This window comes from Lutra lutra, chromosome 10, assembly GCF_902655055.1.
Source record: "Lutra lutra chromosome 10, mLutLut1.2, whole genome shotgun sequence".
In the NCBI taxonomy this organism is placed as follows: Eukaryota; Metazoa; Chordata; class Mammalia; order Carnivora; family Mustelidae; genus Lutra; species Lutra lutra.
In genome coordinates, this window is record NC_062287.1 from 57,562,681 (window position 1) to 57,844,523 (window position 281,843).

At 46.6% G+C, this 281,843-nt stretch overlaps 11 protein-coding genes, 1 long non-coding RNA gene, 1 other non-coding gene and 1 pseudogene across 45 annotated transcripts in view; 6 read left to right on the plus strand and 8 right to left on the minus strand.

The window, feature by feature from the left end:
• The first annotated feature begins 5,557 nt into the window (after positions 1–5,557).
• CLPB (caseinolytic mitochondrial matrix peptidase chaperone subunit B) lies at positions 5,558–146,093 on the plus strand. 2 transcript variants are annotated; one of them, XM_047691442.1, is made up of 17 exons: positions 5,558–6,051; positions 9,769–9,820; positions 34,903–34,989; positions 56,681–56,784; positions 62,974–63,063; positions 77,647–77,775; positions 107,648–107,745; positions 119,709–119,823; positions 130,283–130,360; positions 131,586–131,641; positions 135,945–135,989; positions 136,365–136,526; positions 141,525–141,681; positions 142,106–142,179; positions 142,321–142,440; positions 142,663–142,767; positions 143,127–146,093. In XM_047691442.1, exons 1-17 carry the CDS (start codon positions 5,649–5,651, stop codon positions 143,373–143,375), a joined length of 2,124 nt encoding a protein of 707 aa, XP_047547398.1. In that variant the 5' UTR covers positions 5,558–5,648; the 3' UTR covers positions 143,376–146,093. The 2 variants fall into 2 exon arrangements, with proteins under 2 accessions (XP_047547398.1, XP_047547399.1); XM_047691443.1 differs by lacking the exon at positions 62,974–63,063 and having other exon boundaries at positions 5,560–6,051.
• Positions 87,884–88,028, minus strand: LOC125080194 (U4 spliceosomal RNA). Its single transcript, XR_007121233.1, has one exon. It is a non-coding gene; the product is annotated as a U4 spliceosomal RNA (small nuclear RNA).
• Positions 108,764–109,245, minus strand: LOC125078555 (60S ribosomal protein L23a-like; annotated as a pseudogene).
• A 25,857-nt stretch (positions 146,094–171,950) lies between the features above and the next one.
• Positions 171,951–178,198, plus strand: PHOX2A (paired like homeobox 2A). Its single transcript, XM_047692214.1, has 3 exons — positions 171,951–173,743; positions 175,924–176,111; positions 177,070–178,198. The coding sequence occupies exons 1-3, from the start codon at positions 173,527–173,529 to the stop codon at positions 177,517–177,519; spliced, it is 855 nt and encodes a 284-aa protein (XP_047548170.1). The 5' UTR covers positions 171,951–173,526; the 3' UTR covers positions 177,520–178,198.
• INPPL1 (inositol polyphosphate phosphatase like 1) lies at positions 178,163–192,763 on the minus strand. Of its 3 annotated transcripts, XM_047692211.1 has the most exons (29): positions 192,648–192,763; positions 191,370–191,778; positions 188,582–188,645; positions 188,340–188,490; positions 187,999–188,119; positions 187,610–187,750; positions 187,279–187,372; positions 187,083–187,172; positions 186,814–186,912; positions 186,554–186,704; positions 186,360–186,466; positions 185,953–186,055; positions 185,666–185,862; positions 185,239–185,356; positions 184,859–184,955; positions 184,459–184,597; positions 184,240–184,339; positions 184,055–184,143; positions 183,682–183,763; positions 183,468–183,557; positions 182,803–182,916; positions 182,578–182,666; positions 182,042–182,129; positions 181,791–181,946; positions 181,495–181,573; positions 181,261–181,401; positions 179,477–180,149; positions 179,092–179,225; positions 178,163–178,988 (listed from the first exon to the last, which is right to left on the minus strand). In XM_047692211.1, the coding sequence occupies exons 2-29, from the start codon at positions 191,564–191,566 to the stop codon at positions 178,898–178,900; spliced, it is 3,795 nt and encodes a 1,264-aa protein (XP_047548167.1). In that variant the 5' UTR covers positions 191,567–191,778; positions 192,648–192,763; the 3' UTR covers positions 178,163–178,897. The 3 variants fall into 3 exon arrangements, with proteins under 3 accessions (XP_047548167.1, XP_047548168.1, XP_047548169.1); XM_047692213.1 differs by lacking the exons at positions 178,163–178,988; positions 179,092–179,225 and having other exon boundaries at positions 180,014–180,149; positions 181,837–181,946; XM_047692212.1 differs by lacking the exons at positions 188,582–188,645; positions 191,370–191,778; positions 192,648–192,763 and having other exon boundaries at positions 187,999–188,192; positions 188,340–188,481.
• Positions 192,764–193,372: 609 nt separating this feature from the next.
• On the plus strand, positions 193,373–233,708 carry LOC125079359 (uncharacterized). Its single transcript, XR_007121099.1, has 3 exons — positions 193,373–193,701; positions 197,389–197,482; positions 233,515–233,708. It is a non-coding gene; the product is annotated as an uncharacterized LOC125079359 (long non-coding RNA).
• On the minus strand, positions 194,592–199,806 carry FOLR2 (folate receptor beta). 4 transcript variants are annotated; one of them, XM_047692908.1, is made up of 5 exons: positions 199,690–199,806; positions 197,911–198,072; positions 195,454–195,642; positions 195,192–195,327; positions 194,592–195,080 (listed from the first exon to the last, which is right to left on the minus strand). In XM_047692908.1, the coding sequence occupies exons 2-5, from the start codon at positions 198,058–198,060 to the stop codon at positions 194,794–194,796; spliced, it is 762 nt and encodes a 253-aa protein (XP_047548864.1). In that variant the 5' UTR covers positions 198,061–198,072; positions 199,690–199,806; the 3' UTR covers positions 194,592–194,793. The 4 variants fall into 4 exon arrangements, with proteins under 4 accessions (XP_047548864.1, XP_047548865.1, XP_047548863.1 ...); XM_047692909.1 differs by having other exon boundaries at positions 199,614–199,781; XM_047692907.1 differs by having other exon boundaries at positions 199,641–199,768.
• Positions 219,795–227,024, minus strand: LOC125079356 (folate receptor alpha-like). Of its 6 annotated transcripts, none has more exons than XM_047692901.1 (6): positions 226,817–227,024; positions 224,888–224,955; positions 222,476–222,636; positions 220,600–220,788; positions 220,369–220,504; positions 219,795–220,213 (listed from the first exon to the last, which is right to left on the minus strand). In XM_047692901.1, exons 3-6 carry the CDS (start codon positions 222,626–222,628, stop codon positions 219,909–219,911), a joined length of 783 nt encoding a protein of 260 aa, XP_047548857.1. In that variant the 5' UTR covers positions 222,629–222,636; positions 224,888–224,955; positions 226,817–227,024; the 3' UTR covers positions 219,795–219,908. The 6 variants fall into 6 exon arrangements, with proteins under 6 accessions (XP_047548857.1, XP_047548854.1, XP_047548858.1 ...); XM_047692898.1 differs by having other exon boundaries at positions 224,888–224,981; XM_047692902.1 differs by having other exon boundaries at positions 222,476–222,688; positions 224,888–224,981.
• LOC125079357 (folate receptor gamma-like) lies at positions 230,155–233,803 on the minus strand. Its single transcript, XM_047692904.1, has 4 exons — positions 233,557–233,803; positions 230,834–231,022; positions 230,557–230,692; positions 230,155–230,445 (listed from the first exon to the last, which is right to left on the minus strand). The coding sequence occupies exons 1-4, from the start codon at positions 233,722–233,724 to the stop codon at positions 230,159–230,161; spliced, it is 780 nt and encodes a 259-aa protein (XP_047548860.1). The 5' UTR covers positions 233,725–233,803; the 3' UTR covers positions 230,155–230,158.
• Positions 233,804–252,041: 18,238 nt separating this feature from the next.
• On the plus strand, positions 252,042–258,413 carry ANAPC15 (anaphase promoting complex subunit 15). Of its 8 annotated transcripts, XR_007120853.1 has the most exons (6): positions 252,527–252,711; positions 253,816–253,945; positions 254,429–254,488; positions 254,815–254,952; positions 257,731–257,836; positions 258,300–258,413. XR_007120853.1 is itself a non-coding variant. In XM_047690719.1 (5 exons), the coding sequence occupies exons 2-5, from the start codon at positions 253,826–253,828 to the stop codon at positions 255,147–255,149; spliced, it is 378 nt and encodes a 125-aa protein (XP_047546675.1). In that variant the 5' UTR covers positions 252,042–252,184; positions 253,816–253,825; the 3' UTR covers positions 255,150–255,436. The 8 variants fall into 8 exon arrangements, 7 of the variants coding, with proteins under 7 accessions (XP_047546675.1, XP_047546679.1, XP_047546678.1 ...); XM_047690719.1 differs by lacking the exons at positions 252,527–252,711; positions 257,731–257,836; positions 258,300–258,413 and adding exons at positions 252,042–252,184; positions 255,090–255,436; XM_047690723.1 differs by lacking the exons at positions 252,527–252,711; positions 257,731–257,836; positions 258,300–258,413 and adding exons at positions 252,054–252,184; positions 255,090–255,436 and having other exon boundaries at positions 253,821–253,945.
• TOMT (transmembrane O-methyltransferase) lies at positions 255,575–260,880 on the minus strand. 2 transcript variants are annotated; one of them, XM_047690701.1, is made up of 4 exons: positions 260,182–260,880; positions 258,167–258,439; positions 256,906–257,102; positions 255,575–256,406 (listed from the first exon to the last, which is right to left on the minus strand). In XM_047690701.1, the coding sequence occupies exons 1-4, from the start codon at positions 260,210–260,212 to the stop codon at positions 256,086–256,088; spliced, it is 822 nt and encodes a 273-aa protein (XP_047546657.1). In that variant the 5' UTR covers positions 260,213–260,880; the 3' UTR covers positions 255,575–256,085. The 2 variants fall into 2 exon arrangements, with proteins under 2 accessions (XP_047546657.1, XP_047546656.1); XM_047690700.1 differs by lacking the exon at positions 260,182–260,880 and having other exon boundaries at positions 258,167–258,482.
• A 167-nt stretch (positions 260,881–261,047) lies between these two features.
• LAMTOR1 (late endosomal/lysosomal adaptor, MAPK and MTOR activator 1) lies at positions 261,048–267,290 on the plus strand. Its single transcript, XM_047690716.1, has 5 exons — positions 261,048–261,189; positions 265,362–265,507; positions 265,760–265,837; positions 266,204–266,330; positions 266,660–267,290. Exons 1-5 carry the CDS (start codon positions 261,148–261,150, stop codon positions 266,750–266,752), a joined length of 486 nt encoding a protein of 161 aa, XP_047546672.1. The 5' UTR covers positions 261,048–261,147; the 3' UTR covers positions 266,753–267,290.
• LRRC51 (leucine rich repeat containing 51) lies at positions 263,276–280,763 on the minus strand. 12 transcript variants are annotated; one of them, XM_047690710.1, is made up of 7 exons: positions 280,490–280,594; positions 274,625–274,707; positions 273,858–273,995; positions 269,596–269,801; positions 268,498–268,646; positions 264,021–264,130; positions 263,276–263,802 (listed from the first exon to the last, which is right to left on the minus strand). In XM_047690710.1, the coding sequence occupies exons 3-6, from the start codon at positions 273,937–273,939 to the stop codon at positions 264,028–264,030; spliced, it is 540 nt and encodes a 179-aa protein (XP_047546666.1). In that variant the 5' UTR covers positions 273,940–273,995; positions 274,625–274,707; positions 280,490–280,594; the 3' UTR covers positions 263,276–263,802; positions 264,021–264,027. The 12 variants fall into 12 exon arrangements, with proteins under 12 accessions (XP_047546666.1, XP_047546659.1, XP_047546665.1 ...); XM_047690703.1 differs by lacking the exons at positions 263,276–263,802; positions 264,021–264,130 and adding an exon at positions 268,007–268,246 and having other exon boundaries at positions 274,625–274,687; positions 280,490–280,605; XM_047690709.1 differs by lacking the exons at positions 263,276–263,802; positions 264,021–264,130 and adding an exon at positions 268,007–268,180.
• A 57-nt stretch (positions 280,764–280,820) lies between these two features.
• The window catches only part of NUMA1 (nuclear mitotic apparatus protein 1), a 76,794-nt gene continuing 75,771 nt past the window's right edge, over positions 280,821–281,843 (plus strand). The window contains exon 1 of one of the 3 annotated variants that reach the window (XM_047690686.1): positions 280,821–280,922. The gene's annotated coding sequence lies outside the window, so the exon portion shown is untranslated. The other 2 variants (XM_047690685.1, XM_047690689.1) reach the window with 2 other exon arrangements.

Below are 281,843 nucleotides of genomic sequence, written 5' to 3' on the forward strand. Positions count from 1 at the left end.
TCATTTAGTTCTGGGTGTAAATTCTTGGTGTAGCACATACTTGCTGAGAGAGAACCTAGTGAGTTGCTTTAACCTCTCTGGTTATTAAATGAAGCCTCATTTGTCCACCTCTTAGACTCTCCTAGTCTGTGCTTCAGCCTCTGTGAATTTCCAGAGTGTTCCCTTTGCAGTTACCCCTTCTCCGAGTGCCCCGCCAGCCAGCTACTATATTCCCTTTTATCTTGTCAACTGTGGCTTTTCCTGCAGAACTCAGCTCAGATGTCTCTGCCTTTAGGAAGCCTTCCCTGGCCTCTCAGCCTGCTGTGGGCTCCCAGGGAAACCTGAATTGTCTCAGCTGCAGCACTTACCCCTCTGCTGTGATGTCAGTGGACTGCCTGCCGTTCGAGGCTCCGAGCCTTGGACTGGGACTATGGTTTCAGGATCTGGCACTTCACAGATGTACTATAAATGAGGTTCGATATTACTGAAACTATGTCTGCTTTAACGGCTTGGACAAATGCACAGGGTAGGCATCAACAAATACGTGTTGGGAGGAAGGTACAGGAGGGGAGCGGAATGGTAAAAATTCTTCCTGATTTTCATGATATTTCATGCACTGTCTTAAAAGTCCACAAGATGTCAGTGTTTCCACATGAGAAATAATGCAGCAGTCTGAAACTAAACGTACTCCCACTGCTGATGCTGGAAGTTAATTTAAAGTGAATATTGATATAGAAATAAGAGCAATTAGTTGATTGGTTGATTTAATTGACTAGGCAGTATACGCACATGGTACAAAATTCAAAAGCGTGTACAATGGAAAGTAAGCCCTCCTTCCGCTCTATTTCTCTCCCTTATCCCCCAGCTCCATTTCGCCCACCCTAAGGGCAACTGTTTTTATTACCCTTCCATAGATATCCTAAGTATTTAAGCACATAAATGTATATATCAAGTTTTTAAATAACACTAATGGCTGTATATAACTGTTCAGTGCCTTGATTTTTTTTCTACTTAAAACACCTCAGAGTGTTCCATATTAAAAGCGACAGGCTTTACTCCATTAAAAAAATAATATTCCATAGTTTAGATTTAACTTAATGCATTTAATCCAGTTCCTATTGAAGGATATTCAGCCTGTTTCCAATGAGAAATGTTTGGGGGTATTTCTCCTGCTTCTTGCTATTACAAATAGCCCAAAACTTTCCTCATTTTACCTATGACAAGTCTATCTATATTTTAAAATTCCGATGTTTGGGGGCGCCTGGGTGGCTCAGTGGGTTAAAGCCTCTGCCTTCGGCTCAGGTCATGATCTCAGGGTCCTGGGATCGAGCCCCACATCGGGCTCTCTGCTCAGCAGGGAGCCTGCTTCCCTCTCTCTCTGCCTGCCCCTCTGCCTACTTGTGATCTCTCTCTCTCTCTGTCAAATAAATAAAATCTTAAAAAAATAAATAAATAAAATTCCAATGTTTGATATTGTCAGGCAGCTAGCCCTTTGTTGAGGTTGTACCCATTTACATTCCTACCAAAAATGTGTCTTTTTCTTTATAAACTTGCCACAGATGTTATATATTTAATATAATTAAGTATAGAGGTATACTTAATATATATGCTTAAAATATATTTAAAAATGTATGTTTGCCAATCTGATAGGTAAACCGTATTTTATAGTTTTTTTTTTTTTTTTAATTTTAAGTAATCTCTATACCCAACATGGGGCTCGAACTCATAACCCTGAGATCAAGAGTTGCACACTCCACTCACTGAACCAGTCAGGCACCCCTTATGTTATAGTTTTTACTTTATTTTGTAATTTTTGCTTTATTTATTTACTTATTAGAGAGGGTATGAGTGAGAGCGCTGGGGGTGGGGGCGATGTAGAGAGAGAGTCCTTAGGCAGTCTCAGTGCTCTGAGTGTGGAGCTCGATCCCACCACCTGGAGATCACGACCTAAGCCAAAATCAAGAGTCAGACACTTAACCGACTGAACCACGCAGTTATCTTACTGTTTTTGAAAATACTTTGTTGAAGTGAAATTGACATGCAATAAACTGTACAGGTTTAAAGTATAAATTTGATCAATTTTGACATTTGTGTCCTTGTGAACCATCACCACAATCAATATAATGAACATAACCATCATTCCCAAAGGTTTCTTTGTATCCTTTTGTAATTGCCTCCCCCCCCACCCCGTACCTCCCTTCCCACCCATCCCCACACAACCACTGGTTTACTTTGTGTTACTATAAATTAGATTTTATTTTCTGGAATCTTATATAAATGGGATAATACAGCATGCAGTCTTTTTTCTTTCTTTCTTTCTAAGATTTTATTTATTTATTTGACAGAGCAAGTGCACAAGCAGGGGGAGCTGCAAAGGAAGAGGGAGAAGCTGACTCCCCATTAAGCAGGGAGCCTGACTCAGGACTGATCCCAAGACCCTGGGATCATGACCTGAGCCAAAGGGAGACGCTTAATGACTGAGCTACCCAGGTGGACCCTCATTTAAAAAATCAAATCATGTTCTTATTACTGTATTGAGTTTTGTGAATCCTTTTTATATTCTGATACAAGTCTTTTATTAAATATATAATTTGCAAATATTTTCCCCCCTTTGTGGTTTCTCTGTTCATTCTTTATCTCTTTTTAAGATTTGCTTATTTTAGAGAAAGAGAGTACAAGCAAAGGGAGGGGCAGAGGGATAGAGAATCCTAAAGCAGACCCCTACTGAACATGGAAACTGATGACACTAGATCCTGGACCCCTCAGACCATGACCTGAGCTGAAATCCAGAGTCAGCCACTTAACCGACTGAGCCACCCAGACACCCTTCTATTCATTTTCTTAACAAAGTGGCTTTTGAGGAGCCAAAGTTCTTAATTTTGACAAAGTCAGATTTTATCTTTTTTTTTTTTTTTTTAATGGCTCATGGTTCTGGTATTGTATCTAAGAAATCTTTGCCTCGCTGAATTTCAGAAAGATATTCTTCATGTTTTCTTCTAGAAGTTTTAGAGTTTAGGATTTACATTTAGATCTATAATCCATTTTGAGATTGTTTTTGTTTATGGTGTAAGATATGGATCAATAAAGCTTTCATTTGTACATTTTTAAAAAAGATTTTATTTATTTTTTTGACAGACAGAGATCACAAGTAAGCAGAGAGGCGGGCAGAGAGAGAGAAGGGGAAGCAGGCTCCCTGCTGAGCAGAGAGCCTGATAGAGGAAGGCAGAGGCTTAACCCACTGAGCCACCCAGGCACCCCATTGTACATTTATCATGGGCGTAGTTGAGCATATTTTCATATGTTTAAATACAACTTGTATTTTTTTTCTCATGAGCTCTTTGGTCAAGTCCTTTGTTTGAGGCTAAGTTTGGATACGTATTTCATGGAAGCAGAATGTGGAATCTGGCAGCGCCCTGCACACCTAATCACTCGCACTGTGCAGGCCTCTTTTTCTAATTCATCCTCAGGGACACCCGTTCTTTACTTTGCACAAAGGCTCAGTATAAGCTAGCAAAGGCCTTGCCCTTGTCCATTTGTCTCTTGTGTGGTAGGCCTTTTGCTTATTATTATTATTATTAGGAGTTTTCTATATTACTTAGCCCTTTCATCACTGTGGTGCAAATATCTTTTTTCCCATATTGTCATTTTCTCACTGTGTATATTTTTCACTGTATATATTTCAGTATCAGAATTATTTTTTTGTAGAGTCAAAAATATCTATCTTTTCTATATGATTTCCATCTGATTTCACTAGTATGTGGAATTTAAGAAAACAAAGGAACAAAGGGCAAAAAAAAGAGAGAGGGAAGCAAACCAAGAACAGACTCTTAACTGTAGAGAACAAATGATGGTTCCCAGAGGGGAGATAGGTGGGTGGCGGATGGGTGAGACAGGTGATGTGGATTAAGAAGGGCACTTGCTGAGATGAGTGCTGGTGTTGCGTGAAGTGCTAAATCACTGTATTGTACATCTGAAACTAATATTATACTGTATGTTAACTAACTGGAATTTAAATAAAAACTTAATAAGAAGTTTAGAGTAGGGAATCCAATACACCCCTAGAGCAGGGAAAACACTGCTGGCTGCCATTTCTGGAAGACCTAATGTGAGCCAGGGACGGTGGTGGTCTCCATATTACCTCATTCAATACAAGCAATCCTCTTGAAGGTATGTAGTATTATTTTTGATAATAATGAGGAAATTAACAATGAGAAAGGGTAAGGATAAGGAAGTTTGTCCAAGGTCATACATCTAGTAAATTCAAGAGTCAAAATTGAAATCAAGGTCTGCCTGCACTCCAAAGTTTATATTCATTTCCCCACGATAATAAAGCAGGAGTAATCCTTTTACCAAAGAAATATTTATTTAGCAGCTCTTTTTGTTCTAGACATTGTTCTGAGTGCTAGTAATGTAAGAGAGAAAAAACAAAGTCCCTATTTTGTGGGGCTCATGTTCTATTGGAGCAAGAAAATAAACAATTAATTTTCAGTATATCGCCTGGTAAGAACTGTGAAGAAAAACTAGGCAGGATAGGAAGCATGTGGGAAAGAGAATTGCTATTTTAAATAAAATCGTCAGAGAAGGCTCTGATGACATGAAGTTTGAGGAGAGAAGGAAGGGCAGAAGTAAGAGATGGGACTGGCATAAAATAGCTTCTTCCTTTGCTTGTGGACTGTCTGGGAAAGAAAGGAAGAAATGGGGGTGCCGGTACTGAGCTCCGAGTTAGAAGACCTGAGCTTTTTTTATTGATTGATTAGCAATTTTTTCCACCTCTGAGCTGAAATTCCCTTTCCTGTAGACAGGAATAACATTTCTTGCCCAGCTTCCCCATGCAGCTGTCATGAGATACGATGCGACAACCCACGTGAAAACCCTTCGAAAATAACACAAGTGAGAAAACAAGACTGGGAGTTAGCTCTTCAACCGAAAGGAAGTCTATGTAAGAATATAAAGAGAATTGTTATTACAGGTGTACTGGTTCCCCTAGACTTCTTTTTTGAAAAGCTGTCGCAGGCTAAAAAGAGACACAGGCTAAAAGAAATAAGCATACATTTCATAAAAGTTTTCTACTGCAGATCTCTGTTTAACTTGCAGTAGTCAGAACCTGTGTCGCATTTTTAAAAAAATTTTTAATGATTTTTATTTATTTGAGAGAGAGAGAGAGCCCGAGAGAGGGGTGGGTCAAAGGGAGAGGCAGACTCCCCGCTGAGCAGGGAGCCCAATTCCAGACTGGATTCTGGGACTCCAGGATCACGACCCCAGCTGAAAGGAGTGGCGTAACCAAACTGAGCCACCCAGGCGTCCGCCTGCATCGTGTATTTTGACTAAATTTGGCAGGAGGCTCTGGGAATCGAACCTTAATTCTAATCTCCACGTTCTACCCAGGCATTTCCCCTCTTACCACGCCCCCTCAGTCAAACTCCACTTCCCAACACGCACTAGGCTCCTCTGAGTCGGCAGTCATTGTGACGCAAGTTCCACAGCTTTCTGGGAAATGTAGTTTATTTGTTCTCCAGCTACGGAAAAGTCTAAGGCTATGGACTACCACTCCCGTGAAGTAGTGCGGTATTCCACCGCGTTCGCGGCGTCTTCGAACGCGCCGCGGCAGCCATGTTGGACGCGGCCAGCACGGGGGCCGGCACCAGGGGGTATTCGAAGCAGCTGTCACGATGCTGGGGTCCCTGGTGTTGAGGAGAACAGCGCCGGCGCCGCGGCTCCTCTTCCAGCTGCTTAGGTCCTCATCGCTCCGGAGTCATGGAAGTGCCTCCAGCCCGAGTGTGACCACCGCGGGCCGCGGGGAGCCGCAATGGTTGAGGGCGGCCGTCGGGGGGCGCCCTGGAACATCGGCAGTCTTCCTCCCCCATGAAGGGGCAGCCACCTGGGGGCGCCAGGGAGGACTCACCGAGACCTCGTGCCTCGTAGCCGCAACATCGGGACGCCTTCCTAGCCCAGAAGAAACACTCCCGGGACAGGACAGCTGGAACGGGGTCCCCAGCAGGACCGGACTGAGCATGTGGGCCCTGGCCACGGCGTTCGTGGTTCACTGTTACAGCAAGAACCCGTCTAACAAGGGTGATTATCGGGGCAGTCTGGGTTCGAGGAAGATAGAGGTGGGAGGAGTGACCCGACTCCGTTTCTCTGGAGGGCGGGAGTTGCTTATAGATTTAGGTCAGCAGAGCTTCAGGCCTGTAGGGACTCAGACATCGTCTGGTTATTGGGGCAGGCTGGTGAACTGGAGGGCTCAGTGCCTCTGAGTTGGATAACTTCCTATCATAGGTCAGCTCCCTCGTTTGGGCATTACTTTGTCCATCTGTACAATGGAAACATTGAGACATTCTAAAATTGGAGTGTGGGCCTTTTATGCACTAATATTCTGCCTGGTCGAATTCCTCTCTTAAGTGGTCTCCCAAGAAACTGCTGTGTGTTCTAACGGCAACTATTAGATAGCTTAGGAAAAGTTTTCCAGAGAAAGGTGGCCCAAGAAAGGAGTACAGACTTGGTTTCAGTGCCACCTTTGCCACTGCTCACCCCTTGCTCCTCTCTGGTTTCAGGTTCCCCCCTTATACAGGAAAGAATGATTTCTCAGTACTCTTACAGTGCTGTTATTTTGAGTCTTGAATTCAGCAGATCCTCCTAGGGATTTTGTTGTCCCTGGTCTCAGGTGTGAGGTGATCTTGCCCAGCCATGCAGTTGGCAGGAGAAGAAAAACAAAGAAGTTGGATCCTTAGAGACCCAAAGCAACCATGGAGGCTGGCTGACCCAGGTTGGCATCTCACCTGGGTGCAAGGAGTTGAGCAGGAACTGGGAGAGCAGGCAGCCAGACTTCTGGCTTACATGAGTCCAACCACGCAGGCTCTCAGTAGTTCCTCAGGGGGGAGGCAGGAAGCATGGTGTTCATAGGTTTCATGCATCCCAAGCTCTGAGACTTGGGAGCAAGAGTGGGGACTATCTTGAACTAAGGTTATCGAGCAGGATGTGGCCAGCTGTAAAGGAAGGGTCCTGAACTGGGAGTAAGCACCTTTGGGATCTTGCTCTGGTTCTACCTCTAAGTCCCATTGTGACTTTGGATTCTTGCTTCTCATCCTCACTGGCCCTGTTTCGTCATCTACAAAATGAGGATGTTGAAATAGAGACTCTAAGGGCTCTTCTGACTTAGACATACGGTAATTCTATAACTTTGGACATTTTTTGAAAACCTTCTGTGAGCCCAATTTTGGGAGGTGTGGAACTCCCAACAGCACAGAGTCATTTAAGGAGACAGTGCAGGCAGTTGGGCCTATGGGTCTGGTGAGTGGTCTGACAATGTTTTGTTGGGTGATTGGAGGGCCAGCAGGGTCAGGAAAGCATTCCTGGAAGATAGGAGACCTCTGGAGGGTGGGAATTTGAACTTGAGTTCTGTAGGATGAGGCAAGAGATGAAAGGGAGAGTGACATTGTGAGCTCCATGAGAGCAAGGAATGTAGCTTATCTTTTTTTTTCAGGTTGATACAAGTTCCTTTCCCTAATACTTTCACATTGTTTGCCCACCATAGCATCTGGAACTTAGTAGGTACTCCATAAATGTGTCTTGAGTTGGATTGTATTGCATGCAAAGGCTTCATGGATATGGGAGTCATAGGTCAGCATGGTGTTTGCAGGGGCTCGAAGGGTAGCCGGCCTTGTTGGAGGACAGGGGATCTTTGGAATGAGGTGAGAGCAGATGGAGTGGGGCCTGGATGTCAGGAGGGGTTTTGGAGGGTTTGGAATTTGTCCTGTAGGTAGCGGAGAGCCATGCCATGGCAAGTTCATGAGCGGGAATGTCCGATGCTAGTATGCTTAGATGTATTGGGGGAGGTGTACAGGGTCTTGCCTTAGAGGTTCCTGGGGGCTCCAGTCTGGACTTTGTCTACTTTCTAAAGTAATGACGAAAAGCCATGTTCACTTCCAACCCTTCAGACTTCGCTAGCTATGCTGTACCCTGATTTCGAGTTTTAAGCTCAGGCCCTCCATACAGTGAGGTAGAAACTGTACCCTGTAGGAGCCAGGAGGCCCTGATTCTCAAGCTCCTTTTCATTCCCCCTGTGACTTTGCAGAAGCCACTTCTTTCTTCAGAGTGAGGGAGGAGTGGATACAGTGATCTGTGAGGAAGCTTTGTTCCCCTTCCAACTGAGGGCTGCCTGAGTATCCCTGGATGTGTGCTTAGAGAGCCATGGGGGAAGATAACCAGGAAAGACCTCTGACTCTGGAGTCTAGGCTGGCACGTGAGGTGGAGATACTAATGTTTGAACCACAGATCTGCTTTGCATATGCATGACAAGATGGCTCTCTTATCCTTGCTCTGCAGATAAGGAAAGTGAGGCTTAGGAGGTTAGTTGAGTTGGCCAGGGCATACAGCAAGTCAGTGGCAGAATTGGGGTGGGAGCCCGGGTCTGTCTCCATATTCTGCTCTTTCTACCTTACTGCAATGCCTCCTCTCATGTTTTGCTGGGTGAGTCTCTGGCTGGACTGAGAAATCCCTGAGGCGGGGCTCGGTATGAGTCTCTCCAGTGTTCAGAACCCTGCTAGGCACACAGGGCTCCCATGACTGAAAAAATCTTCCCTCTGCTAGTTTTCGAGTCATGCAGTTTTTCCTTATGGCCACAAGGTGGTGCCAACAGCCTGCAGGCTGCTCAGGGGAGGCCAGGCTTAGCATTGCTTTTCTGATCTAAGGAATTGCAACCCTCTCTTTTGGGTCTCCCTTTGCTGAGCTTGGCACCGAGGAGTTGGGAAACTTTGCAACCATCATTTCACCTCCTTGGCATCCTTGTTAGTTTTGCCAGGACAAGGATTATTGCATCTACTTTATAGTCATGGAAGCTGGAGTTGAGAGGAAAGGGGCTGCCACAGTCCCGGGAGCCAGGGTCAGACAGTTGGGCCTCTTGGCTCCTGGTCAGGGCTCTTAACTGAGAGGCTCACACCCTTGCCTGTTCCTCTGTGCTGGGTTGGTGACTTGTGACATGAGATTCAAAACTAGCCTGAGAAATCAGAGTTGGGGGAGACAGTGGGACAAGGTAGGGGGATGATTAATAACAATGACAGCCACATGAAACATACTAGTCCGAGCTTTCTAGCTAATGAAGAGTGAAGGGGTTCACGTATCAGGTTGCATAGGCCATGCATAGCTGCTAGCACTTTACCTGGATCACCTGTACTATAAGAGTTATGGTTTGAGGGCACCAGGGTGGCTCAGTGGGTTGAGGCCTCTGCCTTGGGCTCAGGTCATGATCTGAGGGTCCTGGGATTGAGGCCCCCATCAGGCTCTGCCCAGTAGGGAGCCTGCTTCCCCCTCCCCCTCTACCTGCCTCTCTGCCTACTTGTGATCTCTCCGTCAAATGGATAAATAAAATCTTTAAAAAAAAAAAAGTTACGGGTTTGGGCTCTAATGGATGTGGAAGACGGGTTTACAGTGGCTACCACGTAGGTAGGGGATGATTGGCTTTCTCTTTATATATCTTGGCATCATTTCCCTTGTTAAAGCCATTTTTTTCCCTTTTTTTCTTTCTTTCTTTATTTTAGGGAGGGAAAGGGAGAGGGAGAGAAAAACCCAAGCAGACTCTGTGCTCAGCCTGGAGTCTAATGTGGGGCTTGATCTCAGGACCCTGAAATCATGACTCTAGCCGAAACCAAGAGTCTATTAACTGCACCACCCAGGCACCCCAAAGCTCTTGTTTCCAAAGTGCTTCCATTTCATTGTTTTAATGGGGCCTCCATGCAGCTAGCTCTGAGGGTAGGTCCTGGCCAGGGGTCTGACCAGTGTCCCCTTTCTTTTCAGATGCAGCCCTGATGGAAGCTGCTCGTGCCAACAATGTCCAAGAAGTCAGCAGGTGAGTGTTGATCCCCAGGACTTGCTGTCCCCCACAAGAGGGCCTGAGCTGGGCAAACGCCTTCCTCAGTCCTTAGTACTGCCTTGGAGAATATCCTCACACTCATCTGGGAAGGGATCCCTGTAACTTCCCTATAGTCACAATCACCTGGACTCTCTTGGCTTAGGTCAACCCTTAGATTTTTTAAAGTAGGGAGTCAGCCCTGTATCTCCTTTGTTCTTGGCCCCAAACATCGCTGGATCCTCCCCCTGTCTTATTTTTAGCAGGGCATGATTTAGAATCCCTTCCACATCCTGTGGGTTCTTTTTTTTTTTTTTTTTTTTTAAAGATTTTATTTATTTATTTGACAGACAGATCACAAGTAGGCAGAAAGGCAGGCAGAGAGAGAGGGGGAAGCAGGCTCCCTGCTGAGCAGAGAGCCTGATGCGGGGGTCGATCCCAGGACACTGGGATCATGACCTGAGCCAAAGGGAGAGGCTTTAACCCACTGAGCTACCCAGGCACCCCATCATCCTGTGGGTTCTTTACTGAATCTTCCAATTTGTTCTTATATGTTTGTGGAACTGGCCCCATGTGTTATTGTTTGTTGCTGGATGGGGTACAGGTGGGCACCCGTGGAAAGGTTTGGGGATTTGTCAGGGAGCTGGAAGAAGCCTTTCTGCCAGGTCTTCTGGGGTTAGAAAGGTCTTTCTGAAGGGCTGGGGTGCACATGCTGGGCTCCTGCTTGGGGGCTGACTGCGTTCTTCCAGCCTGCCTGGCTCAGCTGGACCCCTTAGGACCACTGGCAGATTAGATCTGAAGTTTGTTCTTGGGCAGGGGACAGGACTCAGGATGGGGCTCAGCCTGGTGCCGGGGCTGGGCAGTCTGTGTCCAGGATAGATGCTCAGACCAGAACCAGCGCAGAGCATCAGTGTGGGGCTGTTGGTTAGGGGCAGAGGTTTTATTCTTGGTGAAACTAGTGGCCTGCACTGGGCCTCATCTTGGCCTTTCTTAGCCCTTTGTATAAAGCGAGGTGGTCACAGGATGCCCCCTTTCTCTGCTACCATGTCCACATTTTAGACAGGAAGTCCTGTGTTTGGGGTGGCTACCCCTGCATCCAGTGCCACACTCTTGGTGCTCCTCCTGGCTCCAGCTGCCTGAACATACAAGAAAGTGTTGAAAGTCATCTGCAACCCCCACTAAGACTTACTGCTTTGATTCCCTTTCATTTTATCTGCAGCATTATTATTGATTCTCAAGGGTGCTTTTGAGTATTAATGTTCAAGGCTTAGTTTTTAATAAACTACTTTTGGAAGTATGGGCTGGGAGTTGTTTCGTAGCCAAATAAATATGATGGAGCAATAGTTTAATAAACATGCAATGATGCATCTTAAAAACCAAGCACAGATGTCAGCTTGTTGTTATAAGAGCCATTCATAACTGCCAGCTGTGCGTGGCGTCTTCATTTCCCCAGAAACAGCTGAGCCGCGCTTCCTTCTGCTGCAGTACAAGGGCGTGAGGGGGCAAAACTGGCTCTGCCCCCTCCTCTCAGGCCTTTGCTGACCCTCAAATCACCTGTCAGTGATTGGTCAGCCCTCCTGCAGAGGACTGCCAGGCTGCTGCTTTCCTCTGGCAAAGTTTAGACGGTGTATTGGTAAAGCAACAATGCCTCGAATCACTTTGCTGTCACCCAGGGGAGGCTGAGTTTACCCTAGTCCATTAAGCCCTTGAGTGTTGATTATTTTAGCTCTTTGAAATACACGTTTTTCTGATAGCAATTAAACACTTGTCAAAAGAATGCAGAAAGTGATTGAATATCTGATCCGTGTGATGCAGAACATTCCTTCTTGCTGTGTGGATAGCATTTGTAAGAGCCTTTCATGCATATCTTCAGTCTCTAGCTGCTTTTCTCCTGCCTCCAGTCGTGTCATCTCTTTTGGTCATGATGACTCAGTCTCCCTTCACCCCTTGTAAGGGAGTCAGAAATGAGCAAGGCACACAGCCTGAATTTTAGCACACCAGTCTTACCCCTACTCTTCTTACCTCCTGTGCCCCCCCCCAAACCCCCCTACTCCGAAGCAAAAAGTTGGAACAAACTGAGCAAAGGCAGGGAATGGGAGATGCTGGCTGGCTGCTGGGCACAGGGTCATGTTGGTGCTGCTGAGGTGGTACTTGTGCAGTGTTGCAGGGTGTGGGGCAAGAGGGCAGGTGGTCTGAGAGAAGCCAATGTGCAAGGCTTGGAATGTCCCTGGTAAGGAGTCTTGTATTCTTATCCTGTAAGCAGTGGGGAGACATGGAAGGTCTTTGAGCAGGTGAATGACCTAATTAGGATCATTCACAAGGGTAAAGGATAAACAAGTGGGGAGAGGCTGTTTCAATAAGACAAATTCTAGAAGATAAAGGCCTGAATTAGGACATTCCTCCCTCTTCCTCACCCAAAACAGTTCCTGCTTATGAATGAATGCATAGTCCTCTGCTGGAGGGCACTGGAGATGGGGGTGACCCAGGCTCTGGTCTCAAGGAAGCAGACCTGTAACCTATCAATTACAGTTTTTCCTGCTACCAGAGATAGGTCTAGAGGTGGAGGTGGGGAGAGCCTGACCACCCTTGCTAGAAGAAAGTTCTGTTGAATTCCTACAGCCGGTCTTTGTTCAGCTTTTCTATGCCCTAGACTCTGCATGGGCGCTTCATGCTGCTCTTAGCTTCTTCTTGTGTATCCTGCCTTTAGTTCCTCCCCAGAGACCTTCCTATATAGCAGGATAGAGTCCCATTCTCAATTTTTAAAAACTACTTAAACATAGTTTATACATGGTTAGGTCATCAAGTGTATAATCAGTATTGTTTATGACATCAGTTTTTGGAATAAAACTTAGATCTGGTGAATAATACTGTCCTTTACCGTTCTTTTCCTATTGCCCTCTCTGAGGCTTTGAGCTCTGTGTGTCTGCCTTGGTGTCCCCCAATCTTCCTTAGCCCTAGAGCCTTAGGAAGGCTCTGGATAGTGAAGGGCAGCAGCCGCCTGAGGTTCTTCTGATTAAAGGGGAAGGGCTTCATCCTCCTTTTTAAGGACACTCTGGAATCTGAAGTTCCTAGGTCTTGGATATGATCCCTCTACACAAACCACCTTTCTGTACTCTGCACTCATTACCCTCTGGTTAAATCCTTCCAGACTGAGCTCAAGTGCTACAGCCCTTATGAAGCCTTCTTGGACTTCTCCCATGGTGATCTCCCCTTCCTTTGCCTCATCTCCCTTCTGGTCTGGGAGGGTATGAAAGTCATCTGAAAAGGGCCAGGCCAGTCTGCGACAGTAGAATGATCCTTGTCTAGGAGAGAAGCTGGAGGTTGGGTGAGAGAACTAGGGCTCACTGTCAGGACTGAGGAGGCACTTAGTCCATGAACAGGAAAAGTAGCAAGGTTCACTGCTCCCCAAATCAGCAATCCTTACAGACAACCTTATGAGATGATTAAGCCAGCAGCTCTGGACAGTCACCCTGATGTGGGGGCACTGTTGACCTGCTTTATGTGGTGCTTGCTGACTGTGTGTGGTGTGAGCCTTCCTAGCTAGAGGGGCAGGGAAGGATCTGCCACTGGTCACATTCTGTTTTTGATATTAAGAAGGTTGTGAGCTAGACTTCACCTTAAACCACTGGATTGTATGCCTCCTCAGGGCAGGGACAGGTATGTTTCCCCACATTTCATACTCTGTCCCCCAGCACGACAGAACTTGGGGAAAGTTGCTTTTTTACTAATTTTTCAGTAAACTTGAAGCAGGCAGTCCAGAGTCTTATTTCCATACTTCCATTGGCTATATTAGAAGAAAGCTGGGTGCCTTCCTCTTCCCTTCTTTTCTTCTCCTTTCTCCCTGTGTGGCAACCATTTCCCTCCTCCTCCAAGGCACTTAAACCTTGTTAGTGTGTTTAGCTCTGACTCCTCAGGAGTGGAAGCCCTGTCCTGGGCCCCTGTCCCACCTGTCAGCATCATGAGCAGGTGGCCTGACTCCTGGGCTCAGCCCGTACCCAGGCCTGGCTTCTGGATGCAGGAACCACTCACCCGAAACCTAGGGCATAGGGCAGACTGAAGACACATCTGTCCAGGCTTGGGCTGAGCCATGTGAGGAGCTCTCAGGGCTGGGAAAAGTGAGGCCTCCTATTCTCCCAATGGATATCACATTTCCTTCAGAACAAACTTGAGTGAAAGATAACACCCCTACCCATTTTCCTTCTCCCAGCAGGGAGTTGGACCTCTCTGCTGAGTGCATAACTCTGTTGTTCATCAGCCTGAACATTGTCTAATGAAGGAGGCCTGTGATATCAGTCTTGAACCTCAGACTGCCTGCCCTTTCCAGAATTATTTGATCATTTGACAGAATGTACTGAGCATATGCCAGGTCCTATGCTTGGCACAGGGGATACCTGACCAGGCATGATTCTTGCCCTTAATGCAGGAGACTGGGGGAGACTGTGGCAACATAGTATGATCAGTGCTGTGAGACAGGAGCCCAGAAGATGCCCCTAACCAACCTGTGAGACCAGAGAAAGCATCCTAGAGGAAATGGCTTTAAATATCTCTAGGGCTTAGGATATAGAAGGGCCAGGTATTCCAGGCAAATGGGGCCACCTGAGTGGTAGCATGGAGGCAAGAGACAGCCTAGGGTGTATGGTGGGAAGGGGGAATTATATATTGTTTGGTGTTGCTTGATCACAGTTTGAGGTCAGGAGGAACCGGAGAGAGGGAGGGACCTGGCCATGGAGGGCATTGTCCATTTGTCTCTCAGTCATCATCTGTCCAGCCTGTCTTCTGTGCCTAACCCTGAGCTAAATTTGTGTTGGTGGCAACAGCATGAGGAAGGAGAAGCTCCTGGAGGAGCTCACTAACTCCCTTCCTAGGGGAGGATGGGGCACATGAGTCAAAATTGAGACCCAACAAAACAAGACACATGTTGCCTAACTTCTATGAGCTTAGGTAACATGGAGATAATACCTATAACCCATAGATTTGTAGAGTATTTCTTAATAACAGACATAATACATCACTTGACCAAGGTTTGTGAGTGCTTATTAGGAGCTAGGCATTGGGCTGAATGCTGGAAATGCAGTGGTGAACAGGATTAACACAGACCCTGCCCTCTTGGTATTTAACGGTCTAACTGGGAGCCAGTGACTAATTATACAGACAAAATTTTGTACTTAAAAATGAAGTGCAGTTTGTCTTTTCAACAAATGGTGCTGGGACAACTGGATATCCGCATACAAAAAAATGCAGTTAGAGCCCTACCTCACCCATACACCAAAATTATCTCAAAATGGATCATAGGCCTAAAGGTAAGAGCTAAAACTATAAAACTCTTAAAACACGTAAATCTTTGTGACCTTGGGTTAGGGCAAAGCCATCTTAGATATAGCATAAAAGCACAAGAAGACAGAAAAAGATAAATTGGACTTCATCAAAATTGAAAACTGTGTTCAAAGGACACCTTCAGGAAAGTGAAGAAGACTCCCACGGAATAGGAGAACATATTTGCAAATCATATCTCTGATAAGAGATTTGTACCCAGAATATATGAAGAACTCTTTGACTCATCAATAAAAAGATAACTGAATTTAAAAATGGACAAAGAAAGAATGCCTGGGTTGCTCAGTCAGTTAAGTGGCTACCTTCAGCTCAGGTCATGATCCTGGGGTCCTGGGATCGAGTCCCGTATCGGGCTTCTCGCTCTGCCGGGAGCCTGCTTCTCCCTCTGCCTGCTCTGCCTGCTCTTCCCCCTGCTTGTGTGCTATCTCTCTCTCTCTCTCTCTGTTAATAAGTAAAATCTTTTAAAAAAGAACAAAGAATCTGAATAGATATTTCTCTAAAAAAGATACTCAAATGAGCACACATGGTTCTCAATACCCACACATAAAGATGCTTAACGTCATTAGTCATTAGGGAAATGCTAATCAAAACCACAATGAGATACCACTTCACACTTATTAGGATAGTTGTAAGCAGAAAGACAATAGCAACTGTTTGTCGGATGTGGAGAAATTGGAACCCTCCCGTATTGCCGCTGGGTATGTGAAATGGTAGAACTACTTTGGAAAAGGGTTGGCATTTCCTCAGTATGTTAAACATAGAGGTACTTTATGACCCAGCAAGTCTTCTCCTAGGTACATAACCCAGAGAAATGAAGACATGAACATGAATGTTCATAGCATTTTTATGCCTAATACCCCAAAGAGGAAAACAACCCCAAAGTCCATAAGTGGTTGAATGGATAAACAAAAATACGACAGAGCTACAGAGTAGAATATTATGCATCAGTGCAAAACAATGAAGTACTGCTGTGTCCTACAACGTCAGTGAACCTTGAAAGCATTACGCTAACTGGAAGTCAGACAAAAGATTGTCACATACTGTATGATTCAATTCATATAGTGTCCAGAATGGACAAATCCATAGGGACAGAAAATAAATTAGTTAGTTATTGCCAAGGACTGGAGAGGTTGGTGTTGGGAGGAAATAGGGATTGGCTGCTAATGGGTCCGGAATTTCTTTTGGGGATGATGAAACTGCTCTGGAGTTAGTAGTGAGATTGTACAGCTCTGAATATACTAAAAATGATAGAGTTGTACACTTTTAATGGGTGGATTACATGGTATGTTAATTATATCTTCAAACTTGTTTAAAAAGGGAAGGACAAGGCACTTGGGAATCTGACCTTGGATCTAGGAGGAGTGGAGGAGAGGGTATATATCAGTAAGGGAAAGCATTGGAGTACATGAGATTGAAGTGAGCTCTGAAGGATGAAGACAAAGGCGGAATTACATTTGGTTGGAGGGGGCAGTAGGGTGGAAGGCCCTAAGTCAAGAACAGATGTGAAGACATCAAGAATTGAGAAAAGGCCAATCTGACTGGACTCTAGAGCGCAAGGGCACAGTGACATAAACTGAAGCTGGAGAGTTAAGCAAGGACCATACCACACTGGGTTGTAGGCCATGGTGATGATTTTTATTTTTACTAAGATCACTGGGCAACCACTAAAGAATTTTAACCCTGTACACTTGTGTGTGTGAGAGAGAAAGAGAGAGCGCGCACGCACAAACGAGAGAAAGACCTGGTGACATGATCTAGATCTGTAATTGTAAAAGATCTCCCTAGTTGCTCCATGGAGAATAGATTGGATAGAGAGCCATGGTGGATGCAGGAAGACTGGTTGAAAGCGACTGGAATAGTCTAGAAGAGATTGATGGCAGATGATGACTTGGACTAAGATGTCAGCAGAGATGGAGGAAGTAAGCTAGACAGGACTGGGTGGTGGTTAGAGCACTAACAGTGCCTGATATGTCATATGTACTAATAAATGAATGTTGAATGAATGAATAGAATTGGATATCACTGATTAGGGAGAAGAAGGTATTAAGAATGAATTTCAGCTGTGTAGATGCTGTTTGCTCAGATGAAAGTGCTACTGGGTTGGTAGGAAAAGATTATGAACTCAGTTTTAAACATGCTAAAGTTGACATGCTAGTGAGATACTCAGGTGAAGATTTCAACTAGGCAGTTGAATGTGTGCGTCATTCTGACTCTTCCCGCATATACATATACCATGTTGCCTCTCCAAAAAAAAAAAAAAATCTCAATGATCACTTTAGAGATTTTTAAAAAAGATTTATTTATGTATTTATTAGAGAGAGAGAGCACGCCTGCGCGCTAGCACAGAAGCAGGGGGAATGGCAGGCAGAGGGAGAGGAAGGAATAGGCTCCCTGCGGAGGGGCTCCATCCCAAGACCCTGGGATCATGACCTGAGCCGAAGGCAGATGCTTAACTGACTAAGCCATCCAGGCGCCCCTAGAGATTTTGTTATCTCATTTTGATTTCTGGTTTCATGGTTTTAGAAAATCAAGGAATTAATACCAGCTCAGACTTGTTTATTAGATGCCTTTGGAAAAAAGTCTGATTTGGTTTACAGTTCAGGAAAGAAGAAAGAGTTAGATTTTGTTGAAAGTTAAACACATTTGTTCTAGCTTTACATCGATTGCTTGGTTTGGTTCTTGTCCCTGGATGCCCCAGCTTGGGGCTTGAGGCACTTGCTGTCCCTATGCCAGGACTAAGGTGTCCAGAATGTGCTCAGCTACAGCATAGGTAAATGTTCTGCACATTGATCCAGGGATTTTATCTAATTAACAAAAACCCTGGCTGGTAAATACATTTGGCTGTCTCAGGTCCTCAGAGAGGCTGTCTGTTTATTGATTGTTGTATCATTTGGGCTGGATGGGAAGATATTAATGATGGCATCAGAGCAACCAAACATCCAGCTCTCTGAACCAGTAAATATTTAAGTGTCCTTGTGGTTTACAGTTGATTGAAACAAGTTTTATTCTAGACCAAAGGTCAAGGCCTAACTGGCATCACACTTCTAATTTGATGCTTATGAGAGTTCCTTAAGATCATCACACTGGTTTTTGAGTGCTGGGGTGTAACACCCATGGACTTTTTGAATACTGGGATGTCAGAGGGCAGTGGAATATTACAGAAAGAATACAAGATTTTTAGAATGAGCAGATCTGGGTTCCACTTCAGACTGGCTCTGGGACCCGTAATAAGTCACAGAACTTCCCTCTTTGAGTCTTAGTTTCCAAATCATATTAATGTTAGTCTCCAAATCATGTTAATGGGGGCCCCACAAGAACTTTGAAATACAGTTCCCAGTGTTGAGCTCTGCAGAGAAAACCAAGTCCCTTTGGAAAGGCCCAGATCACATGCTGAAGCACCAGGTGAGCAGTTCTGCAGAGGTGTGTGACTGGGTCTCTGCTTACTTGCTCCCTGGTGATAGAAGGTAGTTGGGGAAGACTAGATTGGCAGCTTTTTCTGAACTTCATAGTTAGGTGATTTGTGGAAGCAGACAGTCAGCTGCACAGAAGCCCAGCAGAGTCAGGTGGTTGGCCAGGCGCAGAAGCAGAGAAAAGCTAAGGCCTCTGGGGGTGGCATGTGGGGAGGAGAGATGTCCCTGAAAGGGAGCCCAACCCTGGGGTGGAGCCTTTAGTGTTTCCCTACTGCTTCTTGTCTGTGTGGCCTTGGTCCCTTAACTGTGAGTTATATAGATGGCAGAGCATTGCAATTGTTCATCACCATTCATGTGCTGGTTAACAAGTGCTTAATGAAAAATAAAAGCACTTATTGAATATCGCATAGGTGTTTTGTAAATGGTAAAGAGTTAGGCAAATGTTAATAATTAATTGCAGTTATAATAAACCTATAAGCAGAGAACTGACCTCCTTTTGAAAAAAATAATATAAAAATGGGGAATTACCTCCTTTATTCATTCAACAAATAGTGTCTGCTATGTGCTAACACTTGGCTAGGCCCTGATGGATTGGTGGTAAGCCAAAAATACTTAACACAGAGCTTAAAGCCTGCTCAGATGTTGATTGTGCAAATATAAAATTACAGAAAGAGAGAGAGAGAGAAAGAAAAATTACAGCTGTGACAGGTGCTGCAAGGGAGGGTAAAGAGAATCCTAGAGCCCCTAGTGAATTTCTTCTAGTGAAGGAAAGCTTCCCAGAGGAAGCTTGAACTCTAGTGAGGAGTTAACCTAGGTGAAGAAGGGCAGAAGAGCTTTCCTGGCAGAAGGAACTTTCATTTGCAAAGACCCAGTGGAAGGAGGAGTGATGACAAGTGTGATGGACTAAAAAGGGCAGGGACCTGCAGCCGGGGGAGTGGGTGGGGGCTGCTAGAGTAAGTGTTAGAGGACAAAGTGAGGAGCTTTGTCTTTATTCTAACAGCAATGGTAACCGATTGGTGGTGCCAGTGGGGTAGTTGGGTTGACGTGATCGACAACCTTTCTGATGGCTGAGAAACATAAGGAGCCAGTCTGTTACCAGCCTGTGTGTGCCAGGATCTTCTTTGGCACTGATCCAGCCACTGAGGCAGGATAGGTCCCAAAACTGCAGTGCCCCAGGGTCCCACAGCAGGGGCTGTCAGCCTCTGTCTCCCCAGCATTATTGCTGTGGCCTGAGTGCTGCTTCTTGAAAATCCCAGCTCATTCATGACCATAACACAAATCCTATCAGCATGGCTAGAACCAGTTGGCTTTTTCCCAAGGGATTTTCCTGGAAACTGAGGGAGAGAAATCTAAGAACACTGAAAGTAGTCAAGCTAAATATGTCGCTGGGCTTACGATATTCACTTTTGCCTCTTGCCTCACAGTTCCTGCTATGTCCCTGCCCTGTTTGAAAGCTTTCTCAGAAAAACTCACTTTTTTTTTTTTTTTTTTTAATATCACTTGACTTTTGAGGCTCTTTTACTCTTAGTTCCTTCCCTTTCCTCCTTTTGATCAGAAGTCCCAGGTCCAGACTCCTAAGGCAATAAGTGGTTCTCCCCTCTGACTCAGTCAGTGGGTCTGTCAGAGGCTCTCATATCACTGGCAGGAATCCCAGTGGTAAGGACTTTGGAGTCTGAGAAAGCAAGATATGATTCCCAGCTGTGAGTCTGAGAAAAGGGTTGAATTCCAACTGTGTCATTTGTCAGCTCTGTGGCCTTGGGAAAGGTGCCTAACCTCTTCTGGCCTTAGAGTCTTCCTCTGCAAAGTGAGATAATGATTGACCTACCTCACACCTTTGCTGTAAGTAGTAAATGAGAAAATTAAATGAGAGAAGCTGCTTAGTGCTATGCCTAGCACATACTGAATGCTCTGTATATAGTAAGTTTTGTTACTAAGTATTGTTAATTACACTGCCCGGTAAGTAAGGTAATGGATAGAATTTTCTGAATATTCAGTTGTTGCCCTGTACATGTTTCTTAAGCTTTTAGTGTGAGCATTCAGAAACCTTTCAGACTAACAAAGCCAAGGTAAATAAATAGTAAGTGGGGCAAAAAACTACACAGGCTATCATGCTTAGTTTTACTCCTTTTTTTTTTTTTTAAGAACTTAACATATATTGAGAATTTTATTTACTTTTTATGGGATATTACTTTTTAATAGCATAATTTTTTGTGCATATAATTTTTATATATATTGGTTTGTACTATAAAATATTACAAAATAATACTTTAATAATACTGTTAAATATTACTGATAGTAGCTGATGTTTATTGAATACCTTTTTTGAGGCAGGTATTATATGAGTCTCTAATCACTAAATCCTCACAACTGTGCAACTAATAATAGCCCCATTTCACAGATGATGAAACAGGAATGAGGATTACTTGAGTAATTTCCAAAGTCGTCCACTTGGAAGTGGCATACCGCTTCATTGTACAGATGAGGAGCCTGAGGCAGAGAGAGGCTTGCTGTGGTCACAGTTTCCTCAGCACTCTTCCAGGGTCCCTTTTTCTGTTCAGGAAGTGCTTTTTAGCTAGAGGGAGAACCACTTGTGTCTGCCTTTTTGGGAATCTACAAGGTTCCCGAAGAATTTTCTGTCCTTCCCTCTGCTCTTTACCGACACCCTTCCCCCTACCCCTCACTGCCCTGCACTCCCACCAGGCAAGTCTGGCCTTGCCCTCCATCCCGAGAACCCCATTCCAGTCAGACATGGCTTCTCACTGTCCCAAACATGCAGCTTACTCCTCCTACCTGGAAGCCTTTGTGGTGCTTTCAGCTCCACCAGTCCTTCTCTCTAGGATCTCTAATTCGTGCTTCATCGCCCACCTCAACCCCTTCCTCTTCTAGAAAGCTCTCCCTCACTGGTAATAATAGCTGTCGTTTATTAAATATCCACTCTGTCTGAGGCAGAGTACTAGATACTGTATATGTATTGTTTTTCTTTCTTGCTACAGTATTGCAGAACAGATGGTGTTATATCCATTTTCCAGATGAGAAAACTTGAGGCTTAAATTTCGCACTACCTCACAGCTAATAAATAGTGGAGCTGAGATTTAAGCTGAGACCCAAAGCGTGTGCTTTTCTCAGTGCAGTTCACTACTTGTTCTAGCCCGCGGTGAGCTTTCATATCACATTCCCATGGCCTTAAAGTCTGTACCATACAGTATCACGTAGGGTTTTAGCCTCCTTGCCTCTCATGCCCATGTCTCCTCACCTAGGCTGTGCTCTCACAGCAAGGTGGATGGCACCTTCTCCTGGCTCCACACAAGGCTGGCTGGGCACTCCAAGGCACATAGTACAGATAGAGTCCGACTGGCTGATTGATGGGTCGAATGAAACCCTGTTCATTCTCCAGAGGCTGCCCAGCAGGAGGGTACAGCAGCTGGGCAGGCTGGCTGGGCTCCGGGCCCTCCATTCATGTGGATGGGAGGCCCAGGAAGGCTGCCTAAGAATCCTCTCTGAGGTTGAGCCGAGGCTTCCATCTCAATGCCCTTTTGTTTGGGGGGATAGCATCAAGGCCTCCCATGAAGTCTGTGTGTTTGACCAGCTTTTACAGTTGGATAGTGAGCAGGGACAGGGTGTAAAGCACAAACAATTGGGGGAGGCCTCTGAATTCCCAGGGGTTCATAGTCCAGCAGGCAGGCCAGGATCCTTTCCAGGGCAGGTGACACTTAGTTAGAGCCCCTGCATGGGTAGACAGGATCCAAGGCACTTTGGTCTCTGGCCTCACTTACTCTTCAGTATTCAGGTCCCTGTTTAGCTTTTCTTACCAACCCCCCACCCCACCACCACCAAAAAAGGTTTTTGCTGGGAAACATCCAGCCCTCAGTTGAACTTCTCTAAGTATGAAGCCCTCTCTGCCTCCTGAAGAATAAGCAGACTCTGATTGAATAACCATTCATTCATTCATTCTTTTCTTTTTCTTATTTTTTTTTGAGATATAATTCATATACCATAAAATTCACCCCTTTAAAGAGTAGTGGTTTTTTTTTGTTTTTTGTTTTTTTTAAGATTTTATTTATTTATTTGACAGAGAGAGATCACAAGTAGACAGAGAGGCAGGCAGAGAGAGAGAGAGAGAGGGAAGCAGGCTCCCTGCTGAGCAGAGAGCCCGATGCAGGACTCGATCCCAGGACCCTGAGATCATGACCTGAGCCGAAGGCAGCGGCTTAACCCACTGAGCCACCCAGGCGCCCCTAAAGAGTAGTGTTTTTTGGTACATTTACAAAATTATGTAACAATCACCACTTTCTCATTCTAGAACATTTTCATCAATCCCTCATCCCAAAAAAGACCCTAGTCTCATTAGCAGTCAATCCCTGTTCTACCTTCCCACCAGACCTTGGAAACTACTAATCTACATTCTGTCTCCATGGATTTGCCTATCTGGACATTTCATATAAATGAAATCAGACCGTGTGGTCTTTTGTGGCTGGCCTCTTTCACTTAGCCTTATGTTTTCTTGATTCATCCATGTTGTAGCACATATCAGTACTTCGTTCCTTTTTATGGCTGAATAATATTCCATGTATAGATATATCACATTTTATTTATCCTTTCATCAGTTGATGGACATTTATGTTTTTTTTTTTTTATGGACGTTTATGTTTTTACTTTTTGACTAATGTGAGTAGTTTTGCTCTGAACATTCATGTATAAATTTTTATGTGAATGTTTGTTTTCATATCTATTGGGAAGATTTCTAGGAATGGAACTGCTGGGTCATATGGTAACTCTATGTTTAACATTTTAAGGAGCTACCAGACTGTTTTCCGAAGTGGCTGTACCATTTTACATTCTTACCAGCAATAAATGAGCATTCTGATTTCTCCAGTCTTTTTTTTTTTTTTTAAAGATTTTATTTATTTATTTGAGAGAGAGACAGTGAGAGAGAGCGTGAGCAAGGAGAAGGTCAGAGAGAGAAGCAGACTCCCCGTGGAGCTGGGAGCCCGATGTGGGACTCGATCCTGGGACTCCGGGATCATGACCTGAGCCGAAGGCAGTCGTCCAACCAATTGAGCCACCTAGGCGTCCCATGATTTCTCCAGTCTTTGTCAATACTTGTTATTATCTGTCTTTTTTATTATCACTATCCTAGTATGTGTGAAGTGATATCCCACTGTAGTTTTGATTTGCATTTCCCTGATGGCTAATGATCCATCCACCGGGCATCTTTTCATGTACTTACTGGCCATTTGTATATATTCTTTGGCATTTATTTATTCTTTTTTTTCTTGGCATTTATTCTTAACGTCCATTATAAGCCTTATGCCCTATTTGGCATTGAGGAGGAGCATAAACATGTATCATGATGACCTTTGCCTTTCAAGAACTTGCAGTCTGGTAAGAGAATTATAATTAGTACGTAAGACAAGTTAAGGCTTCATAGACAAGGTGGTGTTTATTCTGGGCCTAGAGATAGGTCGTATTTGGATACAAGACTTTCTGGACATTTGGAGTAATGTAAGCAATGGCACTTTGTAATTAGAAAAACATTTTATCTTATAGTGCTTTCTGAAGTGGTATGTGTAAAAGTGCTGGCCTTGCACTTGACATGTAGTGGGCTGTCATTATGCATTAGCTTCCTCTGCAGCTGCCCCTGTTAGCCCCTGCTCTGTCCTCTACGACTACACAGCTTCCTTTTCCTGTTTCAGACATTTAAATATTAGGAGACAGAACCCCAAGCTAAATAAGCCTTGGTTCCCTAAACTGTGCTTTCAAGTCTTCTCCCCATCCTATCATTTCCTAATGAAATGGCCCCCAGATTTTGGTGCCATTTCTGAATTGTGGCATGACCACAGTTGTGAGGAGCAGGGCAGTCATCCCCTTTGTTACATATTTTACGCTTCTATTAATATGGCCTGAATTTGCACTAGGTTTTTTGGCAGCTGCATGGCACTCCTAGATTCTGTTAAGCTTGCAGTCAGCCCAGTCTGCTGAGAACCAGGCCTTCCTGTGCTTCTACAACCTTTTGATTGGTTTTGTTTGCCAAGTTTGTTTTAACCTAAAGGCAAGAGCACTTTAATGCATCGTATTGGTGTTTGAGTATAAAAGTTGTGGAGCTAGTGCAGAGACTACCATGAGGAAGAAGAGGGATGGATTGGCCTGTCTCATCTTGAGTCTAGGAGAAGAGGATTTCTTCTAGGAGAGAAGGGTCTAGAAAGCAGAACTAATCAGAGTATCTTCATCCCTCAGATCCTTCCTTTCTACTTAAGTCTCTTCCTTTTTTATCATTTTTTGTTATTGATTAGTCCCATCAGATTCCTGTGGTGTGCTGGCCCCAGCTTAAATGTGGGAAAGAAAGATGAAAAAATGGGATATGTGCCCTGAAGACAGTGTGGTTCAGCAGAGAGAGCATGGGTCCCAGTCCCAAGCTGCCACTTACTGGCCAGTCACCTTTTTTTTTTTTTTAAAGATTTTTTATTTTATTTATTTGACAGAGATCACAAGTAGGCAGAGAGGCAGGCAGAGAGAGAGAGGGAAGCAGGCTCCCTGCTGAGCAGAGAGCCCGATGCGGGGCTCGATCCCAGGACTCTGGGATCATGACCTGAGCCGAAGGCAGAGGCTTTTAACCCACTGAGCCACCCAGGCGCCCCTAGGAGGCCAGGTATTTTGCATAGTTGTCTTTAACTGAAAAGCTAATGTGGTTCTGGACCTTGGCAATGGTGGTTCAAGTGCCAACCCTGTTTGGGAAGTCTGAGCCACTTCTGTGTCTCACTGCCATAGCACACATGAGAAGCTTTCTGGAAACCCAGCCAGATGCCCAGCTGCCCTCCGTAGCAGCCTAGAGTCCTGCTGTGGTGCCAGTAGGTGGCGCCCATGGCCCTTCCCCACACTTCAGCTGCCTAGACAGGGCTTTCCTTCTTGTCACCAAGTTGCCAGGGCAGCTGGGGACAGAGCATATAGCCCTGGGCAGTGGTACCCAGACAAGGGTGCCCTGGGCCTCTCCCTCCCCTTTATAGCCTTGTATTTTTGCTTTTCATGTTTTATTGCATTCCAGCCCTGGGATACACTGCTTGGGGAAACAGAGATTTCCTCAGGAGGACTGTAGGAGGTCATTAAGGGAATTGGGTTTCTGCCTGTGCTTTCTGGCACAACTCATGCCTCTGCCTCCAGAAAGTTGTCCCTGTGGTTCTGTTGCTCTGACCTACACTTGCATGGTACCTTCTCCAGGGTCCTCCCTTATATTTTAGCTGTTTGTCAGGTGTGGAGCTGAACAGTGAGTGCCTTGAAGGCAAAGACACTGGAACTTATCCTGCTCAGAATCCTATAATAACTACAGTCTCATGAAAAGTTTGTGGAATGAGTGGGTGAATAATAGAAGATAGGTTCCTCAAAAAATCGTTATCCAAACTGAAGGACATTCTACAAACAAACTAGCCTTACTCTACAGCAGTGTTAGAATTATGGAAATCAAAGAAAGCCTGAGCAACTATTCTAGGTGAAAGGAAACTGAAGACACATGCAATGTCTGATTATAACATTGATCCTGGCTTATATCTGTTTTACAGGGAAAATTGCTATAAAGGATATTATTGGGATAGTTGGCGAAATTTGAATATTAGATAAAAATATTTTATCAATGTTAAGTGTCCCAAATTTGATCATTGTTGGTTAGTGGTTATGTAAGAGATTAGCCTCATCCTAGGAAATATGTGCTGAAGTATTTAGGAGTAAAGGGTCATAATGTTTGAAACTAACTCTCACATGGTCCAGGAAAAAATAGAGAAAAGGAGTGGTTAAGCACAAGAGGCAAATGTAACAAGAATCTGAATGAAGGACAGAGGCTGAGGTTTTTTGTGCTATTTTTATAACTGCACTGTACGCTTGACATCATTTTAAAATAAAGTTTAAAAAAATAATCTCTGCACTTTTATGTGTGTCAAGTTCCTGCTAGAAACTATGAGAGATGGGACGAAGAATGGTCACCCAGCATTGGACTTCATTCTGTTCAATCCAGCAATATTCAGTGAGGGTCTGATACAGCTCCTCTGCTGTATACTTATGAACAAGTTGAACACTTGTGGTAATGACAGTTAACTTTTGGAAAATATAAGTGCTTGACATATGCTATCTCTTTTGGTCAAGCTCAGCACCCTTGTTAGGTAGGTCTGATAGGCTGATAAGGTTAGGTGACTGAGGTTCAGAGAGGTCAACATAACCTGCCACAGTCACACAGCCTGGAAGAGAAAGATACAGGCTCATATCCAAATTAGTGTAGTTGAAGGCTGATGCTTTGTGAACCTCCATGTTTGTATGTATATAGAATAAAGAACTGGACTGATTGATCTTTTCAGATCATTCTTTACATCTAGGAATTAAAATATGATAGGAAATAACTAGTTATGAAGCTTGCAGGCTGCATAAATGCCTTTCTCCTCCCTCACTGCTCATCAGCTTCCCTTTGGAGCAGTTCTGGTATGGCATTGCTGGAGTGGGCCATCTCCCTAGTAAGAGCAGCACCTCTGGAGCTTCCTAGAGGATGGGTCCCAAGAGGGGCCTTGAAGGAGAATGCTTAGTTCAAGTAGCAAATGCAGAAGATGCCAGAGAGGCCTTGTGTTTGTGGGGTTAGAGCACTAGGAGCCTGCCTGAAGTCCGCTGGCCCGAGCTGGGCTCTGAGAGCAGCCTCCTTCCTCCCTTGCCCTGCCCCTCTCAGCCCTGGTTGACTGGGTAGATAAGGCGCAGATGGAGGCTGCGCGTGTGGATTCTAGCCCCAGGCGCCTTGCTTCTGCTCAGACAGCCTGGCCTGGTGCTGTTATTACTGTAAACAGGACCTTCTGCGAGGCTCCAGCCAGAGCCCTGTTGCCCAGATAGTGATCATGATTGAGTCTGCATGGCTCACTGCTTCCAGGCCTCTGATGCAGGTGGGCCAGGGCTCCCTACCCTGCAGCCCCCTCCCCAGCTGCAGCTGAGAGCCAGTTAATGCAAAGGATCCGGAAATCAGTTGGAACAATGCACGATTGAAGTTCAGTGGCCGCTTTGTATTGATTGGTCATAAAGAAAGAGGAAGAAAAATCAAGTGGTACCTCCCTCCCCTGAGTGGAAGAGCTGGTTAGCCAGAATAACTCAAAACTGCCCATATCCCTTTCTGGGACTCTCCCTCCTACAGACAGCAGCTGGGGGACTTGTCTTTTCTTTGGAAGTCTTGCTAATGCCTGTATCTGTTAGGAATCCACTTCTCAAATTTTGATGTTATATGTATTTAGAATTCCGAGATTTCAGGACTGGGAGGGACTTAAGAAATCATTTGTTCTGTTATTTTACCATAGAGAAAGGGGAGGCGCAGAGAGACAGATCTGGATCACACAGCTAGTTACCGAGAGATCTGTGACTAGAATCCATGGCCTCCAGCTCCAGGCCTGCATCTTAAGTGTTCCCAGCCCCAAGCCTGAGAAGCTACACCCACACTTTCCCACATATACACAGGAGCCCAAGTTCTTTGAAAAAGACAGGCCCACCAGTACAGAACAGGTAACTTCCAACATAAGACTGAGGTATTGGTGAGTGTGTAGGGATGTGCTGTAGACATGTACTCATTCAGCCCACGTGTGGCGGTGGTGCCAGGGCAGGGAGTGAGGAGTCTGGAGGGCCACACTCACTGGGTGGGTGGGGGACACAAGGAAACTGCTAAGTGTTGATACAGGTTAGCACAGGCTTCTTGCAGAAAGAAAGGGGAAGGTTTTTTCCCCCTAAGAAAGTTTTGCTTAAAAAAGCAATAGTATATTCACTGCTACAAATAAATAAATAAATAAAATTTAAAAGAATGCAGAAGCACTCACAGCAGGAAGGGAAAGTTTGACACTCTCATGCTCTTTTCCATTAATTGTTTTGTGTTTGGTCCCCAGCCTTCTGAACCCTCCTGGATCCCTGATCACAGCAGCTTTGTCCGTCCCGTCCCCCGTCCCCCGTCCCCCCCCCCCCCCCCCCCCCCCCCCCCGGCGTGATGTGTTAGTCTCCTATGGAAATCTCAGGTCTTGGGCTAGGGTACCCTTATTCTACCACTGCCCTTGCCTGGGGATTTGAGACTGTTTATTTATCAATCCACAGCAAATTTTGAGCACATATGGTCCAAGTTCTGTGTACACCTTTCACATATATCCTCCTTTACTATTCCTTCCTTAAAATGGGGTAGGTACTAACTGGAAATAATAATAGCACAGGCTCTTCTGTTTGTCCAGTCCTTTATTGCATGGGTAGCATTTTTCTATATTTTGTCTCATTGTTTCTTCATGGTACTCCCATGTGACCTATAGGGTAGGGCTGCTGGGGTCCTCTCCCTTTTTAACAGATGTGGAAACAGGCTCAGAGAGCATGAGCTGTCACTCAGATGAAGGGACCAAGTGAAGTTCAGAGAGGCTAGGTCATTCATTCATCCATTCGTGCCCACCCAGTAAGTGCCGGAGCCTGCATGTGGACCAAATCCATCCTGCTTCTTCCCCTGGCCCCCACTACTGCCTGAGATCTGTGCAAGAGCTGGGCTTCTACTCCTGATTGCTAGTGTGACTTTCTCCTTGTCCACTGCCCTGGACCACCCCCAGTGAGTGTCACCCACTACTGCCCTGCCAGGCAGAAGACCTAGTTCATTAGGGAAGGGTCTTCCACAAGTCTGCAGGGAGCCCAGAAAGGCCTGCAGTGCCCAGCCCCCGGACACAGGCTGCTCTGCCCTGAGTGGCAACCCGCATTAAGCATTCCACTCATCATCTCAGAGATGATGGAATCCTAACCTTTTTGGAGACACCATGCTCTGTCACAAGCATTGCTCTTTTTAAAAGAGATTAATTCACTTGCCGCATTTTGTCTGTTGGTGAAAATCACAGGGGAGAGCAGGGGTGGCTTTCTCAGGCCTCAGAGGCCCTTTCAGCCACTCTCAGCAGGCAGCCACCCGCAAGCCCAGCTGGCCACTACTTTGAAATGACTGCCCACTGGGCATTCACTTGCAAAACAACAAAATGAAATGGAGGAGACCTGTGTGTGTGAAATGCTGACTTTGAGGGCTGCTCTGTACGGAAGGGAGGTGGGGGAGGGGCCCCACCCAGCTCTGAAGGAGGCAAAGTTGTAGTTGGCTTTGCTTGTGGTGCTTTGTCGTGTTGGTTCTGGTCCTCCCTCCTCCCTTGATTTGACAAGTGCCGCCACTCTATGGAGTGCTACTGTGTGGTGTCACTTTTAATCCTTACAACACCTTGCACAGTAGAGATTAATATCCCCCACGTCCCAGCTAGTAAGCGACAGAGCCATAATCTGAACCCCAGCCCTTGGACTCCAGGGTCATTGCTTTTTCCATTACACCGGAGGCCCAGGAGGCTGCAAAGAAGGACGCTCAGTCAGGATGCTGGGCAGGGCTCAACCCTGCAGTGTCGCCGAAGAGCACTGAGATTTGCCTCCTAGAAGTGATGCTTCAGGTTGGTGGTACCCTTTCCCTCAGGTTTCTGTGCCCCCTCTTGAAGCCTGTGTGGACCCATGGGGAGGCTGAAGCTCAGGATGAGATACCTTTCCCAGTGTGTTAGAGGAGGCGGCGGCAGCCCTGACTAGAGCCCCGGGTGCCTGCCTGTTCTGTGCTCCTTCAGCTCTGGTCATTGGCAGGATCGCAAGTTTGGAGAAGCCCTTTTCCCCAGCAGTCCTCCTGTTAAAAGAATATCCTGCATTGTATGGAAAAGGAAAATCCCAAAGTGCTAATCGGCGTGTAACAAGTAGCTCAAAATTGTTGCTAATCAGAGCCACAAGTTAAGACAATAACGTGAGATTCCTTTAGACCTATGGGGCTTGCAGTCAGTAGGAAGCTGGCAACTGCCCAGTGTTGGTAGGAAGAGCAGTACACAGGAACATCCCTGTCCTGCTGGCGGGAAGGTAGATGGAGCAGCTGTCCCGGAGAGGACCCTGGCACAGTGGCATCAAACCAAGTAACTGAAACCCAGGGATCCCACTGCAAATGCACGCCCCAGAGAAACCCGTCCAAGAGGGCACATGTAAGACATTCTTTGAGCTCACTTTTGGTGGCTGGGACATGGAGGCTTGCTGAGTGGGTATCAGCAGAGAGGGAAAAATCTGGTGGATGTGCCATGGAGAACTATATAGCAATTCCTAAAAATTGAATTATTGTATACCTAGCAGTATGAGTTTATCTTAAAATGCAATTTCTTGTGAAAAGAGGTAATAAACAGAAATGCATATGTGTATATGTGTATAAAAAGAAAAAACCCTGCTTGGTTCAGGTTCTGGAAAGCAAGAACCTCTGTCTTGTGTCCTCCTCAGGAGCTAGCATGCAGCTGGGCACAAAGTAGGTGTGTACACACGTTTGTTGAATAGATGAATAGAGGAGTGCCTGGAGCCAGGCTGGCTGAATTATCCAGGTCATCCTGTGTGACCCTGTCTCAGAATCCCTGGGTATTGGCCAACCTGCTGCTGCCAGCTTCAGACTAGAACATGTTGGTCCATCGAGGCAGGGGGGAAGTAGGGTAAGCTGTCAGGCAGAAGTCACCCTGTACTGAACTTCGTCTATACTCCAGGTACTGGGCTGGGATCCCAGCAAAGTAGAGATTAGTGTCCCTATTTGATAGGTAAGAAAACTGAGACTCAGAGAATTGATTTTCCCAGGATTATCTAGCTGGACGAGAATTTAAATCCAGGTCTAGTTTATTCCAAAATCCTTTATTCATCCTTTTCATTACACTATACTTGGCCCTCAAGGGACATCTCCACCCCTTCTTCCGTCCTGCTTCCAGAGCAGAGCTGCTTCCAGAACTCTCAGGATCCAGGCAGGGGAACATGGGTCCCTGACCCACTGGAGACAGGAGGGATTCTTACTGCACTGAGTTTCTCCTGGCTGTGTCCTGCTTTCTCATTTCCCTTCTCTGGCTCATCTCCTTTGGTCTCCTATTACAGCAGCCCCCAAACTGTCTTCTTGTCCCCGCTTTCTACTTTCTTCCCTTTCAGACTCAGCTTGCTTAAGCTATCAGGTTAATTTTATAATTTCTTTTGCCCAAAACCTTCGGTGACAACCCCTCTGCCTGTGGTGAGAGTCTAAGGAACGCTGAAGAGGTTTCTTCTCTGTTGCCAGCTTTAGTTGATTAATGATGGCTGATTCAAACGAGTGTTGAGGAGAATTCTGAGGCTTTTTCAAAGGCTCCACAGGACAGAGCTGCCAGGAGGGAGTCATGATTCTGACTTCAGTGCAGGAGTGCAGGAGAGTAGCATGTGTGCCAGGCATTTGTCAACCCTTTAGACTGGGTTTTTAACCTAAGATCTGTTACTGATTTCTTTTTTTTTTTTTTTAAGATTTTATTTATTATTTATTTGACAGAGAGAAATCACAAGTAGACAGAGAGGCAGGCAGGCAGAGAGAGAGAGAGAGAGAGAAGCAGGCTCCCTGTCGAGCAGAGAGCCCGATGCGGGACTCGATCCCAGGACCCTGAGATCATGACCTGAGCCGAAGGCAGCGGCTTAACCCACTGAGCCACCCAGGCGCCCCTGTTACTGATTTCTTAAAGAGCTGTGAACTTGTGGACATTGTAAAAAGAAAGGAGGAAGGAAGGAAGGAAAATAAAAAAGGAAAAATTCTTTTATGGGTATGTGTGTTCCTATGAACTTTTCTGGAGAGAGTCATCAGTTTAAAGCCTGTGGCTCAAAAAGATTTATGCCCACCACCTTGGTAGCTTGGCTTTAGAGGTCCTGTTGTAGGCCCTGCATACCTTGGCAGCTGCCTGTTTCTCTGCTGTGAGCTGTCACCTGGATGGATCTGCCTGAATCCATCTATATCTCTGAATCTGCCTTCCCGTTGCTTCCCTGCTTCTGTCTTGTTACTTTCGTCTGGACCGGCATGCACTTCCTCCCTTGCCTCTAAATTGTTCTTGCTTGTTCTTCAAGGCACACTTCGTGTCTTTTCCTTCAGAAACCTCTTTGTTTTGCCTTAGCTGGTCCTCATTTTCTAGCCTCCTGGACTGAGGACCAGAGAAATGAGGCCATCTGATCCGAATCACAGGATCAGAACTCCAGGCTCTAAGCTTTCCGACCCATGCGCTTTGCACAGCCCCTGCTAAACCAGGGAAGGTTTTGTAAATTAAGGAGGTTTTGTACAAAAAGAGGGTTTTTGTGGGTTTTTTTTTTTGTTTTTTGTTTTTTGTTTTTTTTTTTGGTCTCATAGGGCTCTTAGTCACTTTAATATTCTTGTGCATAGAAAATTGTTTCTGGGGGCGTCTGGGTGGCTCAGTCATTTAGCGTCTGCCTTTGGCTTGGGTCATGATCCCAGGGTCCTGGGATCGAGCCCTGCATCAGGCTCCCTGCTTGGCAGGAAGCCTGCTTCTCCCTCTCCCACTTCCCCTACACATGTTCCCTCTCTCATTGTGTCTCTGTCAAATAAATAAATAAAATCTTAAAAAAAGAAAAAAAGTTGTTTCTGCAAAAAGAAGCATAACTGCGTGTGGCAAAGGAGCCTAGGAGTTTCACTAGAAGAAATCCTCCAAATTAGAGGGGAGAGATGAGGGTGTCCTGACGACCTCTCTTGACAACCCTCCCTCACATTTTGGGCCCAGTCATGCTGCCTTCTTCTCTGGGCGAGAGGCTTTACTTCTGCCTGATATACTCCTTCCCCTCCCTCGACCCCATTTGACTGGCTAGCTCTCTGGCATGACCTCCTCAGGGAGGACTTCTGGCTCACTGAGCCTGGGTTAGGTTCCCTGGGTGTGCGCCTGGACCCTGCGCTCCCCCATTCACAGAGCTCCTCCCATGCATGCTTATGGCTTGCTGGCCAGTCTCTCCCTGCACTCTGACAGTGCCTGTTCCCTCCCTGCGTCAGCACAGGCCAGGTGAATCCTACATGCTCTGGCTCTTCCTCCCAGGCCTTCATCACCTGCTTGCTTCATCCCACACCGAGCTTTTATTTGGCTTGGTCCAGATGAGCAGTTACTGCACATTGTGACACAAGAATGGAGCTAGGACTCAACCCCGCCTCCAGACTTTCTGCTGGTGCCTTTCATTTGGAACCCACTGAAGAGTCAGTGGCCTCCCAGTTCCCCAAACACCCTCCACTATTCCTCATAAGCAGATCCTGCATTGTTGGTGAATCGCTCTTGGCTTTTGGTCTTGCACTCTCCTGGCCTCCTGTGGCACTTCTGGTGGGAAACTACACCCTCAGGCTTTGATTTCCTACTATTCTTAGTCTCCCCCCATTCACCCTTCCCGACTCCAGCTAAATCATTTGCTCCTTAGGGCAGACCCCCTGTCTTCTCATCTCCACCCAGAATCTAGCACAGGACCAAGCACATACCATGACTGGCTAAAGTCAGTTGAGTCTCTTGTCTTCCACGATCCATGGAGCGAAGCTGAGTCTGGGGGAAGGGCGGTGAGATAACAGGGATTCTGGCTATAGAGGCATTATCTACCCGAACTTCAATCACTGATTGCCCCTTAGCTGGCTTTGTGACCTTCAGCGAGACATTTCACCTCACTGAGCCTGTCACCTCATCCATGAAAAGAGGTTAACATCAATTCCTTAAGCTTGTGTGAAGACTGAGAGCATGTGTGTCAAGTTCTGAAGGCACTTCCTGCTTACAGTAGATGTTCAGTAAGAGTTGGTTCTGTTTATTCCCCTTCTCTATGTTCACCCCCACATTGTAGGGCCCTCTGTTCCCAGAACCCAGAATTTAGGATTTTAGTGATATATTTAAAGCCTTGTTTTTGTTAGTTTATCGAGCAATGCTTGAATTCCTACCATGTGCTAGGCACTGACCTAGAGAATCAAATAGGCTCATGTGGACTTTCCTAGAAACCTAATCCAGCATTTCTAATACTCTTCCTATCTGTCCTTGGGTTCAAGATTTTCAGTTTCCAAACAGCCACCATATAGAGAAACCTGAGGATGTGATCCTTTTGTAAACTGGGAACTACCTAGATAACCAGTGTCATTGGGCATTCAGTGCTGAACATAGGGAAATTCTAAGGATGGAAAAGAGATCTGTGGACTGGATGAGCCAAGGAAGCCTTCACAGGAGGGAGTTCTCAAGCAGGATTGAACCCCATAGCGTGCTAGTAGGATTTGAACGGGCGAAGAATCAGGGAAAGAGCATTCTGGACCAAGGGAGTGGGAGTGTCAGGTTGTTAAAGAAGGGAAGGCACATTATTTCCTCAGAAGGCTGAGAAGATAACAGCAGGGGGTCAGACTCATTCAAGCCATAGGAACTGGGGTGGGTACTTAGTACTGTGACTATTTCCAGATTCACCCAGCCTCCCTGTTTTTTGACGATTTCACTTCTTTCACTCCTACTTCCACGATAAGCCATTTACTAAAAATATTCCTCTGTCTCTTTCTAGGCTCTTGTCGGAAGGTGCAGATGTTAATGCAAGGCACAGACTCGGCTGGACGGCACTCATGGTGGCAGCCATCAGCCGAAACGACAGGTGAGAAATCTTCTTCCACACAGGGCTCCCTTAGCCTGATCCTTGCAGACCACATTCCAAAACCCTTACCCACCCTTGCTTGTCTCCTTGCTGTCTTCCCCAGAGTCAGGGTGATGGACTGAGCTGAAGGTCAGGTCTACACCTGGTGTAATGAAAGTATAGGAGATGGGGAAAAGGCAGAGATAGCCTTGGATCCTGGCTTCATCTTTCATTTGCTTTGTGACCTTAGGTGAGTTGTTTGCATTATTGAAGCCATGAAATGTTTGCAAGCCTGTGTTAAGTGGTAGAAGGTACACATGTGAGTTCTGTTCATGTTTTCATTATCTACCATCTGTCCATGTGGAGGAATCTAGTCACTGTCCCCAGTGAGGGCTCCACTGGGCTATTTCTTTGGAGATTCTGATAGGGAAGGGGGTACCCCCTCCCTCCCATTAGAAGCCCTGCTCTTTTCCTGCGCACTTCCCCATTCCCTCTGAGAAGCTATTTTGTAAAGGTTGAAATAGTCCCCTATGTATAGAGTGTTATATCCAGTTCTCACAACTGCCACAATTTGCCAGAATTCTCATTTTGCTGCTGAGAGAATTGAACCCCAGTAAGGTAAGATGATTTGTCTGAGGTCACACAGACAAGAATTAGAATTTGGTCTGGCTGCCTGCAAAATTTGTGTTTTACTTTACCTCACTGCTGCCTCCCACTGCCAGATCCAGGATCCTACTTCTCCTTCCCAGTTTTTAGCAGTAGTTATGCAAAAGAGTTGATTAAATAAGAGCAAAAAGAAATGCTTTCAAAGAAAGCAGACTGGGCAGTTTAGTAGCAGTCATGGAAATTGATAGTTTGAAGTGCCCAGTTTTAATTTTTCCTTTAAGCTGATCATTAAGGCTTTTGTCTGCCACTACTGGCCTCCTTTGGAAGGATCATAAATGTCGAAACCGATGAAACAGGGACTTTTTAATATAGAGGTGGCACTGCCTTAGACAGGCTGAGAGACTTAGCTGTATTGGAGATAGGACTTTCTTCTCTGTTCCTCTGTCCTGAACCTGTTCTCAGCATTCCATTTCCTTATTTGCCTCATAAGCTCCAAGCACTTGAAAGGAAACTTGGTGTAAATAGGCTTTGCAGTTGAGAGGCTTGGAATCCCGTCCTGGTTCTGACCCTTAGTTGAATTTCAGAATTCTGTGGGCCCCCTCTTTCTCCACCTGAAATCAGTTATTTTCACAAGCATTTGGTAAATATCTACTCTGAGCCAGACTCTGTGCTAATCACTGGAGAATCAGAGACCTTGGGAACTCAGGGTCCAATATGGAAAGGAAAGGCAGGTAGAGACACAGAGTCTAGCATGACCCATGATGTCAGAGCCATGTGGACAGGATATTATCAGAGCAGAAGGTGTGAGGGGACTCACTCTGGCAGCAGGGTGGATTCCCGCTCTATTTTTGTGAGAGCCCAGTGAGGTAGTGTATGTGTCACCTGTTACAATGTCGAGTTGTTATTCTCTTCTGTCCACATTAGTCCTGTCTACACACAAGCGTGCTTTTATTCTGCCACTGATACTCACTCCACCTACCACCACCTCCACCCCACCCACCAGTTTTCTTTTCCAGCTTTGGGGGGGGGGGGTCTCCATCCACAAGAGATAGCAAGCAGGTGGCAGAGGAAAGGGAAGGGAGTGTGTGGCCCTTCTAGGTGTAGTATTTCCACCACTGAGACAGATGAGGAAATAACACTATACTTAAAGAGTATTGTCAGTCAGTGTGCAGATAGCTGGTAGATGTGCTCTGGGGACACTTTTCTCTAATTCTAATGACTTGTTACCTTAACTGATTGCCCTGTCTTTATCCAGTGCCATTAGCAATTCAGTGATGCTTGTTGAGCAAAGTGAGAGTGTTGGCTGGTATTTACTTGTTTGGGTTCTTAGGACTAATTATTGGTGGTTTTTGTTTTTTTTTTTAAAGATTTTATTTTTTGGTTGAGAGAGAGCACAAACAGGGGGAGCAGCAGAGGGAGAGAGAGAAGCAGGCTTCCCACCAGACAGGGAGCCTGATGCCGGGCTCGATCCCAGGACCCCAGGATCATGACCCGAGCTGAAGGCAGTTGCTCAGCTGACTGAGCCACCCAGGCGCCCCAATTATTGGTGTTTTAAACATGCATTTTGTGTCCTCCTCTTCCTTCCAGTGGTTTTTATTAAAAGTGGCATACCTTTTAGTTTATTTTATTCATATCACAATATTTTGGGGGGACCTACTGTTTTCCAGGCACTATTCTTGACAGACAAAGATGCCTACCCTCATAGACCTTATGTCTATACTGGTGGTGGTCCCTAGATAGGAACAGATAGTAAATGATAGCAGAATACATAAATAAAATATATACCGTATTGGAAGGTAAGAAATGCTATAGAAAGAGGAAAAATAGAACCTGATAAAAAGGAATGCCAGGAGTACCTTGGTCAGGGTAAGTAGGCCTCATTGTAAAGGTGCCACGGGAATGGTCTTAAAAAATGATCATGTCCATACCGGTACAGTCTGCCAATAAGTTTCTCCTTATTAGAAGTGTACTGATCCTCATTTCATCAGTTACCAAGACCTTCTGGAATCATATCGGCCAGGCCCGAAATGCCACCATTTCAGTTGGACTTGGATGAAGGGGGGATAGAGGGGTATAGCACCCCTTACTTCAAGGCTGAAAGCAGAGAACCTTCACCTCTGTTAGATGTCAGCCTACAGCCTCAAGGAAGAGGTCTTAAGAGGATCCAGTCATTTCACCCTCAACTGCCTTTAGTGAGTGCCTGCTTCATGCCTATGTCCTGAGGGATATAGCACAATAATCTCTATCCTTAAGGAGACAGACATCTTGTGAACTGTTATTTATATATGTATTTTTTAACTTAATTTTGAATAGTAAAGACAGTACTATTTTATTTAATTTTTTAAAAAATACAGTACTGTAGAACAAAATTTTAAAAGTGTGTATGGGAACTTAATTTATAATTTATTCTCTCCTTTTATTTCCAAAAAGGGCTTGCAGTGACTCAAATTAAAATACAAATATAAATGTACACAGGAGAGTTAAAACTGGATCAGGATCAGAAATCATATTGGTAAAAGGAAAGATAATTGTATCAGGATTGAACCAGAGATTTTCTTTTCTGAAAATAGCTTTATTGTTTTTGTAAAAATAATATAGAGAAGAAAGTAACAGTCAACTGAATTCCCTCTATCTAGAAATTAAGCAGTGTGTGTGTGTGTGTGTGTGATTTCACATAAATGGGACCATGCTATACTCACTGTAAGTCAGGTAATTAGTGGAATTTTCACTTTAGATTGAAGCTTCCTAATGAGTAGGACAAAAATAGGGATACAGAGGATCTGGTTCTTCAGGGAAAAAAAACTCTGTTCTCACACCCCTATGTATTATCATTTTATGTATCCAGCAGACATTTTTTAAAACTATACTGTGTCTGGTGCTGATGTGCTAGGCTCTGAGGGGATTCAGATAATAAGCAGCACAACCTTTGCCTTAAGAAGCTTCCTTGGGAGGCGCCTGGGTGGCTCAGTGGGTTAAAGCCTCTGCCTTCAGCTCAGGTCATGATCCCCGGGTCCTGGGATCGAGCCCCACATCGGGCTCTCTGCTCCGGGGGAAGCCTGCTTTCTCCTCGCTCTGCCTGCTTGTGATCTCTGTCTGTCAAATAAATAAATAAAATCTTTAAAAAAAAAAAAAAAAGAAGCTTCCTTGGACTGCCAACATCAAGGACTTGAGTAATGTGATGACCATTATCTTCAGTAGCCATTCTGCCAAAGATTTACCAACATTCTACTAGGATGATCCTTTTGCCAGCCCTAGTAACAGCTTGGGTGTAGTAGTGACTTCAGGGGCAGTTGCTGGGGGCTGACCCCTTTCCATAGTGAGGCCTCCATAAGCCTCATGCCACAGGCACTTGTTTTGCTGGAGTCTGGAGGCCTCATTCTGTGTTGTACTTTAACCCCACCCAGCTAAAGGCTGAGCCACAGGGTCCCAGGATGATCACTGTGACTTAGCATAGCCTTCACCAGCTCGTGCAAATATACCCAGCCTGCAGCTAAATTCAATTAGTTTTCTTAAAGAAGGGAAAGAAATCCAATTTTACCAAACACGGACAGACGGTGGAAGGCACTTTGATGTTACAACCTCTCAGTGATGCTTTGCTTAGTCACAAGTTCATAAGCAAGAAGGCTTAATTACTTGGGAAAACACAGGATTAAAACTGGACACAATGGCTGAGTATCCGCTCTTAGGCGACTTGATTCGAACCCATGTACCCAGTTCGTGTGTGGTGCAAACTTTGATGTGTGCTATGACAAGCTGAAAGTCATGACCCCCTCAGGGAGGCTCCTTCACATGGCATTTGCAGGATGTGTAGGCGGAGAGGCAGGGCCTGCCAGGCCTGTTTGCTCAACTTTGATGTCCAAGCAGCCACAGGCCCCTCTGTTTGCTCTTTTACTGAAGGATGGATTGGGAGCCTCCTACCTTTCCCAGTGGACAATGGCCAGCAATGGAGTGTGACGACTGTTGACCATTCCAGGAGCCTGGTGGACCAGAACAGGGCTTTTGGGAGCCCAGAGCCTGGGGGGCCAAAAGCTGTTTATAAGACAGCCATTTCTCCAGATGTAGCTTTCCTTAAAGTCTAATGCTGGTTGGGTGCTTATAGCGGAGGTAAAAATAGCCTCGTGAGTTTTAACAGGTATCAGCTATTGCTTGACTGTCCATCCAGTGGCACTAAGGTATTTGTAAACTGAAGGTTGAAGTCTGTCCTGTTCCCTTCATCAGTGTGTATATGCAGGGGATAGCGGTTTGGCAGAAAAATTGTATGATTTAGATCCTTATAATTTTTAATTCAAAAAAGAAACTCAAAACAGACATCTGATAAAGGAATGTTATCTGGAAGATATAAAGAACTCTTATAAATCAACAGTAAAAAGACAACCCAGTTCTTAAAAAATGGGCAAAAATTTGAGCAGACATTAACCAGAGAAGAGATGGATGGCAGATAAGCATGTGAAAAGATAACTCAGCATTAGTTATTTAGAATGGCTAAAATTTAGAAAATCTGACAATACCAAGTGCTGACAGGGTTGCAGAACAATTGCCATCGTTGCTAATTAGGAATGCATTATGCTGTGGCCACTTTGGAAAACATTTTGGCAGTTTCTCATGAAGGTAAAACATATATTTACCATGCAACCCAGCAATACTAGCTCCTGTATTAACTTTGTCCATGAGACATAACAACATACATCTTCAAAAAGACCTGTATGCAGACATTTATAGTAGCTTTGTTCATAATCACCAAAAACTGGAAATCACCCAAATATGCCTCAGCTGGTAAATAGTCAAATTGTGGTACATCCATACAGTGGACCACTACCCAGCAATTAAAAAAAAAACTATTCAGAGGCGTCTGGGTGGCTCACTTGGTTAAGCGACTGCCTTCACTCAGGTCATGATCTCAGGGTCCTGGGATCAAGCTCCACATCAGGCTCCCTGCTCCAGGGAAGCTTGCTTCTCCCTCTCCCTCTGCCTGCTGTTCCCCCTGCTTGTGCTCTCTCTTTCTGTTACATAAATATAAAATCTTTAAAAACAAACCAAACCATTCACACATGCGGCAAAAGGGATGAAAATTTTTTTTTTTTTTTTTAAAGAGAGAGTGCATGCACGTGACTGGGGGAGAGGGGGAGAGAGAGAATCATAAGCAGGCTCCACGCTCAGTGCAAAGCCCAACACAGGGCTCAATCTCACAACCTTGAGATCATGACCTAAGCTGAAAGCAAGAGTTGTACACTTAACTTACTGAGCTACCTAGCTTAAAAGCCTTATGCTAAGCTAAAGCCAGTCACAAAAAACTACCTATGGTATAACTCCATTTATATGACAGTCTGGAAAAGGCAGTACTGTAGGGACAGAAATCAGCTTAGTTTAGTGGCTGCTAGGATTTAGGAGTAGGAGGAAGGGCCCAGAGGAACTTTCAGAGGGATGAAAATATTCAAAGTCTTGACTGTGGTGGTGATATACAATGAAAACTCATCAAATTGTACGTCTTAAAAGGATGAATTTTACTATGAGTAAATGATACCTCAGTAAATTTACTTAAAAAAAAAAAAACTTTTTAAAAAGCTATCATCCGTGTCTCATTTTCATTATTAATTGTCACCTATGGCATACTAAAAATTCACATTTGTAGTGTCAAAATGAATTTGTATGGTTCATCGTCAGCTGGAATGTTTAGACTTCCTCTGGTTGATGGTATTTCATATTAGAGTACTGTATACTCGGTTGGTAGAGAATAAAGATTTGTGATATCTCATGATATGTGATGTCATGAAACATAATTACTGACGAATAATGATAAATTCACTTACAAGTGATACACAGTGAGCTTTTATAAATTCGCAGCATATTGTACGATCCTTAATATTAAGGAAAAAGGGTACAGGACTGAGAGGTTGCCTCCCATCCCACATCATCCTCCGACTCCTTGTCCCTGCATTGCCATGCAGGGAGACCACCTAAACAGTGTGGCTGTTGTGGTGCTTCAGGAGCTACAGATCCTGAAAGAGTGGAGTGGTGGGGGGAGATTTGGATTTGAGTCCACTTGGGTTTGCTGGTTGCTTTGGAAGCCCCTGCCTCAGAGAAGGTGAGGCCATGAGGCAGAGCTTCAACAAAACTGTTTGAAATTCCCCACAAGAGCCTCCCTCCCTCCTCTGCCTTTTCTCCTGGAGTGCATTTCATCAGCATCGGAAGGACTGCTTCCCGGCACTGCCTTCCCTGCTTGGCTGGGGTCCCTGAAGAGCTGATCTAATGAGCGGCTAACACGCATTTGCCAAGGCCTTCCTGGATGTGGTACCTGGGCTTTGTTAATTTTAAAATGCCGCCATCCTTGGCTGAAGACCATTTAATTTCCTCTCGTAGCACTCATTTATTTTTAGCATTTGCTTATTTTCCCTCCACCTTACTACGGGGATGGGTGGGTGGGCATTAAACCCTGTGTTTGATAAACCAGCAGCCTCAACCAGACTTCTGTCCTGCAGAAGAGGCTGTGCAGGCCTTTCTTTGTGGGCCAGCAGCTGCATAGGTGTTCTTACAGTGATACTGCTCTTGCAGCTGGGCCTGGGGCAGCTTCCCTGCAAGGCTCTCCTTCCTTGCTGGCTGGCTGGAGGCAGAGCAAGTACAGCACCCCTGCACCCGTGCTTCAGTGCAGGTCCTTAAGGGACCTAACCACATAGAACTCTACCCTGACTTAAAGGCCTACAGCCTCTTCCTAGGGTCCCCAGCTTGTTCTTGGCCTGGCTGCTTGTTGCAGAGGGGTGCTTCCTTTGGCCCAAAGAGGCTGGGCTTTGCACTGGCCCATCCTCTGTCTATATTGGTATCATGGCTATGGTTGTGACTGGGGGCTTCTGTGTGCCAGGCCCATGTCAATCACTTCCAGTGTTGGCTCTGATCCTCCCTGCAATCCTAATAGGGAAGGATCATTATCCCTGTTTGTTTTTTTAAGATTTTATTTATTTATTTGACAGACAGAGATCACAAGTAGGCAGAGAGGCAGGCAGAGAGAGAGAGAGAGGGAAGCAGGGTCCCTGCTGAGCAGAGAGCCCGATGTGGGGCTTGATCCCAGGACCCTGGGATCATGACCTGAGTTGAAGGCAGAGGCTTTAACCCACTGAGCCACCCAGGCGCCCCTCATTATCCCTGTTTTACAGCTAGGAAAAATGAAGTTCAGATATGCCCATGGTTGTCTAATAAGTGAAAGAGGGAGATAGGATTTGAAGCCAGATCTCTTTGAACCACAAATTCTCATTCTTTCCACTGGATATACTGCCTGTAGAGGGAAGGGGTGGGGAGCAAGGCCATGGGATGGACTTAGAGGTACCAGGACGAGAGTCAAATCAGCTCAGTCAAGGTTTCTTGATGACCCACTGGTGTCAAGATATGCTGGATTTTTGAGAAGTCTAAAAACAGAGCACTCTTTGTCTCAAAAAGCTGATAGTCAGGGAGTACTTGGCTGGCTCAGTTGGTAGGGCATATAACTCTTGACTTTGGGATTGCAACTTTGAGCCCCACGTTGGGTGTAGAGATTACTTAAACTAAAAAAAAAAAAAAAGAAAAGAAAAGAAAATCTTAAAAAAAAAAAAAAGCTGACAGCAGTAAAGGGATAAACAAGTCCCCCCCCCCCTTTTTTTTAACCTGTAGAATGAGACAGAATGTGGTCAGTGTCCTAGAGAAGATCACCTCGAGTGACAGGCAGAGATCATGCCGTGTAGAGATGAAATAATGAAAGGAGGCCTTTCACACGAGGTGGACGTTGAAAGATGGGACAGGATTTTGATTGGTAGAGGTAGAGAATAGAGGGACAGCATTTCTGGAATATCATCAGTACCAAAGGAGTGGTGTGAACATCAGTTCACAAAGGTGAGAAAGCAAGAATGTGCCAGATCCAGTTGGAGGAGCTGGCAGTCTAGAGATGAGAGAGTGTGACGGAAAGGCCTTATCCAACATTGGTCACAATCCTCTCAGTCTGTGGTAGTCTAGCATCGATACATCTGTAGGTTCTAGAGCAGATTACATGGGTTCAACTCCTCTTCTTCCTCTTACTAGTTATGTACCTTGGCAGGTTCTTTCACTTATCTGTGATTGTTTCTTCAACCATAAAATGGGGCTAATGAGCAAATCTACCCTAAAAGGCTATTTTGAGGCTTAAATATGTAAATATTGTATTGTTTAGATTAATGGCCTGCTGTACAGTAAGCACTTGATAAGGTTTGGGTACTTTAGTTAATAGAATAGTAGTAGTGGTGGTGATGCTTAATTATTATTACCACTATGGGTCACTCCAAGAGGAAATTAGTTAACAGTCTGCAGGTAAACCTGTCTTCGAATGTGGGGTATTATTTGTCTCTCACCAACACCTTTAGGTGGCTCAGAAGCAGAAGGGATTTGGAGACTTTTTTTACACCCCTTTTCATCTAAGAAGCTGGGCCTAGAACATGAGACCCCAGAGCAGGGCACTTTGATGTGGGACTGGCTCTTGTCCCAGGTGGCCACATGCCCAGTGCTGGACAGTGCCCAGTATTTCCCAGCAAGGAAGGGTGGGTGAGGGTGCTGGCAAGGTGCCCGGAATGCCAGCATCATGCCCCCAGAAAAGTGTGCCAGGCTTGATGTTTCTCCCACTGCTGCTGTGGCCGATTATGTCTGAGTAACAGTCATTTCTAATCCCATTTGGAATCGTTGCTCAAGATAATCCTGTTTCGTAGTAATGATATTCCAATTCCAGCATGCACCGATTCTAGTTTGGCAGATGCATGCCTTGACCTCAGGCAACCCAAGACAGTGCTCCCTGGAAAGCAGTGCCAGCTCATTTGACTAACATAACAATCTCAGGGTAACCCCCCTTCTCCCAACACTGTATCTCGTCCTGGGGTTCTGTGTTTGGTGCTTTCACAGAGAGTATCATTTGGGATCAGGGGAGCATCCACTGCTCATCCAAGTCAGCTACTTGGGGAAGGATGTTCCTCTTCTAGGGACTGCGATTTGGTTCACTCCCATACCTCTTTTTAAAGACATCAGACCCATGTTGTGCCATGAGCTGCTTGCTTGCTTGCTTATTTATTATGTATTTATTTTTATAAGAGAACAAGTCTACACCTTTATAAATACTTGAGAGGTACAGCATCACATGGATTCTGTGGCCAGTGGCTTTAGCAGGTTCCTTCAGAATCTGGCATGAACACTAGTTACTTTTCCCTAGATTACTGTGGTTTTGTTCAGTTTGCCACCAGGAGTCACTGTGTTGTTCTTTACTTTGTACACCTAAGCACATCCCTTACCTAAATAGAATTCAGTTTCATCTCGGGCATAAACAGCTTCAATTTTAAGAAGAGCTTTGTGCTCCCTCTGGTTCCAGAGACCTCACTTACAGCCAGCAAAACTGGCCTTGGACCACAGCCTTCCAGACGTATTTGTCGTTTTAGAAGTCCTATTCCTAGCAGGCCTCCATAGACCCAAGATGATGGAAAGAGGTGAACTGTTTATTTAATAGGGCTGCAGGCTAGTGGATCAGGAGTATATGGTAATATAGTAGGTGTGTCTGGGTTTCAGCAGGGTATTTGTTTCTCATGATACCCATATGAATAAAGTATGATGTGGAGAATAGTTCAGTCAGATGGTGAACGGCCTGTTTCATATGTTGTGTATATATGACTGGAGACCAGAGAGCAAACTCAGTGGTGAGCCACGGGGCCCTGTCCTATTCAGTCATTACGTCACTGATTCCATTGAGACCATGGATAAATGCCAACCCAACTGCAGATTAAATGAAGCTTAAAGAGGGACACCTGGGTGCCTCAGTGGGTTAAGCCTCTGCCTTTGGCTCAGGTCATGGTCTCAGGGTCCTGGGATTGAGCCCCACATTGGGCTGTCTGCTCTGCAGGGAGCTTGCTTCCCCTTCTCTCTCTGCCTGCCTCTCTGCCTACTTGTGATCTCTCTCTCTGTCAAATAAATAAATAAATTTTTTTTAAAAATGAGGCTTAAAGACAGAGATAATATGTTGGGTGAAAGAATTGGAGATACTGAGAAAAGAACTCAGTGGGCTCGAACAATGGGTTAAATCTGTGGTGAAAAAATTAATAGGGATGAGTTTTTAAGTCTACAACTAAAACCAAAAGCCAACTATAAAATCCAGGGTGAGGAAGACCCAACTTAGCAGTAGTAGTGAATAAAGCCCAGAAGCTGACCAAAACTCAGTGTGTGCATCAGCAAGTGCAGTGTTAAGGCCCCAGAAGTGAATTGATTCAACAAATATTTACTGGCCTATAGTGGGCCTTATGTGTGAGGAACAGATGGTCAGGGCACAGTCCCTCTTTGGGGGAGCATGTAGTCTAGTTGTGTGTGACATAGTGGTAAGGAACAAGGGCTCTGGAAGGAGATTGCCTAACTTTAAAACCTTCCTATACCTCTTACTAGCTCTGGTTCCTTACCTGCAGAATGCAAATAATAATAGCCCCTACCTCAGCATAGGGAGATTGCAAAGATTAAAATGCACATAAAACCGTTCAGTGGGATGCCTAGTGTGTAGTTAGGTACTTAATAGGTATCTGCTGGTGTTACTAATATTTTTTGTTTTCTTGTTATTTTCATCCAGAGTCTAAGGAATATACCAGCCCCAGCATGCTCTTATAGAGCATTTGCCTAGAGAGAACCTAGTCCAGGCCCATGTTGTAATGAAATCCCTAACAACCAGGGCTTGACCACTTTGGCCTATAGGTTCAGCAACCATGTATTCTAGAGCACAGATTGAAAGACATGGAAGATAGGGAATTATATTGAGAACTAAGCTGAGAATGTGAGATCCAGGTTGTCTGGGAAACCCTGTGATGGGTGATCTTGGTTCCATGGCCCTCTCCTTAATGTGCCATGTCTTCTTTGGGCCTTGACCCAAATGATCTCTCGTTGTCTGGGCCCACCATTGATTTTGACCCTTGTCCATCTGAAGGAGACTCCCTATTTATTTATTTACTTACTTGACAGAGAGAGAGAGCGAGAGCGAGTACATGTGATCTCATGTTGTCTGGGCCCACCGTTGATTTTGACCCTTGTCCATCTGAAGGAGACTCCCTATTTATTTATTTATTTATTTATTTATTTATTTATTTATTTGACAGAAAGGGAGAGCGCATGTGCACAAGCAGGCAGAGCAGCAGGGAAGGGGAGAAGCAGGCTCTCTACCAAACAGGGAACCCAATGCTTGGCTTGATCCCAGGACCCTGGGATCATGACCCAAGCCGAAAGCAGCCGCCCAACCAACTGAGCCACCCAGGCGCCCCAGAAGACTCCCTCTTAACCCAGCTAGCTGCTATGACCTGCTTTACCTTACCATCTGAAAATGTCACTATCCCTGGTACATAATAGAGGCTCAGTAATTATGGGATAGTAAGACAGACTAACGGATGGATGGTTGGATGAGTGAGAACCAGTGTGGTTTAGGGAAATGTGTACCAGGTTTGGCCCCACACAGACCTGGATTTTAATCTTGGTTCCTATTCTTAATTTAATTCATGTGTATACTTGGGCAGCTCATGTTACCTTGCTGGGCCTCAGTTTATTCATTTATAAAATGGGACTAGTACCTCATTGTAAGTGGTTATATGGACCTGGAACAGTGAATGTGAAGTATGGCTGTAATGTTATGATTACTGATCTGTACCTTTTGAGGGAAGAAAACAAAAGATTATTATCCTCTTTTGAGAAAATTGTGGCACATTTTCTACACAGATTCTTTGCCTCCTACCAAATCTTAGTTTTTTTCCTAAGGAAGCTGGCTTTAAAAAGAAAACTGTTCTCCCCACCCTCTCCACTCAGGGTTCATGCCCCCATGCCACAGGACCTTTAGATTTAACACATGCCGCTGCCTTTGGTCAGGCCACCCTGCTTTCCTGACCAGCGCATAGACCAGCCAGTGGACTGAATGAGCCACAGCTCATTTGACTTTCCAGCAGACCTCCTGAACTGTGACCTCTTTGCTTCTTCCCTTCATCGAGGTGTGCACTGGATTGAGAATAGGTCAACTCTTTGTCTTCTCCTTGGGACCCTTGACACTCATCACAGTGACCCTGTGCTTTGGATGTGGGGGGTAAAGGGGAGGAGGAGTTGGAGGAGCTTCTCCTGAAGCTCAACATTGTGTGGGGACGACCTGGAGCTGGGATCACTGCCCTTCTTGCTTCATCAGCTCCAGCTGCTCGCCAGCCGTCTTTGACACGCGCCTGGCCCAGCATAGGCCTCGGCCCACACCACAGATTTCCTCGCTTTTTCTTAAACAATGTGGCAACCCCAAGCCCCTCCGGCCACTGAGAGCAGAAAGCCTTAGCATCGATCGATGTAACTGTCCTCCCATGCATTGTGACACCCCACTGTCCTGAAAGCAGGAGCTCATCAAGGTCAGTGTGAGCCAACCTTCCTACATATGCTCCCACCTCTAATCTAATTACAACCTGATCAGCAAATTAAAATGCGCCTCATGGGGGCTGTGGCTCCAAAGGGAGTTCCATGAGTCTCAGGAGCTGCCACTTTGGGACCACCCTCCTATTTATTTCCTCAGCTTTGTCTAGAAACAGCCTGCTGGAAGGCAGGAAAGGCCTGGTACTCAGGAGAGGAAGGTGAAGGTTTTCCACTGCTAAACTGCCCGTGACCTAGTTTGCATCCTCAGGTGGGAGATGTTTGGGCAGGGCTGATAGAGTCGCAACTACCATTCTTCTCCATTTCCCACCAAATAAAATAATGATTTTATTTATTCTTCCTTCATTTATTCATGCACTCATTCAGAAAGCATCTACTGACTACTTTGGCTTAGGCACTGGGCAAGGAGCTGGGAATGAAGGTCAAGATATGGCCCTTCCCTCATAGTCTAGCAGAGAAGGCAAATAAAAGTAAAAAGGCAATCATGGTACAACATGATGAGGGTCACTTACCCATGGGGGTAAGTACTGCATTGTGGGTAGACAAATAGGAAAGACATGGACCCAGGCTGGGGGTCAGAGAAGACTCAGTCAAGTTGGTGACCTAGTTCCTGAAGAGCCCTGAAAGTGATGGGCACTAACCAGTTGAAGCAGCAGGAAACATTCCCAGCAGAAGGAGTGGCACGTTTGATGGCCTTTGGTGTACTTCAGAGAATTCATTGTTTTTGCTGGGTCCATAATCCTTCAGTCCCCAAGATCCACTAGAGATAATCCCCAAGATCATCATAGGAATTAGAAGTTCTGCAGTTGAAAGACGTCCTGAAGGAATAAACTTTTGGAACAAATGGTCAGGTTCAGCTATGATTAATAGAAGGGGGTAGGGAATCAGCCCTTTTTGAAAAATCATGTCAGTGTTGTTGCATGTATATCCAGTCTGTTGATTCTAACTGCTGTATCATATTTCATAGTGTGTCTCTACCACGTTTAACTTACTCGTTCCCAGTGGGGGACACTTGATTGTCTGCAACTCCCCACTGTCACAGAATGCTGGGATGAACGTCTCTCATGTTGCCCTCTATGGATCTGAGAAAGAATTGCTGTGGGAGGTATATATTCAGAAGTGCCGGGTCATAGGGTAAGGTACTTTAATTTGATAAAGTATTACAAGATCGCCTTCTCGAGTGGCCGCACCAGTCTGTCAGATGGTCCCAGAATCCCGTGTCCTCTCCCAACATGTGGCATTTTTCAGCTTTCTAACTTTTGCCAATTTGTGGAATTTAAAGTGATATCTCATTGTTTTAATTGGCTTTTTTCTAATAACAGATGAGCTTGAAGATCTCTTCATATACTTAATAGTAATCTTTTTTGTTAGTTTCTTCCTCTGTTGGGCTTTCTTATCCTAGCCTTGCTGCTAAAACCTGACTTGAGGCATGGCTCCCATGGTTTGTTAGCTGCCTCAGAGTCAGTATAGGGAAAGGAGGGGCAGTATAGCAGAGGGATGAGGACATAGACTTTGTAGCCACACTGCCCTGGTTTGAATCCCACCTCAGTACTTTACAGCTGAATAATACCTTAGGCAAGTTACTTAACTCCTCAGGGCCTCAGTTTTCTTTTTTTTTTTTTTTTTTTTTTCTTTTTTTTTTTTTAAAGATTTTATTTATTTATTTGACAGAGAGAGATCACAAGCAGGCAGAGAGGCAGGCAGAGAGACAGGAGGAAGCAGGCTCCCTGCTGAGCAGAGAGCCCGATGCGGGACTCGATCCCAGGACTCTGAGATCATGACCTGAGCCGAAGGCAGCGGCCCAACCCACTGAGCCACCCAGGCGCCCCAGGGCCTCAGTTTTCTTAATGCTTAAGCTGCTTCATTGGGTTGTTGCAAAGATTAAATGTGTTAGTATATATGAAATGTTTAAAACAGCATGTGGCATGGGGGAAGTATACACAAATGTTAGCTCTTATTAGACTACTGTCTTCCTTGTACTTAGCCACACTCTGTACCCTTAAGAAAATAGATACTTGTACTAACAGGTAGTAGAAACAAGACAGAGAATAAAACAGTTCTCAGCCTAGGATCAGAGGTCACTCTCACATCCTTCACCTTCAGTGTTCACAAGGCCCAGTCTCTTCAGTGAGTCAGCTCACTTGGGCAGAGATAGAAACAGAACAGATTCTGACTGGCATCCGGGAAGGCAAGTAGTGCTGCTAGAGACAAGTCATTAAAAGACAAACCCCCATCCTCTTGGGCTGTACATAGCCTCTGAATCTCCAAATTAGGGCAGTAGAGTCTGGAGATTATCTCTAGTCTTTGAGGCTAATAATGGCATTGGTTTTCTTTCCACAGACCATCAGAGATCAAATCCTGAGGTAGCTCAGAGAATTGCTGGTATTCTTAAGTCTTTGCCCAGAGGGAACCTGTTGAGTAGTCAGCATAGATCCTTTGAGTAGAAATGTTTCCTGTTGTAGAAAAACAAAAGTTCATGGAGTGATATACTCTGTCCCCTTTAATCCAGCTATTAAAACCATAAAGGCCTAGCCCATACACCACAGCCTGTATGGTACCAGCTACCCAAGTTTAAGGCAGTAATACCTAAACCCAGACCTACTCAAGATCAACAGCCAGTATGCCAGCATCAGAACAGAGGGGAGGTTGCAGTTGTCCTTTGATAGATTACCTCGAATAGCGACATCTGCTTCCATTTGTGCCGTCAGATTCTCTTTTTACTTCTGACCTTGTACTCCCTGTGTTAGCCAGACGGCAGGCCTACTTACCATCTCCCCATGTAAGTCACCTTCTCCCAAATACATTTCTGAACCTGGGAATTTGTTTCTGCTTCAGTAAAAGGCATCAAAGAGAAAGAAATCACTTCATTCCGAAGTCTCAGTGCTGCTCCCGGTTTCTGCTTTTGCCTTTCCTTGACTTCTGATACCTGTATATTCCTTGGTTTCTGGCTACCTACTTGGTTTGTTAACCTACTGTTCTTCTTTAGCTTCTAGTCCTTAACATCTGACCTGGCTTTTGACTCTGCCTCATATCTATGCTGCCCGGTCTCTGGCCGTTGGTTCTGTTTTACTCTGAACTTCTTGACACTTGCTGGGCATGGCCGACTGCTAAGCCCGTTCTTACCAGCTTTGCCTTAGCTTTCTCTAACCTGGCTAGCCGCCTACCCTGTTTTTGCCCCGCTGTATTTCTGTTGGTCATCAAAGCTAGCTAACCAGAGTCATGTAGCCCTCTAGCCTGATCTGGTCTGGCTTCCCCAAGAAGGGCCTTATCCCCCTGGAGGTCTGGATTAGATGCATTGTAAGTAAGTAAAGGCTGTTGGACAGAAAGCCTCCTAGCCATTTGGCAAGGTGTTTGGTGCTACTCTTGGCCACTAAGCAGCCACAGTTCCTTTAGTCCTAGCTATACCCCCGCATTGGGGCTCCTGCCTTTGAGTTTTATTAAAAATGAAGGGAATCTTCTCTGAGGTTACAGAATGAGTCACTAGCTTGGTTGCTTACCCTCTTTGGCCTCCAAGTTTGTGAAGTGAATTGCCCATTCCCTTTGATTGGGTTAGCAGTCTGAGGGCTGAGCCTAGTCACTGTCTTCTCTCCATCCTGTCAGACCACCATCTGCCCTCCAGGGCCAAGGGTAGCATACTTGGTTGCTTGGACACGTCTTGCAGCCTGCAAATTGGACAGATGGAATCAATATTCACGAACCTGAAGAGGCCCAGGTAGCACAGTTAGTGACACTAGCTGCCTGGAGGGACAGCCTGCCATGGGAGGGGTTGTGATTGAATGGTGATTGGACACAGCAGCTGAGGATTAACCAAATTATGTCCCTTTGAGTTTAGGTCGACAAACCTTTCTCACTTGGATTTTAAAACAAGCCACCTTATGCAGAATATAGAAAGAAGTGCTGCCTTCTTAACACAGGGCTGTGCCACCATGAGTCCTGGGGTGGAGGTGGGGGCATGATCAGGTATACATCTGGTGCCTGCTTCAACCCAGAATCATGTTATTATCATTAAGACTATATGGACAAAGGGGGGCGCCTGGGTGGCTCAGTGGGTTAAAGCCTCTGCCTTCGGCTCAGGTCATGATCCCAGGGTCCTGGGATCGAGCCCCGCATCGGGCTCTCTGCTCGGCAGGGAACCTGTTTCCTCCTCTCTCTCTGCCTGCTTCTCTGCCTACTTGTGATCTCTGTCTGTCAAATAAATAAATAAAATCTTTAAAAAAAATTATATGGACAAAGGGAAGAGAACTCATATTTGTGGACTCCTTCTATGTGTCATGTACTACTGAGTTTTACATACTTATAACCTGTGGTGGGGGGCGTTATTATCTCCATTTTCCTGGTAAGGGAATGGGCGTCCGAGGTATGGTAACTTGTCCTGGATCACAGACAGTGAATGATAGAGCTTTGATATGAATCCAGATCTCTCCGTTTAGTTATAAAATATGCTGTCTTTCCAATTTAAATGTCTCAGTTCACATTTCTCTGACTTCCCCACAGCCCAACCACAGGTCAAGGACTTAGTAAAAATAATAACCAGCGTTTGTTGAGCACTTACTATATGTCAGGTGTGTTTTAAGCACTTTATGTGTATTCACACAGCCATGTGAGCCAGATGCTCTTATCATCCGTTATAATTATGAGATTGCAAATGATGTTCTAGTTTCATTATACCTTCTACATTTATTAGTTGTCATTCTTTAATAAGAAAGAACTTTCTTTTCATCCCATTAACATACTTATTTTCAGTATGGAATTACAAAATCTTTTTTTACTCAATGGATTATAATCCATTATTGTCATTCATGTTGATGCTCAGATTGTCCCAGATTTTAAAGCCAATGTTCTTAACCTCTATACCGTACTATCTCTCTAGCAGATATTCTTTTCTCACTGCCTTCTGTGTTGGTTTGCATGTCTATAAGTCTTTTTGTACCCTCTTGGCTTTTCATCTTCTGGGGAAACAAGGAAGACCAATGCCAGTTTTATCCCAATTATGTGTAAACGAAGAGCAAATACACCTCCAAGTGAGAACCTGACAGACTCTGCTGCGAATTCAATATCTGAGTTTTAGACATGGATTTTAACTGCTTAGAGAGCCTTCTCATTTCTTCTTAGGATTGTAATCGATATACTGGATAGATTACCTATGAAAGGTAATTCTTTTTTTTTTTTTTTCAACATATAATGTATTATTTGCCCCAGGATTGCAGGTCTGTGAATCATCAGGCTTACACATTTCACAGCACTCACTATATAGCACATACCCTCCCCAATGTCCATCACCCAGCCACCCTATCCCTCCCCCTCACCCCACAGCAACCCTCAGTTTGTTTCATGAAATTAAGAGTCTCTTATGGTTTGTCTTCCTCCCTATTAAAGGTAATTCTTAAGATCCTTTTAGGTAAGGTGATAGACACCTGAGACTCAGCCTGACCATGTTAGATCAGTTGTAGGAGAACCTCAGCTACTTGGGAGGTGGATTTTGGTTTTCTGACTTACCTGTGAGGACTGTGTGTCTGTGTACATGGGAGTTATTAAAATTCATCCATCCAGGACACCTGGCTGGCTCGGATGGTTGAGCATCTGCTTTCAGCTCCGGTCATGGTCCCAGGGTCCTGGGATCAAGTCCCACATTGGGCTCCCTGCTCACCGGGAGCCTGCTTTTCCCTCTTCCTCTCTCTCTCTGTGTCTCTCATTAATAAATTTAAGAAATCATTTTAAAAATTCATCCATCCATGCGGCAAATAATTGAACCAGGTTCTATGCCTATTTGAATGAAATTCAAGCCAGTTGGCACAGGGAAAACTATCAACACTGCTGCTTACAGATATTGAAAAACTAACAAAGAGATAAGCTAAAACTATAATTTGACTTATTTAAAGATTTTATCTATTTATTTGTCAGAGAGAGACAGAGAATACAAGCACAGGGAAAGGCAAGAAGAGAGGGAAGCAGGCGCCCTGCTGAGCAAGGAGCCTAATGTGGGACTCGATCCCAGGAACCTGGGATCATGACCTGAGCTGAAGGCAGATGCTTAACCGATTGAGCCACCCAGGCATCCCTACAATTTGACTTTTTAATAGTTATGATAGAGTAATTTTTAGAAATGCTCACCATTACACCCTCAAAAGCATTAACAGTTTTGAAGGCCAGTAAGCAAAAGATTAACATGCTAAGAGAAAAATGGTCAAAGGACATTATGAAAATAGTCAACCATCGTGATTCATGAAAAAAGAAACACAACTGACTACTAAATATATATATTTTTAAGTCCAATCTCATTAGTAATCCAAGAAGTGCAAGTGGAGATGGCAGTGTGATTCCATTTCTGCTTACCAGATTGATACGTGATAAAGAAAAATAAATACCCTATTTTGGTGAAAGGAAAGCACGAGTTACTCTCATCCTTCTTCCTTTGCTAGTAAAAAAAAAAAAAAAATGGTACACTCTTTATGAAATTCAGTTCAATATTTATCAAAACACTTAAAAAGGCTTATGCTTTTAGGGTGCCTGGGTGGCTCAGTTGGTTAAGTATCTGCCTTTGGCTCAGATCATGATCTCATCTAACTTTCTGTTTAGCAAGGAGTCTGCTTCTCCCTCTCCCCCTGCTCCTCCCCTTAGCTCATTCTCTTTCTTTCAAATAAATTTAAAAAGCTTAAAAACAAAACACAAAAACCTTACACTTTTTATCTAGAACTTCATCTCCTAGGAATTTAGCCAAAGGAAATAATCAGACTGTGTTATTGAAATATTTAAAATAATCTAATGTTTTAGAATAGGAGATTGGTTAAATGAAGTATATTATAGTAGAGCACTGTGCAGCTATTGAAAACAGCGTGGTAGACAAATACTTAAAACATTGAAATGTTGGGGCTCCTGGGTGGTTCATTCAGTTAAGCATCTGACTCTTGGTTTTGGCTCAGGTCTTGATCTCAGGGTTGTGAGATCCAGCCCTGCATTGTGCTCAGTGTGGAGTCTGCTTAAGATTCTCTCACTTTCCCTCTTCCTCACCCTTTGCCCCTTTCCCCATTCACATGTTTGCATTCAAGTGCTCTTTCTCATAAATAAAATCTTTATTAAAAAGTGGAAATGTGGGGTGCCTGGGTGGCTCAGTTGGTTAAGCGGCTGCCTTTGGCTCAGGTTATCATTGCAAGGCCCTGGGATCGAGCCCCACATCGGGCTCCCTGTTCAGCAGAGAGCCTGCTTCTCTCTCTCCCACAGCCTGCCACTCTGCTTACTTGTGCTATCTCTCTATCTCTCTGTCAAATAAAAAAAAAAAAGTGGAGGTGTGTATGTTTGTGTGTGTTTTGAGAGAATTTATGTATGGTCTTATTTTTGTAAATAAAAATATACATACATACATTGAAAAAACTGGAAGGTTGTTTATATATTCTAAAAACATTTTCTTTTTAATTACTTATAGTTTCTGAATTTTTTATGGTGAATAGAGCTTTTTTTTTTTTCTTTTTTTTCTACTTAAGGAGAAAAAGCATTAGCAGAAACATGCCACAATAGAAGGGAAGTGAACATATATATGTAGCCCTTCCTGGGTCAAGCACACTAGGCTTAGTGCTCTGTAAATTTACCTAATTTAACCTTATAACAAGTCTGTAGAGGCTTCTACCTCTGGTCCCACTCCCTTTGATCCATTCTCACAGCCACTGGAGTGATTGTTCGAATGGCAAAGCTTTGGCAGGAAATACACCAAACTATAAATAGTGGTTACTCTTGGAATTTAGATTGAGGAGATGGATATAAGGGAAGACTTTCATTCTTTAATTTAATATTGCAATGTAGTATGCATTTTTCTAAGTCTGTATATTTTGAAGTGGGGAGGAAAAGCATATGTTGTCAAGTCACTTCCCCTTTAAGCCCTTCAGTGGCCTACCTTCTCTCCCACAGTTCTTACCCTTACACTCTCAGCTCCAATGCTACTTTCTTCAGGTGAAGCTCTGTGCCCTTTTGCCTCCAGGATTTGTGAATGCATTGAGTCCTCCCACTTCACCACCCAGATCTGGCTATGCATCCTTTCAAGTCTTAGGGTCCTTAAATACCACATCCTCTGGGAGGCCTTTCCTGATCTCCTCCCTTGGTTTCCAACTGTACATGGTTGTTGTTCTTCTTCTTCTCTTTAAGGATTGATTTATTTATTTGACAGAGCATGTGTGTACAAGCAGGGGGAGTGGCAGGGAGAGGGAGAAGGAGGCTCCCCACTGAGCAGGGAGCCTGATGCGGGGCTCCATCCCAGGACCCTGGGATCATGACCTGAGCTGAAGGCAGATGCTTAACCGACCGAGCCACCCAGCCGCCCCAGTACTTCCTCCATCATAGCTTTTACCACACATTGCTATAATTTCTTGCTTATTCTTGATATTCCCAGACCATAAGTTCCATGAGGATGCAGACCCTTGCACTAGAACAGTGACTACAACACTGTTGTAAGCATTTAATAAGTAATTGTTGAATGAGTACTTTGTATTTTGTGGTTGTGGAAACCTAGCCTTAAAGAGGTGTTAAATAACTTGACCAGAGTCACTCGGCTAGTCAGTTTCAGAGCTTTCCCTGTCTTTTACACTGGCAGAGTTTACTTTCTTTCCCCTGTACCACTCACATGAGCAGAAGCAGCTCCAATCCCCAAACGTGCTTCAGAATCTGAGTCTCTACTTCCTTTGCCTTTCCAGCGTTTGACACTTTCTGTCTTTCTGATTTCTTCCAGTGTGGTGCAGATCCTGCTTGCTGCTGGTGCTGACCCAAACCTTGGGGATGATTTTAGCAGTGTTTATAAGACTGCCAAGGAGCAGGGAATCCATTCTTTGGAAGGTAAGCACAGAATCCCCTGCTGTTCTGAGCCCTCTCCTCCCTTTGGCTTCTAGGCAGCCTTGCTCTGTGCCCGCTCTCCCAGCAGTCCCTCATCCTCTGGGAACTCATGGATAAAGCAGAAAGCTTAGAACACATGCCCTTCACAGTCCTTTCTGGCTCTATCATTTATGTCCCTTCTGGAGTCTTGGGGAATAAGATAGAGGCCTGACTTCATGACCAGAGCAGGGAGTGGGGGATACCTTTCACTTGGTGTTCTCCTGATAGCACTTCACCCCACAGTTTCAGGTGAGTGGATATTGGAGCAGGTTTCCATAAAATAATTAAGGCAACTGCATGGAATGTGGCTTTGTTCCTCTTCGACTTCCTGCAGACTTAACCTATCCCATCCCTGTCCCAGAACTAGAAATCAGCCTCACTGGTTTCCTCTGCCTCAGAGGTCCCTCAATACCACTCTAAATACTGCTTTTTCCCCCTTCTATATGCAGAATGCAATCCTATCTCTGGGACCGGCCCCTCGATTTACCATTATGATCCAGGACAAAAAGTGGACCTTCTCTGTGCCTTGATGTTTATGCTTATAAAATGGGGTGGCATCTGTGCCTCTTGAGTGTGTTAATGTGGGTTGTTTGGACTTCAGAAGAAAGAGGCAGTGGGCACCTGTATCAGGATTCAGTCACGTGTCTGTCAGAGCATACTCAGGCAATCAGTCTTTGTTACTTCTTCTGGTGAGTAGTTCTTCAGAAGTGAGGTGTAGAAGAGGATAGGTTGCTTTGGCTATAAACAGCAATGAATATTTATTTTACTTTTGAGCTTTTGCTGATTCATACTGACCCCTCCTGCCTGTCCATTATCCTGTGTCACTCACAGATGCTGAGATATCCCTGTTTCCATCAATAGGGTAGCTGAGAAGTACTGCTCTAGGGTTGGCAGTGATGCCCAGAGGACAGACAGTCATGCCAACTGCCTAAGGGTCAGAACACTGACTTAAGGGAAGTTCGGTGAGGCGAGCAGTGCGCTTGGTCTTCAGAGCGGTCAGTGAGGCTGCCAGACTGACTTAGCTGTGGTAGCCCAGGGCAAAGCTGTCATTGCTGCCCCAGTGAGGTTTCTCAGATCAGCAGCACGAAGGCGGTGTCAAGAGTGTCAGAGCGTTGCTGCCCCGGGGAAGTGTGGAGTTGCCCTCTCCCTACCTCTCTACTTCTCTAAACCTGCTCCTTCTGTCAAGCTCCACTTCTATGGCTGGATCCTCCACGAAGCCTTTCCTGTCCTTGGCAATAATTGCAACCTGCCCTCAGCTGCTCTTTTGAATGTTCTCTAAATCTTGGCCTTTTATATGGTTATTTGAACTTTCATCTGCCCTATGTCTTTCCTTTCCTCCTCAGCTGACAGCTCCACGTGCAGCCATGACCTATGCTTCCTTGGATTCCCCACTGAGCTGGAGGAATTATGTTCACTTTATGTTTCAGAGGAGAATTTCATGAGTGAAACTTGCCCTGTGTGGATACTCCTCTTGGCTGTTCTCTCCTCACTCGAACACAGCATTACTGTCCTCCGCTTGGTCTTGTGTCCAGGTGCTCTCACCAAAAAGCAAAGAGGAGTGTTTTCTGAGGGGGCAGAGCCAGGTGGAAGGGAAGGGATTATTTGAGTGCCTTATCCTCTGCTCTCAGGATCCCAGCAGGGCTCAGACACTATTTTTTATTTCATAGAATCCCAGAGCTGTGAAGCCATGGACGCCAACCTTTGCTGTCACACCAGTTCCTACCCCCTGCACCTAAGTTTTATATCTTTGTTCTCTCCAGATTGATGCTCATATTCAACATTCTAGATCAGTAGTCAGCAAATTTTTTCTGGAAAAAGCTGCTTAGTGGCTTTTAAGCTTGGTGGGCCACCTGGTCTGAATTGTGAGTGCTCAGCTTGGCCGCTGTAGAGCCGATGCAGCTATAGACACACAACACATGTACGTGGGTATGAACCAGTAAAACTTTAATTTGCAAAAACAGGCAGCAGGCTAGATTTGGCCCATAGGCTATATTTGCTGACCCTGTTGTAGGTATTTTCTTTTTTCTTTCTTCCTTCTTTCCTTCCTTTTTGTTTCCTTCTTTTCTGTCAGCCTCCTCTTAACTTTATTTTAACTCTTACACTAGCTAGCCTATATTCTAGATAGGTGGGTAGATAGACAACAAAAATATTGGAAAAGGCTATTATATTCCTTATGAAATAAGATGAAAATATTAAGTATCTCTTCTTATTTTGTATGATCTACGAATTTAGTGAGTAAGCTTTCTGTGGATTCGTATATTTACTGATGACATTCCTACCTAGCAGACACTGTTCTAGGCATTGGTGAGTTAGACAGGCAAGATCCCTGCCATCATGTGCTTTATGTGTTAATCTTTGGTTTATGAGACTGAGGACCTTCAGATGTAGTCTTTGGTTTAAATGTTTATAAGGACTCAATTCAATACGGAGCCTTGGAGCATGTAATCATGACAATTTTGAAGCATTACTCAACATTCACAACTGTGTCCACCAAACTTCATTTTTTTCTATCCTTCATTTCTCATGTTGTCCACAGAATTTTAAGAGATTTTCTTAGATTTCTTGCTAAAATAAAAATGTGTTTAGCATTTGTTGTAATTTTTTTTGCCCAATAACCCTTTCACCAAAAGACACTAAGTTATTCTGACATGGTCTTGTCTTGTCCTTAGCAAGCCCATACTGATACCCAGTAATTACCTAAGGATTTAAGAACCATTAAAAAAAAAAAACACATTCTAGAATTTTATCAGAATCATTGATGAACTCACTCTTCTTTGGCTTGCAGGATATGCCTGTCTCTGCATCTTTTTGTTGTTGTTGTTGTTCTAAGGGTTTTTTGTTTTTGTTTTGTTAAATTCCAGACTGCACTGCCTGCCACAGTTTCCGGCAGCTTATCTAATTTTCCCTGGCATTATCAGTTTGGATTTTCTCTGCCCTCCCAACTTCATATGCTCTAGGCCCTGAAAAGTAACAATTCTTTAGAATCATCCCAGGGCTCTCTTCTCTCCTTACTAAGCCTTTAGCTCCTTCTTAACCAGATCGATCGATTGATCAATCTTTCTTTCTTCCTTTTTTCCTTCCTTTCTTTTCTTTAAAGATACCTCGTTCTTTTATCCATTCAACCTGTATCTGTTACCTACTGTATCTATTTCTGGGTCATTCTCATTGGTGAGGTAGACTGGAACAAAAGAACCTTGTGATTCTGTTTCCTTTGGATGGGACAGACTTTCTCACAGGAGGTTACCTGACTTACAGGATGTGCGAGGAGAGTAGAAAAGAGCAAGAGTGCTAGCCTTTTGCCCAGAGTGTGTCTAGGCAAATTCAAAGGAAAGTCACAGGCTTAGTTGGACAGTCCTTCACTATTGCAGCAGAGTCCGTGCCAGGTCCATCAAATTTACTAAATTTCTAGTAGATATTTCTGTGGCCCTTTGTACTGTGCTAAGTACTGAAAGGAAGTGGTAAGTTGTCGTTCGTGACCTTGGCAGGACCTCTAAACCCTAGTAATACATCCCTTTTCTACCTTATCAGTATTGTGAAATCAAGAGATAAAGCATATGATGTGTGAGTTGTAAAGTGCTCTACAGTTGTAATTGCTTATTAGTTTTATTTCTTTATAATTCAGCATGCATTTACTGAGTGTCAGGCACACTGCCAGATGCTGGGAATGTAGAAATGAATATACATGGTCTAGGCCCTCAACAGTGTTCCCAGTCAAGTGAAAAGACAGACCTATGAACAAGGCATCACAGTACAGAGTGATAATGCAAAGGTAGATGTACAAAGAATGGAGATAGCACTGGCATAGGCAATGATAAGCTCTACCTGAGGGCAGACTGCTGTCTGGGAAGGGGCATAGTGTGAATGACTTTGAATAGGGTCTTAAGGAAGAGTGGGAGATTGCCGGGCAGACTAAGAGGTATGGATCTTCCGGGTAGAAGGGACAACACATTTAGAGACATGGGATGGGTGGGTGACAGCAAGTGGACTCATCTGCCTCAGTATTGAGAATAGCAAGAAGCGAGACTAGAGAGGGAAGCAGGGTTCTGCATGAGAAGGACATTGTAGGACAGTTCTAGGGTGCTCACACTGTTTTCCAAAGGTCCTTGAAGGATTTTAAGCAAGGAGATGCTTGGTTTACATTTGCATTTTAGATGAATCATTTGCATGGGGTGAGGGATGAAATTGGAGGAGAGAGATTAGCAGTGGCTCTTGACCTTTAGGGGATGATGGCCTCCTTTGAGAATTGGATGAGAAGCTATGCTCCTCTCCCCCAAAATGCACTTAAAATTTCTGGGGATTCCTAAAAGTGATCTTTGGAAATGGAGAAAGTAGATGTTAAAAAAAAATATTAAGAGGTTGAATTCTTAGCTGAATGTGGGAATTGATGGAAAAGGAGGCATCTGTGGTGACATCGCGATTTCTGATTTGGGTGAACGGTTGGATGTGTGGGTCTGGAGTTCAAAGGAGAAGTCTGGCAGGAGATAGGGATCTAGGAGTCACCAGCGTTTGCTTGGTAGTGACTACAGTGGATGTGACTAAAATTGTCCAAGGAAAAGAGTGAAGGTAAGAGGTGAGGGGACAATCTCCTCACTCAGGGTACAGCATCTAAGGTGTGAAGAAGAAAGAGGATCCAAACAGGGGTGCCAAAAGCATTGGAGAAGTTGCCTTGTTTTCTTTCAGAGAGGTTCTCTCTGTTTTACCTGCTTAGAACAGGCACAGTCTAGAAAGGAAAGAAACTTCTGCAACCTCCTTTTTGAGACTTTGTCATCGGTTGCCCCATTCCTAGCAAAACTCTTCTGTTTTATATATGGCCATTGCTCCTTAGCAAGAAGACTGCTCTTTGTCGTTCTGGCAATATGAGCTGGGCATATTACAATATTCCCCACCCTTGTCAAGGTGGGTGTTTCTGGGCAGAGGGCAGGTCTGCTAGTGCAAATGATGCGGGAGTGCCCAGCATAGAAACCGGGTTGGCCTGACTTGTTCCGTCCATTCTCTTCATCATTAAGAGTGGCATCTTCAGAGGTAAATGGTGTCCTGGAGAGAGGTCAGGCTTTAGTGCTAGGCAGTTATCTAAGCTCTATTTGTCTAAGTTCTGTAACTTACTAGCTATGTGTTTTTGAGCCAGTAGTTAAGGTTCTAGAATTTCCGTTTTCTCCTCTGTAACATAGGGATAACAATACCCATCTTTCATGGTTGTTAGGATGACTAGAGATAAGTAAAGCATCATGTGAAGGATGATATTTGATGAAGAACTTTTCTACTGAGGTGGGTTTGACTCCGTGTAAAGCTGCCTTGGAGGTACTGAGCAACTCATTACTCCAGGGGCATTGACAGAGACTGGCTGTCTGCCCATCAGGGATTCTGTACAGGGGATTCTTGCCCTGGGTCTTTGGGTAATATGGCTTCTAAGGTCCCTATCAGCCATGTGATTTCTAAGGTCCAGAAGCTCTAGGCTCACCATCAGAGCAAGTGATGTACTTATAAGTGGGATTTGAGCTGAGCTTTGGAGGGCAGAAAGAAAGTGAGAAAAGAAAAGCTGTTCTAAGCAGGGAATACAGCTTGAGCAAAGGCACATAGAGGGGACATATGTGGAGAGGGGAGCATGGAGATCACTGCTGCTTCTCTACCAACTCACTCCCTGATATTGACCACATTCCATTCAGTGCCTTGATCCCCATCCATGCCCATTACAGGAGAGTTCCACTTGTGGCTGGCAGATGGGCGGTGGGTCCCAGTCCTCAGGTGGAGGAGACAGTAAATTAATGGTAACAGTAAACAAGTCATCCAGACAGAGATGCCGCAGGGTGCTTGTAAGTAACTGTTATAAACATTGGGTGTCTCAGGCTGTCAGAAATGCAAGCGAGCACTCTGAGCGCCTCTTATATATACAATTAAAACAATAAAACACGGCAGAAACATGGTCAGAACAGGATATAAATCAGCTTCTCTTCTCAGCTCCAAATGGTGGCTGAATAAAGATGAGTCGTGTAGAAGCTGGGTTGGCGTAGGACCCTTTTGGGGCTAGAGGGTCTGACTTGCCAGGCTCTACCTCCCAAGGCCAACCCCAACAGTCTGGGTGGTCCCCTGCCCACAGCTCCATGGGCTGCAGGTTCTGGCCTGCTGTAGCTGACCTCCCCATCTCTGTGTCTTCAGATGGGGGACAGGACGGTGCAAGCTGGCGCATCACAAACCAGTGGACAAGTGCCCTGGAGTTCAGGAGATGGCTAGGAGTCCCCACTGGCGGTAATGCAACAGCTCTCTAATATTTCTCCCCTTCCCCAGGACATGCCAGGGAGTGGTCTCATCCTGGTTCATCTCTTCAGTAGAAGTTAACCACCCAGCACCCACCGTGTGCCCAGCCCTACCTAGGGACAGCAGAGAAAATGTATGCCCTCAGAGAGCATAAATTTAAGTGGAAGTAATTATGCACCCAATGACATAAGAATCACCTAGAGAGCTTGTTAAAACACGGAGTCCTGGGCCCTCCCCCCAGAGATTCTGATTCAGTGACTCTGGGGTGGGAACTGAGATTTTGCATTTCTCACAGCTCTGCATTCTTTGAGTAGCATGATCTAGACCACAGATGTTAGTTCTGGCTTTGGGCTTGAACTGCTTTTTAAAAACTCATCTGGGCCTTCTCCGTGGAAGAGACCTTATTTTGCCACTTTAAACTTCACTCCTAGCGAGGCTGAGTGCTTATGCCACTGTATTATGGGTATTACAGGACACATAATAGCTATAACACCTTCAGCAATTTTCTGCACCTTTCAGGGGTCCTGTCTCCTTATTTATAAAATAAAGGTTACCAGTTTGTTTCCTGGAACTAACTGAACATAATAATAAAAATAAATAAATAAATAAAGGTTATCAGAAGAGTTAGAGATAGCATATTTGTCCCTAACCTAAAACCTAGAACATAGAAGGAATCCCACTAATGTAAATTTCTGGTTTTCTGTACTCTCATGGAATTTTACCCAGACTCTTCAACATAGCCTTCCAAATGCTTTTCAGGGGTAGCAAACTGTTGTCTGTAGAGAGCCAAACATTATTAAGAGTCTAAGGAGTGGCTTAGCCATTACTGAACAGTGTGACTTTGGGCATTTCTCTTTATTTCTCTGAGACTTGATTTTCTCATCTGTAGGGAAGAATATTTCCTACACCATTGGCTTATTACAAAGATCAGATTGAAGTATTTATGAAAACACTTGAGAAAATATAAGGCATCATGCAAATGTGTAAGGTACTAGCAAGAAAAGTCATTAGTAGTAATAACAAAGATTGAAGACTTGACCAAGACAGTAAAATTGACAAGTGTTCAGTCAGAGGTACAGATAACAGAGGACTATCAAGAGCTCAGAGAAGAGAATCTCTGGTTGAAGCAGTCAAGGAAATAAAATGGTATCTGAGCCCCAGAGTAAAAAGTTTTATGGAAGGCCTGAAAGTGGGTACAGTTGGGCATAAAGGGGTGTGTTATATCCTAAACACTGGGAAACAGAGAAATGTGTGTCAGGCTGCAAAGTGAACTTGTTCAGATGAAGCTTCTACAGAGCAGATTTATTTTGAGAAGTAGTGAACAGTAAAGATGCTGAGTTCGTGCACTGGGGCCAGATCAAGATGCTGGGACTTTGTCCTTTAGACAGAGAGGGGCTCTGAAGGTTCTAGAGGAGAGGGCATCGCAGGAACAGATCCTTTCCAGGGTGGAGAAGCAGGGAAGGTGGTACAGAAAGGCGATGATAAGACCACTGCAGCAGCGGGTAACATGGACTGATAACGGTGTGCCACAGCACCCTGTGATGCAGGCACTCAAGGAAACTGAGGCAGGGAGATGCAGCCAAATGCCAGCAGAGCTATCCTCTGCTCGTATGCAGAACCCAGCAACCGTGGCACCCTGTATGTACCAGAACCTCTGCTTGCCCAGAGTCTTAGAAGCCTTGGGAATCTGCCAGGCCAAAAGTTGTTGGGGCAAGTTATTACTCTTAATGTCCCTGCGTCTTCCTCATCATTGTCACAGCCTTGTTGCACCTCCAGGGCCAGTGGTTCTATGTCTCATTTCTCAGCAGTGCCAGCTGCTGTAGTCACCAAGATGGACAGTGCACTGTCAATCCATCATGCCTGTTAACCAACTTCAAGGTGAAGTGTATCAGCCAGTTAGGTTAATTGTTTCTCTCCTTTTAGCCTTCTATGCCTATACATATATTTATATATGTTTGACTAGGAGAAGAAGATAGACTAGTTGACATGTTTTATTAAAAAGAATAAATTTGATACATTTATAAAAATAAAGAAAAGTAGGATGAGGTGGCGAAGAATTAGTCCTGTGATTTTTAACTGATTTACATATTTTGTGTATAAATATTTTTTCATCAAAAGTTCCAAATCAGGGATGGGTCCCACACACCACACAAAATATATTAGAGACATTTATATGGATAGCAGGAAGGGAGACAGAGGGCTGAAATTTTCCAGGCACCCAGTGATTGATGGGGGCTGAGGCTCCCCCTGACGCTTTATTGAGTTTCCGATGATTATCTCTCGCTGAGACATTTTTTACAGATGACGGTCGAGCTGTCACAATGGACCATGGGGGAAAAAAAAAAACAACAATAATAACACTTTAATCTTTTTACTGCACTGCTCCCTAGTATCTCAGATTCATCTTCCCTGACGCACGCAGTTCATTATTCTGCCCCTCCCTGGATGGGAAATAAAGGAAAATAAATATATATGTAGACACACTTACCCACATACATACACACACACGGGCTGGATATAAAAGAGACCACCTCAGAACAGAGAGAGGCAGAATTTATTGTTCTTTTTGCAAGTGTTGAGGTTTATTAGTAGAGATGCTGGGTTGGCTTGGAATTGGCTATTAATTACAGCATTTTGTATTTGTTTTTTATTGCAAGTTTTTAACATTTTGAAGAAAAGGCAGAGGAGAGGCAAGCAGGTGTAGAGATGGGGAGTACAGAGGGACTGAGTTTGGCTAACCAGGAAGCATAACTGGCTGAAAGGCAGAGAGGGCAGGCTCCTCTTGTCGCCAGCCCTACCTGAGGACCCCTGGCGCTGAAAGATGGGGTGTTTTGGTTGGGACAGGGGCACAGCAGGGGCAGTGGGGAGAAGTTAAGCTCAGAGTAACAATAGGTCACCTCAGAGGAACTCTAAATAGCTATGACATGTTAACTGCTGTGAGAGTTAGAAGAGATGGGAAGAAGGGGAGAATCAAACAGTGTTGCTGGGTCTACAGACAGCAGAGTAACACATTCTTAAGAGGTTGTCCCACACTTTGAATTTGATGATGTGAAGGTGACACGTGGGCTGTGGAAACCTCCACCTGAGTCTATGGTCCATGAAGGGGCACCTGCCTGGCTCAGTTGGTAGAGCATGCAACTCTTGATCTCAGGGTTGTAGTTTGAGCCCCACTTTAGGTGTAGAGATTACCTAAAATAAAATATTTTCTAAAAAGGGGTTGGGGGAGGGTCCTGGGCCAGAAAGGATGCCACACTGTCTAGCATCACAGGCAGGGTCAACAATGTGTCTTCTTAAAGCTCCAACGTTCCCACTCTCCCCCTCCCTTTCATGGGGATGAGAGAAGATGAGTTTGGGGTCCTTAGGGGAAGCCTGCCCTTTATGTGACTTCATTAGAGTAAGTGCTGACCCAGTCTTCCCTTTAATTCTTCAAACCTTTTCTGAGCTCCTACTAGAAGGTAATAAAGAGATAAACAGAGTTCTGTTCTTAAGGAGAAATTTTCCAGTCCGTGGGCAAAGAACGTGGTGTCTGTGAGAACCATCTGCAAGTGGGGTCTTGTCTTCGCTCCATAGGCCAGCCTAGATGGCCATGAGTGCCTTCCCTGTAGGAAGGATAAAAGATATCTAAGACACAGGATCTATCCTTCAGGAACCCATCTTCTTCTTGGGGAGACAAGCTTACCATCTACTCACTAAGAAGTATTTATTGAGCACCTGCCATGTTCAGGAACATACACATGAGGCAATCTGCAAACCCATAAGACTTAAGAGAATGTTAACTAATTTGATGTTAACTAGATATTACTTGAATGCATAGAGGAAAGGGAGATCAGTGGAAATCAAACTGCTCGAGTTATAAAGAATGGGTAACTTGTAGATAAAGAAAAGGAATAATGAAGTCATGTAATCACATAGAGAAATGAGTACAGTCCTTGGAGTTAAATCGAGCAGCTCGGTCATTGAGTATCAGTGACCTGAAACAAGCTACATACTTCTGTAGGTCATGGTTTCTTCATTAATTAAGTAGGAATAATAATAACAATAAAAATAATAACCTAGTATGATTCTTGGGAGGAAAACAGTTGTAAAGCTCCTAGCACAGAACCTGGCATGTAGTAAGTGCTCAATAAATGGAGGCTGTTATTTTCTTACTTCTTCAAGAGTTATATACTTATTAATCTGAGTATTGGAGAAAGACTCTTAGCCCTAGGATATTAGGCATCAAGACTCCCCTGTTACCTTCTACTGAGGATGAAATGGGCTCCCTGCAATGAGCCTGACATAGTCTCTAGGCTAGTGTGAGCAGATCCTGGCCAGAGTGCGAGTGTCGCCTCGGGAAGAGGAAAGGGCACAATAATAAATGTTTTACCATTATTGAGTACCTACTGCATGCCAGGTAGTGTGCTCACCTCATGTACATTTTTTTAGTATAATAGCTTTGTTGAGATTTAATTCACATACTGTATAGTTCAGTCATTTAAAGTGTTGGGCCTGGGTGGCTCAGTTACTTGAGTGTCTGACTCTTGATTTTGGCTCAGGTCGTGATCTCAGGATCCTGAGGTCGAGCCCTGTGTCTGGCTCCATGCTCAGCTGGGAGTTTGCTTGATTCTCTCTGTCTGCCCCTCCCTCCACTCATACTCATGTGTGCATGCACACGTGTGCTCTCTTTCTCAAATAAATAAATCTGTTTTTTAAAAAGTGTATGTCACTGGTTTATAGTGTATTCACAAGGGTTGTGCATCCATCACCACAGTCAATTTTAGAACATTTTTATCACTCCGTAAAGAAACCCCATTCCCCATTTCCTCTCAACTCCCCCTAACTTTAGACAGCCACTGATCTTTGTTTCTTTAAATTTGCATATTCTGGGCATTTCATATAAATGGAGTCATACAATAGATGATCTTTTGGACTGACTGCTTTCACTTAGCATGTTTTCAAGGTTCATTCATGTTGTAACACATACTAGTACTTCATTCCTTTTTCATAGCTGAATAATAGTTCATTAATGGATCTACCAAATTTCACGTCTCCATCAGTTGAGGGATATTTGAGTTGTTTCTACATTTGGCTATTATGAATAATACTGCTGTGAATGTTTGTGTACAAGTTTTTGTGTGAATATAATGATTTCAGTTTTCTTGACTTTATACCTAGCAGTGGAATTGTTTGGCCATAGGATAACTCTCTGTTAACCTTTTGAGGAACTGCTAGACTGTTTTCCAAAGAAAACATTATTTCTGCACCATTATTTTACATTCCCACTAGCCATGTATAAGGGGTCCAGTTTTTCTGCATCCTTAACCAGCTCTTTCTATTGCCTGTCTTTTTTACTTTGGCCATCGTGGTGGTTATGAAGTCGTTTCTTGCTCTGGTTTAAATTTGTGTTTCCCTGATGGCTAATGATGTTGACCATCTTTTCATGTGCCTTTTGGCCATTTGTACATCTATCTACTCAGATCCCTGGTCTATATTTTTTTAAAGATGTTATTTATTTATTTGACAGACAGAGATCAGAAGTAGGTAGAGAGAGAGAGGAGGAAGCAGGCTCCCTGCCAAGCAGAGAGCCTGATGCGGAGCTCGATCCCAGGACCCTGGGATCATGACCTGAGCCAAAGGCAGAGGCTTTAACCCACTGAGCCACCCAGGTGCCCCAGCCTGGTCTGTTTTTTAATTGGGTTTGCCATTGAGTCTTGCAAGATAGGTGATATCTGTTTTGCAGATGAGGAAACAGATTCTCGGAGATGTTAAGTGTTTTGATCAGTGTTGCACAGTGACTTTTGCTCCCCAGTCTGATTGACTCCGACCTCTTTTCTTTCTAAATCACAGTGCTGCCCCCTGAGGACTCATGGTAGGATCACCAGGGTCCTCTTATGGGGGTTTGACAGCAGGAAGAGAGGAGTTGAAAGTCTATTTGGAGACATTAACTAGGATTAGGTAGGAAAAGCCTCTGAAACTCAAACAGAGGGATATGGATGTATTACAGCTCCAGGACTGGAAAAATGGCCATTTCCTAGGGGGCTGGCCATTTCCTGTGCCCCTGACTATACCACATCATCTTTGATTTTCACAGCAAATCAGTTCATAGATATTAATGTTTCCATTTTACCAATGATGAATTTGAGGCCTGAAGTAATTTTCCAGAGTCATCAGGATTAGAATTTGGTTCTCTCCAACTCAAAATTCTGAACTCTTTCCTGCCAGAGATATTTTATGAAAGATAGATTTTTTTCAGCATTATTTGCAGCATTTACAAGCTCTTGAGGCCATGGCCCAGCCCATGGAAAGTACTTAATTAATGGTTGGTGGATGAATGAGGAGATAGACCTTGAGTATATGGTGAAAAAGGACCGAATTCTAACTGGGATTCTGTGGGGCAGAAGGATGTTTAAGTGAGATATTGGAGGTCTCATCCCAAGGCTTAGTGTCTTAGGGGCTTTGCTCTAAGCCTCTAAACATGAGGCTTGGGAAGAGTGTTCTGATGCCCAGACATCCTTGGCTTCCTGGGAGCAAGACAAGGCAGGTGGAGGTGGGATGGTTTAATTAGCCTTGCATCTTTCTTGTTTTCAGCACAAGAACATTAGAGGAAGGACACTCAGAGACCATCTAGTTTGGTGCATTCTGGTACATTCCCAGGCACTGCCTACTGAACATTGCTGAGATGGGGGCCCAGGAATCAACAGTTTTTACAAGTTACCCAGGTGATTTTGTTCCCACTAAAGTCTGAGAACCATTGGTGTAGAAAAACTCTTCAACTTGAAAAATAGGGAGTCTGGGGCACAGAGGGCTTGAAATGCATTCCAAGGTAGTTGAATGAGTTATTTTTTAGTCCAGGTCTCTCATCTCCTGATCTGTTGTTTTTGCTGTTCACCATGTTGCTTAATTCCTTAACAAAAAACTATTGTGTGCCCATAGCTTTCAGAATAGAATCCAGACCCCTCTGAGAGTCGGCCCTCTGCCTCCATGGGCAACCTCCTCTCTGATCACAGCATCCTACGCTCACTGAGAGACTCAGTTTCTTGAATGGACAGGTGGTGCAGTCTTTACCCCTGGCCTTTGCAAACACCACTTTCTTTCCTAGAATGTCCTTCTTCCCCTCTCGACCCAGCAAGATCCCCCTCATCCTCAAGACAGTTTATGTCTTGAGGTAATGTGTGTGCCCCGTCTCTGCTGCCATCAGACTGTGTGAATGTGTGACTCTCATAGCACCTGCTGTTCTGAGCTGCTCAGTGGTGGTATGTTCATAAGCAGGCGGGTGGATAAAGGTTCTTGTATGTTCATCGCTGAAGCTGTGTAAAATACGTGATACTGTATGAAATACATACAGAAAATGTTATGAACTAGTTACTGTCATCCACGAAGAGCCTAGGATCTAATTGGGGAGTCAGAGGGAAATTTTAATGCAAGAAACTATTATAAGAGATGTTGTTAGTAGAGAATTAACTGGTAAATGGGTACACATAATCAACACAGCAGGCATCCAGGGCAGAGCTGGGAGGAAAGGACTTCCTGGAAGAGGAGCCTTGGACAGGGCTTTAAAGAACAGGTAGGATTTGAAAAGGAAAGAGGGGTTTCCAGGCTGTGGAAGGAAATGAAGGGCCTTGTCTTCCCTGGGATTGGTCTCATGTGACTCCTCACAGGGAGTCTCCCTCTCGCTCCATCCTCTGCCCAAAGACAAACACAAGAGGCAGAGCTGACAGCGCTCATAGAGGCTGAGGTGGCGGTGGTCCCATCCGTGCTGGCAGGAGGAGGCTGTCTCAGGTAGTGAGGATTTAAAGAGGTAGTAGATACAGAATAGCCTGGAGGAAGCAAAGAGCCCAGAGGCTTCTTCCCTAAGACTCTTGATAAAAATTTAACCCAGATCCTGAGCTTCAAGCAAGGTCAGCCAACCCTGGTTTATGTGAGGCTTGAGCCTACAGGCACTGACAGAAGCTGGGCATGGAGAAGCATAGAAGCATGAGCCAGGCAGGCTCTGGATCTGGTTCTCTCCACTACCAATTAGCAGTGCAGGTTGGGCAGGCCATCCAGCCTTTTTACCTCTGTCTTCTAATCTGTTGAACAGAGAGAATGGTATCTGTCCTAAGTTGTCACAGGGTGAGGAAACAATCGCACTGATGCTGCACAGATGGAAGGGGCTGTTCTCGCCCTTGTCAGAGTAGTTGTAGAGGTTCTCTCTCATGGGGACATGCTCACATCTTTAAAGGCAAAGGCGCTGCTGGACCCTCCGTGACATTAGATGGCACAAGTTCCTGGGAGTGGCACTCGTAATTAGGGTTGTCTTTCTTCTGCATAAGGCAGCAGTAATAAAGCTTTTGTTACCCAGAGACCACCCATCTTGCCTCCTATACCTTTTTTCAAAGTCTCCCCCAATAGACTTTGCATATGTGGAAAGTGCCATGTCTGACTCATGTCCGTGCCTCCAGTGCTTAACCCAAGAGAGAGAGCAGCATTAGTAAATGTGGTGATGTTTAAAAAATACCTCTTATCAAAAAAAAAAACCCTATTATCAGATTTGATTCTCATAATATTTAAATATTTAGTATTGCTCAAATTATTTCTTATCATACCCATTTTACAGATAGAAGAACTTAGTAAGTGGCAGAGCTTAGATTCAGGACTGTAAGACCCCTTTACCTTAAATCAGTCTTTCTCACTGGGGAAGACAGTCACTTTTTTTTTTGCAGTTTCACCAGTGCTGGCAAGTGGCCAGGGCTGTGTGACAGGCTTCAGGGACTACTTTCACCTCTGCTGACTCCTTGGCCCTGCTGAGTCCAAGGGAATCCTGCAGAGAGCACATGGGGCACATGTGTTTGCGACAGCACCCAAGGCATAGACTTTGCAACGTCGAAAGGCAGAGGTGGGAGCAGGAGGATGACAGTGCAATGTGTTGGCCTTCTCCCTGTGGTCAGAGGGGCAGAGAGACGTGAATGGCTGGCTTAGAGGAGAAACAGGAACCTGAGCTCATCTTACCCTGTGCTGGAGACAGGCTGGTAAATGGTTTAGTTGGGAAGGGGTCAGTTCACTGGCTGAGGATCAGCCGTAAACACAGGGCCTCAAAAGACCACCTTGGTAGACAGCTGGTGAACCAGTCTTGGGTGAGTCATTTTAGCTTCCATGGATTTATTTCCTTTTCCTCAGTGAGAGTGGGTGATGGTGCATGCTACACCTCTCCCCACACCTCCTTTCCTCCTTTAGCTACTTTTTTTGGATAAAGAATAGGATGATCTCGAATGATCTGGGGGCTTCAGCAAGATCTTATGGGACAGGCTTCTCAAACTGGGTGATGTGAGGAAAAGAGCTTATTGCTAAGAGCACCGAATGGGCCTAGCTGACCTTGACTAGGTCGTAGCTCCCATGCTAACTGATTACAGTACCTTTCTCAACTTCAGTTCTCTCATCTGTAACATGACAATAACTTCTACATCACAGGGTTAATCTAAAATAAATAAGGAAAGCAAAATGCTCTTTTACAGGTGATTGTAATGCACCACTTAGTCCCAAAGAATGTTCTGGGGAACACTAATACTGCAGGATTTTAACAAGGATAAGGTAGAAAGAGGCTGCCAAACAGGAAACTGCTGACTAACACCAAATTAAACAGCTGGTTCTTACTCAGCACTGTGCCTTTCAGAAAGAAAAGTATATGCAGGATTCCCCAAATGCAGCCACTTTTCACAGAGAGAATGTACTTTTGGAAGCACAAGACCAGACAGGAAGGGTAATAGCTGACGTTTACTGAGAGGTATTGTATGCCAGGCACTGTTCCAAGCCCCTTTACTCACAGTGTCTTGTCTAATCCTTACAACATCCCATGAGAGGCTACTGTTATCTCCATTTACCGATAAAGAAACTTGGCATAGAGAGGTTAGGTGATTTACCCAAGATTACACAGTGAGTAAATTCAGAACTGGGATCCAAACACCAGGGTCTGGCTCCTGAGGTCACTTACATAACAGCCACACTCTAAAACAGGTAATCCTAGGAACTTATTTATGTATTATGTATCTATTAGCTAATTCAACAAGTATTTATGAAGCTCATATTTATGTCTAGACACCTACTGGACACTGGGGATACAACTCTAAAGACAGTCACACTTTCCGCCCTCAGTTGGTCTGGTAGGGAACATAGTCAAGTAAACAGATGATTGCAGCAGAATAGAGTCAATACAGTAATTGGGAGATGTCTAAGGTGCTAGGGGAGCTCTTGGGAGGAACAGCTGCCTCAGACTGAGGGAGAATCACTGCAGGAAGGGACTTCTAACCAGAGGGCCTAAAGTGAATTAGAGTTAGTCAACCAAAGGCATGGGAGAGGGGAAAATGTTCCAGGCAGTGGAATAGTATTTGCAAAACCTCAGAGGCTAGAAAGCACATGAGGAAGGGAATAGTGAGAGATGAGACCTAGAGGTGAGCAGGAATCCTCTTCAGATACATTCCTTATTAGCTGGGCTATGACGCTGGCACTCTGCTGACATTTGTCCCTGAACCGAGTAAATCCAGCCGTATTCCTTAAGTTCATGTGCTTTTTATGGGAAGCACCCAGTGTACAGCTCTGTCATTATGTTTACGAAACAGTCTTATAATTTGTTCCTGATTGTTGCATTAGACTGTTAACTTCTTAAAGTCAAGAACCCTGTCTTCTTCATTAGTATGTCTCCAGAAGCTATCACTATGCAGTGATGCTCAGTAAATGTTGTTTGTTGAATGAATGATGTGTTTTCTTTGTAAAATGGATTATATCCTTCCTGCTTTCGTGAGCCAACTATCACTTTTCCTCAGGTGCATCATTATATCCAGCAGTTAATGTCCTATGTGGAGTTCAGTGGTGCCCTTAGGGGCTTTTGGGGTGCTGTATTCTTGACTTCCTCTTTCAGCTTTTTGTGGTGCTGTTCTTTTCCCTTCCTGCCTAGCCAGGACTTGATTATAATCAATTTGCTGGATTCTGAAGCCTCCTCGCCAGCCTTGTTTGTTTCTCCTAATCTGCAGTGGGCTGGAAATAAGATCACTTACCATGATTTGATAAGACTGTTTGTGACTAAGAGTTAGTAATCTCTGAGTTAGGTCCTGAAGAGCCCTTGTACTGCAGAAATGCAGATGTACATGGGGCTTATATATTTGCTACTCAGAGCTTCTTCCTGTTTTTCCTGCTTGGGAGAGGTCAGATAACACTCAGGGTTTGGAGGAGGTACTCAGTCTGGAGAGCCTCTGTGTGGTAGAGAAGAGCTGATCTACGTTTGTGTGGCTAAACTACAGCAGTGTCTGTTCTGCAGGTACACATTCCACCAACTTCATTTTGGCTAAACACTTGAAATGCTTCCACCTAAGCTAGCTTATCCAGAGGCTAGCTACAAAGTTCAGGCCAATCTCTATAAAGGCAAGTTCCACCAAGACTGTGTTGTACCTTCATTTGAGCAGAGAAAGAAGAGGGAGTAGGAACCAAGACTGAGACCAGAATATCTGGGCTCTGGGCTCTGATTCCCTCATTTGCAAAATTAGAGTGACAACATGATATGATGTAAACAAAAAGCATTCGGATTAGATCTGGGTTCTAATCCTCACTCAACCACTCACTCACTAGGTGACCTCTGTACCTCAATTTCCTCATCTGTACAATGGGAATTATAATAGCTACTATATCAGGTGGTTAGAAGAATTAAATAGATTGTGTGGAGTGACCATGCCAGGCATAGAGTAGAAATAGGTCATTAGGTGACATCTGTTAGTATTAGGAAGAGATGTTACAGTCTTCTTGTTTGGGGAACTTTTAAATAGGAAGTCCAGTTTCTCAGGAGGGGAAATGCATAGACTTCATTCCATTGTCACTTAGAAAAGAGTGATTTAGAACTGGTATGGTGTGGGGGCGCCTGGGTGCCTCAGTCAGTTAAGTGTCTGCTTTAGGCTCAGGTCATAATCCCAGGGTCCTGAGATCGAGCCCCGCATCAGGCTGCCTGAGCCTGCTTCTCCCTCTCCCTCTCCCTGTTGCTCCCCCTGCTTGTGCTCTTTCTCTATAAAATGAATAAATAAAATCTTAAAAAAAAAAAAGAAAGAAATAGTATGGAACTTTTAACTACCTAGGCAAGGTTACCTCTTGACTAAATTATACCCTTTATCCAGTGGGAGGTAAGAGAAATCTTTTGCCTTTTCAAACTCTGTGCCATGGGCTAGGGGGAGGGGAGTACAGGTACATAGGACCCAAATTTTGCCCTCAACAAACTCAGCTCAGGAGGGAAGACAATAATTTCAATAATTTCTACATGAGGCAGAAAGAGACCCTATCTATGCAGGATAAATATTGTTCTATGGGTTCTCATCTCCAAGGCAGGGCCCCAGAGGTAGGGTAACCATCCAATTTATTGTCCAAACTGGGACTGTCCAGGGTAGTAGGCATAAACCAGACCCATCCAGGGTGAACTGGAACATATGTGGTCACCCAGCCCAGCGGTCCTATAAAATTGATGGAACTAGTTTTAGGTTCTTCTGTATTAAATTGGAGAGTCATGAATATTAGCACTAGAGTGAACTGGGAGGTTTTGGTCCTTTGACCACATGAAATGCTTATTCTCTTTTTTTCCCCCATTTAATCTATATAACTCTATTTTTTTTTAAGATTTTATTTATTTATTTGTCAGAGAGAGAGAGAGAGCACAGGCAGACAGAGTGGCAGGCAGAGGCAGAGGGAGAAGCAAGCTCCCCACAGAACAAGGAGCCCGATGTGGGACTCGATCCCAGGACGCTGGGATCAGGACCTGAGCCGAAGGCAGCAGCTTAACCAACTGAGCCACCCAGGCGTCCCCTATATAACTCTATTTTTTTACTTAAATTCAATTAGCCAACATATAGAGTACATCATTAGCTTCAGCTGTAGCATTCAATAATTTGTTAGTTGCATATAACAATACCCAGTGCTCATCAGATCACATGCCTTCCTTAATACAACTCTTTTTAAGTGGTGGGCTTATTGTCCATATTTTTTCAGTTGAGAAAACTGAGATTCAAGAGCAAGTACAACCACCTGTGCATTTGAACCCCTCTTTTCTTCCATAGCCTTGAGGTCATCAATCAATGAAAGTCTTTCTCTTTGTACTTATCCCCTTCCTTTTAGAATCTTTCCCTAATACTATAAACATGCTCAGGTCTCACATAGCCTTTAGAAAATCATCTCACCTACAGTTACTCTCTACTAACCATTTGGTGTCTGTCTTTCCTTTATCAACCAGTCTCTGGGAGGACCAGCAGACGCTTGCTACATTCATGGCCTCCTCCTTACATCTTGAACTCACTCTCCAATGGCTCTGCAAAAGGGAGACAGTATAGAGATTGCCTAAAGTCATATATTCTTGAGTCAGACAAACCTGCATTTCTGCCACTGACTAGCTTTGCACCCTTGAATCAAAAACTCTTCTATAACCCTTAGTTCCTGTCTGTAAGTAGAATTATAGCACCACTGTCTGAGGACAGTTGCAAGGATTCTGGATGAAATGCTTGTTCTTCTTACCTTCAAAAAAAAAAAAAATGTCCACAGCAGATTATTAAAGGTTAAAAAAATACAAAATTGGGGCACCTGGGTGGCTCAGTGGGTTAAGCCTCTGCCTTTGGCTCAGGTCATGATCCCACGGTCCTGGTATGGAGCCCTGCATCAGGCTCTCTGCTCAGCAGGGAGCCTGCTTCCCCGCCCCCGGCCCCCCACCCGCCTGCCTCTCTGCCTACTTGTGATCTCTCTCTCTCTGTGTCAAATAAATAAATAAAATCTTTTAAAAAAAAATACAAAATTGCAATATAGTAAGCTCTAATTTTAAAGAACAGGTATGCATAAGAGATATATATGTGCTTTGTAGGATTGTGTGTAGGATATACATACATGCTAGTATGTATATATATTTAAGGAGAGAGAGAGACATATAACAATATTAAATGTAGTTTCCTGAGTTGCTGAGCTGTTGATACCTTTTCTACTTTGTACTATTTTGTGATTTCAAATGTGTAATAACTTTTAAAAATTAAAAAAGTTCTTTACAAAATAGTACTAAATACTCACTAGTTTATAAACATCCTCAAAATAGAGAGGTATGTTATTGTTCGGCTAGGAACGCCTTTTTCTCTCGCCTGCTTACCATCCCCTAGCGAACCCCCAGCCTCCTTTCTTCACCTGGATAACTTCTCTTCCCCCTTCAAGACTCTCATCTTTTGGGATGCTCTCTTCATGCCCAAACTGAACTAAGCTCCCCTCTGCCTTCTGTATCACCCTGTTATAACTCTAACATAGCATTTATCTCAGATAGCACTTTACATATCTCTTTTTGTCGCTTTCTTCATCAGATTGAGTCAGGGACCATATCTGATTCATTTCTGTGTCTCCAAATGAATCCTAACACATAACAGATGTCAGTAAACATTTGTGAACTAACTGGCCTTGTTGTACCTCCTCTCACCCCTCACCGATGGCCCAGCACATAGTAGGTGCATTATATGTTTAGTAAGCCGTGTAGATGATTGAGGGAGGGAAAGAAAACACCAAGGTGATATTGGTGACTCCTGGCATTTGTTGCTAATGGGAGGGTTTGTGTTGCTGTCCCCCCAGTCCTGGTAACCCGAGAGGATGACTTCAACAACCGACTGAACAACCGTGCCAGCTTCAAGGGCTGCACAGCCCTGCACTACGCTGTCCTTGCTGATGACTACCGCACTGTCAAGGAGCTGCTTGATGGAGGTGAGCGCATGGGGGAATGCAGTTGGGGGTTGTCAGAGAAAGAGTATTTGGCAACCTCTCCACTCTGGAAAATCCATGCTTCTGCAGAGCTCTGTTCCCCTCGCAAAGCGGGAAATGCCCAGAGGGTGGCTCCACCTCATGAGAGTGGCTCTGAGATGTGTGATTTGCCTTCGTGTGGCTGGAATGTGTTCTTTGGCTGTGTGTGTGTCACACACCACACCATGCTGCCTGTCTGCATATGCTCTGAGTTGCTCTGAGTTTTTTTGATTGTGCTTCTCTCCAGAAGTGTCCTCTTTTCTCCCCTGTGACCTCCAGAGCAGGGCTAGTGGAACAAGGAGGGAAGCCCTTCAATGCTCTACCAGTGCAGGTCTCAAAGACATTCTCCTTGATCCCATGCCCCAACCACAGTCTAAATTAGGCCCCTTTCATTACTCTGGATCATGGCACGCTATTCTTTCCCATCATCACTCTTGTCACAATCTGGAATTATTTTCATGTGTTCAGTAGCCTTCTCCTTAACTTGACCCACTCCCTAAAGGCCACTGATTTGTCCCCAGCACCTAGTATAGTACTTGGCATAAAGTAAGCAGTCAATAAATCTTTCACTGATTGAATACCCTCCCTTTGGAGAGTGTTGGTTTAATTGGAGGGACAGTATGTGCCATCCCCCAGTTTGGGCTGGGCTCATCCTATGTTGGTCTGGTACAGAGTTATCTGCCACCCTGTCAGATACTTCTCAAGCTCTCACCTTCCCTCCCACTTCCCCTTATCCCTTTCTGGCCTCTCCTTGGGGTAGGGAGAGAAGCATCTTACCTAGGTGTGTCATGCCCAGGCCTCTGAGTGAGTATGGCACATGACTATCTCTTTATGCCCTTGCTGCCACTTCTTGAGGGCCTAGGGACCTTCTCTTGGGCCTGGATACTGAGGGCCTCCTTGTTGGTGGTCATTCTTCATAGAGCCTGGGAGCCGGAAGCCGCCTCAGAAGTCCTCTGAGTAACCCTGACAGGAACCTTCAACAGCTGGCAGGCCGGCATTTCCTTGGACCCTAGCAATGACTGAAGGAACCGTGTTTCTTCCCCAGGAGTCCATTCCATTTTAATTCTTCTCTAACTGGTTAAAACATCTTTTTTAAATACACTGTGATTTTCTTCTCTGTAATTTCTGCCAACTGTCCTCTGCAGCCTAATCACTTTTTCAAAATCCAATATTCAAAGAAGTTCTTTCAGTCCCAGAGCCTTTCCTTCACAGCCTAACATTCCCAGATAATGTTCTAGTCCTTGTCATGTGATTGGGCTGGAGGGGTTTCTCAGTAATCCCCAAGTCCTGCCACTTTTTGTCAGCCACAGCCACACTGGCTTAGAACTTAGGCCTGACCCATACCCCCAGCCTAGGCGATCTGCCCCAGAGCAGCAGAGTGTGGCTGGCTCTGGGGCATGAACACTATGAGGTGTAGGACTTCTCATGGATGTGGTGACAGTGCCTGGGGTGACTGATGCTTTCAGAGCAAGAGCTCACTGCTTTCAGAAACAGAGACTTAGAAAACTTGTCTCCAAGCAAGGTGCTGCTGACTTTATCCTTTGGAAAGACTTCAGGCAAGACATTTGCAGCTAAGAATTGGAGCATTCGCCATAGGGCTTGTTTCTGCTGAGCCTTAAAATCAGTCAGTACTCCCAGCCATTGTCCAGTGGTTTACATTCCCTGCTTCTCGTCAGCCTCCAAACAGGGAATTCACTCTAAAGAGAGACCCTCACCCAGCCTTCCAGATCGAACACCTTTGAAATGAAGATGCACAGGCCTTTTATGAACCATCCCCCACCCTCACCCCCCCAGGCCAAGGCTGGTCCTTTGAGCCATTCCAGGGGCATGGTTCCTGCCTGTTGGCTTGGAACAGATGCCCTTAGCCCCCAACTTTACAGTTCGCCCACCTGCCTTTTTACCCAGCATCTATTTACACCCCCTGCCTTAATCTCCCAGCCTCAAGGGCCAAAACTATTAACCCACTTATTTCTCCTTTCCCGACCTGAACAAGTGGCCGTCACTCAGGGCCTGCAGGCCTGCCAACTTCTATCCCCCCCACCCCCCTTGACCTCTCTTGGTCTGCCTGTGTGTGTGACCAACCAACCGAGAGGCAAGATCCTGCTCTCTTGTCCTAGGGGCTATTTCCAGTCACATTTCCAAGGTCTTGTGACCTCAGCTGACCTCCTCCTGAGGGTTTCAGGGAAGGCAGAAGGGCCTGCCTTCCTGCCCGATGAGCTTTCTCAGCCTATATTTGCCACTGGCTTTGCTGCAGCAACTCTAGAAGGACACTTTCTGGGAGATCCAAGGCAGGCCTAGGCATAGGAGCAGCCTGTGCTCACGAGGTCCACACAGAACCCTTGTCTTTGAAATTGCTGAGTGTCCACAGGGCTTTAGTTACCCCATATGAGAGCTGGGAGGAGTCCAGGCAGCTGCATCAGTCTATTAACGTGGGCAGTTCTCTGATCCTTTCAGAGGCAGCATGGAGTAATAGAAAGGACACTGCGGACCTCAAAGTCAGGCCAACCTGGGTTTAAATCCTACCTCCCCCACCTACTAGCTGTTTTGCCTTGGATATGTTGCCTTAACTCTCTAGGCCTCAGTTTTCTTGTCTGTCAGATAACACCTGGGAAGTATCACAGGGGTAACATGGGGACTAGTGATAATGCCTGTATATGCCTAGATATGTGGTAAGTGCACCATGATTGTATAAAGATGTCAAGCTCTCCTCCTGACAGGTATAAGCCTCCTATTTCCTCCTTATGTAAAACCTATGCTCCTGCATAAAGACTTCATTCTCTTTAAGCCACAACTTCTCCATCCTGCCTAAAACATCCATCGTGTTCCCTCTCTTCTCATTTAGATCCCTCTCTCAGGAAGCTTCTCTTGGTGCTCTGGTCCAGCCTCACAGCACCACCTCTGAGCTCTTGCATTGTTAGGCTGGGTGCTTAGCACAGGTCATTTCTTCATCTTTAGGAGGTCCTGTAACATAGTGGAAAGAACACAAGCTTGGGAGTCTTGGGTTTACTTTAGTTCTGCATTGTCACTGTGGGCTAGGTAGTTGTGATTTCTGAACCCGTGGACTTCAGGGCATCCTAAGATGATCAGGCAAATTGACCCTGACCCTGAGAGATTCTCAGACTGGTAGAGGAGATAGATATGGAAACAGGCAGTGAGAGCTGGGTGGGTTTCTGGTGGGGGACTGGACAGGGGCTCTGGGAACATAAAGGAGGAAATACCCTAGTGAGTAAAGATGTGGAGTCAGTTATAGAAAGCCTGGGCCTAGGGGGCAGGGTGTGTGTGTGTGTGTGTGTGTGTGTGTGTGTGTGCGCGCGCGCGCGCGCGCACGCATGCGTGTGTGTGTGTGTGTGCACGCTTAAACCTTATTAGGAAGAGTAATGGGAGGCATAAAGAATAGCATGGAGGACTTTAGGAGAAGGCAGGGAAAAATGAAGGGGGAGAAAAGGGAATGGGAGATGAACCATGAGAGACTATGGACTCTGGGAAGAAAACTGAGAGTTTTACAAGTGGGGGAGAATGGGGGAATGAGTGAGCCCGGTGATGGGTATTAAGGAGGACATGGATTGCATGGAGCACTGGGTGTTATATGCAAACAGTGAATCATGGAACACTACATCAAAAACTGATGTCCTGTATGGTGACTAACATAACACAATTAAAAAAAAAAAAGGGAAGGATAATGGGAGTTTGCCTCAGTTTTATGTGTTTGGGTTCTGAGTTCTGAATTCACAAGGACCAGTTTTCTACTTCTGAGCTCCACACAGAAGTGGATGTCTTTGTGGTTCTCATTCTGTGACTGTGCTGCTTCTGCCTGTGTTGTTGGCTAATGAACTAAAAAGCTCTGCCTCAGCACTTGACTGCCAAGTACAAGAGAAGGTTGGAGGGAGGTAGGGGAGACAGGATGACTAGGAAGAGGAGTAATCAGGGAAGGTGGGGAGTTGCCTCTCTTAAGCCCCTAGCGCTGTCTACCTGTATTTGTAGGGCTCCTCAGGGGCTTTCGCAGCTGTTTCCTCCAGGGATGTGATCTCTCTGCCAGATCCATCTTCCTGAGACATACCTCCAATCTTGGCAGCCTTTCTCAACCAGGGTTCCTCTGGAGCATTGAGCCCTAATGCTGTAAGGCAGCCATGTACACATGGAATAACTCCTCTCCCAGGCATCTAAAATGGTACAAGTTCTGCACCATTCTTGGGAGAATTGAAAAAATCATTACTCAGATAGTTTCCTGTGTGTGGTTCAGAGGAGAAAGAAGCCCAGTTGAGGAAAGCTGCAAGGCAAGAGCATGAACTGTGGAGTCAGGATCTGAATGCCAGCCCTGCCACCAAATAGCCTGTGGTCTTGGGCCAACTACAGACTGCTCTGAGGTTCTCTTTCCTCATCTGGAAATGGGAGTGTGCCACCTACTCTCTCATGTCAGGAGTAGGGCATGTGTAGGTTCTACAGGGGAGGCACTTTATGGATAATACTTGTTGTTATTAACTTCAAAAACACTCAGTGCTTACTTGTTAAAAAAATAAATACAAAATAGGGGCTCCTGGCTGGCTCAGTATGTAGAGCATGCGACTCTTGATCTTGGGGTTGGAGCCTCGTGTTGGGTGTAGAGATTACTTAAAATAAAAGTCTAAAATAAATACATATATACATACACACATGCACACACACATATATATATACACAATATAAAAAGAATCCTACTCATCCTAACTTTTTAACCTGATTTTGGAGACATTCTAGTCTGACCCTCACCTAACTTTTTTCCCACTGCTACCCCAATATCCAGCTATACAGTAATGTCGCCCCAGAGTTCCTACCTTGATGCCTTTACTCATGCAGGTTTTTCTGCCAGTCAGTCCACATCTTCAGTGCCACTTCCCTCTGAACTCTTCCCTGCTCCCTGGGATTTGGGTCCAATTCCCGCTACTAGACTGAGGTAGATTGAGGGTGAAAACAGTGTCTGATTTGCCCCTGCCTCCTTTGTCACGGTGCTCTGCACACAGTTTTGTACGTGATGGGGTGCACTGATAAATTTCTAAGGCCACTGTAGATTTTCCATTTGGAGATGTGGCACCCTTGTTTCCTGGCCCACTCGATCTTCTGTCAGATTGTATCTGGTGTCTTAGAGCTCTACACACAAGCCACCTATTTACAACTATCTTTGTAGTTATAGTACCACTGCCTTTTCAGTGCTTATCACCTCCAAAACACTTGGCCTTTGTGAAACCTAACAGCACTTTCCCCAGGGCTTCCCTTAGCCACTTTCCTTCTACTTAATTTCTTGGCTCTTCCTTGCCCTTCTCTCCCAAGGACATGACTGAGTCCTCAGTGTTAACCAGCCGTCATCAAATAAGTCAGATTCCTCATCAAATGAGGCAGATTCCTCTGCCTAAGGCTAAAAGCCTTCCCATTGCTGACATCTTCCCTTGAACAGCCTGTTAGTTTGTTTGGGGGCTGGAAACTTAAAGTTCCTTTCATTGTTCCACTGCACTGTCTGTCCATCTGGCTGGACTGCCAGATGCTGAGGGAGTTGGCTTTGCCTCGGGCTGTCCTTTGGAAACTTCACCCTCTGATTCTTGCCAGCCGTGCAAGAAGGGGAATGAGCACTGGGCTGAAGATCAGCTGTTCTGGCCCTGCTACCAGGAAATCCTTTCTCCTTTAGGCAAGTCCTTTCTTCTTCTGTAGGCAAATCCTTTCTTCTCAGTAAAATAGGGAAGTTAGAGTAGCTGATCCCGTGGACCCCTTCCAGCTCTAGCATCCTATATAACCCCTAGGCAAGTCTTTTCGTTCATTTTTCAAACACTTACTGAGTACCTCTCCTGTCATAGGTCCTACCCTAGGCACCTGGGAAATAAAGACGATCCAGACATGGTCTTTGCCCTTAAGGAACTCATAGTTCAGAGAGGAAATCAGACATTTTAACAAAGAATTGCAATCAGGTATATTAATGGAGATGTATAGGAGTTGCTGAGGGATCATAGAGAAAAGACCTTTCAGTCCCAGGGGAGAGCAGGGAAAGCATGGTGTAGGGGATTGTGTCTGCACTAAGTCTTACAGGATGAATACAAGTTTACCAGGCGGATGAGGGAGAAAGGCAGAGGGACCAGCATCTCCAGAGGCATGGAGTATAAAGCAGCATACTTCAATGCATTCAGTACATTGCAGGTGGTTCAGAAGAACTGGGTTTATAGGGTATGGATGCAAGGCTCAGATGGCAAGAATGGAAAGCAGGAGCCAATAATGGAGGCCTCTACCAAGCCCTGCTCAGGAAATTGGACTTTATCTTCCAGGGGGAAAGGATTAAAATTTAGGGGAGGGAAAGATTGGATTTATATTAATGTGAAAAATGGTTTAGGAGTTTCAAAAATGTTTATCAGTAATTGAATGGGTAAATAAATTATGGAATGTTCACACAGTGGAATAATCAATTGAATGAATGACATGAATGACTCTCACAAACCTAGCATTCTGGACATAAGCCAGACATGAAAGAGTACTTACTGTATGACTACATTTACATACAGAGTTCAGAATAGACAAAACTAACCAGTGCTGTAAGAAGTCAGCGTAGTGGTTACCCTCAAGTAGGCAGGTAGTGACTGGGAGAAGACACCAAGGGGCTTCTGGGATGAGTAATAGTCTATTTCTTTATCTAGATCCTGGTTGTGCAGCTGTATCTACCTTGATGAGAATTCTTTGAGCTATGCCCATCTGTATTCTTTGTACTTTTCTGTATATGTTATACTTAAAACAAAGGTTAAGAAAATGAAAAACATGGATAGGAAGGGGCATGGTTGGAGAAAGGGGAAATATTTCATTTAAAAGCTTTGCAATTGTTTAGGTGAGGCCTAAGCCAAGGCAGTTGCAGTGGGAAGGGAGAGAAGACTGATCCCAGTTAGAGTCAGGAGTAGAATCCATAGGATCAGACCATGAGAGAGAAGGAGTCAGGGTGAGGTCCAGGTTCTGGGTTGGATGACTGAGTAGATGGCATGTACTTGGGCAGAGATAGGAAATATAGGATTGGAGGTACAGGGGTATGACCAGTGCTATTTGAACATTTCCTCCTTTCCTACTTTTTAGATTCCATGGCCCAGTGTTCTGATGATTCCCTTGCTACTTTTTCCCTTCTTTGCACTCATCTGATGAAACACTGACTAACCCTGGTTAAACCCAGTTTCTTTTTACTTCATGTCTGCATCAGGAGAACTGAATATTGCTGGAGAAAAAAATCACACAACCATGCTAAGTGGACTCACTTCCGCATTTACAACCGTAAATCTCACTGTCATCCACCCCACCGTACTTGTGATACAGTCACCAGCTATTCTAGAGCCTTTTTATACCTTCATTTTCCTCAGACCTCCAGTCCTCTCCTCCAGCTACCAAGCCAATGACCCCACCTCACGCTTCCTACAGAAAATATATTGTAGTCAGAAGGGAACTACCTCATCTTCCCACTGCTTCCATTGGCCTACCGCCATCTGTACTTGAATGCCACCCTCCTTCCTCTGCAGTTCCTAAGACCTCAAACCTGCATTTGAGCTCAGGCTCCTGTTTCCTCTGCTTCTCAAGGACTTTGCCCTTCCAGTTATCCCTTATCTCTCCTGCATTATCTTTGTTACCCTCTCTGCTGGCTGATTCCAGTCAGCATAAAAATATGCTCTACAATCACCCATCTTAAACAAGAAAGCTAACTAAAAATTTCCTGAGCCGTATATCTCCGTGCAACTGCCACCTCATTTCTGTCCATCCCTTCATGGCAAAAGTCCTGAAAAAGAATGATCCCTATTCACTTAATCCACTCCCCCAGCTCCTGTTTTTCCCTCCATCTCAGTGTCAACTTGGCCAAAATATGCATGCATCTGCTTTTCTCCCCAAATTGGCATCTGCCAGGTCTTCCACATCTCAATAAATGATATCATCATCTACATAGTTTTCAGGCCCCAAATCCTGGCATCATCCTTGAATTCTCTTTTTTCCTTACATTCCCTGTCGAGTCCTTCAGTAAGTCCTGTCGGTTGTACTTCTAAAGCACATCTTGAACCCATTCCTACTTTCCCATTTCCGTTAGTGCAGCTCTAGTCCCAAGGTGATGACCAGCACAGCTTCTTGGCTAGTCCCACATTTCCATTTTTGTCTTCTCAGATCCATCCTCCAAATTATAGCCAAGGAGATCTTTTTAAAACATAAATCTGGGGCACCTGGGTGGCTCAGTGGGTTAAAGCCTCTGCCTTCAGCCCAGGTCATGATCCCAGGGTCCTGGGATTGAGCCCCACATTGGGCTCTCTGCTCAGCGGGGAGCCTGCTTCCCTTCCTCTCTCTCTGCCTGCCTCTTGGCCTACTTGTGATCTCTGTCAAATGTGCTCTCTCTCACTCTCTGTCAAATAAATAAATAAAATTTAAAAAAAAATAAATCTTAGTCAATCAGTCTTGTCATTGTTCTACTTAAAACCTTCCACTGGTATCACCCACACCAAAATGAAATCTAAACTCCTTACCAGAGCCTGTAAGGCCCCAAAGAACCCAGACCCTGCCTGCCTATGTGACCTCATCCCTAGCCACTCCCCACCCTTGTTCACAGTTCTCCAGTTACATACTGGCCTACTCTTACCCCTCAGGTGCACTGAACTCCTTCCCTTGGCAGGGCCTCTGTACCTACCTCTCCCAGTTATTGGGATCATTTCCCCCTTGGGCATTCAGGTCTCAACTCACATGTCCCCCTCCTCAGAGAGGCCTTCCCTGAGCACTCTAGTAAAATAGTTCCCCCAGTCACTTTCTCTCATATTATCCCGTTTTCCTTCTTTCTGCCATTTATCAGTCCCTAAAATGATCATGTTTATTGGTTCATCATCCCTCTTTTCCCCACTAAAATGTAAGCCATGTCTCTTTATTTTGCTGCTATATTCATATCTCCTAGGGAAAAAAAAAACCACTCATAGTTGGCTTATGGTAGGTGATTAATAAATAGCTATTGACCAATCAAGGAACCTGGGGGACACTCTCAGAGAGGTGTGTAGTGGACAGTTGGATAAATGGGTCTGAGGCTCAAGAAGAAAAGACTGCTAAGTTGGGCATGAAAATTTCAGAGTTATTGGTTTCTTGGGGGCAGTGGAAGTCTGTGAGTTGCCCATGGAGAGCTGTAGAGCTAAAGATACCCAAGGACACAACTGAAAGAACCTACATTTCAGATGTGAGCACGGGAAGAGCAAGTGCAAGAGATATAAGGAAACTGAGGGGGAAAAGGGGAACAGGAGAATGGGTTGCTTTAAGTTTGAGCACTTTGCTCAAACAATCTATGAAAGCTCTGTTTCTTTTTGTTGTTGTATGAATTGGCAATCTGTCATGAACCAATACTTTTGTAAAAAACAATAAAAATAAATTACCGGAAAAATTATATTTTAAAAAGGCATACAAAATAGAGGCTTGAATTTGTCATTAGGTTCAACAGATATAAAATTATCCTAAGTTACTATAAAAGTTTCCAGACAATCCACTGTACTTTCCTCATCAAGAACTGGTATCAGGGCTCACAGACCTGTGCCAGTACATGGACCACACCTGAGACATCACTGCCCTGATGGTACGCCTGGACAAGAAGGGAAGACAGATGAGCAGAATATAGCCTCTGCCCTCAAGTAGCTTGAAGTCCATTGGGCTATTTGGGACACACAGTCAGACTATGTAGCAGAGAGATCAGAGCACTGCCATTATGATGCAGGCACCCACCTTGCCACCGTCTCACCTCTGTAGGACTTGTGGAATCTCTGCCATCACTTTTTTTCATCTGTATGATGAAGAGATCATGTCAGATCATTAGAAGAAGGTTCCTCATGTTGTTTGGATATGGAGCTAAAAACCCTGCATGCCAATAAGTGTCTGTGGGAGGGATGGGGAGTGACTGTTTATGGGTACAAGGTTTCTTTGGGGCCTGGTAAAAATATTTTCTTTTTTTTTTTTTTTTTTTTAAGATTTTTTATTTATTTAGTTGACAGAGAGAGATCACAAGCAGGCAGAGAGGCAGGCAGAGAGAGAGGAGGAAGCAGGCTCCCCGCCGAGCCGAGAGCCCGACGCAGGGCTCGATCCCAGGACCCCGAGATCACGACCTGAGCAGAAGGCAGCTTAATCCACTGAGCCACCCAGGCGCCCCTAAAAATATTTTCAATTAGCAATAATTGCACCTCGGATAAACCTCATTGGCTACGATACTGCCACTGCACAAAGCTGGTAAAAATATTTTAAAATTAGATTATGATAATGGTTGTACAACTCTGTAAATATACTAAAAAAGCATTAAATGTATATTTTAATGGGTGAGCTTTATAGTATATAAGTTATATCTCAGTAGAGCTATTAGAAAGATAGAAAATCCTCCATGCCACTCAAAATCAGGAATGATTGGGGGTGCCCGGCTGGCTCAGTTGGTTAAGCGTCTGCCTTCAGCTCAGGTCATGATCCCAGAGTCCTGGGATCAAGCCTGCGTTGGGCTCCCTGCTCTACCCCCCTACCCCCCACCCCACCGCCCACCTCACCCCTACCCGCAAATGCTCCTGCTCTTTTTCTCTCTCTCTGTAATTTAAAAAAAACAAAGAACGAGAACTGATTGGCTTGTGTGCGTGAGTGGTTGCAGGCCAGAAAGCCAGGGGGACCCAATAGGCCTCATAGCTAAGGTGGTAGTTAAGAGGAGCTCCTCTGTTGTATATGAAAGTTTTCTTTTAAAGAGTACTATTCAAGGGCACCTGGGTGGCTCAGTTGTTAAGTGTCTGCCATCCGCTCAGGTCATGATCCCAGGGTCCTGGAATCAAGCCCCGCATTGGGCTCCCTGCCCTCGGAGGGCCTGCTTCTCCCTCTCCCACTCCCTCTGCTGTGTTCCCTCTCTCACTGTGTCTCTCTCTGTCAAATAAATAAATAAAATATTTTTAAAAGAGTACTATTCAAAACTTATCTGTAAAATTTTGTTTTTGTTGTAAAACTCGTCTTTTCGCTTATTTCCTTTTATTACTTTAACAACATTTATGGCATCTCCCTATCCTTGTGAAGCTTAGACTCTGGCAGAATATAGACATTAGGCAAATAATTACAGAATTATTAGCTAATTGTCACTGAGATAAGTATTATTAAGGAAGAATAGAGGGTCCTATGAGAGCCTAACAGGGACCTGATCTGGTCTGAATCGAGAGAAGCCTTCCCTGAGTAAATGTTTTGAGACCTGAAATGTAGATCTCAGTTCATCACTTAACCTGAGAAAGTCCTATGGAGAATCATCCAGAAGGACCCAGTACTCTCGTCAGGGGCATGTGGGAATGGAGGGGTTCTGTGGTGGTAACATTTCAGTCCACATGGTAAGTGAAGGTCAACAGGGGCCCTCAGTGACCGAGTCCTTCCTCTGTCCTTGGCCTAGTCAGCCCCTCACCCAGTGCAGAGTAAAGAACTGTCCTTGCTAACCCTCAGGGAAAGATATTTCTGTATCCCAGATCCTGTGGATGTAGAGGAGTCACTGCATGGTTGAGTTACAGATGAGCGCCTGGCCACCAGAGCCCAAGCTCTTCAGAGCCGCCTGCCATCCAGGCACCCTCATTTCATCAAGACTGTAATCGGCTCCAAGCAGTCCTTGGATGAGCCTGGCTGGTATCCGGCATGACCTCATCACCGACAACAGAGGCAGCTGGAGGCCAACTCTCCCCTGGGTGAAGGAGAGGTCAGCCTTAGCTGGGGCAGGTCTGTTCTCTGTCCAGTGTTCTCCTCCACCTGCACTGGGCCTGGAAACAGAGCTGAGTAGAATTCAGATTTCCTGAAGCAAGGCCATCTGCCCTTTGCTGGCCCAGTCTTGCTCCTTCAGTGAATGTGCTTGTGGACAGAATGCACAGAAAAAGGGCAGCACTGCAGCTTTAAGAAGGGATGTCAATCTGAAGGTCAAGGGCTGCAGAATAGTAGCAAAGTTCCCATTCTAGAGTCAGACTGGGGATTTGCCCAGGACCAAGTTTCCCTACCCAAAAGGAGTTGTGCTTCTAGCATTCATGCTTTCTCTTCCTCTACACAGAGGCCTGGCAGTGTCCCAGAAGGAGCATGGCAGAGATGCTCTCTATAGGCTTATACCATAGACTCCTTCCCAAACATGGTTTTAGAAATGAATTCTTTCATTTCTAAATGAAAGTGGCAAGAAGGAGCTTGCCACTTCAGGAATCCTTCAGAAACTCCCTTTGAAGTAATGAATGCTGTTTGGTTGGAATGCTAAGTCAGGTTTAGGTGATCTGGCACTAATTCAGCCTTGCTGTGCAACCTTGAGGAGACCCTCCGCCTCACTGAGCCTCTAATGATCTAAAACTAGATTACTGGATTTCAATCTCAAAGCTTCCTTCTGTTTTCATATTTTGTGACTTTCATGAATGCCTTCTGATTTATCTAATTGCAAATCTGAAAATTAATCTAATACTTAATTCAGCAACTATTAAATATTTTCCTGCAGCTGACCGCCGGTATCCCTTTTCTAGGTTCCTCTGAACCTATGCTCTTAAAGCATCCTGAATAATTTCTTTCTTAAACTTACCACAACATGTAGTCATACAGTTATTTGATCACTAGATCTCTCCTTTGTTATATTAATGTGTTTCCTGAAGGTAGAGGGTCTGGATCTGCAGTGTTTATATTCCCAGCATCCTGCAGTATCCTTAGCGCATGACGGGTACTCAGTAAACATTTGTTGAATAAATGTATTTATAATGGGCACTGGACGTTACAGGAAATAAAAAAGAGAAAGAGGCAGGTCCTTCTTTCAGGCTGCACCCTAGGTTGGTGCAAAGGCTCATAAACAAAGCACACTGAGAACAGTGCAGGACAGTTCAGGACTGAAATAAACTTACACCAAGGGCAGAATAAACGCATGTAATGAATGAGGAGGGGAAGATCATTGTTGGTGTTGTAGAAGCTTCGTGGAGGAGGGGGACTGGAGGTTGTTCCATAGGACAGGTAGAGTTCAAACAAGTAGAGGGAAGGAGGAAAGCTTTTCAGGTGCGACAGTAACAGAAATAAGATTTGCATGTTAGAGAGGAGGAAGAAGCGGGCCCCCTGCTGGATTATGGGTAGGGAGTGTGAAGAACCTTGGGGATGAGCAGAGGACTTAAACTCCACTTTGAAATCAATAGAGCTCCTGAGGTGACTGTCGTTTGTTTGGTGACTAGTGGTTTTTACTTTCAAAATTTTATTTTTTTTTTAAGTGTATTTTAGAGAGTGCAAGCACGCGCGCTTGAGGGTGGAGGGAGGAGCAGAGGGAGAAGGAGAGGGGGAAGCAGACTTCTGCTGAACACAGAACCTGACAAACTCGGGGCTTAGCACCCTGAGATCATGACCCGAGCTGGAACCAAGAGTCAGACACTCAACCGACTGAACCACCCAGGTGCCCCAACAGTGATTTTTACTTTAAAAAATGTACAAGGTAAAAATTTTAAGCAGTACCAGAATATATTAGTGAAAAAGAAGTCTCCCTTCCACGTCTCTGGTCGTCCTCCTCAGAAGCAACCATTGTAACTTTTCTTACGTTTCCTTCCTATTGCTGCTGTGAACAAATTAGCAAAAACTTAGTGGCTTAGAACAACTCAAGTTTATTATCTTAAAATTCTGGAAATGAGTCTAGAATGGATCTCAGTGGACTAAGAGCAAGGTGTCAGGAGTACATTACTTTTTGGAGACCCAGAGAAAATCTGTTTTCTTGCCTTTTCTAGTTTCTAGAGCCTGCCCACATTCCTTGTCTCATAGTCCCTTTCTGTCTTCAAGCTGCAGTGGTCAGTTGGTCTTTCTCCTTTTTCATTCTGACATTGAGTCTTCTGCCTCCCTTTTTCACTTTTAAGGACCCTTACGATTACATTGTGCCCACCTGAATAATCCAGGGTAATCTTGCCTTCTCAGAGTCAGCTGATTAGCAACCTTAATTCTATCTACAACCTTAATTCCCCTTTGCCAGGTGATTTAGCACAATCACAGGTTCTAAGGATTAGAATGTGGATATCATTGGGGGGGCATTATTCTGCCTACTAGACTTTCAGAGATATTTTATGTTTTATTTTTCTTCCTGTTTTGAATAGTTAATACTAGTACACAGTACAAATTCAAAAGTTTTCAGTTAACGGTCTTACTCCCACCCCATCACAAACCCAAGTGGTTTCTCCACTGTATTTTTATGACTTCTTTTTTTAAAAGATTTTATTTATTTATTTGTCAGAGGCGGGGGGTGCGTACATGTAAGCACAAGCAGGGGGAGTGGCAGGCAGAGGAAGAAGCAGTCTCCCCGCTGAGCAAGGAACCCGATACGGGACTTAGTGCTAGGACCCTGGAATCATGACCTGAGCTGAAGGCAGACATTTAACCCACTGAGGCACCTAGGTGTCCCTCTTTATTACTTTTTCCCTTAAAATTAATAACAGTCTGTGGGGAGACAGTTTTAAGACTATGCAGCTATCCTGCTCCTCATCAAAATTTCCCTCTGGACTTAGCTTCCATTGATGATTTTTTTTTTTTTCCATTGATGATTCCTTCCTGAACCAGTCTTTTATGCAGTGGTTGCAAAATGAGTATTTTACAACTTTCCCAACTCCAGCACTCACTCCACATTGACCACTCAGCATCTGTCATCCTGTGGTAAACAAGAGTCCTTTCTTCCACATTTATTTATCTGTTGTGAAAATGTGCTCATGGCTACTATTGCTTTAATTGTTCTGTTACTCATTACTGTTCTTTGTTACGTTGTGCTAAAATGCTAAAACTGTCTCAGATTTGGCCAGTGTGGCATACCCCAATTTATTTATTTATTTTTATTTTTATTTTTTAGCATTTCCATATTTCCTGGCAGAACAGGATGTTCCCCTCTTGTGTCCGTCCACCTTGCTGCTGCCCTGGAATCAGCCATTTCTCTCAGAAGCCCTAAGACTTTTTTTTTTTTTTTTTTTTTTTTGTCACAGAGAGAGAGATCACAAGCAGGCAGAGAGGCAGAGAGAGAGGGGGAAGCAGGCTCCCCACTGAGCAGAGAGCCCAATGTGGGGCTTGATCCCAGGACCCTGAGACCGTGACCCGAGCGGAAGGCAGAGGCTTAAACACTGAGCCTCCCAGGCGCCCGGCCCTAAGACTTTTTAATGAGCAATTGTATTATATGCTGAAACCTGAGTACCACGTTTGCTTATTACCCCTTCTGTTGAGAGGACCAGGAAATATATATGGTTATATACACATGTGCATACATGTATGTGCATATACATATTTATACACATATGCATATTGCATGTACATATTTTTGAAATCCTGAATACCACTACCTCCCATTCCAGTCCATTCCCACCAGGTTCTTCTTTGTCCTCACACATTTCTGCTTTATATGCCCCTTCTTCTGTAGGGAGAATGCTGGCTCCAAACAGCACTGGATACATTTGCTCATTTTCGTACTCCTGTAATACATCTAAGAAGGCTTCATCCTTGGCTCACCTGTTCTACTCTAGAAAACAGACCTACTAAATGGAGTTCAGATCAGGGTTTGTTTGCAGTTCTCATGCCTACTCCATCCAAGGCTAAGAGTATAGAGTCAAATGCTAGCTTCAAAAGTTACTTGGGTGGTATTTTTTCCCCTTCATTGTGAGTGTTAATCATTTGAAATACAGTTGGGTTAATTTTTCAATTCACTTCTAGTTTTCAGGCTTTTCTACCTTACCTGTTTTTGTTTTAATTTTGTTGTTTGAACTATATAGAAAGATATATTCAGAAAAGTAAAACTCTCTCCTGTATCCCTTTCTACCCTTTTTCTGCTCCCCTCAGTAACCCTGACCCCATGTTTCTTTGTATAAGTAAATTATATGTATTTTTAAATTTACCCTTTTTTCCTACACAAGAGGTAGCACATGATATATGCTCTTCTGCAGTCTGCTTTTTTTACATAACCATATTTCCTGGCAATCACACGATAGCAGTTCACAGAGGTCTTCCTCGTTCTTTTTTATAGCTGCATAGTATTCCACTGTATGTTTTTATTGTATTTCCTATGCTTAGACATTGAGTTTTCCAGTATTCTTTTAGTTACCAATAATGCTACAGTGAATAACCTCTTACGCGTATATTTGGGATTGTTGGAGGTGTGTCTTTATAGTTAAGTCCTAGAAGTGGTATTGCTGGGTCAAGGGGTAGATGTATATGTCCTTTAGTTAGATATTGTGAATTTCTCCTCCACAGAAGTTGTACCATTTTGCATTCCCACTAACAATGTTACATGAAAGTGCCTTTTTTTCTCACCTCTCCCAACAGAGTGTATTGTCAAGCTTTTAGATTTTTGCCAATCTGGTAGGTGAGAGATAGTATCTTAGCATAGTTTTAGTTTGATTCTCCTGTTATGATTAAAGTTAAGAGCCATTTTGTATCTCCTGTGAATTGTCTTTTCTTGTCTTTTGCCTGTTTTTCTATAGGACTTTCGGTCTTTTTCTTTTTCTTGATTTTTGAAATTTCTTTGTATGTTAAGGATGCAGCCTTTTATCTGTGATCTATATTGCAAATATTTTCTCCCACCTTGGACTGATATGTTTTTAATACTTCCCATATAATTTTGATACACAGCCAGGATTGCAAACCACTGGAGTAGTTTAAACTGTGCCAACTGGAACAGTTTCTTAAAGGAGAGTACATACAGAGAAAGGATCATGAGCTGAGGACTCAGCCTTGGATGTTACCCATAACCTGAGACAGAAGAATGAACAGGAACCTGCATAGGAGATAAAGTTATGGGTGTTAGGTATCATGAAAATCAAGTGGAAAAGAATCGAAAGGGAGGAAGGATTGGTCAGCAGCACTGACTACTGTAGCCATGATGAAGAAGAAAGAGTTGGTTGGGTATGCTAATGAGGTCCATACCTCTGCCTTCCAACACTGCTTCATTCCCGCTTGTTCAGACTGAGAGAAAGACTCTCCTGATCTCTTTGATTTCGTCTACCAGTATTTCCAGGACGGGCTATAGAGTTCTTGCCTAACAATAGAAATTGAAGGAACATAGCCCAACTACATCATAACTGAAGCATAATTACTCAGTTAGTAATATTTATTAAGCTCCTCCTGTGTGCCAGCTACTATTCTAGCCACAGACTGTCACAAGACCTCACTTAAATGTGTGATTCTCTCACACCACTTCTGAAAAGTTCTTTGTTCCAAGTCCATCCTTGGTTGTCATGCAGCCTCAATGAGACAAACTTGGTAAAGTCCTTAGAATTAATTAGAGAAAAATCCTTTGAGGGTAATGGAATCATTAGCACCAGTTAGAAGCTCTGAGTCAAAAATGACCCTTTTGGTGTAGCCTGCAGTCTATTCCCTGCCCTCTCCTTCCTCCTAAGCTTCCCCACTACTGCCCTTCCACTTTTATTTGGTGCCTGTTGCCTAGTGACCAGAGTTGGCCAGAAAGGAAGGAGCATAAACTGAGAGAGTCCTTGTTGCTTCTAGTTTGTTTTTTTTTTAAAGCCACAATTTTATGAGGGAGATGAGTAATTCCTTCAGCCTTGATGGGGGATTGAAAAGCAGACATCAGCAGATGAATGGTTCCTGCACCCAGGACTGGAGCCTGTAGCATTTAATATCATAAAGATACCCACCTCCACACTCCTGATTCTCTCCCTACTAGGAGTGTAGTTAGCAAAAATATTTCATTGGTTTCTGTTTTGCAAGTGTTCTTGAAGCTGCCTGTAAAGAAGGCCTCCTGCTTTCCTGAAGGTCAGAGCAAAAGTTTGTATATTTTAGTATACAGTTGGCCCTTGAACAATGCAGTGGTTAGGGGCGCTATGCAGGCAAAAATCTGCTTGTAACTTTTGACTCCCCAAGATTCAATGTTTAATAGTCTGCTGTAGATCAGAAAGTCTGACCAATATATAAATGGTTGATTAACATACATTTTGTATATTATAGGTATTATATACCATATTCTTGCAATAATGTGAGCTAGAGCAAAGGTGTCATTTAAAAAATCATAAGGAGGAGAAAATAGATGTATAGTACTATTTATCAAAATAAATCCATTGTAAGTGACCTGCACAGCTCAAATCTGTGTTGTTCACGGGTCACCTGGGCTTCGTTGCAGTAAGCCTGGCTCAACCACCACTTTAATGTACCAATTGCTCTCATGCAAGCAGAAGGCTTTACTTAGCTTTGGGAATAAACATGTAAGTGGCAGTGTAAGCCATCTCTTGGTAAACCTTCTTCTCTGTTGTGGACATTAGGCTGGGATTGGTCATCAGAAGCTTAAACATCTGGTCAGGTCAGTCCTTTGGGGTGGTTGATGTTTTATAGACAACCCATCAAGATTGATTGGCCTCATAACTGAATTAGCCAGATGTGTGGGCATTGTGTGCCCTCTCCTCAGCCTGCCTTCAATGTTGTTAGACAGAAGCAGACATGCGATTAGCATGTTTGAAGATGATGTGTTTTTAGTGCATGAACAAAAGCTGCTGTCTTCTGCAGAGACTGTGGCTCTGCCCGAGACGTCAACAGTATAATTGTTGACTGCTAAATTCAGCCCAGACCCCAGGCTTGGCTGCCTTGGTCTCAGCTGTCATTTGTGGGCGGGGGTGGGGGGAATGCAGAAGCCCAGGGACCCAGGCTCTTATTATGTGCACTTTGAACTCTGCTTTATCCCAAGTCATTCACTTCCATGACAGTTGCTCCCAGCTGCTTTCTGGGCACAGAACCTGATGCCACTTCTGAGGGTAGTCTGTGCTGGATTGTGGGGGGAGAGGGAAGTGGCTGGTCTCCTGAGAGTCCACAACTCCAGGAAACTTGCCCAAAATGAAAATGAGCTGAGGATCCCTGTACTCCTAGTACTTATGCCGCATGCTATTCAGAAACATCTCTCATCTAGAAAACCCCTACCTTAAGTTGCATTGACCAGAAATCCTTGGCAGGAATAAGGCAAACCCTATTTCCCACCTAACTCTATATATGAATTATGTTTGAACACTTATTTCCATGCTATTGTACCACCTCTTTTCTAACCAGACTAGCCTACATATTTGCCTGACAACAGGCTAAGCATTTTCATGTCTCCAATACCTCTGCTGATGCTTAATATTCTGTAGACTCTCATATTCAGTGTATCTAAACCCAACCTTCCACAGACTCCCCCATATTCATTATTTGGTGACTGGAAGCATCAATTACTAGTCACCAAACAAGAAAGTATTGTAAATAAGTCTGATGACTTCACTCTCACTTTTCATCAAGCATGTCTGTCTTAGAATTTTCTCTCCCTTTTGTCTGCGAAAGAGACGGGGTGGGGGGCTTCGCGTTCAGTATGCGATCTCTGCAATAGACCATTGGTGAGATGCATTGTAGGAAGGAATGCCTAATAATGGTAATTGTACTAAAAGTAGCAATAGCTATCATTTATTGAGTCCTTACTGTGTACTAAGCTCTATACTATGGCTTTTTTTCCTCTCTTAATAATTAAAATAACTGTGAATTTGATACTCTTATTATCTAAATATTCCATATATATAAACAATGGCACCATTAAGTAACTTGGCCAAGTTCCACCACTCACTAGCAAGTAGCACAGCCATTGTGGTCTATCTCTGCTTATGATCTCATGAGCAGAATTACCAGTCTATATCCCCAGAGCCTCTACAGGGTCTGGCATAAAATAGGTGCTCTGGAATGTTGGTTGGTCGAATGAATGAATGATTCCATGTTCTTCCCATTGAACTTGCTTTCAGGCTTAAAGGGGGACTGGCTGAGCATTTGTAGCTTATGCCAAGAAGTATGGATTTTGTCTCCTCTCCTAATACCCAGCTGTACACAGACATGTTCCCTCCCACTCAGTAACAAACTGCCTGGAACTCTTTCCTGGCTCATATTTACAAGAGAATGTGATAAATTCTGTATTGATCCCTCCTGTTCCACTGTAAATTTTGCAAAAGATGATTAAATAGAGCAATAGAGTCTGCAGGCATTGTGGCTCAATATGTTGTGGAGTGGCGTATCGACCTCCTCCATCCAAAGGCAGCCAGCGCCTATCCCTGCTGCCCCAGACCAGTAATTAAAATCCTGTGAGACTGGGATTTAAAATCCAATCATATCCCTGAATCAAGCCTTCTAGCCTCCCCATGTGACGAGTGCAATAAGGTAACGGCAAGAGCATGTTTATGTCTGTGCTGAAGCAGTCCCCATAGGGTGGGTAAGAAATGGAGAGTTGGGTAGCCCTGCTGGCTAAATCACTTCACCCTGACATCACAGCCACTTGTAAGACAATCTGTAGGTACATAAACAGGTCCCCGCCAAAGATCAGATCTCAGGCTCTAAGAGCAAAATATCATGTACAGAATTCATGAATTGTGTTTTCAGTGTACACTTCTGTTCCCACAGCGAGTAGTTGGTTTAAGCAAGTGATTTGGCTTGATTAAGCTATGGCCTTTAATAATCAAATATGTGTTTGCAATTTCTACAGGATCTCTTTGGTTTAATCTAAGCTGAAGCCAACCTTCTCTGTGCTGAGGCCTATAATCGAGGCACAAGATATTCTTGAAATATACTTATCCATCTTCTCCAGCAGGACCAGGAACTCTAGAGCTGGGACAGTGTTTTCTTTTTTTTTTTTTTTTTGAAGATTTTATTTATTTATTTATTTGACGGTGGTGGGTAGTCACAATGAGGCAGAGAGGCAGGCAAAGAGAGAGGGGGAAGCAGGCTCCCTGTGGAGCAGAGAACCTGATGCAGGGCTCAATCCCAGGCCCCTGAGATCATGGCCTGAAGCTGAAGGCAGAGGCTTAAGCCACTGAGCCACCCAGGCACCCTGGGACAGTGTTTTCTTATTCACCTTTGAATTCCTAGCACTTAGCTTGATGCCAGACACATAAAAGATTCTCAAAAAGTATCTCTGAATGAACAAACACAAATTAACAATTAGTCTTGGGGAAAAAAACTCCATAAGCTGAGGTATAAGTAGTAGATCTACCAGATAGTCATCCACTCAGTGCTTGAACATTTCTAGTGCTGGGGAACTCATTCGTTCCTGAGGCTTCTCAGAATCTATCTTTGGATGATGGTTAGAAATTTCTTATATTCAACCAGAATCTGCTTCCAAGGGTCTTAACTTTACTGCGGGGCTTATGTAGAATGAATCTAATTCTTGTTCCACTGCTGGCCCTTCCAATACCTGAAGATGCAGGCATATTCTTCTGAGCTATCTTTTCTCCAGCCTGCACCTCCAGTTCCTTAACCCATTATTCTCATGTGGCTTCCCAACCTTTTTCTACTTTTTTAAAAGTATTTTACTTAATTTTTTTTAGTAATTTCTACACCCATCCTAAGGCTTGAACTCACAACCCAGAGATCAAGAGTCACGGGCTCTTCCAGTTGAGCCAGCCAGGCACCCAACCCTTTCCTATTTTGATCACACTTCCCAAACCATCTCTACTTTGTGTCTCTTCTAAAACCCGTGACTTCCCATTTATTTCCATTACTTTTCATCTCATTTGTTTCAGCTCTTAATGTCAGCCTTCCACCAGGTGTATCTGGCTCTTCTCACCTTAATCTGATGCCTACAGGTTTGATGAACAGACCATCCTGTGATATACTATCTAAACAGATATACTATCTAAACATGTATATCATACTGTGATATACATACTAAACAGGACCAGCCCTATTTGCTGCCACTCAGAACTTCCTTCCAGGTCATCTATGATCATTCCCCTTGGGTCTGGTTAGTCCACCAGTCACTACTAACCTTCCATACTGTACTGGCACCCAGCCCACAATTCTCCATCATGTCCTCAGGTTATCCTGAGATACCCCATCAAATGTCTGATGAAGTCCACATTTGCCCTGACTGCATCTATTGAGCACAGATAATCCCGATGAAGAAAGGAACTGAGGTTAGTCTGGCATGACTTGGGTTTCTGTGACCCCATCCTCATTGCCTGGAAATCATCACCATTTCCTTTTCTAGGCAGTCACAGGGCATCCCTTTAGTGATACATCTGATTCTGGAGATGAGACGTATGTGTATAAAAAGTATGTGATCAGTTAGGTATTTTAAGGGTTCAAAGGAGGAAGTGGTGCACGTAGGCTAGAGTGGTCTGGGAAGGTTTCTAGCCAGGGGAAATGGAGCTGGGCTTCACAGAATAGAGGGTCTGAGTGGTGGGCAAAGGGGAGTTTGCCACCACTGAAGAGAATAGTGACACCTCTGTGTGATCTAGTCCTTCTGGTCACGTGGAATTGAAAGTCTGGGGGTGGGGCCTAGGATTGTGGGCAGATGGAAAGAGCCCTGGACTGGAAGGCTCCAACCTTCCCTTCTCCAGACTTCTCCAGTGTTTTTTTCCTTAGTGCTGACTCAGTGTAACACCTCTGCTCTTCCCCAGCTGGTGCTGTGCTTTCCTGTCTCTCCAGCTACACAGTATGTAGCTCTCTTGTAGTGGGGGGAGGGGAGTTGTCATCCTCATCCCCTTGTCCGCCCTCACCACACTGCATTGTCACTGTTTCCCTTCCTGTCTGTCTCCCATCAGCCTGGGTTCTGCCCAAAGGCAAGAACCAGTCTGACCCTACTGTGTACCCAGCACTTGGCCTAGTGTCAGTTCTCAGTGGGTTTTAAAAGAATGGCTGGGTCTGGTCATGAGGCAGTAGCTCTCTGTTCCATGAACTTTAGATATCCCCCTCTCTGCAGGCAAGGGGTCTCAACTGACTGTGTCTGTTGGAGAGTTAGGAGTTGCAGATGATCTTCTAGGATGTCAGTTAATGTGGGTCACTATTCACCTGGTCCCCAGTTGGGGAAGCCCTAAATGAAAAGAAAAGGAAACCCCATCTTGTACCCTACAAAGCTGTTGATCTCAAACCTACCTCTAGAAATCTCCTGTATCTTGGTTTTGGAGCATGTCAGCACACTGGAAAGGAAGAAGAGAGATTTTTTTTTTTCTGGTTTTGAGTCGTCAGGTCTTTGGAAGATAGCACTATGTGGTGGAAAAGCAGACCTGGCTTCTTTAAAAAACAACAACAAAAAAACTGATTATGTAAAATTGCGTACAGAAGAAAGAATAGTGTAATAAATCTGTGCTTTAAATTCCAGCTCTACTGTTTGTCTGCTGAGTGACCATGGGCAAATTATTTCAGCTCTCTGAGCCTGTTTTCCCTGAGTCTTTGTATGGTGAATAATTCAGACACTATGTACAAAGGCCTTATACCCAACCAATGTTAGCTTACCTCTTTTCATCTTGCTCTTCTGCCAGACTCCATTAAATCACCTGGAAAATGGGGAAAATAATACCTCTTCTGCTTTCTTCAAATTGTTAAGAATGAAATACATGGAAGGAGTCAGCACAGGGTATGGCATGTAGTGAGTGCTGTTAAAGCTTGTTGGTCACAAGGGAGGCGGATCTAGAGGTGCACAGGTATGTGTGTGTATGTATCTTGAGAGTGCTTACTGGTGTGATTTATGGAAATAGATCAGGACAAGGTGTCAGGGAACTGGGGCTCTTCCTGGTTCCATTCAGCCTTCTGACAGCATTCTGGACAGATCTCTTCTCTCTCTGACCTGAGGGGCTACAGGCATACTAACTGTGAGGACTAAATGGGGATGGGCCCCCAGGAAAGGGAGGGTATTGGAAAGAAAACAGGATCCCATGGACAGACAAGAGAGCACCGAGAGCTGGAGGGTGGTAGAGGCTTCCCAGAGGGAGGGACCTTGAAGAAGGGGTAGTCAGGGAAATAAGGAACAAGGTTCCAGGTGTGAAGAGTGGCCCAAACAACAGGGTGGAGACAGGGAAGACTTGTGGTTTCTCTGATGTGGTCATTCTGTCTTTCTAGGAATGCTTCCTTGGTGGGGAACTCACATCCAGAAAGAGCAGATCCTTCCACACTGACAAACATCTCTGATTATAGGGGAATTTTCCCTTATATTCAACAGAAAACCTCTAATTGGGGGTAAACAAACTGTTGAAATAGTGAAAATCAAGATGAAGATGGTAAAGGAGCTAGCAGTAAAAATGGAAGGAAGAGTGAATATAAACATTATTACAAAGAACATTGTACCGTCTTTTTCCCCCCAATCATTTTCAGGCTTTTTGTTTTACTTGGTCCAAACAAAACCCCTAGAGGTAGGCAAGGGAGCAGTTGTTACCACCAGAGAAGTGAAGAAAGTGTCCTGGATCACACAGCAGGGAAGTGGTAGCCTCCACCCATGCAAGCTCCGCCACTCACCCTCCCACCACCACCCTGCCTCTTGCTCTTTTAGAGAGCTGGGAGCCAGCTACATGCAGGGGAAGGGGTTAGTCAGGGAAACTCATTGGTGGTAGACCTGGATCACTAGAAGGCCAAAATGGCTGATAGAACCGCAGGGGCGGGGGTCAGTGGGGAGTGTATGAGCATGTCAATGTGGTAATAATACGGCTTAACACATTTGTACACTGTTGTGTTTTTTTAAAGCCTTCTTATACTAACATTATCTTCGTTGATATTCACAGAAGCAGGCAGAGGGCCAGAACAAGTAGTGACAGGGGTAGAGGGAGTAACAAGCCCCCTCCCCCACCCTAATTTCAGCCCTTTCCCAAGGAAGGGCAAGTGAGCCAATCTGTCCTACCTCTTCCTCCCCACTTCCCCTCACAGAGCCTGGAGGGTGTTGGGCCTGACCTGACCTAATTTTCCAGAGAGATGTCTTGGGACCAGGAAAGAGGCTAGGAGATTTGGCCTTCAGGAGTCAGTGACAGTCATACACTTGCTGTCAGAGGGCTCTTCTGAGGCCGGAAGAGCCGCCATGTTTTGTGTGACCTCAGAAGATAGTCCCTGGAAAGAAATCCATTCATTTGGTTAATCTTAGTGAAACCTGTTCTGTGCCAGGCCCTGTGCTTCGTAGCAAGGATACAGCAGTGGATCAGACATGATCCCTGACTTCAAAGAGCTCTCAGTGACAGACTGTTTCCATGCAGAATGATCAGTAAGGTAGAAGCAGAAGGGCCCGTGGGAACACAAATGGTGATACCGAACCTGGGATGGGAGGGAAACCAGGAAGGTTTCTTGGAGAAGCCTGAACCAAGTCTTTAAATATGAACAAGTGTTTGCTGGAAGACCAAGGTGGGAGTGGGTTTGGAGGGAGAAGTTGGAGCTCATATGAAACTGAGTTCTGTCCTCGGTTTAGTTGGGGAACCCCTTAGAACCATGAGCTCAGGGCTAGGTTCTGGGCATAGTCAGGCAAGCCAGGGTGAGACCACCTGTTTCTGATATAGTGAAGGGGAATCTTTTCTTAGGGACTTGGAAGAGTTCACCATTAAGGTGTTTTTCCACTCAGAAAATCTATGATTGTGTCAAACCAAAGACAGGCACTATGCCAGAGAAGAGCAGGGGGTTCCCTGGGTCCCAGTTGGCCAGACTTCTGTCCTACCAACACCATTTCTACTGCTTTACATGATAAGACCCAAGCCAGCACTGGTACCAGCCAGGACCAGCCCATACCACCCCGACACACACACACCTTACTTTGCTGACCCAAGCCCTATTGACAGATCCCCCAGAATCTGAAGGAATTCAAGACAAATGGTTAAGAGGATGGAGTTAATAAAATTTGAAAAATTGAGGCCTGTCACTCCACTAAACTTTTTTCAATACCACTGACAGAAACATATTTCCCCAATGAGTGACCTTCCACAGCTGTAGCGGGCAGGCACAGCCGCAGCAGTGCTGCCAGGAAGCCATTCTGCTATTTATCAAATATTATAAGCTGGGACACACTAATCTGGAGCAGGGAAAGGAGAGGAGGGGTCCTGCTCTATACTGCCTGGGGTGCTCCAGGTGTTGGCCCCAGCCCCAGACAGCCAGTGGGAGGTGACGGATGGCCTGCGATTAGCACTCCCCACCTCCATTCGGCCCTCTCACTTGCTCCCAGAGGCCTGACCCTCTAGACCAGCTGCTCGGCCCGGAGGGGCCCTGGGTAGGAGACAAGGGGAGGTCAGGGCAGGGCACGGGCCATCCTGATGCCCCCGGAGAGGGCAGACGGGTGACACCCAGTGTGGTTATTTATTGGAGTATAATGGTTTGTGGCCGTTGGTCGTGGAGGTGAAATCGATCAGTTGTAAAAGTCAGGTTCTATCAATTATTACAGCAATTAGTCAAGTCAGAGCAAGGGTGTGGGGGGTTGGGGGACTAATATTAGATGGACATTTTCCATGGTGCCCCCACTTCAGCCTTCCTAAAGTGGGAGCAGAGAAGTGCTGCCCTGAGGCTCCAGAACCTTGGAGAAACCGGCTGGTTTCCCCCCTCAGGAGTGGCTGGGTGGGGACTGACTCAGAGCCTCCTAAGCTAGAGATTGGCCCAGTACTATTTTAAAAGCCGTCCCTGTGCTCACTGGCCCAGGTGCAGAGATGTCCTACCTGTCCCCATCCTATGGTTTATGAGAAGTGACACGACTCCTACTAGAAATTACTCAGTGGCCAGTGTTTATGGCACACATTTTTCATTCTGTAAGCAAATATAGATCACTGACAACACTTGTTTGACGCAACTAATCTCATCCTCTGTTCTTTCTCCCACTGTCTTCCTCTCCCACTTTTCCTTCCTTGCCTCCCTCCCCTTCTCTTTCATTTCTCTTCTTCTCTTCACTCCTCTTGTCTTTCCCTTCTATAGGTCTCTCCTTATAGATTCCCCTTTTACTCCAGCCCATATCTAGTGACTGAGTTCCCCTCAAGGCTACCTAAAATGGAGGCCTTTCCCCTGCTGAATTGTAGCTCCCTTTTGGCCCTAGCCATGACCTAGGAACTTCTGGGGAGGGGAAGATGCCATCTGCCAGTGGCCCTCAGCCTTGTGGACCCCTCAGTGTTGAGCACCAGAGGGATGCTGGGTTGGGCTAGTAAGGCCAGACTAGGTGAACAAGCCCCTTAGTACTCCATTCCTTTCCGCCCCCCTCCCCCAGTACTGTCTATCTTTCCTTCAGCGCACACTGACATTCAGCCTGAGTTGTGGTTGTTTGGTCATCTCTCATCCCCATTAGCTTCTGGAAAGCTGGGATTGTGCCTTCATGCACACTGTAGGTAGCATCTAATCTTAAAGACAGGAAGAGGAGTCTGCACAAGAGATAGCCACAGGGGTGTGAGGAAAATCTGAAAAAAAAAAAAAAATGGTTTTATAGCAATCAAAGGAGAATGGCCAAGGTATCACTTGCTTCAGAGTGGTCAGGAAATAACAAAAGAGAAGACTATTCCCTGGCTTTGCCAGTCTCCCATCATCCTGCATCCAGAGCCCTGCAAATACAAAGCCCCCAGTCACCACTAATAGAACTGAAAGAAGGAGGCTCCAATGGAGCCCCTAAGGACTTGGCTACTAGTTAGGAAGAGCACAGACACCCTCCTTACAGGGAGGTACCACTTGGTCCTGTAAGCGGTGAAAAGCCAGGGAAGGGTATTTCAGCAGGGCTGTGTCAGAGCCGCCCTGTGGGAGTGTGGAGAATTGGAGTTGAGAAAGCCTGGCAATGAGTTGGACTCCTGGTCCAAGCAAATAATTAGCTTTGTGACCCTGGGCTAGTTGGTTCACTTTTCTGGGCCCCAGTTCTCATGTCTGTGGCATGGGGATTTTAATTTCTCCCTCTCAGCAGTGGTTGCAAGGGTTAAGTGATTCAGTGTACAGAGCTCAGTGCAGAGCTCAGTGTCCAGCACATAGTTAGTGCTCAGCAAATACCCGCAGCCCCCGTGACCACCACTCCTAGATTTATAGCCAAGAGAGATGCAAAGACTTGTACGCATATGTTCATAGCAGCATTGTTCACAATAGCCTAAGGGAGAAACAACCCAAACGTCCATCCACTGATGCATAGCTAAGCAAAATGTGGCCTATCCACAGAAAGGAGCTTTACGCATCCATGAAAAGGAATGCTGCTTTCCTGCTTTCATGTTGCAGCATGAATGACAGCTACTACAACATCAATGACCCTTGAGAACATGCTGACTGAAAGAAGCGAGACAGGAAAGGCCATATATTGTATGTTTCCTTTTATATGAAATGTCAAGTATAGACAGATCTGTGGAAACAGAAAGTAGGCTAACGGTTGTTGGGTTTAGGGGGAATAGAGGGTGTCTGATAATGGTTATGGGGTTTCTTGTCAAGATTATGAAAATGATCTAGAATCAGTGCTATTTATGTATAATCAGTTGTATGTATCTAGAGTAATTGTACAACCCTGTAAGTATATTTAGAACCAGTGAATTTTATACTTGAAAAGGTTGAATTTTATGGTATGTGAATTATACCTCAATAAAAAAGAACATAAATATTTCAAATTGCTGTTAGAAAATAGGATTATGTATAAAAGTATTAGTTTTTCTCATTGATAAGTGTCCTTGGCCTGGATCATACTTCTTGCTCTCTGCCCCACCCCCTCTTCCTCCCACACCTGTTCCTCTGTAGTCCAGGCAGACAGCCGTATGTAAATGCTTAATAAATGCTTACAGTTGTTGAAAATTTATAGACCTTTAAGAAGTAGAGAACTTCAGTAGGAATAGTTTTATATCCTGGAACAGATGTTTCCACAGCGTAGGACTGAGAAATGCTGGGTTTTGTAGTCCATCAGCAAACCGTAGCTAGACACCCACCTTGAGCCAGGCCGTATGCTGATGTGCATTTGCCTGCATGTACAGTGCTCCCAACCAGCTCACTATATCCTGATGACAGGGGTGGAGTCTTAACCCTTCTTTACTTCTAGATAGTACTTCCTTAGCAAGAAAGAAGATCAAGGAATGTTCCATTTAATACATAGTTCTTGAGCATCTTCTCTGTTCAAGGCACAGCTTTCTGTGGTTTGAGAGAAGTGCTTTGGGGGCCAGGCCAGATCTGATTCTTCTGTGTCTCAAGCCCCACACATTGAAGGTTTGCCAAACTGAATGGTACGGACAGTTTTTGAAGAGGAGAGTGAGGTGTTCAGACCTGGCCCTGGGAAGGAGATTCTAGCAATGTGGAGGTCAGGGGACCCCTTCCTCCATATCTTCCAAGACATTGCACCAAGTAGTCCCAGTTTAAACAGGCTCATCAGTTCCCTGTTTAAAAGAGAAAGAAGGTAGATAGATGGCCTGGGCAAGCCCCTTCTTTTTATCATACTTCAAATTCTTTGTCCTCAAATCACAGGAACTAATGATTGGAAGAAATGCCTGCCTACACGCACACATTCACCAACAGTTAGGCATTGGTAAGGGCATCAAACCTCGAGGCTGCCATAACCAGCTTCCTGGTGATGCCTACTCCCTTCCAGAGGACTCTACTAACTCTGGTAGACCGGAAATACCAAGGTAAAAGGGCATTAAAGGAGAGAGAGAGAGAGAGAGGAGCAGAGAGCAGGAAAAAAGGGGGCTGTTTTACTTTTTTTTTTTATATTCTGTGCTTTAGAAAGGAACCCCTTTTATATGATTTTATTAATGAATATTCATCTATATGCAAATGACCTTAATCATACGGGCATTTTAATGACTGATGCATTGGTGGTAGGATATATTAATCTATGTGTTTGGTATTTTAGCATGTTCAGCTGTGTGTATTTGGGAGGGTAACTGTGTGTGTATTTGTGTACGACACACCTATGTGTACATATAACACATCTTTGTGTACATGGTAGTATGGGTAATATGTTTCTGCGCATGAGTGCCTATATGTGTATGAACCCTGATACCCTGACCTCGGTGTTAGAGAGAACTAAGGACTGTCCTCTCAGAGTACCTTGACATGTTTTTCTCACCATTCTACAATTTCTTAGGGTTTGTTGCTCCCTACTTCGAAGGAAATTCCTTCTCTGAAGTCAGGGCCTAGGTTACCTCTGAGAGAAGGCTGAGGCCTCACTGTGATCACTCATAGAGCCTTTGACTACTTCTCTTCCTGCCAGGAGCCAACCCTCTGCAGAGGAATGAAATGGGACACACACCCTTGGATTATGCCCGAGAAGGGGAGGTGATGAAGCTTCTGAGGACTTCTGAGGTGAAGGTAAGTCTCAGAAAAAGGAGAAGGCCTCTGGGCACTCCCTGCTGCATTTAATCTTTCACTCATTAAATTATGTCTGGCTCCATACCAAGCCACTTCTCCTTAGGGATTATTGTCTGTTTAAATACAAATCCAGCCCCCAATTTCATCAAGAATAAGTAGCTGCCCCTGTCATGACCAGGCAGAGGCCTGAGTCACTTCTGACTTCTGAGGACTAATCTTCAGATTCAGTTTTTGAGGTAATGGGCCTTCTAGCTCCTTTTCATAGGACCAGGGATAGTTAGACAAAATCTTTAGCCCAAGTCCTATTACCTCAGCCTCACATATTCTATAACCTCAGCAGGCAATCCTTTCCCATCATCACTCTTTCCAGAACCATTCTCTGGAATAGTAGTAGTCCCACATATCCAGACATACTCCACACATACTCCAGAGAGCCTGGGACAGTCTGGGCCAAAAAAATTGCTATCATAATTTGCTCTTCTCAACCAAACTTTTGAACTCCCTAAATGCTGGTTGCCTTCTGCTCTTCCAGCCACCAAGCTATCATCACTCAGAAACTACTGGGCAAAATCCAAGAACTAGAATTACAAATCTCGGAGTTGCCAGGGGCCTCAGAAATCATTAAGTCCAGTGGTGGGAAATCTTACTGAAGCCTAAGCAAATAAGTCAGAGGAAAATAAAGCTGTTCTGGTTGAAGGAGAGGTGGATCAGAGCCACACCTACCTGGCCTAGCCCTCTCTCTTGGGCAGCCTCTATAGACATTCTTCTGTGAGGCACATGTTTTAAATACCTGAAGCCTAAATCAATGGACTCATTTTACTTCTGGGGGAAACGGGGGGCCTGGGGTGTGACATGGCTTGCCTTTGGTCCCAGAGTGCATTGGTGTCAAAACAGAAACTAATAGACTTGAATGCAAGGTCATGTAGTAGGTTCAATGGTGGGACTAGAACTGAAAGCCTTAGTTTGTTTGTTTTTTCTTTTTATGGTGAAAAATTTAGATTTAGCAGCTGGACTCGGTTTAGATGATCCCAGTTTTGTTGGCAACATCCAAAGCATCATACTCAAGAGCCAGTTGAACATACGCCTTTTTTTCTCCATTGGGCCTGATCAGGGTGTTGACCTTGGCCACATCATGTACTAGAGCTTCTTCACAGCCTATTTGACCTGGTGTTTGGTGGCCTTGACATCCACAGTGAACACAATTGTGTTATTGTCTTCTGTTTTCTTCATGGCTAACTCGATAGTCAGGGGGATCTTAATGATGGCACAGTGGTCAAGTTTGTTTCTCCTGGGGGTGCTCTTTGGAGGATATTTGGACAGCCTTCAGAGACCCATTGTCTTGGGCGGTGGGAATATAGATGACATGCAGATCTTCTTTTCTTTGTGACTGTGGACACCTTTCAGCACTGCTTTCTTGGACTTAAAAGCTTCGGCTTTGGCTTTGGCTTTGGTTTTGTCTTTGGGAGGGACAGGGGCTTCCTTCTTTGCTTTCAGTGCCATCTTCATGAAAGAGCAGAAGACTTGATTTCTGACTCTCAGTCATGTGTTCTTTCCATCATTGTGGAGTCTCTTTTGGCACAGTGGCTGAAATGCCTTGAGATGATTTAGTGTGACAAGTCCCACCTGGTGGCAAATATTCTCTGTGTCTTGAGTAAGAGCACTTAGGTCACCGGACTGAGACAGATAAGAAGACATGGCTTGTGATCCCAACTCTACCACTCACTGACTTGGTGACGTGGGCCTAGCATTTCCCTTCACTGAAGCTCAGTTTACCTCTGTGAAATGAAGACATTGCACAAAATGGTTTCTAAGATTCCATTCAGTATATAATTACCTATGTATTCATCAGAATAAACTAGATTATGTTGTAACAACCCAGAATTTCAGTGGTGTAGAATAATGAAGATTTATTTTTGGCTTCATGCAGCCTGTCCATGATGGGTCAGTGGTGGGGCCTGTGTTCGTCATAGGCCCTCAGAGACCAGACTGGCATTACAGCCACAATCTGGGATGTTGCATGTCGCTGGCCAGAGGGAAAGGAATGCTCTGGAGGGTCTTGCATCTGTAGTTAAATACTTAGTCTAGAAATCGACCCTCTACTTCCACTCACAACTCACTGGACAGATAATGCTTTGTTCCCACACAATCACAAGATGCCAAGAAGAGTAACCCTCCCATGTGCCCAGAAGGGGGAGAATTGGAAATATCTGGCAACCAGCATGAGACATACAGTTTGTCTCCCTGGAATCCTGAGTAACTGTCTTGCAGTAGTTCCCTCCAGAGAAGGGCTGGAAGGGTAGGAAGGGAGATGGGTTTTCACAGCACATCCTGAGGAGTGCTTGGGACCAGCAAGAGTGAAAGTTCCTAGAGAGCAAGCACTTCTTCCTCTCTGTTCAGATTTTCCACCCCTAGGAGCAGCCCTAGAGGCCAGGTCAGTTTCCTCAGGTGTCTTAAGGAAATCCCTGAAAATGTTTCAGATAACCTCAGGGACTGCACTCCTGTCATCCCTCTCAGGCTCTTTCCGTCATCATGGGTTGTCCCTGGACTTGGCCAAGAGAGTCCGTGGTGTGTTCAGTGGTATGACACAGAGCAGGCCTCTTAGTGCCGGCATAGGTGGAGGGGTTAGGGCTGCTGAGGGACCCTTAACTAAATTTGACTGCCTTAGAAGTGGCTTAATGTTGGTCATGTTAGTACAAGGCTAGTGCCCGAGTGAATAATAGGTACTGTGCCAGGTGCTCTCCTGTATTTTTTCTAATCCTATAACAAATCCTTGAAGCAGCTCTTACTACCTCCATTTTACAGATGGGAAAACTGAAGTTGAGAGAAAGAAAGCAGATGACTTACAGAAAGTCGTTATAAATAGCTATTGGATATGAATGAGAGGATTTCCTTTTATGACATTATATTTGCCTATTCTGGACCTTATCTAGCTATATATAAATGACCTCTTTTTTTAACCTGGTTAATAGCCTACTGTATATACAGGAGTCTCAAATGGCAGCCATATTTTATTTTGCTAAACCAAGAATTTATAAAAAATGTGACCCCTTAGGGTTTGGGAATATAGATTCTCCAGGCATAGGCGGCTCAACTCCCTATTATATTATGTGCCGGCCTATCAGACATTCATATTTCCTCCTTGACCCTGAAAGTGAATTATGATCCTAGTTCCATGGGGGGAGGGGTTTCCACCTAATTTTCTTTCTTCCTTCCTTCCTTCCTTCCTTCCTTCCTTCCTTCCTTCCTTCCTTCTTTCTTTCTTCCTTCCTTCCTTTCTTTCTTTTTAGTTACTTTTTTTTAGTAATCTCTACACTCAGTGTGGGGGCTTGAACTCAAGAGTTGCACACTCTTCCAACTGAGCCAGCCAGGTGCTCAACTTTATACTATTTCTCGGGGTGCCTGGATGGCTCAGTGGGTTAAGCCTCTGCCTTTGGCTCAGGTCATCTTCTCAGGGTCCTGGGATCAAGCCCTGCATTGGGCTCTCTGCTCAGCGGGGAACCTGCTTCCCCCTCTCTCTCTGCCTGCCTCTCTGCATATTTGTGACCTCTCTCTCTGTCAAATAAATAAATAAAATATTTTTTAAAAGTATTATTTCTTGATAATTTTCCCATTTCCCAGTTATCCATAAGCCTAATGTTTAATTTCATTCTGCCTTTTAAAAATGTGTCACTTATCTAAGAATCTCTGTCACCTTAAGTGGCCTGAATGATTTTCTCCTTACTGCCAGGTTGCTCAGTTTCTCAGCATTCTCTGTGCAGAAGCTTCCTTGGGCCTCCTGAGAAGATTCAGAGGTAGATGAAGCCTAGCCCCTGTCCTCTGAGCTGGCCGTCTAGAAAAGGAGTATGGGGGAGAGGCAGGCTATCTTATCTCTGATACCCACAGACTGATTTGTACATTAGAAGGGGCCTGCAGAGAGTTTGTGGGGTCTCCAAGAAAGCATGGATCATGTCCAGGAAGAATGAGCAGGGCAGGCTTCATAGAGAAGGTAGCTTGTGATCTCAGTTTGAAGGATTTTACTACATGGAGAGTTTAATACTTAGAGCTTAGACCATTTTCATGTTTTAACTAAGAGATGAAAGAGAGAGGTAGAAATATATCTCTGTGCACATGATGGCAGATAAAACAAAAATATGGGGAGCTATTCCATGATGAATATTCAGCTGAGGGGGACGTGCTGGTGCCAGCCTGCATCTCCACTCCCAGATCCTCATTCCACCGAGACTCACGAGGAATTTATTGCTCATTTTAATCACACCCAGAGAATGAATTGGCAGGAATATTAGGCAGATAGGCCTATCATATATATTTTATTTGCATATCCCAGTGACAGAATCACAAGCACATTTCCTATATCTACATTTTTTCATTTGCTTCAGGGGTAGCTGGGGATGCAGTGCTCCCCTGGGCCTGCATTCTGGGCTATAAGGCTGGGTGCCTCCATCAGAGCTGTGGAAAGCCCTCTAGGAGAGAAGGGGTAAGGTACACAGGAGGATAAGGGGGTTCTCTTACTCCTGTCTTAGGGTGAAGTGATGCCTCTTCCCCATTTTGCCCAGCCTGCTCCCTGCCGCGTCTCAGGTGCCAACATGAGCACACCTAGCCCTGTGTTTGGCGCTGCAGGGGTGGCGATACCATCTGACCTTCACTGTAGGCTTACTGTCGGCCAGACACAGACTTAGGTGCTTTATGGGGACAAGCTTTTGCTCTCTCTTTTGTTTTTAACTTTTTGAAAACTTTTTGTTGACATGTACTCTTATAAGATGTACATATCACAAGTATAGAGCTCACTGAATTTTCACAAACTAAATACATCTGATCAAGAAATACACCATTCACTCAGAAACCCACCTTATACTTCTTCCAGTCACTACCCATCCCCCAAGGAGAAGAATTATCTTGATATATTTTATTTTTACATAATTTCACAAATAGTGCAGTGAATTCTGTAAACCCTTCACCCACATTACCTGTTAACATTTTTCATTTTGCTTTATGATGTATATAAATATTATAGAGATATGCATAATTTTTTCTGAACTATTTAAAAGTAAGTTATACACATGATGCTCCTCTACCCCTAAATAGTTGTGTTTCGTAAAAAAAACAAGGACATTTTCTTACCTTGATACAGTTGTCAGAAGCAGAACATTAATATTGATATTAACTAATTTGTAGATGTTATTCACATTTCACCAGTTGTCCCAATGATTATCTTTACAAGGAAAGAGAATTCTGGATCCCAAGTTGGATTTAGTTTCATGTCTCTTTAGTAGTCTCCTTTAATCTAGAATGGTTCCTCAGTTTTTTCTTGTCTTTCATGACCTTGACATTTAATGAGTACAAGCAGGTTATTTTGTAAAATGTCCCTCAATTTGGATTTGTCTAATGTTTCCTTATGATTAAATTCAGGTTATGCATTTCTGGTGTTTATTTTTAGCAAAATCATTAGGTAGCCCCATGCTAAAAGTAGGAATAGGAGATTTGTGTTTTAACTCTGATCTCCCTAAACAGACCCTAAATTCCCTGAGGCAGGGAACAGGTCTTTTCTTACCTGCAAGGTGGCAAGTACAAAGTTCTGAAGCCAGACCGCAAGGGTTAGCATTCTGTCTCTGTTACTTGCTACTAGAGGAACTGTGTTTTAATTTACCTCATCTCTGTACAGAGGAGATACTCCGAACTTCTTAGGGCCATGGGGATTAGAACAGCTGGTCCCCATCAGGTGAGACTCCGCAGTGATGCTAAAACTAGTGAATGGGAGTTTGAGGAGTAAGAGGATTATTTACATAGACTCAGTTCTTCATCCCTCAGGATACTTATTAATTACAAACTGGGAAAGGATAGTGGAGAAACCTGGCACAGACCACCTTAACCAAGTGATCAAAGTTAATGTCACCAGTTGTAGGATTATAAACATCCCATGCCACTGAGAACAAAACTCATTTTCTCACTTGAGCCAGTCCTTGCCCCCTCTTAACCTTCTCTCACCAGTCTTTGGATCAGCCTGGCTATTTGCATAGTGACATGATCTGATTTACATATTAAAACATCACTCTGGGGCGCCTGGGTGGCTCAGTGGGTTGGGCCGCTGCCTTCGGCTCAGGTCATGATCTCAGAGTCCTGGGATCGAGCCCCACATCGGGCTCCTTGCTCAGTGGGGAGCCTGCTTCTCTCTCTGCCTCTGCCTGCCTCTCTACCTGCTTGTTCTCTCCTCTCTCTCTCTCTCTCTCTCTCTCTCTGTCAAATAAATAAATAAATAAAATCTTTAAAAAAAAAAAAAATCACTCTGGTAGCAAGGAGGATGGGACTGCAAGAGAGGAGAGGAGAATGGAATCTGGGGTGCCAACATAACAGTCACCAAGTGTGATAGAACTGACACCTGCCCTGTTCCTGACTTCCTCTCCAGGGATGTGTGCTTTATGAGCTAGTTCAGGAGATTTTCAAGTCCCTTGGATGCCACTCTCATCCCACAGGCTTCTTTATTGGACCTCCTGGGCTGCTCTTACCATCATCCCCCCCACTCAGTGTTTCTTCCCATCATCCCCTGACCCCAGTCTCATCTATTGCTCCCTGTCCCTTTGGTGATTTTCCTACCCAGTCCTCTCTGTCATTCTAGCTTCAGTGCATGACAGAAGCCTGGTGATGTGAGTTGAGGTTAGAGTCAGGAGGATGGGGCATATCTGAGTGTATCTGAGAGCAGCCAGTAGGCTCTGTGGCCCTGACCTCCCATGAGAGGCAAATTGTAGCTTGGCCTTTCTTCTCTTCCCTCCTCCATTCCTACCACATTCCTACCCAGGGTCTCATTCTGCCTACTCACCACTCCCACCACTGCCTCAGCTGCCCTTTTGGTGAACACACGGCCAGGTTCATTGTCAGTCCTGTTCCCTGAGGAATACTCAATAATAGGATTGCCTGACATACCCCTTCCCTCTCTAACCCTCCCCAAAGAACCACTCATCCCAGCCACCCACCTCTGAGAGAGCCTAGCTAGGCTTCACCCCAGCCTCCCAGCCCTTTCCTGTAAATGCACTCACAGCCAGGAGGGGTGCCATATTAAATCAAGAATGATGGAAACCAGTGGCCATGATTATCCAGCCAAGATGCAGCATGGGGAGCTGGTTGCTGCCAGCTCCAGGTGAGGGCTTCTGAAGCTAATTGCATGTGGCTTTTATTAAGATGCTCACTCCCCCACTCCTGCTCTCCTGGGTGGCTTCTTCCGAGTGCTTCTCAGCCCAGTACCCTCTGCTTCTACAGGCTGAGTCACCTGCCCTATCTTTTTCTCCTTGGAACCCTGTCAAAATAGGGCCTTGACTTAGTCTCTGTAGGCTTCCTCAAAAAGCCAGGAACAGTAGTAGCCTACATTTATGGAACCCTTACCAAGTGCCTTCTCCCATCTTTCTCTCCTCTCCCACATAGAATATATATACACCAAGTATTTTCCTTTCCTTGGTTCTTCCACTAGCTGGTTTTTCACAAGCTAATTTTTCACAAGCCAGGGCTCCTAGCTAATGCCTTAAGAAGAGGTTCATTCAACACGTTTTTTTGGTAAAGATTTTTATTTATTTATTTGACAGAGATCACAAGTAGGCAGAGAGGCAGGTAGAAAGAGAGGGGGAAGCAAGCTCCCTGCTGAGCAGAGAGCTAGATGTGGGGCTCGATCCCAGGACCCTGAGATCATGACCTGAGCTGAAGGCAGAGGCTTAACCCACTGAGCCACCCAGGCGCTCCTCAACACATTTTTTTAAAATACAGACTCTGTGCTGGGCACTAGGAAAAGACCATAAAGCAGGAAACTTTAACCTGGCTTAATTCCAGCATCCTATTCATTTTTAATCAAAAAGTCTGATCCATGTTCAGAAGTTTTCTTAATAGATATTTAGGGTTCCAGGTTGGAAAGAATCAGGATGTGCCTAGATTTAGGCCACAGGTTGGATCTTTCCCAGGACCATCTAGAAACCTCCTAAGAAACAAGGTAGGGATGCCTGGGTAGTTTGTTGGGCATCCAACTCTTGATTTCAGCTCAGGTCAGGATCTCGAGGCCTCAGGATGGGGCTGGTTCATGCTCCATGCTCAGCAGGGAGTCTGCTTCCCCTCTCCCTCTGCCCCTCTCCCTGCTCATGCGCTCCCCATCCCCACCTAGAATAAGAAAATAAATCTTTAAATTTAAAAAAAAAAAAAGAAAGAAAAGAGGGCACCTAGGTGACTCAGTCAGTTAAGTGTCTGCCTTGAGCTCAGGTCATGATCCCAGGGTCTTGGGATCAAGTCCTGAATTGGGCTCCCTGCTCAACAGAGAGTCTGCTTTTCCCTCCACCCTTGCCCCCTGCTCATGACACTTCTCTCTCTCTCTCAAATAAATAAATAAAATCTTAGAAAAGAAAAAAAGGAAAAAGAAAAAACAAAAGAAACCAGCCAGATCACGGTATAACCTTTCCCCCGTATTCACCCCCATAGAAGTCAAGGACCATTTCTCCTTGGCCAAGAAAATAACAAGAATATTAAAACCACCTAAAATCATGACACCGAAGAGTTATAAAAGATAAAAATGTTTCCCTGGAGAAGACTTAGGGAGACTACAATATCTACACCCAAACCAACAGAGTGGCTAGAAGTCATGTTTGCCTGTGACAAAGGAAAAAGATATGTTCTAAGAGGCCCTACAGATGAATGCATGGAAAGCACCCAGAGGCAGAATTCTCTACCACAGTAAGGAAAACTGACAGGCATAGATGAGCTGCCTTGCACAGTTGAGGTATCCCCAGAACCCAGTTTGTATGGAGATGGTACCCTCAGACCTAGGCTTCTTGAGGAAGGAGCCATTTCTGGGGCAATGGGGGCTCTAAGTGGACTAGGCTCCTAGATTCTAATTGAGCCAGAGCAGTTCTTCATCTGTGGAGCCCATACAGCATAAGTTAGTTAAAAGGGTTCCAATGCCCCCACCTCATCCCCCAAAAAAGCACTGGGTTAGGTAGTTACCAACATGCAGTGAAGGAGAAGAGAAGTAACATTTACCAGAAGCCTGTCCAGGGCCAGCTACTGTGCTCTGCACTTGTGTCCCTCCACCAACACTCCTGTCTGTACATTTGCTCTGTGCCAGAGTCTCTGCCACGTTCTTTGTGTAGATTATCTCACCCAATCCTCACCAGCATCCCACCAGGACCCTGCAAGGTGGTGTGAGTTACTGTCTCCGTTTTAGACATGATGAAACGAAAATTCCGGGAGGCCAGTTAACTTCCCCAAGGTCAGCTTGCCAGTGAGTGAAGAGGTGAGGTTTGAATTCCGGTCTCTCCGGAGCAAAGCCTCCTATTTCTCCCATACAACATGCCCCGCTGTGAGCCAAAAGAGGAGCCAAGCTTCCGATAGGGACAGCTGTGAGGACTGAAGGAGACACTGTACGTGAAGTGCAGCGCCTGGCTCAGCAAGCTGTTCCACAGCTGGGACTTAACCTCATTCAGTTGGCAGCGCACACTGATGCCTTCTGGGAGCCAGGCCCTGTGCTATGTGAGAGAGCCATGGAGCTGAGTAAGACGTGGCCGTTGTCACCGAGGATCTCATGGCTGAGTAGGGAGGAACAAACAGGCAGTTAAACATGTACTCTGGAGGTGCCAGGCATGAAGCCTTACGCCAGGCTATTTAGACAATGTGGTATTCAAGTTGAGATCACCAGGGCACTTAGAGGTTGATGGGAACAGAGGAGACTTCTGTGGTGAGGGAGCAGTATGAGCAAAGGCCCAGAGGCAGGAAGACTCTGAGACCATCCTGAGGGCAGGTAAGGAAGCAGACCCAGCAAGCCCTCGGCAGTCAGCTTCCATTGCTTCAAGCTGATTTCATGGCCTGCCTGCCTCCAAGCCAGCCCGGCCGCTAGCCAGTGCGGGACCAGGCAGTGTGTGTGCGTCTCTCCATCAGAGCCTCCCAGCCCAGTGGACCCAAGTGCTGAGAGGGGCTGGGTGGGCAGGGAGGAGGAGGAGGCAGATATATGGCAGAGTCGTCAGAGCCAGGTGATGTATGTGGTGCCTGAGGGAGCTGCGCAGTGACACTCCGGATTCCAACCGGCAAGCGTCGCTCCACTGGGATTGGCGCCGAATTATTGCTCCATATGAAACCCAGGACTGATGGGAGCTTTCAGTTACAGACTGATAGCACCAACCAAAATTGGATTGTTTGCTATTTATTTTTTTTAACTTCTGTCAAGGTCACTACCGTAACAGGAAAACACTGCCCAAGCAGCAGGTATTTTTCATCCACTCTGCCTGCAAGAGCAATCTGCAGCCACAACTTTTGTGACAGGGCCTTACCTTGGCAGCTCTCTTTCTAGAAAGCTGTCAGTGTTACGGGTCTTAGGGGAAAGGAGCCTCTTGAAGATCCAGATCTTTCTGTCCCATTCCAAGGCCTGCTTCCTTCCCCCATCTGCCTGGTTCCATGAGCACTTTCTGATCTGACCTGCATACCTACGCACCCTGCCTGGCCTCCAGACAGTCCCGTGTCTCCAGCCTAACCCAGTAGTCCAACTTCTTCAAGCCTCCAGTCACCCAGAAGCCTCCCCACAGTGTTCCAGGCTGTGCGTATCTTTCCCTTCTCTGGACTCCTGTGCCACCCAGGTTAGCTGTTAATTCTCTCCTCTTCTTATCTGTCACCAAATTTATTTTGCAGACACTCACCAGCTGCCTTTTACTGTGCCAGGACTTGAGCAGTGAGTAGAAGACAGTGCCTGCCCTCAGGCAACTCATAATCAATTTAGAGGACAGATGCACAAACATGGAACAAACTTGGTTTTTGTTTTTAAGCAAGCTCCACACTAACATGGAGTCCAGTGTGAGGCTTGAACTCAGGACTTTGAGATTAGACCTGAGCTGAAGTCAAGAGTCAAACACTTAATTGACTGAGCCACTTAGGTGCCCCAGCAAATTTGTTTTCAATAGTGGGAGGTTTTTATTTGTTTTTTTGTTTGTTTGTTTGTTTGTTTTTTAGTGATAGGTACAAGCTAGAAATAGGCATGCATACTTTGGAGGAAAATGGCTGATCCTTCCTAAGAAGTATTTGTGTACAAGCCCCGCCTCACCTTCCTGTCCAACTTAGAGCTCCCTGAGGGCAGACCTGGCTCTCCTCTCTTCCCTTATAGTGTGATCATGCCCAGGCCTCCTTCTTTCTGCCTTTTCTAAAGTGGACCAACAAGCCAAGGGCGAGACACACACCAGACACTCAGCAGCAGCTAGAGCCCCCTAGGTCCCAGTCTTCCTCCTTCTCCCCAACCTACCATTTCCATCATGGCATGCACAGGGCCAGACACATGGCAATTGCCAACTAATTGTGTTTAATTGAAATCCAATATCATTGAAGTGGAGGGTGTTCATAGCTCTGGTTTAAAAGCCAAAAAGATTTTGGGGGCACCTGGCTGGCTTAGTCGGCAGAGTGTGTGACTCTTGATCTTGGGGTCATGAGTTCCAGCCCCACATTGGGCATAGAATTTAATGTTTAAAGAGAGAGAGAGAGAGAGAGAGAGTAAAAACCAAAACGATTTTCAAGAGGGTAAGTGAAAGGAAAGAACCTCCGTTAAGCATTTACACCGCATGCCGGCTCATTGTGCATATCATCATATTTAATCCCTAGTTTACAATTGAGAAAACTGAGGGGCAGTAACTTGCTCCAGATAATTAGCACATCTTGTAAGTGATAAAGCTGGGATTCAAACCCAGGCCTTTTGTCAGACTCCAGAGTCAAGGGTTAATCTACTTGCAGTACTTTATTTTATTAGCAGGGTGAGCCAGGACTCTTGAGCCGTGGCCACCTGAGGTGAGGACTTGGATAAGGGGACAGTGAGAAGGACTGGGGCAGCCTCCAGTGGCCAGGAGCCTGTGTGTGCATCCGGACCCCTGGAGCCCCAGACCTGTGTTCTTTGCCCCTGGGTTATAGTGTGGAATGAAACGATCTGCCAGGCCTGGCACCCCTGAGCCAGCTTCCCTTTCTCCCCACAGTATCAGGAGAAGCAACGGAAGCGTGAGGCTGAGGAGCGGCGCCGCTTTCCCCTGGAGCAGCGGCTGAAGGAGCACATCATTGGCCAGGAGAGTGCCATCGCCACAGTGGGTGCTGGTGAGTAGCAGGGGGCCAGCCAGCACCACAAAAGGGTGGGTGGCTCGTGGTCTGCTGCAGTGAGGTGTATGCTGTCACCATACCATGCGGAGGGGGCTGTTACAACTTAACATTCATTGTACTTCCTGTGTGCCAGGCATTGGGTTAAGCTTGGCACATACATTTTCATTTAATCCTTACAGCAACCCCATGAGGTTGGTACCATTAAACCCCCCCCCCCCCGCTTTTGTTTTAAGTTATTTATTTATTTACTTATTTATTTAGAAGAGAGAGCATGAGTTGGGGGCAGAGGGAGAGGGAGAAGCAGACTCCCCACTGAGCAGGAGCCCAACACGGGGCTCGAGCCCAAGACTCTGAGATTATGATCTGAGCCAGGCAGACCAGCTGATCCACCCAGGTGCCCCAAATCCCCACATTGCAGAGGAGGAAGCTGAGATATAGAGCACTTATAATAATTGCTCAAGGCTGCTTTCTTGTGCTCTAACTCTGATCTTCATCTGGTCCACTGTCCCCAACCCCCACTTTTCAGGTGGGCAGACTGAGACCCAGAGAACAGGAGCTTATCCATCACTTGTAATGTTGCAACTCAGCCAGAACTAGAACTTCTGTCTTTTGTCTCCCAGCCTGGAATTCTGCCTCTCCTCAGTATAGTTTGTCAGCAGCTGGCTTGACTTTAGGAAAAACACCCTGAAAAAGTCGTAAGTGCCTTCTTCTCAACCCTAGAAGCTCTTATGTCCCATACTAGGAGCCAGATTGCTCTCTGGTATAACCCCTACTCTAATTTTCTTCCTGCCCATGCAGACCCCATTAGAAAGAATATAAAACTAGGGTGCTGCTCAAGGTGGTGGCCTCACCTCTAGTCTGTGACTCAGGTGCATGACTTTCTAAAGGTGACCTCAAATGAGGCAAGGGCAGAGTAACCTGTGTCCAGCTTAAACAAGATATCCCCAAGGCATTGTTTCTCAAATAAATGGTCTCAGCAACATTAGTGTCCTCTGGGACCTCATTGGAATTACAGATGTCAGGTCTCATCCAGACCTGTGGAATCAGAAACTGTGGGGTAGAGCCCAGCAGTCTGTGTTATAACAGGCCCTGTTATAACACCTATAACAGGTGATTCTGATGCTCAGCTCAAGTTTAAAAACTTCTGCCCTGGGGTGCCTGGGTGGCTCAGTGGGTTAAAGCCTCTGCCTGCGGCTCAGGTCAAGATCCCAGGGTTCTGGGATCGAGCCCCGCATGGGGCTCTCTGCTTGGCAGAGAGCCTGCCTCCCCCTCTCTCTGTGCCTGCCTTTCTGCCTACTTGTGATTTCTGTCTGTCAAATAAATAAGTAAAATCTTAAAAAAAAAAAAAAAAACTTCTGCCCTACAGTGTCTTGGTACCATTTGTGTTGCTTACCCCTTCTCTCCAAGTATTTGGTTCCACCAGATGCGGTCCGGTACTGCCAAAGACAGCACCTAATAGAGGCTCACTGATAAAAGAAGACATCAGACTGTACTGTGGTGCTCCTCTGGGACATTCTGGAGCGGCATTTCAGCCCTAGGACACCAATTAGAGTAGTAATTGAAAAATGAAGGCAGCCACCCCTGCGACACAGCAAGCCCAGCCTGATCTCCATCCTCCTCAAACATCAGTGAGACTCATGCAGTGGTCATGAACCCTTCATCAGGGGCCTGACCTGAGCAGCAGATAAAAGGAGCCCACGGACTAGAGCTGCCTCACCAGCTAGAGGTCAGAAGGCTGTCTGCAGCCACACATAGGAGCTGAGAAAGCTTTTCTGAACACACAGGCCCCAGTACACTACCCAAACCACACCAGGCTGCCCTTTTGTGTCTGGATACATCCACTCTCAGCCTCCACCTGGCAGATGGCAACCCCCTACTTCTTTGCCAAGGCTGTGGCTGAGGTGGAGGGAGAAGAGACCCTGGGAGCCCTTGGGGGTTTGAAGAGAGGAGTTGCTCATGGGAGAGAGATTACCTGGGCAGAGAGCTCAGAAAGCATCTCCTGTTGGAGTTTCCTGTCCACAGGGGCCAGCACGGCCACTGCCATCGTAATGTCTTCCCTCTGCTTCTTACACGGTCCTTTACCAGCAGGCTGTGTCTGTGACCTCCTGCCTCTCCCTGGCTCCTCAAGCCCATGAGATGTAAAGCTCCCAGAAGTTGGAGGGAGAGGAGAGGAAGACGTTGAATGGAGAGCATTAGACCAAACTGGGTCCAATAGCAGCTCTGCCACTTATCAGCCATGCAACTCGGGCTACTCACTCGGCCTCTCTGAGCGTCAGTTTCCCCAGCTGTTAGCTGGGGAACCAAGTACATGACTGTCTCACAATATAGCACGTGCTCTTTCTAGTTTCTGTCCTCAGGATGTTTATCATCCAGGGTTGGGCATGTTCTTTAGATCAGGCCCACAGTTGTTTCCTTCACGCCAGGACTGATCCATAGTCCCAGCCCCAGGCTGGCCTCTTCCTCTGATCTTACACTGACCTCTGAAGTACCACCCATCTTGTCTTTGTCATTGGCCCAGAGCAGGAGTAAATGATCCAGCTGCCCACCTCCGAGGGGCTGTCGGAATGTCTGCCCTGAGAGCTTCCCTCTACCCAGAGCTCCATTTTGTTACCCAAACTCTGCCTCAGATCAGGAAGGCCCTACGCCTTGTCCTGTATTAGGTAGGTTGACCCTGCTCTCTCAGTGACCCTAGAAAAGACAAACAGGTCTGAGCTGTGGGGTTGGCATCTCTCCTCCATTTGTATGGTAGTAACTGTATGCCCACCAACTGAGAGGCCTGTGGCTGGTGATCACACTGATGGTGATCAGGTAATATTCCCTTACCAGGTGAAGCATGAGGTACTCTCTGGGTCAGAATCTGTGGTGGGCAAGCAGCAGCCAGTGGCCCAAGGTCTCCAGACTAAAGCAGGTGCAGGAGAGAGAGGCGGATCCACAGGGGTAGGCCAGGTCTCTCTAGATCCTCTAGGCAGCATCAGCTATGTGCTAGGGACTGGCTGGGTGGAACCTGGCACCCCAGGGGTACCATGAGGATGGGCAGCCAGAGAAGTGCCGCAGAATGAATTGATTTGATAAATGGCCATTTATTACCCACACGAATTGGCTGAAACCAATTTCGGTCACATCAACCCCTGGTAAGTGCTGGGATATTGATTTGTGCAAAGTAATACAGTGAATTTATCAGTGTGATCCCCAGCTGCAGGGCTTCTAGCAAGGCTGGCGCGCAGTTACCGCCTTACAAATGGAGGAGATAAAGTACCAACCCCTTAGCTTAGGCCTCCATGGCCTCTCTGGTCTTCTAGGGTCACTGGAGCCAAAGCAAGCCTAGCCTACATACCACAGGCCAGAGCCTTGGCACTGAAAGTGAGTCAGTCCTTCCAGAATCCACAGTTACTCTTAGGCATGGGAGGGGGAGGATGCCTAGCCCATTGGGCCAACCTCCTGGGAGCTCAGAGCCTCTGTGCCCACCATTCTCCTCAGAAAAGCAACTAGCTGTCTCATTAGCACATGCAGGGCTAGACTCCACCCCCTTCTCCAATGGGCCCACCTCTCCTCTGTCTCAGTAAAGGCATTGCCATTCACTGGTCTCCTGAATAAAAACATAGACAATTCCTTAGCTTCTCCCTCTCCCTCACCCCTTATAGCCCATCACATATTAGGTCCTAGCATTCTGCCTCTTAAATGGGTCTCAAACTTGGCCTCTCCCCTCCTTTTCTAATACCACTGCCCTTGCTCAGGACCTCAGAATCTCCCATTTGAACCATGTAGTGGCCTCCTCCCTGGTCTCCCTGCCTCCTTTCCTTCCCCTGTAATCACACCTCCTCCCCAACTGGAGTGAGCTTTGTAAAATATGAAAATTGCCCTGTTCAAAATCTTTGAGTGGCTCTTGCTGCCATGGCCCAGTATACAAGGCCCACCCCTGTTGCTGCCACCCCATCCCCCTTCCCTGAGCGACTGTACACCTGGCGGCTCCCACTGTGGACATGCTGTGTTGACTTGCTTGTGTTTGATGCTACCCTGCTGCCCTCTGCTTGGAATTCCATTTTTTCTGGTCCTTTCCCAACTGCACCCCTGCCCTGCCCATCTCCCACACTCTAGCTGGTTTTTACTTAACCTAACTCAGTTCAGGAGCAATAGATTGTAGACTCCCAAGAGCAGAGACCATGACCTAATCATTTTGTTTTTCCAGTTTTTCCAACACTCTGCTTGAAATAGATGTGTAGTGTAGTTCACTGAAGTAATTTGGTTGGGCCCCTTGTCCATCTCTTTGCTCTGAGGAAAGAGGAGCAGCTGTAAACCTGCCCTTTAGTAGCTCACAAGCATACTAGGAACACGAGTGTATTGAAATAGTTAACAACAACACGCACACTACTTGACCTTTGACCCTTGTGGATAGGCCATTCCCCAGTCCTACTTTGGGTTAGCCTGCCCACCTGGAAGCTTCCCTGACGCTCCCTCCAACCAGGGGCTTATCACCAACACCCATTGCACCTGCTCCCACTTGACTCTGAAGCCCATGAATTCCCTGAGAAAAGCTCTGCCATCACAACTGATCTTCGTACCCGGCTCTAGCCTGAATTCAGAATCTCAGCATCAGCCATGTGGCACACAGTGGGCTATCTTGTGCTTTGCTTCCCTTTTTGACCGTCTAAAACTGTTTAATTGCCCAAGCCCTGCACCTTTCTGGACCAACCCCCTTAGAGTCCGATTTCTGAGCTGAGAAATAAGTCCAGGTCATTCCTGAGTCATGACGTGGTTGTGATTAATTTAGAAAACTGCGTGCAGTCCCATTCCACCTCGTACCACTTCAGATATTCTCATTGTCCAGACCACCATGGTGCTTCCCTGGCCTGTCGAGAAACTCAGGACCCAGGCCTTTTCCAGAAAGCCTTTCTTAGCCCTCCTCCAGGACACAGGGCCCGTTCTTGGGGCTTCCCGTGGACACCTTTTATCACTGTACCTACCACAGGACATCTTTTTGAATGTCTCTCTCCAAAGGTCAGGAACTACCTTCTTTCAGCATTTCCCTGGGGTTAGGCACACAGGTCTGTAAAAAATTGCTGAACTCAAGTGAATGAAGCCTGAGCCCATCTTGACATTCAGCCTCTCTTCGACAGATTCTCATCCCAGCCTCTTTCTGGAAGGGTGGCAGTCTTCCTTCCAATGATTCCTACGAAGTGCACGCGCACACACACACACACACACACACACCTGGGGTGGGGGTTGTTCAGCAAAAGCTATTTGCATTTTTTATGTTAATCATGTTAACCACTCAGTAGCAATAGTAAGCCTTCAGGAGCACTAATCCTTAGAGACTAAGAAGAGAACTCTTCTCTCATCCTCCCAACCTGAGGCTCCAGTCCGTACCCATTTTGCCAGCAAGCACTTCTTGAGCTGTGCTCCCCGAACCTACAAGCTATAGACAGGAGATTGCTAAAGATGTTCAGGTGACTCATCCACAAGAATTCCTCTGAAGGACTGGTTCCCCTGAGGTGCCATAAGCATGGTACAGACATGTTCCAGGTTAGGTTAAAAAACACCTCCCACACTAGATCACTAGAACTTCTCAAGAAGGAGTCAGCCCACACAGATAGCCTCAGAACCTGGAGCTGGATGGAGGTAATGGCCTGGATGGGAGAAGGAGGAGGCGTGTCTCCTCTTGCTTTGGTTTTGCACATGGCGGGTCTTTCTGTCTGGAATGTCCCATCATGCCCACACTGCCTGGCAGTGCCCCCTCATCGTCCTGGCACGTATGTCAGTCGGACACGAATGGCTCTTCCCACACCTCTCCCGGGGCTCCCATCCCATTTGGAAGCCACAGTTTGCACAACAGCGCTCACTTAAATGGCACAGACCTTACATTAGCACAGCACCTGGCTCAGATGGAGAAGGCTCCCTAGAGAGGGGTTAAGAAGAGAGAGGAAGCCTTCTTCACCATGGGTCATAGTGACCACTGGAAGCATTAAGAGACTCATCCAGGGGCGCCTGGGTGGCTCAGTGGGTTAAAGCCTCTGCCTTCAGCTCAGGTCATGGTTCCAGGGTCCTGGGATCGAGCCCCACATCGGGCTCTCTGCTCAGCAGGGAGCCTGCTTCCTCCTCTCTCTCTCTGCCTGCCTCCCTGCCTACTTGTGATCTCTGTCAAATAAATAAAATCTTAAAAAAAAAAAAAAGAGAGAGAGAGAGACTCAGATCCAGGTCTCACTTTTCTTCTCTGTAATATGGAAATCGAAGTATTTGTTGTTTCCTCCTTGTGATCCCAGAAAAACCAACAATTAATTGATTCAATCATCGAGCATTAAACCACCTCTGGGCTGGTCCCAAGAGTTCCTCAGGAAATGGAGCTCCTAGCGCCTGCTGCCATAGACTACACACTATGGGCACACCTGGGCACACCCTCCTCGAGGACACAAAGGCACAGGTGGATGAAACCCCTTGCACTGCCCGTCACTGAGCCCCAGTCTTCTATGTAAAATGGAGCTAGTACCTACTGCTCAGGACTAGCACGAGGATGAAAGAGATATCTGTCCCATACCACTACAGCTGCCACTGCTACTGGGACTACTGTGGTTTGTACTTTTCTGATTATCCTGCTTGTGCAGAGTGCCCTTATAACCCTGGACTCATTTCATCTACATGTGTGGGGCTTGGCGTGTATCTGACTATTCCTATTTTAAAACTGAAGAAACCAAGGCTCTACAGGAATCCGTATTTTATTCAAAGCCACTCAGCTGGAAGGTGGCAGAGCTAGGACTCTACACTCGATCCTGTAACTCCTACTCTGTCTACTGTAACACCCTGTAGGTGACGTGGGCCAGAGAATAAAGACCCCAGGAGGTTTTGTTTTTATTTTTATTTTAAGATTTTATTCATTCAATTTGAGAGAGAGAGAGCACAAGCCAGGGGGAGGGACAGACCCCCACTGAGCAGGGAATCTGACATTGGGGTTCCATCCCAAGACCCTGAGATCAAGACCCAAGCTAAAGGCAGATGCTCAACCTACTGAGCAGATGCTCAACTCCCAGATCCCGGGAGTTAATGGAGTAGAGGTGGGGTCGTGGAGTTAATCAAGAAGTTCGCTGCCTGTGAGTTTGAAGATGGTCCAGTAGTGGTAGGCACAGCCAGGAGAAGGCATTCTCCTAAGGGAAAGAACACAGAAAGGAGGCACTGGTGCTGACCCAGTCTGTGGAGAGGCAGCCAGGCCTGTGCAAGCTTGCAGAGATGGGACGGGCCAAGGAAGGGGCTGAGCTGCCTGCTCAGGGAACCCTGGTACCATCTTGAACCCAGAAAGTTGTGGTCAGGAAACAGTTGGAGGACAGGGGCTCCTGAGGCCATGTATCAAAGGCTGAATGAGCTAGACAGAAAGGCTACAGAAAGACAAGTTTTCTGGCTGAGGCTAGGGTATGAGGAGGTGCTGTGGCCAGGAAGGCTGACTCCTTTCTTTAAACTCCTGAAGCATGAGTTCAGGCTCGAGAGTTAGCCAGAGTTGTGGGTAAAGCCCAGGGCCTTCATTTATTTACCTGTATAACCCTGAGCAGGTTATCTAACTTCTCTGCACATATTTCCTCATCTATAAGAAGGGAATCAAGGAACACCTGGCTGGCTCAATCGGAAGAGCACACAGCTCTTGATCTCAGCATCGTGAGTTCGAGCCCTACGTTGGGTGTTGAGATTACTAAAAAGTAAACTTAATAAAAGTGGGGGATAAAATTCCCTGCCCTGCCTGCTTTGTAGATTCATAATGAGGCTCAAATGAAGTTATGTCTATGGAAGTTTTTGATAGACTGAAAAGTACTAGCAGAAGAAGTTGTTGCATTTGCTGGTCCACGGTAAGAACATCGGCACCTATGGCCACGTCTCCAGCAGCCCTTCAGAGTCTCTGCCCCAGCCTGACAGAACCCTCAGGGCTCCCAGCCATGGTCATCAGCCACCCTGCCAGCCACACACCCTGGGGGCCCGCCTTCCTCAGTCTTTCCTAGCTGCTTCCATTTTTCATTCTGTCGGACTCCATCTGCTTGGTCGTTTTTCTCTTCAGATATTATTAGAAATATCCAGAGTTATAATTGTTTAATGGTTGGCATTTCGCCTGTTTCACAGGGGGCCAGATCAAACCCACCCCAGACTCGTGCCCCGGGTCTGGCAGAATTGGCCAGGGACAGCTGTGCAGTGGAGTCTGCCTGGCATTATAAAGGGCTCTCTCCCAGGTGCATTATTAGAAAAGAAGGGGGAAAGATGGCCGCAGGCATAATCCAATTCCTCCTTCTCCATGGTGTTTTTGAACTGCGTAGCCCAGCAGTATGTAGCTCACAGTAGCTGGGAAGCTTTTCTGAAAGAGAGATCAAGATCAGAACCTCAGGTACATGACACCTGGGGAAATACACTTCCCCCAGGCCACCTCTCTGGGTGATGCCTGGCCACTTCTGCCTCCCCCAGATACCCCATGAAGCCTGAACTCAGTTCATGCTCAGCTTCTTTCCAACCTACATTCTCAGTTCACCCAACTTTTGGAAGAATATGACTCCTTTCAGATGCCCCTCTCTCACCCCTCCCTCAACACACACCTACACATCGTGTCCACAGAAGTCTAGCCTTTGCCATTTATATCTCTGCCTCCCCAAAAACGCCATGCACAAGGTCTTGTTTCTCTCAGGGGGCACTGGGGACTCCCATCTCAGCCAGGGATGGACTACCCCTCATCATCCCCAGCCTTCAGGTACCTGTGAAGCTGGTGGGTTCCTCTGAGAGCCAAGCCTTCCATAGGACTGGGTCAGCCAGTGTAGAGATGATCTGGAACCTTGCCCAAGGGAGAGGCTGGACTTGAGTGTTTTCTTAAGGCCCTCTCAGGATTCTCGGGGGACGTCTCCCAAGAGGTTACACTTCCATCTGTTTCTGCTGAGGCCAGAACTGGAAAGATCTTCAGGTAGCAGCATATGAGTTTGAGGTAAGAGAGGCCACAAAGGCAGGTATTTGAGACCGTAATCTGACCCCACCCACAATTACTCATGTTCATTCCTGTCTCCCCAGTTGTGTCATGCTGGCCACTTTTGGCCCTCCAGATCCTTCCCAGCCTCCACAATCCCTTATCAGTCCCACTTCTTCCAGAAAGCCTTTCCTGACCTCCGCAGCTACTTCTCTGGAACCCAGCCATATAGATCGTAGCACACAGTATAGCATTATGATCTTTGTACCTCAGGACTGGCCAGTACTTGCCCCCAAGACCATCAGCTCTTTCTCAGTTGACTTGTTTTCCAGGTCTTGTCTTCTGGCATATATCCCTTTGTTAATCTCCCCCTGACACTTGAGAACCAGACCAGCCTGACATTACACAATGCTCTATCCCCTTCCTGCCTCTGACTGCCATGTTCCCATTCATGTTTAAAGCAACCCTATATGAGCAAAAAGAAGAAATGTTTAGAGAGAGAAGAGATTCTACTCTCAACTAGTAATCTACTAGTTGTATGACTGGGGCAAGTCTCTTTATCTCTTGCCTCAGTTTCCTGTTTAGTAGACTAGAATTGAAAATAAGACTTTTGCTCTCAGGGTGTTTGTGTGGGTCTTGAGTAATAAATGTTGACAGTTTTTCCAGTTGTGTGCAGCAGATAGCATGTTCAATAAATGGTTTTTCTTCTAGTGGTTCTGCCTCATTCCTCCCCCTGCTCTTCCACTTGAGTGATGCCTCTGAGCCCGATTCTCCCACTCTGTCGCTAGGCACTTAATTTCCTCACCTTGAATGCACAGCCCTTGGTTATATACTTCCTCCTAAAGAGGAGCGGTCAGGTCTGTCTCGAGCAGAGCTGAACTCTTAGGGAACCTAGTACATGTCTGTCTCACTCCCCAGCCACTGCTCCTCACTGGAGGCCATGGTTAATGGCAGTGTTAACCGAGTGGCTCACCCGTCTGTGCCCTGAGCTCTACACTACCCTTGACTGGATTCCAGAAAGTACATTTGGCTATACTTTCAGACAGCAGACTAGATCTTGGTTTCCCCAAATGGGAACGAGTCCAGAGCTCACACCCCGGATCCCTCAGGGCCTGCCATGGGCTTCTGTCTCTTCCATTTGCATAGGAGGCCCGCTCAGTCTCTCAAGAGTGGTGAGTAGATGGGTAACCAGCCATCTAAGAGCTAAAGTTCCTCTCGAATTCTCCTTCACCAGCCCCCTACCCCTCCATTCACCGTCCACCCGCCTTTCAGTTTCCCTGGCAACGCTGAGTGCTCATCCTGGAAAACTTTATCCGAAATCTGCTCTGGGCAGCTTTCCAAATCCATGCTAACCTGATTAGGTGTCTCTAGGGGCCTTGCCAGCTAATCAGATTAGGCAGCACTAATGGTAGTGAGGACTTTGAGTGGGCGCAGAGCAGTAAAACATATTGTATACTTAGTGATAATTATCCTGCCTTTTGTGTCATTGATTTATCTGCCTCTCTCCCTGCCCCCCCCCCAATCTTGTGTGTTTGGCCCTAGCGATCCGGAGGAAGGAGAATGGCTGGTACGACGAAGAACACCCTCTGGTCTTCCTCTTTTTGGGATCATCTGGAATAGGTAACTGAGAGCAGATTGGAAAGTGGGGGAGGAGAGCTGGGGGAACCCTAGCTGCTATGGCTCAGAGTCACACAATCCACTTCTGTACAACTCCAGCTCTGAAAACACCACCTCCAAATTACAGAGCCAGCAAGAGGATCATCTGTCACATTAGGTTAGGAACAGCTGGAATTATGTCCCTCTCACTCGAAGCTGTGTTGTAGGGCCTAAGTCACCTGGCCCTTTGGGGTCTGATAGCCCTGGTCTGGCCACTCTGCATCCCCAACGCTGCCCTTTGGGAACAGTTAAACCACCACCACTGCCCAGCACACCAACCTTATTTAGTACAGCTTGGGGCATAACCTTCTAGGAAGCTAAAGAAAGCCCTTGATGTGGCCAACACAGTGTGGGGTGCATCGCAAAATTGGTTTTAGTCAAATGGGTTGGGTATTTTTCTGGCCACTTGGGCTGGATAATCTGAGGTATTCTCACATCTTCACTCTCCACCCTCACAGAGCCCCCCAACCTGTACCACCTCCTCCCATCATTGTCCTGATGGCAAGTTTTCATGCATTTGTTGTCTCTTCATTCCCTCTTAGCATCTTCAAGGACCTAGCACTCCCCCAGATTAGGTCACCACCACCTCACCATGATACTGTAGAACTTGATTTCCTTTGCTAGGCAATGAGTTCCGAAGGTTTGGCCATCATACCAAAAGGCCCTTCAGAGTCACCACTTGGTATTGTCATTTCTTCTTTATGTTACAAAGAAAGGCTATGAGGCCAAGGAGAAGTAGTCTTTATCCTCCCCCCACCCACCACTGCCCCCCAGCCTCAGTTTGGCCTTTGGCTCTGGAGCCTGGCTGAATGGCAAGACTGTAAGTGTCTAAAGAGATTCAGTGGAGTGACCAGGAATCAGAATGCTCCTGTCAGAGGCAAGGTTTGCACTGGGCTTCAAAGGACAAATTGGCTCTAGATTATAAAAGTCCACCTTCCATTCTTAGGATGCTGCTGTAGAAAAATAGTCTCAATCTCTATCCACAGAAAAATCAAGATGCAGTGTATACTTTGATTCTGATTCCAGCTCCACCTTTAATTCTCCCTCCAGTGACTGGGAGAGTCACCAACCCTCCATGAGCCCATCCGTAAAACATTATTTCCAATGTCCATCCATTTCTAGTATTCTTTCATTCCAGAAGATAAGTCATTTAGTCCTAACCCAACACCTCTCCCTTCCTTCTTATTAGGAAAGACAGAGCTGGCCAAGCAGACAGCCAAATATATGCACAAAGATGCCAAAAAGGTAAGGGCTGGGATGTCGGTCTGATGTGCAGGCCATGGAGACCTCACCACTACTGCTAGCCCCCAAAATTCTAGGCTCCCTGAATCTGGCAATGTGAATCAAAAAGATGGACCCTGGCCCAGAAAGCAGGCCTCAGTCTGACCCCAACTTGGCCACCGGTTGTTCCAGGAATTTGGGCAAGTTATCCAACCTCCTTGTATCTCAGTTTATTCATCTGTGAAACAGTAAAAATAATCATTGCCCTGCCTGACTGCTAGGGCATTTAGGAGAACCCAGTGAGATTCATCCATGCATTTTCAGGCATCTGCTCTGGCCAGGTATTGTATAGATCCTGATAACTCAGCATTTAGGACATACTCCTTGCCCTGAGGAACTCAGGCTAGAGAGGGAAACAGGTTTAGAAAGATATTATTACTATCTAGTACATCAAGGCCATGCTAGAGAGAGTCTTGGGCCCTATAGAAGAAAACAAGTTGGAATGAGAAGATAACCCTATTGCTTCTCTCCATTGTATATGAGCTTTTAAACATTTCTTTGGCCCTAAGCTGTGGGGTGGTCATAGACCCTTTTCCCCATGACTTCAGAGCCTTTTTGGACCTCGCCGAAAGAGAAGACTATCCCTCTATTTATTCAGACTCGGGCCCTCAAGGCCTTTTTAGTTTGACTTTCTAGGCTGAATGGAAATGTTTTCCTGCAGAGAGAGATGTCAGAGCCATCCTTGGAGATTGCAGAAACATTTCAACTAAAGCCAGACATTCTTCCACCAGCCTTCTGCTGTGGAAGCTAAGGTACCCCTGCTTACCACCTGAGGTTGCCCGTGACCCCAGATGCCCTTGCCTAATTTCTGTGGAAGGCCTCCCCAGCTGAGGCATTGAGAAATTACTCAGGCTGCTGTCAGCCAAAATTGCACTAACAGCAGAGTCCTAGCCACCTTCCGTCCTGCTTCCGGCCTCACTGCCCCTTTGCCTCCTCCCTGAGGGCCTGGCAGCCATGGCAACATCCCCGGCCCCCTTCTGCCTAATAACTGGCTAAAGGCTCCGAGGCCTCCCTGGCTCTGCCCATAGCTGTGCTCTGCCTCAACCAAGCCCAGAGCAGACCTTCCTGACAGGCAGTAAGCAAGGACAGCATATTAGCATGCTGCAACTGAAATAGCATTTTTAAGACAATTCATCAGGTTGGCAGCGATTGAAACAATTAGCACTCTGGAAAGAGCCATAAACTAGCAGGACTATTAGGGAAGATACAGTTACGGGCAGGAACCACCTGATTAGGGATGAGGAATTCTGAGTGGTTTAATTTTAATACTGTCAGAAAGGTTAATATTTAATTACAAATTATAATCTCCTTATCCAAGCTGTCTTAATATGTCTTCATACACAGTGGAAGAAGGGAAGCATTGGCTGACTTGCTGGTGTAGAAAGGAGATGGGCGTGTTAAGAGACTGATGATGCAGGTCGTTTTCAGTCGGTGCATCTGAATGAGGGGCTGACTGACACTAGGGCAGGGGCTCCTGAAAGCATGGGGATGGTGTCCTACAGTATACCATCACCCCTCAGAGGCAGTGGGCTGGGCACTCAAGGCCCTGGAGCTGCCCATGCCTCAGCACAGGCTCCAGTTCTTCTTTCTGCTAGCCTTAGGCAGGTTGCTTGACCCCTCCCCACAGCGAGATATTGTCACAGTGACCTCAGGCTCTAGCACACTAATCAGTGCCTGAGCCCTGATCTCATGTTTATTCATCACCTCATATTTTCCACGGTACCACCCCATCGACCTCTTGTTCAACCCCATGAGGAAGATAACATAGATGCTGAATTAGAGCCACTTTTCAGATGGGAAGACCCAGACCCTATAGCATGTAGGGGCCCATCCAGGGTCAGTTGCAAGGGGGAGAGATAAAATCAGAATCCAAGTCTCTCAACTCTCCTTTCAGTGCCATTGTTCCTAGCTGTAGTAGGCAGCTAGATTGTAAACTTGTCAGTCTGTTCCTGTGTCAAATAGGGAGATGTGAGGCATGAGAAACCCAGTACAACCGTCTGTGTATTTAATATTTAAATCCTAGGTGGTGCCTCTATAAAACTCCTCTTGTACCAACTCCATTCAGAGTCTGTGTTTAGCACAGGCATTTTCTGGCCATTTAACAGGCAGGCATGAAACCTGCCTTCAAAACCTGAGAGTCCTGGACTGTATCTGATGCCAGCAGGACCCAAGGAAAGATATACAGGAAGGGCCATGTCACAGGAGCTGGAGAGGACCTGGGCAGTAGGGCCGGCTCAGTGACATGTACACTAGCTGGGGACTCAACTTGGTTTTAAGTTCTGGCTTTCTGATCCTTAGTGGCCTCATTTGTAAAAAGTCACAAATGCCTCTAGACCTGGCTGCCTCACAAGGTTTTTGTTTGGACATTTGTATAATTCCTTTTTCAGATCTTTGGCTTATTTTTTCTCACTCATTAGCCTCTGCTCTTTGTCCCAAATTTGAGCAATTTTGTTAGCTTCCGTTATTAGGGTTAATAATCCTTGCAAAAGCACCTTAGTGCTTAGGCGCTCTGTGGTCTTCTCCTGAGGTAGGATAGTAGTGCCTGGAAGATGGCAGTTAGCATGGTACTGTGACAAGGGTCTGAGGCCCCTGCCTGGCTTCAAATACCAACTCTCAACTGTTCCGGAGTTGGCTGGGATCTGTGTTCCCATCTGTTTTCTCATCTGTAAAATGGGTTCAATTATGGCACCTATCTCACTGGATTATTATGAATGTTAAATGAGACCATGTAAACAGCTAAACACCGTTAGCACATAGTAAGCGATCGGTACATATTGGATATTACTATCATAATTGTTGCTTCACTTCTAGATAACCCTAAGCTAAGATCATGTGAAACCAAAAATATTCCAGGCAAGCAAATCAAGCCCGGAAACTTGTTCAGAGTTACTCAGCAAATCAGGTAGAGGAAACAAGAGCCTGTGTTCCACAGAAAGGAACTACAGCTCCAAAAGAAGAGGCAGCATGCCCAGCGCCACAAAGACAGTGGCCAACCTAGGACTGGAAGCCATGTCCCTGCCAGAGCACTTCTGCTGCCCTGTACTGTGGGTACAGAGTGACAGGATGTGAGAAAAACTACAGTTCTGACCAGCAGCATGCTAGAATGTGGCCTAGATTTCAGACATAGATAGCTACCTCCCTCTAGGGTCTTGGTGCCCTGTCATCCCCAGCTGTGGGACAAAGGGTATTCAGTGAGTGCACTTTCTGAGGTGGAAACGTGTGCCAGTGGGAGAGGAGCCTGGGGAACCCTGGTTTGGGTGGAGGGACAGGGCACATGTACCTATAAGTCCCTAAATTCATCATGAAAAAGAGTGAACACTCTGCCTGCATTAACTCGCAAACTTCCCACCACATACACACACACATACCCTTTCCCTGGGTCTAATCATGGTTGAACCTCACCCCAGAGGGCCAGTTCCCAGCAGATCACTCCTAGGCCCGGTGGTGGAGAGGGATGGGCTACAAGCTGCCTTATGTATAGTTTTTAAGTGAAATGAAGAAATGTAAATAAATTAAAAGATTTCTTAGCACATGGGGCGCCTGGGTGGCTCAGTGGGTTAAGCCGCTGCCTTCAGCTCAGGTCATGATCCCAGGTCCTGGGTTCGAGCCCCACATCGGGCTTTCTGCTCAGCGGGGAGCCTGCTTCCTCCTCTCTCTCTGCCTGCCTCTCTGCTTACTTGTGATTTCTCTCTGTCAAATAAATAAATAAAATCTTTAAAAAAAAAAAAAAGATTTCTTAGCACAAAAGAGAAGTAATTTAAAACAAAGAGGCATGTGCCCACAAAAGCTGCAAAGTTGAGGGCACCATGGAGCTGGCTGGGTGCTTGCAGCACCCTTCCTTCTCCGCATGGCCCACACAGACTGAAGCTGACTCTGCCCATGTCTACCTGCCCCACTTGACGGCTTCTTCTCAAGGACGTAGACCAAGACTTGTTCGCTGCTGTAGCTTCAGCACACACAGGATGCCCTCGGGAAATATGGGGTGGCTGATGTGGTAATCAGACCAGTAGAAGCCTAAAAAGAGACATCTTGAGCCAGATTTAGAAAAGCCGGGACATGACTTGGGTTTATTAAGGTAGGGAATGAGGGAATCATGTGGGAGAGGAGTGGACAGAAAAGGAGGCAAGGAGCCAAAAAAATAGAATAGGATAGAAGATCTTGCATTAGTGCGGTCTGAAAGCCTAGGGGATATTTGAGATGTTCTCCTCCTTAACCCTCTTCCTCTACCTTCCTGCCTCCAAATGGACTCCTGCTTGTTTCCACACAGGGCTTCATCAGGCTGGACATGTCTGAGTTCCAAGAGCGGCATGAGGTAAGTAAGAGTCCTCACTGAAGTATGGTATGGAGAGCCTGTGAGTCAACATCACTCTGCGTGGGTATTTTGTTGGGACTTGTCATTTGGACCTGAGATAACTCCAGCAGCCTTGGGATTCATCCTTCAGGGGCATACATGTGCAAGAGGGTCACCGATCTGATTTGCATAGGACTTGCTCTAAAAAAGAAACCTAGAGAAGATCTGTAGACTCTTCCATTGTGGCAGGATTCCTACCACCCCAGAAGAAAGTCCAACTGTCCTTGTTGAGATAGGCAGTGTTAAAAATGAATGAAGCCATTTTCATGTGCATGTCCATATCAGAAACTAAAGGTATAGAAAGACCTTTCCAGTATGTTTCCTTCCTTCCTCCAGGTGGCCAAGTTTATTGGGTCCCCACCAGGCTACATTGGCCACGAGGAGGGCGGCCAGCTGACCAAGAAGCTGAGGCAGTGTCCCAATGCTGTGGTGCTCTTCGACGAGGTGGACAAGGCCCATCCAGACGTGCTCACCATCATGCTGCAGCTATTTGATGAGGTGAAAGTCACTTTGGGCTGGGATGGAGTCGGGGACATCTCGGGGCATGGGGACTTATGAACAATAAGAATCAAGGACCCAGAGGCCTGTCTGACCCTTCCTTCACTTGCTGCTTCCACATGTGTACATTCAGTCACCTAGCAGATGTGGCTTTGCCCCCTTTCTGGATCAGGGCCCATGCCGGGCACTTTAGGACAAACCAGCACTACCCAAGAATTGAAATTCTGTGGCTACCCAGGCTGCCTTCTAGAGAGACACAGAGCGGAGGTGCCAGGACAGACCTGAATTTTTAGTTTCAACTCGACTCCATCTCTACGCATCAGGGGTCTCATATGACAAACAGGCTGAATCCAAGATAATCTCCAAGAACTTTCTGGCTCATGGAGCCCTTTTCTTGCCACAGGCCCTTTTCAGGCTTGTCACAAACTAGACCGCCGCCTCCTGGTGGGGTGAGCCCTGAATGAGAAAAACTCTCTTCTCTTTCAGTGCATTCTGTGTACTAGGCTAAAGATGTTATTGCTAACCATCATAACAGCAGGCAGAGTAGAAACTCTTTTTACAGAAGAAACTGAGGTTCAGAGAGGTTATAAATGTCTTGCCTATGGCATGGAGCTACTGTGCAGAGGAACCATGTTTGGGCCACAGTTACGTTTGATTCTGGAGTCCCAGTTCTCCCTCTCTGTACCACTCCTTACCTCAAGCAGAGAAGAGAGACTTATGAACATAGGCAGGGTTGACCTCCTTTAGGGGCCCTGTGGAACTGGGAATGAGGCTTCTCTTCTATATTAGCCAACACGTGTCCAGAGGGAGTCCAGCCTGCCTTTCCACTTAGGCCCCTACAGCCCGGGGACAACAGGAAGGTGTTTTGCTTCCCATGTTGCAAGTGTACTCAAAGAGCAGGAAGGGACTTCTGGACCAAATAGCATACCAGGTGCCAAGCCAGGAAGACCCAGATCCAGATATACTCACAGCTGCCCATCACCTTCCCCACCTGGCCCAGCATCCTTGCCCCTGCCCCAGTTTTACTGCTATCTTCCTAGCTCCCCAAGTCTACCCTGTCCCCAGACCTGCCACTGAGGAATGAAGGCCGGCCCTTCCAAGGTTACATATTCAGTTACTCATACCTGTGCTCTGAGACCTCCCACCTTGTTCCATTCTCTTGATGAGATTCAAGTACACAGCTATGGACCAGGCCCAGTCCTGGTCTCTGGGAGCTCCCTGCATAGTAGATGGTTGGAAAGGAGACATAATAATAGTAGATATTTTTTACTTTATGTGCCAAGCACTGTTCTAAAACATTTACTTATATCAATTCATCGAGTCCTCCCACCATCCCTATGAAGGTGGTTATTATTCCTGCCTCTGTAATTACTGAAGTAAAGTGAGAGAAGTGATTGGCCTATGGGCATGCAGCTGGGAAGAGGGAGTCCAGGATGGGAGCCCAGGTAGTCCAGTTCAGAGCCTGCAGCTTCAGTAATAACTACCATGCAGGCAGGGCCAGAAGAGAGAGGCAGATCTGCAGGGAAGCCTTCACGGGAAGGGAGGGCCCAGCTCAGAGGGCATGGGCACTGCAGCTTCTTACATCTCTGTAGAGTTACCTCTGATAGCCTTCTTGGCCCAGAAGAGGGGAGGCAGCTACTGACTGAGATACAACAAGTGCTACCTCCAAGTTGTTACCACCTCCATATGTAAGCCCTGTAACCCTCCCCTGCTGTCACTCCACTGACTGCTTTCTGGGAGTTGATAATGATTCCTTCTTGCGGCCTCTGGCAGCCTACTACCATCTCTGAAGTTTATGCCCTTGGTTCCATTGACCAAAGCTGCCATTCAAGATTACTTAGATTTATGCTTATAGGCTTCTTGTAGACAGGGATCTTGTCTTACTCACTCCAGCCACTCCCAGAGCCCACAGAGTCAAGGGAAATGCTCTGCTTAATTTAATTTAACTTGATTCAACAGTAATTCAGCATACCTTCCAGGATAACTAAGGTTCTAGGTGAACAGTGGAGAAGGGCTGACAGTGGACACCTATTATGCAGAAGCACAGGGGCACAAGGCATCCTAGCCTGTCCAGGGAACTCTAGCTGCTCAGCACCACTAGACCACAAAATGAAAGTGAGAGCAGGACAGTAGAGGTGAGTGGGTAAGGTTGGCAGGGACCAATTATGGTCCCAGGCGAAGGAATGTGGGTTTTAGATTGAAAGGAGCCTTTAAAAGCTTTAAGTAAGAACGAAACATGGCCACATTCTCACTTTATAAAGATCCTGTTGGCAACCATGATAGAATGGACTGTAGAAGAGGGGGAGCAGCGAGGAGGCTGGTGAAGCATCCAGGCTAGATGTGGGGTGCCTGCTCTGAAGCAGGGCAGTGGGCTGGCCAGAACTCCCAGAAGGCTGACTGTGCAGGACTCAGGGATTGAATGTGAGGGGGGAGAGAGGAGCCAGGGGTGGTCAGCTATAGGACTTTGGCCTGGGTGGCTGGACAGCTGCTGCTGCCGCCAGCTGAGGCAGGGAACCCATGAGGACAAGCAGCAGATCAGCGAGGAAGATGAGGAGTTGAGGTTTGAAATTGCTAAAAATGAGATACCTGAGGGACGACCAGGTGGAGGTGTCCAAGAGGCGGGTCATCAGTTGGAGAAGTCTAGAGCATAGGACAGATCTGAACTGGAATCAGAGATTGAGGAATGTCAGCACAGGTAGAGTAAGAGAAGCCCTAGGAAAGGATGAGCTCTCTCAGCTAGGGGGTATATGGTATGCAGAGAAGAAGGGACGGCTAATAACAGAGTCTTGTGACCTATCAGGAAAGTCAAAGAGGGAATGTGGTTCAGTGTGGGGTGGACGGGACACACAATACACAGTCTCTGCCTCAATGTTCATGAAAGAGTTGGGAAGACTAACAGCAAAAAGCACTTCACCCCACCTTCATACGTGCTGTACTAGGATAAGTGGCAAGTGCTGGGAGTTGTAAGGGCTCCTGCTCCAGTCTGGGGGTGTGAAGGAAGCCCCCCATTCCCACCCAGCTCAGTTCTCCCAAGTCTGGTCAGGAGCCCTGATGCTCTCAGCAAAACACCAAGTGGAACTAATGACCCCAGAGCCTGCCATGCAGGGCAGAAGTCTCAGGAGGACACTGCCCCTGCAGAGTCTGCTTCTGCTCCTCCCTCAAGGACAGAAGCAGTGGGAAAACAGCCCCTATAACCCTGGGGTAGCATTCACATACAGTCATTGCTGGGATGGGACAGTGACAGCTCCCTTTTTGGAGAGGACTCTTTGGCAGTCCTTATTGCCAAGGTCTCTGAGGAGGAGGAGAAGACACGAGCACTGTGAAAGTCATGCTTTGGGTTGTCATACACCATGTCTGCTACCCTCACCCACCTGAGACCCATCCCCGTCCCAGTTAAAAAAAAAAGCAGGACTTTGATCCTGGGATGAAATTGCCACTGGTTACTGTTCTGGCCAGTATAGCAGTGTGTGTACTCCGTCCTCGGGGATGAGCTCTGCCAAGTGCCCTATGCATACATTTGGACACATCACACAGACATACAAACACACACGCACACACACATACCGCGACTGGGTCCCTAGAACTAGAATTGCCCTCGGTGGATTCTGTTGCTCTGTTACTCATGATCAGGGAAGCCAGTGGCAAAAGCTCAAGAACATCCACTTGCACTCTCTCAAATTGAACAAATAAATCTAAGAAGCCTATGCCAAGGGCCAGTATAAAGCAAGGCTAAAAAGCAGGTACCATGCCCAGTGTGGAGTAGGTACTGAGTTAATGCACATCCTTCCTTCTTTGCTTCTGAGGGCCAGGGCTGGTCTGCCATTGCTTTGGCTTTAGAAGCAAGGACTGAGCCTGAGTGAGGTCCATACCACCAGGGAAAGGGAAATGCTTGGAGGACTAGCTACCACCTGAGCCCGGGGCAGGCAGGAGCCGACAGGTTGGGGTCAGTGACGTGTCCCCAGGGCCATGTTCTCTGGCCTGTCAGGTCCTATGCTTGGTGGGAGAGTGCAGTGGGGCACAGAGAACACAAAGCACAGCACCTGTGGTGCAAGAAGTGCCCCACCGGTGTCCACTGTTATTCCCCTGGAGGTTCCACTCACCGAGGCCCTGACCACTGCTTGCGTCATAAATAACTGTAAAGTACTGTGGTACAGTGATACAGCATTGTTTGCTGAGTCGGTGGGAGCTTCTTGCCCTTGAACTCTGTGGCCCCAGATAGCTATACTTCTGTCATTCTGTCTCTTCTCTTTCCTCAGTGCATCTGTCTCCAGTACAGATGGTTTCTTTGATCTGTGTCCTTTCTAGAAAGAGCTAAAGATTCCAAGGCCTCTTCCCACATTGGTTAAAGGAGGAGCCTTATTTTCTGTCCCTCTCTGCCAAGCCAAAGGATGGCTTTAAGTTGCAGAGATTATACCTGTTTCATTCGTCTCGTTCATTTTGATACAACAAATACCAACAAATAGGTAGTATATTACATGTCTGCTGTCTAATAACAGTTCAGAACATTTGCACAGCTTGGCTAACCAAGGATTTTTCACCAACATGACCATATTAGTCTTCACAATGGCCACATAAAATACCCTCCTCTGAGCTCCTACAGTGACCCCTTATAATACTTAACTCACTGAATTGTCATTGCTGGCTTCTTGAGTGTCTTTTTTCTTTTTTTTTTTTTTTAACAAGAAGCATGTCAAAGGTTCAGTGAGGCCCCAGTGCCCAACATAGAGTCTGGCCCAGATTGGGCCTCTAAAAAAGTGTATTGCATGGATGCATGTTTAATCGAGCTAACTTTTGGGGTGCCAGAGATAAATCAGGGGCCCTGATGGATGACAAAGAGAGCTTCAGTCTTGATTGGAGACACTATCAGCAGGTGGAATGGTTGCAGCCCAGGACAGTGAGAACCAGCAGGAGTGAGTAGCTGGGGGTTCTGGAGAGACCTCCCAGAAGAGGTGCCCAAGCTTAGCACTTCCTGACTGTGCAGTCACTGTTCTTTCCCAGGGCCGGCTGACAGATGGAAAAGGGAAGACCATCGACTGCAAGGACGCCATCTTCATCATGACTTCCAATGTGGCCAGCGACGAGATCGCACAGCATGCACTGCAGCTGAGACAGGAAGCTTTGGAGATGAGCCGTAACCGTATCGCAGAAAACCTTGGTATGGCACACAGCCTGAGCCGTCTGGGCAAGTGGGCAAGTGCCCAGACCACGAGCACATCTCCTAGGGGCAAGGAGGCCACATCTGTCACCTTTCTATTTGCAAATGAACCTTCCAACCCTTCTTCCAAGTCAGAACTCAAGTCTTGGTCCTGACTCTTGTCCCCCTCCTTCCCTCCCTCACACAACTCCGACACTAAGGAACCCCATGCTTTGTATTTGTAGCACATAGAACTGGAGGGGCCTCAAGAAGTGCCCAGTCCAATCCTCTCTTTCAAGTGGAGACCAGGCTGAGGCCTAAAGAGCCTGAGACCCTGATCAGGATCACACAGACCATCAGGGGCAGGACCAGAGCTCTTTTTATGAATGGGAGCAAGAGCTCCCTAAATCTGGAGAGTAGGCAGTTTATGATTCTTTTTCCACAGGGGATGTCCAGATTAATGACAAGATAACCATCTCAAAGAACTTCAAGGAGAATGTGATACGCCCTATCCTGAAAGTAAGAGGTCTTTGTCCTTCCTACTAGAGTCTCCAGTGGGAAGATCCCCTTAGCCATCTTTAGTCTTCCCCACCAGGGTCCAGTAATTCCCTTTACCCCTTCTGGGTCACAGAGCTCACCTACCCTAACCTGGCCCTACAGGCTCACTTCCGGAGGGATGAGTTTCTGGGAAGAATCAACGAGATTGTCTACTTCCTCCCCTTCTGCCACTCGGAGCTCATCCAACTTGTCAACAAGGAACTGAACTTCTGGGCCAAGAGAGTAAGAGCAGGAACTGCCCATGGGTGGGCTTGGGTCATCTGCCCATTGAAAATCAGGGAACACTGGGTTGGAAGCAACCCCCCTAGAGGCATGGAGCACATTGGTGTGGGCCAGTGGCCCTGGGGGATACAGTCACTCACAGTCCCAGGCCTCAGGCCAGAGTGGTGAGAGATGGAAAGCATTGGGCCACATGCAGGCATGTTCTTATCTGACCTATCTCAGGCCAAGCAAAGGCACAACATCACGCTGCTCTGGGACCGCGAGGTGGCAGATGTGTTGGTTGATGGCTACAATGTGCACTATGGTGCCCGGTCCATCAAGCATGAGGTAAGCACAGGAGCCTGAGAGAAGTAAGGCACCTCCATACCTCCCTCCCCGATGCCTCCGCCCCACCCTGGGCTCCCAGCCTGGAATAGCCCCGTACCCAGAGCAGATGCCCCTTCAGAACCCAAACCAGAAGATGGTCAAGTAAAACCCCAGTCCTAGAGGATAAGCCAGGAATGAGGAACAAGTTGGGAACTTCAGAAACTGGCATTGTTGAGTTCTTAGCCTAGTCCTGCAAGCTGTATGTTGTTAAACCCACTTTGCAGAGGGGGAAGCTGAAGCTCAGGTTTCTGACTGGGCTAATCCCTGGGCTACAGGCCACAGGCATTAGCAGTGCTGACCCCTTTGCCCATCACCTACAGGTCGAGCGCCGTGTGGTGAACCAGCTGGCAGCTGCCTATGAGCAGGACCTGCTGCCGGGGGGCTGCACTCTGCGCATCACTGTGGAGGACTCAGACAAACAGCTGCTCAAGAGCCCCGAGCTGCCCTCCCCCCAGGCTGAGAAGCGCCCACCCAAGCTGCGGCTAGAGATCATTGACAAGGACAGCAAGACCCGCAAACTGGACATTCGGGCACCACTACACCCTGAGAAGGTGTGCCATAATCTCTAGCTTCTACCTACCTGCCTTTACGTGCCCTCAATATCCAATAAAGGCCCCTCGGCTGTGGCATGGCAACTGACCTATCTTCCCCTCCTCTCCACCCAGCCTGATGCCTGTTTACCCCCAGTAGACCCCTCCTCAACCTCAAAGTCAAAGATAGGGATTTTGCCCTCCCTTGGACCCTTTGTTATGGGCCCAAAAACTTGCTAACAGGTCTCCAAGAGAGGAGCTGCTTCCCCACCCCCTTCAAGGCAGGGAGGAGGAGGAGGCCCCTTATCTTTATCCTTCAGCATGATCCCCATGGCCTATAGTCTCTGGAACTTTATCATGGTCACAGAAAGCTCAGAAGTTTGGCAGCTAAGAACAAATCTGCCTGGGAAAAGACGGGTACCAGGCTGTGACCTGCCACCCTCTGCTGGCCTTCATGCAACTGAGTGCCCAGAATGTCTGCACAGATTGTGGGAAAAGAGTGCAGAGGCCCAGGCAGAGATTGTGCAGTGTAGACTGTAGCTACCTCTTTGCCATACCCAAGAATTCCAAGGAGAAGGGACCCATAGAACTCTTCCCTGCTCCACTGCCTTATGGTAGCTGTTCCCACTCATTGCACATTCTGGTGTCAGGCCAGACCATGTTTCTCCAGCTTTGGAACCAAGCCAGTGTAAGGCACCTCTAGGAGGAAGGCTGAATGGGTCACTACCCTGCTCTGCTCCGGGATGGACAACAGTACCAAATGACCAAGCAAGCTCAGCTCTATGGGGCCTCCTTCAGGAGACCAACACAGACATCGGGGAACTGTAGGAAGAGTGATAATGAAATCAGGCTGTGCCTAGGTGGCCAAGGAGTCTGCATCAGCTCTGTCTATACTGCTGTCCCAGCTGAGTTAGCCTGGAATAAATAAAAAAAACTCCCCCGTGCAGTCTGCATGTTAGTCACTAAGCAGAGGGTCTGCACACCCACCATCCCCCAAGGGCATACCATAAACCAGGCACGTGTCAACCCTGGCTTAGGACACAGCGAGGCCTGGTGCATCTCTGGGCACCATCGATACTAGCCATCATTGACGACCACCCCATCACCTGCAGGACCATTTTGGATCCCTCCTTTGGTGTTAGCTACTCTCTTTCAGGAAGCAGAAAATAGCGACAGGAATTAAAGTCCCTTTGGTGATGGAAGAATGCCATGACCATGTGGTGGGTACGAGGCAGTCAGAAGTCAAGACATGGGCTCCAGCAGATGCTCCAGCAATCACCGTCCAGTATGTCAAAGAGCTGTCTGCTGCTCCCTACCTCAGTGACTGCTTTTCTTTTTACTATTACTACTACCACCACTCCTACTTGTTTTGAAATCATTTTAGACTTACGAAAAGTTGCAAAAATAGTCGTTTTCATATATCCTTCACCTCATTTCTCCTAATACTAACATCTTACAAAACTATAGTATAATTATTAAAAGCAGGAAATTAACATTGACACTGTACTAACTAATTGGTAGGCATTCAGATTTTGCCATTTTTCCCACTGGTGTCCTTCATCTGGTCCAGGGTCCAATCCAGGATCCCGTGTTATATTTTGTTGTCATGTTTCCTTTGTCTCCTTCAGCCCTTGGTAGTTCCTACATCTTTCTTTGCCTTTCATGACCTTGACACTTCCGAAATATCCAGACCAGTTATTTTATAAGATGTTCCTCAATTTGGGTTTGTCCTCTGTTTTCACATGATTAGATTGAGGGTCTGCCGTTTTGGCAGAGCTACCCCAGAAGTGATGATGTGCCCTTCTAGTGCCTTCTAGCAGGGGGTGGTATTAACTTGGATCACGTGACTGTGGTGGTGTGGGTCAGGTTTCTCTACTGTAAAATACCTAATTCCCCCTTTGAAATTAATAAGAATCTTGTGAGGAGATACTTTGAAGCTGTGTAAATACCTTACTTATCCTTAAACTTTTGCCTGCTAATTTTAGCATCCATCAGTGGTTTTTGCTTACAAGAATTAATGTTGTATTGGCCTAATGATGACTTTCTGTTTACTTATTCCATCTGTACTTATTAATTGGTATTCTGCTATAGGCAAGAGCTCCCTCTTTTCTCCCATATATTTATTTCAACAATTTATTTATATCAGTATAAACTAATGGATATTTGTCTTATTCTGTGGGTTATAATCTCATACTTCAGTAGTTTATTTGTTGCTCATACTGGCAACAAATTTATTTGTTGCTCATACTGGCAATTGTTTTGGCATTGCCCCCATCATTTTTTAGCCCTTCTTTCTCTCTAGCACCACAAGATGTTCCAAGCTCACTCATATTTTTCCTGTTCCAGCCCTGCATCAGCTGTTTTCCCAGATAGCTCCTGTGTTCCTTGCACTCAAGAATGGACACTAGGTGTATTCATTACTACTGGAGTGTCATTACTTCTAGGCCCTTTCGGCATACAGAGCTAGGAAATAGGTGTATTCATGTTAACACACACATCTGAATTAATTGTTGTAGCTGTGTGTATGTTATTAAAAATCATGAGTTCTCACTAATACCTACAGTTCCAATCCAATATCATAGGATTTGTGACTGCTGTTGTTATACCTCAATGTTCTTTTTCTCTTCTGCTGCCATCTCCTTTTCTTCTCCTTTCACTCTGTTTGGTGTTCAGATTTTCCTTAAAGGTTCTAATGCAATCAGTCAGTGACCATCATATATGGAACATTCCTATTAGATAAAGTTCTCATGCCTGGTTGTCAGTCTTTCGTTCAGTCAGCTGTGGCTAGGAGCACCTGGCATATAACTCAAGACTAGATAACTTTTGTATTAGAAAACCCAATGGCCACCTTCCAGAGAGGAGAGTAGGAGATAGGGAAAACCCTCAGATTTTGAGGAACTTAAGTATCACTTCTACAGATTCTCAACTTCACCTCCTAAGTGATGTTGGCCCCTAGCTTTAGCCTCCATAACATACTGGGCAAAATTCAGCTCCCTTGTATTACCTGTTCTCTGTCTGTCTTTGTCACTAGAAAGCACGGTAAGCACCCAGAGGGCAGACACTCAATTGTCCAGCTCACTGTCCTGTTCACAGGATGTGACACAATGACAGATGTTCCAGGTATTCGGATGGTTGGGTGGGCCCTGCAGCGAGCGCAGATCTTCACAGTGAGTCCCAGGACAGGACAGTATCATTTATTCACTGAGCACGCATTTATTCGTCATGTTCTTGTGGCCAGCCAGTAGGATCTGCCGGGATTGGACCCCGAGCAAACAGGGCAAAGACCCAGAACCTGTATTGAGTATCCTAGAATGCGTGAGACAGGGCTTGAAAATGAAAAATGTAACACCTTTGTTATTCAAAAAGAAAAACTCAGAGATGCATAGTGATTGTTTTAGAAATTTAGGGAAGGGGCACCTGGGTGGTTCAGTTGGTTAAGCATCCCACTCTTGATTTTGGTTCAGGTCTTGATCTCAGTGTTGTGAGATTGAGCCCCATGTTGAGCTCCCTGCTGGGCACGGAGCCTGCTTAAGATTCTTCTCTGTCCCTCTCCCCTTGCTGCTCCCCCATCCAAAAAAACCAAAAAGATTTAGGGGAAAAAAACACATCTAAGCCATAAGCCTCAGCCTGATAAGTAGAAAAGAGGGGGAAAAGTACAAGATTAGGAATGAGAAATCACATAGATATGGAAATTCTTTAAATAATTTCAGGAGAATTCTATGGCAACAAATTTGGAAACCGAGCAAATAGGTAATTTTCCAGCAGACTCCTAAAACATACTTTGAGTAGACCAATTAATTACCAAAGAAGAAATTGGAAAGCTGATTAAACGTTTATCCTTCTGAAAAATCATGTTGTTCTTTTTTTTTTTTTCTAAAGATTTTATTTATTTGACAGAGAAAGCACAAGCAGGGGGAGCGGCAGGCAGAGAGGGAGAAGCAGGCCCTGCGCAACGCAGGGAGCCCGATGCAGGACTCGATCCCAGGACCCTGGGATCGTGACCTGAGCCGAAGGCAGAGGCTTAACCAACCGAGCCACCCAAGTGCCCCTGAAAAATCATGTTGTTTTACTTAAACTACTTTTATTGAAATATACATGGAAAAATATGCAAATCACATGTATACAGTTCCACTGAATGGTCACAAGGTGAACACTACTTGTAGCTGTCATATCCAGCCCAACAAATAGATGAGTTATAATTTTTAATTATTGTATAAGCTGCTTCAGACCTTGGGATAAGATGGAAAGATGTTCAGTTGAATTTTAAAGACCAGCGTAAGATTAATACTCAAACCTGATAGTCCTAGCCTATCTCACCTATGACTGTAGATAAGAATTATCAAATAAAATAAAGTTGAATTATACACTGTGATCACATTAGGTTTATTTCAGTGATACAAGCCTCAGTATCAGGAAATTTATTAATATAATACACTACATCAAGAAATTGAAGAGGGGCACCTGGCTGGCTCAGTTGGTAGAGCATATGACATTTTTTTTTTTTTGAAGATTGATTGATTGATTGATTGATTTGACAGAGAGACAGGGAGAGAGGGAACACAAGCAGGGGGAATGGGAGAGAGAGAAGCAGACCTCCCACTGGGCAGGGAGTCCGACGCAGGGCTCAATCCCAGAACCCTAGGATCATGACCTGAGCTGAAGGCAGATGCTTACTGACTGAGCCACCCAGGTGCCCCAAGCATGTGACTCTTGATCTTAGGTTGAAGACCCTCACTGGGTGTAGAGCTTACTTTAAAAAAAATTTTTTTTTGAAAATTATTTAAATGTCTATAATATTAAGATTAATATTAATGTTAATTTTCTTATTTTGATAATATATGATTAAGAGAATGTCCTTGTTTTTATAAAATATACATTGAAGTATTTAGAGGTTAAAGGTAAAGGGAATTTGCAAATGCATCTAGAAACTTTTTTTTAAGATTTCATTTATTTATTTGTCAGAGAGAGCACGGGCAAGCACAAGCAGGGGGAACAGCAGGCAGAGGGAGAACCAGGTTCCCTGCTGAGCAGGGAGCCCAGTATGGGACTCCATCCCAGGACTCTGGGATCATGACCTGAGCCGAAGGGAGCTGCTTAACAGCTTGGAAACTTTATAACACAGATGCATAGGCCCATATATGTATACACACGGACACACACACACACAGTGGTAAAAATAAGTATTAACATTTGGGAAATCTGAGTAAGGGTATACAGGAATTCTTTATATTGTTTTTCCAACTTTTGTCTAAGTCTAAAAATACTTCAAAATAAAATTTTCTAAACTGAAGGAAAGAAAACATTTTCTATCAGTATATGCTAAAAAAAAAAAGCATTGGATAAGATGTTTCAGTTGTAACCATGATTTGATAAAAATAAAGCTCTAGGGGTACCTGGCTGCCTCAGTGGCTAGAGCATATAACTCTTGATCTCAAGGTCATGAGTTTGAGCCCAGACTGGGCAAAGAGATTGCTTTAAAAAAATTATTTTATTTAAAATAAAATACAATAAAGCTCTAAGTAAAAGAAAAAGATTATTTATCAAAAAAATAATAGCAAACATTTCTTTTTTACCTGCTGAGTAGAAAGCCCCACGTGGGGCTCTATCCCAGGACCCTAGAACCATGACCTAAACCAAAGGCGGGCAGATGCTTAACTGACTGAGCCACCCAGGCACCCCAGTAGCAGACATTCCTAATAGTAAATACTAAAGCTATTTTTATTAAAGTCTGAAATAAGACAGGATTCAACCATGCTTTGAAAATTCAGCTGAAAGCAATGAGGTAAGAAAACTAAATAATTGATATAAATACTGGAAAATAATGTATCTTTTTTGATGAAATATGACTGTGTATTTAAGAAATCCAAGAGAATATACTAAAACGTAGTATTAATAAGGAAATTTGGTAAGCGTGTGAATAGAAAATAAATGTATAAAAATGAATAGCTTTTTTCTACTCTAGCAACTGTCAATTAGAAAACAGTAACAAAGGAAAAGCATTTCATTCACAGCTGCAACAAATAAGTAAATGTATTTGTTCATATATACAAAAAAATACCTCTGAAAAAGGATTGGGGAGAGAAAGGGGATAGCAATGGAAAAGGAAGATTCACTATATTCATTTTCATACTTTTAAATTGAATTTTGAACCATATTAGTATGTTACCTATTTAAAAGTAAATTATATAAAATCTATTCAAAATTATAAAATACTTAAGAATAAACTTAAAATCCTATTGAAGGATATAAAATAAGATCTGGCAAATGGAAAGACATACCAAGTTCTTGGAATGGATGACTCAATATATAATTCAGAGCAAACCTAAACAGACTCAACAGCATTTTTAATTTATTAAAGTTAACTAAACTCATGTCACACTACAGTGTCCAGAGGTGAAACTACATGGAGTTACTGTTTTCTGGATCTAGGCTCTTAGGAGATACAAGCTACTATTACTGTCAGTAACTACTTAAATAGTATACAAACTAGAGGATAAGTCAGTTTCACTCCCATCAACACACACCCTAAGAGAAAGGAAAGAGAAGAGTTGTCATCTGTGACTGTCTGGGTGTGGAGAAGAGAAGAAAGCGGTGGAAAATGAAACTAGAAAGGCAAGTTTCCTGCTTTCATAGTACCTTGAATGCCATTCTAAGAGAATGAAGTGACCATATTTGTGTTTTCAAAAGATTCTTTGTTTTGGGGTGACTTCTAACCAATATGTAACAGATGGAGTAGTTCCAGGCAAACCCCCTTCCCAACCTCAAACATGGAAATAATATGTAACAACAACAAAAAGTTCAACTTTTTCAACTGGGTTTGAAACTAAAAATGGGAGATCCCAGGGTGCAGAAATGAATGGGAACCCAAAAGTCAAAGATGTATGAAGTGGAAGTTAAGGAGTTTTTGTACAGACTTGGGACCAAGATACAGGCCTAATAGCCGAGTGCTAGGGCTTCAACAAAGACAGGAGTCTCAAAGGACCACTTCCTTGTGAAATAAAAACTAGAAAAACACTACTCATTGATCTGGTAATCAGTACAGAAATAAAATCTACTGTAACTCAGGGATATGCAAGGAGAAAGAATCACCTACAGAGAAAGTAATAACATTTGCTGTCTGGGCAATTGTGGTCCAAATTCACAATACCCAAATGTTTCTGGGATGTCACAATGAAAAACTGACAAAAAACTGGTCCTGGGCCAGTGAAGCAAACAAAACTGTTCTGTAAGGATAGTCCCGTAATCAACTTTTCACAAAGGAACCTATGGAAAAACAAGTCCATCATTCTTGGTGGCTTTAACTTCCCATGAATGACTTATCTAACACCCTGCTTTCCTTATATTTAATGGTCTTTTTCTGCCCTCACCCACTTCAGTCACCTATGTCATGGTCACATCCTAAATTTTATCAACAGTAACTGTACTTCCTTCTAAACGCTCATTCTTCTCTGGCCAGTCTAGTATAAAGAGTAAGGAAAGAACTTTTACAACTCAACAATAAGACAACCTAATTGTAAAATGGGAAAAGGGTCTGAATAGACATTTCTCTGAAGAGGATGTACAAATGGGCAATAAGCAAAACATCATTTAACCATCAGGGAAAAATGCAAATCAAAACTGCATGAGAAACCATTACACATCCACCAGAATGGCTATAATCAAACATAGTAACAAGTGTTGATGAAGATGTGAAGAATTGGGAATGGAAAATTATGCAACCACTTTGTAAGTCTAGCAATCCCTCGAAAGATTAAATAGAGTTTCTATAGTCCCAGCAATTACATTCCCGAATATATACCTAAGAGACATAAAACACACCCACACAAAAACTGGTTACTTGAATGTTAAAAAGCAAAGAAGTGGAAACCAAATGACCATCAAACTGATTAATAGATAAGAAATGGTATATCTGTACAATGGAATATTCAGCAAAAGAAGAATGAAGTACTGATTTGTGTGACAACATGGAGGTGAACCTTGAAAACGTGTTAAATGTGATGGAATCCAAGGATGCCTGGGTGGCTCAGTTGGATAAGCATCTGACTTCAGTTCAGGTCATGATCTCGGGGTCCTGGGGTAGAGCCCCATGTTGAGACCCAGGTAAAGTCCTGTGCTCATTGAGGAGTCTGCTTGTCTCTCTGGCCCTCCCCTGTTCATGTTTTCTCTCTCTCTTTATTAAAAGGTATTTTTTTTTATTAAAAGATATTTTTAAGAAAATGTAATGGAGGGGCGCCTGGGTGGTTCAGTCATTAAGCGTCTGCCTTTGAATCAGGTCATGATCTCAGCAACCTGGGATCGAGTCCCACATCAGGCTCCCTGCTCAGTGGGGAGTCTGCTCTCCCTCTCCCACTCCCCCTGCTTGTGTTCCCTCTCTTGCTATCTCTCTCTGTGTCAAATAAATAAAATCCATTACATTTCTGTACATACATATTCTGATTTCATTTACATGAAAATGTCAGGTAGATAAATCTGTAGAGACAAAGCAGGTTAGTGGTTGTCAAGGAGAGAGAATGGAATGGGAATGACTGATCATAGGATTCTCTTTAGAATGATGAAAATTTTTTGTAATTGCATAATGGTGATGGTTGCACAACTTTGTGCAAACCAGTGAATTTACGCTTTAGAGGATGGATTTTATGACGTAGGTTATCTTAAGTTTTTTCTTTTTTAAAATTTTATTTATTTGAGAGAGAACACACTAGCAGGGGGAGGGGCAGAGGGAGAATGAGAGAGACTCAAGCAGACTCTGCGCTGAGCATAGAGCCCAATGTAGGGCTCGATGTCACAACTGTGAGATCATGACCTGAGCCAAAATCAAGAATCAGGGGTGCCTGGGTGGCTCAGTGGGTGAGGCCTCTGCCTTTGGCCCAGGTTGTGATCTCAGGGTCCTGGGATCAAGCCCTGCATCGGGCTTTCTGCTCAGTGGGGAGCCTGCTTCCCCCTCTCTCTGCCTGCCTCTCTGCCTACTTGTGATCTTTCTCTCTCTGTCAAATAAATAAATAAAATATTTTTTTAAAAAATCAAGAATCAGACATTCAACCCAGTCACCTAGGTACCCCTTAGTTTTTTAATATCAAAAAATTATACCTCAATTTAAAGAAAAATTCTTTAGAAAATAACATTTAAAAAACACAAAAGTTAAATGTCAAGAGAATGAGAGGACAAACCACAGACTGGGAGAAAATATGTGCATATTACATAATCTGATTAAAGACTGGTGTCCAAAACATACAAAGAACTCTTAAAACTCAACAGTAAGAAAATGAACAACCAGATTACAAAATGGGCAAAGATCTGAGCAGACACCTCTCTAAAAAAGACACATGGAGGGCAAATAAGCATGTGAAAAGATGTTCAACATCACACATCATTAACGAATTGCATATTAAAACAATAATGAGATACCACTACAAGCACATTAGAAAAGCTGAAATCCATAACACTGACAGCACCAACACTGGTGAGGATGTGGAGCAAAAGGACCTCTCATTTATTGCTGGTAAGAATGCAAAATGGTACAGCCACTTTGGAACAGTTTGTTTCTTGCAAAACTGAACATACTTTTACCATGGGATCCTGCAGTCATGCTTCTTGGGTATTTACCCACATGTGCTAAAAACTTCAATCCACACAAAAACCTACACATAAAATTTATAGCAGCTTTATTTATAATTGCCAAAACTTGAAAAAAAAAACATGATATCCTTTTTTAAGATTTATTTATTTTTGAGAGAGAGTGTGCACACAGTGTGTGGGGTGGGGCAGAGAGAGAGAGAATCCAGGCTGACTCCATGCTGAGCATGGAACCCAATACATGGCTCAATCATACAGGCCCGAGATCATGATCTGAGCCAAAACTAAAAGTCAGAGGCTTAACCAACTGCACCATCCAGGCATCCCTAACCAAGATATTCTTTAGTAGGCAATTGGACAAGCAAGCTATGCTGCATCTATAATGGAATATAATTCAGTGCTAAAAAGAAATGAGTTATCAAGCCTCAAAAAGACATGGGGAAACCATAAATTCATGTTACTAGTGAAAGAAGCCAGTGCAAAAAGGCTACATACTGTATGATCCCAACTATATGACATTCTGGAAAAGGCAAAGCTATAGAGATGGTAAAAAACATCAGTGGTTGCCAGTAACTTGAGTGGGGCAGAGAAGTGGAGCACAGAGGTTTTTAAGACAATGAAACTGTTTTGTATATAGATAATGTTGAGTGCATGTCATTAGACATTTGTCAAAACCCATGGAATGGCTCAGTCAGTTAAAGCATCTGACTCTTGATTTCAGCTCCGGTCATGATCTCAGGTTGGTGAGACTGAGCCCTGCATTGGACTCCACACTCAGTGGGGAGTCTCCATGGAATTCAGTCCCTCTCCCTCTGCCCTTCCCCCACTTGCTCTCCCTCAAATAAATCAATCTTTTATTTTTTAAAAGAGTTTATTTATTTAGAGAGAGAGCACCAGCAGGGGGAGCAGCAGAAGGAGAGAGAGAGAGAATCAGGCTCCCCACTGAACAGGGAGTCTGATGGAGGGCTCAATCCCAGGACCCCAGGATCATGACCTGAGTCAAAGGCAGATGTTTAACTGACTGAGCCACCCAGGTACCCCCATAAATAAATCTTTTTTAAAAATAATAAATAAAATACCTGGAGAGCAGGAAGTCTCTAAGTCCATCTCAAGCTTAAAGAGAATTAAACTCCATTTTTTAAAGCATCAAAGAATTTGTATACATTTTTTTCAACCACTACACGTGCCTGGACACATCATATATTCAAAATTCCAAAAACTAAAGTAAAGAGAAGATCTTGAAAGCAGCCAAGGAAAAAAGACACATTATATGGAGGAACAAAGCACACTTCTCACCAGAAACTTTGCAAGCCAGAAGATATTCTTCAGTAGGCAATTGGACAAACAAGCTATGCTGCATCTATATAATGGAATATAATTCAGTGCTAAAAAGAAATGAATTATCAAGCCTCAAAAAGACATGGAGAAACCATAAATTCATGTTACTAGTGAAAGAGGCCAGTGCAAAAAGGCTACATACTGTATGATCCCAACTATATGACATTCTGGAAAAGGCAAAGCTATAGAGATGGTAAAAAAAAAATCAGCGGTTGCCAGTAACTTGAGTGGGGCATCTTTAAAGAGTAGCATCTTTAAAGTGCTGAAAGAAGAAACTGTAAACTCAGCATTCCATACCCAGTGAACATATTTCAAAATTGAAAGTGAAACACTTTTTCAAATAAAAGCTGAGAGAATTTATTACCATCACACCTGCATTATAAGAAATCTTAAAGGAAGTTTTTCAGGAATATGAAATATGATATCAAAGAGAAACTTTGATCTACATAAAGAAGTGTAGATCTCCATAAATCGTTAAAATGAAGACTCTAAATCAGGCCTTGTTTTAACAATAATGCCTACTGCTTTCTACTTGAAAGGATCACAGAGCTTTGGAGGCCCAGAAAAGGGTGTGTTGGTGGGCTCCAAACTGATAAAGACATCTTTTGGTAGGGTCTTCTCTGTGACCTAGGAAATCTTTGGAACCTTCACCAAGGGCTTGTATTTTCTTCAAACGATGGCATCACTGAAATCTTACCCCCTCTAGGGGCACCTGGCGGGCTCAGTTGGTGGCCCTATGTTAGGTGTAGAGTTCCTCTAAATAAATAAAATCTTTTTTAAAATCCAGGGGACCTGGGTGGCTCAGTTGGTTAAGAATCCGAATCTTGGCATACCTGGGTGGCTCAGTCATTAAGCATTTGCCTTCGGCTGGAGTCATGATCCCAGGGTCCTAGGATTGAACCCCCCTCATCGGGCTCCCTGCTCAATGGGAAGCCTGCTTCTCCCTCTCCCATTCCCCCTGCTTGTGTTCCCTCTCTCGCTGTCTCTCTGTCAAATAAATAAATAAAATCTTAAAAAAAAAAAAAAAAGACTCTGACTCTTGATTTCAGCTCCAGTCATGGAGTCAGGGGTTTTAAGATTGAGCCCTATGTGTTAGGCTCCATGCTCATCGAGGAGTCTGCTTGAGATTCTCTCTCTCCCTCTGCTTCTCCCCCTAATCATACACACTTGCTCTCTGCCTCTCTCACAAAATAAATCATTAAAAAAAAAATCTTGGTGTGCCTGGTGGCTCAGTCACCTGCCTTTGGCTCAGGTTAGGATCCCAGGGTCCTGGGATCAAGCCCCACATCGGGCTTCTGCTCAGTGGAAAGACTGCTTCTCCCTCTCCCTTTCCCATTCCTGCTGCTTGTGTTCCTTCTCTCACTATCTTTCTCTCTGTCATATAAGTGAGATCTTTAAAAAAAAGAAAAAAAAATCTTACACTTCCAGGAAGTTTCCATCAAAGAATTAGAAGATTCAGTAATGGCAGACCCCTGGGCAACTCAGCATTCCCTTCTGATAGCAACACTCTCCCTTACCCTTCGTACCATCCAAATTTTTTTTTTTTTAAGATTTTATCTATTTGACAGAGAGAGAGATCACAAGCAGGCAGGCAGGGGGGCGGGAAGCAGGCTCCCGGCTGAGCAGAGAGCCCGATGCGGGGCTCAAACCCAGGACCCCGGGATCATGACCCAAGCTGAAAGCAGAGGCTCAACCCTCTGAGCCACCCAGGTGCCCCAATCCAAATGTTTTTCAAGGTTGCTGTCATATTGGTCCATTCACTGCCATCCGTTGCTCTCTGGGTACATCTGGATACATTTTACTTGTCCTAAGGTAGGAACCTAATGTGACCCAAGCTGGACCAATCAGATTCCTCTCTCCCCCAGAAATTTTAAAACCAGAATAGACTACCTAAGATGTACAACTCTGAAACTGTCCATTGACAAGTTATTTATTCTGAGGACCAGAATAGTTGAAGAAATGAATTTGCTTAGAGTAAAGAACAGACTGCAGAGAAGAGCAGAACTAAAGATCAGAGATAGTTGTGATGGTGTCTGGGTCTCTGGTCCCAGTTTTCCATGAAGCCCACCTGTTTTTAGGTCCTATAAGACTACAGAGTATCCCTGAAACCCACTCCTTTTCCCTTTAGCTGGAGATTCCTTTCAGGTGGAATTTCTGTTTCTTGCAACCAAAAGATTCCCAATAATTTTGCTCTCTGCCTCACTGAACATTTCACCTGAAACCCTTGTAACTATATATGTAGTAATCTGTTGTCACCAGGTGGGATCACTTTAAGAAAGGTTGATGTATTAAAATACAAGTATACAGGGGCTCCTGGCTGCTTAGTCAGGGGAGCATGTGTAGAGATTACTTATGTAAATAAACGTAAAAAAAATACAATTATACATACCTGATAAATTAATAGACAAGTATTAATTACCCTGAAATTGTTGTTTACAAAACATCCTTTATAGTTTGTATAAGGCTCTAGAAATATTGTTTCAAAACCAGTGTGGCTGTCACAATAAATTATAAAAAACAAAATGAATCTGCATGTGCCAATAGTGAAATATCTCCAGGAATATTTTGGGGAAAAAATCTCCATATACTATCTGGTTTTATCCCCTTTGTATATGTACAATTTCACACACACACACACACACACACACACACACACACACACACACGTTTTTTTTTAAATTTCTAGGAGAAATCAAAACATTCACAATGTTTTGAGAGGACTCGGGAAAGAAATGAGGAAGACATTTTTATATTTTACTTTCAATTTTTTACTTTATTGAATCATCTGGCCTAATATATGTATTTTTATTTCAAGTTAGTGAAATTATAAACTTCTTTCTCTTAATCCATGCCTGTACTCTATTACAAATGAAAACTAAATAGAGAAACCAGAACTGAGAAAAATGAATAGCAGAACTAAGAAAACACAATAGCCACAGAGTCGATGGCAAAAAAAAGAAAGAAAAAGAAAGGAAGGAAGGAAAGAAGGAAGGAAGGAAATGAGGAAGGAGAAGAAAAGAATCAAGTTCCTACCACAGAAGGCAAAAAAGCTCAGAACTATAAATATAACTTATTTTTAAAATGCAGTAAGACTTCTAGGTCTCTTCCATCCCAGTCAGCCAATTACCCCTTTCCTGAAGATACAGGAGACTGAAGTGTTAGCATGTAAAGAAGCCAACCAGAGAGCCTTCAGGGTCAGGACCACCACAAACAGCAAACAGTGAGGAATAAGAGCTTTGCCCAAAACACACCCCAGCCGCTTCTGCCATGAAGCTTCAAGAGCAATAGCAGCCAAGCACATTTCCTTCTTGGGCAGAACCTTGAAAGATTTGTCTCTAGAGATACTAAATGACCCTGGAGAAAAGAACTGTAGAAGCAACATTTTGCATTTAAAAAAAAAAAAAACAAAAAACCCTGAGTCCTTAACCCAATCACTATGCAGTGAAACCACATTTCACAAGCTCTGGACGCACAGAGAGAGCCCCCAACCAACTTTTAAAGACCTCACTCCTAAATATGAAAGGAAATAAGAGTCACCAGGCATGTAAGGAAAGCTTGAGCACAAAAGCCAAAAATATAATCAAGAACAAAACTAGAAGGAAGCAGAAACAATACAGAAAACAACAGAAGAAAACTCACCCAAAAATCTAGAGAAGAAAAAAAAATCAAGAGAGAAAAAAAAAAAGAGAAAATAACCATGAAACAGAAATAAGATTCTTTTTTTAAAGGTAAAAATAATGGAACAGAGATAACTTTCAGAATTTTGAGATATGTTAACTAATTTTTTAATCCATAAATAATTGGAAGATAAACAAGAAAATCTCAAAGAGTTAGAACAAAAAGATATGGAAATGTGAGGGGACAAATAAAATTAGAAAAAGCAATTAAGAGTGCCTACCATCCACCTAATAGGAGTTCCAAAAAGAAAGAAGAGATTAAATGAAAGAATATATTATCAGATAAATAGCATTTTAAAAAATTTTTCCTGTTAAAAATTTTTTTCCATCACTAAAGGACTTGAGTTTTCAGACTGAAAGGGCCCACAAATACCCAGTGGTTGAAAACAGATTCCCACCCAGGCATATCATCATGAAATATCCCAGAATTCTTAGAACATAAAGATTCTGAAAGCTTCCAAAGAAAAAATAAATAAGCCACATATAAAGAATAGGGAATTATAATTACATCCCTCAAAAACAATGTAGAAAGCTGAAAGACAATGGTGAGATGCTTTCAAATTCTGATAGAAAATTATTTTCAACCTGGAAATCCATACCTGGCCGAATTATTAATGAAATGTGTTGGCCCAGGCAACATGAGGGGGTCTCAAGAAATGTGTCTTTTATGCCCCCATTCTCAGGAAGCTACTTAGGGATATGTATGTTCCATTAAACCAAGAAAAAGGAGGTCACAGAAGTCAGTAAATGGTGTATGTAGTCTAACAAGTACGCAAAGGAACATCACAAGACAATAGCTCTGCTGAGCAACAACCAGTCCATATTTGCACAGGAAGGCGGAAGGCACTTAGTTTTTTTCTATGTAATAAAGGAAAACCTCAAAATCTCAGTGTCTTAACAAAAACAAATATTTTTCATGTGGTGAATGGGGAATTGTAAACTAAAACAACAATGAGATACCACTACGCATGTCCTAGAATGACTAAAACCAAGAACACTGGGGCGCATAGGTGGTTCCGTTGGTTAAGCATCTGCCTTTGGCTCAGGTCATGATCTCAGGGTCCTGGCCCAGTGTCGGACTCCTTGCTCAGCAGACTCCTCCGCCCCTGCTCATGTTCTCTCTCTTGTTCACTCTCTCTCTCTCTCTCAAATAAACAAATAAAATCTTCTAAAAAATAATTAATGGGGCGCCTGGGTATCTCAGTTGTTAAGCGTCTGCCTTCGGCTTAGGTCATGATCCCTGAGTCCCCGGATTGACCCCCACATTGGGGTCCCTGCTCAGCAGAGAGCCTGCTTCTCCCTCTGCCCCTCACCCTGCTCATGCTCTCTCTCTCTCAAATAAATAAAATATTTTAAAAAATAAATAAAATTAAAAATTAAAAATTAATTTATTTTAAAAATAAAACTGAAAACACCAACTCACTAAGACATCTGGAGTACCTGATACTTCCTGCTACTTAGGTTTTACGAGCATTCTGTCATAATTAGAGTGTACTTTTGTGATGCCTTATGTGATGCTAAGATGATCAAAGTCCCTGTGGACTAAATTGTGGCACAAAGGCCGAGAGTTAACATGGTCATGAAGCAAAATGATGAAGGTATATTTCTGCCCTTGCCAGATTAAACAAAACTGCCTTTGGTTTTCTTCGCTCATTGAAATTGAGAAAAAAAAACATTTGCAAGTTAATAACTTTATTACATGTGGCAGAGGCTCTGTTGTTTTGCTCTAATAAAGAAACCATATCTGGAACACAGAACAATTGGAGTCCTCAGCTGTCTTAACCTTCAATAATCCACTGCCATTCTCCAAGCACCTTCTGATTTCTGCGCGAGCTGGATAGGTGAGTTGAGAGGGTAAATAATACCAATCGCCACCTCTGAATTTCGAGGTCTTTGATGGGTCCCCTCATCTTACATTTCCCCCAACAATGCCGTATTGGTTTTTGTTTATAATTTTGATAGGAAGGAGGCTGTAGGGCTTCTACTTACCCCTTTCAACCATAACAGTCATAGTCCATGGATTGGAGAGACCTATTCTGCCTCATCTTGCTGAATATGACTAGCTATACACTATGTAACTAGAAAAATCATGGGTTTAAAAATGGGCTTCAGAACAGGACTGGCAGAGAGGTAGATTAGAATCAAAAGTTCGTTTTTTGTTTGTTTGTTTTAGATTTTTATTTATCTACTTGACAGACAGAGATCACAAGTAGGCAGAGAAGCAGGCAGAGAGAGGAAGGGAAGCAGGCTCCCCGCGGAGCAGAGAGCCCAATGTGGGGCTCAATCCCAGGTCCCTGGGATCAGGACCAGAGCCGAAGGCAGAGGCTTTAACCCACTGAGCCACCCAGGCGCCCCTCAAAAGTTAGTTTTGCACTTGATTCCATAAGCCTCCACTGTGAGTGGTGGATCACTGTGCCAACTACAGCTGCAATTAGCATTAAGCCAGAGTCAGCAATTCTCAAGGGCATAGTTATTCTCTTTGTTTTCTAGGGCTGCCATAACAAGTACCAAAGACTGGGTGACTTAAAACAACAGAAATGTATTCTCTCATGGTTCTGGAAGACAAAAGTCCAAAGTAAAGGTGTTGGCAAAGTTGGTTGCTTCTGGAGGATCTGAGAGAGAATCTGTTCCATGCCTCTCTCCTAGCCTCTAGTGGTTACCAGTAATCCTTGGCATTCCCTGGCTTGTAGTGTTTCACTCCAACCTCTGCCTCCATCCTCACTTGTGTTCTTGCTGTTTGTCTCTATGTCCAAATGTCTTTTTATTAGGATATCAGTCATTGGATTAGGACACACACTAATCCCATATGGCCTCATCTTAGCTTGGTTACATCTACAAGGAACCCATTTCCAAATAAGATCACCTATAGCACAGGTACCTGAGGAAAGGGTTCCAACATATCTTTTTGGAGGACACAATTCAAACATAACAGTTATCCTGGAACATGACTATAGTCCTATTGGGGAAGCCTATTAGGAATATATAGACAGATATTTATACATCTTCCTTAAGTATATCTAACTTCACTTCATCCAAGGAACCAACCCAGGCCTGGAAATTGGGTGAGAGACCATAACTATTTATCTTGCCTTAAGTTGGCCTTCTGTTCCCCATTCCAGAGGATTCTTGGTTTTATGAATCAGTTAGGATCTTAATGAAATGCCCACATTCTTTAGTCCCATCTGCAATGTCTTCCCCCAACATCCCTGGCCTACAGAAACCAGTTACTACACACTTTCCAAAGATGTCATTACTCTCTCATAAATATGTTTCTCAATGGCTTAGTGAAGAGAATGTCATCTGGACCCTCTCAAGGAATGAAGATGATTTTGAATGAATTACACCTTCTTAGAAGGAAAGTTTTATAAACCAACATGCCCATCTCCATAAGTGTTTGGATTCTTTCTGCTACATTATACCAAAGGATTCTTCATTTAACTTAATCAGTGAATCCAGGTTTCAGTCAATCAGCTGGTAAAAAGCAATTAGATCCACTATACACACACAAGAGCGGATAAAATTTAAAAGACAATAGACATTAATTAATAGACATTAAAGAGAATGTGGAGCAACCGGAATTCACATTCATATTAGTGGGAGTGTAAAATGGCACAACAACTTCAGAAAAAATTCTGGCAGTGTCTTAAAAAACTGAATATACATCTCCTCTATGACCCAACAATTCCACAGGGCACCTGGGTGGCTCAGTGGGTTAAAGCCTCTGCCTTTGGCTCAGGTCATGATCCCAGGGTCCTGGGATCAAGCCCCGCATGGGGCTCTCTGCTCGGCAGGGAGCCTGCTTCCCCCTCTCTCTCTGCCTGCCTCTCTGCCTACTTGTAATCTCTGTCAAATAAATAAATATTTATGTTTAAAAAAAAGAAAAATGAGAACATATATCCACACACACAAAAAAAGATTTGCATATGGATATTCATAGCAGCACTACTTGTACTAAAACAAAACTAGAAATAGTCCATATGTCTATCAAAAGAAAATGGCTAAACAAACTGCATATTAAATTAGTTTTACATTACTGTGTGGCAAGTAACCCAAAACTTAGCAGCTTAAAACACCATTCATTCATTAGCTCACAATTTTGTAGCTTACAATTGGCTCGTTAGCTCACAGTTCAGAGTAGGGCACAGTTCTCATCTGCTCAGGATCTCAGGATGTCAGCCAGGTTGCATTTTTTTTTTTTTTTTGGAGGCTCTGAGGAAAACTCCACTCCCGAGCTTATTCAGATTCCTAGCAGAATTCAATTCCTTGTAGTTGTAGGACTGAGGTCCTGTCCTCTTACTGGCTGTCAGCTGGAAGTCACTCAGCTCCTAGAGGTCACCCACATTCTTTGCCATGTGGCCCCACCATTTGGCTATAAAGAATCTTCCTCCTGTTGAGTGATGCTTCAAATCTCTCTGACTTCACTGTCTTCTGAACTCTCAATCCAAATATAAAGGGTTCAATGTCATTAGGTCCGATCCACCCAGATAATTCCCCTTTTTAATAGTCAATAGTGTCGTATGATATAACCTAACTATGGAAGTGCTATCTCATCATATTTATAGTACTGGGAATTACATAGGGCATGTACACCAAGAGGTAGGAATTTTGGGAGACATCTTAGAATTCTGCCTACACAAGTATATTCATTCAATGAAATACTACTCACCAATTTAAAAAAAAGTAATAAATTCTTGATACACACAACATAAGTGAATCTCAAAAAATTTTTGCTTTAGAGTAAAAGAAGGCTTTCACAAAATACTCAAAGGAGTTAAAGAACGGACAACATAAATCTGTAGTGGAAAAAGAATCAGACGAGTGGTTACTCCCCGTGAGGGAGTGGGAGTTGGGATTGATTGGGAAGAGGCATGAAAAAACTTTCTGGGGTGATGGTAAGGGGTTGGGTTACACAAGTGTGTGTGTGTGTCAAACTCATTGCATGGTGGGTGGGTGCAATTAAGATTTATGCATTTTGCTATATGAAATTTTTACCTGAAAAATTAACAAATAATATTTTTCTGTACTTAATGATACATGGAAGTGTTAGGAACCAAGTGTATGGATGTCTGCAACTTACTGTGAATCTATCAAAAAATAAAACAGATTGAGAGATGGATAGAAGAATGGATAGCTGGGTGGATAAAAGGTAAAGTGAATATACTAAGATGTTATAATAAACTCTAGGAAAAAAAATGCTTGTCTTTAAAAAAAAATGGGCAACTAGAACTCCCAGTTATGGGACACTTGGGTGGCTCTGTCCGTTAAGCATCTGCCTTTGGCTCAGGTCATAATCCCAGGTCCTGGGATTGAGCCCTGAATTGGGCTTTCTGCTCAGAGAGGAGTTTGATTCTCCCTCTCCTTCTCCCTCTGCACTTCACCCCACTCATGCTCTCTCTGTGTCTCAAATAAATAAAATCTTAAAAAAAAAAAAAGTGTTCCCAGATATTAGAACTAACTCATGGGATCCAGGCTCTCTGGTATGTGCACTTATATAGATCTATTCAGCCTAATTTTAAGTTAAATTAAATTAAATCTTAAAAAATTAAGTCTTCCTCCTCCCTGGTCCAGCACCCTCAAAATCCATTCCCACATGTATTTGCCAGATTTTATTGATATAACTTGAAAAATCTCTTAATTCTTTTAGTGGGAAGAACTTCTTGTGAATTTGACTTCCTATTTGACCATTAGGCATGTTGGGGTCTGATTCTGGTCGTAAGTATGGAGATAGTGAAGTCAGTGTGATGGGGCATAAGGAAACTTGGTTTCCTCTTACCAGATGATTCCCAGGGGGACATCTTTACATGGTCTTCAAACAAGAGAAAAGCTATCCCATTAGACAGGAAGGGATTCCTGTAGTAGCTGGCTACTTTTACTGGGAGGTTGGGATTGTGACAGAGATCATTAGTTGCCTGCTGGGTTAGATAGCTTCTGACATGGCTCTCAGTGATCCTTGTCTTCTGATTCTCATGTTTGTATAATCCCCTCTCCCTGAGTGTGGGCAGGACCTAATAACTTCTTCTAAGGAATAGAATATGGCAAAAGTGATGTCATTTCCAAGGTTAGTTTATGTAAGACTGACTTCTCTCTTGCTGGCATTTTGTCTAGCTCTTCTTATGTGCTTTCCTTTTTGGAGAGGTCCATATAGCAAGGAACAGAGGGCAACCTCTGGCCAACATCTGGTAAGGACCGACCCCTTCAGTCCAGCAGCTTTGGAGGAACTGAGTCCTGGTAACAACCATGTGAGTGAGCTTGAAAGCAATCTTTCCCTGGTCAAGGCTTCATTTGAGACTGAAGATTTGACCTCTTGACTGCAACCTTATGAGAAGCCCTGAAACAGAATGTTCAGCTAAGTCACATCTAGATTCATGATCCACAGATATTATGAGATAATAAACGTGTGTTGTTTTAAGCTAATAAATTTGGGGGTAGTTTGTTATGTAGCAGTGGAAACAATACAACTGCCTAATATCCATTCTCTCCTCAGCAACAAAGACTCTACTAGGGACAGAGGGCTACTAATGTGTTCAGTTAAAATCTTGCCCTCCTAGTCCCCCATTAAGTTTGATGTGACTAAATGACTAAGCTCAGGCAAAGAAGTAAGTGGAAGTGTTGTATGGAACTTCCAGAAGGTTCCTTATAGGGAGATGTCTCACTGAGAGATGCACTTTTTCTTTTCCTTTTTCCTCATTCTTGCTGCCTAGAACATGGATGTGATGGCTGGATCTCCAGCAGCTATCTAGGACATAAGAACCTAAGTTAGAAACCACACTCTAGGGACGCCTGGGTGGCTCAGTTGGTTAAGCAGCTGCCTTCGGCTCAGGTCATGATCCCAGCGTTCTGGGATCGAGTCCCACATCGGGCTCCTTGCTTGGTGGGGAGCCTGCTTCTCCCTCTGCCTCTGCCTGCCATTCTGTCTGCCTGTGCTCGCTCGCTCTCCTCTCTCTCTGACAAATAAATAAAATCTTAAAAAAAAAAAAAAAAGAAACCACACTCTAGGAAATTTAAAAAAAAAAAAAAAAGGAAAGAATGTGAGTCCTTCATCCTTCATGCCCATGGAGCAGCTATACAAGCACTGGATTCCTTACTTATAGACTTACCTTAAGTGAAGAAGAAATAATCAATTATTTTGCTTACGTTGTTGTTATTTTAGATTTTCCCTTATGTGCACCCAACCTAGCCCTAACTTATAGAGAGCTTAGGCTGCTCTTAGCCATCCAAATCCTTTAATCATGATTCGAATCCTAGCATGTCCCTCTCCTAAACCATCTCTAACTCTCACACAGGAGCAAAGGTTGAGTTTGATTTTTACCCTCTTTCATTCTCTCTCTAAGCTTTCCACAACTCCTCACAATCCTTGAATTCCTCATTCCCTTTATACCAATCCCTGACAGTCTCCCAAGTCTATGCTTTTTATGGCTACTTAATTCCAGGTGCCCACTGGTAATAAGTTGATGAACTGTTTTGCCATTCAATAATACTCCGTCTCCGACTTTTTACTGCCTTTGGTCCCGACCAGGCATCACAATGATTCCAAAATTCCAACAGTTCTGATAGTCTGATACCCTCAGCCAATCTAATACCAATTTCTATATTAGGGTCATTAGTTACAAGCAACAGAAACTAACTCCATCTTATTTAAACAAAAAAATACATTAATTAGGTATTACATTTATAAAAGATATTAGATATCTCAGAGAATTACTGGAATGACTGGAAAACCAAATATAGAGCCACAGAACTAGAAATACTGCCCTAAATTAAGCTGCATTGTTTTCTCCATGAAGACAGCCTTGCCTCCTCTGCCCCTTGCATAGCTGATGTGGTTGGCACTGAACCCTCACTGCTGCCAACAACAGGCTCTGTAGGGGCCTGCTGTCCTAGAACTAGATCTTGCTGCAAAATTTTGCCCCTGTAGAGAATTATTATGGTCCATGAGTCCTCACTACTACAGATTCCTTAGTTTAGTCTGTGATGAGTGTACATGATTGGCTGAGTCTAGGTCAAATGTCTGCATCTTGGTTGTAAGGGAAGTTTAGAAAGCAAGTGTCTGGCATCTGTTATATGGGAATTCCCCTAACTTAGAAAGTGGTTTCAGATGCCAGATGCCAAAAAAAGAATAATGAATTTCAACTCTTTCCTGCTGTCAGGACAGAGTGCCAAGAGTGCCAAGAAGGACTGGGAGAATCACACTTTCCTAATTTCTCTGGATCTTCCCAAATATCTCCATTTGAGCTACACAACATTCACTGTTTCCTAATCAATACATTCACTTTAGGGGGTGGCAGAAAACTTGACTACAGACAACCTGCCAAGCACATGATTATCCTCTTGCTGCAGCCTCCAATGCTGGCCACAGGCAGATGTTTCTTTACCAGAGTTACAAATTGTTATGCTGTCCCTCATCTACCTGTTCCCTCTTGATGCACCTTCCTGAGGTGGCAAATGTAGACAGTATCCACCAATATTTTACATTTTTCTACTTAACCGTATGATGTTGCAATCACAGGGCAAGGGGAAAAATTGACATCAAGTTCTAAGAGACACATGCAATAGTTTTTCCAGCTACTTTATTATCACCTAACAAGATGATATCATTTCCAGGCTCAGGATTGAGACAGCCTCACTGCATCCCATCCTACATCAACAGGGCCAGTTCCGTATTTTAAGAACTGCTCTTTGCATCATTCCATACCTTATACCAATTTTTTATTTGAATATCTTTATTTGGAAGTGGCAGAAATCCAATTTGAACCAAATTAAACACAAAGAAGAATGTATTGAATAAAAAAAAAATCCATTGAAGGACTGAACAACTAATTTGCAAAAAGAGTAAGGATGTCTTAGGAATCACTGGAACTAGGCTCCTAAATTCTAACATGAGACTCTTTTGCTTCAGCTTTTTATTTTATTCTTTATTCACTGCAGACCAATGGCTACAAACATTTCCTAAGATTTATATTTATAGCTTTAACCATTCAAAAGAGAATGATTCATTTCCCAGTTAGGAAGTAATGATGAAGGGCGCCTGGATGGCTCAGTCATTAAGTGTCTGCATTGGGCTCAGGTCACGATCCCAGGACACTGGGATCAAGCCCCGCATTGGGCTTCTGCTCAGCGGGAGTCTTGTTTCTCCCTCTCCCATTCTCTCCCTCTGTCAAATAAATAAGTAAAATCTTTTTTTTAAGATATTATTTATTTATTTGACAGACAGAGATCACGAGAAGGCAGAGAAGCAGGCAGAGAGAGGAGGAAGCAGGATCCCCGCTGAGCAGAGAGCCCGATGCAGGACTCGATTCCAGGACCCTGGGATCATGACCTGAGCCGAAGGCAGAGGCTTTAACCCGCTGAGCCACCCAGGCGTCCTAAATAAGTAAAATCTTAAAAAAAAAAAAAAAAAAAAGAAGAAGAAGAAGTAATGATGAGGAAGGGTTTGTTGACCCATCTTTGGACAAGTACCTACACCTGGACCAATTATGGCTGAGGGTAGGAATATGTAAGAGCAATGATTCCCTGAGTAGCCATGTGGATGGAGGAGACTGTTCCCAAGAGAAGAGTTGTGCTGGGCTGACCACACCACAGATATCCACTATGGCAGCCCTTAGGCAGGTCCCTTTCCACACACAAAAACTTGGATAAGTTTGTCAATGTATGCCATGGTTGTTAGGATCAAGCTTTTTTTCCTTCTCCACCCTCCTTTTTAAAAAGATTTTATTTATTTATTTGACAGAGAGAGAGAGAGAGATCACAAGTAGGCAGAGCAGCAGGCTGAGAGAGAGGGGAAGCAGGCTCCCTACTGAGCAGAGAGCCTGACGAGGGGCTCCATCCCAGGACCCTGAGATCATGACCTGAGCTGAAGGCAGAGGCTTAACCCACTGAGCCATCCAGATGCCCCTTTCTTCTTCCCTTTTTAAAAGAAGAGTCAACTCACCTCACCATCTAAGTGTCATTCTCTTGTCCAGACAACTGAAACATTCCAGGGATTGCTTCCCCCATAGACAAGTATCCATGTGCCCCTCCGACTAGGAGATTCTTTTGTCTTTGTTTTTGTTTTATAAAGATTTTATTTATGTATTTATCAGAGAGAGAGAGCACATGCAGGGGGGAGTAGCAGGCAGAGCTGGCAGAGGGAGAAGTAGGCTCCCCGCTTGAGCAAGGAGCCAGATGTGGGACTCAATCCCAGGACCCTGGGATCATTGCTTGAGCCAAAGGCATCCCAGACTAAGAGATTATTAAAGAAAGCATGTAGAATTAATTTATTACCATGTGTCTAGTGCCTCATGAAGTTCTACCATAGATCAGACACTCAAAAAATATTTCTAGAACTGGATTAAGATCCTCCTTCATTCTTCAGAGATCCTTGATGGTTGAGCATTTGGGTACCTGGAAAGGCCTAATGCTAAAAGCTAAAAACAAAAATAGAAATTGGTAGTACACTGGGTAGCCCAAGGTACTGGTGGGAAGAAAAGCAAAAAATGGTCAAAAGGGTTGTCCCCATAACAGAGAGATGAACAAGAGATTAGTTCTGATAGACAAGTTGGGAGGATATACAGTTGAAGTGTTTGCCTCTAATTCTCTCTGGAGCACAGAGACAGGGCAGGAAAGAAGAGGGATTTGGGAGAAGGATGCTTGTGGAATTGGTAGATAAATAGGGTGGAGGGGAGTTCAAAAGTCCTCAAGCAGGACCTGACAATGCATTAACTTTCTACTGATAGATAAAGTCCCTTCCTTATTAGAAGTTAGACATGGGGATGCCTGGGTGGCTCAGTCAGTTAAGCGTCTGCCTTTGGCTCAGGTCATGATCCCAGGGTCCTGGGATAGAGTCCCACATTGGGCTCCTTGCTCAGCAGGGAACTTGCTTCTCTCTCTGCCCCTGCCTGCCACTCTGCCTGCTTGTGCTCTTCTCTCTGACAAATAAATTAAAAAAATAAAATCTTTAAAAAAAATAAAGAAGTTAGACATGAATGTCTGATCACAGTTGGCATTCAGTCATGGTTATGTAATATATGACACGAGGATATCGCTTCAGAGGGTGAGAAGATGAATTTCCATGGTAAGGAGTAGCCACTGCTCCTGCCACTTCCCCATACCAGAGAAGGGCTGACAAGGAGGGCACTGGCTTAATAAATTAGCATGGTGGCCACTTACTGAGCCTAGGTAAGCCTTGCTCAGAGTTCTGAGGGGAGGCTAAGGTCAGAGAGTACTTGTAGAAGTGGGAATAAGGTGGTGGTACTTGGAATTCCCAGGCTACCATTCTCCAAGTGACCACAGGCAGAAAAAGTTCTCCAAAACATGGGTCCTTCCTCACCCATCCTCATGGCAATTCCACCATCTAGGCTCAGAGTAAGCTAGTGTCAGAGCAGAAGGGAAAATACCCTCCTCAGGTTCCTTTTGGTATGCTGCTCCCTCTGGGGGGCTGGGGAGGGCTGGGAATCCTCTCGCTTTGACACACTTCCACTGTTTTTAGTTTAACTCTTTCTACAGGACCACTCCTTGGGCCTCAGCCTCTTCCTCTGCAAAAATTAAGAGGTCAGGCTGGGTAATTCTGCTAGGCCCTGACAGCCTCTGAAATCTTGAGGGTAGAGGTGGGTGGTGTGGTGCAAAGATAGGAGTCTATGTCCAGAGTCTTTATCCAGGTATCAGGTGTAACAAATCAGAGAAGCCTGATCAGAGTGTGGTCTGGGTCTGTGAGTCACACAGGGCTCAGTCAGCTGGTGAGATGGAGAAGGGGGTATGTGGGTGTGATGGTGGTGGTGCACCAGCGGTTATATTAAAAAAAACATTTATTTAATGCTAGTATACTATGTGCCAGGTACTACTCAAACACTTATGTACTTTAATTCATCTAATCATTAAAATAAACCAGTTTAAGGTGAGAAAACTGAGGTAGAGAGAGGCTGAACGACTTACTCTGTCATAAGCCTGTATGTGGCAGAGTTGAAACCCAGCAACCAGGATCCAGAATCTGTCATCCCTTGTGGAAGTGAAGACATCATGTTCAACACAGACATGTCACAGCAAGATTGCTGGACAGTGTTTTGCGCTAGAGAGTCTTTTGTTCCCCCAGAAGTGCACGCATTTGTGGGAGGGAGTTTCAGTTAGGATGAGCTCCCCACATCAGGTCTCAACCACTGGCCTCTTGAGTGTGAGGTCCTTGCAAAGTGTAGCCCACTCTCCCTGTTTCCTTCTTCTTTTATGGTGAGTTCTCAGGGAGCCCCCTTTCCTGCCCCGATCTCTCTCTCATACACACACACACTAAACACACACACACACATTCATTCACACACACACTGCAGCCTGCCCCCCAAAGTCCCCCCACTTCCACCATCTGAAAGACCTGAACCCAGTAGTGGACGGGGTTCAAAGCATTTTTCTGGGCGGTGTCTGTTTCTATGCCAATCAGCAGATGCAAATGGCTGCCTTCAGAGAAAGGAACCTCCAGCTCCACAACCCTGAGCCATGGGAAGGTCAGTTCCTGCCCTGCTAACCCTGTAACATGCATGTTAAAGCAACATTTCTAATCACCACTACCATAATTAGACTACCTGCAACTGTGTCAAGCATTCATAGATTATATTGGTCAGAACTTTTGGTTGCAAGAGTCAGAAGCCCAAACTTAAGTAGTTTAGACAGACAGGGGAATTTATTGGTTTAATGACCAAACCAAGGAAATAAGAGGGATGGATCATGGTCTCAGAGACAGCTGGAACCAGGGCCTCTTTGCCTCCCCTCATATCTTTGCTTGGCCCTGACTACAAGCTTCATTTGCTCCTTTCCTTCAGTTTTATCACTGGAGAAGGGATAAGGCCCCCAGCAAATTCCTCAGATGAGGGAGGACTTTCTTTCACCCAGAAGGTTGGCTCAGAGGAAGGAAGTTTCCTATCCCTGGGGAATGAGGGAATGAAGATGGGAGGATGATCCCTTTCCAGAGAGTGGAGAATAGGAATGAGAGGATGAGGATTCCATCCCCAGAAACAAGGGCAGGTATTCCCCAGCACACAGCTTAGCTTTCATTAACTCAACAAGCAAATGTGGGAAGACCTGTGGTGTGCAGAAGGAAGGACTAGACACTGTGGTGGGGCTGGGAAGTAACAGGTCTGTCCTGAAACCTTGCACTTTTTTGCAAATATCGATGACATAGGTCACCAGAAGAGAGGGAGCTATTATGGGACCCTCAACAGAGTCTAGGGGCATAAGGGAAGGCTTCCAGGAAGCAATAAAGTCCATGTTGAGACCAAATGGGTAAACAAGAGTCATCCAGGTTTGGGGGTTTGAGGGAGGTAGAGGGCAGTGGGGTGGGGTGGGGAGTGGAATGAACATTCCAGCCAGAAAGGACAGGACTACAAGACCAATCAGTGTGTGAGGGCTTCAAAGAAAGCCACAGTGAGGGGGAGGGGGAGGCAGGCCAGAGCACTGGCACAAGAGGACATTGTGACCAGAATGAGGGCTGGGATTTGATCCTGAGGGCAATGGAGAGCCATAACAGTTCTGAGGAGAGCACTTCTGATTTCTCGATTCTGAGATCCCTTTTTGGGCTCCCTGCAGACAATGTGTCAAAGGCGAGAGGTACACTTCACACACCTGTGGGGAGAATTGAAGCAGTTTTGCTGCCAGTTTTAGAAGTCTATACCTAAAAAGTAATAAGAAAAAACACTTCAAAGAACCCCCCTGGCATGGAATAGTTACAGAAGATGGGGATAGGTGATCCTTGTGTGAAGAAAAGAGCTAGTGGCCCTTGAAGTGGATGACCTGAGGGTGGGTGTGTTCCCTATAGTGGGGAATTGGGGAAAGGTATTTCCAGAGACCTTCTCTCATCCTGCAGAGGCTTTGGTAGTAAGGGGCCACCCTCCCCTGGCTTCTGGGTCTTCACTCTCTCATCTGTAGGACCTACCAAGATTTGGGTGGAGGAGGCTGGGGACTGGATGGGAGAGCTGTCCAATCTACCTCAGGTGAACTGCAAGGGCAGAAACTTCTCTTTTCTGTTCTAGAAAGGATCCTGTGTTGGTTTTCTCACCATGTGAAGGCCAGAGGCTGAATCTGCTGAGGTCTGTGGCCAGGTCCAGATTGAGGCTAGGTAGTTTTCCTGGTGAAGAAAAAGAGAGGTGCTGGGGTGGGGAGGCTGAAAGAGAGTGTGGAGGTCACTTGGTTCCTTCCTATCTCCTGATCCTGACATTCATCACATACACACACTCTGTGCCAAGGGTGCTGGGGACCAAAGAAAGGGGTCACACTGGGGGATGGTGGGCCGGGAGACAGAGCTGGGGAACTGGGGGAGGGGAGAGGCAGGCTGGGCCCTGAAGGTGTGGGCAGCGTTGTGTGGCCCAGTCAGGATAGAAGGATCTGGGCTGCAGAGACCCTCCCCCTCGGCAGCCCGGCCTGGTCTCCACCACAATCCTACAGCCCCCTGGGCACTCCCACTGTGGGGCTCAGCTCTCCGAAGGCTTTTTCTCTCAGCTCTGTTCTTCCTCCGTCTGTTCCTGTCCTTGTCACTCTGAGACCGCCTCCGTGTATGTGTATGTGTCCGTGTATGTGTCTCCCTGTTCCTGCCCTGTTTTGTCTCACCTCTCTCCTGATCTCCATCTCAATCCTTGTTTCGATCTCAATCCTTGTTTCCATCCCTGTCTCACCCCGGGGCCTTCTCCGTCTCTTCGCCTGCCTCACTCTCTTTCTCCATTCCCTGCTCTGTCTCTCTCTTATCCTTGTTTCCTCTGTCTCTGCCTTGTCCCCATCTCCATCCCTGTTTTTCTCTTGCACGCACTTCAGCTTTGTCTCCATCTCTGTCCCTGTGGACCCACTTGCCCCTGTCTCCAATCTCTCTCTCCTCCATGTCTCGTCCTTGTCTTCATCTGTGACCTGTATCTCTCTTGTCTCTTTCTCCACCACTGTTTCTGTCCCTTTCTCTCCCTGTGTCCTCGCTTCATCCGCGTCCCCATCCCAGGCTCCGTTTCTTCCTTGTCCGTGTCTCCATCCCCCTCCTGAACCGCCTCCGTGGTCCCCGGCGGGATGGGACCTCGCTGGGGGCGGGGCCGAGGGGCTGGATCAGAATAACTCGGTTATCAGGACGAATTGAATTAACTTCTTCACCGGAGCGCCGCCAGGCCTGTCTCCCCTCCCTTCTGCGGGGCCGCAGGTGGGGAGGCCGAGGGAAGCGGTTGGGACCCTCCAGCCTTGCCCTGTGCGCTTACAGAGCGAAGGTCTGGTCGGGATTGGGGCGGGATGGGGACTCTAGGCATGGGGCCCAACACTGCCCCGCCCCGCACCTCGGGAGCCCAAGGAGGGTGGCGGGGACCCTTTGGAGTGGGGGTCTGGGGTAGCTGGGGGTGGGGCCTGGGCCGCCCAGGCCCCGCCCCGCAGAGCTTGCCCGCCCCGCCTCCTCCGCGGGGTCCTGAGCGTTAAAAGGCGCGCGGGCCCGGCCGGGCTGCACTTGCTTTGCACCCGGGCGAAGGGCGGCCGCGACGGGGCGGGCGGACTCGCAGGCGCTCAGAGCCGGCCTCGGGTCCTCGGCGCTAGGCGCTCGAACCCTCATCCCGACCCCCATCCGGCCGGGGACCCCGACCCCGACCCGACCCGGCCCGGCCCGGCCCCCGACCTCGACCCCCGGGCCGATGGACTACTCCTACCTCAATTCGTACGACTCGTGCGTGGCGGCCATGGAGGCGTCCGCCTACGGCGACTTCGGCGCCTGCAGCCAGCCCGGCGGCTTCCAATACAGCCCCCTGCGACCCGCCTTCCCCGCGGCTGGTCCGCCCTGCCCCGCGCTCGGCTCCTCCAACTGCGCGCTCGGCGCTCTACGCGACCACCAGCCCGCGCCTTACTCGGCAGGTGAGCCCAGACCCGGCCCAACCCTCCCTCCAAATCCTGCGGAAACCACAGCCCCTGCCCTATTTGGCAAGTGATAGCGACTCTCCCCCACAGCCGCCACCATCCTTGCCCTCCAACACCCGCGGGATCCTCAGCCTCCTTGTAAGACGGGCTTCCTGTAGGCAGAGTTGAGCCCCACCCTCTCATCCTTCCCCTTCTTGTGCTCTTAGGGTCAGGGAAATAGATCCCTGGCCCAGCCCCAGGCCCCTCACCAGGTCCTCCCCTCCCCACCTGCAAAGACTGACCACCAAACCTCTCCATCCCATATCCCTGGAAGATGCCCCTGGCTCAGTCCAATCAGATCCCCATCCTTATCCCCACCCCACTTCATGTCTGACCCCCAGCAAGGGCTCCTGCAGCAGCTAAGCTGCCCAGATGGAAGCCTTCCTAGAGCCCCAGCACCATCAAGCCCCTCCTGCCCGGTTTTGGACCCATCCTGCCTGTGCTCAGACCCTCTTGCACCAATGAAAAACCCTCCCTTGCTGGAAGAAAAGAGTGTCCAGGTCACTAAGCCACTTTAATTCTCCCTTTCCCCCTGGAGACTCTCCCAGCTAGAGTCCTGCAGAACCCAGAATGAGCTCCCAACATCTCCAAGCCTCTCGATCCAAGTCCCAATCTGAACCCTCAAACTCATGGACCCTCTCAATCATCCCCATCTCTCCGGTTAGAGTCCCAGCTGCCCCACCCAATCTCCTTATCTCCTTCCTTCCTGGGAAGACCACTGGGACCCAAACAGAATATTGGGGCCTGAGGGGGTAGGAAGGGATGGTGAGATAAGGACCTGGATTTAGAGAAATGAGAACCAGCAAGATGGAGCCAAAAACTGGAACAAGGATGGGGAGATTGGGTACTCTTGGCCAGATGAGGATGTGGATTGGGGAGATAGGGTGAGGAAATGAGGATATGGGCCCCCCAGAGATGGAGTTCTGAGATGGGGAGATAGGTGTGAGCAAAGATGGGAAGATTGGGGACCCTGGGAGAAATGGGGACCCAGGGTTGGGGAGATGGAGACAAGAACTAGGTGATGGGGACAGGAAATATGGGAGATGGGGACCAAAGAAGATTAGCAACAGAGATGAGGAAGATGGGGCTAGGAATGGAGTGTTGGAGACAAGGATTGGGGGGAGATAGAGAACTAGGGTTGTAGGACAAAGATGAAGAATACTGGGGACTCCTGAAGAATATGGAGACCTAAGCAGGGGTTGGTGACAGGGATGAGGAGATACTGTCAGAAACACGGTCTGTGGGGCAGGGGGACTTGAATGGGGTAAAAGAGAACAAGTATGGGAAGAGAATGAGGGAGAGTGGTGGGGCTGGCTGTGGGGGAGTTGCTTCACAGAGAGAGGTGCCTGGGAGGAAGAAGAAGGGCAAAGAGAAGGTGAAGGAACCTGGGTGGGGGAAAAATAAGGACCCTTTTCAACGGGCACAAAGGAAAGAATGGTCTGAAAGGGGAAAGCTGAAGAGAGATGTGGATGGAGAAAGAAAAGGAAGAGGAGAGGACACATGAAGAAGAATGGGATGAATGGAAGAAGTTCTCCAGAAGAATGGAGGAAATGAGGCCTGGGGGAGAGAGATGGCAGGGTAGAGGGGGCCAAGTCCCTACATGACAGAAAGTACGAGGCAGGGCTTACAGTGGGCCCAGGCCAGGCAGTTTCAGTCGCCCAGCCTCCGTCCACAGCTGGTTACAGGGAAGACTCAGGATGCTGATGAGACCTGGCAACCAAGGCTAGGGTGGACAGACCAGGACCTGAAACCAAGTGGGCAGACTGACCAAGGTAGAAGCACACCAAAGGGGAAGTCAGAGGAGCAGGTGGACTGGAGGGAGTGAGGATACACGGCGAGGACTGAGGACCGGTGAGCAGTCTTGACCTGAGGATCAGATCCTGATTCCCTTGCTGCTGCTCTTGGGCCCCATGTCTACCTGCGCCCTGTCCCCCTTCACTCCTGCCGGCTCCACTGAGCAATAGGGAAGATGCTCAAATTAGGGACTGAGGGGAGGAAGCGGGGACTGAGGGGAGGAAGCCCAGGGGCCGGCTCAGGGGCGGGAGACCGCGAGCGATCTCAGGGCAGGACACTGCGGACTGAGCTCGGGCCCTCACGCCCCCACCCTCGTTGCTACCCCCTCCTGCACACACCCCTAGTGCCCTACAAGTTCTTCCCGGAGCCGTCGGGCCTGCACGAGAAGCGCAAGCAGCGGCGCATCCGCACCACGTTCACCAGCGCGCAGCTCAAGGAGCTGGAGCGCGTCTTCGCAGAGACTCACTACCCCGACATTTACACGCGCGAGGAGCTGGCGCTCAAGATCGACCTCACTGAGGCTCGCGTGCAGGTGCGTGTTTGCGTGTGTGTGGGAGTGTGCGCGTGGAGGAAGGTGGGAGGCTAGTGCCTGACACTTGGGGGCCACTGGAGAGAGGGGCCTCGCTCAGGTGGCAGGCAGGTGCAGCTTGGAGGCGGAGACCTGGGACCAGGGGCCAGCGTGCAGTCTGGAGGTGGTTGGGCAGGAGAGGATGGACAGCTGGGGGAGGGGATGGGGCCAAGACTTGGCAGACCTGAGGTCCTCGGGAGACCTTGGAGGAAAACTGAGTTCTTCAGCCCCATGATTTCCCATGGGTCTCCTTAGTAGGGCCAGGCATGTAGAGGGAGGCTTGGGAAGGTGGAAAGAGGCCCAGTGGGTAGTAGAGTGGGAGCCCCAGGCGGCCTCTGTGCCAAGCGAGGCAGATGAATCCGGGAAAGCCAGTGAGTGCCGCCATGTCCCCTCCCCAGCTCTGCAGCTGTGAAATCTCTGAATCAGGAAACCCAGGGCTCTGGGCAGGCTCCCGTCTCAGGAGGACCCGCCCAGGTGGACTCTGTTGTCTGTCTTACAAATCCAAGTACAGATGTTCAGCTGGTCGCCTTTACTGGAGACCCTGAACAAAAGATTTCCCCTGGTCCCCAAAACCCGTTCTCCACCGCTGTGGGACACTCCTGGCGCAAACTCCTGGAAGGAAGGAATTGGGGGCAGGGCTTTGAGTGATGAGGGAGCAAAGGCAGAGTCCCCTCCAGGAGACCCAAGAACACTGGAAGCAGCGGGGTGCGGGTGCGCGGGTAAGCAGATCCCAAGGGGAAGACCTGGAGGAAGAGGCAGGTGGAGGAGAGGAGATGAGCGGAGAGGCAAGGGGGGCCACGAGCCAAGTGGTGGAGGGCCGAGGGGCCGACGCTCGCTGGTAATAATCCTGATCCGGCCCCTTCCGGACTGAGGGTTCACCCGCGTCTTGCGGCCTCGGCCTGACCGGCCCCTGTGCCCGCAGGTCTGGTTCCAGAACCGCCGGGCCAAGTTCCGCAAACAGGAGCGTGCGGCCAGCGCCAAGGGTGCGGCGGGCACGGCGGGCGCCAAAAAGGGCGAGGCGCGCTGTTCGTCCGAGGACGACGACTCCAAAGAGTCCACGTGCAGCCCCACGCCCGACAGCACCGCGTCGCTGCCGCCGCCGCCCGCCCCCGGCCTGGCCAGCCCGCGTCTGAGCCCCAGCCCGCTGCCTGCTGCCCTGGGCTCCGGGCCCGGCCCTGGCCCCGGGCCGCAGCCGCTCAAGGGTCCATTGTGGGCCGGCGTGGCGGGCGGCGGGGGCGGGGGGCCGGGCGCAGGCGCGGCGGAGCTGCTTAAGGCCTGGCAGCCGACGGAACCCGGGCCCGGGCCCTTCTCCGGGGTTCTGTCCTCCTTCCACCGGAAGCCTGGCCCGGCCCTGAAGACCAATCTCTTCTAGCCGCCGGACTCTGGAGGCTCCGGGCCTGCCCCGGAGAGAGCCCCTGCCCCTCCAGGACCTGACAGAGTCCCTCCCCATTTGAGCGCCCGCCTGGAAGTGCCCGGCTGTCCCCACCCCCTACCGTGTCTGACCCCTAGGTGTGTGCCCTCCCCAGCTCTGGAGACCAAGTCAGGGCCTCTCCTCCTCACCTTCCCCACCCAGCAGAACAGGGTGTTTTTCACTGGGATTCCCCCACCCCTACCCCTTCCAGCTTGGCTTTCTTTGGAAACGGGATCAAATAACTGTGCTGGAACCCGAGGGTCCTCAAGTAGAGTAACAGCCTGGCTCCCTCCCCTGGTTCTGCAGCCTGCTGGGTCATTTCTCACCTTAGCGACCAGCCTGCTGCCCCAGCCCTCTGGTCCACCCGCACTGATCGGGTCCACCCGCACTGGTCGTGGTTGGGATAATAAGCTGCCAGAAGGGTCCCACTGCCAATTCATCCCCTCCCATTCCCAACCGGTCTGGTGCAGAGGTAGGCCTGTTTAGAGCAGGGGGGCTGGCTGCCGGACATCGGGACAGAGGGGTTTCCTCCCCCACCCCCTTTTTTGGGTTGTTGTTGTTCTTTTCCTTTGAAAAACTTGTAATTTATTGAGGTGAGTTTGGCTCAATCCAAATAAAACTTAATTTATTGAAGACATCATGCTGGCAACCCTTCTGAGTACCCAGGATGGGGATAGGCTGCCTACAGGAGTCCAACCCTCTTGCAACCAGCAAGGAACCCACTGTAGCCCCACATCCACAACTTAAGGTGGTATAGACCAGGAGACAGTGAGAACTAAGCAAACTAGCACTTTATGGCCCAGATTCTTCTCCCCACCCCCAAACAGCCCCAATAATATTACAGTGCCCGCCCTCCCAAAACCCACACAGAAAAGCTTAAATAAACCCCAGCCCGGTCCTTGGGCTATTCCTTCATTTCCGGACAGACACCCCCAGAGTGGGGGTTGGGAGAGGTCCTGGCTGAGCTCCTCCCCCTGTGGTTCAGGCCAGGTGGAGGGCAGCAGAAACAGCGGTGAAAGTGAGGGCCCAGGCATACTCAAATGGACTGTAACGGGCACCCCTGGGACTGGGAGAAGGAATCCAGAAAGGGAAGTCAGCACCCGAATAACCCAAGTCCTTGGTAATCAGGGTGACTGACCTCTGGAGACCTGGGGCAGGTGAAGGGCAGAATGTCCTAATTAGGGCATTCCAAATGATTGGGCAGTGGGGAACGCAGATCCCCAATAAATAGGCAGAGAGGTACTGCCCCACCCCTCCTAACTTTTCAACTTCAGGGCTGTGGCTGGCCTTAGTGGAGGGGTAGGGGTGCCGAGTTCGCAGCCTCGCAGTGCCACTGCTATCACTTGCTGAGCTGCAGGGTGTCCAAAAGGAGGCGCTTGTGAGCCGGGTCCTGCACCCCAGCCTCCTCCAGGTCCTCCTCGGTGATGTCGCTGTAGGGGTAAGAGAAGCTCGGAGATGGGCGAAGTGCTCTAGAGGGCCCGTAGCTCCGCCCCGGGGCCAGCCCCACCCCATCCACCTCCAGCCCCGCCCCACCTGAGAAACTCCAGGTCGTCCCAGCCATTGTGCACCAGGCCCTCTTCATAACGCTCCAAACCGATGGCCCGCAGCCAGGCGCCCATGCCTGCCTCACCCAGTCCGCCGGCCCGCCCGCCCTGCGGGCACGGAGCCTGAGGGAATAAGACATGTCACGGGGAGCACCGAGGGTGCCCACGCAGAGAAGCCCCGCAGACAGCCACATTCTACTACATGCTTCAGGGGAAGAGCCAAGGACTGGGGCTGATTCATTCATGTGTCCCCCCAGCTGAGGGCAGAAGGGACACCACTGAATGGTGCTGAATGGTGAAGTAAAAGGACACCGCTGTCCATGGGCAAGCACAAACCTCAGGTACACACAGACAGCCACCCCTAGTCCACACACCTCCTCCGCCAGGTCCTCCTGGATGCTCTCTCGGATGCGAGGTGGAGGGAAGCTGAGAGGCCGGCCATAGTCCGAGGGCAGTCCCCGGGGTGGCTGCAGCTCCAGGGGGCCTGGCAGAAGGACTGAGCGGCCAGGCCCAGCAGGAGCATAGTCCACCTCGCTCAGCGTCTTGGCCATCTGCAGCACGGAGCAGGAGCGATCGTCCCCACTGGCTACCTCCCCCAGGAAAGTGCTGGTAGGTGAGGGGCCTGGGGGCAGTGGGGGTCTTGGATGGGCCTTGGGAGGTGGTGGGCCACGGGCCTCACCCCCACTGCGGCCCCGGACCACTGGCCCTGGCAGAGGATCCAGGCTGGGGGGCAGGAAGATGGCTGAGTCTGGCAGTGGTGGGGGTGGAAAGTCTGGAGGGGGCAGTGTGCCCCCAGACTCCTCATCTGATGAGCTCCCCTCTCCCACACGGGGGGGCCGGTGGCGCCCAAGCTGTGGAGCAGGCACTGTGATGGCCACTTTGTTCTTGGTGGCCGGTGAGACAGGGGCCCTGGCAGGCGAGGGTGGCTCCGGGGGCAGCAGCTGGTGGGGGACCCCTTCAAGGACGTAGTAGGCAGGGTTATTGAAGCTGTTCTTGGGTGGGGGGGCTGCCACCCCTTCCGGTTCTGGAGCCCCCTCTGCCTTCAACCTGGGTTTGGGAGCAGGATAATGAAGTCAGGACCCAGATACCAAAGTGAAGGCAATGTGTGCCGCGGAGAGAGAACTGGACTGGGAGTCAGGACTGTGGGCCCCCGGTTCTTAGAACTGCGTGTGACCTTGAACACATCACTTTCCCCTGCTGGCCCCTGGTGTCTTCACCTCTAAAATCCAGGAGACATGATCGTTGAATAGATAATCCCTGAACTTCCTTGCCTGACTTGCTAAGATTCTCAGATCTTTCCTGACTTCGTGAAACGTGAGTTTAAAATCAGGGAAAACAGGTGTGGGAGGCAGGGCAATAAATACTTTAATGCAAATGACCAGCCAGATCTTGAAAGCCTCTGGAGGCACCTGAGGCCAATCTACTAAGGAGTCTCACCCAGGGATTCAGGTCCGTTTTACTCAAGCCTGAAGATAAAACCAAGGTGACTGGTAGCAGGTGAAGGTGAGTGAAAAAGCACTGAACCGCAGCTAGGAGCTTTTATTGAAGTTCAAGCGATACTCGGATATAATTGGAAAGTAAGCCTCACTTTCCCCAAGTATGATCCACAGAATGCTAGTTCCCCAGGGTATTAATAGTTACTGTGTGGAAAAGAAGTTTCCTGGCCCATTAAGTTTGGGAAACTATATTCAACAGAGTTGAAAAAGGGTTTCCTTCCTGTCCACATGCTCAGAGCTTTTGCGAATACTAATGTGCACTGGTACTGTCTAAGAAAAGAATCCAGCCAGAACCATTTCCCAAACTCATTTGACCACAAACGCATTTCCAATGGGGCACCTTGTAGGAGAGCGTTCCATAGAATGCACCAAAGGAAAACCCATGCTGAGGCCAAACAGAAAGTTTAAGCTACATCTGTTTATGTGGAGGGAACTGTTGCAGAAAACACCTTCTAATTCTATTTTTTAAGGCAGAATCGGGAGGAAAGAATGACTGTGCTCCCATGGGCTCAGAGAGCCACACCTCAGGGAGGCCTGGCTGGCCACAGTGGCTATAAGTGTAGGGCCATCAGATCACTCAGGCAGCAAATGGTCCCCAGCCTGGCCCTGAAAGCCAAGCATAGCAACAGATGAAGTGGGGGGTAACAGGTTCCTTCTCTCACCTGGAGGTCAAGGGCTCCTCCCGGGGGGCAGCTCGAGGTGGGGCTGGGGGCCTCCCAGTTGGTGGGGGTTTCTCTGGTTCTTCAAATAACTTGGAAAGTGGGCAGGAGGCCTCTGCAGGGGCTGGCTTGCGGTTCCCTGACCTGCCAGGGGTGTACAAGGGTGAGATAAGGTTGAGGCTGACCCAAAGCCCCCAGGCACCCCTTCAAGGGACACCCAGCACAGTCCCAGCTCACCTGGGATCCTGGCTGCCTCGAGACACAGAAGGGACTTTGCTCTTTGCTCCTGCCTCATCCTTATCAATGCTGATCCACTCTGGGGGAGGAAGAGAAAGAAGACTCAGAGGGGACCTGGCATCCTGGACTGTAGGCCGCTTCCAGCTACTCTCAGTGCAGGCCCACCTCTAGCCATGACTGCATAACTTCCAGATATTCCAGGGGTTCTAACAAGTCCTGCCCACACCCCTGGTCCACCCCTCCTAGACGTGCCCACCCCATCTTATGCCCCATATCCCTCCCAATGGGGACCCCACCGTAGAGTCGCTCACGGGTGCCCAGGCGCTCTGTGGGCACCCGCACCTTCATGGAACCACGGATGTTGCCTGTCTCCTCGCCGCGGTGGGACAGGAAGGTCAGGAACTGCTGGGCTGTGCTGCCAATCATGGACTTGAGTGCCACCACACACTCCCCTGAAGGGAAGATTGGGGCAGACCAGCAGATTGCCAAACCTTCCTGGAGCTCTGCTTGGCTTTCTGTGTCCCTTGGCACCCCTCCCCACCCTCACCATAGGATTCGTAGCCATCCATGGACTTGACCGTGAGCAAGAGGTGCTGGTCCTGCAGGTACTCAATATCAGCCAGAATTGGCTTGAGCTGGGGAGCAGAGAGGCCCAGTGAGGAACAAAGCCTCAACCACCCCCTCCTTTTCCTGACACCACTCACCCCTACCCTCAGACTGGTCCATGCTTACTCTCACTTAAGATCCCAAATCCTTAATAGAGAAGACATGGCCCCGCATGGGCCTCTCATAACAGTTAACAGCCATTGTCATTCATTTTCTACATCCTCAATGGCCAAGAGAGAACCTGACATTTAGCAAAGGCTCAAAAAGTATTTATGAATGGATGAATGAACCTGCAACTTGGTCCCACCCGCCCCGGCCCAATAAAGCAAAGGCCTTCACTCTTTCTCATGCCCAGCCCCACCACACACACACACACACACACACACACACACACTTGCACACGCATGAATCATATGCAGTCGGCCCACCTCTCCCCGTGCCCTCACTTGTAGGCTCAGGCCCTGCCAAAAGCCTCACCGTGGGCAGCTGGCGTGAAGACCACTGCACCTTGAGGAAGTTGATGTTGTCACTGCTCTGGGCATCATTCTCGAAGCTCTTCTTGTACTCTGGGGAGAGGGTGGGGGGTACCCAACTGAGTGCCACCACCTGGCTTCCTTTCCCCTATCCAGGGGGCTGACCACTCTGGGCACCTTGGGCTCCCCATCCCTCCTGGCCACACCCGGCCCTGGGCCTGCCTCTGACCCTCCAGGCAGGTGGAGTAGAACTCAATGAAGAACTTGGTGCGGCTAGCTGTCTTCACAATGGCCTCGATGCTCTCAAACTCAATGTAGGCCTGGTCCGAAGTCTTTGAGAGCCCTGAGGGCCAAAGGGAGGCAGGCAGTCAGGAGGGCTGAGAGGGTGGCAGGAGGAACAGGACAGACACTGAGCCCTGGAACAGGAAATCAGGGGCCCTGGCAGGGGAGGAGGGACATCCAGGAGGGACCTCCCCAATCCCAAGCAACCAATGCAGAGACCCCAAAGTCCAGGCCCTGGACCAGGCAAACAGACAACCCAAGGATGAGAGACCATCTAACAAGGGGGTTGGGGGACCAGAATGCCTGCAGGGATTGCCGGCCAACAACCCCCCACACTACCAGGCACACTCAGGGGTACACACTTGGCTCCAACCAAATACCAGTATGTGTGTGTGCTTATATTCCCAGATATACACACATTCACAGGCACACACCTTTCATGGTGCCCCAGGCATACACACAGTCTCACACAGTACTTACTCAGAAACAGTCTTGCACATATGTGTACACACCCAAACATACACACGCAGATACAGTCAAACCTCGGCACATCCCCAGGCCACCCCCTGAGCCCCCCTTCCCCCCCACCACAAGCACATCCAGAACAGTCACCTTTCTTGGAGATGAACTGAGAGGTAACTCCAACCTCAAATGTCCCAAACACGGGGGAGTGGTCACTGGTGACGATGTCATCAGTGCAACCTGGGATAGGAATGGGAGCTCAGGGGCAAGCTCTTTACTCTCTGCTACCACTTCCCAAAGCTAGGGCAAAATCAGGACTGTGACCACCCAGGACTGCCCATCACCCTGCCCCGGAGACTCTGACCGTAGGAATTGCAGATGATGTGGGTCTCAGGGTAGGACTTCCAGAGAATCCGGTCACACCACGAAGGCACATTGGTCCGGACCTGGGGCAGGGGATGTCAGCATGGTCAGGGCCAACAGCCAGGGCTGCTTGTCATGAGCCCTGCCACAGAGCTGAATGCTGGTAAGGCCCAGCACTCCCACCACCCCAGGCCCTGGTACCTGCCTCCCTTCCAGGGTCCTCACAACACCCAGTATCACCCACCCCCAAGGCCTTAGAGGGGCCACTGAAGCTGGAGTAGTAACTGCCCAGACCTCGACCAGACATGCACTCTTGATTCGATGCAGCCCAGAGGACTCTCCCAAGGGACCCGCTGCCCATTCCCTCCGCTCACCCCAGTTGGCTTCTGCTTATGCCAGGCATACGTGTCCCGGGAGCCCCGCTCATAGCGGTAGGTGGGTGGGAAGGAGATCTCTTCCTCACCTAGGGAAGGCGGGGAACAAGTGGGGGTCAGGGCCCTGCAGACCCAGGGGTATCATAAAGGTCCCAGCCCTGGAGACCTGCTGGGCCCACACTCACTGAATCGAAGGAAGACCTTGTGCTTCTCACGTTCCAAGTTAAGCTGGTCCACCCTGAGCAGGGGCTCAAACTCTCTCCTGCTAATGTAGTTCAGGATCTCCTGCGGTGAAGACATAAGGGCGGCTACTCCCTCTTGAGCCCAAACCAGAGCCAGAGGTGGAAGCCCCACTGGCCCGCAGCTCAGCTTCTGTCCCAGCCACCGAGCAGCCCCGTTCGCACCTGGATATCCATGTCCAGGCGGTAGTTGAGGTCCCCAAACCAGAAGAGGTGAGTGAAACGCAGAGAGATGTCAAAGGCACTGAGCTGCCGGTCGCCCAGCGAAAGCAGCCGCAGGATGTCCAGGTAGTTCTGGTTCCGCCTATGGGGGAGTGGGGGCAGGGTCAGGAGCCAGAGACAAGGTCAGAAGTCTCTGGCGTCAAGGATGGGGTGTGGATCAGGGTCCCTGGGGACAGAGGAAAGAGCTGGGAATAAGATAGAAGTAGAGGAGTCAAGTCGGGACAAGGGAGAAGGCGGTCTCTGGGGACAAGGATGTAGGAGGGTAATGGACTGGGATATGGGAGAGGGGAGAGGGCTCAGGAATAGGGAGTTAGGGTAAAGACTTGGAAAGGCTCCCCCTCACCGGGCGGTTTTCTCATTTCCCGAGGTGAGGTGGCAATTCACAAAGCCAAATGAGGTGCCATTGAACATGAAGGAGACTCCCACAGCTCCCTTGTTTCCTGTCAGGGCAAGCAAGAGAGGAAGGCCTGCGTCACCTTTGGAAAGCTCCCAACTCTCCCCTCTGCGCCTCGAAGGGGTGGTGGGAGAATCCTCCCACTCCCACTTTCCCTGCCCCCCCAGGCTATGAGGCAGGTAGGCCTCTGAATGCAACCCCCATCCCCAGGGGGCCACACAGGGCACACGCAGTCCATGTGGACAGCCCGAGTCTCCGCATGTGTGAACACAGCCCCTGGAGATCACAGCAGGAGGTGTGGACAGAGAGACCCTGCCTACCCTACTCACCCAGGGTGTTGGCAATGCCAGTCTTCACGCTGGACGTACTGACATGGCTGATTCGGTTTTCGTGCTCTGGCTTGACCAGAACAGCTACCTTGATGTTCCACAGTGACTGCATAGCAATCTGGGTAGAGAGTTCAGAGTCACCCCTGCCCTAGGCGGGGGCACTGTTCACACTCCCCCACCACCCCTGCCTGTACTATAGACTGTACTGTTAGTCACAGGACAGAAAGGTCTGCTACCCTTTTTCCCTGAGGGGCCAGAGAGAAACAGCATGTTCCCATAGCATGAAGGACTTGTTAGATCTCCTAAAGGATTTGCCCGGGGACCAGAGGGAAAGCCAGTCAAATAGTGCTCCCCAGGGTTGCCCATAGGTCAAACAGGATGGTCTGGGGGGGCCTAAGGAGGGACTGGACAAGATGACCCCCCTCACCGGGCGGTAATCCAGATCTGTGAGCTCCTTGAGGCCCCCGCGTAGCAGGTCCAGCCACTCGCGGTCGCCCACCGAGTTTTCCTGGGTCCCAAAGACATAGATGTCATGGGGTATGGTCACTGTGACCTCATCCAGGGTCTTCCCCAGACCCTTCGATGTGAACCAAGACGTCACATTCTTTGGAGGTGGCACGCTTCCTGGAGGTGATAGCGGGGGGTGGGGGGGATCAGGCCTCTGCCCTGGGGCTGGTCCTCTCCCTCACCCCCCAGCCCCAACCCGGGCCTGACCCATGTTCCAGGTGCCGATGAAGACAGAGATCATGTCAGGCTCATCTTGCTTGGAGTGTTTGTTCTTCATGAGCTGTAGTAGCTGGCAGAAGGCCTCCCGCTTCTGGGGGGACAACAGCCAGTGAGGAGAGGTCCCTGGTAGGTGGCAGGTCCCACGAGGGGAGGGTCATGCCTGTCTGGCCCACCACTCAAGCCGATCACAGGTGCTCAATCAACATTCACTGAATGGACCTTTGACTCCACCCTCAGGCCACCCATTCTCTCTCTCAGATGCTCTCTGCCCTGTCAGACGCCCCCCACCACCACCCCTGCCAGGAGGGGTGACCCACCTACATCACATGTCTCTTCTCTTCCCACCCCCCAGGGACCCCTGCAGCCCCTGGGGCCTTGCCCAGCTTGCTGCTCACCCGGGCACTGACAAAGATGAAGTCCTTGCGCTGTGTCCGATCTTTCTCCTTCTCAAACACGACACCCAGCTTGTTCTGGACGCGCTGGGACTTAATGAGCTGGCGGACTAGGGAACGGAGGACGGTCTCACTGAACCGGGCACGGAAGCTGGGAGGCTGCCCCACCCACCACCCCAGGTCAGGCCCTGGCTCACTGCGGTCATGTGTGAAGGTGGTCCAGTCCTCCTGCGAGTCCCGCTGTCTCCGCAGCAGCACTAGCCGCCCGCCCTCCACATCCACGCTCAGCGTGAACTTCTGCGACTTCCCGATCTTGGTCAGGTCGCCCAGGGTCACGTCCAGCTTCACCTGCAGGTCATGAGGTGGGGGGCTGCTGAAAAGACCTTGGAGAGGGGACGCCCCCTTCACCTCCAACAGCCCTGTGCCCCACGAGGCCCCTCCCGATACCCCTCTGTACCTCGAAGGCCTGCACAGGGATGGTCTTGGCCTTACGTATGGATGGCTGCAGTGGAGCTGGCGGGGCCGTGGAGCTCATGTCCTGCAGGGCCTTCAGGGCCTGGAGCAGGGAAGGGCAGCCAAGGTCAGGAGACATGCGGAGAGCAGGGGCCATGAGGGAAATAGCAGATGGGATCAGTGCGAAACCACAGATTCAGGGCTGAGATCAATTAGGCCAGTACACACACTCAGGGACTGGTAGGTCAGGTCAGAGGTCAGGAGTCAGGCTACCTTCTTCTGGATGCCTGACAGGAAGTCCTTTAACACTGACAGCTTCAGCACCAGGCTCTCGAGTTCTTGCTCCCCAGTCTGCGGCGGGTTCTGCACAGAGAAAGAATGAGGCTTGTACATGAGGCCAGCAAGCAGGAGGTCCCCCGCCCAGACCGAGATGTGAAGCCCTTCCTCACAGGCCTCCCCGTACTCCCACCTGCTGCTGCAAAAGGCGGGTCACCATGGGAGAGCTCTGCTGGTCAAACACCTTGGACAGGATCTCCAGGCCCGACAGGACCTTGTCCACCTCACTAAGGGAGACAACTAGTCAGAAGTCGCCACCCCAACCAAGTACGGGGAAAGGGGGCTGAGTGTGTTGCTCCAGCCTCCACCATGAGGATACAAGGGTTCGGGTGAGGAAAAGTCAGGAAACAACAGCTGGATCCCTGTTCAGGGCCACAGATTAGAGGTCAAGACATTTGTGCAACCAGGGGGCAGGGGAGGACAAGTCAGAGGAAAGGCCGTGTGCTTGTTGTGGGGAGGGGTACCTGTGCAGCCTCCGGCAGGAGGTGGCAAGGGTGCGGGTAAGGTGGGGCAGGTTGCTGGCTCCGCCTCGCACAGCCTCCAGGTCCAGTCCGTAGCTACCCTTCAGGTACTCATGCGAAACAGTGCTCAGCCCATTGGGAGCACTTCAGGGAGGGGTTAAGAAGTCAGTGAAGAACCTGCTGACCGCATCCCACTACTCCAGCCTGATCCCCGGAGGAGATGGTGCTGGTAGTGATCCGAGCCCCGTGGATCAGGGTGTCTGCCTCGGGCTGAGATGGGCTGAAGATCCCCAGGGGTGGAGTGGGGGCTTAGGTCTCTCCCCCTTTGATGAGGACACCACTCTCAGAGGAGAAAGGGGAGTCCTGCTCCATGTAGGAGGCTGTGGTCTTACCTCTCAGCAGCTGCAGTTGTGGGAGTCTCAAGGGCTGCTGGTGGGCTGCCAGGCCCCACAGAGGCAGACATACTGGTGGAGCCAGAACGCGGGGGCAGTGGGGGCTTCTCATCCTCGCCATCTGTGGACAGGAGTCAGTGGGCCTCCCTTCCTTAGGGAAGTATGGGGGGATGCTGCGGCTCTCAGATACTTCCCTGGAAAGTGGGGTAAAGGGCCCTGGCATCATGGTTAGGAGCAGGGGACTTCAGGGGACACAGATTGAGAAGACAGGAGGGGAAACAGCAGGTGGTGTCCGGGGAAGGGGCAGAGAAGGCATCTGCACACAGCAAAGCGGGCAGCACCTGAAACATCACGGTCGTCAGGTGGGTCTGGTTCTCGCTCCCTCTCCACAGGCAGCAGCAGGGCACACACGAGGCCCTGATTGGGCTGGGCGTACAGGCCGATGAGCTCACCGAGGGTCTGGAAACGGCGCACGGGCACACCCTGCGAGGTCTGAGAACCAGCAAGAGTGGAAGAAGGGTCAGCCAGCTGATCCCAAGTCACAAGAGGGAATCAAGGTCGGGATCAGCGTCCAGGCTCCTACCTGCACGGCCAGGAAGTCTTCTCCATCAGGTAGAATCCGATATGTATGCACGTGCTTCTGATACCTGATGACAAAGCAAGGGTCAGAATCTGTCGCCCCCCTGGGTGGGGTCTGAGACCCAAGGCATGCCTTCCTCTGGGTACCGGGCTCGGCCCTCAGGTCCCTCAGCTTGGTCTTCCTAAAACCCTTTGCTCAGACTGCACAGGGTTAATGAGGAGGCCAGTCCACATCTATCCTGCTAGGGTTGCCAACAAGAGCAGGAATGACCAGCCTCCCCCCTCCACTCCCCTCTCCATGCCACCTCCAGCCACTCCGCCACCCAGACCTACATAGGCTCCACACCCACCACAGGGCCCGGGAAGCAACAGGCAGCTCCTTTGTGGCCTCCACAACTGTCTAAACAGCCCCTCTGGGCTGTGGTACCAGCTCTGGCCCCCCGCCAGAGTATGAGTCCTCAGAAGCCTGGTTCACCTCTGTTTGCACACACAGGAGATGTGCTCACACACGTGTGTGCCTGCTGTCTGTGTTTACGCTGGTGTCTGGCTCTGCTGGAGCTGAGGATGGCGGGGGCCTTTTGGCTAGGAAGTATGCGGGTATCCCAGCTTTCTCCCTGCAGCCCCAGATGCCAGGAAACTGGGGTGCCCCAAGGGGGCCCCCTATGGGAGACCCAGGCCTCTAAGAGCCCCAAACTGAGGAGGGGCAAGAGGGGTGCTGACAGATGGCAGCAACAGCTGAGCAGGTGACAGCTGCCAGGCCTGGGCAGCGTGGGCCACACTCAGTGGGGAATGGAAGACTCTGTCTGCAGCCATACATCAGGTCAGCTTGCTCAAGGGTGTCCCCCGGGGCCCATGTGTGTGCTGGGCACCAGAGTGGACCAAATATCCATTTGAAGGGACCCTACACCTTGGCCACAGTCCATCCCCTCCACTCAAGTAAGTCCCCTCCCGGAGCTCTCATGGATGCTGACGGGCCCCCATTCTCTGCAGGTGTCTGTGTGGGTACTGCTTTATGGACTGTATTTATAAGAATAATAACATCCCATTAACTGAGCCATGCCTGTAGGACATCCTACAGATGTGATCTCACTTAATCCTCCCTTTTGATACAGATATTCGTGCCCTCCCCACTCTCCAGAAGAGGAAATAGGCTCAGAAAGGAAAAGCAATTTGACTACTGTCACAGAGTAAGTAAAAGGCAGAGCTGCTTAAAGCCACTGGCAGAGGCCAGTGCCTGTGAGAGCAGGAGTGTGTCCTGAAATGCCTCCCATGGACGTGTGGATATGTACACAGGTAAGCAAATATGTTTCTTATCACCTTCCCCCAGGTTTTTATCCCAATTCTGACTCCCCCCGCCCCACACCCATCCCCGGGCTCTTGAGATTCAAGGAGTAGCCAAAGTCAGCTGGCAAAGCTGAAGCCCCCAACACAAAAAGACCCTCACTCCACCCATCTCCTCCCCTGGCAGTGGAGCCAGGACTCTTCCCTCCTGGGACAATAATGTTCCTCCCCAGACACAGGCCCAGCTGTCCCCCTCCTACTCAACAGCTGACCCAGCACCTGCCTCCCCCGCCCCATCGGGGGTATGCCCTGAGGGGGCTGTGACTCTAGGATATAGTCCTTTGGTAGTCTCTCCTGTATGTCAGACTTGGGGCACAAGCTGAGACTCAGGGGACCCATTCCTCTTCAAGCTTCTCGACCCCAGCAGTCCTCACATTCTGGTCTGCATTGTTCTGTGAGGGCCTGTCCCATGCACTGCGAGATGCTGCGAAGCATCGCTACTGGCTTTCACCTACTTGATGCCAGCAGCACTACCCCAGTGTGACAGCCAAAAATGTCTCCAAACACTGCCCAATGTTCCTGATGGGTAAAATCAACCCCGAATGAGAACTACTGACCTAGACCAATACACCCACAAAGAAGTGAAGAGAACAGAAGCATAAAGGACATAAAGGGATTTAGGAGGGTTCAGAGGGCTCAGGGGGAATGTAATCAGAGCCTAAGGCCCGCAGGAGTCCACATAGTATCAGACAATGGGGCACAGGAGACAGCTCAGGGAGAGGACTCTAAACCCACCAAACTCATCCAGAACCACTGATGGGTACAGGCACAGGACCAGACTCAGTCAGAGAGCTGCCAAGTCTAGCCCCACAACCAGCACTCATAGCTCAGGGCCAAGGTGGCCAGGATACCCAGGACCAGGGCACATGCCCATGCTCATTGACTTATGAAATAATGGCATGGCCCTATATAGCCTCCCTCCCCCCACCCCTTCTCAGCACCACTCTGCCTCCACAGCCCCAGGCATCTACTCCCCAGTCCCAACCTCAGTCTTGGGGGCATAGAAAGGACCCCTAAGGAAGCTGTTGGGCATCCTCACACACCCATTGGTTTTTCTGGCCCTGCAAACTCTAATGCCTACTACTCAGACACCCAATCCCTGTATAAACAGAACTACACACAACCCTGGAATGCACATCCACACATCCTCACCCCTCCCGCCCCTTCTTCGTGAAGGGTGCCTGAGAGGGTCTGCCAGGAACTCCTCAGATTTTCCCCCATTACAGCCACCCTGGCTAGCGGGACCCCACATACCCAGCCCTCCACGCCCCAGAAAGTATCCGCAGACACACAGCAGGAAGGAAGTGCCCCGGCATCCTTCCTCAGCCCCGGCTTAAAGCCAAAGCCCCCACTGTTGGGGGCGCTGGCATCCCACTGTCCCAGGCCCTCCGCACACAGGCAAGGAACCTGGGGCCGCGCCCCCTCCCGCCGGGAGCCCCAGCCCCACTCACAGGACGCAGAGCGCGAAGGCTCCCGCCACGCTCTCGCTGTCTCGGACCAGGAAGCTGCCATCGCGGCCTGCCCGGGCCAGCAGCTCCTCGGCGGCAGCGCGGCTCAGGTCGCGGTGGTACCAGGCGGGGGCCGGGCTGCCCAGCGCGCCCCCCGGCCCCGCACCCCCCGGGCCCGGCGCCCCGCATGCCGAGGCCATAGCGCGCGCAGGGCTCAGCGCCGCCGGCGCCCACCGCCCCGCGCCATCCGCCCCGGGAAGCTCGGGGCCGAGGCTGGGGCCGGGCCCGGGGCCAGAGCCTGAGAATCCACGGACCGGACCAGGCCGGGGGTCGGGGGCTCCGCGGTCCGGCGCGCAGGCCGCCTCTTTCGCTGCACCGCCGCCGCCGCTGCCGCCTGCAGCGCCGGCCTCAACTTGAAGAGAAAGAAAAGTTTGTTCAGAGGCGGCGGGGGAGGGGCAGGAGCGCAGCGCAGAGCCGGGCGGCCGGCCCCCTCCCCCTCCGCTCGGCCCACGGCCCCACCGTCCCTACCCCCACTCTCTTCCCAGTGGGGATGATGGGCTCCGCCTTCCCGCCGGACGCGGGAACCCCCAAACCCACTATGATCCTGCCCCGCCATCATCACCTCTAGGAGATCCAGTCGTCACCCCCCCCCAACGAAGGTCAAGTTCCCCCCCCCCCGCCTTCTCCTGGACATTTTTGGGACCCCGGGCCCCAGTCCAGAGAGTTAGCCCCCTCCAACAATCTCAACGATATGATCCCCAATTCCCATAAACGTCTAATTCCACCCCAGATCTTTTCCATTCACCTCCCTTGCAGCCTCAGGGAGTCGGGTCGAATCTCAAAACCCGCGAGGGATCCAAGAAGAACCTCTTCCCTATCCTCATTATCCGGCCGGCCCAGACTCTCAACTCCCACGAAACCCAGGCCCCTCTTAGACCCGAACCCCCAGACTCCACTGGGTCCAGCCCCTGACAAATCCCGCGGGGGAAAATCCCCTCCATAGAAACCTGATCTCCCACAAACCCTCAGACAAGGTCCAGTGATCCCGAATCCCCACGCACTGTCCCTGGCAGCCCCTCGCAACCGGGGCAGAGCCCTCCCCCCTCCCGGCCAAGTTCCCTGGCACCATCCCCCATACCCGCAGGCCCGGGCCTTAAGGGGTTCAGCAGTCCGAGATCAGGCGCCCCCCTCCGCCACTGCCCTTCTAGAAGAAAGTTCCCTCAAACCCCTGGGCTCCTGACTTCTCCCCAGAGCCGCAGCCGCCCGCGCGCAGACCCCCACCTCCTGGGCCGCTCCGATGCCCCCTTCCCGGGGGAAGCGGCCCTTGACTCTCAGCGGCCACTTAAGATGGCCATCCTCTGCCGCCGCACCCCCCCTCGCCTTCCGCCCCGCCCGCCGCTCCGCCCCCGCGGCTCTCGGCGGAGCCGAGGGTAGCACCCGCGCTTCGCCTTCCCCGGCCCCCCGTCTTGATCCCGGGGCCGCTGACCCGCCGAGTGACCTCGGGCAAGTCACGGCACCCCTCCGCGCCTCGTCTTCCCGCTCTGCAAAGTGAGAGCAATGTTATGAGGGCCGACTTAATGGGACCGTGCTTGTAAAGCTCTCGGCACAGGGCCTGGCATCCAGTAAACCTCCAGAACAGCGGCTATTTTTATTATTAATTAAGGAGTATCGAAGGTGACAGCTGTGTAAACTGTAAAGCGCGGCGCCAGAACGAACGGGTATTATTAGCACCCGCCCCCGCCCAAGCTACTCCCTCCAAGACGACAAACTTGAGCCTTTGTGGGCGGGACGCCGACCCGGGAGCTCCCCAGAGCCTGTACGCTCGGACGCCCCCGGGCGCCCAGGGTGGGAGGGGTACCCGGTCGCCGGAAAGGGGGCGGACCCACAGAGGGTCTGGCCCGCCCCTTCCCCCCAAAAAAGACCTAGCCGGTGGCAGCGTCTCCCGGGAGTCCGCTTCCTGCCCCGCCCCTCCGCGCCTTGGCTCCTTAAAGGCGCAGGCTTCCAGCCCGGCTCCCGGCGCGGCCAGCTCTGCGGCCGCGGTCAGCAGATCCTCTTTAACCTGGGAGAGAACTTTCACTTTGCTCGAGTGAACCTGTGTCTGGGTCAGTCCCGACAAGCTCCTTCCTCTATTTCAAATATGCGTTGGCTTAACCCAGCTGGGACAAAGCCTGGGACACAGAATGGGGTCTGTGGGGGCCTTCCAGACTAGGTAAATATAGTAGCTAACAGACAGCCCCGTACATCCCAGTGTCTCCAGACCCCTCCAGGAACTCCGTAAACCATCCTGCACAAACGGCCCGACTTCCCGGTCACTCAGCTCTAGATATGGGGGAAGGTGAACGCCATGAAAGGCGCACCTTCCTGCGACGGGCAGGGGAGGGCCTGGATTAGGAGTCTTCACTCCAGGGTTCTAGGGCTGCCTGGTGTTCTCAGACACTGCCCTGTGCCTCTCTGAGGATAACTGTGAGGGGAGTGTAGAGACAAAACTTCCCCAGGGGAAAAGGGCAAGAGGGAGACCTAGAGATCAACTCAGGCCCAGTTCCTGGGAGCTGGGCAAAGACAGGATAGGCATATCTGGCAATCCCTGGAGGGGACAAAGTTGCCAGAGGAGAGGCCAGGCTCCTGCCCCTAGGATGCCCCTGAGAGTTTCCAACCTTTCTCCATCCAAGCTAAACCAATTGAAGGCTCTTGAGCATTTCCTCTTCCAGGAACCTCCCAGACCGTCTTCTGTCTTCCTCCTCTGAGGGTCCAAGCCTCAACTCTGTCCCTTCAGTCCACATCATGGGTGAACTTTTTTCACCCCCACTGGGAATCCAGAGCCTGGACTCCCATCCCCAGCTTTCCCATTGCAGAACTGAGCACAGAGCCAGGCAGACAGGGCCTGGGAAAAAGGGGGCTATTTGGGGACCAATATAAGTAACAAAGTCCTGGACCCAGCTCTTGTTTGTGGCTACAACAGAGTCCCCGAGGGCTACTGAAGTGAGACACTGTGCTCACATGCTGTCACGTGCTCTCCAGGCAACGGCTTCTTTGTGTTTCACAACCCAGAGGGAAAGGACGGGTATCCCCATTTTGTTGAGGAGGAAACTAAGCGTTAGCCTAGACAGGCAACTGCTTCACTTTGGCATAGTCAGTAGCAGAGCTGGGATTCACACCCAAGTCTCATTTCTCTGATCTGAAGGAATCCAGAAACTGTGGAATCTGTCATCTACCCACTCGAACAAAAATAATTCATCTGACACGGATGTGTCAGTCTTTTTATTTGAGCTGACTGCCAGACAAACCCCAAGGCCCACCATGGAGCAGGAATGGGATGACTGAAGGATAGATAATGGATGGAAGCACACTTAGGGTTCCTTCTTTTGTGAGCCCACCTTGGTCATCGAAACTCAGGACATGCAGACATGATGTCTGGGTAGGGCTAGACTCAGCCCAGGAGCCCAAGCTGCAGCATCAGAGCCAGGCTGAGCAGGAGAGGCTCCACCCCTCGGGGCAGGGCCCCAGCACTCATGGCCATGGCATAGAACCTCGCCACCTCCTCATTGGGGTTGCCCTGGGCCGGGTTGAACCACATCTGGATGCAGCGGCCACTCCCTCGGCTGTAGTTGCTGGCCTGGTAGGAGTGACTCCAGAGGCCCTCACACAGGGCTGCGGGCGTGGGAAAGTAGGTCTCAAAGGTGCGGCAGGTAGTCCCGGCTGGACACTTGTTAATACCTGCAGGCAGAGAGGGTGGACGCAGACATTCAACCCCTGGGCCTGAAGCTGGTTTCTGGCCACCCCAGATCCTCAAACCCCATCTCCGTCCCCACCCGCCACCCCCCTCACCTGAGGTCCAGTCCCAGCCCCGCTGCCAGTTGCTCTTGCAGGTGTAGGAGGTGCGACAGTCCTCCCACCATTGCTGGCAGTCCTCTTTGCACAGGGGCACGTGCAGGAAGCGCTCCTTGCGCCAGCTCTGGTTCACCTAGTGGGAGGAGAGGAGGGAGGGCTCACTCAGCGCTCAGCTGGGGATGAGACATCTCCTGCCACAGCCCTGATGGAGCTGGATGGCAGCTGCAGGGGTGGGGTGGGGAGAGGCAGGGTCCCATACCTCCCGGATCCAGGGCCCCAGGTTGGGGGAGCACTCATAGAGACAGTTGTCCTGGATAAAGTGACGCTTGCAGGCGGGCTCCATCTTGCCACAGTGCTCCCAGGTGAAGTTGTACAGGAGGGAGGTGTCCTTGTGCAGCTCCTGGCTGGTGCTGACTGAGCAGCAGGCCTTCTCCTTCCAGGGAGTGCACTGTATGGGGAAGACACCGACTAAGTGCCCACCCCCCCCCACACACACAAAACCTTCTGCCACCTCCAGCCTCTTCCCATTTGGTTCTTGCTCTCCTGCCTCAGGTGGGTTGTCTTAGAAAAGTTTACTGTGAGGACCCTTTTGTCCTTGACCTCCGGAACTCTCATCCTGGGGGAGATTCAGTCACAATAGGGCTGATCAGGGGTCATGGGAGCCGGAGAGAAACCCCATGTTGGGGGACAATAGCCATCATTGATGTAGCCCTTCACATTTCATAGAAAGTTCTTTGACATATTCGTTAAAAAATAATTACTGAGTACCTATTTCTATTCCAGTCACTATTCTAGATGCTGAGAATATGACAGAGAACAAAACAGACAGAAATATATGTTCATGGAACTTACATCTTGATCAGTGGGGACAGACAGTAAGAAACTAAAAGAGAAAAAATATGGCGTCAGGATCTGATCAATTATATGGAGAAGATTACAGCAGGGATTGGGAAATTGGGGTATGGGATAACTTGAAATTTTAAATAAGGTGATTGTGTGTAAGTCTCACCAGAGAATGACTTTTTTTTTTTTTTTTGGAGGGTGACATTTTGAGCAAAGGAAGAAGGACACGACCTATGTAGTAATTTGTGTTGAGTAACTTTCTTCTCAGCAAGTGTTAAGGTCTCTGTCCCCAGCGGTGAGGCCGGTGCCAGAAATGTGGCAACCCCATAAAAAATATTTGCTGAAAAATGTCAATGAAAGACCTCTCTATGATTTCCTAAATCTAAACCAAACTCCATCTTACATATGGACCCACCATATCCGAGCAAGTTTTTAATACAGACCAGCTTTTTCAGGACTGCAAATATTGTGAAAAGGAGGGCCATGCTCTGTGTTTTGTTTTACCAGAGTTATTCACTGTCTTAGAAAATTATGTCATCAATGTCAACACAGCTTAGAGTACCCTATAGCATTTAAGTTGCCAGCAGAAGGCACCTGTATCGATCTTCATCTGTAGCTGCCCCATTCATAGTGATTTGGTGATGAGAAGCAAATATGCTGTTTGACAGTGATTTTCTGATGGAGTCATGCCCAGGAATTGACATACTGAAATATACTTTATTTTATTATAAGTTACTTTCTTTGTGCTTCTCCTTTGTTTTTGTTTTTTTAAGATTTTATTTATTTATTTCACAGACAGAGATCACAAGTAGGCAGAGAGGTAGTCAGAGAGAGAGGAAGGGAAGCAGGTTCCCTGCTGAGCAGAGAGCCTGATGATGGGCTCGATTCCAGGACACTGGAATCATGACCTGAGCCGAAGGCAGAGGCTTTAACCCAGTGAGCCACCCAGGCACCCCTGTGCTTCTCCTTTGTAGTACAGATAGAGAGTCATGTTGATATTTTTTTAACTTAAATGTGCAGATAGGTTCTATTGGCTTTGAATTTTATTCCAGGATAGAAAAATAGTCTAAAGAGTATTTATTGGGGTGCCAGAGTGGCTTAGTTGGTTAAGTGTCTGCCTTTGCTCAAGTCATGATCCCAGGGTCCCAGGATCAAGTCCCGCATGGGGTCCCTGCTAAGCAGTGAGGGGACCTGCTTCTCCCTCTGCATGCCGCTCCCCCTGCTTGTGCTCTCTCTTACTCTCTCTGGTAAATAAATAAATAAAATCATTTAAAAAATAAAGAGTTTTTATCATAAAAAGGAGACATGGAGTCTCAATAGAGTTACAACTGAACGGCATTCATTTTTACAGAATGAGTGAACGTACAGCACCTGTTGCCTGTATCACAGCCAGAAGAGACCATCTTCTCCACCCTTGACACTCCGTGGACTGGCATATAGGGAAGGTAGGAAGAACCATCCTCGCTAAAATCCCTCACACTCCAAACCTGTCCCTACACCACCACAAGGGCTGCTTATGTCTGAGTGCTCTGTGTGTCCTTGTGCTTCTCTGGTTCCTCATTTTCCTCATTTATGTTATGTGGGGGAGAACATTATCTCCTACATCAAAGGACCACTGAGGGTATGAAATCATGGGCAGTCAACACGACACCGGGTAAGTGCTCGACAAATGATTATATCGTATCTTGCTGACATGGTATTCTCCAAGGAGGCCACCCCTAACATCTTACCATCACCTTACCATCATCTTTCCAGACAGCAATAACCCAAGTTGCGGGGGCATCTGCCAGTTGACCTTCCTCCTCACCCCCTGACTTAGTCTTCCCTGTTAGAACCAGTCCCCTCCCCAACTGGAGCCACACTCCCTCCTCACCTGGCCATGCAGCTTGTCCTCAGGGCCTGGCTTTGCCTTGTGGTGCTTGGCGTCCATGCAGACGTTGAGCAGGTCCATCCTGGCCCGGGCACTGCACATGGACGCTGTCCAGGCTAACAGCAGCAGAAGTGGAATCAGTCTCCAGACCATGTCTTTCTGTCCCTGCAGACACAGCTTTGGTTGGGGAGGCCCACGCCCGAGGGGAGAGACCCTCGTGTAAGGTCCCCCGTGGCCCCCATGTCAGTCTCCCTATCTCCACAGTGAAGGATGGGGTCAGACCCTCTTCCTTCAGGCTGGGGTCCTGAGGCTCCCTGAAGCTGAAGTAGAGAAGGTTGGCAAAGGGGCTCCCTCATCCCAGGATTGGGGCTCGATGAGGATCTGGGATTAGTGGATCGGCCCTGGGAGAGTCTTCCTCAGTTGGAGGCGATGTCTTTGTGCCCACCCTTCTCTCAACTTTACTTAAGAAAAGTAATTAAATAGTTCAGACCCGTGCCCTGCTCCCCTGAAAAGGGCCAGGGACACAGAATGCTCTCATGCCACGTCCAGCAAGCGTGTGCTCTCCAGCATACCCTGGATCACCTGGGTCCCCACACCAGCCAGCTCAGAAATCCACTAGCCTGGGGAAGGCAGTGCCCCAGCTCTGCTGAGTCCTCCCAATCAGCACTGAAGTCACGGATGGTAGCACATGGGGTGCTATTTGGTCAAATAACACAGATATGGAAAGATTGGGGGTTTCTAATTTTTACTTCCTCATACTTTTTCTTTCCCTGTTCTTTGAAAGCCATTTCCTTCCTCCACTCCATAATAACACTGGTCTCCTCGGCAATCTCTAGGCTAATGCACCAGATTCCTACCTTACCCCTCAGAAAACAAGTGCAGAGATCCGTGGACCTGAGGGACAATATAAAATACTCCATGGGGGCACCTAGGTAACGCAGTCGGTTAAGCATCTAACTCTTGATTTCAGCTTAGGTCATGATCTCATGGAGCCTGCTTCAAATTCTCACCCTCTCCCTTTGCTCTTCCACACACCCCATCTCCCGTGTCTCTCTCTCTCCCCCCTCACCCCAAAATTAATTAATGAATTAATTAGTTAATTGATTAAAATAAAAGTACCCCATGTTGGAGCAGCCAACTAGACAAGTGCTTAGAGTCCTGGAAGTCACCCAGCACAAGTGCCGCCCACTTCTCTTTTCCTGACTGACCCTCAGCCCCCCACTCCCATCTGTTAAAGATCTGTTCCTTTGGGTTGACAACAGAGACTGCTTCCTCTCTCTCACCATCCCACATCCACACAAAGCCCTGGCCAAGCGTCCTTCCAAAAACATTTCTGGAATTCACTTCCCTTGGCTTGGGGTCAGGTCTTCCCTCCTCCCATTTCTTCCCCTAAAGGCACCTTCCCCACAGGAGCCCAAGGGATCTTTCTTTTTGTCTTTTTAAGATTTTATTTATTTAGGAGAGAGAGAACACTGCAAAAGAGCATGAGCGGGCAGGGCGGGGTGGGGAGGGCGATATGTGGGAGGCAGAGGGAGGGAGAGAAGCAGGCTCCTGGCTGAGCAGGGAAATGAAACAACACAGAACTCCATCTCTTCACCCTGGAATCATGACCTGAGCCAAATGCAGATGCTTAACCCACCGAGCCACTCAGACACTACACCGCCCCCACCCTGTCACCCCACCCCCGCACCGCCCAGTGTCCTTGTCTCCCTTTCCTCCTTAGGGCATCTTGCCTGAGCCTCCTTTGCTTCTGGGAGCCCACACAGCTGTGTCTTGACTGACCTCTTTTCAGGCTGGCGATGGCTCCAGGTCCCTGGACTTTCCCTAGTGGTCTCTGACCTCAGCCAGGATACACTGACTCTAAGAGCTGTGATCACCAAGGAATGTACTTCCCCTTTCCGCTCTCAAATGTTCTTCCTTCCCTTTCTTCCAGGCCCCACCCATGCAAGGCTCCATCAGCCAGTCAGTGTATTCACTCCTGTTTTCATTCATCTCTTTGTTAATTTATTCGTTATAGGATTCACACACTCAACATTCATCAAAACTTAGGGAAGCTCATCTCTAAGTGGGATCTGAATTTTTGAGGTACCCCAAATAGTTGTTAGGATGAAACTAGCTTGAGGGGCATGAGGCACAGTAGGGAAGAACCCAGGCTTTAGGGTTAGGCCATGGGTTCCAGGGACAGCTCCATCCCTCATACAACCTTGGGAAATATCAGTGAGACTTTTGGAGCCTTAATTTGCTCACCAGAGGATTGTTGAGAATTACATATGAAAAAGCCTGGCACAACACGAGTAGGCTTAAATGATAGCTATTGGATTAATTTTTGAGTAACGAGATAAACACGGTTAGAGGTTGAAGTACCAAAGTCCAGTTTAACAGAGAAAAATTGTCTCAGATCTGATAAATGATGTAATATAATAGCTCACCACCTAGCATTTCTGTAAACATAATTAAGCATTTTTTATAGCCTTTTAAAAAATTGTGGAAAAACATGTTATATAAAACTCACCATCTTAATTCTTTTTAAGGGTATGATTCAGTAATGTTAAGGGTATTTATGTTGTACAACCGATCTCCAGAACACCTTTGCATCTTGTAAAACGGAAACCTCATTCTCATTAAGCAAAAACACCCCATTTCCTCCTCTCCCTAGTCCCTGGCAACCATCATTCAACTTTCTGTCTCTATGAATGGACTACCCTGGCTATTTCATGTAAGTGGGAATCACACAGTATTTGTCTTCTTGTCACTGGCTTATTTCACTTTGCATAATGTCCTCAAGGTTCATCCCTGTGTCAGAATTTCATTTCTTCTTAATAACTGAATAATACTTCCTTGTATGTATCTGCTACATTTTGTTTATCCATTCACCCACTGATCAATTCTGGGTTGCTTCCACCTCTTGGCTATTGTGAAGAAGGCTATTGTGATGGCTGGTGTACAATTATCTTTCGAGGACCCTGCTTTTAATTCTTTTGAGTATATATTCAGATGTGGGATAGTGGGATCACATGGTAATTCCATTGTTGAGGAACTGCCATAAAATTTGCCATAACAATTGTACAGTTTTACATTCCCACCAATAGTGTACAAGGGTTCCGATTTCTCCACATCCCCACCAACACTTGTTATTTCCTGTTGACTTTTTGTGTCTTAATAAAAGCCATCCTAGTGGGTGTGAGGTGATATCTCATTGTGGTTTTGATTTGCATTTCCCTGATGATGAGTGATGTTGAGTATCTGTTCGTAGGCTTTGATCATTTGTACACCTTCTTGGGAGAAACGTCTACCCAAGTTGTTTGCCCATTTTTTGTATTACACATCTTTCTATTGTTATGGAAGCTCTCTAGTTCTATTTTCTGGATTAACCCCTTATCAGATGTGTAAGTTGCAAATCTTTTCTCCCATTCTGTAAGCTGCCTTTTCACTCTCTTAACTGTCCTTGGGTGCCCAGTTTCCATTTTGATGCAGTCCAGTTTATCAAATTTTTTCCTTTTGTTGCCTTGGTTTGGCTGTCATATCCAAGAAATCATTGCCTCATACAATGCCATGAAACTCTTCCCCTGTTTTTTAAAGAAATTCTATAGTTTCAGCTCCTACATTTAGGTCTTTGATCCATTGTGAGTTAATTTTTATATAAGGTATAAAACAAGGGTCCAACTTTATTTTTTTGCATGTGAATATCCTGTTGTATGCCAGCACTGTATATTGTAAAGACTATTCTTTCCCCCATTGAATTGTCTTGGCACAATTCAATTTGTCAAAAATCTGAACTCTCAGTTCTATTTCATTGACCCACATATCTACCTTTATGCTACTATCACACTGTCTTGATCATTGTCACTTTGTAGTATGTTTTGAAACCAAAAAGTGTGAGTCTTCTAATTTTTTTTTTCACGATTGTTTTGGCTGTTATAGGTCTCTTGCGTGTCCATATGGATTTTAGGATCAGATTGTCAATTTCTCCAAAAAAGCCAGTAGGGATTTAGATAAGAATTGAGTTGAATCTGTAGATCAGTTTTGGGAGTAATAACCTCTTAACAGTATTAAGTCTCCTGATGATGAACATGGGATATCTTTCCATTTATTTAGGTCTTAAATTCCTTTCAACAGGGGCACCTGGGTGGCTCGTCATTAAGCATCTGCCTTCGGCTCAGGTCATGATCCTAGGGTCCTGGGTTCGAGCACCACATGAGGCTCCCTGCTCAGTGGGAAGCCTGCTTCTCCCTCTGCCTGCCTCTCCCCCTGCTTGTGTTCCCTCTCTCGCTGTGTTTGTCTCTCTGTCAAATAAATAAATAAAATCTTTAAAAAAAAAAGTTCTTTCAACAATGTTCTATAGTTTTCAGTAGACAAGTCTTTTACTTTGTTAAATTCACTTCTATGTCTTTTATTCTATTTTATGTTATTGTGAATAGTTATATTCTTAAATTCATTTTTCTATTGTTCGCTGCTAGTATATAGAAAAACAACTGATTTTTTTTAAAAGATTTTATTTATTTATTTGACAGAGATCACAAGTAGGCAGAGAGGCAGGGCGGGGGGGTGGGCAGGGCGGAAGCAGGCTCTGCTCTGAGCAGAGAGCCTGATGTGGGGCTCAGTCCCAGGACCCTGAGATCATGACCCCAGTGGAAGGCAGAGGCCCAACCTACTGAGCCACCCAGGCGGCCCATTTTTTATGGACTAATAGTCTTAGCTACAACTTTTTTTTAAAGTAATCTCTGCACCCAAAGTGGGGTTTGAACTCAACACCCTGAGATCAAGAGTTGCTAGCTCCACTGACTGACTCAGCCAGGCGCCCCCAGCTACAACTTTTGTACAAAGTTGAATAGACAATGATAAGCATGGACATACTTGCTTATTATTGGCATTAATGGAAAAGACTTTTGGCATTGACTATAATGTTATCTGTGAGCTTTTCATACCTTTATCAGGTTGTGGCAATTCACTTCTATCCCTAGCTTGTTCCATGTTCGGTTTGGTTTTGTTTTGAATTATAAAAGGATTTTCGATTTTGTCAAATGATGTTTCAGCTGAGGCAATCATGTGGGTTTTGTCCTCTATTTTAGTAATATGATATTTCAAATCAATTGATATTTGGATTTTAAACCAACTTACACTCTGGGATTAATCCCACTTGGTCATGATGTATAATCCTTTTTATATGTGGCTGGATTCAGTTTGCTAATATTTTGTTGAGAAGATTTACTTCTTTATCCATAAGGGATATTGGTCTGTAGTTTTCCTGTGATGTCTTTGTATGTATTTTGTATCAGAGGAATATTGATCTCATAAAATGAGTTGAAAGTGTTTCCTCTTCTTTTTTGAGAGAGTTTGTGACAAAATGGTATTAATTATTCTTTAAACTGTTGGTAGAATGCACCACTGAGGTAGTGGGAGCTTGAACTTTTGTTTGTGGGAAGTTTCAAAATTATGAATTCAATCTTTTTGCTTGTTACAGGTATAGATTTTTTACTTCTTCTTAAGTCATCTTTGGCAGTTTGTGTCTTTCTAGGAATTTGGCCATTTCATTTATGACATCTAATTTATTGGCATGCAATTGTTCAGGTTATTCTCTTACAATGCCTTTTATTTATGTAAGGGCAATAGTGTTGTCTCCTCTTTTATTGCTGATATTAGTAATTTGATTCTTCTCTCTTTTTTTCTTGATCAATCTAGATAATAGTTTATCAGTTTTGTTGATCTTCTCAAAGAACTAACTTTGGGGGGTGCCTGGCTGGCTCAGTCAGTGGAGCATGCGACTCTTGATCTTGGGATCGTGAGTTCAAACCCCATGTTGGGTGTAGAGCCTACTTTTAAATAAATAAATAAAGCCAAAGAACCGACTTTTGGTTTCATGGATTTTCTCTATTGTTTTTCTATCCTCTATTCCATTTTTAAAAAATTTTTAAAAGATTTTTATTTATTTATCTGACAGAAAGAGAGTGACAGAGGGAACAGAAGCAGGGGGAGAGGGAGAAGCAGGCTTCCCGCTGAGCAGGGAGCCTGACCTGGGGCTTGATTCTAGGACCCTTGGATCATGATCTGAGTAGAAGGTAGATGCTCAACCAACTGAGCCACCCAGGCACCCCTCCTCTATTCCATTTATTTTGTTTTCCTCTTAATTATTAACTCCCTTTTGTTCATTTTGGTTTTATTTTGCTCTTTTTTGTTTTTTAAGGAAGTAGGTAGGTTATTCATTTAAAATCTTTCTTCCTTTTTGATACAGCCCTTAATAGCTCTAAATTTCCTTCAAAACAGTGCTTAGTTGCATCCATAAATTTTACTATTTTCATTTTCACTTCATTCATCATATTTTCTAATATCTCTTCTAATTTTCTAATATTTCATTCATTATTTAGGAGTGTGTTTAATTTATACATTATTTGTGAACTTTCTAATACTTTCTTTTATTAATTTTTAATTTCATTCCCTTGTGGTCAGAAAATATACTTTGTATTTCACTTCTTTTAAATGTATTGGTGCCTTTTTTATGGCCTAACATTGGATATCCCATATGCACTTAAGAAGAATGTATATTCTTGGGATGCCTGGGTGGCTCAGTTGGTTAAGCAGCTTCTTTTGGCTCAGGTCATGATCCCAGCGTCCTGGGATCAAGTCCCACATCGGGCTCCTTGCTTGGCAGGGAGCCTGCTTCTCTCTCTGCCTCTGCCTACCACTCTGTCTGCCTGTGTTCACTCTCTCTCTAACAAATAAATAATTTTTTTTTAATCTTTAAAAAAATGAAAAAGAAGAATGTATATTCTCTGTTGTTTGCTGGCATGTTCTATAGATCTCTGCTAGATCTAACAGGGTTGCTAGTGTTGTCCAAGTCCACTTCCCTGTTGATCTTCTGCCTAGTTATTCTATTCATGATTGGTAGGGTTTATTGAAATTTCTAACTGCTGGTTTGTTTGTTTTTTTAAGTAATCTCTTTGTCCATGGGGCTCAAACTCATGATCCTTTGCAAGATCGAGAGTTATATGCTCTACTGACTGAGCCAGCCACATAGCCCTCTCAACTACTATTTTTGAACTATGTATTTATCTATCCTACTCTGTTAGTTTTTACTTCATGTATTTTGGGATTATGTTATTAGGTACATTTATGTTTATAATTGTTATGTGTTCCTGATGGATTAACCTTTTATAATTACAAAATGCCTATTTTTGCCTCTTAACAATTTTTGTCTTAAATTCTCTTTGTCTGAGAACATTATAAACTTTTGTTTAAGATTATTTATTTGAGAGAGGGAGAGAGAGCAGGGAGCCCACAGGGGGACTCGATTCTGGGACTCCAGGATTATGACCTGAGCTGAAGGCAGTCGCTTAAACAACTGAGGCACCCAGACACCCCATCTGATATCATTATAGTCACTCCAGCTATCCTTTACTCATTTTTTGCATGATATATATTTTTCTATCCTTTTTGAGTCATGTAGAGAGTGTATAGTTGGGCAATGATTTTTTATCTGCCAATCTCTGTATTTTATTGGGGAATTCAGTCCATTTATATATAATGTAATTACTAATGATGTAAGTTTTACAGCTGCAATTTTGTTTTATATATTTTTTTAAAGATTTTATTTTTAAGTAATCTATACCCAACATTAGACTTGAACTTACAACCCCTAGATCAAGAGTCACATGCTCTACTGACTGAGCCACCCAGCTGCCCCATATATGTATTTTTTGTTTTTTAGTTCCTCTATTTCTCCGTCACTTTCTTCTTTTGTGTTTAATAGATATTTTCAAGTGTGCCATTTTAATTCCTTTGTTGTTTCTTTTACTATATTTTTATAATTTTTTCTGAATAGTTGCTCTGGCATGGGGCACCTGGGTGGCTCAATGGGTTAAGCCTCTGCCTTCGGCTCAGGTCATGATCTTAGGGTCCTGGGATTGAGCCCTGCATCAGGCTTTCTGCTCAGCAAGGAGCCTGCTTCCCCCCACCCCCCGCCTGCCTCTCTACCTACTTGTGATCTCTGGTCATCATCTTGGGGTCCTGGGATTGAGCCCTGCATCGGGCTCTCTACTCAGTGGGGAGCCTGCTTCCCCCTCTCTCTCTCTACCTGCCTCTCTACCTACTTGTGATCTCTGCCTGTCAAATACACAAATAAAATCTTAAAAAAAATAGTTGCTCTGGCGTTATAATTAAATCATAATTTATAATAATTAGTTCAGATTAATACTGAGTTTCAATAGTGTTCAAACCTTACTCCAATATAGCTTCATTCCTTCCCCTACTCCTTTGTACTTTGTATTATTGTTATACAAATTTCATCTTTAGACATTATAAACATATCAATACTATTTTATAGTTAATATTTCATGAAGCTGTCTTTTCCCCTTAAATAGGATAAGAAAAGAATTACAACATAAAAACATTTATACCATATTTTATATTTCTGTATGTAGTAACCTTTACTCGTGCTCTTTATTTCTTCATGTGGATTCAAGTTACTGCCTGATGTTCTTTTCATTTCGACCTGAAGGACAACCTTTAGTATTTCTTTTAGGAAAAGTTTGCTAGTGACAGATTCTCTCAGCTTTGCTTTATTTGGGTATATGTCTTAATTTCTCCTTCAATTTGAAGAATAGATTTTTGGTTACAAAATTCTGGGTTGACAGTCTTTTTCTTTCATTACTTAGAATATGTCATCCAAATTCCTTTTGGACTTCGTAGGCATCCTTCCTTCCTTCCTTCCTTTCTTTCTTTCTTTAAAGATTTTATCTATCCATTTATCAGAGAGAGAGCACAAGCAGGGGGAGCAGCAGACAGTAGGGGGGGGGGGGAGAAGCAGGCTCCTCACCGAGCAAGTAGCCCTACATTGGGACTTGATCATGACCCAAGCTGAAGGCAGACGCCCAACCAACTGAGCCACCCAGGCATCCCTGGACTTCATAGTTTTTCTAATGAGACATTAACAATTGATCTTACTGAGGATCCTTTGTAAATGATGAGTCATTTTTCTATTACTGCTTTCAAGATTTTCTGTTCATATTTCAATAGTTGACTCTAATGTGTTTAAGTGTGAATTTTTAAAAAGATTTTATTTATTCATTATTCATTTGAGAGAATGGGAGTGAGAGGAGAGCACAAGCAGGGGAAGCAGCAGAGGGAGAGGGAGAAGCAGACTCCCTGCTGAGGGAGGACCTGATGTGGGACTCAGTCCCAGGACCTGAGCCAAAGGCAGATGCTTAAACAACTGAACTACAAAGGCATCCTAAGTGTGAATTCTTTTGAGTTTCTCTTACTTGGAGGTCATTGAAACTTAGATGTGTAGATTAATTTTTAGTATGAAATTTGTCCTTGAAATCAAGTTTTTGGCCTCAATTTATCCAAATATTATTTATGCTTTTATCCTCTCTCTGCTCCTTCTAGGATGCTCATTGTTAATATTTTCATATGCTTAAAGGTATTCCTACAGGTCCCTGTGTTTCCCTTCATTTTTCTTCCTTAAGTTTGTTCTTTGTTCTTTTTTTTTTTTTTTTTGAGATTCTGTTTTCTTTCTTTTTTTTTTTTAAGATTTTATTTATTTATTTGACAGACAGAGATCACAAGCAGGCAGAGAGGCAGGCAGAGAGAGAGAGGGAAGCAGGCTCCCTGCTGAGCAAAAAGCCCGATGCGGGGCTTGATCCCAGGACCCTGGGATCATGACCCAGCCTAAGGCAGAGGCTTCAACCAACTGAGTCACCCAGGCGCCCCAAGATTCTGTTTTCTTAAGTAATCTCTGTACCCAGTGTGAGTCTCAAACTCACAACCCTGAGATTGAGTCTCATGTTCCACTACCTGAGCCAGCCAGATGCCCCTTTATTGTTTGTTCTTAAGAATGGACAATTTCTACTTTCAAGTTTGTAGATTCTTTCTTCTGTCACTTCAGATCTGCTGCTGAGCACCTCTAGTAAAAAATGTTCAAATTCAGACTTTATTTTTTTCTTTAAAAAGCCGCTTATAGTTCCCAAAAAGTTGAGGGGAAGGTATAGGGATTTCCCATGTACCCCCTGCCCCCAAACATGCATGGCTTCCTCCATTATAACACCCCAAACCAGAGTAGTACATTTGTTACAATTGATAAACCTAAGCTGACACAACTTAATCACCTGAAGTCCATAGTTTACATTACAGCTCACTCTTTGTTGCACATTCTTTGGGTTTGGACAAATGTATGACACATGTTATTGTCACATAGAGTATTTTCATTACCCTAAAAACACCCCCTGCTCTGGGGTACCTGGTTGACTCAGTCAGTAGAGCTTGGGACTCTTGACCTCACGGTTTTAAGTTTGAGACCCATGTTGAGCATAGAAATTATTTTTTTAAAAAATTAAAATCTTTTGGGGCATCTGGGTGGCTCAGTGGGTTAAAGCCTCTGCCTTTGACTCGGGTCATAGTCCCAGGGTCCTGCATTGGGCTCTCTGCTCGCCAGGGAACCTGCTTCCTCCTCTCTCTCTCTCTGCCTGCCTCTCTGCCTACTTGTGATCTCTATCTTTAAAAAATAAAATTGGGGCGCCTGGGTGGCTCAGTGGGTTAAGCCGCTGCCTTCGGCTCAGGTCGTGATCCCAGGTCCTGGGTTCAAGCCCCGCATCGGGCTTTCTGCTCAGCGGGGAGCCTGCTTCCTCCTCTCTCTCTGCCTGCCTCTCTGCCTGCTTGTGATTTCTCTCTGTCAAATAAATAAATAAAATCTTAAAAAATAAAATAAAATTAAATTAAATTTAATTTAAAAAATCTTAAAAAAAAAAAAGATACTCTCTGCTGTGCATATTTATCCCTCCTTTTCCCCAGCCCCCAGGAACCACTTATCTTTATAATGTCTCCATAGTTTTTATCTTTTCCAGAAATTCCTATACCAGGACTCATATAAGTATATAGTCTTCCCATGTTGGCTTTTTTCACTTAATAACATGCATTTAAGTTTCCTCAATCTCTTGGGGCACCTGGGTGGCTCAATTGCTTTTGTAGCCAATTCTTGGTTTTGCCTCAGGTCTTGATTTCATGGTTGTGACATTGGACATGGACTAATTCTGTCAAGAGCACAGAGTCTGCTTCAGATTCTCTCTCCCTCACTCTCCAGCTCATGCTCTCTCTCTCAAGTCAATAAATAAAATCTTTTAAAAAAAATTTCCTCCATCTCTTTTTATGGTTTAATGGGTCATTTATTTTTAGTGCTAAATAATATTCCATAGTCTCAATGTACCACAGCTCATTTATCCATTCACTTACTAAAGGACATCTTGGTTGCTTCAACATTTGGCAATTATGAGTAAAGCTGCTATAAATATCCATTTATAGATTTTTTAAAAATATTTAATTTATTTATTTATTTGACAGAGATCACAAGTCAGCAGAGAGGCAGGCAGAGAGAGAGAGGGGGAAGCAGGCTTCCTGCTGAGCAAAGAACCTGATGTGGGGCTCGATCCCAGGACCCTGGGATCATGACCTGAGCCGAAGGCAGAGGCTTTAACCCACTGAGCCACCCAGGTGCACCCCCATGTATAGATTTTTTATGTGGACATAAGTTTTCAACTCCTTTGGGGAAATATCAGATTGTATGGTGAGAATATGTTCAGTTTTGTTAAGAAACCACCAAATAGTCTTTCAAAATTGCTGTATCATTTTGCATTTCCACCAGCAATAAATGAGAGTTCTTGCTGCTCCACACCCTCACCAGCCTTTGCTGTTGTCAGTGTTCCAGATTCTGGCCATTCTAACAGGTGCATAGTGGTATCTCATTGTTGTTTTAATTTGCATTACCCTGATGATGTATGATGTAGAGCATCTTTGCATGTGTTCATTTGCCGTCTTCATGTCCTCTTTGCTGATGTGTCTGCTAATTAAGGTCTTTGGCTTATTTTTAAATCAGTTTGTTTATTTTCTTACTGTTGAGTTTTAGGAGTTCTTTCTATATTTTAGAAAACAGTCCTTTATGGATATGTCTTTTGCAAATATTTTGTCCCAGTATGTGGCTTGTTTTTTCATTCTCGTAATATCTTTTACGGAGCTGAAAGGTGTAATTTTAATTAAGACTAGCTTGTCAGTTCTTTCTTTCATGGATCTTGCTTGGTTTTATATCTTAAAAGTCATCACCAAACCCAAGATCACCTAGATTTTCTTCTACATTATCTTCTAGGAGTTTTATAGTTTTGCATCTGTGATCTATTCAAGTCTGTGATCCACTTTAAGTTACTTTTTTGTGCCTTCACAAAAAGTGTGAAGTGTGTGTAGATTTATCATTTTGTGGGTGATGGCCACTTGTTCCAGCTACATTGGTTGAAAAGACTCTGCTCCAACCTATTGCCACTGCCTCTTTGCCAAATATCAGTCGACTATAGTTTTGTGAGAATATGTGTGAACTCTTTTCTGTTCCATTGATCAATTTGTTTATTCTCTTTTTTTTTTAAGATTTTTTTAATTATTTATTTGACAGAGAGAGAGATCACAAACAGGCAGAGTGGCAGGCAGAGAGGGGAGGGGAAGTAGGCTCCTCACTGAGCAGAGCCCGACGTTGGGCTCAATCCCAGGACCCTGAGATCATGACCTGAGCCAACGGCAGAGGCTTAACCCACTGAGCCACCCAGAACCCCCCAATTTGTTTATTCTTTTGCCAATACCACTTTGTCCTGATTACTGTAGCTTTGTGGTAAGTCTTGAAATCAGGTATTATCATCATCTAACTCAATTTTGTGTTGGTTATTCTGGATCTTTTGCCTTTCCATATAAACTTGAGAACAATTTTGTCAGTATCTACCAAATAACTTTCTGGGGTTTTGATTGGGATGGCATTGGGTCTATAGGTCAAATTTGGAACAACCTGACACCTTGACTATATTGAGGCTTCCTATCCATAAACATGGAATATCTCTCTATTTATTTAGTTCCTTGGTTTCGTTTATCAATTTTGTAGTTATCCTCACATAGATGTTATACATAGCATTTTTTAGTTTGTTAGACTTATACATAAGTATTTCATTTTTATGGATGCTATTATAAATGCTCTATATTTTTAATTTCAAATTCCACTTTTTCATTGCTAGTATGTAGGAAGGCAGTTGATTTCCATATATTTGCTTTTTATCCTTCAGCCTTGCTATAATCACTTACTAGTGCCAGGAATTTTTTTTTTGTCATTTCTTCAGATTTTCTGTATAGACTAACATGTCATCTATGAACAAAGACACTTTTATTTCTTTTTTTTTTGACACTTTGATTTCTTCCTTCCCAATCTGTATCTTTTATTTCCTTTTCTTGTCCTGATGCATTACTTATAACTTTCAGTACAATATTGAGAAGTGGTGAGAGGAGACATCTTTGCCTTGTACCTGATCTTAGTGGGAAAGCTTTGAGTTTTTCACCATTAAGTATGTTAGCTCTAGGTTTCGTGGTAGATAATCTTTATCAAGTTGAGCAGGTTCTCATAAATTTTTCATTTCAGTTTATTGTACTGTGCTATCCCTGATTTCTTTTTTTAAAAAATATTATTCATTTGAGAGAGAGAGAGAGAGAGAGTTGGGGGGAGAGGCGGAGGGAGAAGGAGAGAAAGAATCCTCAAGCAGACTCCCCACTAAGTGCAGAGCCCAACATCCCAGGACCCTGACATCATGACCTGAGCTGAAATTGAGTCAGATGCTTAACCTACTGAGCCACCCAGGTGCTCCTCTAACCCTGATTTCTATATCATTTTGAAAATAATTTTTATTTCTTTATTGGTATTCTTTATATGGTGAGACATCATTTTCATATTTCCTTGAATTCTTTAGACATAGTTTCCTCTAATTCTTGATGACCCCAAGATCAAGAGTTGTATGCTCTACTGACTGAGCCAGCCAGCTGCCCCTAGTTCTTATTTATAAGAGCTGATTTAAAGTCTTTGTCTAATAAGTTCAACATCTGGGCTTGCTCAGGGGCTAATTTATTGACTGCTATTTTCCCCCGTGTATGGCTCACACTTTCCTGTTTCTTTGCATGTCTCATATTTTTTGTTGAAAACTGGGTAATTTTTAAAAAGATTTTATTTTTAAGTAGTCTCTACACCTATTGTGGGGCTCAAACTCACAACCCCAAGATCAAGAGTTGCATGCCCCGGGGCGCCTGGGTGGCTCAGTGGGTTAAAGCCTCTGCCTTCAGCTCAGGTCATGATCCCAGGGTCCTGGGATCGAGCCCCACATCGGGCTCCTTGCTCAGCAGGGAGCCTGCTTCTCTCTCTGCTTCTGCCTGCTGCTCTGTCTGCTTGTGTTCTCCCTCTCTCTCTCTCTCTCTCTGACCAATAAATAAATAAATAAAAATAAAAAACAAACCAAAAAAATCTTTAAATAAATAAATAAATAAATAAAACTTTATTAAAAAAAAAAAAAAGAGTTGCATGCCCCACTGACTGGAACAGCCAGGTGCCCACAAAACTGGGTATTTTTTTAAAGATTTATTTGTTGTGGTGCCTGAATAGCTCAGTCAGTTAACCGTCTGAATCTTGATTTTGGCTCAGCTCATGATCTCAGGGTCTTGAGGTCAAGCCCTACATCGGGCTCCATGCTCAGCATGGAGTCTGCTTGTCCTTCTCCATCTGTTTCTCCCCTTGCCCTCTCTCTCTCTCATAAATAAATAAAATCTTTTAAAAAGAGATTTATTTATTTTTGTTGTTTAGGGAGAGAGAGAGTGGGAGCATGAGTGGGGGAAAGGGTGGAGGGAAAGGGAGAGAGAGAATCCCCAAGCAGACTCCCTGCTGAGCATGGAGCCCAACATGAGACTCAGTCCCAGGACCCTGCGATCATAACCTGAGCTGAAATCAAGAATTGGATGCTCTACCAACTGAACCACCCAAGTGCCCCCAAAACTGGGTATTTTAAATAATATAATGTGGCAACTCTGGCAATCCGATCTCTCCAACCATGGCTTCTTGCTGCTTATTTGTTTATCGACTTTCATGGACTAATTCTGTCAAGTCTTATTTTCTTTGTCATATGCGGTCACCAAAGTTTCTGTCTGGTTTGCTTCATGGTCTCCTGCTTTTTGCCAAGGGTTCAGGCAAGCCTTCAGTGTTCTGGCAGTTTACTCTGCCTTAACCCTCACTTCCTGCTTGGGCAAGACCTCCAGGTCACCAGAGTTGAGGTATTGGAAACTTCTCAGGTATTTACTGAATGTACTCACAGTTCTGTAAACACATGTGGATTTCTAGAGCCCCAGGTAACGTCAGAGATTTTCATAGTCTTCTGTTGACAGTTCATTCCCCCCTCTTCCTTTGAAGTGGTTTAGCCAGCCCCGTTTGCCTCAGCTGGTGTTCCTGCCTCAAGCAGCTGGGATGTCAAATAATTTGCTGTAAAGTGTTCAGACAAATAGAGTTTCTCACTATGTGAGCTCTGAATCAGGTCAAATAAAGACTAGCTCTATGCATGGGACCCTTAAGGGGAGCTTCCAGACAGACCAGAGAGGGAAAGTTCTCTAGAGAGAGGGCTGTTTGGGAGTTACACACCTATGCTGCCCCCTCTAGTGGCCACTAGGCCACCAGGTTTGCAAAGCTACTGTAGGTGTGAGGCTGCCGCTTTGAGAAGCTGCTGCAGAATTGGAGAGTGGAAGATGGGGGAAAAGCGGGTCCAATGCCACCAAACTCACTGTTCCCACTGGCACTTGACCATTTTTCTTGAACAAATTCTCCTTTGAGTGTTGAAAGCTTTGGTTTCCGGACTTCCTTTTTTTTTGTTTTGTTTTAAGATTTTATTTATTTATTTGACAGACACAGTGAGAAAGGGAACACAAGCAGGGAGAGTGGGAGAGGGAGAAGCAGGCTTCCCACAGAGCAGGGAGCCCAATGCAGGGCTTGATCCCAGGATCCTGGGATCATGACCTGAGCCGAAGACAGAGGCTTACTCCACTGAGCCACCCAGGTGCCCTATTGAGGCATCTTTTACACCAAAATCATCTTGGCACTTCCCAGACAGCTGTGAGAATACACAAAAACCTTGCTCTCTCACTGCGTGGCTCTCATAAGTGGAGAAGTAGACTAGCAATGCTAAAAATAACTGGGTATAGTGGGTATGCTCCATGTTTTTAAAAATTAGCATATCGGTGTTAGAAAGAATGCCCTGTTCATGGCATCCATAATGCAGAAAAAGATGTCAAAGCAAAGAGAGGAGCTCATCCTTTCTAGAGGACTTTTTAAAAAAATGATTTTATTTATTTATTTGTCAGAGAGAGAGGGAGAGAGCATGAATGGGGTGAGGGGCAGAGGGAAAGGGAGAAAGAGGCTCCCACTGAGCAGGGAGCCCCATGCAGGGCTCAATCCCAAGACCCCAAGATCATGACCTGAGTCGACGGCAGATGCTTAATTGAGACCCAGGCGTCCCTCTAGATGACTTTCATACAGGGTAAAGCGTTGTGACTGAAAGTTCCATGGTTACAAACCTTCCCAGATGGGTAAAAGCATACTCATCTTCACAGGCCATGGCTCGTGTGAGCACTGTTAACAAATATATTTCTAAGATAATTTTATGGCTTAGTATAAAATAGTTTTTTAGGGGTGCCTGGGTGACTCAGTTGGTTAAGTGTCCAACTCTTGATTTTGGCTCAGGTCATGATCTCAGGGTCCTTGAGATGGAGCCCCGAGTCTGGCTCTGTGCTTATCACGAGTCTGTTTGAGACTCTGTCTCCCTCTCGCTCTACCCCAATCCCCGTGCCCTCTCTCTCAAAAAAAAAAAAAAATCTTAAAAAAAATAACTTTTTATTATTGACAGTAATTTTGGTGCACATCTTACAAAATAGACTGTAAGTCCTTCATGATTTCTAAATATATCCACTGTCCATATCACCCAGAGCTCAAGGTGATGAGAGAGGACGAATGGAATTACCAAAAATAAGTGGATTGGGAAGACTAGCTCTCCTTCCCCAGGTTCTAATAATATGTCCTCTTTAAAGTAACCATCAGGGGCACCTGGGTGGCTCAGTCAGTTAAGCATCTGCCTTTTGGCTCAGGTAAAGATCCCAGGGTTCCAGTATTGAGCCCCACATCAGGCTGCCTGCTCAGAAGAGTGTCTGCTTCTCTCTCTGCCCCTCTCCCTGCTCGTGTTCTCTCTCTCTTTCTGTCTCAAATAAACAAAGTAAAATATTTTTTAAAAATAAAGTATGTTGGGGCTCCTGGGTGGCTCAGTGGCTTAAAGCCTCTGCTTTTGGCTTGGGTCATGATCCTAGGGTCCTGGGATGGAGCCCCACATTGGATTCTCTGCTCAGTGGGGAGCCTGCTTCCTCACACCCCCCCCACCACCTGCCTCTCTAACTGCTTGTAATCTCTCTCTGTCAAATAAATAAATAAAATCTTTTAAAAAAATAAAGTATGTAAATAGAGTAAACATCAACTGAGACCTTATGAGACACAGTAGTCACCAGTCGTCGGGTCTGTGCCCTGTTGCATTACACCTCAGTGACACTCTCTCTTTCACTCTGATATTGGACATTAATAGGCTTCTAGACCATTTGGTCTGGTCAACAAGGAGTTCCTATTCTCTCCTATTTTGCTAAAATCCTGCCATAATTGATAGGAGAACAGACTCATGGATCTGACATCACCACCATAGCTAACTCTTGGGTGATTCAACCTATCAGAGCTCTGAGACTTGAGATTTCCAGAAACATTCCAGCCCTAAAATGAGAGACTTCTATGGTGGGAGATGGTAACCCACAAACAGGTTAATAGGAATAATTTTAAAGGAGTTAGTGAAGTTGATGGAGACATGGTTGTGGTTATTATGAGGGTATTTTTGGTAATGAGTTTCATGATCTTTTTTTGAGTAGTCATATGATGTAGCCCTTTTTCTTTCTCCTGGCTCTGGTTTCTAACCCTCAATTTAGTAAACCATACTTGTTCCAACTGGAATAAACACTCTCTCTAAAAAAATCCGTGGCCAATGGGCCACTCTCCTAAACGTCTCTACAATACATCTGGTATTGTCCATATCCCACCAAGCACATGCTCCCTCCTTGATTGCTACATTGTTCCAACTAATCTCTCAGAATTTATGATGGGAGAGAGTTTGGTTCAGATGATAGATTTTTATGGAGCCAGATACTGAATTCCTTAGAATATGTCCCCTCATGAACATACTCCACAGAAATTTAGAGTCAATGAGATTCTCCGTGTGCTACCATTGCAAGGAAGAGCATCATACTTGTAATCATTCATTCATACTCATTGTACATATCATAAGATTTACCCATTTAAAGTTTACAAATGTTTTGCCAAGTGAGGGGTACCTGGGTAGCTCAGTCGGTTTGTGTCTGCCTTCAGCTCAGGTCATGGTCCTCGGGTCCTGGGATCAAGCCCCACATTAGGCTCCCAGCTTAGCAGGGAGCCTGCTTCTCCCGCTCCTGCTCCCCCTGCTTGTGCTGTCTGTCATATAACAAATAAAATCTTTAAAAAATATCTTGCCAGGTGGTACAACCTCACCATAAATGAGCTCAGAACATTTCCATGCCCCCTCATGCCTAATTATAATTAATCTTGGTTCCCCAAGCCAGCCCCAGGCAACCACTAATCTACTCTATCTATATAAATCTGCCTTTCCTGGAATTTTCATAAAAATAGACTTTTACTTAGTATGGTGTTTTTAAGGCTCATCCAGAACATTAGCTTATTTCAGTGTTTGTTACTTTTTCTTGCTGACTAATACTCCACTGTATGGATACAACACATTTTGTCTCTCCATTCCCCAGTTGATTGACATGTCAGGTTATATCAGATCTTGAGCTGTTCTGAACACTGCGTCTGTGAACATTTACATGCAAGTCTCTATGTGGATGTACATTTTCATTTCTCTTGAGTAGATGCTTAGAAGTGGAATTGCTGGGTTGTAACGCAGTTATACATTTAGCTTTTTCTTGCAACTGCCAGTTTTCCAAAGAGCGGTACCATTTTACATTTCTGTCAGCAGTGTATCAGGGTTCCAATTTCCCAACAGCCTCACCAACATTTGTTATTGCCTACCTTATTTACTAAAGGCATTCTACTGGGTGAGAAATGGTTATCTTATTGTGGTTTTAATTTGCATTCTCCTAATGACTAACGGTGTTAAGCATCTTTTCACATTCTTATTAGCCATTTGTGTAACTTCTTTGATTAAATGTCAGTTCATTTCTTTTGCCCACTCTTTGAGTTGTTTTCTTACTTATTGAGTTGTAAGCATTCTTTTTATATTATGGATACAAATCCTTGATCAGGTATGTGTTTTCCAGATATTTCCTCCAGTCTGTAACTTGTGTTTGAATATTTTTTTAAAAGATTTTATTTATTTGAGAGACAGAGATCACAAGTAGGCAGAGAGGCAGGTGGGGCGGGGCAGGGGAAGCAGACTCCCTGCCAAGCAGAGAGCCTGACGTGGGCCTCGATCCCAGGACCCCGAGATCATGACCCAAGCCGAAGGCAGAGGCCCAACCCACTGAGCCACCCAGGCGCCCGTGTTTGAATTTTCTTAATGGTATATTTTGAAGTGCACAAGTTTTGAATTTTGATGCCATCCAACTTACCCATTTTTCTCAGTGATAGACTGTTTTTGGTCCAACAGAACACAGTCCATCTGTATAATAGGTAGAATAATCTAAGAAATCTTTACCTAACACAAGGTCTGGAAGGTATTCTGTTTTCTTCTAGAAATTTTATTGTTTTAGCTGTTATATTGAGGTCCATGATCCTTTTAATTTTCTGTGAGGTGAAGGTCTAAGTTCATCTTTTCGTGTGTGGATAATCAGTTGTCCCAGCACATTGGTTGTACAGACTATTCTTTCCCCCAGTGAATTGCCTTTGCCCCCTTTGTCAAAAAATCAATTAACTATAAATATAGGGACTTATTTCTGGACGCAGTTCTGATCCATTAATCTCTATGTCTGTCCTTATACCAGTACTACTGCTGAGGAGTTCTTAATATGGAAAATTATTAATACTTTCTGCAAGCTAATGACTCCTCAGAATTTGAGGATGACCAACTCCAGAAAGTGGGACTCAGGCTAGTATTCTCATAAACAGTTCAGAAACAACACAATAGGTCTTTAATTAGGTATTACTTAGGCTTGAGTTGATAGTAATTTTTTTAAGACAAGATTTTATTTATTTATTTGAAAGCGAGAGAGCAGGGGCAGGGGCAGAAGTGGAGGGAGAGGGAGAAAATTTCAAGCAGATGCTGGGCTGAGCCAGGAACCTGATGTGAGGCTCATTCTCATGACCACAGCCAAAACTGAGAGTTGAGCACTCAACCAACTGAGCCACCCAGGCCCAAGGTGATACTAATTTTAAGTATCATTAATTGTAACACATCTGTAAGCAGGTCACATTTGTAAATCGTATCGCTAGTTCTGTAGAACATGGAATATACATCAGTCAGCCTTGTTTGCAAGACTACCTGGGACAGTGCCCAGTGGACTGCTCCACTTTTCACCTCTTTACAGAGGTTCAAAGGGCTGGTTCCCTTTCTTACCTGAATCTACCTGAAAAATTAAATCTGTAACCACAACCATGCCAGAAATATAAACTGACAATAACGTAACAGGGTCTTTGTAGTGGTGATTAGGTCTTCTGTGAAGCATTCTAATTGCCCTCTCCTTTCAAGAACTTATGAGCGTTGAATTTTCCTGGCCTCCTTGAAGTTAGTCGTGGTCATGACTTGATTTGGCCATCAGGATTAGTGTTGGGTGGAACTTTTAAAAGCCCGTATGGAATTCATCAGCGTTCCTATTCCTGTCTCATGGAAGTGTGCAACGAGATGAGCCTCCCACAGCCTCAGTCCCTGAGTGGCATGCCCGGTGTAAGCACTACAGCATGTGTAAGAAACTTTAGCTGTCCTGGAAATATCTGGTATGCTACTGTAACATAACCTAGCTTCTAATAACTGCTACAAACTACACTTAATGTGAAAACACTGCCTAAAAATCTGTTAGATTGTTGGTTTGTAATGGGCTCTAGAAGTCTAGGTTTGGGTTCTATTCCTGACTCTGCCAGACCGGCTCAAGTCCAGGTTCTCTGGCCAACCATGAGGTCCATGATCCCTTCAAGAGATGTGTATTTACCCACTCCACTGGGCACCCACTCTCAAGAGCCAGATTGCCTGGGATGGAATCCCAGCTTTTATGAAGGGGCTGTCTTAGCCAAGTTTCTTAACTTATGTGGCTGTTTCCACATGTGTACAATGTAGACAATGTAGACAATAGAATCTGTGCCCTATAGGGATACATATAAAGCATTTAGGACAGTGCCTGGCAGATAGTGCTTTGTGGGTGGTAGCCATTCCATGAGAAACGGCTCTTGCTGGCCTTCTTCACCTCTGCCCAGGCAACCACCCTGAGCAGTCTGTCAGGAACCAGAGGGATCCACAAGTTCCCTCTCTTCTATCAGAGAGCTGAGCATTGGGCAGAACAGTCAACCCCAGTAGACTTGGGTCCAATTCAAATGCCAAAACTCTGGGCCTGGTTCTAGATTAAAGCTGTAGTAAAAAATGAAATTGAGGAGCACCTGGGTGGCTCGGTCAGTTAAGCGTCCAACTCTTGGGTTTGGCTCAGGGTATGATCTCAGGGTCCTGAGATTAGGCCCCACCTCAGGCCCTGTGCTCAGCACATAGTCTGCTTCAAATTCTCTCTCCCTCTCCCTCCGGCTTACACACTCTCCCTCTCTCTCTCTCTCTCTCTCTCAAATAAATAAATAAATAAATAAAATCTTAACACACACACACACACACACACACACACACACACAAAATGCAATTGAGAGCTATGAATATGTCCTAGGTTACAAAAACAGTTCAACATCTAAAAAGCTCATAGTACGTATCAGAACTGGGAACTGACCAAGTCTTACTGGCTTCAATCAATGGGAACTGGGAAGCAAAAGTCACATTCCCACTCATACCCAAATAATTCATGTAATACCTGGTGGGTGTCTGGTTTATTCAAACTGTCGGTCAGAGCCCTATCCCTGGCCGAGGAATAGGAGGTGAATGGCTAGGAGCTTTGGGGCTCAACAGGGCAGGGCTGTGCAGGTATCAGAGAGTAAAAGGAGCTAAACCCAGGAGCCCGAGCTGCAGCATCAGGGCCAGGCTGAGCAGAAGAGGCTCCACCCCTCGGGGCAGGGCCCCAGCACTCATGGCCATGGCATAGAACCTCGCCACCTCCTCATTGGGGTTGCCCTGGGCTGGGTCAAACCACATCTGGATGCAGCGGCCACTCCCTCGGCTGTAGTTGCTGGCCTGGTAGGAATGAGTCCAGATTTCACTGCACAGAGCAGCAGGTGTGGGGAAGTGGAAATGGAAGGGAAGGCAGGCAGCTCCTGCTGGGCACCGGTTATAGCCTGTAGGGAAGACGGGAGGGAGACCTTCAGCCACTGGGCCCAGAACTAGCTTCGCTTCCACCAAGCCCACAGCCCCAAACATTCCTATGCCAGCCCTACCCTCCATACCTCCACCCCCATATCTCTCCCTCCCTGCCCACCCCCCAGACCCTCACCTGAGGTCCAGTCCCAGCCCTGGTGCCAGTTGCTCTTGCAGGTGTAGGAGGTGCGACAGTCCTCCCACCATTGCTGGCAGTCCTCTTTGCACAGGGGCACATCAAGGATGCGCTCCTTGCGCCAGCTCTGGTTCACCTGGGAGAAGTCGGTAGTGAAAAGGGGCTCAGGTTCACAATTCTCAGCTGCTCAGTCCCTCTGTAAATATGGGGGTCCAGGGAGGACACTCATACCTCCTGGATCCAGGGCCCCAGGTTAGGGGAGCACTCATACAGGCAGGTGTCCTGGATGAAGTGGCGCTTGCAGGCAGGTGTCATATGTCCGCAGTGGTTCCAGTTGAATCTGTACAGGTAGGAAATATCCTTATGGGCTTCCTGGCTGGTGTTGGTGGAGCAGCAGGAATTCTTCTTCCAGGGGCTGCACTGGGTGGGGAAGATACAGGCACTAACTCCCATGCCCAGCACGGCCACAATATTCCCACGTGCAGCCTTGCCCCTTTTAGTCTTTGATCCCCCAAAGCAGTCAGCCTTCCAGGGCAATGCTTGCCACGAGAGGACCCTCTTTGGGAGCAGTGCAGGCATTACGAAATTCACTAATTCAAACCTTTATTGAGCTCCTACTTCCTCGAACCCAGAGAGCAGAGACGTGACAATGAACACTTCTCACGGGATACCTGCTTTGGAAAGAGATTAAGCAGGAGAGAGGGATGGGGAATTGCACTTTTGTAGAAGGGTCAGAGATGCCTCACAGAGAAGGTCACAGAAGACCTGAAGCTGAGGAAGCAAGTCAAATAGATTGGAACCTCAGAACAGATCTAATTACAGAACAGATCTAATTACTCAAAACACTGAATGAATGGAAACCCATAGCTTAGAATTCAGTATAAAAGCAAAATATTAAAACATGCACTTTATTTATTTTTAGAGTGGGAACATGCACACACACATGCATGAAAGGGGTTGTGGAGGCCAGGTAGGGGGAGGAGAGAGGAGGAGAGAGAGAATCCCACTCAGAGGGGAGCCTGACGCAGGGCTGGATCCATGACTCCAACATCATGACCTGAGCTGAAATCAAGAATCAGAGCCTCAACCGACTGAGCCACCCAAACGCCCCTAAAATGTGCACTTTAAAAACAATAGGGCGCCTGGGTGGCTCGGTGGGTTGGGCCTCTGCCTTCAGCTCGGGGTCGTGATCCTGGGGTCCTGGGATAGAGTCCCGCATGGGGCTGTCTGCTCAGTGGGGGGCCTGCTTCCCTCTCTCTCTCTCTCTCTCTGCCTCTCTGCCTACTTGTGATCTCTCTCTGTCAAATAAATGAATAAAATCTTAAAAATATATATATATATATAGGCTGAAGAAGTTAAAGTCAAGGCTGCTGCAAGTATCCAAGTTACACCATCGCTCACCTGTAGACTTAGTGATTCAAAGCAACGTGGTCACTGTCTCCTAATGAGGACAGAATGAATGCCGACATACTGGAATGCATTTTGCAAGCAGCTTCCTTTTTGTGTTTTCTTTACAGTTATGGCATCGTATGGATTTTTCTTAACATGTAGACAGGTTCAGGATATGAAAGGGGTTGTGGTAAAACAATTGCCATAGAAAGGAGACCTCAGGTCCACCAAAAAGGTCAAGAGCCCCAGGGGAAATGTTTGCTAGGTGTGTGAATCAAGGCACCTCACACCCAGCCACGTGCCTATGAGAAATCCACTTTTCTCGAGCTGCAAGAGGCTGGCAGGAAAGAAGCCACTGTGTGCTCTGGGTACTTCCTCCTCTCAAGACTCTTAGAGGGGTCAGTTCCAGTCCAAAATCTGAAATCAACATCAGCCACTGGGCTGCGTCTCTCCAGGGTTATTTCCCAGGCTCCTCTCTAGAGAATCCGGGTTTGTGTGACATGGAAATACAACAGCCAAGACACTGAGCTGTTGGCATCATACAGACAACATGGGGCACAGAGCATGTGGTAAACAGATGGTTGCCCACCAAAGTACAGACTCTCAAGGCCTCTCAGGTGGTCTTCCTGCCTCTACCATGGAAGCGCTCAGAAGCTCTATTCTCCTCTTCTTCTTTCTGAATCAGCTCCTCCCCACCCCAGACTGGCCCTCGGCCTACCTGCTTATGCAGCTCGTCCTCCGGGCTTGGCTTTTCCTTGTGGTGCTTGGCGTCCATACAGACATTGAGAAGCTCAGTCCTGGACCGGGCCGCCCATACTGCGGCCACCCCCACCAGAAGGAGCAACAGCTGTGTTGTTACCCGCTGGGCCATGTCAGTCCCTGAAGGAAGAGCTGTGGTCAGTGGCACCAAGAAAGGTAGAGGTGGGGCCTCCCGGTGGGTGGAAACAGCCCCAGGTAGATGGAGTCTCCATGAAACCTGGGGCCATTCGGCCCCACCCCTACCCCTTAGTCTTCCCAGCCTCAGGGAGGAATGGACTCAGATACCACCCCGGGACAGTCCTTGCTGGGGTCACACAAGTTACTGACTTCTCCAGGTAGAAGGAGTCAAGTGATAAAACTAAGAGATGGGTCTGGGCAAAATGCAGAAACAGCCAAGAGATTGCCATAGGTCCACAGTCCCTTGCTTGAAATCTTTGGAGGCAAATGTTTCAGAACTTAAAATATTTAGGATTTGGTAAAAGGTAATATGATTTACATGCACTCAACAATCAAGCACACATTCCGTGGTAAAATCATTACACTGGTGGGTTACATTAAAACTCTAATAACCTCACATTGATTTTTAGGTCAGATTTTGACACCAAATCACTTTGTGCAAACCTTGACAATAATCTTAGTTTTGGAACTCCAGATAAGCAGCAGATCTGTGTTTAGAAACGAACAAACAAGGGGCTCCTGGGAGGCTCAGTCCTTTAAACGTCTGACTCTGATTTCGGCTCAGGTTGTGATCTCAGGGACATGAGATGGAGGCCCACGTTGGGCTCTGTGGAGTGGAGCCTGCTTGTGATTCTCTCTCTTCCCCTCCCTCTGTCCCTTCCCTCCCTCTCTCCCTCTCTAAAAAACAAAAACAGAAACAACCAACCCCCAGCCTCATCATCTGGTTTCTCCCAGAGGTCCTGTGACATGGGTCATTGTCACAGGGCACTGGAGGGCTGGCGGCAGGTGTGGGCAGCCAGCTGGACAGCCTCCAGGCCTTGGTAGGTTCCCAACCCCTGGCCACAGAGCTGGCCTCCCTTCCACCTTCACAGCACCTCAGCCCTCTGAGCTCAGACCCTGAACCTTGGGAGGCGACTGACTGTTCCCTCACCCACCAGTCACCAGGCACCTGGTACCTGGGCTCTCCTAAAATTTGGCATTTGTTTCCCACAGTTCCCAAAAGCATATGCGCCCCTCTGCTCAAAGGTGCCTCGTCTCCACAGCGCCCCGTGTCCTGGAGAACTTGGGCTTCTTCCTGGGCCTCCTGGAGGGGGCCTGAGCAGGCCGCCTCCAGGCTGACTGCCCCACAGGGCTGGGGAACCTGGAACTGAACTCCTGCCTCACTCCCCAACTCGCCCCTCACCTTCCCACCTTCCAAGATTCTGCTACTCTGTTTATTCCAGTGTTCATTCATTCTCTCCCCGGCTAATTCACTTGTTCCAGGACCCAATCACTCTTCTCATGACCCAATCACTCACTGACCTGCGAGGGCGCAGGACAAATCTGTACTCTCTGGAGAACCAAGTGATTCTTTGGAGAAACACAGACTAGCAGCTAATTTAGAGCACAGGAGGCCAGATCAGCCTGTCGGTGATCTCAGCCCTAACACGGCACCTCCTGCTTTACCGTGGGACAAAAGAACTCATATTTTCTTGGGTTTAGCGTCCTCCTCTGAGGATTAAATGTAGGGGAGAAACCCCCACTAAATGACAGTCTGCTGGGCATGGATTGTGCAATTGTTGGCCCAGGTTGAGGGGTGTGCCCACCTCATGGAGCAGGGACCACCCAAGTCTGATTCAGGCCCCTGGAGTCCAGAGCTCCTTCAGCTTTGTCCCCTGCATCTTCCCTGTGCCCAGGTTCCCAGGAGGGCCTGGGGTGGAGACTCAGAAAGCCCTGCCCCGGGCTCCTTGGGCCCCACCTGGTCAGTCAGCGGTTCTGCTTGCTCTGGTTGTTTTCTAGAACCAGAGCCCTCTTCTCCATGGAGCCTCCGTCACTCTGTAAGCCACTTCCCACATTCCTAGTCCCCACTTCAGACCTCGATGCAACTCTCTCCCCTTCCCCCAATAGCCACCATCGCCCTCATCACCCTGAACACATTACCCCCCACCCCACGCCAGGGCCCCAAACTTGAAGCACGCTATGAAGGGCAGTGTGCTAAGAGGCAGGAGCCCATCAGTTCTAGTTCGGTGGTGGACACTAACTTACGTTTTAACCTTGGGCAGGCCCCTGCTCTGCTCTGGGCCCTCAGCCTCCACCTTTGAATTCTCTGGGATTTAGGCAAAAATAGATCCTCCCTCTTTGGCAAATTCTTTAACACCTGCTGGGAGCTCTGTGGGGTGTGTTGCCTCTACTGAAGGGGTGGGGAGTGGCGTACCTGGGAGAGGAAGTGTTCCTGGTTCCGCTCAGGCTTCTGCTCGGCTCCGCAGTCCCCCTTGCCCTACTCTGGAGCACAGCCGAGGTTTAGTGGCCTAGGAGACCGGCAGTAGGGCAGGCAGCGGGGAATGTGGCCCAGGAGGGGGGCCTGGGATCGGGCGAAGGCCACTCACCAGTTAATTATTGCACGCTAATTATTGTGGGCACTGATGTGGGAAACAAAGGCAGAAGAAAAATTATTTAATTTCCGGGGTGCGCCTGGGTGGCTCAGTGGGTTAAGCCTCTGCCTTCAGCTCGGGTCATGATCTCAGGGTCCTGGGATCGAGCCCTGCATCGGGCTCTCTGCTCAGCAGGCAACCTGCTTCCCCCTCTCCCTGTGCCTGCCTCTCTGCCTACTTGTGATCTCTCTCTCTCTCTGTCAAATAAATAAATAAAATAAAATAAAATATTTAATTTCCTTACTACCTGCACCCCATTGATAAGTCCCTGAAACAGGCAAAGTGACATTCCTGTAGGGATTCAACTGTCTCCATGTTAATACTTTGCTAAGGGCAAAAGGCACTCCTAGCCCCCCTACACACACCCCCATCCCCCGCCATCCCTCCAGGATCCTGTAAGTCTACTTTAGCATATAAATATTCCTTTAGAAATTTCCTTTATCTCTAACCCTCACCAAGATACATGTTGACAATCATCCCCCAAGCTTATGGCCCACCGATATACATCTGAAGGGTCTCACGAATAAGGTTTTATTAGGTGGTAATAAATGACCTTTTCCCAACAATAGCGAGCCCCCTCAACATCCTGGAAAACTTGCCTCCAAAATTCCTTAGAGACTTATGCTATCTCTAACCCCCTCCCAACTTGAAAGTATATAGTGGGCCACTCCTCATGACAGCTCTTTCTGCCCACAGGTCCTATCCCCGTACTTGAATAAAATCACCTTTGCACCAAAGATATCTCAAGAATTCATTCTTGGCCGTTGGCTTTGAACCCTAACATCTTTCCTACATCAGGCACTAGCCAGGCCTCCATGGGAGGTGGGTGGGTGGGTGGGAGAGCGTGGATTCTTAGTGCAGGCCTAAGGCCAGTCCCCAAGTCCCACTTACCCCATTTTCTCCCCCAAACTTAGGGCTGATAAAACCTTGCAGCCTGAGATGCTGGGATCCTTTAAAATAATCTGGTCCACTTCTAACCCCTGTCCTTCTTATATAGATGAGAATGAGATCCAGAAAATAAGGACAGAATCAATTGTAGGGCAAGGGCTGGAGTGCAAGCTTCCAAGCTCCCAGCCAGCTGTAGAGACTAAAGAGCTACCTAGTCCCCAAAGTAGAGATCCGCCAACTCCTCCAACCTCATCAGTCCCAGGTGTCGCCAGCGGCAAAATCAGACATTCAGCAGCCCAGAGCCTCAGTTGCTCCTAGGCTGCGGCCCCCCTCTCTTTGCCCCTGTACCCAACCACACAGGTGTCCCTATTCCGGCATCTGAGAGTCAGGTCTCCTGTAGGCCCTTCCCACCGTGGCCACCCCACCCAAGGACCGAAGTCTTCCTTTTACCATGATGGTACCACTGCTGGGGAAAGGGAAAAGGAGAGGAGCAGATTTGGGCAAGAAGAAGCCGAGCTCCATTTTGTCGCAGTGCCTGTGTGCGACCCAGGGAGAAGTGATCATAGAGGCAAAAGCCCCCGGGAGGGGTACAGGTTGGATACAGATGTGGCAGCCATCGGCCTAGGGACAGCAATAGAAGTTTAAGGAAAATGGGGCCTCGGTACCATGGGAAAGGCCACTTGGGACAGGAGGTGAATGGGCTTGCTGGGAAAGCAGCTGAGCCCTGAAGGGCATGGAATGAAATGGACTCCCAGGAGAGCCCCATCCCCACCCTCACCCCCACCCCCAGCCCTGCTTTACCTCTCCCTCAAAGTGAGCCTTACCTGAATCCTGTGAAGAGCAGGGAGGGTTAAGGCCTTGGAAAACCTCAGCAGGTGAAGGGCCCTCGGACCCTTCAGACCTCTCTCCCGGCTTTATAAGACCAGGCGACCTTCTCCTGTTTGGAAAAGAATGACCAGAGATCTAGGAATGCCTGAAGGAGGGAACTCGTCTAGATGGGACTTGCCCCTACCTGGCATCCTCCACCCCTGACCTGGGGACTGATCATTAACTGGGCTTTGTGGCCTCTCCACTAGGAGAAAGACCTGGGCCCTGAGGGCTTCATAAGTCACCAGCTAAGGGGAGGGGAGATGGGCGTGGAGTTCTGCTCTGTGGGGAGTCACCCTCCTCTGAATCTGGGATGAGAGTGCAGGGGCTGTGTGACCTGCGGGGAGGAACAGGGTGAAGCGGCCACCTTTGAGCCTGGACCGGAAGTTTACTATCAGCCAGGTGAGCCATGGGCATCCTGTAGCCCCCAATCTGTAGGCTGTGCTGTGACCAAGGATAACAGGAGGGTGTTTGGCTGGGGCAGGTGGAGGCCCGGCCTGCGTGGAGTCAGGGTGGGTGAAACTGGAGCTTTTCCTGCCTGCTGCTAGCCCACCGCCTGTTTTCTCAGCTGTGGAAACTGCAGTTCCCAGGCAGCCAAGAGAGGCTACAGTTCAGACCTGAGTCCCATTCCAAACCAGGTTCTTCCACGAAGGGAGAAAGGAAAGCTCTGTGAGAGGCCCTCAGGGCAACAACCTAAGGATTGCACAAATACTGTGTTTCTCCTCTGGCCTCAGTTCCTGTCCTTGCCTTCTTAACTTCTATTTCAGCCTCCTAGAAACTTCTCCTTCCACTTCCATCCTACCAAGCCTTTGTCCTTGCTGAGCCGAGTGCTGGTCCTCCCGCCATTTTCTGTTTGGCAGAGATTACTCCCCTGGAAGCCTTCTCTAACCTCCCTGGGCTCCCATAGACTCCTCATGAGTGTCTGTTTTGTTGGGGAAGAGCAGATGATAAACACAGCAGATGATAGGTATCTGTACAAAGGCAGGAGACCCATGTGATAAGAAAGTGCCTGGATGACCTTGTTTGGTTGGTGGTCAGAAGTCATGTTAGCGGGGAATCGTAGGTTGAAATCTAAGTGGCTACAAGGAGCTAGCCTGCAGAGAACAAAGGAACATTCCAGGAACGCAGAAAGAGAATTGCTGGCACAAAGTGTGTGAGAAGCGTGAATGGAGCTCACCTATGGGGTGTGGAACAGAATGATGGAAATGAGCTCTAGGTCAGTCTAAGTCAGTCAGTGGGGGGAGGGCAGGGCAGGGGTCTCTATGCCATTGAAGTCTGGTCTCTCCAACAGATACCATGGGTTAAAGGGTTGGCGAGGGGTTGCCGCATAAGACATTTTTGGTGTTTTTTTACTTTTTAAAAATGTCCATCATGGGACGCCTGGGTGGCTCAGTTGGTTGAGCAGCTGCCTTCGGCTCAGGTCGTGATCCCGGCGTCCTGGGATCGAGTCCCACATCGGGCTCCTTGTTCTGTGGGGAGCCTGCTTCTCCCTCTGCCTGTGCCTGCCACTCTGTCTGCCTGTGCTCTCTCTCTCTCTCTCTCTGACAAATAAATAAATAAAATCTTAAAAAAAAAAAGTTTAAAAAAAAATGTCCATCAGATGGCGAAATTTGTGGGTGCCAATATGGTGGTGAATAGGATATCTTCAGTTCTCAAGTATCTGCCTGTATCATACTTACATATTACAAAGGGGGAAGAAGTAGTGGAGAAACCTGACAGACCCAATCTCACCCTCGGGAGTGAGTGAGCTCACCCCCATATGCCTTCTGTTATGATGCACTGAGAAGGACCCAGTGTTGTCTTGGGGCTATTCATGCCAAAAATGTATGACCTTGATTTAATAAGGAAGAAACCCATAAACCCTAAATGAGGGATGTTCTATAATGGAATTCGCCTGTGCTTTTCAAAAATGTCAAGGTTCTCAAAGAACCCTTCTCCTTCAAATACCCATCAGTAGGAGACTGAGTTAGATGAGTAGATATACTACATAGGCTGGAATACTGCCCTGCAGTGGAAAAGAATGGGCCAAATCTCAGTAGATCAATAAGGAAGATCTCAGAAACTGTGTTCTCATGATAAGACACATGGTGCATGGGGGCGCCTGGGTGGCTCAGTGGGTTAAAGCCTCTGCCTTTGGCTCAGGTCATGGTCCCGGGGTCCTGGGATCGAGCCCCACATTGGGCTCTGCTCAGCAGGGAGCTTCCGCCTCCCTCTCTCTCTGCCTGCCTCTCTGCCTACTTGTGATCTCTGTCTGTCAAATAAATAAATAAAATCTTAAAAAAAAAAAAAGACACATGGTGCATGAAAGCCACACCAAGATGGTCTTTTCGTATCTATCAGTTTGACAAAACAAAAGTCAGCTTAGTAGGAAATCAGAAGTTTGACTCTATCCTGTGTTGGCAAGGCAGCAGGAAGCAGGCACTCTTATCCCTAGTTGGGGGGGGGGCACACTGATACAGTTGTAGAGTTGTAACTCAAAATTATAACTCCATCTACTTCTTGACCTAGAAACGCCTTTTCTGGAATTCATGTGTAACATTCTACCATGCATAAGATTACCCACTGCAGGGGCACCTGGGTGGCTCAGTCGCGTGGGCATCCAACTCTTGCTTTCTGCTCAGGTCATGATCTCAGGGTCCTGGGATGGAGCCCCACATCAGGCTCTGTACTCAGTGTGGAGTCTGCTTGAGATTTTCTCTCCCTCTCCCTCTGCCCAGCAATTATCCCTTTAAAAAAGGGAAGCAATGTAGTTGTTCATCATTGGGCCTCCTTACCCACTACCACCACCAGTATCTCCACCCTAGTCCACATCTAGTAAGGGAAGGAAAGGGAAAGAGGCTTTCTTTATCACCAGGAGCCTGAGAACTTATCTGTCATCTCTGCCCACCTTCTCTCCACCCATCCCCTTAGCCCCTTGTGGTGTGGGACTGATGAACTTGGCATGGAGGGAAGCCTGGTGAAGAAGAACTTCAGACTAAGGGGTCAGCTTCTACCTCCTACTTGCTGGTGAACTTCCAGCTATTCCCAGTCCCTCCTTGGGCCTCTTAGGAGGAATGATAAAGCAGTGAGGCTGTCCCTCCAACCCACTCATCCCCAAATTACGTACAAGACACAAGATACACACGGATCTATGAAAATAGGCCATCAGAGGAACCCCATATGACTCATCTTGGATCAAGAACCAATAACTAGGGCATTGTGAGGTCCCCCCATCTGAGAGTGCTGAGCTGGGCCGAGGCCAGGTCACCCAGGCTGGGTGCGGACAAGGGAGATGGGCAGGTGTCCGCAGTGACAGGGGCTCAGCCCAGGAGCCCGAGCTGCAGCATCAGGGCCAGGCTGAGCAGGAGAGGCTCCACCCCTCGGATCAGGGCCCCAGCACTCATGGCCATGGCATAGAACCTCGCCACCTCCTCATTGGGGTTGCCCTGGGCTGGGTTGAACCACATCTGGATGCAGCGGCCACTCCCTCGGCTGTAGTTGCTGGCCTGGTAGGATTTGCTCCAGAGGCCCTCACACAGGGCTGCGGGCGTGGGAAAGTAGGTCTCAAAGGTGCGGCAGGTGGTCCCGGCTGGACACTTGTTAATACCTGCAGGCAGAGAGGGTGGACACAGACATTCAGCCCCCCGGCCCGAAGCTGGTTTCTGGCCACCCCAGATCCTCAAACCCCATCTCCGTCCCCACCCGCCACCCCCCTCACCTGAGGTCCAGTCCCAGCCCCGCTGCCAGTTGCTCTTGCAGGTGTAGGAGGTGCGACAGTCCTCCCACCATTGCTGGCAGTCCTCTTTGCACAGGGGCACGTGCAGGAAGCGCTCCTTGCGCCAGCTCTGGTTCACCTAGTGGGAGGAGAGGAGGGAGGGCTCACTCAGCGCTCAGCGGATGGGACATGCAGATGGGATGAGACATCTCCTGCCACAGCCCTGATGGAGCTGGATGGCAGCTGCAGGGGTGGGGTGGGGAGAGGCAGGGTCCCATACCTCCCGGATCCAGGGCCCCAGGTTGGGGGAGCACTCATAGAGACAGTTGTCCTGGATAAAGTGACGCTTGCAGGCGGGCTCCATCTTGCCGCAGTGCTCCCAGGTGAAGTTGTACAGGAGGGAGGTGTCCTTGTGCAGCTCCTGGCTGGTGCTGACTGAGCAGCAGGCCTTCTCCTTCCAGGGAGTGCACTGTGTGGGGAAGACACCGACTAAGTGCCCACCCGCCCCACAGCGGTCTCCTCCATCTTCTGACTCCTCTGCCCCAGGTGGGGCATCCAGAGGAACACTTGCTGGGGAGGGCATCACGATGCCTGGCTCTTGGGGTTGAGGCAGTTGTAACAGTTTTTTAACAGAGAGTAAAACAGGGGATGTGGGAGGCCTGGGAACCACTGTCTGGGGAGCAATTATTTTCATGCTTCTAAATTATTTCACGTGATTCGCGTTATTTATATTACTCATTTTGCCTCCAGCCAATATTAACTAAGTACTTTTGATCAATCCCGCATCGTGCTGGGGGCTGAGAATACATCTGTGAACAAAACAGATCAAATCTATGCCTTGGGACGCCTAGGTGGCTCAGTCTTTAAGCGTCTGCCTTCAGCTCAGGTCATGATCCCATGGTCCTGGGTTCAAGCCCCGCATCGGGCTAACTGCTTGGCAGGAGGCCTGCTTCTCCTTCTCCCATTCCGTCTGCTTGTGTTCCCTCTCGCGCTGTGTTTCTTTCTGTCAAATAAGTAAAATCTTTTAAAAAAAAATCTCTGCTTTTATGGAGTTTATGGATTTAGTCAGGGGCAGGGGGAAGACACAGAACATGGTAGGCACAGAAAACAGCAAGTGCAAAGTCCCTGAGGCTTTTGCACTTTATGCCCTCAGCACTCTAGTAAAAACATCATTCATTCAACCGTTACAGAGTTTACGTAAGCTGTACCCCTGGTAAATGGTGGGATCAAGATTTTAACTCAGGGCAGGTAGGAGAAGAGCCCGGCCCCAAGCTATGGTAAGAGCAGAGAGGAAGGGCACTGATCTGGCTCTCCTATGGTCTGGACCCTCAAGCTAGGAGACTCCACATAGGTCCAGAAAGTGGTGGGGGACAGAGGGCATAATGGCCTGCACATGAACCCCGGTATGGACCTGACTCCATATGGGAGGCCATCCCAGAAAGATAATTCAAAGCAGGAAAGACAATGGAAGTGTGAAGGTTTCTCTGTAGAAATAATTCCAAGCTGGGACTCCAGAGCTGAGTGATTACGAGCCAGTCGTTTAAAATCTCTGCGATGAACTATAGCACCCAGGGGCAAGCAACAGGGGCATGGGACAGGTCTGGGCACTCAGGAGAAACAAGGAAAATCCAAGAGGGTGGAACCAAACCTACCCCAGTCCAACAGCCTAGCCCACCCCCAGCACAGCTGACATCAAACATGCTTCCAGGCCTCCCTGAGTTCACACATGCCCCTCCTCAGATGCCCCAACTCCTGGGGGTTCTGCAGGACCCCGGTGCACCTCGTCCCTGGCCTGCCAATCAGTGTCAGCAGTTCCTGCCTCCAGGAGGGGGTGATTATACTGACAGGCACTTGCTGGCCTCTAGTAGGGGCTCGACACAGACAAGCACTCCCCATACAACCCCTGTGCCTCAGAATTACAATCCAAAGGCTCCTCAAAATTCTGCATGCCGTTTCTTGCAAAGAGGAAGTGCTCCCGAGGGGTCTTAGAAGCACCATCTAGAACTTTAAAAGTTCTGAAAATGAAATAATCTTTCAGTTTTGGAAGAGAAAAAGTTCTGGAGATGGATGGTGGTGGGGACAACAGTATGAATGGCCATCAAACCCAACATTTAGAAATGCTTAAAATACCAACTTTTATATTACGTCTATTTTAGCGGGCGTGTGTGTGTGTGTGTGTGTGTGTGTGCGCACGCGCACACACACACAATGCAAACAAAAAACAGAAAATGACTCAGAAGTCATGGGGCTCTGGGCTTCCCACTCTTCACTTCTAGCCCCTGGGTTCCGAGCTGCTTTGGGGGCTCCCCTGGCCTCCCCTTCTCTGTGGGCAGCAGCATCCTTGGCTCTGGTCACACTAAGCTCATCAATGCCTCTGCCATCCCCTTCCCACCCGGGTACAAGCTGTTCTCTGCCAGGCTGCCCTTTCCTGCTTTGTCTTCCTGGAAAACTGTTACTCATTCCCCAAGGCCAAGGCTGATGGCACCTGTCCTGGGAAGTCTTCCCATCGTTATCTGATTTGTCACTGTCTCTTCAGGACCTAGTGGGGGTGGAGGACCTGAACTGTTGCTCTGTATTTGCTGCATGGTGACCTTGAAGGACCTGTGTCCCCTGAGCCCTGTTGTTGAGCTCCATGGGCTGGGGCATAGTTAAGGCTGGAAAAGGCACCGCCCAACTCTGTCCTAGCCCCTGCTCATGTTTAGCCTCTCAGTTCCCACGCTATGTGTACGCATGGATGTACACACACACACACACACACACACACACACACACACACACACATTGTATCCGTGCCCACTGTGGGCCTCGTTTCCTACTTCCTCACCTGTATAGGTAGAGACTACTATCCACCTACCCGCTATAGTAGATTTGGTGTCCCCCTGGGGATCCCTTCGGCCACCCTCCTGACTCCATTGCTCCCCAAAGCTGATCTTCCACTTCTCTGCTTTCTTCCATTTCTAGGGTCACCTCTCTCTCCTACCCATGACTCTACTCCCTCCTCACCTGGCCATGCAGCTTGTCTTCGGGGCCTGGCTTCGTCTTATGGTGCTTGGCGTCCATGCAGATGTTGAACAGGTTCGTCCCAGCCCGTGGAGTCCTAGGCTGGGCACCCCACGCAGCAGCCACCAAAGCCAGAAGCAGCAGCTGTATCATGGGCCAGGCCCTGTCCATCCATTCCTGCCAGAAAGCCACAATCAGAGGTAGATGCAGCCTAAGAGGGAGGCAGCAGCCACGAGACTCTCCGTGCGGTTTCTTGTCTCCCTACCAAGCCTGGATCTTCCTCCCTCCTCACCCCACTTATCCCTGAGGGCCCCCAAGCCACGCCAAAGGCAAGTGTAGAGGTCTGGGCCAGAAGGCAAGACCCATTCACCCCATCCCAAGGGCACTCCAACACTAGCTTGCTCTGTGACCTTGGTGGGAGCCACCACCCCTCCCTGGATGTGTCCTTCTAGATTTCACCGGTGGTACTTCGTCCACAGTTTGAAGGCCCTGCTAGTTCTGCAAGCCCTCTCAGATCTGCACAACAGGAACCACGGAATGTGGTCTGCTGATGAGGGGAGGGAGTGAGAGAAGAAGTACCTCCCAGCCTCAGCCCATCCCCCACCAACCCAGTGTAGGGCAGATGGGGATCCTGACCCGGGACCAGCTGAAGGCCACTGAGCCCTGCAGTCACGGCTCATGGTCCTAGACTGGGTGCCATGGGAATGTAAGGGGGGTGCCATTGGGGGCACAATGTGGAGAGCCAGTGAGGGTGCAGTCCCAGAGAGCCAGACCCCAGTTTCTCACACCTCAACAACCCCACCCCCCACACAAAGGGGTCTTGGGAAGTTACCCTGGCAGAGTGGGGCCTGGAGCTATGGAAAGGCCGGAAGGCGGGGCGCCTGAGTGGCTCAGTGGGTTAAGCTGCTGCCTTCGGCTCGGGTCATGATCTCAGGGTCCTGGGATCGAGCCCCACGTCGGGCTCTCTGCTCAGTGGGGAGCCTGCTTCCTCCTCTCTCCGCCTGCCTCTCTACTTGTGATCTCTGTCAAATAAATAAATAAAATCTTAAAAAAAAAAAAAAAAGGAAAGGCCGGAAGGCGCATCATGATGCACTCGGAGGAGGGAGCACATTGGGTGGTGGGAGCAGCGGAGGAAAATCCAGCAGAAAAACCAGACCCCAGGAGAACTGGGTAAGACTTCACCTTTCCTCCCACCTCCTTCCCCACTTTCCCTCAAGACCTGCCCTGGCCTCACCCTCAGCCCCCCTGGGAAGTACAGTGTCTCCCTCCTCCACCCCACTCCTTTTATAAATCTACCAGGGTAAAGCAAACAGGCTTTGTCTAGGAAACAACTCAATTGTCTTTCAGTGAGAGACCAGTTAAATAAATGAGGGTTCACCCAATGGGATTTAACCTGATATAAAAGAATGAGAAAGCTCTTGGTATACAAATGTGGAAAAACATTCAAGTATATTGTTAAGTGAAAGAGGAAGGGTGCAGAAACATGTCCATAGAATTTTTTTGTGTAAACAAGGAGGAGGGTGAATGTATGTCTTCACATAAGAAAATTCTGAGGGGTGCCTGGGTGGTTCAGTTGGTTAAGCATCTGACTCTTGGTTTTGGCTCAGGTCGTGATCTCGGAGGGAGGTTGTGAGTTTGAGCCCCTCATTGGGCTCTGACTCAGTGGGGAGTCTGCTTGAGATTCTCTCTTTCCTTCTGCCCCCCACCGCAACCCCCGACACCACACCACCCCCGCTTGCTCCCTGTGCATGTAATTGCAGTCTCTCTCTCAAAAATAAATAAATAAAATCTTAAAAGAAAATTCTGGAAAGGTACAAATTTTTTTTTACATAGCCTCCCTTGCTGGGAGGATACAAGATTAGGGATGCAACTTTCTTCTATTTTTTTAATTTTAATTTTTTTAAAGTTTTTTTTTTTTCCAGTAATCTCAATACCCAACTTGGGGCTTGAATTCATGACCCCAAGATCAAGAGTCACATGCTCTTCCAACTGAGACAGCCAGGTGTCCCAAGACTTTCTTCTCTAAACTTTCTATGCTGTTTCGATTTTTTGAACCATGTGACTATATACCTTATTTAAATATAACATACAGATTTGTATGTATTTGAATATAAATATACAAAATGTTGAATGGAGAAATAAGATATAGAATGATGCAACTGATTTGATACCATTATGTAAATTTCAATAACAAGGATATTCATAAAATAATGCTATATATTAGTTATGGCTACAATAGAGGTATTTGCAGAAATAGGAACACCAAGCCAGTGGTAGTCTTAGGTCCTTAAGTATACTGCCAGAGAAAGTCTGTGCCTTTGTGTTGTATACAGTTGACCCTTGAACAACATTAATTACATAATCACACTAGTCATATATTGAGAACCACACTATACCAATTAGAATAATGGATGTGTTACTTACACTGTCATGTCTTGTAACTCTCACAAGTCACTACAGTGTTGACATTATTATTCCCAACAGACAGATGAGGAAACCAAGGCCTTGGGAGTTAGGTGAGTTCCAAAACAGCTAAAAAGTGGAGGAGTCAGGATTTAACCCAAGCTGATTTAACTGCAAAGTGCTGCTTTTTCCTCTGTCTTGCTATCTTCAAATACATGGTCTCATTTTCTTGCCTTACCTCTAGGAAATTTAGCCAAGAAACCACATCCTATGTTTACTTTTGAGACCAGCCTTCAGAGCTTCTCTCCCCAGAATCCTTTTAGACAGTACAATTCTTTTTTCCAGTTCTGCTGTGTTTTGCCAAATAATGCAAATAAAGGAAATATAATATTTTAGAAATAAGAGGATCATGCTACCCCATTCCAACCAGAGACAAGCTTAGATTTTTCATCAGAAGTTCTTCCTAGCTTTGTGATGAATCAGGTCTACAAATCATAAATGATGCAAAAAGGAAAAACCTAGGATTTCCATTGCTTTTTTGAGAAAAGCTAAGCAAAGACACAAATAAGTCTATAAAGGCAGTCACACCTGAAGCAATGCTGAGAGCATGCCCAAAACCAAGGGTTATGATTAATCTCATCCTGTGCAATGGAGGCGGGGGTGGGGGGAGCACTTTCCCATGTGGGGGTTAAAGAAGGGAAAAAAGAAGGGACCGTTGAGAAGTGAGCACTATGTCACGTCCCCTTGAACAGGCTCCGTGACTGCTCTGACCAATAGAATATGGTAAAACCAATGCTTTGCCAGTTTCTGGCTCCAGGCCTTAAGGGACAATGATGAACTGAATGTTTGCCTCTCTCCACCATTCCTATGTTGAACATTCCTATGAATCTGTCCCCCACCATGTGATGATATGAGGAGGTGGGGCCCTCTGAGAAGTGATTAGGGTTAGATGGGGTTAGTGGCCTCATAAGGGTCATGAGAGAGCCATTTTCCCCTCTCTGCTCTCCACCATGTGAGGATACAGCAAGGAATGGGCAGTCTGAAACCTGGAAGGGGGGCGTCCCCAGAACTCACCATGCCAACTCCCTGATTTTGGACTTTTAGTCTTCAGATCTGTGAGGAATAAACTTTTGTTGTTTAAACACTCTGACTAGGGTGCCTGAGTGGCTCAGTCGTTAAACATCTGCCTTCAGCTCAGGTCATGATCCGAAGGTCCTGGGATCAAGCCCTGCATCGGGGTCCCTGCTCAGTGGGAAGCCTGCTTCTCCCTCTCCCACCCCCGTCCCCTGTTTGTGTTCCCTCTCTCGCTGTCTCTCTCTGTCAAATAATAAAATCTTTTAAAAATAAATAAAAAATAAACACCCTGTCTCTATGCTATTCTGTTACAGCAGCCAAAACTGACCAAGACAGGGACTAGCAGCTTCTACTTCCTATTTCTTGGAATATTGTCTCTTAGACCCATGAGCCACCATGTGAGAGGACTAACTGTCCCGCTAGAGCGGCATTGAGAAGCCCACGGACTACACGGAGAAGAGGGGGCTTGGCTGAAGCCAGCCTTCCAGCAACCCCTGCCGAAGACCCAAGCCTGTGAGTAAAACCATCCTGGGTGTTCAAGAGCATCCCCGACATAGGCTGAACATTAGTAAGTGACCGTAGTCACTGCCCCGTGGAGCAGAAGGATCGTCCAGCGGGGTCTTGCCCAAATTCCAGACTCACACAGTCTTGAAGCTTAATAAGATAGCCAGTAAGCCACTACGTCTGTTGGATTTTTTTAACTGTGCATTTTGGCATAACCTTTGACTTAACAGAAAAATTGCAAAAGTAGTTAAGAGAGTTCCCATGTTCTTTGCATCCAGGCTTTCCAGATGTTGACATCTTATATAACCAAAGCATATCTGGGCCAGAAAATCAGAGGAGTGATGACCCTTTCAGAGCTTATCACATCACGGGGTAGGTGCCCTGCAAATGTCTTACTGCTGGCCATCATTTGGGTAAGGTGGTTTCTCGCCATATGCTAGGTCTCCCTTTGTGAGCAGTCAGTATTTTGTGGGAAGATACTTTGACACAATGCCCTTTTCCTCATCGCACGGTCATCCACTAATTTTAACATCCAGTCTTGTCTGCACCAGTAAAGCACAAAGCCAGGGGACGTGGCCATCGCTAATTGCTCCTAACATGACAGTCGCTATGGCCCTTTTCAGGCTCTGAGAAACGACTTGGCTTATCACCTTAATACAGCCACATAACACTTAATTCTACAGAATTCACAAACTATTTCCACAGAATTCCTCGTCCCTGCAGGGGACGATCGAATTATTTGATCATTGAAGAGTTTTAATCCGGGGAGTGACCTGATTCCATTGGCGGTTTTGGAAGATCTCCTGGCTCCTGTGTGCAGAAGGGACTGGGTGTGGGCAGGGCGGGTGGGTCTGGGAGACTTCAGGAGTCCCAGACTGGGATGATGGCAGCTTGCACCAGCAGGGTGGAGGAGGGATTCAGTCAGTATACCAATGTGAGACCCGCTGAGTGCCTGCTATGTGCTAGACTGTTCTAGGTGCTAAGGCTACAACAGGGAACTAGACCAAGTCCCTGCTCTCATGAAGCTGGCATTCCAGGGAGGTGGGAGAAAAAAAATGGGGAGGTATATGGTGATAGTGCTCTGGAGAAATAAAGCAGGGTAAGGGAATAGAGAAGGGCTGTTTGTTGTTGTTGTTGTTGTTGTTTTACACTTGATCTTAGCCAAAAGGCCAAGAAGTGATGGGGCTTTTTTTTTTTTTAATATTTTATTTATTTATTTGAGAGAGAGAAAGAGAGAGAGCAGGAGCACAAGTTTGGGGGAGAAGCAGAGAGAGAGGCAGGGAGAGGGACAAACAGAGGCAGACTCTTCCGATCCTCGGAACCAGGGATCATGACCTGAGCGGAAGGCAGATGCTTTACTGATTGAACCACCCAGGCTCCCTAAGGAGGGTCTATTTGATATAGGAAAGGTTTACAAGGTGATATTTGGGCAGAGGCCACAGTAAAGTAGGGAAAGGATCCCTATGGATATGGAGGGGTGTTTTGTACTGGTCTCAGCCTATCCATAAACAATGTTGCGCTTGGACTGGCCCTGGTTCTTGTGGTTCTTATTATGAGTGTAAGATGCCTTTCAGCAATCTCCTTCAGGGAGCTTTGAAAAAATAAAAAGATTTATGACTTACAGAACCTGGAAATTACACAGCGAGGGCACTGGGAGAGAGAGCACAGTGGCCTGGGGTTCTGCTTTTATTGGGGTCAAGGGTGGGGGCTTAGGGTTTCGCAGGCTCACTCTTGTATGTATGTATGTATGTATTTTAAGATTTTATTTGAGAGAGAGAGAGCATCAAGAAGGACAGAAACAGAGGGAGTGGGAGAAGCAAACTCCGGCTGAGCAGGGAGCCTGACATGGAGCTCTATCCTAGGACACTGAGATCATGACCTGAGCTAAAGGCAACCGCTTAACCGACTGAGCCACACAGGTACCCCTTTTATTTATTTGTTTGTTTGTTTGTTTTAAAAGTTTTTATTACTTACTTGAGAGAGAGAGAGAGCACAGTCTTATTCTTTATTGGTGAATTTATTTTTATTTTTTAAAGATTTTATTTATTTGATAGAGTGAGCAAGCACAAGCAGGGGGAGTGGCAGGCTGAGAGAGAAGCAGACTCCCCACTGAGCAAGGAGCCTGATGCAGGACTTGTCTTGTAGACCTTAGTGTACAAGAGCCAACTGAGCCACCAAGGTATCCCTATTGGTGAATTTAAAACATAAGAGCAGGGGTGCCTGGCTGGCTCAGTCAGTAGAGCATGTGACTCTTAATCTCAGGCTTGTGAGTTCAAGCCCCATGTTGGGTATAAAGCCTACTTAAAATTTAAAAAAAAAAAAAAGAGTGGGAATAAGAGTGTGAGAAGAGAGGAAAAAAAAAAAAAAAAAAACCAAGTGACCCAAATGGTCAGTGGAAATCAGCCAAGATCTCTAAAACAAAAGAGCCTCAGTTGGGGGTGGATGTGGCCTTGCTCTTTATCTAGTCCATGTGGCTGGCAGTGTGTTTATTGGAGATGGCTGTACTTGAAGTGGATGTCTCCGTAATCAAAGCTTAAGTCAGGCATTTCAAAAAAGAACAACCACTGTCAAGATTTACACTATAATCTACCTTGTGATGCCTGATGTGGGAAACAAAGGCAGAAGAAAAATTATTGAATTTCCTTACTACCTACACCCCTTTGACAAGTCCTTGAAACAGGCAGAGTGACATTCCTCTGAGGACTCAACTACCTCAATGTTAACACTTTGCTAAAGGCAAAAGGCAATCCTAGCCCAATCCCCCTCCTGGCCAGGATCCTGTAAGTCTATTTTAGCATATAAGAATTCCATTGGAAATTTCCTTCATCTCTAAATACGTGTTGGCAATCATCCCCCCAAGCATATGGCCCACCGATATACATCTGAAGGGTCTCATGACTAAGGTTTTATTAGATGGTAATAAATGACGTTTTCCCAACAGTAGCTAGCCCTCTCAAGGTCGTGGAAACTTTGTTTCCAAAATTCCCTAGAGAATTAGACTTTCCCTAACCTCCTCCCAACTTGAAAGTATATAATGGGCCACTCCTCATGACCCTAGTGCACCTCTTTCTGCCCAGGGGTCCTGTCCCCATCCTTGAATAAAATCACCTTTTTGCACCAAAGACATCTCAAGAATTCTTTCTTGGGGGAACAGGGGGAGGGAAAAAAAAAAGAATTCTTTCTTGGACATGGGCTTCGAACCCTAATGTCCTTCCTACATCAATGCTCAGGTATCAGAGCCAATGGTGAGGAGATTAACTGGCAGGGTAGCCAATAAACTAAAAGTCAGGGGTAGGGCCCCTGGTAACCCAGAAATCACACATCTCCATAGGATTATAGTAGCAAATGCTATAATAATTATACAGGCAATAGTCTGAAACCTAGTCCATAGCCATTGTCCCAAACTTGAAAGGTCCAGCCATGAAAACAGGTTAGTGATCTCAGGGGCTTAGCTACCTGCTCAAGGATTTGGGTAATGTTGCAGAATATTTTAATGCCTTGGGTGACCTGGGATAAGAAGCTTTGAACCTGTCCTGAGTTGGTAGATTTCTCCATATCTCATCAAACTAGTCTCTTAATCTTGAGAATAAGTCAGTTCAGTTCAAGGATTCTTATTTCAGGAGGTGGTGATGAAGGTTGGTTCTCCAAGTTAGGCCTAATGTGGTGTAAGTATTTGTACTGGGTATTTAATAAGAGACATTTCCAGGACAACAAGGAAAAATAAAACAATGTTAATGATTGGAGCAGATTATCATCACAGTTTCTGAGTTCTGAAGGTGGCCAGTTGAGATTTCTAAATGTTGGGCTTGAAGCATCTTCACATGGAGCGGTGGCAGTCTGATAGGTTTTCCTGGTTTGCAGTTTGAATGTTGCTGGTGATCTTTCTGAGTGAACCACACAGCAGCAGGCCTAGACATTGCCCATACATGGCTGCTACAGTGATTTCCCTGAAGTTTATATCAAGTCATCCCACTTTAGCTTACATGGTTTTAGGAAGAAGGCAGTTTTAGTTCTCAGTGATTCCAAGTTAGCAGGGTAGGAGAAGGATTGGAAACATTAGATTGGAGAGTTGTAGCCAGATACTGGTGGAAATAAGAATCAGTGTCCAGTCCAGCCTACAAGTAGAAAACAAAACTTCAAAGACAGCAGGTCTAGAATCTGATATTTACAAGGGTGTACTATAACTTTCCATTGAAACATATTTTTTCTCTCTACAGTCACCTGTTTCTACCAGAAATAATCAGAGACTGATGTGACTGCAAAATAAATCTAGTATTGCACTAAATTTGGCCTGATGACTTACATAAATGCAGAAAGAACAGTGATTGACCATATAGGTTCTTTTATGTTTGCTTTGCTGAAACTTTTCGTAAGGAATCTCAGACAACTTTTAGAAGCCTCTGGAGGCTAAGAAGCCAAGCAAGATTTCTCTAATACCTATAGATTTGGGTGAGTTCCTCTCTTCTTGAGGTTCCCCAAAATATCCTGAGGTTCCTGGGACTGCCAAGAAATGACCTTCCTTATGCACCTCGTAATGCTGCTGAAACCCTGTATGCAAGGTGCTAGGCTGATTTTTCCAAGGGGCTTTATTGGCATAAAGTCAAATGTAGTTCCTTAAATCTGGTATCATATTTGAGCCTATGTATATCTCTCTAAAATATGACATTCCAACAAAGCCTTGGTAAGATAATCAATTGTTCCGAACTGTGTCCAGTTATAAGGAAGACAGACCCTTATTGAACTTATGCAAATAACTATATTGCCATGAAAATAAGAGAGACTTAGCAAATTCTGGAGAGATCAGGTAGGAAAAAAAAGTAACTGTTTCATCTTTGTTCACGAAGATATACTTTACCAAATTTTTGTCATGGTTAGTTTAAGAGAAAAAAATTATTCAAATCTGGAAAACAAAAGATTAAAGAACCAGCAACATTTTGAACAAAAAAATTACAATCATTGTCATTTTTTCAGTCCTATGTAATTAATTCTTGATCTTGATCTTTTGTTAGGACTTTTATGAATCCAGCTTTTCATAAGAGTTTGTAAATTCTTACCCAGTTCAGTGGTAGAATCTGAAAGTTATCAGACACCTATACTAGTCAGAGTCCTTTCTATGAATCTCCCTGAAGAGGAATTACTTTTGCAAAATAATCAGAGTAAAACAGTAATGCCCAGTAAGTGAAAAAAGACTGAAAAATGTCCATAGTTAAAAGTCTGATGAGGGCACCTGGGTGGCTCAGTGGGTTAAGCCTCTGCCTTCAGCTCAGGTCATGATCTCAGGGTCCTGGGATCGAGTCCCGCATCAGGCTCTCTGCTCGGCGGGGAGCCTGCTGCCCCCTCTCTCTCTGCCTGCCTCTCTGCCTACTTGTGATCTGTTCTCAGGGTCCTGGGATCGAGTCCCGCATCAGGCTCTCTGCTCGGCGGGGAGCCTGCTGCCCCCTCTCTCTCTGCCTGCCTCTCTGCCTACTTGTGATCTGTCTGTCAAATAAATAAATAAAACCTTAAAAAAAAAGTCTGATGAGAGGTCCATTTAATGAAATTGACAAGGAAATTTGGTTGTTTCTGTGATACCCAACATTTTAAGATGGTAACTGGAATTATGACTGATAATGTTACATATTGGACTTTTAGGAATTTCATATAATTTCCATAGCCCTTTATTACTAACATATCCATACAAGGATATCCATAAAGGAGGTTTAGCATTATTTTTTACTTGGCAATGCTTCCCCTGTTTTAACACATTAAATAAGCCCAATTCGCTAAATGTCTTTTTTTTAACAGAGAGAGAAAAAATCTGAGATGTTCCAGGTGCCCTTTAGAAAATCCCAAAGGTACTTCCAAATTTAAAAAACTTAATTTAGAATTTGATTTGGGGAAGTTTGATTTTTGTCCTTTATTTTCCTCTTTCCCATTATGAAATAATCAGGGTGTTTTGGGTTTTTTTTAATGTTAGGAAAAATTTACTTTCTTTTTCCTTAACAAAAATGTATCTTCATACCTCAAGTCTTCTCTTAGCCAAAAACATATCCTACTTTCTTTGCATACAGAGTCTTTTCCTTTATTAGTTCTAGTAACTTTAATTACATATCTTAATTAGAATCATATTCTTAGATAAGGTTTCTTAGAAACCTTAATATCTAGTGAAAACTAAAAGGCAAGCAGTTGTGAACTATTACAGCAGCGTTCTTTATTTTTTTCTTAAAGATTTTATTTATTTATTTGACAGAGATCACAAGTAGGTAGAGCAGCAGGAAGAAAGAGGGGAGAAGCAGGCTCCCCACTAAGCAGAGAGCCTGATGAGGGACTCCATTCCAGGACCCTAGGATCACAACCTGAGCCGAAGGCAAAGGCCTTAACCCACTGAGCCACCGAGGTGCCCCAGCAACGTTCTTTAGTTTGGCAGATTTATGAATGAATTTAATAGTTTCTAGTCACATACATTTCCCCATAGCACAATTTTTCAATGTGGCACAAGACGTTTTTACTAATAGATCCAATATCTTGAGTGCCCTGTAATGAGAGGTCAAAAGTAGATAAACTTAGACTTGTTTAACAATTAGTGTTTCAGCATTTCATCTTATTTGGAAATAATCTAGACATTCAATGAATTCCCACCATTTAACATAACTTAGCAGAATTCTTTTTTTTTTAAGTTAGCAAAATTCTAATGGTGATATTTACCAAAGATTTGTGAAACTTTTTATTTTTAAGATTTTACTTTTTTTAAGTAACCTCTATACCCAACATGGGGTTCAAACCCACAATCCCAAGATCAGGAGTCCCATGTTCCACCAACTGAGCCAGCCAGGTGCCCCATGAAACTATTTTTAAGTAGACATGCTATAAGACATAATTATTGCCGAAAACTTCACCTAAAATCTCTTCTCCCACTTACCTCTAACAAAAGCACTTGCTCCCAACAACTATTTTTAGATTACCCAAAAAAACTTCATAAAGTCATAAAGACATTAGATAAAGTCAGTCATCCTCCTAAGCTACTTTGCTTCCTGACAAAATGTGTATTAGATAACATGATTTGACTAATAAATACAGGTAGAATACAAGTTTTATGTCTGTATTATATTTAATGCTGATAACTCTGAAGGCATACCAATTTTAATTAAACCAAACTTAAAATAGCTTTTATTTACCAAAATTATCCCAGATCACATGAACTTAAAAAACATTTGGGTGGTTTCTTTATTTCTGAGTTTTAGGAATACTTCAAAAGTGCTCATTTTTAAGCCAATTATTTTTTTTTAAGATTTTATTTATTTATTTGACAGAGAGAGATCACAAGTAGGCAGAGAGGCAGGCAGAGAGAGGAAGGGAAGCAGGCTCCCCGCCGAGCAGAGAGCCTGATGGGGGACTCGATCCCAAGACCCAGAGATCATGACCTGAGCCGAAGGCAGCGGCTTAACCCACTGAGCCACCCAGGCGCCCTTTTTAAGCCAATTAAATAGAGGTCTTTTACCTACTAATTTTGGCAATATCATCTTGGTAGAGAGACAGGAAAAAAAAGACCACATGTACATATCATACATCCATAGACACTTATAAACATGCAGAGATATACAAACAAAGACCCTATAGCTTCTGTTCCAAAATTTTAGCCATGAATCAAGTACATTGATATAAAACTAATTTATAAATAACAGTTGAATCCAAATTGGCAAATGGTATATGTTAAGGGTTGCCTGCTCCAATGGCTAAAGCTTTTTACTAATGTTTGTGAAGATATTTTAAGATTTTAAGATTTGTCCTTGATGAGTAGTCTTAAATGACTTCCTTGGGTGTTTACATTTCAAAGACATGGTAAGATTTTACATCTTCAAGGGACAGAGAAAGAAATGTAAGTTTTCTCCTTGGAGTTTTAGTGCCTTTTGGATGGTTTGATGGTCCCCATAAAATATAGTAGCATTGACCTATAACTAGGGGCACGCTGTAAAAATAATTGCCTGGACTCAAATGGGACCTCTTCAGGAATGGAGATGAAGAGGGAGTCATCTGGGTCATTATGGTCATGAAAATTATAAACTCATTGGATCATGCTGATTTTGTGCAGCAGGAGATGGGCCTCATCTTAGTGTTTTCCAGTCACTGTGAGGCTTAGCAGTGACCACTGCGATGGAAGGATGGGCATGGAGCCAGCAGAAAGTATCCAAGTGAGGACAGGAAGGGTCATGGTATGAATATCGGGGGCTCTAGGGACCTTTGCCTTTCCATTTCCCTCTTCCTCCTTACTCGAGGCCTTAATAACCCTGTCAGCTTTCCCCTTGGTGGCAGAATACCTCTAGAAGCATGCTTCTAGTTCTGCCCATTCAGGGGAAAATTGAGGGGTTCAGGATCTGTGGGATCTTGGTGGAAATAAACACATAGCCTGGATGGATCTTTAAGGAAGCTATGGGTTTTATGGTCTTTAGAGATACTGGTGGGTTGATGCATTTTATGGTCTTTAGAGATACTGGTGGGTTGATGATGATGATAACAGGGTATCCTGTTACCTTCATCTTATATATTATTACCAAAAATTTTAGATGACATCACCCTCTTGCTAGGTGGCTGTTTTCATTTCCAGCGTGTCCCAAGAGACCTTTCTGGATTGGGGTCTCCCTCCACTAGCATGATATACAACAGTGTCTTTGGGAAAAGGCCCTAAACCCTCTGAGCATAATACCAGAGTCTTGGCATGTTGGTATGCATGGCGTCAACTAACACCCAGGAAGTGTCCATGGGGTTTTGCATTTATCAAGGAGCTGGTGTACCTCCTCAGGGTTCTTGGGAGGCACTGGCACCAGATATTCAGGACATGTATATTTGTCCATTAATTTTTTTTTAGTAACATCACACCAGGGATTGGTAGTATCCCATCAGATCATGGGGAGAGGAGCAACAGCAGTGTCTATCAGAAGTGGTATCACAGAGACTCCAGGTGCCTGTTGTATGATCCCTCTGGAGGTGCCATTGATTTCTGGTTGCAAAGCTATTTCACTCTTCGGGATTAGGACATGTAGTCCAGGCACGACCCACTGATTCAGTGGTGGCAGGTGGAGGTCTCCTGTCCTCTTTTCCTTGTGTCTTTTCCCCAGAGTCTCTCCTTGGACAGTGACAACACCCTTGTGATCCAGTCTACCATCCTCAGCTCTCCTAGGCCACAAGAGGTGGATGATCCTTTCACACTTTAATGGTCAATTAAGGCCTTTATAATTAGTAGTCTGATCATCTCATTAGACCATATGGGCTTGATCATGATGCTCTGGGGAGATCACTCAATTATTATGGCAGCTGTGGCCTGTTGGACATCACAGGCCACACAGCACAGAACGATATTGAAAAGCACGGAGCAATATGAGAGACCCCACAAGTGGTCATTCTTTCTCAGACGGGGTTACCCATCTGAGGGAAGTGGTTAGTCAGCAAGTTACAGGTGAACAAGGGCATTCCCCTCAGGAAAGTGCACCGGCATCATGCTCTGCTACCAGCCACGCCAACTGTTTTGTGCCAGCCTCAGCCTATCAATTAACAATGTCAAGGTCGGACTGGCTTTGGTGGTTCTTCTTTTTAGATGCCCTTCAGTGGTAACCATTGGGAAACTTTGAAGGAAAGGTTTATTAAACCTGGACATTACACAGCAGGCCTGGGGCCACCTAGCGAGGGTACCGGTAGAGAAAGCATGTGGGCCTGGGGTTCTGCTTTTACTGAAATCCATGGTGTGGGTCCTGGGGTTTTGAGGGCTCAGTCTTTATCAGTGAGAATTTAGGGGCACCTGAGTAGACGAGTTGGTTGAACATCTGACACATGATTTCAGCTCTGCTTATGATCTCGTGGTGCTGAGATGGGGCCCTGTGTCACGCTCATGCTTGGTACAGAGTCTGCTTGTCCCTCTCCTTCTGCTCCTTCTCTCTCTCTCTCTCTCTCTCTGACTTTGTCTTAAATAAATAAAATATTTAAAAAAAAAAGAGTGAGGTTTTAAAGTGAAGGAAGAGGGGCACCTGAGTGGCTCAGTTGGTTAAGTGTCTGCCTTTAGCTCAGGTCATATCCTGGAGTCCTGGGATAGAGCCCTGTGACTTCAAATTCCCTGCTCTTCGGGGAGCCTGCTTTACCCTTTCCATCTGCTGCTTCCTCTGCTTGTGCTCTTGCTCTCTCAAATAAATAAATAAAATCTTAAATAAGTAAACTGAGGGAAAAGAACAGACAAGTGGCCCAAATGATCAGTTATCAAAATCACCAAAGATCCCCAAAACAAAGGAGCCTCAGTGGAGAGGAAAGGGTGTGGATCTTGGATTATTAGAGACAGCTATGGATTGGATGCCTTGGTATTCAAAGCTTAAGTCAGGCACCAACTTTACAAAAAAGAAAAGAAATGAAAAGTCAGTTTACATGGACGGAGGGATGTGTTCCAAGCAGAGGAAACCATAAGCTCAAAGACTCCAAAGCAGGAATGTACTCAGTGCGTTTCAAGAACAAGTAGCAAAGAGGTATTATATTTGCATTGTTCAGTTCTTGCCCTTCTTGGATCCTGGAGAATTCTCTGCATGGAGAGCCATGGATTTCCCTCTCCAGCCTATGGGCTCTGGACTTATTTCTGACTGTTGAGAAATTCCCGTCCTACCTCCTGCTTTTGGCCCAGGGCTGACTTCTGTAATACACAATGAAGGAGCAAGTAGTATCTGAGGACAAAAGGGGTAGGTCTGAGGAGCTTCTTCCAGGGACTCACATTAGAGCTGGAGACATGTTTGGAATGTTACATTAGAGAAAACAGAAGCTGGGAGATGAGTGAAATCTGCCTGGTCCCAGCAAATCAGCAGTAGGGCTAAGGTAAGGACCAGGATGCCTAACTCCCACCGTGTCCACTCCATCTCAGGGTCACCAAAGCCCTTCCCATCTGAGTCCCCCTAACGTTCTTTCTCATCTCTCTTTCTCTGTCCCCAGATACCTACTTCTGCCCGAAAGGATTTTCACTATTCTCCAAACACATCATCATCATCTTTCAACTCTATGTCCTTGAATGCCTATGTCCTTAATGCCTTTGTACATCGCCTTCTCCTACTTGTCCCTCAGGTAAACTCCTACTCATCCCTCAAGGCCCTCTCAAATGTTTCCTTCCCTGGAACAAAAGTCTAAACTCAGTTTCTCCAGAACCCATTCATCTAACCTTCCTCTGTGCTCTCATGATACTCTCCACATACATCAATTTTAACAGGGACTACCCTCTCCTATAATTGTCTATAACTGTTTTAGTCCTCACTGGACTATATTTTTCTCTAGAACAGGGATTATTTTTGCTTCTGTCCCTAGGGCCTAGCATGGTGTCTGGCATTGGCTTGGCACTCAGTAAATGTTGACCAACAGTGGAATAAATGAAGGAATATGAAGCAAATGTCTTAACCTCTCAGTCTTAGTTTTAATATCCTTGAAATGAAAGCAAGTTAAACACTCAGCAACGTTAAATGATGGATAATGAATGTAAAACAAATGTCACCATCATTGACTAAGTTGCCCAAGCCAAAAATAGGGAATCACACAAAATTTCCACTTCTCTCATTTTTTCCCCTCCCCACAGCTAACCAGTCACCATGGCTTGTTGAACCAGGCTGAAGACCTTGTTAAGAAACTCTGGGTTACAGGGGAATTTCCATTAGGCCAGAGCTGTCGGGAAGCATGGGAGGCAAATGGTATTGGAGGTAGGGAGTCTTTAAGGAAAAGCAGCAGGAGGAGAGACTCATAGGTCACAGAAAGAACAGTTAAGGGATCCAGGAGAAGGGAGACATTAGACTGAGTCCTGGGGACATAGAAACCACTCAATTCTGTGCCCTCAAGAAATCCTGGTGGGCTGAGGAAACAAATAGAGACAAATGAGGCTGTAGTAGAGTAGGCCTCCTTCCTGATAGCCCTGCTTTACTTGGCTTACAGGATATCACCCAGCTTGCCTGCTTTTCTACTTATATTTTTGGCCTTCCCCGTTTGTTCCTTCTCATTTGCTGCTTCTCCTAGTTTCCTTAAATGCTCAGTGTTGAAGAAACTGTTTTCCATCTACAGTCACCCTTTGATGATCTCATCTAGTTTCATGGCTTTAAATGCCATCCATGTGCTGATAACTCCCAAATTGATATCTCTAGTCTAGATCTCTCCCCTGACCTCAGACCTCCTGCCCCTTCCTCCTCCTGCCCTCTCATCATCTGTACTCCAATGAACATTTCAAACTCCACACAGCCAAAAATGAGCTCCAGATAGTTCCCTCCACAAAACAACATCTCCCTTGTCTTTCCCATCTCAAGAAATGGTAACACTGGTCTTCCAGTTGTTCAGTCCAAAAGTTGGTTCCTTTCTTCCTGATACTCTGCATGCAATCTGTCAGCAAGCTCTCTTGTCCCTACCCTTTAAATATATTCAGAATTCAACAACTTCTTTTTTTTTAAGATTTTGTTTATTTATTTGACAGAGAGAGAGAGATGACAAGTAGGCATAGAGGCAGACAGAGAGAGAGGGGAAGCAGGCTCCCCGCTGAGCAGAGAGCCCCATGCGGGGCTCAATCCCAGAACCCTGAGATCATGACCTGAGCGAAGGCAGAGGCTTAACCCATTGAGCCACCCAGGCGCCCCCAGAATTCAACCACTTCCTATCCCCCCTCTCTGGATTATTGTAACAGGACCAGTTGGTCTCCCTGCTTCTGCCACTCTCCCTCCTGAATTTGTTCTTTGTCAAACAGCCAGAGTAACTATGTTAAAATGTAAATCAGATTGTGTGGATCCTCTGCTCAAAACTCTTTACAGGATTCTCAACATGGAGTAAGAGCTAAAGTCATCATTATGACTTGCAAGGCTGTGCTGTCTGGCTCTGGCTACCTCTCTGTTCTCATCTCCTGCTCTCACTACAGTACACTAAGCTCCAGCCATTCTAGACCCTTTGTATTTGCTCCCTCTCTGAAGTGCTCTTCCCTAAATATCAGAATAGTGCCCCACCACCCAATCTTTTTCTTCAGACCTTTACTCAAATCACATTCCTAGTAAGGTTTTCCTTGGCCCCCCCTAGGTAAAATAAAACCTCTCCCCTCCCCGCTTCTCAGATTTATTTTTTCTCCTTGGTATCTACTGCAGTCTTAAAACTATAAATTTTGTTTATCTATCTTCTTTATTGTTTATCTCTCCCATTAGAGTGGAAGCTGCATGGAGATTTTTGGGGGGTCTGTTTTGTTCACTATTGTATACCCACTACTTAGACTAGTAACAGTCATATATATAGTAAGGCACTCAGTAGGTGTTTGTTGAATGAATGAATGAATGAATGAATGAAAGAAAGAAAAAGGTGGACATTTGCAAGAGGCAAATTTTACTCTTTTTTAAAAAAAGATCTTATTTATTTATTTGTCAGAGAGAGTGAGAGAGAGCATGCACACAAGCAGGCAGAGAAGCAGGCTCCCTGCTGAGCAAGGAGCCCGATGTGGGACTCGATCCCAGGACGCTGGGATCATGACCTCAGCCGAAGGCAGCTGCTTAACCAACTGAGCCACCCAGGCGTCCCTAAAAATAAAATATTTTTAAAAAGAAGAAAAACTTTATAACAACTAGAGCTGGTTGGAAACGTAATGTTAATATACACAGTACTCTACCACTTAAACATGTAATTTCATCAAATCCTCACATCAGTCCAGGATAGGAGGAAGGCTGCAGTTTATGAGACTAGTTGAAGAGGAAACTGAATCCAGGTTGGGAGAAAAAGGGACTTGTTAAAGTTCACACATTGGGTGGGGCCAGGAGTGGAATTGTGGATGATTGCTAGTCCTTGACGAGGGTGGTGAGTGATGGAGCTTAATGGGGGTTGGGATTGCTGGATTGCCGGTTTACAAGAAGGCATGAGCTCTGAAGGGGAGGCTGAGTCAGAGGTTACTGTACCAGAAGCATCAGCATAGGACTGGGAGAGATGACGAAACTGACCACGAAGGTATTAGGGCAGCTTACTTCCCAAAAGCAGTGCCCTGAGGCTGACTAGTCAGTCACTCAAACGAACGCAGAACTGGACAGGCAATCTTAAGAAACCAGTGAGTCCGCGGTGGGTCTGCAGAGTCTGGCTTCTCCGCTGGACTGTGAGGTCTATGGGGGCAGGGACCGCGTTCTAGATTTATCCCCAGCTTCTAGCAGAGCCTGGAATATACCAGGGACTCAATGATTTCTGTAGAAGTCATACATAATTCAGTGTATGCGCCCAAACTGAAGTTGAGAAGGAACAGACGGAAGGGGCGTAATATCACCCAGCGATCTTGGGGTAGAAGCAGACGAATTTTCCTGGGACGCGGCAGGACAAATAGTCCTAGTACTAAAGCCGGTTGCTGCCAGCTATTTTTCCGCAGGGGTTGGCAAGCCGATCCGGCCAGGAACAAAGGGGCGGGGTTAAATAGGGCCTTTGGGGAGGGTCCAGGCTGGAGAGGCCGAAGGGCGGAGGCTCAAGGAGGGGCCAATAGAGTAGGCAAATTTCCAAGCTCAACATTGTGATTGAAGTGTGTAACGTCATATCCGGTGTGGTGGGCGGGAGCGGGAAACAAAAGAAAGCCAAGGCGCACGCGCTGGTGCTGCTAGGGTTCTGGCGGATTCTTCCGCTCAGACCGAGAGAAGTGCTTCCGGGTCGCCGCCGGCTACCGCCTCCTGGTGTGGTAAGTACAGAAGCCAGGCTGCGGCCGCTGTCTCCCTGCCGCTTCTCTTCGCCCTCCCCCAGAGAAAATCCGTGGCCCTGCCGCGGCTCCTCAGGTCCTTCAGTTCAGACTCCTTTTAACAATAAAGAGCTCCAGCTCATTGGCGCTTCGTCGAGGCCAAGCCCCACCCCGTCGCCCAAGATCCGTCACTCATTGGTGTCACTTTCTGTCACCCAGCATTTCTTCCAGTTAATTGGCCCTATTCAGGCCCCGCTCCTTTCGCGATTGGTAACCCTATAAGGGCAAATGCCTTTTCGAATCCCGCCCCTGCATTCTTCGTGTTGGTCCACCCCGCAGTCATTATCATAATAAGCGAAGAATGGGCGGTGGCTTGGTGGCGAGGGGTGGGCTTTCCGAGCCTCAGTCTAAGTGGCCTCTCCTACTTAGGGGACGTGAGCTTGGGTGCTGTTGTGCTGGTGTCATGGGACGGGAAGCCGAGATTCACGGAAGGGCAGCGGCTGGCCCAGTGTCGGTCAAATGAGTTTAGGGTAAAAGCAGAACTAGACGTAGGTCCTTTTCTCCTGCTCATCTCCTCTAGTGCCTGGCCTCGATTTCTTCCCCGTGGGAATTCAGTGCCCCAACTCGTGGTCTAGAGCCCGTCGTTGCCTGTCGCAGGGCCTCAATTTTCCTGTGAGGTGAAAGACTTTTTTTTTTTTTTTTTTTTTAAGTCATTTCATTTTTTTTTAAATTTTTTTTTAAATTTTTTTATGTGACAGAGAGAGAGATCACAAGTAGGCAGAGAGGCAGGCAGAGAGAGAGAGGGGAAAGCAGGCTCCCAGCTGAGCAGAGAGCCCGATGCGGGGCTCGATCCCAGGACCCTGAGATCATGACCTGAGCCGAAGGCAGTGGCTTAACCCACTGAGCCACCCTGGCGCCCCGAGGTGAAAGACTTTAATTCAGATTCTCTGGGACCTTTTGGTCAGCCCCCTCAGCTGCTTAATCCTTGCTGAATTGACTTATTCTCTCACATGATAGTTCATTCAGCCTTCCGTTTACTTATCCATTTACTCATGCCTTTCTGAACCATACTGCACGTGGAACACCCCCCCCCCCCCCCCAGTTTAGCTGTCGTTCATGAGAGAGGTGATTAGTGTCCTAAATTTCTGACAGGGGTTAAGTATGGTAGGGATCATCATAGAGGGGCAAGAAGTAGGTTTTACTGTTTGGAGGAGGAAAAGATAGTGTCAGTGGAGCCTTGTTCTAATTTTGTCTAATTTTGTAGTGTTGGTCTGCATTCTGGATTCATAGCTCTACATTTGGGTTCCATTCTCTTCCCCGCCTTGACCAGTTTAAACACTTTACTTCTCCATAAAGGGAATTAATTATCAGAATAACTATGAGAGTATAGTATAATTGTTATTCCCCATTTTACAGATGAGGAAACTGAGGCTCAGAGAGGTTAAGTGACTTGGCCAAGGTCAAAACAGCTAGTAAGTGGTGGAGCAGGATTCAAACCCAGGTCTATCTAATTCCCACCAAGAAGAGCTATTTCCTTGCCACCTTCTTCTCCACCTCACCCCCAAATTAAACTGTAATCAAAACCCCAACCAAAGACACCTGACAGCTGGATTTCACCTGGCCCTTTACCTCAGTCTAGGAGCCATGTCCACCTTGTTTCCCTCACTTTTCCCCCGTGTGACGGAGACACTGTGGTTTAACCTGGATCGACCCTGTGTGGAGGAGACAGAGCTACAGCAGCAAGAACAACAGCATCAGGCCTGGGTGAGTAAGGACCTAACACGGTGGTGGAGCCTCAGTCAGGGAATAGCTTTTTGCCCTGAGTTGGGAATAATCAAGCTGGGAGGTTGGAGGGCTAGCTTCACATCTTTGTAGGACTCCGATTTACTATGGGCCCATTAGACTTCTGGGCCAGACTGGAGCCCAGGCTCTTTTCCCTAAAGCATAGGACATAATTTTGACTTTATTGAGGACCTCGTAGATAGGATATTCTAAAATGATAGTTTCTCACTTCATCCCCATCATAATCTTATGAGGAAACCACAGCCCAGAGAATTTATGTAGTTGGATCAAGTTTATAAGTAAGTGGCAGATGACAAGAGACAGAGGGATTGATTTCTTTCTGGAAACTGGAAGGAAGCTTCTCCACACTTGAGGGGTCATCTCAGGGGCACAGTGGGCTAGTCCCATGTCCCTGACCTCTCCTGCTCAGGCCCTGACCCTGCTCTTCTCCCATTTTGGCCACAGCTCCAGAGCATCGCAGAGAAAGACAACAACTTGGTACCTATTGGCAAGCCGGCCTCAGAGGTGAGTGGTTCCAGCAGGTAGGGCTTGTGTGGGGCCTAGGTGGACTAAGGCTCTGCTCTACTTCTGAAGGTCCTGCTTCTGACCCCTGAGCAGTTGTGGTCCTCAGCTCTGTGTGGAGGCTCTAAAGGGGAGTAGAATAAGTAGCCATTGGACCCAGCACTAAGGTCCGGCAGAACATGCATCTGCTTGCTAGACTCAAAGGGGTGGGGCATGGTTGGGGAATGGAGGGTCATTCGTTGTTCCCAGAGACTGGCTTCAAGTGGAGCAGCACTTGAACTGGTCCAGACAGCCCTATAGAGCCTATAGGCTCTCCCCTGCCTCACTAGCACTATGATGACGAGGAAGAGGAAGATGAAGATGATGACGAAGATAGTGAAGAGGACTCAGAGGATGATGAGGACATGCAGGACATGGATGAGATGAATGACTACAATGAGTCGCCTGATGATGGAGAGGTCAATGAGGTAGGCAGGGGTGTGGGGAAGGGCCCCTGCCCCTGACCTAACTGGTGCCCAAGGGGTACAGAGACTCTGGTTCCAGACGGGCTGGATCTGGTACTGGGGCTGGCCGGGTGGCTGAGGCCCCTTCCCACCCACACCAGCCTTCTCTCCAGGTGGACATGGAAGGCAACGAACAGGATCAGGACCAGTGGATGATCTAGGTAGACAAGGCAGGGTGGCCTCAGGGAAATTCCAGGCCAGCCCAACTTACCCTACATCCCCTGCAAAACCAGCTGATTTCCCCAGTGCCTGAAAGCTCACCCTTGGGTATCTCTTCAGCTGCTGCCAGGAACTGGTCTCCTTGGCCCCTCCCAGGCCATCACTTTGCCCTGGATTCCCCAGGGCCTGAGCCCAACCCACCTTTCTGCCTAGTACTTCACCCTTTGGTTGCCAGGTATAGTCTCTTTCTAACTCCCTTTAATAAAGACACAGGACTGATTCCCCCCAACCCCCGTGTCTATTCCCTATTTGTTGGTGGGGCCTGGAGGAATCCAGCACCTTCTCTTGAACTTCAGAGAGAGGGCACACAGGGGACTTCAGGCAAGCCTACTTGAGCATGTGGTCCAGGGCTAAGGAAGGCCAGGGTGGCCCTGGCCCCAGGCTCCATTACCATTTTCTCTGGCCCAGATTATATTCATACATTCCTTCAGAGCCTCTCTGTTTCCTCTGACCCCACCTGGAACTGCATGGGCTGGGGAGGGCTGGCTTTCTGAGGCCCAGAGCTGGAAGGCCCCTGGAACTCTTCCAGCCAGCATCCTTGGTGTTAAGAAAGCAGATTAAATCTCAGAGCAACACAGGGACTCCTTTGGATTCATCCAGAAAATCAGTGATAGAGTTGGGTTGGGAGCTTAAGACTCTTGCCTCTTAATCTGTGACTTGCTCTGGAAGGAGAGGGGCCAGTGGGACCAAGCAGTCTGACAGAACTTGATGCCTGAATCAGTGTGGAACAGGATGGGAGGCCACAGGTGGGAGGACAACCTCCCACCACCCTGAGCCCAGCACGTGTCAGGCCACAATCGGGGAGGGGAGGGGATGTTCTGCGGTCCTTGCTTGGGTGGGGGTGGAGGGGCAGCAGTAAGTACCCCTGGGCCCGGACCTTAGCTAGGCCCTGTATAGGTGAGCTGGGCTATGCCGTCCTTTATAGCAGGGAAGTCTGGGAGGCCAGTGTGGTGGAGGCGGCAGCGGTAGCGGCCACAGTTCTTGGCATACTGCAGGAAGCGAGGTGCACCCGGGAAGAGCACGTGGTCAGCCAACACAGTTGCACCAGCTGGCAGCAGGGCATGGGCCTCCAGCAGCTGCAGGTCTCGCAGGTAACATCGGGGCCGGTGTGCCAGGAGCACCATATCTGCCCGGTTCAGCAGGTACTGGGTTCGTAGGCGTGGGATAACCTCCTCTGAGCTACTCACAATGAGCTCCACCTGTGGGGGAGAAGGAGCTGGAGGTGAGGGTGGGAGAGGCTGTTCTCCCACACCAGACTCTTGCACGATCTGGCTTACTTTACGCCAGGTCCTGGCCTAGGACCCCACGAGTGTTCACACATTTCCTCTATCATCAGAACAAACCCAAGAGGTCAGCATCAGTATTGTGATTTCCATTCTGTCAGTGATGAAGCTGAGATTCAGGGAATAAGTGCTTTGCCCAAGGTCATAAAGCTCACAAGGGGTAGACTGAAGCTTTGGACCCTGATTTGCTGGGCTCCAGAGACCCTCCTCTTAACTGCTCCTTTGTCATCCAGCAGCAAATATGAGCAAATGACGTGGAACAGAAGGGCAGGAATTCATGAATCACCCAGGGTCACAGTCCCCTATGTGGAGCTGCTGCCTTCTCCTAGGTGGGATTCCCTCGCTGGAGAGGCCTGGCTCGGGCAAGGCTGGACATGGGAGAGAAGAGACAAGGGTCTGGGAGGTGGGGGCTGACCGTGCGCTCGTCGAAGCCAGCCAGGCGGATGAGTTTTTCAGCCACTACTGCCATGCGTGGGTCCCACTCCACGGTGAGAAGGTGGCCCCCGGGCGGCAGGGCACAGGCAATAAGCAATGTAGAGTACCCGCAGTGGGTGCCCAGCTCTAGCACGGAAGCAGGGGCCCTCTCCTCCACCAGCCGCATCAGGATCTGACCTGGGGGAAAGCAAATGTGGGAGATGGATGTAGGACCCCTGACAGAAAGGGATCTCAAATGGCCACCTGCCTCACTGCAACCCCCAACCAGCTGGGGTCTTCTCAGACTATAGTTCCAGCTGCTCCACTGGTCCTCTTCCCCGTCCCGGCTTGTCTCCTTCACTCTTTTCTTCATACCACCCATCAGGCATCTTTCCAACAAACAAATCTGACCCTTTGTTCCTTGGTTCCTATGATCCTCAAGGCCTTTGAGATTGAACTTGAGATCCTCAGCCTGACATTCAGGACCTTCTTGGACCCGATCCTAGCCAACCTTTCCAGTTCTTCCCATCTGTAGCCTGTATCAAAGCCCTCCCATACACTGTGGCCAGAATCAGCCAAGTCAGTGCTGACTCATTCCATCTTGCTGCGTTAGTATATGTGGCTGGTTTTGCCCCTCCCCACCCCTGTGTTTATCTGCTTGGCCAAGCTGGAAGCAATTCTAGGCTGTGTGTAAGTGTTGCTTCCTCCAGGAGGGCTCAAGTAGAAACAACCAACCGAAACCTTTGCTGGAACTTCCCAGTTTCATCCCCCCTAGTTATATTCATTGAATATCTTTCTAACCTTGGAATTTGAAAAATTTCTTCAGACTCTAAAAGCACTTGTGCCAGAAGCTGGGACTTAGACAAAGCCAGGCAGCTACCCTAAATGGGATGTGGGAGACTTCACGGTGTGGGGAGAAATATTTAGGACAGGTAATTACAAAATTATAGGTTATGCACTGTGATGGTTATTCCCTTTGTATTACGTCTCCTCTGAGGCCAGCATTTGTAGCTGATTGATCTATGTGGCCTCTGCCTCCTTTTCCCACCCAGCACCTAGTACAGGCCTAGTAAAAAAGGGTGGCAATAAGTGTTTGCTAGATGAATGAATAACTGCCTAACCCCCTCATTTGTAGAGGGAAAAAAAGAGCCCCAGAGAGGATTAGGAACCCGCCCAGGGCACCCAGGAGGCAGCGGCAGATCCCAGACCTTCCTTACCATCTTGGGGGTGCTTCCTAGAGCAGATGGTTAAGGAACACTGACCTTTGACAGGCCCCATGTGGCCCAGGTACTCGCAGTGGCTGCTCCAGTGGTCCAGGGTGGTGAGGATGTGACTGGGGTCCCCAGGCAGGGCATGGGTGAGCACATAGCTGAAGGCCCGCTCCTCAATCTGCAGCCCTGAAAGGCAATCTCGGAGGCTCCGCAGCAAGACCATACGCACCAGCAGTCGGAAGTAGTGCCGGTACCGCACCAGCAATGTCACCACCAGGGGCAGGAAGGCCAGGGCAATGGCGGGGGACATGGTCCCTACCAGGACTGGGTGTGAAGGGAGGCAGGGAAGGAAACCCACATGCATCATTGCTTGTCATTTGTATTATCTCTATATTTTAAAGACCATAGCTCAAAAGAGACTTTTGTCCAGAGTCACGCAGCAGAACTGGGATTTGAATCTGAATTGGTCTGATTTCAAGCCCATGCACTTTCAAGGACTTCATGCTAGTCTATGTTCTGCACCCACGCCCAAGCCACTTTTTCCCACTTCTGCCCCTTGGTCCTATCTTCACCTTGCTTCTTCTACCTGTTTCTCCTCATTTCCTCATCTCTGGACTGCTTTTGCAGACCTCCTCTGAGATATCCTCTACCCTCTCCACCCTCTGCCTTTTCTTCTCTGACCCATTAATGTAGAGCAAAAGAGCACAGATTTGTAGTCAGAAACCCCTTCAGGCCCTATGTGCTGCCTTAGTAGAAGGCAATCAAAACACTCCATAGGGTGTTAGAATGAGATTTCTTCCCACCCCTCCATCTGGTCTTCTTTGAGGGTGGGAGGAGTCCTTGATTCTATATCCTCTCCAGTCCTGTTTCCCCTCCCCTGCATTCAGCTTTTCTGTTCTCTCTCAGAATTCCTTTTACAAGTGTAAACACACACAGCACACAGCCCCCCTCACTTAAGCCTCTTCTTCTTGCTGGCCCCCTATAGGGGTAAGTGCCTTCTCCTTTGGCTTGCCCTGGACCATCCTCCCTTTCCTCCAGATCAGTCCCTTGTGAGGCCCCTGGTGATGGTGGGGACTGAAATTGAAAGTAAGAGTGTATAAATGGATGTGAGTAGGTGAGTGATAGTGAGTTTGAACTGATGTGCTTGGGAACCCTCACTCAAGAGCCCTGCTTACCTGGGCTGGAGGCTCCTGCTTGGAGACGATCAGAGCATAGGAAAGGAGGGGGAGTCCTTGGGGCCAGAGAACCCTGAGGCAGGCTGGACCTGCTTTCAATTATTGATGCAGAATTGCTGCTGCCACCTGAGACCTGCAGTTCAGGTTACTAGCTGCAGGAACAAGGTGGGGCTGACTCTTACCCTTCTCAACTCCTGAAAAAATTGTACCGAACTTCAGGGTCTTGATCTGAGCGGTAATAAGAGCTACTGGGTTTGGTGACCTCTCTTCTAACTCCTTGTATCAGGACAATGGGGCATGGTGTGAGCCAAAGTGATGGGAGGCTGTAATTTACTCAATTCAAAATTCAGCTTTTTGCTAAGCAAATGCCAGGATGTGGGTTGCAGAGAGGAGTCAGGTCTTGCCCCCTTCCTCCAGGAACTCCAAGTTTGAACGAAGATACTGATCCAGAAATGTAGAAGACATAATGCAGTGCTCCATAGATACAGGGACTTTGGGCTGTTTTGTGAACTGCTATGTATCTCTACAGAAGGGTGTGTGGCACATCAGAGACAGTAATTTTTTTTAAAGATTTTTATTTATTTGACAGAGATCACAAGTAGGCAGAGAGGCAGGCAGAGAGAGAGAGAAGGAAGCAGGCTCCCGGCGGAACAGAGAGCCGGGTGTGGGGATGGATCCCAGGACTCTGGGCTCATGACGTGAACCGAAAGCAGAGGCTTTGACCCAATGAGCCACCCAGGCACCCCGAGACAGTAATTTTTGATAAGATAAATGAAGGAATCAACATGACAGGAATTAAGCACAGGAAGCTAGACATTCCCAAATAATGGGATTGAAGATGGCAATCAGGAAAATACTGTTTGTAGTGAGGGTTGAAGACAGAAGACAGACCTGGTGGGGAGACAGTGTTCCAGGCACACATGGAATGTCCAGGTCAGTTAGGGAACTGCAAATATTTTCTTATGGCTAGTGAGGCTTCACTCCAATCATACCTGCACCGCCACCACAATCATTACTAGCCTCCATGATCCAGATGCTGGAATGGAAGGCAGGTGAGAGGGTCTGCAAGATCTTGAATGACATACGTGGACCTGTGTTCAGCGTCCAAGAGAAGCTATGGGATGGTTCTAAGAAAACATCATTGTGTTAAATTACTATGATTGCTGTAAAAAGGCCATTAAGATCGACGAGAAATGCTTGAGGGCAAAGCCCGTGAGGCGCTCTCTCTCTTCCAGGATTGAGCTCTGCTCCGGTTTGCGTAGGAATAAGGGCTTTTCTTCCAGTAAGTCTCCGATCCTCAGTAGATGCTGAGAACTCCGTTGGGCGCCATACTCTTTAGGTGTTCACAACTGCGGGCTGGGCATCTGGGTCCAAAGTTTGTATACAAACATTGTTGTGCTCTAGGAGCATGGGGCCTCAGTCCCACTCGCCCCTCGCATGGCATTTAGGAAAGCAAATCATGATAGCATTTGGTATAAGTTCACTCATTGCCTCAGAAAGGTAGCCTGGCCGTCACCCCACCACATAGTAGGAGGACCTCTAGAGCCGGCGGAAGAAAACGCGAGCTCCAAGAGTGGACAGGGGCTGAAGTCATGTGATCCGCCCCCCCTTTCATCGCGTCACGTGTCTTGCGTTTGTCAAGGGAGGTGAGCCTCCCTTATTGGTTGGCGATGATCACGCGGTGGAGGCGAGGCCGGAAGCCAGTATTGCGGCGGCAGCGGCGCGACTCTGGGAAGGGATAGGCAGGGAGGCGGGTGGCTGCTTGCTGGATGCAGCCACGGGTCATGTGACCGGAAGGGCTCCCGTCGGACGCCGTCCCTCCTCGGCGCGGCCTGAGTGCCCGGCCCGACCCCGGCCATGGGGTGCTGCTACAGCAGCGAGAACGAGGACTCGGACCAGGTGCGGCCGCGGCGGGCGAGGCTCGGGAATGAGGGTTGAGAGGCTGGGGCGTGGGGCCCAGAAGAAAACCTGCAGAAGAGCGGGAGTAGGACTGCGGGGTTCATATAGTACGGAGGCCGGGAGGGGACAGATTACAGAGGGGACACCTGGCCAGGCTCCTACCCCTGTTAAAGCCCCAGCTTCTCCACAGTCTCCCCAGTGGGGTGTGCAGGAACCCGTCTCTCCCGCTCGCCCCACCCTTTCATCTTATCCCACCCTTAAACCTTTATAGCCTTTAGGTTCCTCAACCTTGGTCTCTGGGAAGCACTGCCTTCCCAGCTTTATGTGCTTTTTCTGTGCTTGTGTGAGCGGGCTTTGTGAATCCATTCTAGAGATGGGTAAGCTGATGCTAAGAGTTCATTTGTCCTGACACGAATCAGGAATTGGTATAGGCTCTCAGCCCCTGGGGTTGAAGAAGTAAGGTCACTGCTGGTTTGTGGTCAGAGAAGGCCTCTGGAAGTAGGTGGCATTTGAGTTGACCAGCGAAGAATTTGGTAGAGACAGTGAAGACATCGAGGCATGTGGGAAGTTATTTGGGAAGCTACAAAGTGGGTTTCCGCCTTGACTGGATTGGATTAGGGAGGCAGGATGGGGAGCTCAGTTTGGCCTGCCTCAGTGCAGTTTTTGCTTTGGGCCTGAAGGTTCCTTCAGCTAGAGAGGGGCCTGTCCTGGGAATTTGACTGTAGATCTGATCCTTTTGCACAAGGGACTAGGCTGAGAAACCTGTGCAGTTTTAAATTCTCCCTCTTCTTCTTGGTGCATTCTCACTTCCCACCTTAAACCTGCCCTGCCTGCTTGATCTCCTTTTAGGAGTGGGGAGACCTTCCTGAGGATGAAGTCTCAAGCTTTTGGCCACTCACCTTTTTGATTGTCTCTAAGTTTGGATTCTACATTTCAACACATTCTAGACACAGGATAGAAAGATTTCAGCAAGGGGCGCCTGGGTGGCTCAGTGGTTAAAGCCTCTGCCTTCGGCTCGGGTCATGATCCCAGGGTCCTGGGATCGAGTCCCGCGTTGGGCTCTCTGCTCAGCAGGGAGCCTGCCTCCTCCTCCTCTCTCTCTCTGCCTGCCTCTCTGCCTACTTGTGATGTCTGTCAAATAAATTAAAAAAAAAAAAATCTTTAAAAAAAAAAGAAAGAAAGATTTCAGCAAGTAGCTCACAGTGTGGTGGGGAAGATGGTCACAGAAATGGATTTTGTTACTGGTATTTGGGAAGTAGGTCTTTCCCCAGTGACTCACATGAACCTATTTTGGGTTAAGGACTTAAGGTTAGGAAAATGTCATTTGTATAAGAAGTATGGGTGACACCTGGGCCTCATTAATTTCCGAAACACTCAGTGAACACATACTCTTATTTCCTATGCCTTATGTTAGGCATACCTCATGCCCACTACCCCTCACTTTATCCCAGCCTCCTAGAGGAGACAGTATTCCTGCCTACTGGGAAAACTGTGGGAAATTGTGCCCTAAAGAGTAAAACAGACTTTTGGAAGGAATGAAGGGTTCAAGAAGGGGTAGTGCCTTTTAAGAAAGGATACAAGCTTCTAGTTTGCTGCTCTCCTGATTTTCACTTTTTTTTTTTTTTTTTTAAGATTTTGTTTATTTGACACAGAGATCACAAGTAGGCAGAGAGAGAGCTGGAAGCAGGCTCCCTGTAGAGCAGAGAGCCCGACACGGGGCTCGATTCCAGGACCCTGGGATCATGACCCGAGCCAAAGGCAGAGGCTTAACCCACTGAGCCACCCAGGTGTCCCTGATTTTCACCTTCTTGACAGACTCTCACTTCTGTTTTTAACCCCCAGAACGGTGCTTGATCTGTGCTGATTTAAGGCTTCGTGTGGCAAAAGTCTATGCCATACCATTCACTAAGAGTCCCTCTCTCAACTCTTGGACAGGCCCCTCTCCCACTCTCATCTCTGCTCCTTTATTTTAATAAAGAATGTATGATACATTTTTCAAAGGCCTTTATGGTTCTTTCATTTGATTTTTGTGAAATGTTTTGTCATATAGGTACAGGTTGTGTATTTAATGGCAAGAAGTAGTTTAGAGAGACTAAGTGGTTTAGCCAATGATACAGAGCTGAGTAGTGACGTAGCCATGGTGTCTTGATACCAAGCCATGTGCTTTATCCATTGGGCCAAGCTGTCTCTTTGAGCTGTGCCCATAGACCAGGTGGGTAGTCATGGGCAGGCCACATATATGTGTCTGTGCTAGGGTAGATGGTGAAATCCTGACCCCTGGGTTGACACTGACTCAGGGACAAACTTAGGTGTGAAAATCCCCTCCATGCTGCACTTGGCCTTCTGTGAGGGGGTGAAGTGAAGTGATTTGTCCACTGTGATGAGGGTAGCCTGGCTTCTTCTGGGAGTCTAGGTCTCAGGAAAACATTGTTCTTGAAGGACCCCTGATGGGGGGAAAACTGCCCTGTCCTGCAGGAAGATCTGTCTGAAGTAGGGCTGGGGGAAGGATGACACACAGGAAGCAAACTCAGGGTTCATTAGGGAGCCAGCTTTCTTTTGAGATAGTTTGATCTCTGGCAAGCATTTTGTCTTTCTGGCCCTTTCACACTTAACCTGTGTTTTTTTTTTTTTTTTTTTAATTTAATTTAATTTTTTTTTTTATGTGACAGAGAGATCACAAGTAGGCAGAGAGGCAGGCAGAGAGAGAGGGGAAAGCAGGCTCCCTGCTGAGCAGAGAGCCCAATGTGGGGCTCGATCCCAGGACCCTGAGATCATGACCTGAGCCGAAGGCAGTGGCTTAACCCACTGAGCCACCCAGGCGCCCCCTTAACCTGTGTTTTAAGGAGGAGGGGCTGTGTTGAGGAGTTGGGAGGTGATAGGGCAGAATCCCACAGCTCTTGTCTCGTGTTGTTGGAAACTGGGGACACGTGGGCAACCTAGGCTTTAGAACAAAGAGTACTGTGAAAAGGCTGGGCCTGTCTAGGGTGCGGCAGGCCAGCAGGAGGAAGTGGCCCCTCTGTAAGGAACGCTGTGGCCAGGAGAGCCAGGAGCCCGCAGTGGGAAGGTTTGTGGTAGGAACTGAAAGTGGCCTGGTGTGGAGCGCTGGTGGTCTGGCATTGAGAGTTGGTGAGTCAGCAGTAGGCAGGATGGGCCCCTTGTCCTTGGCTTTGTCCTGCGCACCCTTGCTCTTTACGGCTTGGATAGATACCCAGCAGGTCTGCTTATCCAATTTGGTTTTTTTTTTTTTTTTTAATTTGACAGATCACAAGCAGGCAGAGAGGCAGGCAGAGAGAGAGGAGGAAGCAGGCTCCCCGCTGAGCAGAGAGCCCGATGCGGGGCTCGATCCCAGGACTCCGAGATCATGACCTGAGCCGAAGGCAGCGGCCCAACCCACTGAGCCACCCAGGAGCCCCTGCTTATCCAATTTGTAGCTGACACAAAGCCAGCGGGGATTTGCAGTGGTTGGGCTCAAGGCAGGGTCATATTCAGAGAGATTGCAGTAGATGAGGATGAAGAGAAATATACACAGAATTGTGAGGGACCAGGGAGACTTGGTCTGGCCCAAGGTTAGTTCTGGGGGGTGTGATGATCAACGTAGGTGACTGAAAAAGCAGAACCACACTACTAGAGGTGTGCTGGCATGGTAAGGGAGGGAGCAGCTCCGTTGTCAGGTCTGGCTTCACCAGGTGCATCAAGTTTGGTTCTGGGAGTTGTGTATGAAGACAGCATCAGAGGAGAGTGAACACTTCAGAGTAGAAAGGACCTGCCCTCAAGAAGGGGGCACAGTGGGACTGTGTGACCCAGAGGCTGGGACTCCTGTCCTGACATTATACGAGGAATAGAATTGTCTGGGGGATCTCCTGACCTGCATCAGGCACTAGAATGTTCTTTGAAGCTCTAGAGGTGTTACTGGATACATGCTTTGTGCCTCTATTCATCTTCTCAGGGCCTCTAGAACTGCTTGGTTCCACTCTGATTCATCCCAGACCACCAACTCAACTGAGCTCCCAAGGGCAGGCAGGACTGAGCCTTAGCTGACATTTCATACACTTAGGCACTTAGGATATTTCTTGGTGATTAAAGGTCAGAGGTGGGCTGAGAGGAGAGCCCAGGAAAGGCAGGTGTTAGACTAAAGTCTCCAGGGCCGACTTCTCCCCTTTGGCCTCTCCTAGGACCGAGAGGAACGGAAGCTGCTGCTGGACCCTAGCAGCCCCCCTACCAAAGCCCTCAATGGAGCCGAGCCCAACTACCACAGCCTGCCTCCCACTCGCACAGATGAGCAGGCCTTGCTCTCCTCCATTCTTGCTAAGACAGCCAGGTGAGCACCACAGGCCCAAGCCTGGGCAAAGCTTCACCATCCATGTTAAAGGATGGGATAGAGGAACTGTGTGGCCCAGGACATGGGGGATGGGCAAGGTCAGTGGCTAGAGGTGCCTCTGGGCCCAGCCCTGCTCCACTGGGCAGGCAGGGATACTGGTGTCAGATAGCCCTGGAGTCGGCACTTGGCAGTGAATCCTGTGTGTCCCTCTTGAAGCACCTGTCATGTTCCCTCTGCCTCCTCTCCCCAAAGCAACATCATTGACGTGTCTGCCGCGGACTCCCAGGGCATGGAGCAGCATGAGTACATGGACCGGGCAAGGCAGTACAGGTGAGGCCCGGCCAGCTTTGGTGGCCCCCACTCAGGCTACTTGGGCTCCTCCCTGCCCCTCCACCCCTTACCCAGCTTTGGAGCCTGAACCCCAGTCCAGGCTTCTTGTTTGGGTGCAGTGCATGAGACTGACAGCAAATCTCTGGTACCACACAGATGTTCATGTCAGCCCTGTTTGCCCCTTGGCCCGCAGGGATGTGGAGGCTGAGGGAGGTGGGCCTGGAGCAAGTCGTGGTGAGCGGAGGTGCCCGTCACCCTTCTTCTCTGGCCTGAAGGAACAAGGCTTGCCTGGGCTGGGCTGGGCTGGGCTGGGCTGGGCAGAGCAGACTGGTCTGACTGCCTACTCCCATCCATCCTCTTGGCCAGCACCCGCTTGGCTGTGCTAAGCAGCAGCCTGACCCACTGGAAGAAGTTGCCGCCGCTGCCATCTCTCACCAGCCAGCCCCACCAAGTGCTGGCCAGCGAGCCTGTCCCCTTCTCTGACTTGCAGCAGGTGAGCCGCCCCTGGGCCCACCCCTGCCTACCCTTCCCTCCAGGCCCAGGCTGTGGCAGAGGGGTCACCTTCTCTGTCTCAGAGGCAGTAGGGAAGTGGAGTTAGGGAGCCTGGTAGCTCGAGTGCCCAACTCACTCTCACCTCTTGTACTTTGTATGTTCTTGTTTCTACCCTTATTTTCATTGCCCCCCCTTTGTTCTTTGCTGTCTGTCCCATCCCTGCCTTTCTCTTTGGCTTCCTGTCCCCCACCATCCCCTCCTCTCTCGCCACCCAATCTCTCTTCTCACTGCCTCTCTCTCTTCCTCTCTTCCCTGGCCCCTCTGTCCCAGGTCTCCAGGATAGCTGCTTATGCCTACAGTGCACTTTCTCAGATCCGAGTGGACGCAAAAGAGGAGCTGGTTGTACAGTTCGGGATCCCGTGAAGAGAGGGATCCTTGGACAGCTCTTCTCTTCTCTCCACCCCATCTCCACCCTGCCTCCCCTGGCCCCCAGCCTTACTGCGGCTCTCACAGCACCCTGACCTGCTACTAATCACAGAGAAGAGTGTGGAGGAGGAGAAGAGTGAGGCCGGAAGCCTCAGCACTTGAGGACGGAGCAAAGGAGGGCAGAACCATTTGGGACTGGCGTTCAAAGCCCTGGCCAGGGATGGGGTGGGATCAAAAGGTTAGGGCCTAGTAGGTCTTCACTGTCAATGGGAAGGTGGAGGTACCACTGTGAGGGTGATCCCTAGGGGGCCTATGGGGGCCCTCTTCCCACCCTTTCTCTTGGCCTCACTCCTTTCCCCCCTCCCTGACTTGGTGCTCACATGCACCTCATGAGGGTTTATGACCAGGGTCTGGACGAGCTTGAATTTGAATGAATTGAGTTTGTATTTCTAGCACCCTGGGTTTTTACATGTTTGGGGTTTTGGGGTTTTGTTTTGGTTTGTCGCCCTCGATAAAGGAAGTGTATTCATCTGTGTGCTGGTTGCAGCCCCTCTGTCCTGCCCACCACCCTAGTACTTCTTGTCTGTGAGCAGTGAGATGGGGCGGGGGGCACATCTTCTAGGGCCATTGAGAGGAATCCAGGAGATAAGGGTTCAGAGTTCCCAGGTCTTAGCTGGAACTTGGCCTGGGCTAACCTCAGATTGGATAAGACTGCTTGTTCCTTCTCCAGTGAATACTGTCCAAACTGAACAAACTGGAATCCAAGGCATCTGTCACTGTTGGGGGCCCTGCTTCAGGTGCAGTGGAATTACCAACAAGCCCAGGGTTAAGGGGTAAAGGCAGACCAAGGATACTTGATACGGAGCCAGCAAGCCACTGTTTTCAAGCAGAAGATTCTATTTATCTGAAGAAATCTCAAGCAGAGCACCAGCATGTAAAACAGAGTGGGGCTACTCTGATCTGATTGAAGTGGGGGGTCTAGCATCTTCTCTGAGGTGTACCCACAGAATCTTGTGCTCTGTGAAGCAGCTCCAACCTCAGGTTATCTGAATTGAAGAGTTTTAAAAAAGGGGCCCAGAGAGATAAGGTAAGTTTCTCAAGACCATACAGTAAACCAGGTCAAAAGGTCTATATCCCAGGCCAAAAGGCCTTTCCCTCCACTGCCTCCCTCCACTGGCAAAGTAAGACCGGAGCTACTGACCACTGTCTGAGGCAGAGGACATTTGTACATGGCACAGGTGGCTTCACATCTGCTCAACTGCTCAAATCGTTTATTGTTAAACCAAACTGACTGTCTTCAGCCTTTAGGACTGCTGGGGCCCTGGGAACCTCAAGAGTGCATTCTGCTTGATCCGGACCTTCTTGGGCTTGATGTTCATGCGTTTCCACACTTCTGCTGTGGCACGGTCTGCTTTGGTGACCCCGCTGAAGTCGAATGTGGTGATACGGGGCAGGGTGCACAGCACATATTGCCTGTGGGGAAGACTTGGGCTGGGGGCCAACCCCCCACCAGAACCTCCTTCCCCCTCCACCAGTTGCTGCTCTCTCCCCTAACTGCAAGGAATGGAGGGACCAAAGGATAATTTGCGGGGAGACAGAGTCTCCCCTGATGGATAGTAAGACATGCCAAAAGGTCTCCACTCCCTTCTCTGCCCCAGCATGGCAGAACACTGGTGTTGGATTTCTTCTCTCCCCACCTCCTTGCCCTCAGGGGAGCTCAGTTTCGGGGTCAGGGCACTCACCTATACCCCTTCTCTTCCTCTATGGGATTCCCGTGGAGTGTCAGGCTCCGGAGCCGTGGGAGGACAGCCAGCTTGTTCACCTCTCCCAGGCGCTGGATGCTGTTGCCATGGAGATAGAGTACACTGAGGTTGAAGAAAGTTGTCAGGACCTGTTGGGGAAGGAAACCGAAAGCCAGGATGGGCAGGGCCCTGGATTGGTGCTCAGGACTGACTGGTGGGCAAAGAAGGAAGAGTCTGGGAAACAACTTGCTTTCCAGTCTGCCACCCCCCTGCAGCCATTCTGGAGAACTCTGACCTACTTATTGTTTAACTCTGAATGGATACAGGGGTATCATGTTGGCACAGAACTGTGGTCTGAGGGGCAGGAGGTATGGACCTGCAGCCTAGCACAGCCACTGACTTGCCAGGTGACTAGGCACTCCTGCTCCACCCCGAGCCTCAATTGCCCCTACACTGAAGACCTTTTTAGCATTGGAGATCTAAGATTCTTTCAAAACAGGGGACAGGGATAGCATCTCGCTAGGTACAGAAGAGAAGCTTTCAAAATTGCAATTACAAAATTAAAATCTACAACCCAGGGAATCATTTCCAGCTCATGCTCTAGCTGCTTTTTCCCTCTGGTAGGGATCCTGGACAAGAAAAGGTCAATGTGTTTATTTCTTAAAACTTGAGTCTGAGTTCATGGAAAATAAGTGCTGTACTTGATCTACCTCTTCCACAGAAAAACTCTGCACAAGGCACAGTGGGTGCCTGATAACAAAAGCTGTTGTGTTATTGCGGCCTGCTACATGCCATTTGGCTTTCATAATTCTCATTTAATCCTCACAAAACCTTTATGTTTTGTGGGAGCACATGCTCCTCATTTTTTCAGACAGGGAGCCTGAGATTTTGAAAGGTGGGGTATCTTGCCCAAAGTCCCACAGTAAGAGACAAACCTAGGATTTGAACCTACGTCTGTCAGAGCCCACAGCCATGTACTTGGACAGCAGCCTGCTGCTGCACTACTTCCTGAAAGACATGTGGGAGATGGAGAGGCTGGGGGCTGGACAAGGGGGCGTCGGGCCCACCCTGACTAGATGCTCAGTGCTGGGGACTCACAGGGTCGATGGAAGTCAAGTCGTTGAAGGACAGGTCAATCCAGGCCAGGTTCTCTGGATGTTCCAGAAGCAGAGAAACCACATGGCTAAAGTCTCTGAGGTCATTGAGGACATTGTTGTTCAGCCACAGGGACTGGGTCAGTGACTTCCCTGACTTTGAGTGCCTTAACGGTCGTAGCCCTGTCCGTGGCTCCTCGCTCATCAGGTCTGTGGGGACAGTGAGACATGGGTTATTGTCTCTGCTTTTCTGCCTTAGGGGTGGGAAGGAACAGAGCTGGGAGGATTTACAGCCTGTGCTAGAGCTGGGGGTGCTGGCAGGACCATAGCCTCATGCTTGAGTCTAGTATCACTCCCACAGGCCCCAGGAGTTCAAGTAAACTTGGACTAAGGGTCAAAGACTTGCCATCCCAAATTCTTGGTTTGCATCCCATGGTCCTCTCATGTCTCTCCTATCATTGGGTCCTCTATATGCCACCCCTTTTGCGGGTATAGGAGGCAAAATCATTCCCACTTTATGGAAACTAGGAACTATAATTGTCAGACTTGACCAAGATGATTATAGCACAAAATCTAGAATTATCCACTGGTAGAGCCTAGAGCATTCACTTCAGTACAACACCCTCTGATGTCCCTATCTCGCATTACTGCTAAGCAACTGTATGTGCCAGATACTGGATGTATAGTGGTAAACAAAGTGGGAGATGGTCTGTGCCAAGTTCTGGATGAGTAACAGGGTAGGGATGAGGCAGATTTTGTGCCTTGGAGGAGCTCATATAGGCAGGATGAAAACAAATTGGCAATGTGATAGTGACAGAATCATAAAGAAGGACTCCTAGTCTGGGAATTCAGGGAAGTCGAAACCTAAGATCGAGTTCAGTGGATTAGGAGACCTTAACCAGGCAAAGGGTGGAAAGGGTGAGAGTGGCACCCAAGCAGAGGCACAGAGGTGGGAAAGGGCGTGTATGCACGTACTGTGCAAGGTGGGACACGGAGCAAAAAGCCAAGGAGGCTTGAACGCCAGGCAGAGTAGTTTGGACTTTATTCTGTAGGTGATGGGAAGCCATTGGAGGGTTAAAGCAAAGGGTGATCCAAATCTTTCATTGCAAAAAGATCATTCTGAAGCTTTAGTGTGGAGATGGATTAAAGGGAGTGGGTGGGACTGGAAGACCAGTGTGGCTCTTTTCGGTCATCCAGGCAAGAGATGAGCGGGAGAGAATCAGCATGACTTCATAGTTGACTGGATGTAAGGGTAAAGAATAATCAAGGGCGGTGCCCAGTTTCTTATTTAGGGGACTGATAAGGAATTAGAAAAAGACAAACTAAGGTTGAAAAGGTGAGGAGTTAAAAAAAAAAAAAAAGGAAAAGGAGTTTAGCCTTGGCCTTGGTTTGTATCTGAGGCTCTGTAACAAAGAGGTGAAGAAGCCAAGCAGGCTGTTGGGTACGAAGGTCTGAAGCTCCAGAGATGGACGAGAATCATTAGTATAGAAGGTGTAAAAGTTAGAGAAATAGAGGGGATTCTACACGGAGAGTGAGGGTAGAGAGGAGGGACAAGGAGGAGGGGGCGTCTATTAAATAATGAGTAATGAGGGAAGGACAGGGAGGCAAAACCACAAGAAGATAATTTTTACAGATGCTCAGGGAGTTCATAGTTGATAGGAGTGAATTTCAAGGAGATAAGGACTGAAAAGTAATTTTGGCAACTCAAGCCCTTGGTGATCCTGGTGAAGGCTGTACAATGAAATCACAAGGGCCTGGGGCCAGAAGCTACTTTGGACTGAGTTCAAGAGTAAACAGGTTAAGGAAATCTAAGCAAGTAATGTAAACAACACCGTCAGAAAGTTCTGCCGAGGAGAGAGAATAAGGAAAACAGGGATGTTATAAACCATCTGTGTAGATCCCCACACCCTTTCTGACAAATGAGGTCCGGAGAAAGGCTGGGTCCTGCCCAGACTCATAGTGGCAGAGCCAGAACCAGATACTGGTTATGGCTGAGGGGACTATATATTTCCTCTTGCCCCAAGTCTCTCATTACTTGTCTAAAGCTGCATCCGGGGAAGAAAGTATTGGATTTGCTGAAGCTGGCTGGCTGTCTTTCACTCCCCTGAGCTCTTACTGGACACACTTCCTTCTACCTCCACCCAGTAGTAACTTCCTCTCCTCCTCAGCTGCAGGTCAGCTAGCATCCACCAGATGGCTCTCTGCCTTAGTGCTGGAGTTAGCAGGAGCCACAGTCGCGGCCTGAGGTTGGGGGGAGGTGGCAGAAGGGCGCTGGAGCACAGTACTCCAGCTCGCGAACGAGCTCCTAATCCTGCCCCCGGCCCCAGCATATCCTGAGAACTCCCAATGAAACGACACAGCTGAATAAAAGGGTTAAAATAAACCCACATATAGATTAGCATCCAGCCTGATGAGGCAATAGCTTGAGGAATGCCACTCAGCATGGGCGGCTCTCCAGCTCAGAAGTAGCCACTGGTGGGACTGTGTTGCCGAAAACTTAAGCTCCCATCTGGGCTGCCGGTATCAAGAGTGGAATGGGGTATCCCACTGCTACAGGTTTCTGTTCCCTTCCGATTCCACCAGGGTACTGCATTGCTTAAGGATCTGTTGAAGCTGCCTAGTTCAGAGTAGGCCAAGGCAGGTCTGGAAAATGGAGCACAGATATCAGTGCCTAAAGAACTGGGGAGTGCCTAGCTCCAGGCACACCAGGAAAGCATGATTCTGTCTTCTATTTCTGAAGGGTTGCCACAAGACTTTTCCATGTTTCCCTAGAGGGTGGGAGTTAGTTTGATAACTTCCTCACATCATCCCTCACCCCATAATGGAAGGGGTTGGTAAGTATCTCATGGCAGACTCTCTACTGTAGGTTCGTGAGAAGTCAGAGGTCTATGGGTTGGATGTGGTCTAAAGTCCCCAGCATTTCAGAATCTATAATCCATCTACTGATTACTTTAGCAAGTAGTCTATCAAGTAGTCCCAGATTCTTTCCACAAGCTCCGGGGAACCTGAGGGGACTGGCCTTTTGGGGGCTGGAAATGCTTCTCCTGTTCTCCTCCTTACAAGACACAGCAAGGAACCTGGCAGGTGTGTATACATGTGTACTTACTAAATAGTAGATGCTCAGTAAATATTTAACCATTGAACGAAGGAGCCAACATCTGTATGGCCCGTGGTTGTAGTGGATGTTTTCTCCCCTCATTTTGAAGGTTCCACAGAGTGCAAAGCAGTGCAAAGCTCTATTTCCCCACTCAGAGCTGGGAATGCCCAGGTTAGGCAGGAGCCATACTTCATCACCTGCCACCTCAGCTATCTCATATAGGACCATCACAGCTAAAACCCTTGTGAATCACAGACTACGTCAGAAGTGATGCTGTGCACAATAAATAAAGATCACAGTGGGTCGGTGTGTGCTCCTGAGAGAATATGAGTTACCACTGTGGCTGGTGCAAACCCAGTAGTATCCCAAACTCAAGCCAGGACTCGTACCTCCTGGATAACTATTTGCCTTCTTCCTGAGCTTAAAAGTAGCTCCCAGTTGCCTGTGAGAGAAAACCGAAGCCAGATCTGGGTCTAGGATATGTGGGTGCCAGCATGGGTTCTGTGAGAGCAGATGTACAGTGCATTTCTGAGAAGCCAGAAAGCCAGATAGCAAAAGCCAGGGACAGAACTTCCTTGGGAAGAAGCATCTTCCTCTGAGAATAGGATACTGCTAAGAGCCTCCCCGAGCCACCTATTTCCAAAGAAACTCAATAATAAAATGGGAATGAGCTTGGGCAGTGCTGGAAGCTGCAATAATTGTGGGTGATGATGGAATAAGCTTGGGTAGGCCTGGGATAAGCATAAGGTGTTTACTAATAAATATTTAAACTGGAAACATGCCAGTTGTTAATAATGAGACCCTGCATGTTTTACCAGTGATCAGAATAGGCTTGTGTCCTCAGAGGAGATAGGATTCTGCCTGTGTTTTCATTCATTTCTTCCTCTCTTCAGGTAAAGACAGGAGAATAAAACCATTGGCTGATAAACTGGTTTCCCACTATTCTTCCACCCGACTTTACTGCTGTAGCAGGGATTCTTTTGAAGGTGATCAGTTACCCCTTCCACTCCTGCCACCTCCTTACCCCCTACTCCTCTCAAAAACGTCAAAAAAATCTGCAAGCACACAGGAAGACTCTCTTTAGGCTCTTAAGTAAAAGACTGGTCTCTCTAGGGACCATACCCAGTCTGTTGCCATGGTGAGTGGAGTGCTGTGCTCTGTGGGCTGACCTTGGATCACGTGGATGCTTCGGAAGGAGTAGTCAAGAGGGGGCTCTTGCACCGAAGTGTTCATATAGTCCTGTCTGTTCATAGCTCAGGCCATCATTTGTCAGGTGTAAGCACTGGCCCTGGGAGTCCGGGTTCAGCCTGGGGGTGATAAGAAGGACTGGTATTCCAGGTACAAGGGGCTTAGGCTTCCAGGTATCCCCAAAGCCCTGCACCCTTGCTTTCTGCCCTCCACCACCCCAGGCTTGCCTGGCTGCATTTCTATTTTAAAATAGTAATCACCATTCCTTGCATTTGTAGGGCACTTCCTACTTCTCAGAACACCTTTACATCGCTTAGAGCTTATTGATAGTTGTAACACCCATTTCTGCTTTCCACACGAAGAAACTGAGACCCCAGGGTGAAAGCACTTGCCCAGAGTTAAGCCAGTGAGTCAGTGTGGACTGCAATCATACACTCCTGAATCCTACTCTGAGGCCCTTTGTGCTACTCCACAGTAGTTACCATGGAGGCTGTCTTGGTACCTACACTCCAGTGACATCAACTGGGCTATTCTATTGCTTAACAAACCCCGGAGGGCCTGCATTGGACCTGGTGTCTGACAGCCCTTTGCCAGTCCCACCCAGCTGGGGATTTGCTACCTTCTCTGCTCAGCTTGTCTGTCAACCCCACTTCTCCATCAAAAGACCCTACTTTCATCCACATGCCAAATGTACTCCTACGTATATAAGCACCTACACATCAAATCGGAGTCTACCTCACTCACTCACCTGTCACCAATGCCTGAAACTCCACCATTAGGGATTCATTCCTTTGGGTTCAGGGATTGTTTTCTGTTAAAATGGAAATACCCATGAGAGGGGTGAACACAATGTTATCAATTGTCTTATCAGATCCTTTCCAATTGGTTAGCTCAAGTAAAGCTGAGAAATTTTCAAGAGGCTGGGGAAGTGAGAATACTACTCACCTGGGAAGAAGAAAGCTCAAAACACACTTTACCAAGGGGTTTTCTATGTGACAGGTACAAATAAAAGACACATAGACTCACAAGGACATGTCCCAGTCAACCTCCCCTTCCTCACTTCATCCACTGCTGTCGTTACCTTTGCTCACTACTTCACCTGGTTTCCAAAATGATTTGAGGTAGTTCGTAACAACACACTCATAAAACAGGATGATTTCTTAGAGAACAGAGCTGTGCAACTAAATATAATGAACACTGCAAATGCAAGCCACATATATAATTTTCTCACATATGTAATTTAAAATTTTCTAGTAGCTATAAAAAGAAAAGTCAAAAGAAACAGGTAAAGCTTAATATATTTTATTTAACCCAATATAGCCAAAATAATACTCAACATATAATTGCTATTAACAATGGAGATATTTTACAGAAGCTACCTGGCAAGTGCACAACAGCCGCAGGTGACTAGTGGCTACCAGACTGACAGGGCAGATGTAGGAAATGGAAACCATGGAAGAGAAAGATCGGAAGGTAGATTAAAGGAAGACAAAGAGATGTACCACAGAATTAGGAACTGGCCTATGTTATCTCTGAAATTCCTGGCAGCCAAAGTAAAAAAGGAAACTTTAGGATATGCAGTTCTTACCATTTGATTCAAAGAAGCAAATAGATTGTATGCAGAAAGTGAGATCCAAACATTTTCTTAAAATGATTTCTCTTAAAAACCATGGACTTGATAGTGTATAATTCCACTTAAGTTTAATACAGTTTGACTAATTTTTGGTGATTTAACATGTACAGGAATGGAAAGTGAATGTCTTCCTCTCAAAAAGCAGCAGTCTCAACTGTGCTTTGTGGAAGTGCCACCTTGAGTCACTTCACAGTTGAATTCTCTGTCAAATCAGGACTGGCCTGGTGGGTGCAGACTTAATTAGGGAGACTAGCATCTTTTAGGTATCAAATATACAGACAGACAACAAAGAACACAGACTTTTCTGGAAATAGAGGAACCTGGCTTGTGTTCTCACCTAAACAGAGAAGCCCATTCCATTAGAGCACCTACAACAGTTTTGATGTCTTTGAGCAAGACTAGATACTTTTTTCAAAGTCCTGGGTTGGGACCCCAGAGTTCTGCACTACTGGACATGGATTTTAGCTTAAAATATTTAAGGACAGAATTTTACCATTAGTTTCCTTGACCATCAGAGAACCTAACTCAGTGCAGTTCCTAAGAACTTCTGACTTTGTGTCATACCAACTCCTGATGTATTTTTCTGGATGAGTTAGTATTAAAAATGCAGCCCTCAGTAGTTTAGATAAATTTGCCAGTTGGAAACGGTTGTTATTCTTCTCCATTTCAATAGTAGCCCAGGCTGTGAGCTAGCACTGTGTCTTATTCATCATCTGACACAGAACCTGGCTTACAACAGGCACTCAAGAAATGCTTGTGGGAGGAAATGAATGAGAAACTGCCAAATACAAGGCTTTCTGTTTTGCTAGTGTTGATGGTAAGCTGCTCTTTCTAACAATTGGCTCCCAGGTTCGGCTTTTTCAGTCCACACCTCATTCACAGTAAGAAACTCAATTCAATTCTGCAAACATTTATGGAGTGCCCACTGCCCTATGCCTGACCAGAAGGAATGAAGCCAAGATAACAAATAAGAGAACCCTGTCTGTCATGAGCACAGAAAAGCCTGCTAGGTTTCCATTGATTGTGGCAACCAGCCTGCATCCAGTTCTAAGAAACAGCTGCCTACTTAGTGAATATTCTGTTTTAATACTCAAGCCTAGTGTACCCTCTTTGATGACGTCTGTCTTTCCAGATAAAATTGATCGTGTTCTGTGGTAGATTGATTCCCTTGATTATTCCTATTCCTGGTCTCCCTGGTATCTATTTTTTGCCCTATAACTCTGTAGTTCTATCCACTCTGATGCTGGGCTCAGCCATGTGACTTGCTTTGGCCAGTGGATGTTAGTAAACATGAAGCAAACAGAAAGCTTAAAGAGAGGGCTTGCCCTCTTGCTCTTTGCCTGTGCCAAGAGAAAATGGCTACCCTGCTGGAGGGATGTGACAAACATATGCAGGTAAATTATGTGCAGAGAGTTAGTGTTCCCAGCTGAGGCCATCCTAGACTAGCCAATAGCCAGCCTACACCAATTCAAAGTTCAGGATAGTGACAGGTGCCTGCAGACACATGAATGAGCCCAGTCAAGACCAGAAGAAACATATGGCTGACTTAGAGACTTGGAAGCAGTAATACAGATCATAAGTCACTATGGTTTTTGGATGGTTTGTTACACAGCAATAGCTAATTGATACATACCCTACTGCACTTTGAATAAAGTTTTATCAAAGACCGTTTCCTCATCTGTAAAATGGAGACAAACCTATCTTGAGAGCCATTATATGTCCTGCAGCAGGTGCTAGTACTAATACACTGAAGAAGTTGTATTATCTGTACTCATTTCTTTTTTCCCTTTTTAAAAAAGATTTATTTATTTGAGAGCATGCACATGTGAGTGGGGGAGGGGCAAAGGGAGAGAATATCAAGCAGACTCCCCACTAAGTGGGGAACCTGATGTGGGGTTCAGTGCCATGACCCCGAGATCAAGACCTGAACTGAAATCAAGAGTCAGACACATGACCAACTGAGCTACTTAGGCAACCAACCCCTGAACCAGATACTTAACCAACTGAGCCACTTAAGCAACCAACCCCCCTTCCTAAAGCAGGCTCTATGCCCTGTGTGGCTTGAACTCATGACTCTGATCGAAAGTCACACACTCTACTGACTGAGCCAGCCAGGTGCCCCTGTACTCATTTCTTTATAAACTACCTCCTGTTCCTTCCCTGTAAGCTCAAGGCCAGGGACAGAAGTCAGAATTTTTTCTCTCTTCCTACCATTACTCTGTACTGAGCCTGGCAAAGAGTGGGTCTTCACTAAAGTCTTGATGAACAAATGGATAATAGATAAATGAAAGAAATGAATTAGTGTCTTCAGGTGTCATATGGTATACCTGGCTGCTGGGTAGAACTGACAAAACCTTGAGGTTGCTTTGCTCACTTCAGATCCTTGTTTGTATGCTTGTTTGTTTTTTAAAGATCTTATTTATTTGACAAAGATAGAAAGCACAAGGAGGCAGAGCAGCAGGCTCTCCACTGAGCAGGGAGCTCGATGTGGGGCTCAATCCCAGGGCCCTGGGATCATGACCTAAGCCGAACGCAAATGCTTTACTGACTGAGCCACCCAGGTGCCCCAGTGGTTGCATTTCTTTTTCTTTCTTTCTTTCTTTTAAGATTTTATTCACTTATTTGACAGATAGAGATCACAAGTAGGCAGAGAGGCAGGCAGAGAGAGAGGAGGAAGCAGGCTCCCCGCAGAGCAGAGAGCCCGACGTGGGGCTCCATCCCAGGACCCTGGGATCATGACCTGAGCCGAAGGCAGAGGCTTTAACCCACTGAGCCACCCAGGCGCCCCGAATTTCTGGAGTCAGTCTTTCCCAGCTGCTGTTCTGCCTCATGCCCAGTCAGATCCTAGTGCCTTCCTCATCTGTCCAGACTGACTTGACGAATGACAAGTTTAGAGGCATACTTGTCTTGTTTTGGAATTTTTCCTTCCCAAATTGGAAATATCTTCTACTGGTTTTATTTATTTTAAAAGTTAATATGATAGCTAAATAAAATCAAACAACATAGAGAAGTACATCAAGTAGAAACTAAAAGTCTGAGTCTCTATCTGACCAAAAACATGGTTAATATTTGGAATTATAACCTCTTAGAAGGGAGATATACAAAATTGTGTATATTTTAAAATAAACATATACTATTTGTAAATGTATTTTAAAATTCTACTTTATAACTGGGATAACGGACATAACGTGTAAATTTAGATGTACAACATATGATATGATACATTTATACTAAATATGGTTGCCATTGTAGTGTTAGCTAACAATGTACTTTTTTATTTATTTTATTTTATTTATTTATTTATTTGTCAGAGAGAGAGAGGGAGAGAGAGCAAGCACAGGCAGACAGAATGGCAGGCAGAGGCAGAGGGAGAAGCAGGCTCCCCGATGAGCAAGGAGCCCGATGCGGGACTCGATCCCAGGACGCTGGGATCATGACCTGAGCCGAAGGCAGCCGCTCAACCAACTGAGCCACCCAGGTGTCCCACAATGTACTTTTTCTTTTTAAATTGTAGACTCATCCTTTTCTGAAAACATTTTTTTAAGATTTATTTATTTATCTGAGAGAGAGAGAGCATGAGCATGCTGTCATGAATGGAGGGTGGGGTGGAGGCAGAGGGAGAGGGAAAAGCAGATTCCCTGCTGAGCAGGGAGCCAGATGCAGGGCTTGATCCCAAGTCGCTGAGATCATGACCTGAGTCGAAGGCAGATGCTTCACTGAGCACCCATGTGCCATGCGCCCCTAGACTCACCCTTTTTTAATAACTGCAGAGTATTGAATAGAATTTGTGGGTATCCCACTTCATTTAGTCAAGTTTAACCAGTCCCAGTTGATGAAAATTTGTTTTCAGTTTTTGAAGTTACTAACAACTGTAATTTCATTTGTTGTTAGCCTGTTTCTTTCCTCTCTTCCCTCTCTACTTACTCTCAGGTAAGCAGCAGTATGATGGCACAGGAGGTTTTGAGGAATAATCAGATAAGATCTGATAGGAGTCTGAATGGCCTGGCCTAGAGAGGATTTCTGTTTATGGGCTATAGGTGGGACAAAAATCAAAGTGTCATGAAAAGTCGGCCACATAATCTAGTGTATTCTGGGAGGTTTTATTCCCAGGTGCCACAGGGAAGTCCAAGATTCAACCTAGCTGCTGTTCTAGGGCAGTTTACTCCTTGGAACAAGTCCTTAAGCTAAACAGGCTGTAAACTCAAGTTAGTGACTTGGCTGGAAACTGGCAAATTGGGGTATGGTCCTAAGCGATTTGGTGTGTGGCCTTGGGCAAGTCTCTGTTCCTCTTTGGGTTTCAGTTTTCCAATCTGTAAAATGGGGATAAATATCCTTGACTCAAAACTCAAAAGAGAGACTGAATGTGAATGTGCTAAGTTGCCTAATATAATCTGTCATGAAGACTGCAAAAAGGAATCAGACTCTAACCACAGAGCTAGGAGAAGCAGACCATAGGGGAGGTGTAGGGAGAAGAAGTAATTTAGGGACAGGACCCCTAACGCGTGTGTGTGGGCAGATGCTGCTGACCCTGAGGAGGAGGCTGTACCCTGGGATCTTCCTGACTGTAAGGAAAGAGACAAGTCAAGCCTCATACATCTCCAGTGCTAGGGCGTGCGATTTACTCTAATTCTACTTCCATGTCTTGAAGACGTCTCAGTTCATCATCACAGGAAAAACCAACCCATTTCTGAGGGTATTTCTGATTTTCCACTGTCAGGGTTTTGAGGCATCCGTATTAGGGGGTCCCAGGTTTGTGACAGAAAATGTTCTTAAGCGCCCCCAAATCCGTGTGGGTATGTATCTCGTTCCCCTTCCCTCCCCTGGTCCATTCCGTATGGATGTCGTGTCTTCTTCATTGTGAAAGGGGGTAAGGGGTGTGTGCGGGGGGTTTCTCAGGTCCCCGAAAAGGAAATTCCTTAATCTCTCCAGAGAGCGAATGGTTCCCTAGAACGACTTTCCTTGTTTTCCCGCCCGACTCACCCGCAGTTGCTTTCCCTCCAGCCTCGGCGTCCCACTACCTCAGCGCCAACTCCATGGTAACTACCCTCACCACCGAATCCCGTCCACACTCCGTAAGTGCTGCGGCGATGCCTACCGGGAGCTGTAGTTCGCTAGGGGCGGGGCTCCAAAGCCGCGGGACGTGCTGGGATTTGTAGTTTTCTTTCTCTCAAGTCCCGGCCCGGGTCCGGAAATCGTGACGCCCGTTCTCTCTTCCCAGTGGTCCTCACACTTCCTTTTCCCGGGTCCCGAAGCGTGCCCTTGCGTGAGACTCCTGACGACCGGGGCCAATCAGAGGGTGGCGCGAGGGGGCGGGGCCATAGTTTAAACTAATTGTGCGCTCACAGCGCTGGCGCGAGCCCGCGACAAACCCGATCCTGTGGAAGCGTGAGGCGGAGCGGGAGCGCGCGGCCAGGTAACCGGCGCGGGCCTGCGGCTGGCGTTCAATCCGGGCGCCCGCAGGGATGCCGGGGCCTAAAGGGGGTGCTGGAGAGGCGGGTGCGAGCGGAAGGCCTCCTTCATAACCTACACTGACTGGGGAGAATCTATCGGGGGTAAGGTTTGTGAGGAGGGGGGCATGTCCGGTGTGGGGGAGGTGCCGGCGTGCCTAGGGGGAGGGTCTGTTTGGGGGCGTGTCTGTGGAATTCTGTCTACGACCAGGGCGCGGGGAGGGAAGGGGGCGGCTAGTGCGTGTTCGTGAAATGCTTGTGACCCAGAGGTCCCAGGGAAGTCTCCGCCTATTATTGTTAACAATAGCAGTAGTAATACTAGTAGTAAACGTAGTACCCGCTACGTTTCAGGCATTGGTACCACACCCTTGACGTGGATCATTTTTTAAACATTCCTAATTGTCCTATTATCCTTTATTACAGATGGGGAAGCGGAGGTATTTTATAATGTTTACTTGGTTAGGATTACATAGCTAGTGCATGGTTGGGTTAAATAAGGAGTGGGGGGTAAGGGGTGCGCGTTTTCTTGGACGGGTCACCTGATTTATTTTGAGCCCCACTTCGCATACGTTAACAATAACTTACCTGCCTTACCTACTTTTGGGGGTGGTTCTGAGGGTCAAATCAGTTAAGTTGTTTCATGGAAGCATCTTGGAGTGTACAAATACATGACTGTAAGTTACTGTGTGAAGGTTGTGGGTGGGAAAGAGCGTAACTGGCTTCATGCTGCCTCCTCTGGGTGTCCTCTCTTGCTACGCCCCAGGGGAGTGCTGCTCATCTGGTATGGGAAGAGTGCATGTTTGTCCTTCTAGATAGACAGTGTCTTTTGTCCCCTATCCTGATGCCTAGGCAGGTATGAGTGAAACATGTCCTGGCTCTTAATGTAT

Coding starts and splice junctions, on each gene's coding strand:
- CLPB (XM_047691442.1), top strand. CDS start 5,649: ATGCTGGGGTCCCTGGTGTTGAGGAGAACAGCGCCGGCGCCGCGGCTC. Junction 142,441..142,662: donor TGAACTTCTGGGCCAAGAGA/GTAAGAGCAGGA, acceptor GACCTATCTCAG/GCCAAGCAAAGGCACAACAT. Junction 142,768..143,126: donor CCCGGTCCATCAAGCATGAG/GTAAGCACAGGA, acceptor CATCACCTACAG/GTCGAGCGCCGTGTGGTGAA.
- PHOX2A (XM_047692214.1), top strand. CDS start 173,527: ATGGACTACTCCTACCTCAATTCGTACGACTCGTGCGTGGCGGCCATG. Junction 173,744..175,923: donor GCCCGCGCCTTACTCGGCAG/GTGAGCCCAGAC, acceptor ACACACCCCTAG/TGCCCTACAAGTTCTTCCCG. Junction 176,112..177,069: donor TCACTGAGGCTCGCGTGCAG/GTGCGTGTTTGC, acceptor CTGTGCCCGCAG/GTCTGGTTCCAGAACCGCCG.
- INPPL1 (XM_047692211.1), bottom strand. CDS start 191,566: ATGGCCTCGGCATGCGGGGCGCCGGGCCCGGGGGGTGCGGGGCCGGGG. Junction 186,467..186,553: donor CACCTTCACACATGACCGCA/GTGAGCCAGGGC, acceptor TCCGTTCCCTAG/TCCGCCAGCTCATTAAGTCC. Junction 182,130..182,577: donor CTTCACGCCAGCTGCCCACG/GTGAGGCTTTTG, acceptor TCTGCTCCCCAG/CTCAAGCCAATTCTGGCTGA.
- FOLR2 (XM_047692908.1), bottom strand. CDS start 198,060: ATGGTCTGGAGACTGATTCCACTTCTGCTGCTGTTAGCCTGGACAGCG. Junction 195,643..197,910: donor AGGACAAGCTGCATGGCCAG/GTGAGGAGGGAG, acceptor TTCCCCATACAG/TGCACTCCCTGGAAGGAGAA. Junction 195,081..195,191: donor GGGCTGGGACTGGACCTCAG/GTGAGGGGGGTG, acceptor CTCTGCCTGCAG/GTATTAACAAGTGTCCAGCC.
- LOC125079356 (XM_047692901.1), bottom strand. CDS start 222,628: ATGGCCCAGCGGGTAACAACACAGCTGTTGCTCCTTCTGGTGGGGGTG. Junction 220,789..222,475: donor AGGACGAGCTGCATAAGCAG/GTAGGCCGAGGG, acceptor TTCCCCACCCAG/TGCAGCCCCTGGAAGAAGAA. Junction 220,214..220,368: donor GGGCTGGGACTGGACCTCAG/GTGAGGGTCTGG, acceptor TCTTCCCTACAG/GCTATAACCGGTGCCCAGCA.
- LOC125079357 (XM_047692904.1), bottom strand. CDS start 233,724: ATGGACAGGGCCTGGCCCATGATACAGCTGCTGCTTCTGGCTTTGGTG. Junction 231,023..233,556: donor AAGACAAGCTGCATGGCCAG/GTGAGGAGGGAG, acceptor TTCCCCACACAG/TGCACTCCCTGGAAGGAGAA. Junction 230,446..230,556: donor GGGCTGGGACTGGACCTCAG/GTGAGGGGGGTG, acceptor CTCTGCCTGCAG/GTATTAACAAGTGTCCAGCC.
- ANAPC15 (XM_047690717.1), top strand. Junction 254,489..254,814: donor TTGGCAAGCCGGCCTCAGAG/GTGAGTGGTTCC, acceptor CTGCCTCACTAG/CACTATGATGACGAGGAAGA. Junction 254,953..255,089: donor ATGATGGAGAGGTCAATGAG/GTAGGCAGGGGT, acceptor CACCCACACCAG/CCTTCTCTCCAGGTGGACAT.
- TOMT (XM_047690700.1), bottom strand. CDS start 258,482: ATGATGCATGTGGGTTTCCTTCCCTGCCTCCCTTCACACCCAGTCCTG. Junction 257,103..258,166: donor CCACATGGGGCCTGTCAAAG/GTCAGTGTTCCT, acceptor GCTTTCCCCCAG/GTCAGATCCTGATGCGGCTG. Junction 256,407..256,905: donor CTGGCTTCGACGAGCGCACG/GTCAGCCCCCAC, acceptor TCTCCCCCACAG/GTGGAGCTCATTGTGAGTAG.
- LAMTOR1 (XM_047690716.1), top strand. CDS start 261,148: ATGGGGTGCTGCTACAGCAGCGAGAACGAGGACTCGGACCAG. Junction 265,508..265,759: donor ATTCTTGCTAAGACAGCCAG/GTGAGCACCACA, acceptor CTCTCCCCAAAG/CAACATCATTGACGTGTCTG. Junction 265,838..266,203: donor GACCGGGCAAGGCAGTACAG/GTGAGGCCCGGC, acceptor CCTCTTGGCCAG/CACCCGCTTGGCTGTGCTAA.
- LRRC51 (XM_047690703.1), bottom strand. CDS start 273,939: ATGAACAGACAGGACTATATGAACACTTCGGTGCAAGAGCCCCCTCTT. Junction 268,647..269,595: donor ACTTGACTTCCATCGACCCT/GTGAGTCCCCAG, acceptor CTTCCCCAACAG/GTCCTGACAACTTTCTTCAA. Junction 268,247..268,497: donor GAGGAAGAGAAGGGGTATAG/GTGAGTGCCCTG, acceptor GTTGGCCCCCAG/CCCAAGTCTTCCCCACAGGC.